The sequence below is a fragment of the Pocillopora verrucosa genome, chromosome 5, assembly GCF_036669915.1.
Source record: "Pocillopora verrucosa isolate sample1 chromosome 5, ASM3666991v2, whole genome shotgun sequence".
NCBI classification, from domain to species: domain Eukaryota; kingdom Metazoa; phylum Cnidaria; class Anthozoa; order Scleractinia; family Pocilloporidae; genus Pocillopora; species Pocillopora verrucosa.
The window spans coordinates 5869820-6146944 of NC_089316.1; the positions used below are offsets into that span (position 1 = coordinate 5869820).

Sequence of the window (277125 nt, forward strand, 5' to 3'; positions counted from 1 at the left end):
CTTACTAGCTCTACAAGGAAAACATTAAAACAGGGAGCATGTGAGGATTGAATTTAAGCTAAAACGGCCGCCATCACAGCATAGTTATCTAAATGTTAATTTGCTCGATCACAAACCCGTCACCAAAATGCATGCAACTTACATTGAAAATGACATTAACTTTTGAAATGGAAATTTCTATGAAAAACTACTCAAAAATAGCTTTATTCCAATAATTATTAAAAAAAAAAAAAGTGACAAATGTATTTAAAAAAAACCAACGGCAGCTGAGTTTTGGACATTCAAACTTGCCAGCAAGGTAGTACGAAGACAGTGAGAAAACAAAATGAGTTTCTCTCGTTGCCTCGTTTTTATATATATCTGTGTTTACGCTTTTGTTCACGCTCGCTATAAAAATGGAGATTTCATGTTGGGTGGACTCACTTCTAGCTCTGTTCGTCAGTTTCAAGACACCGAGGCCCAATGCGGCGGTAGTAATGAACAATTTGGTGTCGCACAAGCAATTATCTTCGCCGTCGAAAAGATAAATAATGATCCATACCTACTTTCAAATATCTCCCTTGGATATGACATCAGAAATTACGACGGAAATATTACTAAAGCAGGGAAGATAACTTACGAACTGTTTGAAGATACCCTCTGTGCTAGCTCAGCAGCCGGTAATAAGACCAAAAGGAAGCCTATTGTTGCCTTAATCGGTCCCTTCGACTCCCGCACAGCTTTGTATATTGGCGGAATTCTCCGTATGTTTAATGTCTCTGGAATAAGCGGAACAACAACCAGTGGGGAGCTGAGTTCCAACAGTTATGCTCATCTGTATCGTACTGTGCCCTCCGATACATTTCTTGCAAAAGCTATGGTCGACATCATTGAACACTTTAACTGGAGTTATGTGGCTGCCGTTGGACTTGATGACTCGTATGGCAGAGGCGGAGTATGGTCTTTAGTCAATGAAGCAACGGCTAGGAAGCATCCATTTTGCATCGCGATGACTGAGTTTATACGTCACGAGGCACAATTTCCTAGCATTAAGTATGTCGTTGAAGAATTGAAAAGCCGCGAAAATATCAAAGTAGTTATCTTATGGTTATATGGGGACTATTTGCAAAGGTTTATAGAAGAAGTCAGCAGACAAAACCTCACAGATCGCGTTTGGATTTTAAGTGAAATATACTCGATTTCGAAAGAAAACGACTTCATGGATTCAAGATTCTCTGTCTTGGAAGGATCTATAGGATTTCAACATCATGATTACAATGGGTACGAATTTAAAGAAAGCTTAAAAACCATTCTGACGAACGCAGTGACTGATAATATGACTTCAGAGTGGAGTGATGTTGAGGATAATCCATGGAACTGTCAAGGATTTCGACAAATCCGCGACAATTCCAAATCTGAGCAGCACCACAGCAATGTTGTTAATGAAATCTACAGCAGTTACGTTCCATACATCATCGACGCTGTGTACTCAGCAGCCCATGCTCTGGACATATTGACCACAGATTTGAACGGCATCGATGCCAGTGATCTGCAGCAGTTTGATGTGAATATTAAAAAAATGCAAAGGGTCCTTGGAAGAGTAAATTTTACAGGGTTAACAGGAAAAATTAAGTTTGACAAATTCGGTGATATAGACTCGGCGTCATATGACATTTTCAGTATCGAACGAGTATCATCCGAGACCAATGGTCTTAAAACCACCCTTGTAGGAAAATGGGAAAATCATGCAAAAAGTAAGGCTCAGTTACATTTTTATCGTGAAATTCTTTGGAGGACTGTGAATGGTGAAACACCAAAATCTGAATGCTCGGAACAATGCCAGCCAGGAACGAGAAAGTCGTCTACTTCACCTTGCTGTTGGCACTGCGTCCAGTGTCCTGGCGGCTCAGTCAACCCTTATCCTGGCTCTGCGAGTTGTGTTGAGTGTCCTAAGGGTAGAACAGCTAATCAGGCTAAGACAGAGTGTGTAGCTTTGCCCTCGGCAAACTTAAGCTACAACAGTGTTGGCGGAATGTTTATTCTTGGGTTTGCCACTTTTGGTGTAATTCTCTCATTTTTTTCTTTCGTAGTGATTGTTAAATTCTGGAACAGTCCTATCGTCAAGGCATCCAAAAGGGAGTTGAGCATTTCTCTCCTGTTATCTGTTCTTTTGTTGCTATCTCTGACATTCATAAATGTCTTGGAGCCCACAAATACAATTTGCAGAATTATTTATCCGGTTCGCTACTTGACATATAGTCTTTGTCTCTCTGTCTTGCTAACGAAATTCTTGCTTATCTCGAGCGCATTTCAGGTTCCAATAGTGATCAACTCTCTCTCGGACAGAGTTCAAGTTTGTATTTTAATAATGTTGCAAGTACTGCTGCTGATTTTTATTATACCGTGGCTTCAACTAGATCCACCGTTTAAAGTGCAACATATTTATTCCGAACTCTACACTTTTAGTAACTGCAAAGCATTCACTAGTTTTACTGGAAAAAGCCTATTTTCGGTAATATGTTTTTATGTTTTCGTCCAGTTGCTACTATCCGCAGTTTTTGCCTTTAATGTACGGAAAATTCCTGAACATTTTAGTGAGGCAAAGCGGACAGCTTTTTCCTTGTACATATTTCTGTTATCCTTGCTATGTTTTCACCCAGTGGAGTGGTCTATCGATGGATGGTATGTAACGGTTGTGGACTGTGTCACAACTCTGTTGAGTGCGTATGGTTTCCTTGGTTGCATATTTTTGCCCAAAATGTACATCCTACTATTCAGACCGGATCTAAACGCCTTGGCCAACATTAGACAAGAAGTCACTCAGTTCTCGTTTGGCTCGAACCGTGTTCGTGTCAGACCTGCTGTTGATATTTCCACCCAGGAACCCCAATGTTAGACAAAAGTGAGACAAAATCCTTAAAATATTAAGATAATAGAAACGAAAAAGTCTCAAAGTAACCATTGTATCCAATCTAAAGAATAAGTACCTTTTAAGTATGTTTTAAGCGATATTTGGTTGAAGTGAACATTCATTTCTTAAAGGAAAAACCTAATTCAAAGGACATTCAACTTCCATAAAATTTTATGTTTGTTTGTACAAGGTGATTAAAGTGAACGTTTCCTAATTGAGTACTGTCTATCTTTTCTATTCGAGATTGAGCAATTGCCTCTACTACACGTAAAAAAAGATTTAAAATAAATAGTCTTGTCTTTCGGTGTGGAATGATTACAAAATAACCAAAGTATAAGATCACGATGTACCAAGCTTTGGTGCATGCTTCTGAATCCTCTCGAATCCCTCCAATAATTTTAAGGCGATTAGAAACAAATGATTTGTTGATTGTCATCTAACACGACATTGAGTTGGCTTCTTGGATGAAAATCGCGCGTAATCCAAGCTAGAATGAGTATTCATTTTAAAATTTTGCCCTGTATGTAATAAACGAGTAATCGCAAGTGCCTTAGTGTAATTAAAGATTAATTGCACTTGTATTTCCAAAGTTCTACAAATTGCCCTCTTCTCTTAGTGATTCGGGAAATTTATCAGTTGGAGAACTTTAAACTTATGCGTGAAATTGACTCTTAATTGCCCTCGGGCCAATGCGATTACATATATAATTTGAGGTCGCTTTAATTAAAATGCAAGTGAATGTTGTATCTGAGAAAAATATCTGTTTTTCAGATACAGCGGTATTTAACGAACAGATATTTCAAGCTCCCTGGGCATGGATCGCCAAACCAAGAATTCAAGGCGCCAAGCAAACAGCTGTCTTTCGCTTGACACTTGTGGCGAACCACTGAGGAAGAATTGACGGCAATACAGTTTGTAGTATAGAAAACCCCAGGACAGGTACGACTGTTTTGCCGACCGAAGGTTGCCTCCAAGATGTCTAAGGTTGATCCGCTGCCACAACTTATGGACTGCGTGTTTCTCTCACATATGGTAACAGACAGCAGCTCTTAAAAATAAAAAAAAGGAGGGACATCAAAAAGGCAAGGACAATAAAAAGGAAAATAAAAGACTCGGCCAGTGAGAAACGGGATCGACACTTACTTGTTCCCATAACAACAAGCAAGTGTAAACTTTAGTAACGTCTAGATCTCCGTTATCAACACCAAGATCTTCTGTTTTTCTTACGCTAAAAGCAGATGTTCAAAATTAAACTGAAACTGTTACATAGGAGATAGATGGAGAATAATACATGGACGCGCGTAGATATGGAATTTGTCTTCGAGTTTTTCAGATACAGCAGTATTGTGAGCTATCGACTTGAACACGTGTGAGCGCAGAGAACGAGTGAGATGTCGATTTGAACACGAGGAGAGAAACTCCGTATCTACAAGCAACCATGTATTATTTTGTTTATCATATAAACACAGTAGCCCTTTAGTGAAAAGAAGTGCCTACTTCATTAATGAATGAAAATAATAGAATTGACAATCGTACAGTGCGTTTGCGCTAAGGTTCGAGATGGAAAAATGCGTTGAATCATGATTACAAAAACAACAATGGGCATAATTTTCAATTTACAAAATTCTCATTTAATGACCGACCTTACCGACCGAGGAAGTCTATTAAGTAAACGGCTAAAATCAGCATGTGGCAAATCTTCCAGTTGTCGATTTTCGGTCACAGCCGCGAGATATGCCATTACCAAAGCCACTGAATACGTAGCTTTCGGTTTTTAGGAAGGTAAGTTTTTTATTGGGCAGGGGAGGGGGGGGGGATGGGTTGGGGTATTTTAGACATTTTTTGCGAAAAACGCATGCATTACCCTTCACAAATACCTACACAAAAACATCTGACCCTCCCCTCCACCTCCTCCAAGACAAAAATAACCGGAAGTGAAAATAACTAACCGGAAGTGTTACTCACATAACCGCTTCTGCGCACAAAGCAGTTAATCGCGTGGCGTGTGATTGCACGGTGAAAACTTGAAATTGGGCAAGGATGTACGAGGAATAGGGAAGGTTCTTTTTTTTATTGGGGGGGGGGGGGTTTGTGGGTCGGGGTATTTTAGACATTTTTTGCGAAAAAGTCGTGGCCCTCCCACTTCCTAGAATGGATTAATACATGACCCTTCACAAATACCTACACAAAAACATCTGACCCAAGGAAAATTTTAGCGCAAACGCTACCACGATTAAGAACAACATTGACGACCTTTTGAAGCTGAAGGTCCAAATTGATGAGCTGAATGCGAAAGTAACTGAAGATGATAATGCGCTGTTCGATTCAAACGGACGGCATATTTCCGAAGTTCAAACTGACTCGCAAGGTGATGTAATAGATCGAGTTGTCGGTTCAACCCTTCGTAGCTTAAGTGACAAATCGACACCGAAGACTGATTTTATACCAGAACCCCGAGCAGAAACGTTACTGCCGTCAAAATATGGACGAAAGCGGGTACGGGTCGAGAGAGACGATTCGACACCTGTAAATAATTTAGATTAATCTTGACTGGTAGCTTTGCTTGTCTATACAAGTTTAAGGTTTCTATACACTTCGCGTGTTTGTTAACAAGTAAGAATCAACAAAGCGACATAGAGTAATTTTTTCCTTGCCAAAAAAACTGTTACCCTCTCTCGGTTGCGAATAAAACAGGTTTTACCCTCCCAATTTGCATTGTAAAAAATCAGTACTCATATCTCTCCCCTCCGAAGCCCCGGCCAACCCCACCCCCACAATAAAAAACGTACCTTCCTTTACATTGGTTTTCTCCCCCTTCTAGGAGAGTTTGAATGTCAATGTCTGTAAGAGATACGGATTTTTCAATATTTTAGCCGCCATAATCCGAGAAAGTTCTAAGAAACTACCCCGATTACATAAACAACGATGGGCATAATTTTCAATTTACAAAATTCTCATTTCATGACTTTGTTCTTACCGACAGAGGAAGTCTATTAGGTAAACGGCCAAAATCGGCCTTTGGAAAATCTTCCAGTTGTCGATTTTCGCTCTCAGCCGCGAGAAATGCCATTGTCAAAGCCACTAAATACGTAACTTTCGGCTTTTATCACCGTATATTGGTTTTTTCTCCTTCTGGGAAAGTTTAAAAGTCATTTTCTGAGAGCGATACAGATTTTTTAATGTTTTAGTCGTCGTAATCCGAAAGAGTTCCGACAAACTACCTTGTACTGAGGATCGTGAAGGTTTTGCCGTTCATTCATCAACCTGACCGAGTGGCGCGAAAGGCGAGTGGCGTGTCAGCAGCTGATTGGTGGTATCAAACACGTGTGAAAAAATATCGTATCGTTGTGTGCTTTTGCGGCTTTTCTCAGGGCTAGGAATCCATGTATAATACCTTAGTTTATATAAAAAATATTTTTCTTACATGATCCTGATGTTATTACTCCTAATTACGCACAATGCCAATCATGGAACCGCAGTTTCAAAGAAAAGTTTTTTTTAAGCCCGGTTTCATAGGTACATCAGGTGAATTTTTGGGTATTCCTGGTTTTAAAGACATCTTTCCCCCATTACATCCTACAAAGGGGTCCCCACCGATGAGGTTTTCATACCAAGAATTTCGCAGTGTTTCCCTGTGTATCCTCGTTTGCAAATGCAAATGTAGCTATCGTCTTTGTATTGTGCAGCGCATGTCCCATTGTTCTGACAAGGCCAACTGATGCAGGGAGACTAAAGGAAAAAAAGGAAAATGAGATTCGTCACGTACATACGCCATCGACCTTAGCCCCCTTTTCTGTAACGAATTGTGTTCTCATTCAGAATTTTCTTACCTAAAGAACTAAATGAGCTAAATATTTTCTGTATGGTTTATTAACAGAATTGAACGCCGGTTGTAATGTACTTCCTGTAAGCCAAAGGTTTCTAATTATTGATGCTGATAACACTGAATGCATGTGAAACAAACTTCATGAGCGTTAGACCTATACACATATTGACACCCCCACCCTGATACAAGGTGGAAGGTGCCCCCCATCCAATTTTCTACGTTTTCATATTTTGAAAATGTACATGGATGGCCTGTTTTGGTAATCTAAATTCGAGAGCGCTGTTAAAGCCCGTGAGTTGTCATTCAACCCTTAAATTGCGATTTTTGATAAAATTGTCAAGAGTGGTTTGCTCTTACCGAGATGCTATAGTGATGAAATTGCTCACTGATGGCAAACTTGTCCGAGTTGTTGTAAATGTCGGTTGGAAGTAATTGACATAGCAGTTTGCCATTCATGCCATGAAATACGGCCAGGTTAAAGGACAAACAGGATAGTGAGTTAACACAAGCTAAACCACATTCGCTTCCCGCTTTCACAACATTATTCGGTCCAATGGTGGTGACGTTCAGAAAGGCGAACCTGTGAGCTTTAAATTTGGCGTAAGCCATTCCCTTTTCTATACCTCGGTTGAGGAAGTTGCCGCCTACATGGATGTTTTCTAATGAACAAGTACATAAATGAACTAAATATATCTTGAACGCCATAAAACACCCCTTCTCACACGCCCACCCTCAAAGATGGGGCCCATTTAATTCCTAGACTTGAATACGAGGAGTTCTCGTGAATACCATATAGAGCACGTATTTCTTTGGATGCAGCCCGTACAATTTTCAAAACTGAAACAGAAGCTTCCAAACTTTGGTAATTTTTAAATGGAAGAAGAAATTTGTAGACTGTAGTACAGTTCAGCCATTTACATCCAATCCGTAAAAATTATAATTCTTATTTTTATTGGGTCTCCATTTTCGAATTTTTTGTCAAGGGGGAGTGGGAAATGGGACGATAGTTAAGAATTTGAATCTTTAGCCTATAAGAGAGTGGCAGCTATTGTTTAATTAGTTTAGGAAAAGTTTAAATTAATATCTTTACGTAAGCGAAACGGAAATAAGACAAAATTTTAAGAATAAATTAATTAATTACCTTGTGACACTTTTATCGAAAACGTCAATGTCATCAGTAAAACCAGGCGGCTTCTCATCTCCGGACATTTCATTATTTTCTTGCAGCTGTCAATTGAGTAAGGGTAAAGTGATCGTCAATTTACTTTTTCACATAACACTAAAGCTCGACACGAAGTAACGATCGGGTTTTTTTTCGGTAAAATCCTGCACGATTCTGGACTTTGGTAGACTTCAATATTGATAACAATGCTTCTCAATTTCGTCTAGGGAAATAAAGTTGAATAAATTATATTCAATTTCACGTCAGCTCAGCGATCTCTCCCGAAAACATGCTCAAGTCCTTGGTATCATGATGCCTCATTCTCTTTCCTCAAACATACCTTCGAAACATAACTTCGAACATTTAATAATTTCCTAGCGATTTCTACTTATCCCAAACGATGGGTGGAAACACTGACGACTGACATTGTTACAATTTCTGTTTTTTACAATTAACACAATTCATAAAGGTGTAACACTATCGATTGACACTTAAACCCATGATTGATATTCAGCGCTATCGATCTGCCTCAGAACACCAGCAATTTATAGTTAATGCAGTCTTACAACGGCGTTTGGCGCAAAAACACCGGCGATTGAAGTTCAGCACTAACGATGAACCATTTTAGAACGAAACGGAAATTGATGTACAATTACGATTTGTTGCTAACACTAACGATTGAGTTTTAGTTGTCACTAGCGATTGATATTTCAGCACAAACGATTGAGTTTTATCACAAGCGACTGATGTTTTAGCACTAACGATTGAGTTTTATCACTAGTGTTTGATATTTTAGCAATAAAATATAGTTTTAGCACTAACGATTGAGTTTTATCATCAATATTTGATATTGTAGCTTTAACGATTGAGTTTTCTCAACGATTGATATTTTAGTACTAACGATTGAGCTCTATCGCTAGCGATTGATATTTTTGGCACACATGACTCCCCATAAGAGTGAAAAGTTGAAAGGTGAGAGAAAAATACAAATAGCACTAAATTTCGTTTGTCCTCATTGTCTGTGATGCTTTTTTTTGGTAAATTATAAATAATTAAAAACACGATTTCTTGCACATCAAAGCGATCTTCGCATTAGCACTTGTAAATTTTCAAAGACTACAAATTGCACTCGCCCATTCGCCCTACGGGCTCGTGCAACTTTGTTACCTACACATATACAGTTACCTTTACTATCAGCCGTAGTTAATCGTGCAGTCCGCTCGTCCAAGTAAGAGTAGTCCTGAAACGAATGTCGGCAGTCTTTAGTATTTGACTTTTCCACAACCCTGCTCCAGCTGACGTTATCATCAGAGTCACGTGACGAGTGTGCTTGTCATTCGACTGACAAAGAACCCTTAAACTCACTCTGATGAAAACCTCCAATTAGATTTTCGCCAGAAGTTTTTTCCAGGGCTTCTCTCTTTTGGATGATCAGACTACAAGAGCCCTGGGTTTGTGTCATTCACTTAAAAACACGTCATAGAATGTGTTAGTTTATCATAATAACCGCTTCAATCAAAACATAAAAACGCCAAGAGTAAGGCAAATTGCAGAAGATAAATTGCATTCGGTAAAGCCTTGCCCTTTATATCGCATTATATATTACCAACAAAGCATGTGTGAAACAAAACGACTAAAGATGGAACACAAAATGCTAATTATTGTAAATAGGTTTGAATTGTTAGTACTACAACGATGTGACTTTTCCGGAGACGTTGTTTATACATACTCATCGGCTAATTCAACTCTTTGATAAAACATATCGACTCTTCCACCTGACTAATTTCAAACAGTTACTTTATATAGATGGATTTTATATGAAGTTGATTTATGGCCGAATGATTTCCGATTTCGTTGCTTCTTCGAAAATAAAGATCATTGAAATCGGTTTGACAGTCCACCGGCGAACGCTGAAAATAACCGGATACAATTTTCAAATTGATTCTCAACGTGTCGAGAGATTTCCTGAAAGGATTGAACTCCACTCCTGACACCATGGGAACAAGCAGAAGTAACAAGTAATACTTTCTCGTCGTCTCATTATGTTCCTAACTTACGCCTGGATCGGTTATTATTTATTTAGTATCACTACTGGAGACGTGAAGCTAACACAATATCAGGGCACTTCATGGCAAGAAAGGAAGCTTTAAAATTTTCGATCCTGACCTTAGAAATGACAGATAAGAACGTTTAAGTCGTTGTGATAGTTTAACATTAGTCCTATAAAAACTAAACTGAGCCAAACCACAAGGTTGCATAGTCATATGGATGGGCTGTTTATCACAATTTTGTGTCTCATCGTGATAGCCTACCGTCTTGAGCGTGCCACGTCCTGCTCTGACGGTAAGTTTCCTCGCTTATTTAACGATATCTTTCAAAGAAGAGCTTATCTTTTTAATACTTTCCAGGAATAGTAAGCAGTCAGGAAAGGGACACCAGGCAGAATTTCGAGTAGAAACTGTAATTATATTTTTCCTCAGATTATCGGAAATGGCTTGATTTTCCACTGGCTCTCACGACACCAGTTTTCACATTCAGACTAACATCTGTGCCCCTTTTTAAGCAACGAAAATTTTGCCTTCACAGTGAGGTTTGCAAAGGCTCCTTGATTGCGTTGCTCTAAAAGACTAATGAAAAATATTACAGTTAAGCTTATGCCGACATTTAAATAGAAGAAAATCTGAGTGATTTTTCCTAATTGAATCTTAACAAGTATCTTCAACGCAGGAACGGCTAACGAACAAGTAGTAAGATCTGTATCTTAAAATGAAAAAAAAAAAAAAAAAAAAAAATTAGCTCAGAAACAAGCGCATTTTTGTTAACTTTTCACAAGAATTGATTACCAGTTTGCAGGTGAATCTTATCATATTATATACTCGGTTCCAGATTTACATAATTTGCGTACGTTCAAATGGTATACAGCGGAACATTTGAGTAGTAAATTCAGCTTTAGCGCTAATAACAAACAGAAATGTTGTTTCCATTACCAAATATTGTCTCCCTAAAAAGGTTTCATATTTTTTTAATCATTTCGACCGTTCAAGTTAAGATTGGATCTTTGGCAATTTGATGTGTTTTTATGCACTCACCATTCATTAAAATCTATGTATGAAAATATGGATGAAACTCATCGACGAACATAAAAGAGACCTGGGGTGCGTTGTAAGACTAACAAGTTGATTTAAATGCATGTATTGCCCGTGGCATGAACAAGTCTGAGTTTTAGTTTTTATTACATCTTGCCAATTCCCCTCGATCTGCACATAAGGTTCCCACACAAAAAAAAATGAAAATGAAAATGAACAAACAAAAAAAACAAAATAAGAAGCAGGAATAATTTCATATACTTCGCATTTGGACTCACTTTTGTAAATAAAGTTAATGGTTAGCCGTTAAACAAAAACTGACAAAATTTTTAGTTTCCAGAATAAAATGTCGTTTCGAACAACCAAACCCCAAAATATCACCAATCTGAAGAAAGCTTCCTAAAAATCTTCATGCTAAGTAGTGCACTAAAAAAAATTATCACTTTCGTCCTCTTTTCACTTTTTTTTAGGTCAAGCTCGCGAATTGCGCTTTCTTTCTTCCTTATCGTTTGAAGGAAAATACCTCGCAAACCACGTTATAACAACGATCAACGTACTTGACAGAGACCTGTGTGAGTTAAGATGTTATGTTGAGAGCAACTGCGTCAGTATTAATTATGAAGTTCAGCCAAACGCATCACGAACACACAAATGTGATTTGAACAACTCAACTCATAAAGAACATGACCAGGATTTGGAAAGTGCACCAAGATATTCATACCATGGAACAAATGTAAGATTAATTTTGTAAAACTGTAGATATTTTTATTGAAAAAGGGTACGGCCTCAAAAGAAATAACTCTACGGGTGCACCATACGAGTCGGCTTAGAAAGGGAAAAACATTTTCTTAACACTGCACGCTTGAAAATCAAAACCATAGCAAAGTCATGAACGCATAGCGTAATTTTTGTTAAATAAAAATTAAAAAGGAAAAGAAAGGAAAATTGGTCCTTTTTGTGGCTCTGCAGCAAGAATAGGGAAAAAACTGAAAAACTTCACCTTCCTCGAGATATATCAGTAATTATTCATATTCTTTGTAAACAGAAACATCTCGTTTGCAGCCGTATTTACAACTTTTTTTTCCCGGTTGGATAGCATGACAAATAGTTCAATTTTGCTAATGATTTTTGTGATATGCTACAGAGAGAAGCACCTTGGGAATTTGAAAACTTAAGCGAGGAATCAGGAAAGGATACTGGAAGAAAACTAGTAAAATTGGTAATTTGTTGAAGCGTCGATGCATTTAGCACCTGTATGCTAATTAGACCGCTATGAAATCGAACGGAATAATTGAATGGTAAATTGCTATTACTGGTGCAGGTGCGAGAAAACTTGGAACTAATTTGGTTGCATGTGCAATGAACGCTAGGAGCTAGGCAAGATGGTGTCTATCAGCATGATGTATCTCTGGCTTACTAACTGAGCTCACTCGTTCATGATTTCATTGTCTTAGCACTTAAATAAAAAGAATCGTATATATGAATCATATATATCGTATATATATATATATACATATATATATATATATATATATATATATATATACATATATATATATATATATATATATATATATACGATAAACTGGCATAACATCAGGGTAGTAAAAAGTAGTAAAATTTCTCCTTGTCACTTCATGCTACAGAAAACGAAAAAAATAAACTGCACTATAGCGGCTGGCCTGGGCCATTTAGTTCGAATGCTGACCTAAATTTCACTATATTGCAATATGGAGTGTCCTGTATACTTCCGCAACAATATCAAACATTTTACTCCTTTTAAGAACCATTGCGGCCAGGCCCCTTGCAAGAACAAGGCAATCTGCCAGTCTGGTTTCACAAGCAAAGGATATCGCTGTTTATGTAAACCAGGATTTACTGGTCCTTTATGTGAGAACGGTGAGAAATGGATTTCAATTAATATTTCGACATAAATTTAAAATAGCCTAAAAGATAAAATGTTGATGTAATGTTCATACAATTGGTGTTAAATAGCAAAGCACCTGAGCCCAGTCTAGCTCTGGCATGCGCACTGGCTACTTTGCTCGCCTCCAGGGTTGACATTCCTATTTCAGTGGCTGCTCTTCTGTTACTGCCGCGGTTTTAATCTTCCCAGCACCCGTTTAACTTTGGTGCAAATAAAGAAACATCCTCGAGATCCATGACATGTAAATTGGATGAACTTTTTGCGAAATTAGTTCATGAAATATGGATATGAATACACTTTACTTAACTTTGCTGATCAGGAGAATTTATGACAGAAATTATTGCCAAATTCCGAGAGGAAAATGTAGCGCAAGCGAGGCTTCGTGGACACAATTAGCAATGACGTAATCATGCATAAGTGTTATTTTCCCCGAATCAAATTAAATTACTTTCATTTTTCCCCGACAACTTCCGAGCCGATGACAACCAAATCAATACATCCTTTAATAACTTCTAGATACCTAATTTAACGCTCCAAGAGGAGAGTTATTACTAATGTCCATATGGTCATAATAAAAGAAAACTGAGTTAATCTTCTATCTCCCTCTGAACCTCAAGTATCGAAACAAGAATTATGACGGTTTTAAGGGTTCATGTTAGGAAGGAACATCGGTTCAAATATGTGCAACCTTTTCCCCATTACTGAAAAAAACTATACTCTCTGAATGCAGAACCTCTACTTTCCATCACAATTTGTGAGGGAAACTCAGGAGCGATAACGTGTCAAAATGGACAGAGAATCCAGATCTTGGATGCTACATATGGCAGAAGGAACACACAAACATGTCCTCATCGTGCAGACTCGAACACGAACTGTCTTTCCCCAAATTCTCTCTCAGCCGTGTACAACTTGTGTAACAACTTAGTGTCATGTCACCTGGCGCCTAATAACGGTATGTTTGGGGGAGATCCATGTGGAGGAACCTACAAGTATCTTTTGGTCGAGTACCAGTGCGTGTAGAGGTCAAGGAGAAGTCAAAATAATGATAGCGATAAAGATAACAATAACAGTTATAGTGAAAAAATAAACAAAAAGGAAAAAGTAGAAAAGGTAACTGACCTATTTTAGCGTGGCAGAAGAAATCTTTCCTAACTACTGAATACCAAATAATCTTCATAAATCGTTGCCTTCATCAAGTCATTTCCATATCACAAGTAAAAAAAGGATCTTCAATTGAACCGCTGACTCTCGAAACCAACTTGTTCAGATATAGTAGAAAAAAGAGTATCTCTTTATTTTGTTTTTCAAACACGACTTGACTGAGCCATCTTTCCATAAGTATAGAGCTGCAATCACGAGGAATGGAGCTGTAAGCTGAGAAACTGTCTGCTTGATTTCAAAGGGTTATAAATAAACCCAAGTAGTCACAAAACGGCTCGTCTCATGGAACGTTTTGATCACACAGTCAAGGGTAAAAGAAAACAAAGAAGAAAAACGAAAGTATTAACGAGCAAGTTTAATCGCCATCATTTCGTAAACTAAAAGCTTTCTTTCAAAATAATAATAGCACTCAAGCAACAGGGTACTTCCTTTTTCGATTTGTTCTTAAACGATCACATCTCAGTAAATTCTGTATCCGATTTATTCGCTGACTAACATCCTCGTCAATGTTGTTGCATCTATTATCTCCACCCTCGTCATCTGAAAACATCATGTCAGGTTCCTTTTGGTTGTTCTCTTCCGAAACATTTGATGGTTGATCATTGGAAGGTTTGCTATCCTCAAGATTAAAACGGACTTTCTTGGCGGAAACGTTAGCTTTGTACGGAGTAATCGCTGCGTCTAACCGATCATCCTTCTCTTTGCATCTTTTGTCTTCGAGATCTGCAGATGTTTTCGACTCTTTGCAGATACCTATTTCATCTCCATCTTCAACTGCTTGTTCATTTTCAGTCTCTGATTCGTTTCCTCTACCTGCTTTCGCGGCTCGCAGAGCTAGAGAAGCTTCATTGTCCCTCAGGAAAGCTATGTCATCTTTGTCACCATCTCTGCTATTCTTAAGATTGCCCTCAGATTCTGCACTTGGTTCCAAAGTGGAAGTGGTACTGGAGTCAAGAGCCTTTGATATAAAGGCCTCATTCGCAACATCAATACTTGAAGCTGCAGCCTGTGATTTGTTTTCAGATATATTTCGTTGACTTTCAAGAGATTCTTGATATATCTTCACAGCTGCACAGCTCTTCGCACCCGCATTTGATAGATTAGCCTCATCACTTAATACGATGACGTCTCTGTTACATGCCCCATAGTTGATATGCCCTTCTGCACGGCTATTATCGATCAAAGATTTTCTGTCTGGAACTGTTTCTACCTGTCTCAGCGTTTCAGTAGGTTTCGAAGTCTCACTCGATGCACTACCATCAACGCTGCCTAAATCATCCAACTCTGTCTGAAACAATGATACGTATCAACATTTTCACGTTCTTGAATAACTATAGGTAAGTTACTAAGAGATTTTAGTAACGCTTTTAAGAAATAACTCCATTGATGTGAGGTTCAGTAAATTTATAATTGATGAGGATCAGGGTGAGATAACTGTTAGATGTAGGTTTGTTTCACTTCCCATCATTCCTCTCAAGTGAGTCCAACTGATAATGCTCTTAGTCTCAGCGCTTGATCTCAAAAAAAGAGTTACTGATCCAACCGCAATTTACAACTTACAATGCAGCGCAAATTGATGAGACAAATAGACTTAGAAATGCATTTCTTTACTTTCTTGGTCCATTGATTGCTTTCTTCATAAATCAAATGAAGGTTGTGAAATAACTTCACCCTTACTACTCTTGAAGGGTTATCGAGGCAATTCAAAACAAAACAAAGACGACGTACCTTAGACATGGTATCAGTCGGAAAGGTAATGGAAATTTCTTCCTTAGTTTTCACTTCTTTTCCATCTTTTTGAGCTGCTTTCTGAAACAGGTCAGCGAGCCTTTCTTTCAGCACAACGCACTGATTTTCCAAAAGTTCGGTCCTTCCCACCTGAGTTATGAAGCTCTGTTCAGCTTGCAGCAGCTTATGATGTAGCAATGAGAGTTGCTGAAATATGAATCACTCAGCCAATCAATCAACCAGTTGTCTAGATAACATTCATCCAGTAATAAATCAATTATTGCCTGAAATAATCCACGATCTGGCCTGCCTTATTTTGAGACGCTTCACTTCAATTCACTTCAAATTTAACTTCATCATGGTCATCGTAGAGCAATTTTTTAATGATTTTTTAAAGTAATTCAAAATCGGATTGGTTTTGTTCTACTTCGCTTCGTGATTTGTCAAGAAAACTAAAGCCAGTCTCTCAACAAGCCAGACTTAGGTTAAGATCAATCGCACCCAGAGGACTCACACTGTTCGGCGATACACGAGCCCTGCATGTATCTAATAGCGCCTTGAAATAATGGCAGCCTTTGAATGTGCTCGGCCAACAATTATCATTTAAGGAACGCTGATGATAAGTTGGCCGTTCCGTTGCCCAAGACTGAGTTTTTAAAAAAGAATTTCAGCAAAAATGAAACACGTAGTTGTGAAACTTTGGCTACGTTTGATGAGCTTATTTCAACCTATAGACCATATGCGAAATATCAATTTATCTTTTAAGGATTAACCAGCTTTTAAAGTGTTGATGATAGGCCAGCGTGTTTAAATAAAGTTGATCTTGATCTTAATTGTATCAGTGGTTTTGTTCAACATAATGTACTGACCTCATGAAAGTGGTCTTCGGTTTGACAAGTGGTGTCAGTGAACTCCCTTTTGCTGTCAACTTTTTCCTTTGTTTTGTTTATGATCTCGTTTTCCAATTCCCTAACTCTCTCTTGCATTGTACTACATCGACTTTGCAAAGAATTTGCTCGGTGTGTTTGACTTTCAAGGTCCTCCCTAACTTGTTTAAGCCTTGCTTTAAAAGATGAAATCTACAACAAGATCAATAGGAGACTTAAGCCGCAATGAGGGAGCCTTGAGGAGCTCAAGTAAATGATGGGTTTGTACAATAAAGTCGCTTACATTAATGAAGAAAAAAATTTAAAAAGAGAACAGGTATCTTCGTACAAATGCCGGCAGATCAGCTGTATAAAATCACAGTAGCGGCTATGTAGTCTATGAAGGCAGATACTATTTCCCTCTTTAGAAAAACAATAGCGAAATAAATAAGTTAATAAATAAATAAGCGTTTACCTTATGAGAGAATGTCGGGTGAAATGGGAAAAATTGGAGCAGGAAAGACTCCACTTTCCTCTCCCTCCATATTGTGCAGCGATATGGTAACAGAAAAAAATTCAATCTATTGTTCTGGATTATGTTAATGAAATAAAAGTGAGCTTCATTAATACCTCATCTGAATGAGTTTTCTTCAACTCTTCTTCGATTCCTTTCTGTGCTTGAAGGTTTTCTTCATCCTGGGCCAGACGTGTACCGAGTTCGTCGAGTTCTTTCTGCATTGACTCTATTTTGGTCTTCTGTTGCATATTATGTTCTGACCAGTTACTGTTCAGTTGTTCCAAAGAGTTATGAGCCTCTGACAAGGAATTGTGCTCTCGTTGCAAGTTTTCAAGACGACTTTCCAGAGCCTTTTTCTAACATGATATTGAAAATTTTTCAAAAAGAGGGTAAACTCGCTGATGAAACCTTGCATTGATTATAAGGGTGCCATAAATGGAAGTTAAACATTGTTTTATGGGGTTAAAATGACTCATGCCAAAAGCGCTTGAATTTCGTTTTAACCATGGAAGAGAGGCAGAGATGACAATAAAATGTCTGAAATGTGTCTTTGACAATCCTCCTCGTTTGTAGTATCTGACACAGATTAAGAAGCTTTCAAAAAAAAGGGATGACATGACATTTCATTACCCTGATGCCAAAAAAGGCGCATGACCTCATCCTGTGAGCTCTTAGAATTCGAAATGGCTAATTAACCTTAATGCACAATACCTGATCATTCCATTCTGTTTCTCTAGCTTGTAATGTCTCTTCTAAACTAAGCTTTTTATGCAGTTCGTTATCAAGACACTTCTTTAGTGTGCGACACTCTGTTTTAGTCTCGTCCAACTCCAAATGAGCAACTTCTTCAAGCTCACAATGCTTGTTTATAGATTGCACATGCCGGTCAAGGAGTGCATGCGCTTCCTCTAGTGACTGCATCAGTTTCTTAATAAAAACAAGAAACTGATATGAAATTATCATAAACGCTCACTGTTATTACGGTTGTGATTGGACAGCCTCGATCCATCGGCAAAGTTAGGTCAATCTGATTGCTGGCTTGTTTCAATTTGGTTTGTTTTATTTTTTCAATCCACTTGATCATTGGGACGAGGTCCATAAAAAAATCTTGTTTTGGTTACCTTATTTTCTTCCCTAGAGTCCTCCTGCTGGCTCTGCAATTTTCGGCAAGCTTCATGTTGCTGAAACCATAACGATATTTTTTTAATGCCTCGCTTTCACTATTCCTTCTTGAAAGAGGAATTTTGACCCGATGGATGGCGAATCAGCAAATCAGTTCAACCTCTATCTTCATCAAGTCGTTTAACAGACAAATCACTAAACAAGTTGTAAGAAAATTGCCGAATACTGGCCTACAAATAAACTAAATACCATGTGAAGTTCTCTTTCCAGAGCATCTAAACTGCTGCGTTCCTTGTCACTGTCACTCGATAAAGAATCTTTCTTTTGTGAGAGAACTGCTTTCAAAGCAACTAGTTCGAACTTTTTACATTCGAGTTCTTTCCTGCAGGATTGAAGGAGGCACTTTTGATGCTCGTTGGTATACATCAGTTTTCTGTGAAGCTGGGAGGCTGCAGTGACTGAAAAATAGGTAAGTGATGCCATTATAAATAACAAACCGAAGATCGATACTTTATTTTATTCATACGTATTCCGTGGCGTATCAAGTGCATTTGTCGCAAGGTTTTTTATCATAAGCTGTTGACAATACGTTACCCTTTGTTTCTGTCTTTTCCACTAGCTCTGCTAACTGAATACATCTATCCAGTGCCTTTTTACTACGTTTCTCAAGGGTAGATATCTGAGACTCGTGGCTGTCTCGTGCAGAATTTTGCAATTGAATTAGCCGATCCTGCGTAAAGAACAAAAAAAGGGGAAACACTAACGCTACTGCAAATGCTCCAACCAAAATTATTCCTTTGGATCATTTTTGTTATCATCGTCGTCACTGTAATCTTTGTCGTCTCCGTCAACTTTGTAACTATTGTCGGCATCCCAATCGCCGTCCTCGTCACAATCGTCGTTGTCCGACTATCTTCCGACTATCTTCCGACTATCTTCCGACTATCTTCGTCTTTACCGCCATGCACCATTATCATAGATTGTCATCGTCGAATTTCAGTATTAAATTTACAGAGGACGAATACCAGTATCACTGCTAATAAATTCTAAATTTACCTGCTCTTTGATCTTCTTTTCGAGCTTGTACTTCACCAACTGAATCAAACATTATCATCGAAGTTATCACCAGTTCAGAGGAGTTCAGTAATCACGGACAAGATAATACAAGTGCACTCTACGTAAATTCAAAAATGCTTGTGATATGATCAGATTATTTGGGAAGCTACTCCTATGGAAATCTCCTAAACAATATACGAAAATACCACACATCAGTTGATCAGCTAATCATCTTTCTGTGGCTACAAACTCCCGTAAAACGCACGTGATCAATTCAATACTGATTGGCAATAACTTATAATCAATGGAAACTTACATGAAGAGTTCGTACTTCATCCTTTAATACTTTTAGTTCCTTCTCCGCACACTCTACTGCCAGTGCATGTTTGGCCTGAAATGGTTGGATAATTGACAGAGTAATCCACTCCAATAGGAGGACAAGAAAAAGACAGGTGCACCTACGCTATGAAAGTCTTTACTAGAGCGTAAGGGCTCACACTTTTGAAATCTCTGTTCCAGCCTCCATGGCACAACGCGACAAGGGATTTGCTAATCCTCTTAGATCTGATGGGATACCAGTACAATGAAGGTTAACACCAAAAGTAAGTATCCCCTACATTCCACATTTATTTTCACAGGTCTCTTACAAATTTATTGATACCAATTATAACTCTTGAATGAAGTGATGCACTGTGAAAAAATAGTGTATTTCATAAAAATAAAAAACAGTGACCTCCGTCAGGCCTCGAGCCCAGATCTTGGATGGAGCCAAAAGCAAACGCCACAACTACCCTAAGGCCAGCACATGGTGTCTGGAAAGCGTAAGAGTCGACAAGTTCATGATAATTGGAGTCTTATTACCTTGTCTTCTTCATATTGTAGTAGGCGATCTTCTTGCTTAAAGAAAGAAGCCATTAGTACACAAGTTAACTCGGTTAGAGACCACAGTTCGTTAAATGGTTAACATCATCACGAAACTAGCAACAAATTACAAGTCCTCTGGACAATATTATATTTATGAAACCAAAAATGCTAAGAGAGACCATTGTCAAATTAGTTGATTCTAAATGCCCTTCCTGTTTCGTGCTCCTGGTTTTTCTATGACTGCAATATTCACTACACTGAAATTTACAGCACTGTTCTCAAATAAATGCTATTTAATCTTCCCTTATATGTGTTTATTTCTAAGTTAACCTTTTTAGGTATATATGTTTCTTCATTTCGTTTTGTTATTTGTCTGTAAGTGAGATTAGTTACAAACGGAGGAACTGAGTCACTCGCTCACCGCCGCCAACAAGGGGAGAGGTTTACCTAACTTGAAAATAATGAGGATGTTCGTCGTCTCGCTTGGTGCTGTAAATCAGGATTCTTGTGTCAACTAAGGTTTTCAAGATACAACTCCCGCACTTTTTCACTCTAAATGTTAACTTTGGTTCATATTTTCATCTGTTTCCACGCGCACTCAACTTTTGGTGGAAACCACAATATAATTATGAGCTTCCCTTTGATCGGAAAATAAATTGAGGTGTACTCAACACTTTTGATAATTCTTCGTCAGACTGATGTTTCCTTTTGTTAGGTTTAATTACACACGATTAGTTACCTGCTTTTTCGAGTCAATTTCCATCTGGGTTTGTTGTTCAATTAAAATGTTATTTTTGGCAATCAGTTCTTCCTAAAACGAACATAAAACGAATCGAGGGATTTAGTAAGAGTGCTAGAATAAAGTTAGGAACCGATGACGAAAATGTTAAAATCTTTGCTCAATATATCGTGCCCTGCTCTTCCGGTCAGTTGTGAGGAGTTTGAGTGGTTTATTTAAGTTGAAATTGTTATTTCTACAGTGTCATCTATTTACGCCGTTCATTTTAATAACATAAATTACTAATTAACTGATAAGACGAAATATACTCGCTTGTGAAATGTAAGGCGTAAGTGTCATCTATTTGCGCCGTTCATTTTAATAACGTAAATTAATAACTGATAAGACAAAATATACTCGCTTGTGAAATGTAAGGACTCCTTTCTATAATAAGAAAACAAAGCAATAACGCGAATGAAAAACTCCTATCCATGTTTTTATCTCGAAGGCTATGCAAATTAGTCCGTTGTGATCTATTTGATTGATTGTTTGTTTTTTCAGCTGAAATATGAAGTCGCCATTATTGTAACAAATGCTAAAAATTCATCCTAAGTGGACTTCAAATGTAAAAACAAAACATAAAACAAAAACAAAAAAAGCAGGTTTGGAGGTACCTTCATGCGCTCCTCTTCATGTTTTTCAGTCATCAGGGTCCTGATTTTTTCCTCGTTCTCCACGTCAAGGGTCTAATTTAACCCCCCCAAATCAAAATTGATGAGAACACACTTAAAATATGCGACCTATCTACCTATCTATTTCTCTATCTATTCATTCGCCTATTTTGCTTATATATAAATATATAAATTTTTTTTTTTAGTTTTTAAGTGCGCAAAATTAAATTATAGTTATGATGATAACAAAATGAAAACAAGTATGAATTTGAATTTAATAATATAAAGTAACCCGGTATTGCATTGGATTAGCCGAAGTTTTCTGGACCAAATACAAAGCGAAGACTTCGCTCTCTGATCAATTTAGAGAACTACCGTTAACCCTCTCAACCAAAAAGAGCCAAAATTTAAACCGATTATGATCACTTGTGTTTTCCGCCCTTCAGGCGATTTGCTTGCCTTTGCTGTTTACACTCTACAAAATGCTACGATCACCTCAACACGTGGACAACACGATTTTGTTTTTGTCCAATGCACCGTCAGTTTTCTCGTATTTAAGCATATTTTACTCCAATGAAAAAATGCGCAAGCGAACCTATCTTGGTGCTCCTAAATACTTCAGTTTTTGTTCCTGACGATTTCTTTTCATGTGTGAGCAAAAATCTCGAGAAAAAAACTCATAAGAAGCCTGCATAGCCGATGAAATAAGAGTTAAATTTTTTGCGAGAAGTATGAAGAGAGCTGGAGGCGACATGGCTGGGTGCACTCTCTTCGCCAGAGTTTTGAAACAGCTTGAGATCATACTCGTGGGAGTGTGAATTTCATGGCTTAAGTCATTTAAAATTTGTTTACGTACCCGCTGAATCCGCAGCTCTTCGATGGCCTACAAATAACCAGTAAGGAAATAAAGTTAAAATTGTGAAGGCGTGTCAGCAGTCTACGATTTTAATAGTTGGATTTTTTTTCTGTATACTTACCACAAAGAGGTTGTTTTTAAACCTTACAGTTCTCGACTCGTCAATACCGATGGTAGCTTCATCTGCACTGGGATAGCTGTTGGACACTTTGGTACCATCTCTACAATCCTGCCGAGTCCCTGTAGCACTCATGTTTTCATCCTGCTTGACAGGTTTCACAGCATCCTTCATATTTTCTTCCTTTGTAAGCCTTTTGTCATTAGCGCTGCTTGAATAAGCCCGCTGACCTATTGTTGTCAATAGTTCAGGTAGTTTGTATTTGTTCCTACTGATGGTTTCTCCATTCTTTTCCTGCCAGAAAATTTCCACAATTTAATTTTTTTGGCTAGAAGCTGTAAGTTAAAATGTTTAGTTGCTCTAACATTTTAAACTATTTTAGTCTTAATATCGTTGGAAATCTGTAAGCACTGGTTAACATACCCTGACTTAACTAAAAAAAAACATGTAATAAAAACAATGGTGCTCATGATCTCACAAAAATAAAAAGTAATCTGAGTCTTATTATAATGTGTCTTTGCTCCAATATACTCCTCTATAAAATCAAACTCGTAACCAACATAAGAGTTCTCCTACAAAATTTAGTACCCTATATTAACGTATCGAAGTAAACAGGTTTGTATTAGGGTGTGGGTTATAGTCAGAAGTAAATTTTTACCTTCCCGCTTGACACATCATCTCCACAAGTGTCACTTGATTCACAGAGCGAAATCAGCACCTCATCTTCAACCTCATCCTCCACTGAGAAAATAGAAGACAAGTGTTTGTTGTTATTTAGTTTTTCTCCATTTCAAAAATTAAAATTCAAACCTTTTTGATGATTGCAAAGAGAGAAAATGGAGAAGGGCAAAAAATAGTTTTAGCAATAAGAAACTCTTTGAGTTAAATTACACTTTTCAAAATACCAAAACCAAATGATACAAATTTAACAGAGGGAAGAGGAGTCACACCTTAAACAACAGATAAATATACAGTACAAGGTCGAAATAAAGTAACATATCAAAAGTGCTATTGTAAATAGTGTTCTAGTAGGCTTCTCTCGTATAGAAAGACTAGGGAAGGGACAATTTAGTGCGTTGAACTTATTTTAGCTGTTTTAGGCCAAAATATGAATATATGTACGACAAATTGGGAGTATAGAAACGAGAACATGGCTTTATGTGCGAACTATCAATGTTATTAATTAGGGAAATAGTCGAAAGTTTACCTCCATTTGAAGACGAGACGTTTTTCTCCACTTCTTCTTTGCAACTCATCGTGTTTTCTAACAGAAATAAACAACTTCAGATAAAAATTTCAATGTAGACAGAAAAAAGAAAAGGGTAAAAACCAGAGAAAAATATTGTCGAACATTTTGAAAACTATACATTCAAAATTATTGGCTGAAATTGCGATAAAACCCCTTGGTTTCCTTACCGTCCCTACATTCCCAATGTTCTCTTCATGTTTGCGTTATTTTGTGAGCTTCTTTGCACAAAACTTGAGAAAAAGGCTAACCTTTTTCGATAACAATGGTAAATTGTTGTGTTTTTTCTTCGGTTCGTTTTTTGTCTTAATATTTCATAGGAAAGACTGCGGCGCAACGTACGGTTTCCCGCGCTTTTCGTCATGCGGCGCGGTTACTCAGTAATAACGCAAGAACCTGGGAAGGAACATCATCGTAGTGGATAACAAAATGGCGGAAGTGAAAGTACAAAATCTTCTCCGTTTATACAAGCTTAGAGACAAGTTTGACGCTGTTATTCTAGCTGTTCATGCTTGCCTTGTAGAGCGAGAATTCCGCTGTATCAATTCAGGGGAGGAGGTGAGTTAACAGACAGGGGTAGTGTTTAAAAAATTGTCTCGAGGAAAAAAATACAAGCTGACTCAATGCAAACTGCAAACGAGTTGCCACATTTTTATTTGTTGATAATATTTTTATACTAGGTGTTAATGAAGTACTTTCCTTGCTCTCGACTAAAGAACATTTATTGCACCATTTTTCTGAAGTGATCTTCAATTCGGACTTTTGTTTCCCCTGCAGAGAAACACACAACAAGAATTTGATTTTGGAGAGACCCTTCCCCCCGACTGGAATTCACTTGATGATGTTTATGCTCTTCAATATCGCAGAGGAAACTTTAACTCTGTGTACATTTTAAAAGCCTTGAGGCTGGGTGATAAAGTGATGCTGTATCTCATGGTATGTATCCTCCACACAAGAGGTTGCAACTATTTGATTGAAAGATAAACAATTAGGTTACAAAATTTCGATGAATGGTTTTATTTTCTATTTCACATTCTATTGAGTCTTATTATATTGTTGGCAGCACCCTGGGGCAATATGAAGCAAATCCTGTGTTCTAAATGGCTACCTGATAATCTTGCCCACTCGCGATCTTGCAGGCATGTTGCCCATTTAGATCTAGCAAAAGAGAAACATTGCATAGAGCAGACTTAAAAAAGTTCATAATTTTTGGACAATGTCTGCAATAGAGTTGCAAAAAGTGGCAGAAGTAGTTAAGATAGAAATCATAAACAACTCTTGTGGGTGCATTGTGCTACAAACACAGTTGGCTTTCTTTCCTGGCTCTTCAAATAAATTAGTTACTCTTGATTTATAATAAAGCAAAATATTTTTGCTGTATGATAAATCCTTTATTGGCCAAGCTTGTTTGGCATTTTTATTGACCTTGACTTTGTCAGAGTCTGTAAAAGTGCAAAGAGAAGGACATGGCCAATATCCAGCCATCTTGACTTCATGCTTGGTCAAAAATGCACACATATTGTAGTGAACCCTATATTTCTCAAATGTATCTTGCTTTCACTCTAATTTTACCTTGCATAATTTGTCACACATCTCCCCACCCCTCCCTAGTAAAAGTATTTCCAATCAATTTTTTTATATATGGAACAAGACACCTCTGCAAGAGGCCCTTTCTAAAAAAACTGTAATTAAAAAAAAGCATTACAGTTATACCTTTTTCATTTTTGTTGTTGCAGGTGTCATTTGTTTGTTTTTTCCTTGAGGTTAATAAACTTTTTCTCATGATAAACAACACTAAGCAGTGAAGGTCACATCAAAAGTGCATTGAGTTAAGTTAGATAGGGAACTGACAACTAAGATGTTTAACATAATTTTTATTAATTTGAGTCGAAAGTGTGCAACAGTCGTAAATTCACCAAATTCTACTATGAGCACTAGGAGAACATGTTAATGAACAAAGGAGTAATAGCATAAGATTGCTTCAAGTAAACTAGTGAATTCTTTATCTAGGAAGAAGATGAGTCCAAAATGTTTGACGCAGAATTAGATGTGGATAGCTACACTTCCACATCAGCTGAATACAACTGTGCACAGGGAACCCAACAGATGGACAGGTTTGTCTAAGAAAAATTTCAGAAAAGACTTCCACTTAATAAATCATCACTTTGCAAGTTTTGCATCTTGTCTATCGGTCAGACTGCATCCATCACCATGTTTTGTACATTCATGACTTAATCATGTTTAAACTATTTCTTTACTTTAAATGATTTCAAAGATTTGGCACTTTGAAAATTTTAAATGCAAGTCACTGACTAGCATGGTAGCACTATTTCAGTTACCATTGACAGCACAAGCAAATTTATTTTTCAACAAAAGAGAAGCATTCGTGTTTACTTTCTGGTACTACCGGTAACAGATCAGTAATTTTTAACTATAATTATTTTTATCTTTTGTTATGTAGAATATTCAGACGTCTTGATCAGTTGAAGACAAAAATATTCAAAGAAGTTGTTGACAAATTTACTTCAAGCAGCAGAGCAGGTTCCAATGAGGAAAGAAGACAGAACAGAACAGATAATCAGAGGTACCTACTGATAAAGGGACCTCAATAATCATTTGTTCACAACTGCAATTATATTTTAACAAAGTATATATGAATGAGTTCATTAATACACCTGTTTCATAGGGAGCAACCAAGCAGATTGATTGATGATGACCCACTGAGAATACCTCCACGCAGACCACCAGACTTTCATGGGGAATGGTAACAATCATGCTTTTAAATACTTTTAAATTGTGTGATTTGAGTCATTTTGTTTGTTTATGGAAAATCTGCAAACTTGGTTGACTTGAATCCCTTAAACAAGATCCAATTTCCCTTAACCCATTTTTCAGTCATTTATTATCAGCTAACTCAAACCCCCATTAACTTGAACCTTTTTTTGTTTCCCTTGGGAGTTCAAATGAGCAGCGTTCTACTGTAGTTTCAAATGAATAAACAGTCAGTCCATCATTCTATTTAACAGCCACATCTCCACAATGGAAATGACTACCAAATTAAATGTGCACAACAAATTTCAGTTGTTTTTTTTCTTTGGGATGGGAGGTTGTTAGGTTGTTTTGACCTCTAATGATAAGCTGAAGGTTTCTTTCTTAATTATTTATCAACTACTTTGTTTATGTATCATTGGAATTTTGGGTTCATTTAAAGAATAGGCAATGATAATTTTTCTTTCTCCCCAAGGTAGGCATTATCCATTTAATTCAGTTGTACTATACAGAGTTTCTTAACTGTGCAAATGATTTTCTTAGGGCACCACCAGTTGGGCCTTTTGGATATGGTGATGGAGACAGGTTCCCTGGATACCCAGGGTGAGTTATTAGAATCTGAACTCTTCATGTATCATTTGAGCTGCACCGATTTTGCAGAAGTCATGGGTTCAAATCCCATGCAGGCCTGAATTTTTTTCAGGCCTTATTGTTGCTACTGCTTAAGTAGTGTTCACTACTGCAAAGATCGCTTCCATGTTCATTACTCTGGTTTACAAGGACTGTCATTTGCAAGTTATACTTAACAGTCTGTCAATCTCCTCTAAACCTTGTTGAGTCAGCAAGATGGTGACATATTCAGCCGACCGAAGGGTACCTTACTTTGTTGATTTCCAGTGCTTTGGAAAAACATTCATCAAATGGCATGTTGTAAAGTGGTGTTTTTTACAAACTGTTCAGCGATCATGTAAAAACATATTCAAATAATTACTCAACAGTGAACATATTATTATTATCATAATGATTATAATTAGTTTTATGCTCTAACCAGTGGTAGTGGTGGCATGTTGATGGACCCTTTTCGTGCAGGAGGTATGGGTGGGGTAGGACCTGGAAGGCTTGGACCACAACCCCTCCCAGGACAGTTGCCAAGGTTTGATTAACTACTGTAACAATTTACAATAGTCCGTATACTTCTTATTCAGTATGTTTTGTGTAATCAGTCAGGCTTTACTTTCAAAGGCAAGATCAATACCACAAGAGTCAGTAAATGAAAATGGCACAATAGTCAAACGATAAATAGTATATATTGTCTTGTCATTTTGTGTCAGTTTTTTTTCTTTTTTTTTTTTTTTTTTTTTGATTTTTAAGTAGGTTTTCTTACAGTTTTTAAAACTACACAGATTTTAATAAGTGGTTTACTTTCACACAGTATTGTATTGTTACAAAGGGGGCTTTCATTAGCATCCTCAGTTTTCTGTATTCCCAGACACATGCTGGAGGTACAATGCACTGCTGGAACAATTCAAAATATCCAGGATACTACCAACATTTACCTTTCTGCCTGTCGAATTCCTTTTTTTTTCTTCAAAATAATAAATTCAAGTAAAATTATGTTCTAGAACATGCTGTCTGTTCTTGTTTTAGAGGGGCTGTCCCTCCAGGTGCCAGGTTTGACCCATTTGGACCAGTACCTCGTGGAGGATCACGCACTGATCCTAGGTCAGGAAGATTTGCTGGGTGAGTTTCCATAAACACTAATATTTGTTGTGTAAGGACTGTGATTGTTGTTTACAAGGTTATTTCACTGACAGTTGTATAAAGAAATGATTAGTTCAGGTTGTTATCGTTCAAAAAGTTTTGGGGTGAATCACCCCTTATGAAGGCACCAGACAGGAGTGTCAAAATCTTGGGTCTATGAATTGTAACTTCTTTGGTTACATTCATTAAATCTGTAAACCAGAGTAGCATCAAACCATGTCTGATTGTCCACCTGGTTGCCATGTGAACTTTAATATATTGAAAAAGTTTGTCAGCATGTCTATTACTGGCTAGAAGGTCAACAAGTTTTTCACAAGCATCTTTGTGCAGTTTGTATCTGAGAGAAACGTGTGAAATGATGTTTTTCTTTCACTTTCATGACATTCCACAAGTTTTTTTTTAATTTTAAATCATACCTTTTTGCCTTTTGTTTAGACCTGACCCAGATCACTTGCCACCACCAGGATATGATGACATGTTCATGTGAAAATAATGTAAAAGATTTGGTTTTCCAAGCCTAGAATTATGAAGAATCAGCTTGTTATTTCTAAGTTAAACTTAGTTTTATGTGCCTGCTTTAGTTTTATCTGCCTTAATATTTTGCGCAGGTACTGGTACATATACAGCTCAAACATTTTATAAGCCAACATCATCAATGATAATGATTAGGTGGAGTGTAGGGAGTTACAACAAGAATTTCTTCAAGTAATGCAAGGTTGTTTTGTAGATTGGAGCTGGCAAAATTCTCTAGCTTCAACATCATTACAGTTGGTAGCCTCTTCAAGCTTTACACATAATTAAATTCACAGCTGCCCATGAGAGTGTGTTAATTATTTTATTTTCTAGCTTTGTAAAATGCATGAATTCCTCTCCTGGGGGTCAACCGTTGCCCAAACACCCAGACAAAAGGCTGTACATCAGCAGTTACTCACATAGCAACCGGTGTTTTGCAGTGCATAAACATGTTTTCAGTGAACAAATATTTTCCTCAACATGTAGACCTCCTTAAAGCTGATTTTACCCCTTCTCCAGCAGCAAAAATCAGACTATTAACTCTCAAAATATGAGAGCATATTTACTCAGCTAATTAAGGTTTCTTCTCTTGGGTTTTTTTTTTTTTTTGCTTAGGGTTTTTTTTTTGTGATGGCTTGCCATGAGAGTTTCTTGGTATATAAATTTCTTCAAAATTTTCATTACCTATCTGGGAGACACACACCGCTGTGAACACACACTGTAACACAAAATTGAAGCAGGTGTTTAAAAATCTTTATTCCTCCCAGTTGTTTGGTTTTAGTTACCATTTACACATATACCTTTACTTCATAGAAAAATACACACTACAGTAGCAATCAATAGTTTATAAGCAGATTCTCATGTACAGCAATAAGTGAACGTATATCGGTGAGGGAAAACAATTTTTCAACCATTTAGGAATATTTGTTACACTGCTCTCAACCATGTTGCAAAGTTTCAAAGAGGGAATATTTTAGAGGATTTAAAAGTTCATCGTATTTCCATTGTATTTACATTTTGACTATTTTGTTTACCCTGTAGATATTGCTTTGTGCAACAGTGACTGTTAGCAGTGTGAAACATAACAAGTTGCTCTACTCAACCTGATCAGATTTCATGCATTTATTACACCCCATATCTAAACTAATCTAACACTAATTTCTTCCAAAAAAAATCATAATTGCAAGCCTTGAGGGATTTTTGGAAGTACATGTATGATTGAGAACTCGCATACCAGAAAACATGGTACAGTTTAGGTGCTGTTATTTTCTCCAATTTTTTTGGCATAAGGTAACCAATTTCTCACAAGACCAAGTAAAACATGCCTAAGCATGTGCATCAAGGAGAAAAATTCAAAAGACTGGCGGCACTATAAAGGTATTGTTCAGTTGAAACATTGAAGCTGCTCAGAAATTACACTTGTTTCAGATGCACATGGTCATGCACGATTCTTACACTTACAACTGATTCTTTGCCAAGGTGACCTTATTTTTTAGATTACAATATCAAACAAAAAAATATTTCAAACTGCTCTTCTACATTAACCCAAAATAACTACACATTCATATTCATCTGCAATGAAAGGGATATATCTCATTTCTATGTAGTATCTGCACAATCAGAAATCCTTACATGAGCTACAGTTGTGCACCAGAGCACCTGAAGTTAGCCATTTTTTGTCTTTTCATTTGCACTTAGGTAACAAAAGCAAAATAAGCAATTTCTGTTATGTGTTCAAAAGCGAATTTAAATGAACAAGTAATTTTGTGTGTTTTGTTTACTACATTCAAATCATTCTTATCTTAGATTCCCTTCTCTTTGATTAATTAGATTAGAGATGGAGTTTTGGCCCAAAGTAAAATACAAGAATTGCAATGTAATGTCACTGATTAACAAAAACCAAAAGTAAATTTCTAAGCTTCTATGGAATCAAAATAAATAGCAATATTTAAACAATTTGTGAAAGTCATACTTTAAATATTTGAAATAATTCTGAAAATAACAATCTTCATTACATTGTGGAGGTAAAATATTCATGGAATGAATGATGTGTAAAAATTGTACATCCTACACTTAAAATTGTTTAAACTATATTAGTTATACCCAACCAATCCTCACATAACTCCATCAGAAATCGGTGTACAACATCCACAAAGTTTCACAGAATCCCCTACAAACAGAAGAGTTTATGACCAGATACAATAACACTAGGAAATGATCTACAGAAGGAGGAAAATACAACCTTGATAACTTCAAAAGCATGTGAAGGAAAATCAACACTGATTTGTGGTTGGGGATGCTGTCTCCATTTAATGAAATTCTCCAAACTACTTTACACAATATTATCAAAAGCATACTTCTGCGTAAATGTAAGAAAAGTTAACTATACATGTGATGAATACTAATTGCAAATTCTTGTTCCAAATAGATCTTGAGAATGGAATAAATGAATGGATTCATTAGAGGTCTAGAACACACAGCAGAAAAAAAAATTGATAGCAATTAAAAAGATGCATGAAAATATAATTACTATATCATTATAATTATTGCTTAACATTTACATATTTCTTAGAATTTTGTTTCCTTCCATCATATCGAAATGTGTCTACAGAAGCACATGAAATACATGTACATAGCTGCACTATAAAGAAACAAATTTTAGCATAACTGCTTTCGTGATTGAGCAATTCCATTCACCTGTCCACTTCTAGTGACTTTTATGAAAATCAATGCATTTTTAGTTGTTCAACTCTTCCAGAAACAGGATTTAATTCAGCTCACAACAATATTTATACTCTTAAAACTGAGCAGCCACTATGTATGATTACAGAAAATGACAAAAACTTTGAGAGCAAAAGGGTTTGCATTTCCCTGTTGCTAAAAACAAGACAGAGGGGGAAAAAGAAAAAAAAAGGGAGATTTTACATATTTCATAACCTTCATTGTCTTAGCTGCCATTAAAATTTTTGCCAGTCAGACTAAAATATCAAGAATTGTAATTTTTGAACCTAGCTACAGCTTCTTTGCAATTTTAAATTCAAGCACCTAAAATGAATTTTCCTGAAACCTGATCATTAACTCAATAAAATGTTCGATTCCATCACGAATGCTGTGCCTTTGCCTTACTGAATGCAACAATTAGCACTTCCTTTCTCTTTCAGTAGTTTGGAAGGCTTGTACTGTTCCAGATAGTTGAGCTGTTTTGCATTAATGGCCCCTCTTCTTCGTCTGAAAGAATTTGAGAGAAATTCACAAATTAATCAATTTCAGAAGGAAAATGCCCCCACAAAAACAGATTCACACAACATTGGATACATTCCAAACCCCAAAACATGAATCTTTCTCTGCAACAGTTTCAGTATGATGCTCTAATCTTCAGCATTGAATGCACATGCTAGTTTTCATTGTTGGTTAAAAGAAATGTGAATACTAGTAATTTCCATTGAATACTATTCACGTATCTAAAAAATTTCAGTTTCCATCAGCTGTAATCACAACATCTGTTTCAATGAGTGAACAATAAGGTCAAATGAGTAGGGAAAAAAGTTGTAATGTGGCCTTGATACCTCTGTTGCAATCACTGTCAAGGGAATATTGAATAATAAGTTGAAAGAAATATGAGCAGTTTCAATTCCATTCTAGCAAATAAAATATCCTACCTTGAAACTTAATACTGAATTCTTGAAAGACAAAACTGAAAATGAAAGCCTCAAAACTTGACTACTGATACTCAGAAGTTTTCAAAATCAGGGTACAAGTTTTGTGTTGAGACTGTCAGCTTCCATTTGAGCCATAGAGTAATTTAGTGTTACCATACCTCCTGATAAATTCCACAGCATCTTCATATTTCATTCCACTTTCAATAAGAGCTAAAGCTACAAGGACTGGTGCTCTGCAATTGAGAGAATGTTCAATGAGTTAGCTTATAGAATGCAACTACATGGAACCTACAAATCATTTCAAAAAATTCTGCAAAACATTTTATGTTACTGGTATTGAATCCTAAAGTTTAAACTCATCTGCTTGGCTATGCTCTCTGTGCTTGGTTAAGCCATTCTGTAAGAAGCCTAACAGTACATAATTACAAATCTACTTGTTCAAATCTTATTCATATTTGAAAAGGTAGATTTGTACAAGGACAATTACAATTCTTGCTTTAAATTGCTATGCCTGATAATTGCTGATTCAAGCTTGCTCATCATCAACCACTAGCTGACAGAATATGACTTTTCACCCTAATATCAGTATGCATATTCTCCATACTGTTCTCTATACATTTCCTAAGGTGCTGACAAGGAGAATTTGTTTAATTATAAAGAGCTTCTTTAGTTGATGATCATTCTCATTATTCTTGTAACCTTAATTTTAGACTGAGGGGTGATAATGTAAGGAGAATTTAGATGCTAGTCAATCTTAAGGGTCATAGGGTAAATAGCTGATAAATTATGTCTAAAGGGGTAAGTTTCAAAAGAAACTGTAGTACTGTGTTGGTGGGAGAGTACAACAGGGCGATTTAGTATTATCAACCAAGTTGATAACATAAATCGGCCACCATAAAGAGTTTCAAAGCTGATGTTTTCAACATTAGCCCTTCGTCAGAGCGATTGGAGGAATTGTGGGTTATGTGTGTGTTTATATGCAGAAAATGGAGCTACACTAAATTGTGTCTGTCCCAAATGTTCCAGGTAATAACTCAATTGCCAGGTTTGCAAAGAATCAGGGCGGGGTTGTTCAAAGCTGGGTTAAGATATCTAAAAAAGGCTTTTGAATAAAGGAATAAAGAAACTGGGATTAAACTTCAACCCTTGGTTAGTATTCATCTGCCCTCAAACAACTGGACCTAGAGGCAAATATGAGACACAGTTGACAAACCTGCCCAGTCCAGCAACACAATGCACTGCAATGCACGATCCTGGCTTTTCTTTAAACTTTTTCTTAAGCAACTGAAGCCACCCATCTACTACTTCTTTAGGTGGGGCTGCACCATCATCAAAAGCCCAGTCCTGAAAATTCACATTAAAATATTCTTATGATTTGACTTCTTCAATCAAGATTTAAAAATTATCTGCATTGTCTGTCAAGAATCTCTTGTGATTTTTAACCCTTTCCATCCTGACATCATCATGCACATTACTCAACCTATTCTATATGTTTCCTAAGGAGCTGACAAGGAGAATTTGTTTACAATTACAAGCTTCTTTAGATGCTGATCATTTCCTTTCTTCTCATGACCTTCATTTGAGATTCAGGGGTGACACTGAGGAGAATTTAGATGCTAATCAATCTTTGGGGTCAAAAGGTTCAATTGGCTAAAAAAAAGTTTGGTTTTACACAAAACAAAATCTTGTCATTTATATTTTTGGCTATACTCATTATCTGTCAGCTTAAAATTGTATATTTATTGTAAGGAGATATTCCTCTTTGATTATTCCAGAAAGTAAAGGAGTAACTTTGATCATTGAACATGCCCTCCATGTAGGTAGATTATTCTGTTTATGCATGGCAATTGTAAATAACACTTCTAAGTTGTGCAAAATGTCAACAACCTTCTCATGAAGAAATCAACAATTCAAACCGGTTCTAAGACATTAGCCGGTTGCCAAGTCCTGATTGTTAGGATGTACATAATCTTAAATGATCTTGGACTTTGGAAAGCAGTAACATGACTGTCACATGATGAAAATCTAGATTACTTCAAAGTACTTTATTGGCCCATCGGAGTTAGTTTCTAAGGATAAAAATTATACGTCCCTGATCCAAGGCTCAACTTGTCACAATGAGACTTAATTCCTCGTTACATTTAAAGAAAGATGTGTAATTTTCCCAATAACGGCCCAATTATTTTTCAAAAGTTTGTTAAATACTACTCGTCGATACCGGTATATTCGATTCTCTCTCATTGTTAAACAAATTCAGCATTTCTATCTGGTCTGACCGCCTTTTGACGATAGTTTACGAGTCTGTTGTTCGCAGCCGGTAAAGCCGGTTTTCATACTCGCTATTTGCTTTGTGAGCCAAATCATCGATCTGCGAAATGCATTCTTACTGACAAATACCCAACGAAAGAACTGAGAAAAGACAAGAAAAATCGCAACAATTGAAAAAAATGAAACGTCATATTCAATAAATAAGGTGCGTCAAGTCGAAACCAAGGAAAAATACGCGGGTAAAAATCTGCTGGTGACAACAGAGTTCATCCAAATTTGCCACAACACTACACTTTCGATTTCAACATCACCAGTTCATGTTAGTTTCATTGTTCATTTCAGGACGAAAGGTGCGATATTTAATAGATTATTAAAAGCGATGATCAAGTACAAGAAAAACCATAAAGATCAGAATTACTAAGTGGGTTTACTACATCAAACAGCCTCTAAAAAATTAGCATTGCACACAATGAGGACACAAAAATCAAAAACAAAATGGCCACGCCGTTTCATGAGGAAATCGATTACATTCGCATGTATTCCGCAACCTTCGGAAGTAAACACCAATATATCCTGGTTATTAAATTTCTCCTTAATATTGTATCATCGAGAGAAATAGTAATCAATCGGTTTTACCCACCAAAACATCGATTCCTTGCTTCTTCAACTGTTCGATGTTGTATCGGTTCGCACACCCGCACTACAACGTGGGCATCGTACCTCTTAAGATCCTAAAGAGAAGCAAGGAAGATTCTTTAAGATTCAGTCTAATTCACATATCCATCAACAACAACAAAAGGCATTTACCTCTATATACCCGAGGCATGGTCGCATCAGTGGGACGATCGGTGATCAAAAACTTCATGTGCTTATGCTCCACAACGACAGGGCCGGGTCCGTGTAAGGATCTCCCTTGGTTGTTAAGTACTCGGGTTCCAGAAGGCATTTTCATGTCTGTCATTTAATTCTGTTACTAACAAATTTTTCAATTCCGCCAAGTTTCAATAAAACTCGCCGTTTCCTTACTGTTATCGAAAGTGAATTGGGTCAACCCATTCACATTAAACTCGCCAATTCCTCACTCGTGTTGTGCCTGACACCAATCTCCACTGTCAATGATGAACTCCATAAAAGTGTGTGCACGACTGCCGTAGGCCTATGAATAAAAGAATTCATCAGCAAATCTAGACAAAGAACATTCAAACATGTAGACGTTCGAACGACGGCTTAATTCAAGGGAGTGTCGGAAAGCCTTAAAGCCTCGGCATAGGGAAATGTCGCGAGATGATGAATGAATTCGTTAGCGAAGAATGGGTTGCTATCGAAGCGAACGGCGAAACTCAACTGAACGCGCGAATCCCTCAATTTTGATACCATCAAACACATTCACAACGATCAAGACTTACTGGACTGAATCTCCACATTGAAATCTGGCTACTCTATTCAACTCTTCCCTTCCAAACGGAAGACTAATGGCTCTAAGGACTACACGCAGTGGCAAGGAAATATTTTAAGCAGTTGCACAATTTGAGTGACTCGTGACGTAATGCAAATTAGACGCATGCGTAAAATATCACGCGCAGGTCGCGCGGAGCCAAATTACCGCGCGCGAGATGATGAAAGGATGAATTTTTTGCCTTTTTTGGGAATTTTCATCCGCACATTTTTATGTTTACTAGAATAATTGGTTATACAGAAACAAAATATATTCCATTCGACCAAGAACTGGTTCATGCTTGTTCTTTCCTTGTTTTTGCTTACCAGTGTTTGTGTTTTAGCTTCCTTTTCCGTGTTAGCTTTGCAGAAGATAAGTTTCATCGGACAGCTGACACACAGCTGAAAACTGATCACAAGATTGTGCTGATAAAATACTAGTTGTTAGCCGTCAACCCGAACCGCGGCTGCTGGTCTAACTGAGATAAATACTTTCTTGTACTGGAGTATGTGAAGAAAGACGAAGTGTTTTAATTTCTGATTAAAGCCGTCTTCGCCTGATAAGAATTAAAACGCAGATAGCGATGCAAAATACATCTTATGCAGACTTTAAATTTCGTATGCATATCGCAATATATATTTTCAGAAATAGCCTTATAAATTTTAAGTTTTAATATAAAACCGCCTAACAAATACTTTTGATGGGGGCCTGGATGCGAGATAAAGAAAAACGCGCTGAGCGAAACCTGGAGCGAAACAAGCCTCAGAGGCCACGCGACCCAGGCCTCTCTCGTCTTTCCATTCCTCCACTACCATTTACTGATCGAGCTTTATTTTACTAACTAAAAGCCTAGAACACGCCACAAAAAATTTACAAAAAAATTTATGAGAAGCTGACACCAATTTTTATAAGGTGTCAGCTTCTCATCAAGGTCGGATATCCGGAAATCATGTGCTTGGACAGTTCAGATTTTTTCCGCATTCCGCAACTACAAAGCGGAGGTGGCATGAGCACTTAGTGGCCTTCGCTAAGATGACAACTTATCAGGAATTTCTGATCATGTTGCAACCACTGGGCATAGAAATAATTTATATTTTTTTTACGGGTAAGAGCGATGATCATTGCAAAAAAAAAAGTAAAAAGACATTGCATATCCTAGAATTAAAATAAACTTTAATTTCTGTGTCAACGAGCGAATTTGTAGAAGTTTTGAAAGGTTTGAAAGGCAGGAACCAATCACCTGATTACTTCCAGAGAGCTGAAGATAGAACATCGCGCGTCAAGAGTTTAATTTTCGACTATTTGCGGTATATCAACAGAAAGCAGGACTAAACCCATGAATAGGCCCATTGATGGGTAATGGGCTTCTGCAGAAAGAGATTTTTTTAATTTTTTTTTCAAGTTTCTATTTAATATACTGACTACAACTGTTATTTACCCTGGAGGGGCTCGGTAAATATCCACCACTATTTGCCTCCACTTGAGTGAATAATTGTTAATTATTATTCCCCTCATTCAAAACTTTTAAAATTAGTGAATGTATGTAGTTTTCATATATCGTCCTTTGACTCCGGAGCAAGAAAAAATCCCAAAAAAGTCTGCAACTGGCGGCTCAGTGAAGAATTCACTTCTACCATGGTAGACCTCACAAATGCCTACATTTTTGCCAAATCATTATGTGTTTCTCGAACAGAGTTTTGAGATTACTGACATAAGATTAGTCTGTGCATTTTCAACGACGAAAACAAAATTTTTATACTGTTGTTTACTCTTCAAAAAGACAGCTGTTGACTTTCATCTAAACCACCAGCTAGAATAATAATAGCTTTGTTAAGCATATTCGTCTTGATTCAATAACAGCTGTCGAACGATCGAAGAAACATTTTAAGGTTTTTGGATCTAAGTTGTTTCAGCTAGTGTGGAAGTTCCGACCAATAGCATAGCAAAAGCGAAAAGCGAAAAGCCTCAAGTGCATGATCATGAAACACTTGAAGGAAAGACTGATATGGCTACTTTAGAAAAAGTTTCAAATGGAAAAGATTGCGTGATTCAGTGATTGCAATTTTAGACTATTTGCTTTTAAAACGACTTTAAATGGTTTAATATTTAATTTAACATTCTAATTTAAAGTAAATATAGAATGTTAGCATATCATCTTAGTCTGCCTTCTTCCCGTACCACCAGAAAGAGAGACGCTTTAAAGATTCATCGATCTTAAACACAGAAACAGGCAGCGAGAAGAATCAAGATTGCTTACGAAGTAACAAACTTTCTTAATGCTTGAGAATATAGAGCAAATTTAACAATAACCAAAATATCTGTCTTCGCTTCAGTCAGTGATTAATGCTAATAACATTCAATGATAATACGCCTCCTGGATAAACAAAGTCTCTCTTTCTAAGGGTCCTCTAGGAGATTGCTCAAGAAAGTGCATGGTGTCTGATTTCACTGTTAATGCAGGTTCTCAATTGATACGAAACCTGCTTTTAAAACCGATTAGCCAATAGGAGTTTGAAGTGCCGTTTTATACCCACTAAGGGTGTTCTATATTTACTAAAAAGTGGAGAGGAAGTGATAGAGCACTAAAACGACCGGACAAGCCTATCACTCGTGCAACGGAAAATGAAGCTCAAACATCGAGAACTATTCAGCACTATTTTTCATATACTCGTGGCAATAGTCTCCTCAGGAGAGGCCTCGAACAGTATGTAAATTCATGCGTAAGAGTCCTTGATGAACACTGTGAACTTTTCTTTCAAATAGTTGAGTACAATTTTTACTTTTCCTTACTTTCTATTTCCACAAAAAGTCAACGATGAACGCATTAAACCTCTTAGCCGAGGCACAGGTGAAGGTTTTGCTTACGCCAACTTTAAGCCTCAAAAATTTTCCTACCTCAACGTCACCAGCATTGGGTCAGATTATGTTCTGGAAGACAGCGAATGTGGATTTGTTTGTGCCAACACACCGTCATGTTTCTCCTTCAACTTGGGCGTATTCTCCGCTTTCATGGGAAAAGTGTTGTGCGAACTGCTTCCATCAGACGTGTTTAACAACTCGGACAAGTTTGTGTACAGTCAGAGCCACCATCACTATAGTATCACGGTAAGGAAATTGCTTAAATGTTCTCTTTTAAACCACAAATTAAACAAAACTAAACCAAAAAAAACAAGAACAAAACTGGGTTTGCAATAAAAAATATTCTGTATTTCATTTCTCCAAGGCCTTCTATCTCAGGTGAAACATTATCCTGCACTGTTGCAATTATGCAAAATTTATAACTTGAAACTAAATACTGATTTCTGAAACAACAATGAAACTCTTGCGACCATACGCTTCAGTTACTTTGAAAATGACGAGCCCGATACGAAAGAGTAAATTAAAATAAGACGCTCTTGTTTTCCCTAGAGGTATATTCAATCAAAGAGTAATTATAATCCCTTTTAGAAGCTGAATAAAGTTCTCTGAAAAACTTCCTTGTGGTTGTTATAAGGTGTCATAAAAGTTTTAGCAAAGGTTTTGACGCTTTGAGCGAATTTCATATGAATAATATTTTCCATAATGCACTTTGACTACTAAATAAGTCGGAGGTACTAAAAAGTTGCAAGATAATTTTATTTTATCTACTGCAATTCATTACTTTTCAATTGAAAACTTTGGCCAAACCATAATCCTCCTGAAACACTTGCGATGGAGTGTCTGTTTGTGTCTTCTTGTTTTATCACAGTCTCCGTGTATCAGTTGGCCATGTCGGAACAATGGGACATGCGCGGCACAGTACGAAGACAACAGCTACGTCTGCATTTGCAAAAAAGGCTTCAAAGGAAAAGATTGCGAATTTGGTAAGACACTGTTGAGTTTATTAAACAAGAGCCCTTCACTAGCCTGCTTGGAATTAAAACTAACTCCCATCAGCGACCATGAGAGAATTTCTCCTTACAATGTGAACGCAATACCAAGCAGACAAGTGGTGAGAATATAGAAAAATAGCGATCAGAGAATTTTAGTTGATCCAACACCAAATTCTCCAAACTAATATCATAAGAATTGTGTGGCAGAGTGTAAGGAGTATTGCTGATGAGATCTTGGAATTGAAAGGGTTAAGATTGCACTACAAAGTTAAAAAAAAGTGGCCGTTTCATGATAAGTTTCCCAAAATATTTTTCAGAATGGACTTACTTTTTTTCATTTCTAGATATTGATGAATGCGCTGAGGGACTACACTCTTGTGACGTCCATGCTTATTGTAACAATACTGCTGGATCCTATACATGTACTTGTAAGCCAACATACCATGGTGACGGAGAAAATTGCATACTGCGTAAGTACCATTGACAAGCTTTGAAAATTAAAGGCATGTTGTCGCTTTGTCCGATAGTCTTCGTATTGACAGCTACCTGTTTAGAAACAAATTCACTACATTTTTAATTGTGAAAATTTTCTATAAGAGTCATAAATAAATAAGGGGATTGTTAGCTGATTCAATATCAAATTCTTGGAACTAACATAATAAGAAATATATGGCAGATAGTAAAGAGAATTACCAATGTGATCTTTGGAAAGAAATGGTTAGAAGAAAAACATCGCCAGCATTAGAGTCAAATATGGGCTAAATTGTCAATTATGTTACGAAATTTTATTCACTGAGACTTTGATGATGGATCATGGGGTTGTGTCTTCTATTTCCCCTCTCCCTTATCTGATGTCAGTAATTCTATAAAAAGTAACATGTGTACAAGCCACACTAGAAGCAAATGTTATCAGATTATGGTCCCTCAGTCATGGAATACTGTGATAGACAAACAAAGTAAATCAGTGAAGATAAAAGTTAAGCGATTGTCACACGATTCTTCTTGCAGGGGCTAAAAACTGCGCAGAGCTTTATAAAGATGGAAAGAGAAGCAATGGCGTTTATTTAATCGACCCTGATGGCTCAGGTGACTTTCATGTTTATTGTGACCAAACAACCTCTGGCGGGGGTTGGACTGTGTTCCAGAAGAGGTTGAACGGCTCTGTTGACTTCTATCGCACCTGGTTCAGTTACAAATATGGCTTTGGTAACACAACTAGCGAGTTTTGGCTCGGACTGGAATCAATACGCCGCCTGACTAACAGCGAGGGCTACAAGCTTCGTATTGATTTGGAGGATTTTTCTGGGAATACTGTTTATGCTGAGTACACTTGGTTTAAAGTTGAGAGCGAGGGATCTAATTACACTTTAAGAATCGGAAGCTACTCAGGTAAACTTGCTCCCGGGAACCGGGAGGATTTTGGTTGTGTCACGATGAACCCTCATTGAATTAATAAGCAGTCAGTCAGTTCCCCTCTTAATAAAACTCTGTTTTGGCGACGACTGGAAGCAATATGTTTCTTTCAATTATGCTCTACCCCCACCTGCTGTGATACATGATCATTGCTGCCTTAGTTCTCCTTGTCTCATTTCTAAAATCGTCACATCGAAATAGTTAAAGAATTGTATAAATGCAAACTCGTGTTCTCTCTTTTCCTTGAGGGGGGGGGAGAGGGAGGGAAAGAGGGCGAGAGAGAGAGAGAGAGAGAGAGAGAGAGAGAGAGAGAGAGAGAGATAATGATAATAAGATAAATAGATAAATATAGATAAAAGCAATAAGTAATACTTTTTGAAACCTGAATGATTCCCTTTAATAATTATAATGACAATAAACAGCTACAAATTGATAAACTTGTGGCCCTCTAAATTAGAACCTAAACATGATGAATGAAAAAAAAAAAAGTGTTTCAAACCCCAGTTGACAGGAAGGCAGACCAGAATTGAACTTGAGGCAATGAGAAGAAACCCAGTGAGTAGCAGAGTGACGAGTTTGACCCGGGAACATCAGATTACAAATCCAGTATCCTAACTATTCGGCCCCAATGCCTCCTCTTGACTTGCTATCGATTGAATGACTATTTCATAAACCCTTTAACAAGTGCTAACGGCGTAATCACGATCTTTCGATGATAATAATTTTGATTTGATCATACATTTCAGGAACTGCCGGAGACTCGTTTTCGTATCACAATGGTCGATCCTTTACAACAAGAGACCGAGACAATGACTTAAGGGGAGAACTGAACTGTGGTGAGCTTTGTAAAGGGGGCTGGTGGTACAACGAGTGTTGGCATAGCAATCTAAATGGTTATTATCACCGGGGAACCTACCAATTAGAAAACGGCTGGTACAATGGCGTTGGCTGGTATAAGTGGAAAGGACATAATTACTCACTTAAGAGAACTGAAATGAAAATACGGCCAGTAGGCTTTTAGTTGTCCGTTGTGGCCTCCAAGTTTTTCGAGCTATTTTTGTCGTGATTATGGTTTGGAGGAAATATTCGATAATACGCAGTGATTTTGGTTGTCGGGAACAATGAAATTTATCTGATTCTCCCCTTCCCCCCCCTCCCAAGGCTCTTTAGTATTTCTTATAATCCTCTTCATTGGAAGTCAATGTTCTGTAGTTCCCCCCCCCCTTATAATCTGTTAGCTAAGACTGACCCCTTCCCCCTTCCGTTCCTTGAAAACCATGTAATCCCCCCAAAGTTCATCCTTTTTAAGAAAATTGACTTAAGGCATCCTTACTGGTCAGTTAGACCAGAGAGGCCTGGTTACTTGTCACCAAAAAAACCCTTTGTTGTCCATAAGAATGTAAATGATATAGTAAGATTTGCTTAACATCGTAGAGTAATTTTTTGTTTTACTGCATTTGCTACAAGACAAGACACATACCAGGCAAAGATTTTAACCCTTCTAAACTGACACATTGTAGATAGGGAAATTTCTTACGGTTAACTTTTTCCTACGATCAACGATGAAAACTTGTTTATTTTTACCCCTAACAGCTGATTTGTTTTGCCGTTTTACAGCCAGTAACCCCATTATACTGATACCCTCATATTAGCATTGCTACTGCTTGGTATATAATAACAAGGGCGTAGCCAGGGGAGGTGCCCGTGACCCTCCCCTCCTTTGTGAGCCTTTTTTCTAAGCTAACAACCTTTACTATTCAAGTGGCGAAAAGCTAGCGAGAACCCTCTGTTGACACAGTGTGATTCCTCGCTATACCCCTGTATTATAGTAACTGCTAAATGCAAATCTGTAAAAGTCACCTTTATTGAAAACATGTACAGTTCAGATAAAGTATTACATTAACGTTAAGGATCATGAAATGGACTGATAGACATTTTCAGTTTCCTATCGCTTTTTGATGTAGTGTACCTATTTATCAAACTTTACTTGGCCCTGTCTGTGTTGATATAGGTACGTACATTGGTGTCAGTCTCATCATGTTTTGTGTAAAATTATGTTACGTATTAGCATTGTAGCTGTTTTGGTAAATTAAAATAGTAGCTGATACCGACATAAATTCTTGAAAGTTATATCTATCCAGCGAGATATCAATGAACTGTAAATAACAGGCTCTAAAGCGAATAAAGTTTGAGGGATGTTAATGAATGACCTTGTCGTTCTTTTTGGCGCTTGCTTATTAGAAGAATCTAATTGACAACCCTTCATATTGCATTTCCTCTCTTGCAAACCCGATTTTTTCCATACGGCACAACTAATTTATCTTCATCATCGCGATCAATTCTTTCAAGAATGACTTCGAAAGCATCTCGTTCTTGTGAAGCAGAACCTTCAGTGGTTAATTCCGGGTGTCCAGTCGCCTAGTGCCTAGTTTCCAAGTGTCCAGTCTTTGCTGGGGACAAGACATAGCAAGAGAGGTCAGACTAATTTTAATTTCGTCAGCTGATTCTGGCAATTCGGCAGACACTTTAAGCAAAGCCATTTAATTTGATTTTTACTCGCTTCTCGTTGCTTTGATAATTTGCGTCCTTCGTCAGAAGTTTTCATAGTAGTCTCACTTAGTTAAATATTGGGGGTGTAACAGGGGCGGGGCTGACACGAGCTCTCCCCAGGCTTCCGTCGGACTTCTAATAATCTTTCCAGTCTACCGCCAAAAGAACAACAAGATGGCGTCTGAAATGTTAGTACTTCAGAACTTTATCGGAGGAAAATTCGTACCTTGCACAAATCACATTGACAGCTACGACCCATCAACGGGAAGGGTGCACTGTAAGGTTCCAGACAGTACTGAAAAAGAAGTCGATTTAGCCGTTAAGGCAGCAAATGAAGCGTTTGAAAGGTAATGTGTGTTCTGTAACCATAATTGATCGCCCAGAGTTGGGGTTGAGTGAGGCATGCTAGTTGTACTCGTGGCTATCAAGATTCTCTATCTCCGTTGAGGGAACGCATTGTTTTCCTAGTTTAATCTTTGGAAAAAAACTGATCCTAAAATCACGAATTGACTGTATCATGATCAATGTTTAATGAAGTTGCGTAATCTTTATGTTGTACTTATGAGGTGCAATCATTGGGAAATAGTATGATAATGTAGTTCACTAACGGTGTGATTTCTTTCATTGTGTATAAAGTACATACAGAGTAGTCAGTGGCTCAAAATCTCACAGTTTATAGACTACGATAATCACATCACGCCGTTGTCTAAGTAACCATAACTATAAAGCACGTAGAGGGTTTTGGGATCGGAAAATGAATGATTCGTAGTAGTGCTCTAAAGGTAGTGCAGACCAACTATAGCCTTTCTGATGTTTTCCTTATTTCCTAAGGCCATCTTATCTCAGTGAATGCACAGCTGACTTTCAACGCGTTAGTTTAAATATTATAGAAAAAAGAAACTCTCCCTTCAACATGTACGCCTCATTGCCAACAAACGTGTCACTGTGCACTAAAGGAACAGAAGCATGCTCTTCAAATTGAATATGATAATAGAAATTTACTTGCCAGGTTTTATGTGTAGTTACACCTGGAAATTTCCCTTTCTCTCTGATTCGTTGTTTCTCTGTCTGCATGTTTGTCTGTCTGTCTGTCTGTGTCTTTCTGTCTCTCTGTCTGTATTTCTATCCATCTGTATGTCTGTCTTTATGTCTGTCTCCCTGTTTGTGCTTGCATATTGTTTTCCAGGTTTTGATTAAGAGATGCTGCTACAAAAGAATTGTTATTTAAAGTATCAAGGGAATCATTTCCAATTCTGAAAAAAAGATTCAGGCCATTGAGATTAAGCTAGAAATTTTTTTTTAGAATAGCTAAAGAAAGCTTTAATATCAGTTGCCCGGTGAACTCTTTGGTTTGTTTGACTTCAAGTAGGAATGCTGAGTATTTATTTTCTTTGTAGCTGGTCTGTAACCACACCAGAATATAGGGCAGGTATAATGAGAAAGATTGCTGATCTCATTGAGGCCCAATTGGATGAATTTGCTGAGGCAGAATCAAAAGACCAGGGGAAGCCAGTGTTGCTGGCTAAGACAATCGACATTCCACGTGCCTGCCATAACTTTAGATTCTTTGCCTCTACAATTATACGTACCTCAGTGGAAAACCAGTAAGTACTTGACTTACACATTTTCTTAACCCTTCAACTCCCAAAAGGGATTAACATGTAACTTCTCCCTATAATATCTATACAGGTAGATATTGTTATCTTGATCCAACACTAAATTCTTGTTACTAATTTGCTAGGAAATCTGTAGCAGCTAGAGGGGAGAATTAACATTCAGATCTTGGGAGTTAAAGGGTTAAATAAATTTGATCCCCACCTTAAGTACTATTAATAATACTACTACATAACATCAATAAACTGAGCGAATGAATCAATCTTTCCGTTACTTAGTTAGTTAGCAAGCATGAATTTTCAAATTGGTTACGTGTAGATGGCAAAATTCCCAGCTGTCAGCCAACCTTTGCTTTTTTGCCATTTATCCATTTTTTTTGTGTAGTTTTTGTCAGCTTCCTGCTGTATCCCATGATAAATGTCTAGTAGCTGCTGAAAGGGATTAATTTACCAGTCACTGAAACTGAGCAGTAGTACATAAGCAAGAAATCCTCACTTGAATGTTTCTAGTGGCACAACCAATATGACCATAACTTTTTTAATAAACAAGTTAAATTTATTTTCACTTTAATAGAACCAGTGTTCTAGAAAATGTTGGTGCACTGAATTACACCATCCGAAGTCCAATTGGTGTGGCTGGATTGATCTCCCCTTGGAATTTGCCTGTTTATCTTCTGACTTACAAGATTGCTCCTGCAATTGCTGCTGGAAATACTGTTGTTTGCAAACCAAGTGAAATGACATCTGTCACAGCATGGATGATGGCCAAGGTGCTTAATGAAGCAGGTAGAAAAAGTAATATTTCAGTTAATTCTTTCACTCCAAGGAGTGACCCAGACAAGATTTCTCCTTACAATATCAATATAGAATCAAGTAGACCAGTAATGAGAATAAATGAATATATCAACTAGAGGATTATTATTTTGATCCAAGACCAAACTCTCAGAACTAACTTTGTGGGAAATGTCTGGCAGACATAGGGAAAATACGCACTAAGATCATGGGTATCATAACAAGCTGGAGTAATGTTGTGCTTGTTATTTACACTGTTACTATAATAATCATACTCAAAAGATAATTACCCAAAATTTATAACTCAGCAGTTGTACAGTCATGTTTCTCATAAACATCACTTTTTAACTCGCTAAGTATACTTCATATCCTGAGCATTCGGCAATTTTCATTAAGGTATAAATGATAATCTAGGATTTCATTAATAATTTATTTAACCTTTGAAAAGGTAGATTTGTACAAGGACAATTACAATTCTTGCTATAAATTGCTATGCCTGATAATTGCTGATTCAAGCTTGCTCATCATCAACCACTAGCTGACAGAATATGACTTTTCACCCTAATATCAGTATGCATATTCTCCATACTGTTCTCTATACATTTCCTAAGGTGCTGACAAGGAGAATTTGTTTAACAATCAAGAGCTTCTTTAGTTGATGATCATTCTCATTATTCTTGTAACCTTAATTTTAGACTAAGGGGTGATAATGTAAGGAGAATTTAGATGCTAGTCAATCTTAAGGGTCATAGGGTAAATAGCTGATAAATTATGTCTAAAGGGGTAAGTTTCTAAAGAAACCGTGGTGCTGTGTTGGTGGGAGAGTACAACAGGGTGATTTAGTATTATCAACCAAGTTGATAACATAAATCAGCCACCATAAAGAGTTTCAAAGCTGATGTTTTCAATATTAGCCCTTCGTCAGAGCGATTGGAGGAATTGTGGGTTATGTGTGTGTTTATATGCAGAAAATGGAGCTACACTAAATTGTGTCTGTCCCAAATGTTCCAGGTAATAACTCAATTGCCAGGTTTGCAAAGAATCAGGGCGGGGTTGTTCAAAGCTGGGTTAAGATATCTAAAAAAGGCTTTTGAATAAAGGAATAAAGAAACTGGGATTAAACTTCAACCCTTGGTTAGTATTCATCTGCCCTCAAACAACTGGACCTAGAAGCAAATATGAGACACAGTTGACAAACCTGCCCAGTCCAGCAACACAATGCACTGCAATGCACGATCCTGGCTTTTCTTTAAACTTTTTCTTAAGCAACTGAAGCCACCCATCTACTACTTCTTTAGGTGGGGCTGCACCATCATCAAAAGCCCAGTCCTGAAAATTCACATTAAAATATTCTTATGATTTGACTTCTTCAATCAAGATTTAAAAATTATCTGCATTGTCTGTCAAGAATCTCTTGTGATTTTTAACCCTTTCTATCCTGACATCATCATGCACATTACTCAACCTATTCTATATGTGTCCTAAGAAGCTGACAAGGAGAATTTGTTTACAATTACAAGCTTCTTTAGATGGTGATCATTTCCTTTTTTCTCATGACCTTCATTTGAGATTCAGGGGTGACACTGAGGAGAAATTAGATGCTAATCAATCTTTGGGGTCAAAAGGTTCAATTGGCTAAAAAAAAAGTTTGGTTTTACACAAAACAAAAATCTTGTCATTTATATTTTTGGCTATACTCATTATCTGTCAGCTTAAAATTGTATATTTACTGTAAGGAGATATTCCTCTTTGATTATTCCAGAAAGTAAAGGAGTAACTTTGATCATTGAACATGCCCTCCATATAGGTAGATTTATTCTGTTTATGCATGGCAATTGTAAATAACACTTCTAAGTTGTGCAAAATGTCAACAACCTTCTCATGAAGAAATCAACAATTCAAACCGGTTCTAAGACATTAGCCGGTTGCCAAGTCCTGATTGTTAGGATGTACATAATCTTAAATGATCTTGGACTTTGGAAAGCAGTAACATGACTGTCACATGATGAAAAATCTAGATTACTTCAAAGTACTTTATTGGCCCATCGGAGTTAGTTTCTAAGGATAAAAATTATACGTCCCTGATCCAAAGGCTCAACTTGTCACAATGAGACTTAATTTCTCGTTACATTTAAAGAAAGATGTGTAATTTTCCCAATAACGGCCCAATTATTTTTCAAAAGTTTGTTAAATACTACTCGTCGATACCGGTATACTCGATTCTCTCTCATTGTTAAACAAATTCAGGTATTTCTATCTGGTCTGACCGCCTTTTGACGATAGTTTACGAGTCTGTTGTTCGCAGCCGGTAAAGCCGGTTTTCATACTCGCTAATTTGCTTTGTGAGCCAAATCATCGATCTGCGAAATGCATTCTTACTGACAAATACCCAACGAAAGAACTGAGAAAAGACAAGAAACATCGCGACAATTTGAAAAAAATGAAACGTCATATTCAATAAATAAAGTTGCGTCAAGTCGAAACCAAGGAAAAATACGCGGGTAAAAATCTGCTGGTGACAACAGAGTTCATCCAAATTTGCCACAACACTACACTTTCGATTTCAACATCACCAGTTCATGTTAGTTTCAATTGTTCATTTCAGGACGAAAGGTGCGATATTTAATAGATTTATTAAAAGCGATGATCAAGTACAAGAAAAACCATAAAAGATCAGAATTACTAAGTGGGTTTTACTACATCAAACAGCCTCTAAAAAATTAGCATTGCACACAAATGAGGACACAAAAATCAAAAACAAAATGGCCACGCCGTTTCATGAGGAAATCGATTACATTCGCATGTATTCCGCAACCTTCGGAAGTAAACACCAATATATCCTGGTTATTAAATTTCTCCTTAATATTGTATCATCGAGAGAAATAGTAATCAATCGATTTTACCCACCAGAACATCGATTCCTTGCTTCTTCAACTGTTCGATGTTGTATGTCGGTTCGCACACCCGCACTACAACGTGGGCATCGTACCTCTTAAGATCCTAAAGAGAAGCAAGGAAGATTCTTTAAGATTCAGTCTAATTCACATATCCATCAACAACAACAAAAGGCATTTACCTCTATATACCGAGGCAAGGTCGCATCAGTGGGACGATCGGTGATCAAAAACTTCATGTGCTTATGCTCCACAACGACAGGGCCGGGTCCGTGTAAGGATCTCCCTTGGTTGTTAAGTACTCGGGTTCCAGAAGGCATTTTCATGTCTGTCATTTAATTCTGTTACTAACAAATTTTTCAATTCCGCCAAGTTTCAATAAAACTCGCCGTTTCCTTACTGTTATCGAAAGTGAATTGGGTCAACCCATTCACATTAAACTCGCCAATTCCTCACTCGTGTTGTGCCTGACACCAATCTCCACTGTCAATGATGAACTCCATAAAAGTGTGTGCACGACTGCCGTAGGCCTATGAATAAAAGAATTCATCAGCAAATCTAGACAAAGAACATTCAAACATGTAGACGTTCGAACGACGGCTTAATTCAAGGGAGTGTCGGAAAGTCTTAAAGCCTCGGCATAGGGAAATGTCGCGAGATGATGAATGAATTCGTTAGCGAAGAATGGGTTGCTATCGAAGCGAACGGCGAAACTCAACTGAACGCGCGACTCCCTTAATTTTGATACCATCAAACACATTCACAACGATCAAGACTTACTGGACTGAATCTCCACATTGAAATCTGGCTACTCTATTCAACTCTTCCCTTCCAAACGGAAGACTAATGGCTCTAAGGACTACACGCAGTGGCAAGGAAATATTTTAAGCAGTTGCACAATTTGAGTGACTCGTGACGTAATGCAAATTAGACGCATGCGTAAAATATCACGCGCAGGTCGCGCGGAGCCAAATTACCGCGCGCGAGATGATGAAAGGATGAATTTTTTGCCTTTTTTGGGAATTTTCATCCGCACATTTTTATGTTTACTAGAATAATTGGTTATACAGAAACAAAATATATTCCATTCGATCATTATTAATGGCTATTTTGACTCAGTTAATTAATGTTACCAAAACAACGATAAAACTTCCGTTCCACCTGCTAATCTCTGGGAGGACTGTTATATTAATTAATTTCACTCACAATCATTTCAGTGCCTCTCAAGCTAACCACTGTATGAACAAAAATTCGGTCTTTCCTCGAATAGGGAATCTATATCTTTTTTTCAAAAGTGGAGAGGAAGTGATAGAGCACTAAAACGACCGGACAAGCCTATCACTCGTGCAACGGAAAATGAAGCTCAAACATCGAGAACTATTCAGCACTATTTTTCATATACTCGTGGCAATAGTCTCCTCAGGAGAGGCCTCGAACGGTAGGTAAATTCATGCGTAAGAGTCCTTGATGAACACTGTGAACTTTTCTTTCAAATAGTTGAGTACAATTTTTACTTTTCCTTACTTTCTATTTCCACAAAAAGTCAACGATGAACGCATTAAACCTCTTAGCCGAGGCACAGGTGAAGGTTTTGCTTACGCCAACTTTAAGCCTCAAAAATTTTCCTACCTCAACGTCACCAGTATTGGGTCAGATTATGTTCTGGAAGACAGCGAATGTGGATTTGTTTGTGCCAACACACCGTCATGTTTCTCCTTCAACTTGGGCGTATTCTCCGCTTTCATGGGAAAAGTGTTGTGCGAACTGCTTCCATCAGACGTGTTTAACAACTCGGACAAGTTTGTGTACAGTCAGAGCCACCATCACTATAGTATCACGGTAAGGAAATTGCTTAAATGTTCTCTTTTAAACCACAAATTAAACAAAACTAAACCAAAAAAAACAAGAACAAAACTGGGTTTGCAATAAAAAATATTCTGTATTTCATTTCTCCAAGGCCTTCTATCTCAGGTGAAACATTATCCTGCACTGTTGCAATTATGCAAAATTTATAACTTGAAACTAAATACTGATTTCTGAAACAACAATGAAACTCTTGCGACCATACGCTTCAGTTACTTTGAAAATGACGAGCCCGATACGAAAGAGTAAATTAAAATAAGACGCTCTTGTTTTCCCTAGAGGTATATTCAATCAAAGAGTAATTATAATCCCTTTTAGAAGCTGAATAAAGTTCTCTGAAAAACTTCCTTGTGGTTGTTATAAGGTGTCATAAAAGTTTTAGCAAAGGTTTTGACGCTTTGAGCGAATTTCATATGAATAATATTTTCCATAATGCACTTTGACTACTAAATAAGTCGGAGGTACTAAAAAGTTGCAAGATAATTTTATTTTATCTACTGCAATTCATTACTTTTCAATTGAAAACTTTGGCCAAACCATAATCCTCCTGAAACACTTGCGATGGAGTGTCTGTTTGTGTCTTCTTGTTTTATCACAGTCTCCGTGTATCAGTTGGCCATGTCGGAACAATGGGACATGCGCGGCACAGTACGAAGACAACAGCTACGTCTGCATTTGCAAAAAAGGCTTCAAAGGAAAAGATTGCGAATTTGGTAAGACACTGTTGAGTTTATTAAACAAGAGCCCTTCACTAGCCTGCTTGGAATTAAAACTAACTCCCATCAGCGACCATGAGAGAATTTCTCCTTACAATGTGAACGCAATACCAAGCAGACAAGTGGTGAGAATATAGAAAAATAGCGATCAGAGAATTTTAGTTGATCCAACACCAAATTCTCCAAACTAATATCATAAGAATTGTGTGGCAGAGTGTAAGGAGTATTGCTGATGAGATCTTGGAATTGAAAGGGTTAAGATTGCACTACAAAGTTAAAAAAAAGTGGCCGTTTCATGATAAGTTTCCCAAAATATTTTTCAGAATGGACTTACTTTTTTTCATTTCTAGATATTGATGAATGCGCTGAGGGACTACACTCTTGTGACGTCCATGCTTATTGTAACAATACTGCTGGATCCTATACATGTACTTGTAAGCCAACATACCATGGTGACGGAGAAAATTGCATACTGCGTAAGTACCATTGACAAGCTTTGAAAATTAAAGGCATGTTGTCGCTTTGTCCGATAGTCTTCGTATTGACAGCTACCTGTTTAGAAACAAATTCACTACATTTTTAATTGTGAAAATTTTCTATAAGAGTCATAAATAAATAAGGGGATTGTTAGCTGATTCAATATCAAATTCTTGGAACTAACATAATAAGAAATATATGGCAGATAGTAAAGAGAATTACCAATGTGATCTTTGGAAAGAAATGGTTAGAAGAAAAACATCGCCAGCATTAGAGTCAAATATGGGCTAAATTGTCAATTATGTTACGAAATTTTATTCACTGAGACTTTGATGATGGATCATGGGGTTGTGTCTTCTATTTCCCCTCTCCCTTATCTGATGTCAGTAATTCTATAAAAAGTAACATGTGTACAAGCCACACTAGAAGCAAATGTTATCAGATTATGGTCCCTCAGTCATGGAATACTGTGATAGACAAACAAAGTAAATCAGTGAAGATAAAAGTTAAGCGATTGTCACACGATTCTTCTTGCAGGGGCTAAAAACTGCGCAGAGCTTTATAAAGATGGAAAGAGAAGCAATGGCGTTTATTTAATCGACCCTGATGGCTCAGGTGACTTTCATGTTTATTGTGACCAAACAACCTCTGGCGGGGGTTGGACTGTGTTCCAGAAGAGGTTGAACGGCTCTGTTGACTTCTATCGCACCTGGTTCAGTTACAAATATGGCTTTGGTAACACAACTAGCGAGTTTTGGCTCGGACTGGAATCAATACGCCGCCTGACTAACAGCGAGGGATACAAGCTTCGTATTGATTTGGAGGCTTTTTCTGGGGATACTGTTTATGCTGAGTACACTTGGTTTAAAGTAGAGAGCGAGGGATCTAATTACACTTTAAGATTCGGAAGCTACTCAGGTAAACTTGCTCCCGGAAACCGGGAGGATTTTGGTTGTGTCACGATGAACCCTCATTGGCACTTAATAAGCAGTCAGCCAGTCCCCCTTTTAATAAAACTCTGTTTTGGCGACGACTGGAAGCCATATGTTTCTTTCAATTATACTCTAACCCCACTTGCTGTGATACATGATCATTGCTGCCTCAGTTCTCCTTGTCTCATTTCTAAAATCGTCACATCGAAATAGTTAAAGAATTGTATAAATGCAAACTCGTGTTCTCTCTTTTCCTTGAGGGGAGGGGGTGGGGAGGGAGGGAGAGAGAGAGATAATGATAATAAGATAAATAGATAAATATAGATAAAAGCAATAAGTGATACTTTTTGAAACCTGAAGGGTTCTCTTTAATTATTATAATGACAATAAACAGCTACAAATTGATAAACTTGTGGCCCTCTAAATTAGAAACTAAACATGATGAATAAAAAAAACAGTGTTTCAAACCCCAGTTGACAGGAAGACAGACCAGAATTGAACTTGAGGCAATGAGAAGAAACCCAGTGAGTAGCAGAGTGACGAGTTTGACCCGGGAACATCGGATTACAAATCCAGTATCCTAACTATTCGGCCCCAATGCCTCCTCTTGACTTGCTATCGATTGAATGACTATTTCATAAACCCCTTTAACAAGTACTAACAGCGTAATCACGATCTTTCGATGATAATAATTTTGATTTGATCATACATTTCAGGAACTGCAGGAGATTCGCTTTCTTATCACAATGGTCGATCATTTACAACAAGAGACCGAGACAATGACTTAAGAGGAGGAGGAGCCAACTGTGGTGAGCTTTGTAAAGGGGGCTGGTGGTACAACGACTGTTGGCATAGCAATCTAAATGGTTATTATCACCGGGGAACCTACCCAAGAGAAAACGGCTGGTACAATGGCGTTGGCTGGTATAAGTGGAAAGGACATAATTACTCACTTAAGAGAACTGAAATGAAGATGCGACCAGTAGGCTTTTAGTCGTTTGTTGTGGCCTCCAAGTTTTTCGAGCTATTTTTGTCGTGATTATGGTTTGGAAAAAATATTCGATAATACGCAGTGATTTTGGTTTTCGGGAACAATGAAATTTATCTGATTCTCCCCTTCCCCCCCTCCCAAGGCTCTTTAGTATTTCTTATAATCCCCTTCATTGGAAGTCAATGTTCTGTAGTTCCCCCCCCCCCCCCCTTTATAATCTGTCAGTTAAGATTGACCCCTTCCCCTTCCGTTCCTGGGAAAAACCTCCCCAAAGTTCATCCTTTTCAAGAAAATTGACTTATAATAGGGCCTCCTTATTGGTCAGTTAGACCAGAGAGGCCTGGTTACTTGTCACCAAAAAACCTTTTGCTGTCCATAAGAATGTAAATGATGTAGTAAGATCTGCCCAACATTGTAGAGTAATTTTCTGATTTACTGCATTTGCTCTAAGACAAGACACATACCAGGCAAAGATTTTAACCCTTCCAAACTGACACATTGTAGATAGGGAAATTTCTTACGGTTAACTTTCCCCTACGACCAACGATAAAAACTTGTCAATTTTTACCCTTAACAGCTGATTTGTTTTGCCGTTTTACAGCCAGTAACCCCATTATACTGATGCCCTCATATTAGCATTGCTACTGCTTGGTATATAATAACAAGGGCGTGGCCAGGGGAGGTGCCCGTGACCCTCCCCTCCTTTGTGAGCCTTTTTTCTAAGCTAACAACCATTACTATTCAGGTGGCGAAAAGGTAGCGAGAACCAGTGTGATTCTTGGCTATACCCCTGTATGATAGTAACTGCTAAACTGCAAATCTATAAAAGTCACCTTTATTGAAAACATATACAGTTCAGATTAAGTATTACATTAACGTCCAGGATCATGAAATGGACTGATAAACGTTTTCAGTTTCCTATCACTTTTTGACGCAGTGTGCCTATTTATCAAACTTTACTTGGCCCTGTCTGTGTTGATATAGGTACTTACATTGGTGTCAGTCTCATCATGTTTTGTGTAAAATTATGTTACGTATTAGCATTGTAGCTGTTTTGGTAAATTAAAATAGTAGCTGATACCGACATAAATTCTTGAAAGTTATATCTATCCAGCGAGATATCAATGAACTGTAAATAACAGGCTCTAAAGCGAATAAAGTTTGAGGGATGTTAATGAATGACCTTGTCGTTCTTTTTGGCGCTTGCTTATCAGAAGAATCTAATTGACAACCCTTTATATTGCATTTCCTCTCTTGCAAACCCGATTTTTTCCATACGGCACAACTAATTTATCTTCATCATCACGATCAATTCTTTCAAGAATGACTTCGAAAGCACCTCGTTCTTGTGAAGCAGAACCTTCAGTGGTTAATTCCGGGTGTCCAGTCGCCTAGTGCCTAGTTTCCAAGTGTCCAGTCTTTGCTGGGGACAAGACATAGCAAGAGAGGTCAGACTAATTTTAATTTCGTCAGCTGATTCTGGCAATTCGGCAGACACTTTAAGCAAAGCCATTTAATTTGATTTTTACTCGCTTCTCGTTGCTTTGATAATTTGCGTCCTTCGTCAGAAGTTTTCATAGTAGTCTCACTTAGTTAAATATTGGGGGTGTAACAGGGGCGGGGCTGACACGAGCTCTCCTCAGGCTTCCGTCGGACTTCTAATAATCTTTCCAGTCTACCGCCAAAAGAACAACAAGATGGCGTCTGAAATGTTAGTACTTCAGAACTTTATCGGAGGAAAATTCGTACCTTGCACAAATCACATTGACAGCTACGACCCATCAACGGGAAGGGTGCACTGTAAGGTTCCAGACAGTACTGAAAAAGAAGTCGATTTAGCCGTTAAGGCAGCAAATGAAGCGTTTGAAAGGTAATGTGTGTTCTGTAACCATAATTGATCGCCCAGAGTTGGGGTTGAGTGAGGCATGCTAGTTGTACTCGTGGCTATCAAGATTCTCTATCTCCGTTGAGGGAACGCATTGTTTTCCTAGTTTAATCTTTGGAAAAAAACTGATCCTAAAATCACGAATTGACTGTATCATGATCAATGTTTAATGAAGTTGCGTAATCTTTATGTTGTACTTATGAGGTGCAATCATTGGGAAATAGTATGATAATGTAGTTCACTAACGGTGTGATTTCTTTCATTGTGTATAAAGTACATACAGAGTAGTCAGTGGCTCAAAATCTCACAGTTTATAGACTACGATAATCACATTACGCCGTTGTCTAAGTAACCATAACTATAAAGCACGTAGAGGGTTTTGGGATCGGAAAATGAATGATTCGTAGTAGTGCTCTAAAGGTAGTGCAGACCAACTATAGCCTTTTTGATGTTTTCCTTATTTCCTAAGGCCATCTTATCTCAATGAATGCACAGCTGACTTTCAACGCGTTAGTTTAAATATTATAGAAAAAAGAAACTCTCCCTTCAACATGTACGCCTCATTGCCAACAAACATGTCACTGTGCACTAAAGGAACATGAAGCATGCTCTTCAAATTGAATATGATAATAGAAATTTACTTGCCAGGTTTTATGTGTAGTTACGCCTGGAAATTTCCCTTTCTCTCTGATTCGCTGTTTCTCTGTCTGCATGTTTGTCTGTCTGTCTGTCTGTCTGTCTGTGTCTTTCTGTCTCTCTGTCTGTATTTCTATCCGTCTGTATGTCTGTCTTTATGTCTGTCTCCCTGTTTGTGCTTGCATATTGTTTTCCAGGTTTTGATTAAGAGATGCTGCTACAAAAGAATTGTTCTTTAAAGTATCAAGGGAATCATTTCCAATTCTGAAAAAAAGATTCAGGCCATTGAGATTAAGCTAGAAATTTTTTTTTAGAATAGCTAAAGAAAGCTTTAATATCAGTTGCCCGGTGAACTCTTTGGTTTGTTTGACTTCAAGTAGGAATGCTGAGTATTTATTTTCTTTGTAGCTGGTCTGTAACCACACCAGAATATAGGGCAGGTATAATGAGAAAGATTGCTGATCTCATTGAGGCCCAATTGGATGAATTTGCTGAGGCAGAATCAAAAGACCAGGGGAAGCCAGTGTTGCTGGCTAAGACAATCGACATTCCACGTGCCTGCCATAACTTTAGATTCTTTGCCTCAACAATTATACGTACCTCAGTGGAAAACCAGTAAGTACTTGACTTACACATTTTCTTAACCCTTCAACTCCCAAAAGTGATTAACATGTAACTTCTCCCTATAATATCTATACATTATCCAGCAGGTAGATATTGTTATCTTGATCCAACACTAAATTCTTGTTACTAATTTACTAGGACATCTGTAGCAGCTAGAGGGGAGAATTAACATTCAGATCTTGGGAGTTAAAGGGTTAAATAAATTTGATACCCACCTTAAGTACTATTAATAGTACTACTACATAACATCAATAAACTGAGTGAATGAATCAATCTTTCCGTTAGTTAGTTAGTTAGTTAGCATGAATTTTCAAATTGGTTACGTGTAGATGGCAAAATTCCCAGCTGTCAGCCAACCTTTGCTTTTTTGCCATTTATCCAATTTTTTTGTGTAGTTTTTGTCAGCTTCCTGCTTTATCCCATGATAAATGTCTATTAGGGATTAATTTACCAGTCACTGAAACTGAGTAAAAGTGCACAAGCAAGAAATCCTCTCTTTAATGTTTTTAATAGCACAACCAATCTGACCATAATTTTTTAATAAACAAGTTAAATTTATTTTCACTTTAATAGTACCAGTGTTCTAGAAAATGTTGGTGCACTGAATTACACTATCCGAAGTCCAATTGGTGTGGCTGGATTGATCTCCCCTTGGAATTTGCCTGTTTATCTTCTGACTTACAAGATTGCTCCTGCAATTGCCGCTGGAAATACTGTTGTTTGCAAACCAAGTGAAATGACATCTGTCACAGCATGGATGATGGCCAAGGTGCTTAATGAAGCAGGTAGAAAAAGTAATATTTCAGTTAATTCTTTCACTCCAAGGAGTGACCCAAGCAAGATTTCTCCTTACAATATCAATATAGAATCAAGTAGACCAGTAATGAGAATAAATGAATATATCCACTAGAGGATTATTATTTTGATCCAAGACCAAACTCTCAGAACTAACTTTGTGAGAAATGTCTGGCAGACATAGGGAAAATACGCACTAAGATCATGGGTATCATAACAAGCTGAAGTAATGTTGTGCTTGTTATTTACACTGTTACTATAATAATCATGCTCAAAAGATAATTACCCAAAATTTATAACTCAGCAGTTGTACAGTCATGTTTCTCGTAAACACTACTAAGTAATTACTTCATATCCTGAGCATTCAGCAATTTTCATTAGAGTGTAAATGATAATCTAGGATTTCATTAATAATTTATTTAACCTTTACTTTGCCTTTTGATTGGTGTTGAAAACTTGTGCCATGACCTCTCAACCAATCAGTTGCAAGATGCTAGGCAATTGTAACATGGCTGGATGTGTTTCAGGTAGTTGCAGCTGTGGCTTGTTTGACTTCGAGCTGTTCCCAATATTAGAGCCCCTTTCATATTTTTCTTTGTCCTGATTTGCATCTCTTCAATATACAATCAAAATCCCCCCGTCTAATGTGTCATGTCTTGGTCAATGACTGTAGGTCTGCCTCCTGGTGTTGTTAACTTGGTGATGGGCACTGGACCCAAGGCAGGCGCTGCCATCGCTAGACACCCTGATGTTCCTGTGATTTCATTTACTGGTTCAACTGTCACAGGTCAAGTTATCACAGAAATGACAGCTCCTTTTTACAAGAAAACTTCATTAGAAGTGAGTGCTTTTTTTAAATACCCAATAAGCTTTCCGATTGTTGAGAGCATGTTTTGGGCAAGTTTAATCCTTTGTGCCCTAAGATCAGTATCCATATTCTTCATTTTTTATTTGTAATTTTTTTCTAGCTCGGAGGGAAGAATGCCGCAATAATTTTTGATGACGCAGACTTAGAGAAGTCCATAGCAACGACTGTCAGGTGTGTTTAGTAATTTATCTGTCCAGAGTAAGATCATAATTTAGATACACTTTATAAAATTATCTATTTGTAGCATATTTTTTGTGGTAATGTACATCAAAAACATTTTGCAGCTAGAAAAAATTAAGTGTTAAGGATTTCATTCAAAGTTTGTCGGCTATGGAATTATTGCAGCTTTCCAAAGTGTATGGGAAAAATGAGGCTCCACATTAACTTACACTTACCTTGCAAAACACTCTCATCACTAAGCAGTTTGTTTTTTTTTTTTGGGTGTGCCTTTATACACTCAATTGGTAGTTGTTAAGAGTTTGATTATGTTTTGGGCAAAGATATATGGATCCCTAAAAATTTCAAACTTACATGCATGTGTGTGACTTAAATCTTTTGAATCAAACTTAATTTTTTAGTCTGGTGTCTTAGAAATAGTGTTAAGTTTTGTATTCATGGCTTGTTTGCGGGAAAAGGTTTTTCCTTAAGGTAAAGAGCTATATGAATGCAAATATCTTATGGTGAAATATGAATACTTTTTTATTTTGTATTTCAGGTCCAGTTTTGCCAATCAAGGAGAGATCTGTCTGTGCACCAGTAGAGTTTATGTACAAAAAGGAATTTATGACCAGTTTTTGGAGGGTTTTGTGGAAAGAACCAGGTACAGCATTTTGCAATTTTAGATTATGAGAGAGAAATGAATATTTCTGACTGGTGTAAACTTTTGTCGCATTAAAGAGAAGGTCCACTGTATGAAATCAGATTAAGCTCAGGAGAGTTTGGAATTTGTTTAATTTACCAGTTGTGTGAAGAGAGAAGTAAACCTCACTGTCTTATGAGAAGGGAGTGGGGTGTGGATGGGTGACTGTTTTTTTTGGGGGGGGGAGGGGGGAGAGGGGAAGAAGGATTGGCCGTAAACAGGTGTAAGTGAGACCAAAGACCTTTAGACTTAGAGCCTTAAGCGGCTCGACAATAATTCTAGAGATTTAGTGATCTTTTTCCTTCTCTTGTCTCTTGTATTTATACCAGGCAACTCAAGGTTGGTTCTCCAAAAGATCCAACAACCAACGTCGGAGCTTTGGTAAGCAAGGAACACTTAGCCAAGGTACATTTTTGGAAATTTATCCATAAGATTCGATTCTACGGATGCCTACATTATCATAGGCAATTGTTATCATTATCATGCGGTGTTATCGATGTCGTTATATCGTAAGCGCTATCGTTTTTGGAATCACAACTGTTATCGTTAGTTTTATCGTTAACGGCATCTCGTTATCATTATTTAGAGGAACTACGCAATACAGGTTTTGATTTTTTAAGGAGCGTATCTCTTGGCTCGTCTGGCTCGTCTGGCTCGGCATAATCTATATGCACGTGAAGTGTCAGGGTTTTTTTTTTGTAGTATAGGGTAATTTAGTATTATCAACTGAGTTAATTACGTAAATTAGTCACCGTAAAGAGTTTCTAAGCTGACGTTTCGAGCGTTAGCCCTTCGTTATTCGCTTTGCTAAATTACCCTGTTAAACTCTCCCATCGACGCAGCACCACAGTTCTTTTAGAAATTTACCCCCTTTGTTTTTATGTAGCTGCTTGTTTAGCTCGGCAGTAGAGCAAACGAACCCCTGGAGCTGGTTAGTTAGGTTGGTGATGGCCTTGTATACTGTAGTTTAGCTCGTTATCGTTATATCGGTAGCATTAATGATATCGGTAACAATGTCGTAATCGGCAGCGTATCAGTAACATTAACTTTATCAATAGCTTTTCCGATAAGGTTCTCGCTCTCGTTATAGCAAAAAATGAAAAAGAGAAAAGAAGAATTCTGTGTATCAAGATTACATATTTATGACAAATTATTTATTTTAATCTTAATGTTCGTGGTAACTTGTACCGTGCCTTGTATCTTATCGATATCTGGTCTAAGGCGTTTTGTTTCTTCTCAAGGTCCTTGGATATGTGAAACTTGCCGTGAATGAAGGTGGAGAGATTGTTTGTGGCGAAGGAAAGGACTCTCCTTTGGAACTACCTAATCCTCACACAGAAGTAGGCACAGTTCTGTTTTGTTTGTTGATTTCAATGTGGAGATGGAAGGTTTGTTTCTAGTTTTCAACATTTGTTTCCTTGTTTGTTTGCGTTTTAGGGTTACTTTATGCGACCCACGGTGATTACCGGTTTGTCGGACAACACTCGCTGCATGCAGGAAGAGATATTTGGTGAGTTAGGACAAAGGAATTAACTGAAAATAAAATTACGGCAGTTCTTAGACCTCTTTTTTATACGACGGGCTTAATTGCTGTTATTTTATTCATACAAACTACCTTTTTTAACCCTTACAACATATTGAAAATAAAAGAATTCTCGCTCAAAAGTGACGCCAAGAAGGCAGTCTGTATGGGCATAGAGAGACTTAGGGTTGTATGCGCTATAGAGTGTGCACTGACTGGCTATTGCTCAGTCAATATGGTAAGGTCTATGTGTGAGATTCTCTTCTGTTTTACAGGTCCAGTAGTGGCAATTGTACCATTTGAAAACGAGGAAGAGGTATGAGTGACACGTGTCTTGCAGCTTCACGCGCGCCTGACGCACGTGCAATTCCCATGCATTAGAAGCGCAAATTTTAAATATTAGTTTGAGTAGTTTGTTTTGTGTTAGTTTTGTTTGTTTGCTGGTTTAATTTCTTCACCTTTTTTTTTCCGTGGGTTTTTCTTGTCAGGTTATCAAACGAGCTAATGGTGTCAAGTACGGACTAGCAGCAGTGATTTGGTCAGAGAATCTTTCACGCACTCACCGAGTATCAAAACGTTTACAGGTACAAGACACAAATTAGTAAAGGTTTGCTGAGCGGCACGTACTTTAACGTTCCAATCGGCTGACGGACCTATCAGTTCATGGCAAGGTCTTTTTGTTTAAGAAGTGTCCTGACCTTGTCTTTTCGACATCTCTATCGTATTTTAGTCACATTCAACTTCGATTTATGATACCAAATTTTTGGTTCAATGTTTGTATTGTGCGGTGCAAACATATTTTTTTATCGAGCGAGTGCTGTCCCACTGTTTTGACAAAACGAATGACATGTCTTTTAGGTCGCTAACATTGTGAGAATTGTGTTGTGATTTTTCTCTGTTACACTACGAGGCAGATTTGTGTCGCTTATTAGAAGGAGTTTCGTTGAACACATTCTGGTTTTGCTTTTACATTTTCAAGAATAAAATGTTGCCAGATATTTTAGTATAACAACGTTAAAAGACGGCTCTGCTTCTATTCCCCAGGCAGGGACAGTGTGGTGTAATTGCTGGCTTGTCCGTGATCTCAATATGCCTTTTGGAGGATTCAAAGCTTCAGGGGTTGGCCGAGAAGGAGCTAAAGAATCCTACGAGTTCTACACAGAAGTAAAAACAGTCTGCGTGAAGATGTAGTTTCCATCATAGCATTCCTTTCAGACCTGAGAGGTTAAACCATTATCATATTTAAAGGAATTTGCGTGTCTAGATTAGCAACAAATAAGTTAAGGGGTGAATTTCTAAAGAAACTGGGTGACTGCGTAGGTTAGAGGGATGGGGGGGGGGGGGTGGGGTTTATCACAAGGTAATTTAGTTCTACCAACTGAGCAAAAGTATATATTATAAAATAATTCAAATAGTACGCGCGCTCTGATTGGCCATAAAACCATTTTACATGAGCGTATGTAAACACGGTTTTCGTTCCTCTTTCTTTAGTTATTTTATAAAAGAAATGTAAAATGGTTTCCGTGTTTACATAGCCTGATGTAAACACTTGGGAGGTTGGGAGAACACTCGATAAGCTTGAAACCACTCCGCTTCGCATCGTCGTTTCCTACGCTTATCTCGTGTTCTCCCAACCTCCCGCGTGATTACATCAGGCTATGTAAACACGAAAACCATTTTACATTTCTTCAGTGTAAATTGGCGATCGTGTCAGGTGATTTGTTGAGACCAAGGCGCGCAATCATAAGAGGTAATGGTGTATTATGTCTATCAGTTAGTATGTACGCAATGATTTGTCAATTTAGCGGGCTGTAGTTCACTTTGTGGCCTTCTTAATTCAAAAGTTTGTTTGAATTGAAAAATCTTCCCCTTCTTTTTGAACCCGGAGATATAATAAGTATCTTACCAACCTCGTTTTCTCGGTCTGTACTGCAAGTTATGGAACCTTTATCCCCATTCGGGTTAATGGCCGGCGTTCTTCGCGCTTGGACCACAAGGAGATATTTTACGATCTTTAGCTGGTTCACACCAGGAAATATAAATGTTGAACAAAAGAAAGAAGTCTCTAGATCATATTTATGTAATCAGAGCTTGTGAATGTAGTTTAGTCTAGTTTTGCAATTATTGGACGTCCTCATAGATATTTAGGGATAAATAGAATTCCTCTGTTATTGTTTCCGCTGTTGTTTTATGGTCTGATTTTTTTTCCGATTAATGTTAATGGACGGTCCACTCCATTGGCTTTTGGTCAGAAGGCCCGTAATGGCAAGATAATTCACAAAACTTACACATTCAGCAAACTAAACTATCCGAGGAACTTCTGGTCTACAGTTCAATGAGGCCTCGAGCATCACAACAAAAACACAACGATGTTCGCATCGCTGTTTTACTATAGCAAGACTACAGTGATGCCAAAATGTAACTGATGATATGGATAAGTGCAGCAAAAGACATGTATTTCATGCAGTTTATTAAATGAAAACAAAGAAGCAGACTTAAGCATTCTTCAGTGCTGAATGTACATTTATCACTGAACAAGCTCGTGCCAGATTTTACCGTGTTACTGTAATGAAGGACCTCACCACCGCTTGACCGTGGAAGGTCTGGATACGAGACTAGGTCAGTCTTTGAGCTTTGTAGCCTTTCTCACAAGGATCCACCTTAAGCCCGACTTAAGTTTTCGCACCAATTTTCGTCTACTACAATGATCGTTTTTTGGCCCTAATTTTGTAAAGGGCTGGAAAATGGGTAAGACCAGTATGCCCCTCGAGGTCAGGAACAGTGCCGTCCTCAGATGGTAGAAATGTAAATTTGTGCAACATCCACGTCAAGAACAGAAACAGCTCCACCTACGAGAAGAGAAAGATTTCTGTTGACTTTCTGTCTGTAGCCTGTGCCAGGCCTTCTGTTGGTAAAACGAAGCGCGATACTGGAGGAGGAGTGAAAAACGAGGGAGACTTGGGTCGGGCCGCGTAATTACCCGACCCAAGCCTCGCTCGCTTTTTCACTCTTCCGCCATTGTTGCGGAATTTGATGTTTCGCCACTAGTTACTAACTGAACGCCTGGAACTTGCTAGTTTGTCCGGGTTTCCCCAAGTAACAGATCTAGAGGCTTAACCATGGCTGATTAACACTTCCTCTTGTCCAACATGTCGTCCAATATATATTATGGACTGTAACAAAACTCACTCTATAAATCCATAACTGGACAAAACAGTTTGTTAATTGTATCAAGAACTCGCATATGAGATTAAGTGAGATTTTGAAACACAAAAAAGAGGGAGCATATGGATATTTTGCATGAAAGAGATTGTAACTTTTGACAGATTTCAGAATCACGTAGAGAAATTAAATTTGGCATATTTCTCTCACCTTTGCCAGTGCTTCACCAGCACAAACCCGGCGACCAGCTGAGAAGGGTAGAAAGTTACCAGTGTTGGTAATAAGTTGGCCATCTGCGTCAATATGACGGTGAGGGTTAAAAGAGTGCGGATTCTCCCAGCAGCTTGGATCAAGATGAACTTGCGCTAAATTAGCAAATACGATAGTATCTTTGGGAACCCTGAAGCCAGCTAGTGTAGTGTCCTTCAGCGTGTAGTGAGGAAGAGTGTTTTCCGCAACATTACCAAGACGTTGCGTTTCCATGATCATGGCCTGGACAAGGGGAAGATTTGGTAGATCATCTAGGTTTGGCATCCGATCCTTTCCAACCACTTCATCCAGCTGGTTTTGTATTCCTTTTTGAATTTCAGGATGATGGACAAGGAATGCAATGGCCCAGCGCAGGGTAGAACTAGTGGTGTCATAACCAGCGACAAACATGTCTCTCATGTTACTCAGCATATATTCATCTGATAGGAAAGATGCTCTCTCTTCTGCACCAACCTCATTTTCAGCAGCAGCCTTTTCTTGGAGAAAACTGCCGGTGAGGCTGTCAACTTCTGCCGAGTTGGAAGACTCTTTCTCCTGAATCTTTAACTGGCGTCGTAGAATTTCGTAAACCTGATCAATCATCTCGTACATGAGTCGGTAAGCACGAAACGGAAAGAATTTCGCTATAGGAAAGAAATCTAAAAGAAATCTTTGTGTATTAATGTCATAATCAGAGAAGAAATCGTCGTTCAGTTTGAGAAGTTCCTTGAAATCAGAATGCGATGAGTCGAAGCGTTTTCCAAATAAGATACGGCAACTGACGTTGGCAATGCTCTCCATCAAGACGTTTGCAGGGTCAAAATCCTTTAAACTTTGGTCTTCAAAGTACTGCATTAGTTTCGTTGCCTGCTCAGCAATTGTTTTTTCCACCACCTGCTTATCAGATAGGTACCGTCTAATGGCTGCTATGAAGATCTTTCGATGAAACTTCCAGGCCGGACTGTAATCTCCTGCTGCGATGTCTTTCCCGTCTTGAAAGCAGAATTGAAGATAAATATGAAAAATTGGTCTTGATCACGAGGAAACCCGAGGGATTCTTAACATCTAAATCTTAATGGCGGGTTTGATTGTTTGTCGCAAGGTTAAACCAGTAATGTAGGGGTACTGATAGAATTTACCGTTAACCCTTTAACTCCCATGAGTGACCAAGAAGGAATTTCTCCTCACAATATCAATACAATATCAACCAGATGAGTGATGAGAATAAAGAAAAATGTCAATTTTGGGGTAAGTAGTTGATCGAATATTAAATTCTCTGAACTAACATTAGAAGAATTGTACGGTTGAAAGTAAGGGGAATTACAAATTTGATCTGGGAGTCAAAGGGTAAATAATGCTAGGAGGACTTTGTATCGCCCAATTCGGTCTGCAATCATATGAGTGATTAACAAAATCGGACGACCACGAAGCGGGAGTCCGATTTGTCAATCGCGAGTAAATATGATTACAGTCGGAATTTGACGACACGAAGTCCCGTTACCAATTAATCATAACCGTTACAATTTCTGAAAACAACAAATACATTTAGGACAAATGTCTTTGGTGGAGACAATATCTTAAGTGAAAAGTTCCTCAATTTGGGAAATTCCACAGTTTTATATAGGACAAGTGGTTGTTGCTGTGGTTATTGTGATTAATTCTGTGGTTGGTGGATTTGGCTGAAAGGACTAAGTATTATTGGCTGCATTAACTGTCTGATAACAGGTGTCCGATTGCAGCTGTACAGAATGATTAGTGAAAAATAAAGCTGTTAATGTACCAATCACATTTATTGTTGTAATGGTTATGATTAAAGTTTGAAATGGGTCAAAAAGGAACTGTTACGCCTTCAAAGAAGAACTAAATTAATCGATTATTCGAATTTTATGTATAAAGCTACTACTTGTTCATCCGTCGGTTGTCACTTTTCTTCCACGTCCATAAATACTGTTACATAGATAGCCATAATAGGCAACCCTCTCCCCAGATTTTCACCGAGAATAATTTTTTGCTTTACCCTTTCCAGTGTCTGATTCATAATCATTGATTTCTCTAATTGGTTCCAAATAACCCCAATTTCCAGAATTTCTTGCACCGCAACTCCAGAACTGTCTAATTTCAATGTTTAGTTTATACATAGTTTACAAATCACATATTGTAACTAAGAGCTCAACATACCGAAAGTAGAACGCATGAAGCTATGAAGAGGAGGTCTCCCGGCATAATCAGCAGACTTTCGTACAAGCAACTCTTTGACTGAAGCTGTATCCCCGGCAATTACAACTTTGAAGCTTCCAATTTTCACTGAGAACACTCTCCCGTACTTCTTCCTCAAGCTATGAGAAAACAGAACCAGAAACTGTGTCAAAGACACTTGCGCCGGTAGTCAGCACTTTGTCACGATACAGTCGACTTGGAGTCACTGCGCGGACGGACTAAACTGTACCAAGTCTACTGCGATGTTCTGCCACAAATGTGGGGAAGAATTTGTGAGCAATGAGCTATTCTGCCGTCGATGTGGAACTTAAAAGAGACCCGAACAAAAAAATGTGTTACACAGTGCGTCAGATGAGGCATCTGCCATTGAACATTACTTTGGAAGAGGATTTCGTTATGATACTATTGCTCAGTTTTCAGAAAAAGAAGTGATGAAGGGCCTTCGATCTCACGTTTAATTATCTCCCAAACTTCGTGCTCTGAATGGACTTCATTTCTCCTTCTCAACCCAAACTCACGCAACCTTCTCCTTGAAGTCCTCAAGTTCACAGAAATACCATGGTATTTTTTCTAAAAACTGAACAATGCATCGACGGCAGAATAGCTCATTTCTCACAAATTCTTTTCCACATTTGTGGCAGAACATCTCAATACCCTTGTTACAGTTTAGTACGTTCGCGTAGTGACTCCAAGTCGACCTAATGCGACACGATGTGCTGTATTGTGACAAAGTGCTTACCACTGGTGCAAGTATCACGTGACAAAATATTTTTCTTGATTTGCTGGGATTTTCTGGATTTTGGAAAGATTCTTGGATTGTAAACCATTTTCGATTTTCATGAAAGTTATTTGTGGATCTATGAATTAAACCAGGATTTGAAATTGATTTCTTGATTTGACAAACTTTTCAGAAGCGATTTGTCTAAAATATATCGATTCTAAATATTTTTTCGGATTTGCAAAATATTTTTGGATAGTCCCTTTTGCTTCCGTATTATAACATTAGCTCGCGCTTATAAGACGCCTGAACTGCAGGCTAGTATGATCAAAACCTTGTATTCTTATTCGAGCGAAGAAACGCTTGTGCCGAAGTACTGCCTAAAACTGATATTTGACCAATAATTTCATGCCCCACTGATGGTAAGAGGCCACAAGAATTCAAATTTTTGACATAGACAACACTAGTGACTGTAAATGTATGAAAATCACTGTGAAAAGCGGTTTAAGAAATGAATGTGAAGCGATCTTCGCAGTAATGAACACTACTTAAGCAGTAGTGAAAATACAGGCCTGTACGGGATTTGAACCCATGACCTCTGCGATAGCGGTGCATGCAGTGCTCTACCAACTGAACCAACCATTATGTTGGTTCGCAATAAACCTGTGAAGTGATGAATAAATGACTGTTAATAATTATATTAAAATCATATATGTGAACTACGATTTAAGAAATGAATATTTCGGGCCTTATTTTCAATACTGCTTTAGTAGAGTTATTACTGCGAAGATCGCTTCCAAATTTAAAGACGTCACAGTTTAAAACATAAAACGATTTTGCTGAGCGTGCGAAATCTTTTTCGCCTAAGTTGGACAGATAGATAACTTAGGTTTATAAACATGTCTAAAATATGACAGTAATTGTAATGTTATTGAAAATTTTGTATGGTCATGTTAAAAAACAAAACCCTTGAACAAAAGATCTGATTGACAATGAATTTTGCATAATTAGCTTTCAGCTATTATTTGTAAGATTTCAATCGCTGATAGATATTTATTTTTTTCTTATTTCCTTTGCTTTTTATTATTCGGTTTGTCCAAAGTGTGGCGGATATTAACTTATTTTTACATCAAACATCCTCTCGTGAATGTTTTTAAGTGCGGGCTTTACTTTAACAACCATTTCGTGACTCGTTCCTCATACACACAGATGCGGAATGTTTATAATTCCATGACCCCTTTACATACTTTTGGAACGGCTTTTTGACCTCATCTCGGAGCAACTGTAGAATACGAGGCCCTTAGCCCCTACTAGTAGGATTCTTTAGAAACGACGAGTCACAAATAAAAGAAGCAAACGAACTAGGTAAACGCAATGAGATAAATAAGATACGAAAACTGCCACGGTAAAGTGATGTTCACTTAGCAAACAGACCTTGCTGTAATCTTCATGAAACCATCTCCTGAATCAAAGCTCAGCAAATTGCCGATGAAAGGCAAGCTTGTCAAACGAGGTCCCGGCGGCATTTTCCTAAACTGATACAGCACAATCAGTTGATTTAAAATGAGCAAGAAAAAGATGACTAGGAAAATATTCCCGATCGTCAAGTATTCATCGAATGAAGCCATGTTGCAAAAGTGCTGAAAGGTGACGTAATCGTCGAAAAAGGACAAGGCCTGGAACTAGTAATACATCCCGCGTAATACAAATATGGCGCTAACTAAACTTCGCCTCGGCAATAAATTGCTTGAGATTTTAACGCTTTGTGAATCGTTTTAAACGAGCACCTAAAGTGCAAGTTAGCTTGGATTCAATTTTACGTTTGATACCGTCCTACCTGCTTGCAAAAATTGCGTGGATGCAAGGAAACTTTGGGATGACGGTGAATGACCAGTAGTCATTGAGGAACTACAAGCAGTACGTTCCAAGATGTCTTGGGATGAGTTTTCGGTAGGTGATTGAAGCGATGCTGTTCTTTGTTTCCTTGAGCAAATTTAAAGGCTGATTTTTCTATCATATGTTTGATTGTATAGTAGTTGGTCAGATTTTACAGATCGGGAGCTTCTGCTATACATGTACAAGTAAAGTTATGGATGTATCGCTAATATACTGCATGTAGTTACTCCGACACTCTTTCTTCGCTAGTAAGATGTGAATAATACGATAAAAATCTTGTCAAGAAACCCCTATGAAAGTGGATACGTACTCATGGAGATCATTTGATGAGTGTCAATAATGAGTGAGTTGTCAGGGGGTTGAGAGAAGTTTTTAAACACCACGTAAAAAGTTACATGGGATTTTAAAAAAATCTCTCCAATATAAAAGCTTAATTATTTTGTATTTGAATGGCTTCCATGACTATCTAGAATGTAAAGGGTTTAGCTAAACTGCACAATGGCCAAATTGAAATAGCTTTATTCATTTTGTTTGTTATTATTATTATTTTTTATTTATAGCATAATTCTTTTGTGATTTGCTGGCCTGGTTTTTGTTCTCCTAATAGTAATTGTTGTATAGGACATATACATGTAAATCTCTCTGCTATTACTAGCTGCTATTATATTCACATTATCAGCACCTGAACGAGGGAAGGTGAGCAAGTGATGAGGTATTGCTGCCTCCAGAAAGCCTATGAAAAAAAAAAAAAAAATAAATAAATAGTGTAACACTCTCCCTCCCAAGATCTCATTAGTAATTGTCCTTGCTGTTTGCCATACAATTTTTATGATGTTAATTTTGGAGAATTTGTATTAGTTCAACTAATAATTCCCTGATTAGTATTTTTCTTAATGTAGTCATTTGTCTGCTTGCTATTGTCTTGATATTGTAGCAGAAATGCCATTGTGATTACTCATAGGAATTAAAGTTTTTCTAAATTCATATAACAGTGTAGTTGTCCCCAACTTTGACAGATGTTCCGTTCTGTTCATATACTGTAGGTCCTTTACACTCATCAGAAGACCAAAAAAGCCAAGACTTGGCAGGTAAAAAATGTACAAACCATCATGCTGTTAAAAAAAAATATATAGATATCCAGAGCAGCTTCAGTTCAGATGGTTTTTATTTTTAAATAAAATGAGTTTTCCTTTTCCACTGACTTTTATAAGGCTCCATTTTTTTGTATTTTTATTTTTATTTTTTATTCTGACCTGTACTAGGATGGCTCTTTGAAGATTATAGGAACTAAGGTATGCTATAAACTTTTGGTCTTATTTTTGCTTTTTGCATGCTTTAAATTTGTCATTATTTATTGTCCATCATCCTTCAACTGTACATTTTTTGCTCAAAAATTGAAGAAATTTGATTGCTTACCTATTTTGATTGTGAAGTGGGACAGAAGTGCAGAAACCAGAGAGAAAAGGGCGTGAGTAAGGGGTGGGAATGGAAATGATTGTAGGCAAGAGAGAGAAACATTCATTTTTGCTTTTACAACATTAAAACCCATCCTATTATTAATTAATTGTTACTACTTTGTTGTTATCATTGTATTTCATTTTCTTTTATTATAAGTATTTATTTGTTAGATACACTTATCATTAACTTTAAGGGTTGTACATATCTAACAGCGTAGATACTCTCTGCTGTTTTGCTAAATATTGCGTCAAAGAGGACTGTCTAGTAAGTCTCACTTTGATCAATCACCATATGGTTTTTTTTTTCATTTTCTTTTAACTATTTATCATAGTGTCTTTTATTTGATATCCAGGCAATACTTTATGACGAGGAGTCCAAAACTCTGGATTCTCTTTTTGTACAAGTTGCACAGGTCAGTTTTGGTATCTTGATGAAGATTGTGTCTTGTATTTGCATTCCACTCAGTCTTTCAGAAGGCTGACCAAAGTGTGACACATTAGCAAACACTAACTGGTAATGACTGAATTGTTTTGAATGGTTAAGTTCTTGTTCCAAGGAAAAAAATACATACTGTACTCATGTTCACTAAAGCACAATCCTGTTAACCTTTAACCCCCAGAAGTGATTAACATGTAACTTCTCCCTATATTACAGGGCGTAAAATTGCGCCTAATACAGGCGCCAATGCGCCTAAATTTTTCACTTTGGCGACCAAATCCTGAAAGTTAGTCGCCAAATTGGCGACTAGAACGTTTCATCATAACCTTACCAAGAGATATAGTGAATTAAAAAGATTTGCAAAGATAAATCCGCGGCAAACTTCCTCGTTAAGTTTGTTTCCAAAACGCAGCACATGCATCTCGATCGATAACTAGACGCCATCTTGGATTTAGATGAGCCTGAAGGTTGTATATCATCCATCCTAGTGTCAACTTTGTAGCACGTTAAAGATCTTTTCCCTAACTTAATTTTGGAGGGTCTATCTAGAACGCTGACAGCGTAAAGAAAGATTTTGTTTGTCTTTGAAAATGGCGACCAACCTTTTTTGAATTGGCTACCACTTTGAAGAATTTAGGAGCCAAGTGGCTATCAGAAAAAAAAGTTAATTTCACGCCCTGTATTATCCATACATTATACAGTAAACAGGTAGTGAGAATACTCAAACTCATCAGGTGCAATTTATTACCTTGATTGAACACCTAATTCTCATAATCAATTTACAAGCGCACGTGTAGTAGCTAGAGAGGAGAATCGACAATCAGATCTTGGGAGTTAAAGGGTTTAGTCCAAGGCCATATTTTCTCACAGAAAGACTGAATAATGTTTACTTGAAATGAAAGTAGGGTATGGATATTGTAAATTTTTTGTGTCTGCCATTACTCAATGTAAAAACAGGTGAATCCTGGAGCAGAGTTGGAAAGTGACCGATACCTGATAACTGTAGAAGAAAAACTGCAGCATTCAGTTGACAGCAGCCAGGAAGCTGCTAAAAAATTTCAGGAAGAGAGACAAGAGTCGAACAGTGTTGTCCACCAACCAGGCAAGAGGAAAAGACAGGTATTGAATATGATCCATCTAAACAGTCTGCTTTTATTATCTTTATGCATGTGACCATGATAGGAAGAAAAGCATTACATTTTTTGTTTCACACAAGAGTAAGTTGCATTCCTAGAAGATATGGTAACCTGGTTCTGGTTGCTTGAAGGGCAAATTGTGTTATCCTCATGATAAATCTCTCTCTGGTGGATAGTGCTGCATGTATTGCTACACTTATCTGCTGGAAAACCATTTATCTGTTGGAAGGCGTTATCTGCCCCTTTGAACGACTGGGCACTGGTAGTAAGTACACGGCTCTTGGGACCAAGCATTGACTTGGCTTGAGTCCTGGCCAGTTCAATGTGTTGTGTTCTTGGGCAAGAGGCTAGACTCAGTTACCAGTAAAGTGTCAGGGAAACCTGGTAAAATGCTGAGGGTAAACCTGGATTGGACAGGCCTATCACCCAGTGGGCAGCAGCATTTAATACCACTAGTTGCATCCTAGTCCTTTAAGCTTTGGTCTAGGGAGAAGGTGTGGACGAATGGATACTTTTATTTTCGTGAACGTTCTCTACTCAGTGAATTGGCATTTGTCATCACATGTTTGACGTTTTTGTTCACTCCAGAGTTTCCAGCCACCATTTGGTAATCAAACGAATCACACTCGTCCCACTGAGCCAGACATGAAAAAGGTAAAGAAATACTATTGTACAGTAACTTATTTCCCTAACACACCAGAAAAACAGGTTTAGTTAATCCAGGTTTAAGTGAACGAAAATCAAAAACAGAGAACTGAATTTTCTATAACTTTTAAGTAGCCACTAACTTGTATATTCAATGCATTGAAAAAACAAGTTTTATATGGGCAGATGGTACATTGGAAGTCGACAAACATCGGTCTAGGCAGCTTCTATGAAAAAAACAAATTTAAACTGTGTTTAACGAAACAGCTTTGAAACATGTTTAAGCTTTGGTGTGAATGGGTATTAGCTATCTTCCTGCTAGAACTCATTTATTTAAGAGCCGTGCTTCAAGAGACAAGCTAAGCTGATAAGGGCGATCACACGTTTCGACCCGCTTTCTCCAACAAAAGATTTAAATAAATCAATCACTAATTAAAAAGGTACTAACCTAGTAGTAAAATACAACCGTGGGATCTGTATGTAATGGAAGGTAAAAGTAATGTCGCGATTTTATACAAAATTCGACATTTCTTTACAAGAGGGCTTTTATTAGTGAATACATGAATTATTTAATGTTAAATGTAGCTTTTTTTTCTAAACAGCAGCTAAAATTTGTTACATAACGGCCCACAATATGTGATAACGGTCAAAATTTTTTTGACCGCAGTTTTTTGTTTGCTCGTCTTTCACTTATCATCCATTTGAAATTTTCTTTGCTCATGAAGGCAATTTCTTGCTTATTCAGATACTGCATTTTAACTGTTTCTCTTAGAAATAACCATGCATATCTCTTTCAGCCAAGAGAGGAAAATCCAATCCCACGTCATAATAGGTTCGCCATGAACAGACCTCCAAGTAAAACGGAATTTTTCAACATATACAGTTCTAATTCAAACAAACGAGAACAACATCTACAAACCATCCAAAGAGAAGAACGTCAGCATGGGATGCGAGCAGTTCTTCAGGCGTCAAACAAAGAACAAAAATCTTTCTTAGGGATAGAAGAACAACACGATCAAAGAGTTCCTACCAATATGGCAGCTCGGAGACAACGGACTGGAAAAGAGAATTCACGCATCTTCAAAGGAACCACAAGTGGTAACCTTCACTTACAAACTCAAAATGAGCGCGTTCGGGACAGTAAACGAAATGCTACCCAGATTCTCGCCCTCTTTTCATGCTGTAAGGATATCCCTCCACCAAAAATGCCGTTCCGTAAAGTAAACGCACAGACGAATGATGTAAATATTATGAGGGGTATTACACTTAGCGAGCGGAATGATGGTAAAGGTGATGCGATACGTGATATGGAGGATTTAGAAAACTATTCCCAGGCAAAAAGAATTTCTACCTTTTCAGATGTGCCGCAGACAAAATTAGACAATGATTCTTCCGAAGGAGAATTGGGATGGAACCAAGATTTTAGTGACTCGTTTGATTTGTCGCCAGATTCTTTCGCGGCTTGTTCGGATGAGAGGAAAGCGGGAGCTGCTGTCAGTGATCTCTTTGATTTTAATGGAGGAGTTACAAGCTGCGAAACTGGCTCACAAGAGCCTGTGTCGAGCAAACAACATTGTGCTTCAGTAAGGAGAACTGAGTTTTGGTGTGAGAATGATTCTGAGTCCATCTCACCCGTTGTGAGACTCCTCAATGATGGAGAAAGAGATGTCATGGGAGATGAATACTGCACTGCCGTTGGTTTGAAAGGAAGAAGCGCTGAGTATTGTGACTTGTTAGGGGAGGAACATCAAGAAAGCTGTGAAAATTTACAGAGCCCTAATGAAGCTGCCATACACAATCCGTGTTCTGTATTACACTCGTCCCAATCTCCAAGTCTCTTTTCAACCTGTCCATCAGATCCTCACGAGTCTGGAGACGAGAAGATGGATACTTCAAATTGTGCTGAAGGAAGATTGAATTTTCTGAAGGGCATCCACCAAAGACACGGTCTTTTAGAAGAGAAGTCTTCTTTGGAAAAACGTTCGCGCAATTCAGGACTTGGTATGAACTCAAATCAATTTTCCAACCATCCTGGGTCTTTGTTTGCATATGCTGCTCTGCAAACTGATCAAGACGACAACCTCAGAATTCCATCCTTCTCAAACTTGCACAAAAGGGAGATATTACGGCCTGTAGAGCGATGCAACCAGATATTCGAACAAAACGCTATAGGTGATGGAGAGGAGAATTTCATGGAGCGCCTTGAGGCATCACCCGAATTCTACCCAGCAGAAATTATGAAAACGAATGACTGGAACCTTGCACCTGAAGCGCCAACTAAAATGATTCTTAACAATAGCCGAACGGTAAGTGCCTTTAACCCTTTAACCGCTAAGAGTGACTGGCATCTAATTTCTCCTCACAACATCACCCATGAATCACACATTAAGGTCATGAGAACAAAGGAATTGATCACCAACGAAAGAAGCTCTTTATAATTAAACAAATTCTTCTTGTTAGCGCCTTAGGAAATGTATAGAGAACAGTATGGAGCAACTGTCCACCTACCCCTCCCCTAACCCAACATTAACCCTAACTTGTAGTCAATTGACTGTTGTTGAGTTAGGGGAGGGGTAGGTGGGCAGTTGCCCAGATACTGATATTAGGGTGTAAAGGGTTAATGATAATAACATTCACTTCAGATACAATAATATTTTAAGTGGACGTGTCATTTCGATACTTGCTCTGCATATTTGGTGAGAAGAGCCACTCACCGAGAAATGCAAGTTCTTGGTCGCAGGACAAATTATAGGGGTAGGGGTGGGGGTGGAAGGGGAGGGACCTCATGGTACGTGAATTTCTTCGATCATCTTTAGCTTGCAGAAATTTTTATGGAAAAATATTTTTTACTAGTGTTTGCTCTCGTTAAGGAAAGTAAACAAGGTCAAGACAAGATAATTTTACTCTTGATTATCATTCTTTCTCCCCCCCCCCCCATATCCGTTTTTTTGTTTTCGAATTTCTGCTAGTATTTCAATTAAGTGTGGTAAAACCAAAAACAACCAATCAGAGAAAAGGAAAATATCCCATGGGGCCAATGAGAACTCAACGTAAAATCAAGAAAACCGCCTGAGGTGCGGGAAAACGCGGGCAACCGAGTCGCGACTAGTTTTGAATCTGATTGTTTGAGGGAGTCCTGCGAGGTTCTGGAACAATGACAGAGCGGAGTAAAGCAAAACCAAAGCAATACTGAATCACATTTGACATTCAATTGAAAGTTTTTTTGTGTAACATTATCGATACTGTGTTTGACTTTCGTTAGGTCACTGGAGGAGATGGTCATTCGTGGAAAGGTTCAGTGGTAAGCAACACTGCAAAGAGAGTGTCGGTGCAAAGACAAGATCTCTACAGTCAGCCAAGAAATGGTAAATCGAAGGTTAATTTTTTTTCACGGCACGCTCATTTGCCACGCGTTTACTTTGCCAACGATCTCAGAAGACCTTAAAACACTGGCCAGCGGTTTGTACCGTAGTTTTCAATCTCGATACAAGCTGGTGTCACTTATAGTCTTTTACACTGAAGGAACAGGAACAGGGTAGCACAGAGTTAAGTTTGCTAATTTTGATTGTTTTTCCTCCAGGGGAGAAAAGAGCTTCTACTTCAGATTTCAACTGGATTGACTCGATTCCGTCTGTTGACCCAGTGCCTCGACTGACTACTCAAGGATTTGACACAAGTGAAAGTATTGCATTGTCTTCCATGGAGGGATTTGTAGGGATCACTCCGAAACTACAAAAATTACCTGAATCTATTCAACGTGTTCCTCAACTGGTATGGATTATTTTACTTCAAGTTCGATTATTGAGCTTATTTGTTTACAAGATTGCAGTAGAAAAATTGAATACTCTCACACTCTTGAATCGGATCAATAGTTTTAAAAACAGTGTTCTCTTCTGGCAATAAAACGAATGCTAGATTTAAACTAATAATAACGGGAGAGATCAGTGCATAGATGACAGATGAAGCAAATCTTGCCGAAGGGTCGTGCAGGAAGTAGAGGGACTCTGAAACCCTACAATTGTCGCATGACTCTATCTTGCTCAATGATTGTCGATACATGCCATTGCGTTGCGCGTCTCATGAAATCCTAACAACTTCATGGTGTAACAATGCTTGGAAACCGATGTAACAAGACACGAGTTGCTGAGTGTCATTTTCTTTCGCCCATCGCCAATAGTGTGAAGCCCTAATGATTTCTTCTCGAAGAAAACGCTATGTGTGTATCGACGGTCAGTTATCAAGATCGAGCCATGCTACAACTTTACAAGAAAGTTACAATTAAAGAAGAATTTCCTGTTTCCTGACGGTGTTCGTTTTCACTTTACAGCCAAGACGAAAATGTCCATTTATTACCATGCCGCCTAGTGATCACAGTCCGCCGCGGACAGTTTTTCCAAGCACGAATGAATACCTTCATACAATGACTGAGCCAATTTTAACGGAACTTCCTGAAGTTTGTCGCCAAACAACTAAACCAGGTGGTACACGCGGACAAGCACCACACCAGGGGGGAAAAGGGCAACCGGACGATATGAACTTGGAAAACTTTCCCGAGAAAAGACGAGATACAACGCATTCTGTAAAACTTGGCTCTTGTCGACGTATAGGTTTAAGGAGGGTGGGGTTAGGATCTTCATGTGACACCTCAGGTGGTCAAGATTTGTTATCTCAGGCAAGAACACCACCAAGTCAGACTAAGGAGCGATTCAGACCTCCTACTACACCAGTTTTTATTGCTAAAAGTTCATCTGGAGACGTAAGTGGGGCCTAATGACATTGAAGAAATATTTAAAGGGACTCGCACTGTTGAGAAAAAGGGGAAAAATATTATAGTATACTGATCAGAGAGAGGGTTGGTTAAGGTATTTGTTACTGTTGTTGTTGTCGTTGTTGTGCCCTTAGGTAATTGTACATTATCATCTCTCGAAATAGCGCAACATGGCTGGGGAATTGTCTTTTCCATCATCCGAACATTGTAATGGTAGTGTCACGCCGACTCGACATGTGACTGTCCCTGTTACATTCGACAATGTCACGCAGTATAAGCAAGTCTTCAAAGCGGCTTTGAGAGGTAACAGGACACCTTTGTGATTTCACTTGTAATTATTCATGGTACAGAATGAATAACTTTAGAAAGAGAGAGACCATATATTTAGGATTTCGTATGATTCTTTGTTTTTCTCATAAAAATAGATAGATTCAATATAATCGAACCTCGTGCCGATCATGTATGTTTTATTTATGTACGTGACTTAAAGTCAGGGTGCATTCGAACTTCGTTTATCACCGCACTAGCAGAGACTCTTGCCTACTGCGTTTTGCACGTGAAAAAATAAACAAAGGAAAAAATTAACTGGAAAAAAGCTGCAACTGTAGAAAAAGCAACAAACAAGCAAACAAAAAAATATAGTTACAGGTACACATCTCATTCATATGAGGTTTGTTAATTAGTTTTGAATAACTAATAAAATTATTATTTTGATAAACAAATAGAGCACCTGAACATAGTTTTGTTTGAGCTGGCCCGAACTTACCACACCGCTCTTCAGAAGATTGATATATCAGGATATGACACCGCTCAGCAAGGTATGGTGTAGTGTATCATTTGCACAATCACTTAACTTGATGATTTTATCACAATGATAAAGCTAGAGGTAAATTGTTCTGTACACAATTCAGTCAGTGCGGCAATTTTCGTAGGGTTTGTAACAATAGGCACTGTTTGGCAGTAGCCTTGTTTCAGTGTCAACTTAGGGGAGGGGCATTTGCAGAACGAGGCAAGTTTTGATGTAACACCTGGTAACACATATCGAACAAGACTTGGCTTCTTGGGCCGTGTGATTTCTTCGTAGCTAAACAGGCATGTTCGAATCTCTTTTTGGTTGAAGGTGGCATAGGCAGGAAAGCTTGTTTTCGCTTTGACCTTGTTTATTTTCCCTTTCTATTTCCCTACCTTTCAAAGCTGAATCTGGAAGAAAGGCGAGATAGATAGATAGTTTATTACCAAATAAAATACATTGCAGCCATAGGCTGAATTGCGTTCTTTTCACAATCATTGATTATATAAGACTATATAAGACTACCTATTACAAAAATGCTAAGACCTAAATAAAATTACTAATATAACTAATATAGCTAATATACAGCAGTGGAATAGCTAAAAATCTAGGCAGGCTATGAATATTTAGCTACAATGTTTGACATTTTTAGACTAATATAACTAATATAGCTAATATACAGCAGTGGAATAGCTAAAAATCTAGGCAGGCTATGAATATTTAGCTACAATGTTTTACATTCATTGACACTAAATTTTTCTTTTTGTTTACTCTGTTCCGTACTTTACAGGAAGTCGAGAAAACTCAGATGGTCCCAGTTGTCATCATGGTAACATTCTTGCATACATTCCTTTAATTTGTAATTCAACTTCTACTCTTTTCATAAGTGAACTTTAAAATAACAAAGGCGTTTCTCGGAGTTGATGACCAAAAGATAAAAAATAAACTATCATTTAGATTAGCAGGTAATTTAGTGTTAACAACTGGGTTGAAAACGTAAATTAGCCACCGTAAAGGGTAAAAAAGCTGACGTTTCGAGCGTTAGCCCTTCGTCAGAGCTTCGTCAATCGCTCTGACGAAGGGCTAACGCTCGAAACGTCAGCTTTTTTACCCTTTACGGTGGCTAATTTACGTTTTCAACCCAGTTGTTAACACTAAATTACCTGCTATACTCTCCCACCGACGCAGCACCACAGTTTCTTTAGAAACTTACCCCTTTATTCATTTATCATTTAGATTAATACGATTGTTTTATACTGGATTCTCTGCAGTCTCGGAAAACCAAAATAAAAGTGATTAGAAGGGCTAATCAGGTGAACCTTGAACGGTTAATTAGAATCATAACAAATTGCCATAAATACCTGCATTATAATCAACGTCATGCATTAAAGGTGTGATGTTATAAGGTCGTCTAAGATTGGTACTCTTGAATACAGATCTACTGCACTTGTTTCTAGTTTAGGAGGATTGAATACCCAATGCAGTTTCTCCTTTGAAGAATTTTGCGACTAAAAATCGGAATGCGTTCCTTCATGTACACATAAATGCTCTAGAATTTGAAAACACCACTGATTTAACACTCACACAAGGTGAAAAATGGGGAACCGAAAAAACGAAAAACCGACCTAGCCAAAACGTCGCCTTCTTCCACTTTTTAACGAATCCAAGAGAGTCAGAGCCAAGGTGAACACTTTGGGTAAAAATTGAAGGCCGTTCAACTTAGCAAAAGTTTTAATCACTATCATTTGTTTTGGCACAATTAAGGCCAAGCACGTTTGAGAGCTGTAAAGAAAGACGGTCCAAATAAGGTCAGTAAACTTTCTGTGTACTATGACAAGTCGCTATGTTGTGAATATTGTTGCCCGGCTCACTTAATCGGAACTGACCAATCCGATCACAGAATACAATCTTTTAATTTCATCTAAATTCCTTAGCAATGAGTGGTACAGAGGTTCATAGGAATAGTTTCTCATGATATGATTGGTTAATTTTTTATAGGTGACCACTATTACAGACATTGTGCCAAAATTCCCGCCTGTTTCTTCCCAGCCTTCTTTTTTTTTTTTTCCATGCTTGAGTTCTATCTAGCTTTCACCCGCGGTTTTTTGAACCGTCGCTTTTCTTTAGTCCTTGGTCTAAATAATTTATTTGTTTGACCGATCCTGGATATAGACGTGGCATCATAGTCTACATCTGTCTTTCTTCCCAATTTTTTTCTCTTTAATCCTTGGTCGAGGGAATTTTGGATACTGTTACATACAGGTTGTCACTTCTATTGTTTTCATATACTTTTTACGCAGGGGCGTCTATTTTACACCTGCCCAGGAACAGGACAAGCACAGTGCAAGGTGAAAAAATAATCAATTTACCAAAGTTGTGTTGTTCTTCGTAGCCGAGATGTCACGTGACTAGCAATGTGTGAAAGGAGCGGGAGGAGCGGCTGTGACGGAGACTAGGAGAGTTGTCAGCTGAAAATTACTCCAATCAGAATATGCTTAGGCAGGACAGAATTTCTAAAATGGACTCTTTTTGATATAAGACAGAAGAAAATTAATTCTTCTTGCATTCCTGCAAGCTTTCAGAAATATCCTTAGACCAGATAATACCTCTTGGATAACTGTCGGTCTGATATTATTTATAGTGGATGATTAACAACGTTCAACAACGGGATATGAGTGTGAAGTGCCCAGAATTAGTGCGAGTTATGAGGCAAAACATAATTGATACCAGGTTTATTTTCAGGAAATGAAGGCTCATGTGCCTTTAAGTTTCACTTTTTTCCACCATTACATTCATCCGACGTTTCGTGCAAGTGAGGCAAATTGGGAAGCCGTTGCTTTACGTTTGCAAGGATCCCAATAATAACTAAACTCAGGGCAGGTAGTTTGGTGCACACTTTAACAAGGGGGCTGTAGGAGGACGAGGTGTGTTTGTGTTGGGGGAAATATTATGTGCGCTTATCATTTTAAAATTTTTCAGTTTTTTAAGTGGGCCGACGAATACCAATCCAGCAAGTCAGCATCAGAGGGAACGGATCGAAGGTCTTCAAATAAGATCATACTGTCATCTGCTGACAGCTTAATGTCTTTCTTCAGAAGTCATGTAAGTTAGCCAAATTCATCAACAAAGAGAAAAAGACCTATACTATCATTATCACTGGAATGAAGAAGACGAGGACACACACACACACAAAAAAATGAATAAATAAAAATAAAGAATCATAGAACTAATGACAAAAATTCACAAGTACAACACGATTGTAATTTTAAGTGAAACTATATGTATGTCACTGAATGATCTGTTTCTTCTTTAGAATGTTGCGTTTTATGGTGAGTGCCATCTATTAAGGAAACAATCAGACGCTGGGAAAGGAAGATTTGGCGCAGTAAAGGCTAAGGTAACGCCCTAACTTAACACACCCGTCAGCGTTATTGGCTTAGTGAAAATTAAGTAAGGAAAAATTGTATAGTGTGTCTACATTGTGTCCTTTTTGATATTTTCTAGAAATGGGGAAGGCTAAAATGCGATGAAGCTACTGCTGGGAAGAAAAAGCTTTATCTGGAACTCTCGCGAAAAGATCATTCTTCTACTTATTCAAAAGGTGAGCTTACTTACTAACAACCCTCACTTTGCATGTTTGGGCGCCAGCCGTTAGTTTCAAGGAAGCTGTTATTTAAGCTGCAACCACAAAAACGAAAAAAACAAACCCAACGTAACCTGCGTGAAGGGTTCATAGCCGCCTGTAACCACTTTGAGAGTAGTTTAGATTTTCCATCTGATTGTTTTATTACTTTGGACAATCGTATAGCTGGATGTTTTAAGGGCATACCGATGCGATTGCCTCTAGATTTAAAAAATGATTTCTTAATTTATACTTTTGTTGAAATAATATGGTCAATTTTCCTTGCAGATGACATCTGGATCATTTCAAAGACTTTGTCTTTTAATCCAGATTCGACATTTATAGCGAGCAGTGTTTATTATGGACCATCGTCCGGCGGAGAGCTAGAATTATCACCAATTAGGTCAGTGGCAATTAAACTGCTTGTCGTTCGCTCGCCTCCATTGTAGGAAGGCCTGTAACAGTTCATAACACTGCTTACATACAGTTTCACATTAAAAAAGTCACCACGTTTTGTTTTTGCACTTATAGATTGACTTATTGATTGTGTGTGGCAAACATTCGTATGTTCACTATACTAAATAGAAATTTATTTAGCTGTTTTATTTTTTTAAGCGTCTCTGTTGACTTGAATCTTGCTTTTCGGTGTTCCTAAAACGCGCATGCTGTAAGATAACTTTGTTCTTTTCGTTTCAGTGGATATTCTCCCTCAAACTGGCAAAGTGGAGGTTAGATAGCTCAGTTTTTTTGCGTTTTTGTTTGTTTGTATGTTTTGTGCAAAATATTTATAGTTAGCTGCAAACTAACAAAACAAAGTTCGTTCACAAGGGAATAAACGAAAGATATCGGAGTGTCGTTCAAAAGTGTCTTGACTGATATAGTCGTTTATGGTGGGTTGTGTTACAACAATAATAATAATAATAATAATTACTATTATTGTTATTATTAAAATAATAATCGTAATGATATTTATACGGGATAACCCCGTCAGTGCAATAAGTAGTGGTATCAAAGGAGGCCCTGTCATTATTACTTCAAATCACGTTATGTCAGAGGTTTCTAAAAGAGAAAAGCACCTCCCTGCTTGTGTCTTAAAAGCAGGGAGGCGATGTTCGACATGTTAAATATAAATGGATCTTTTCCCTGAACAGAGACCGTGCATGCCTTGATGGCCTGCAATGCTGGTACAGAACTGACTTGTATTAGTAACATTGACGAACATGTCAAGATGCAGAACATGCCAGTGTTACCGTACCTTCTGCAAAGGTGGGAACTCATTACTAGTGTCCGCTTTTTTCAATGAAAAGATCCTATTTGTTTGGAAATGTGATAATATATAGTCTCATGAACAAATAGATTCAATGTTACCCTGGTTCTATTGAGTAGTAGATTACAGATGACGTCAAAATGTGGTAAGAAGTGAAAAAGTGGCACTTGAGGCGAAGCCGAGAATGTTACGAGAATATTATTATATATTATTACTTAAGATACGTTAGGTCTGTCTAGGCTAGCTTATTCTTACTATAATTGTTAAAGAAGCTCCGTCACAGGTCATATAACTTAAAAGATTTACCCTAAACTTTTTAATGTGGTCGTCCGCAATCCCTGGTGATTGGCTTCATTCTTGTTCTTTACCCGAGTGTTCTACTCATTTCGGCGTTTTTCTATCGTACTAAACTAAGGGGGTTTTCCCCTTGAAAGGTTGAGGTGTTTCTTTTTTTTCTTGTTGTAGAAACTTCATCAGAGTACGCGACGTAGAATCTCTCCTTTGTGACGAGATATCCAAACTTCGGTCACGGTTTTGATTAATTGAATTCTTCTAACCAAGCGAAATTATTTTTATTCAAGAGGGTGAATCAAGGCACGAATTTGTTAACCGCGCGAATCACCTATGATGTAGACAAGTAAAGATCTCGCGATAAACACAAAACTTTACACGATGGAATTGGTTGGCAATTTTTTTTCCAAACCCTTGGTATTTATTTTTGTTTGAGCTGGCAATTTGGGTTCTTGCATTAAACGAAAATGACGACCCCTTCGTCCAGGTACTTTATTTCTGTCTTAGAAAGAAAAAGAGAGGGCTCACGTACATATTGACTTTATGCTTTTTTATCAGAGGACTGACGAGGCAACAAAGCATCACATGCGCCTCAAGAGCAGCTTCTTTTGTTCCGCCAATTCGTACAGGTTCCAGTGGTCCACTCAACCTTCCCCGTGAAGTAACGGTAGGCTAACGTTGTCTCCTTGTGACAGATTTATTTTGCCTCTAATCCTGATGCCTTGAGGACTCTGCGCTAGAAATGTAAAGCTCAACATTAATTTGGGTGTCTGGAGAGGCTGCGGGAACGCGACCGCCAACGGTTCAAGTAAAAAACTCCTCGGTCAGTTGTTCTCCCCCCTCCCCCTCTCCCTCCCCTTCCCCTGTCCCCTGTCCCCTCTCTTCTGCTTCTTTCAATTGGCCTCTCTCTCGTTATTTTCTCTTGAAGTCTTGGTTAGTTATGAAAACGACAATTTTATTAAACCCCACTGAAGTGAAGTAGGTGAATACGAAATGAAGATCTTTTTACGTTAACTGTAACTGTCTTGAACGACTGAGAGACTGCGAAAAATTTCTGAGGCTGCAAAGTTAATATTTCGAAAATTCTATCCATCACAATCAATTCTTCCACGCCCAAAGGCAGAAAATAGTTAAATAAAACACAAACCAACATACAAACTACATGTAGATAATACCAACACTTAGCACTTATGGATTTATGTGGACGTTGTAACAACAATTTTATTTTTGCTTCAGGAAAGCATTGCTGAAGAAATGATAGCTCGTTTTGGCTTGAACAAGGTTTGTTGTAAATATTAATATACAGTTGAGTTCCTTAGTATTTGTAGTAACTCTTGCGAGTAAGCTAACATTTGGGTAATTATCCTTCTGCAGGATCAAGCTGCCGCTCTGCTGTCCTGTGCACTTATGTTCTCATCGGAATCGGAAAGGTCTTCAGCACCAGTCTGTTTGATACATGGTAAGATTTTGTATTCAAAAACTAGAGAACGCTGCTTTAGCAAAAAGTAAAATCAATTTTTAATAACAAACAGAGCTTATGAGATCATCTATCGATTGGTATATTTCCGAGGTATTACGCATATGCTGACTATTTTTTGCAAATAGTTATTTTCAGGTCACGTGATGGTTTCTTAGCCAATGAAAATAAGCGAAAAAATCATCGAATGATGACCATATTTAAGTTTAGTTATTGATATCGATCATGTTTGTTTTACAGTATAATCATAGTACCGAAACAAGATATGGAAGATTTGAGTGTGCTATAACGGCGGTCTCTTCTTTCTCTTAGGTGTTTTTGGAGCGGGAAAAAGTTTTCTGCTTGCAGTCGTGGTTCTCTACCTGGTGGAATTGTTCAAAGCCAACGATTCTTTCAATCAACAAAGGTAACATCACCTTTGTGTCAGTTCAAACTTCTATATGCTTTAAATGTCAAACATACAAACAAACCTGACTTAAAGTAAGGCCAAGGGAAATCTCCGGGAGATTTCCTTGAAGTTTGCTGCTTATTCGTGTACCTTCCAATTTATAATCTCACCGACACTTTCGTATCTATACTTATGTTTTTCATTTTTGCTTCCCAGTGACAACGTGTCATCATGGAAGATTTTGGTATCCTCCACAACAAATGTAGCAGTGGATCGCATCTTGTTAGGGTAAAATCTGATGATTAAAAAATCGGATTAGTGTTAGTATCTGAGCAACTGCACGATCACCTCTCTCCTAACCTAACAACAGTCGACCGTTAAAAAATTAAGGTTAATTTTGGGTTAGGGGATGGGTAGGTGTGTAGATGCTCGCATACTGACATTGATCCAAAGAAAAAAGATTATAATCTAAAATAAGCTGATAGATAGATTTTCCTTATCGTCATTTTTTTGTTTGTTTTCACGCTGAGATTACCGGAATGGTGATGGCTTCAGAAATCTTTATTTATTCCCTTTTAGATTACTTGACCTTGGCTTTGAAGAGTTCGTTCGTGTGGGAAGCATTAGAAAGATCGCTAAGCCAGTGTTGCCGTACAGTGTGCATAGTACAGGAAGTGATAGCCAAGAGTTAAAAGAACTACAGTCACTTCTGAAGACTGAGCTTACCCCGTCGGAAAGAACGTAAGCACATGTTATTGCATAGAGAATGAAATCTAACCGAAACCTACGTTCACTTCTGTAGCGTGCTTTATTTGACTTTCTCTCGGTCATTGCTTTGAAGAGGAACAGGTTACTAAACCGCCTTCTTGTTTGACTTTGTTGTGACATTTTTCTCAATGTGTGTAAATTGTGGATGCTTTCTTATTTTAGCCACGTGAGGAAAGGTATTGAACAACACAAGCTGGGAGAAAATAAACGAGTGAGTAGAAAAGTAAACAGGCAAACGAACAAACGAACAAACGAACAAACGAACAAACGAACAAACGAACAAACGAACAAAAAAATTGTTTCTGTTTTTCTCTATCACGGGAAAGAAAAATGGTGTTTGCTGTTTGTCCGTATTTTGATATGTTTTTTGCTAAGGTTGGTTTGCAGCTTTTAAATCTCAGTAACAGTTTTCTACTCTCTCAATCAAGAAAACAGCAGTAGATGAATTTTACGGTAGGTAATGAGTTTAAGTGCAGTCCTTTCTTGGGTAATTCTCAATGTCCATAAATTTCTAATTTTTTTAATTGTAAAATGAATGGCATGACGTTTTTTATCTTCCAATTTTTGTTCAGAATTATGAAAGAAAACTTCGGCCGTCGCCTTTTCTTATTTGCTCAGTCTGTTGTTTTACCTGTAAAACGTCAACAAGATAATTTACCGCTCACTCATGCTCCACCTGCAATGTCAACGCACTTGTCTCGACGCTAAGTAGGTTAGGCAGTTAAGAAAATCTCCAACAGTTAACAATTTCTGCACATTTAAAACCGATAGTAATCATTACCAAATGGTAATTGATTTTTATGGGCTTATGGGTCGTTTTTCCTTTCTTTTTTCCGTCTGGTCGAAACAGCCTGTTAACCTTTATTTTCCCAGAAACCATTTGGATGGAAATTTTTAAATCAGTTGTATTTGTTTATTTTGACATGAAGTGCTAGAATACAGTTTCGAGTTAAAACAAACTTTTACATTATCAAATTGAAGATTTGTGGTACTTGGTTACCGACTTCTTGCACGAAATAAAGAGAAAATTTATTCTTACCCCGCACAGTTCATGACTCAGTACGAATAAATTCACTCAGTTTTCCTACCACAAACATACAGCAATGAGAAGGTGAAAAAACTATCTTTTCATTAAAGAGCGGAGATTATGCTTGAATATTTGCAAGGCCGACTTGCCGGCTGTTTTCCGCGCTAACTCTAACGCGGAGTCCAAACAAGCACGGGAGAGACATTTTAAAGCCGTTTCTGTAATTAGAACTTTGAAATGCGTACAACACAGGATTTAGGGAAGAGCTCAGGTACATTAGAAGCTTGACAACCTCGAAGCCGTTTGAAAGTGCGTTTTTTCCGTCATCACTGAGCTTATCCGCGTAATTCGACGCCAGAATCATCATGTACAAACCAAACGGGAGAAAACATGCATAAAACACAACTGTTACTATCATCAGAAGTTTCACGATCTTCCTCTTCGATTGGAGATCTCTGGGATCAAAGGTCCTTGCGCTGTTCGCATTGTTAAAATGAAGTGCGTTGATGACTAACGCGTAGCAAAAACTGATGATAATGATTGGGAAAAAAATGTTCACCGTGATAATAACGACCACGGCGTCTCGCATGGAACGGGCCGTGTCGTTGCTCGTCCACGGACTTTCACAACTGCATCTGACTTCATTAAACGTCGTTTCAATGAACGCTGGGATCTGTGCGACGCTCGCCGCTACCCATGTTGCTGCTAATGCGTAGACCACGTTATTTTCATTTATCCATGGCGGTTGAAACGGCTTGACGAGCGAATTATAGCGCTCGATTGCCAACAAACTCAACGTATACACGGATACCGCCAACGTAATAGCCGCCATGTTGCTAGCCGTCACAAACTTGCACAACCACTTCCCCATTTCTTCCGAAGGGTGTGCGTCCACGATATCGAAATAACGCTTTGGAAGAGACCAGATTAGCGAGAGAATATCAGACACTGCTATATTGACCAACATAATGTTCGTAGTGGTTCGCATGTGACGGTTCTGTCGGACGACATTGATCACCAAAGCATTCCCAGTGATTCCCAGTATTGCTATAACGCTATAGAAGACAGCCAAAGCTACCTCTACTTCTTTATCATTTCCGAGAAAACAGAAGCGAGGTTCTACGGTGGAGTTGGAGTTATCAGCCATGGGGTCAAACTTCACAACACACTTGAGGCTTCGTTGAATTTGAATAAAGCTGTGTAAGTAACGAAGATGACCTACATCATTTTCTGTTTACACTTCGAAGACGCATTTAACTTAAACTAAAGTTTGATTTGTTTGATTAAACAAAATTTTCCTGGCCATGTTTTGAACGTTTTAGCTTAGGTTAACTTGTCAATACTTTGAAGGGAAGCTAGTTAAAAACTGCTCTTTGCATTTTTTTTTATCTGAAGTGTGAAACAAATTAGCAAAAAAATCATACATTTTAGATTGAATTTTTTTGTTTAATCAAAACGTAATAATTGCCAAAAATATGATTTGTTGCTTCTGATTACTTTACCTATCACCGACGCTTAAACACACATTTGAATTATGGCTTCAAAGTCAAGAAGATTAGAAATACAATTGCATGATTTAACTCAAATAAATTTGGAAAGTTGATTTGCTTTTCGACTTTTGCTTTTCTTCATATTTTTTAGTTTATGAAGACTTTTACAATCTTTGTTGTGCAGTCCTTACCTATATTCCTCTAATATTCTATCTAAGAGGGTCTTAAAAGCTGATAGCTGTATGTTTTCCCCGTCCCTTTCGCGTCTGCTCTCTTTCCGCCTATTGTGCAATAAAATAAAAATTATCTGATTACGTCTGAGTACAATCGATTTACTTTCGCCTGAACTGCTTCCTGACTTCATTCATATTATTCTCATGAATTTGAATATAGATCTCACGATAACTGGGATTATTGCTCCCTTTGTTTATTCACCTTTGTGTTGAGAGTACTCTGTGAAACGGCGGAATATTTTTTTCCCTTAATTCAGCTGTAAGGCAACAGCAAACCGAGAAGCCAACTTACCTATCTCTTTCTTTCCTACATGAAGTGATCTGGTGTATTCCTTCTCAGCTTCATGTAGAGCTAATCCGTCCTACACCGTGAAGGGTAGCCAAGAGTGTGATTCTGATCCCGTTTCACGTACGAATTCTAGAACAATTCACGCGTCACGTATACTGAAAATAATTTTCCACGGGTCACGAATTCTAATGTAGACTTTCAAATCTTACCTTACCTCGCCTTTCTGTAAAATTCACGCGTCACGTGTTAATTTTTTTAGTTCCATCACGCGCCACGAATTTATTTTGTGTTTAATCACGCGTCACGCGCCTCTCTCACCGCAGGCAATTCACTTTCATCAGTGTCTCTCTGGTTCCCAAGAAATTTTTGATAATCAAACATAATTCTGGGTGAGAGGGAGAAATTTTAGACCACCCACTTACGTTAAATATAAGCTGCAATATTCGATCGGAAAGCAGAATAGAAAGCAAAAACTAAAACATTAGTCTTTGTTCTTCACAACTAGATTCGATCTGATGCGCAGCATAGTGGAAGGTTCAGTGTATCGTCATTATTCCTGGAATTGACTAAAAACGGGAAGCAACAAAAATAACAAAACTAAACTGATGTTATATGCTACACTTCATGTCATTTAACAATTATTCCTTGAGCACGCATTGGATATGAAATCATATGAAATCAGGCTTGTATCTAACAATTGCAAATGGAAAATATTTTGTATCAAATTTTACTGAGTACTGAACGTTTGGATATTTAAACCTTTTTTTCAACTTCGCAACACTGGGCGCAATGCATTTCTATATAAGGTGACTTAGTATATGAGCTGGTAACAGGAGTTGTGTGGACCATTGAGAACATCAGGAATGCAATATTCAGAGTTGAAAATTTAAGAAATTTACATTAGTACAATTTTCCTTTTTTTTTTTTTTTTTTTTTTTTTTTTTTCATAGAAATTATCTCAGGTGCCAGTGGTCGGAGTAACCTGCGCCGCCTGTGTGTTTCCTTGTTTAGACAAGTTAAAGTTTCCGGTAAAGTTAATAGTACATTGGTTTTAAACAGTGTTTTTGAGTGATAATTCACATCTGGCCATACTGACTTGCTATAATTGTCTCCGCGCGGTCCCTAAAAGAGTAGCTTTTGGTTCTTTTCAAGCTATCGGTGATTTGGAATTTTATTTCCTTTCATTTCAAACTCATTAAAAACCAATACCTTGCGATATCTTGAAGCAATCATATTACTATTTAGCTTGTTTCTTTTCCTTTGCTTTTTATTTGTATGAAGACATTTTTCACAGTCAGGCGTATCGAAGACCGTCCAATCATCTAAAATGTGCGTATTTTTCTGTCTAATTAGGTTTTGCTTCTAGACGAGTGCAGTCAGATGACAGAGCCGGCGTCTCTTCTCCCAATGGCTAGGTACGTGCCCCTTTGCTCGACTTTACACCCTGAAATACATCATTATTTTTCTCCATCCAAGACCTTACTTTGTATTTTAGGTCTGTCCATCTCTCTTTGGTGTTTTTCCACCTCAGAAAGGTTTAATTTGTAGTTTTAATTTAGTTTGTAACACTTCTCTTTGCATGAAACGTATTTCTGCTCGTTGACGATTAACATATGAACGTGCATAAGTGCTAAAGCGCAAAAGAATCATGATCGCCAAGAGCAAATTTGTAGTAACATCGGCGATCAACTGGTTGCATTTTCGGACTTGACTTAGCTCTAGTTCCTCAGGCTGGTAAACGGAATGCGTCAGCACGAATCCTACCACGTTGATGAAATTCATGGCATACAGAGATCAAAGAACAATTAACAAGACGCTAAACAACCTTTTAATGTACGAAATATACCTTCCAAAAACCAAGAACAACAACAACACACAAAGTAAACAGAAACACATTGCACAAACGTACGATTTATTGGTACCATTTTCTTACAGATTTGAATGCCAAAAGCTTGTCCTGGTCGGGGATCCAAAAGTAAGTGCTTTTTTAAGGGTTATCCTTCTGCCTGGCCATCCCTTTTTATTGAATTTCAGTTCTAAACACTTGAATTGCTTTCCTCTTTTTCGTCTTTGTTTCCCCTTCTTGTAGCAACTTAGTCCAACGATTCAGGGCTCCGAGCCTGACCATGAGGTTGGACTTGAACAAACTTTGTTTGATCGACTAATCAAGATGGTAAGTTCATTCTAAGTGTTTTATTAAGCCTAGGTGGATTTTCGACCCTTTTCAAGGGACTTACATCGATTAATTCCTAGGCTACATCGATTAATTCCTAGGTTACATCGATTAATTCCCAGGTTACATCGATTAATTCCTAGGTTACATCGATTGATCCAAGATACTATAGTGTCCGGAATCGGATGCCAAGGTTCAAAATCGGACACTAATCTCTCAAATCGGAAACTAATGTCCAAAATCAGAGGACAGTGGCGTCCAAAATCGGATGCGAGTGTCTGAACTTGGACACTAGTTTCTAAAATCGGACAATGGTGTCTAAATTCGACACTTTTGTCTAAAATCGGACATTAATGTTTGATGATTGTAAATGTGTGAAAAAAGCGTGAAGTTAAAGTAAAGTTTACCATTTTGACGCTGCAAACAAAGATAATTTTAAAGTAACTTTTGTGATTATCAATTTTTTCATTGGTCTTGTGTTTTTGTGCTTCTTTGTTGGACCCAAGTTTAGATTTCTTCACTGTGCACGTCTAGTATTTTCAATTGTTTTGTTGGTTTTTTTGTCTATTTATCTTTTAATTTATCTTTTAATTCGTCCATTGCCAGGGTTATGAGCCTACTCTGCTGAGAACACAGGTAAGATACCGCACCATTTCATCCTTTAACTCGCAGAAACGATTAACACGTAACTTCTCCCTATAATATCCATACATTATCTAGCAAACAGGTAATGAGAATACTTCAACTTATCAGGTAGAAGTTGTTATATTGATGTAGCACCAAATTCTCCCAACTAATCAACAAGGAAATGTGTAGCAGCTACAGAGGAGAATTGACATTCCAATCAAGGGAGGTAAAGGGTGAAATGAGCTGTAAAAGTCAATTCCCTTCGAAGGCGCTGATCCAACCATGTCGATTTGTAGATGTGTGAATTGCTTAGTCATCGAAAAATAACAAAGTAGTCAAATTGATGTGTCGAATGAAGGGAAAAAAAGCCTGATTTTTACTCTTCTGCTGTTCTTTTTAGTACCGTTGTCATCCAACGATCAGTGCGATATCCAACACGTGAGTACAAATTGATTTCATGTTTGCTTCTTTGTTTTCGTGTTTTTAAACTGTAAAAGTGATCTGAACTTTGAACTGCCGATTTGTTTACATTGCTCACATAACTTCCATGTGTTTTCTGCTGAACTTCGTTTGAAGAGCCTGTAAGTCGGAAAAAGCCTCGACTAGCTTGACAGATTCTTAGAATTTACGTGCACGTAATTGCACCAGTGGCACTTGCGTTAAAAACAGTTTTGATTGTGAAATGCAACGGTGAACAATACTTGCTTTTTCTTTTGCAGATTGTTTTATGGGAAGAAGCTTCTCGACGGGGTAACATCTGAAGATCGTTCCCCAATAGTGGTAAGTGTCCATAAGTTCTCTGCTACGTTAGGCCAAATGATCCACCCGGGTAAAAGCTGTACTGACTTTAATCCTTAAGTAGTTCAGCTTGAAAAAATGAATGGGTTTTTCCGATTTGTCGAAACTTAACAGGAACGACACTTTTCACAATTCTTGCGCAATGGCTGAAAACCAAATGGCAAAAAATGCCATTCTCTCTGCTCTCTCCGTTCAAATTCTAGCCTCTTGCTGAATGACGTTAATAAAGATACCTGTTTATGGTTGTTGTATGTGTTTCAAACAGGAAATTGTTCCAACCCTTTGCTTCTATAACGTGGCAAGAGGAAAAGAGAAATGTGGACGAGATGGAAGTTACTACAACGACGAAGAGGTACAAGAGTCTTGCTTTATCATTTTTCACTTTTCTGAGATTGTTATATGTGTTTCTCTTTTGAGCCCCTGTTCTTTGAATGTTGCTGATGGACTCCAAAGATCGTTCGTTGCTTTCTTGTATGTCCCCGCCTCTCGAACATACTTTCCTCTTTGCTATTTGAGTCTGCTTGTTCGTTTTTTAACTGTTTTTTTATAGCTAGCTTTTTTGGTTTTGTTTTTGTTTTTTTTGTTTTTTTCCATGAGTTTTTCATTCTTCATTTTATACATCATTTGATCTATGAATGTTTTTATTTCACTGAATTTTGTTCATTGGTTGTAGGCGAAATTTGTTGTCTTTCTTATTGAACGCCTCCTGGAGTCTGGTGTGGAACCGGCAAAAATTGGTATGTGATGAATATTTTTAAAACCATCTGTAATGCAGTGCTTCCACTAACCTGTTTGGCTTATAACTTAGTGAATGTTTGTGATCATTGATGATATCATACCAATGTATTTACAATACTTCTTGTGTCAGCAAAGTTCCTAACCCTTTTTAGAAATGCAGGTTACTACTCACATATTGCCAGAAGGTTAATCGCAGGTGCAGAGTGATATTAAACAGGTTCTTGTGACTTTTTAGATTTACTTTCATGACTATCGTACCTCTCTCTCTCTACCGATTCATGTACGAGTTATTTCCTTTTCCTGCATTGCCGCACCTTGGTAGTTGTTAGTTACGGATGGAATTTCTCTGTGCATCTTGAAACTCGTTATTCTTGCATTCCTTTATTTCAGGAGTAATTACGTTGTACAAGTCCCAACTGAACACAATATCAAACCATTTGACAGCTTCCAGGTTTGTTTGTTTTCTCGTAACAAGGAATCGGAATTCCTCAGTACTTTTAAAGTTGTTGGAAACTTTTCTATTACAGAGGTCTTGAAGACGCACTTTTGAACAGCCACGTAAGGCATAAACGCCGCTTTTAGACTCAATTACTCTTGATTTCAACGACGAAAACTCGACGTTTGGTACAGATTAACGTGTATTATTGAACTTGAACAGATGTTTCAAAGTTAATTGCTTGTTTCTTTATGAGTTGTTGTTTGTTTTATGTTTGTTTGTTTGTTTAGCGTTAATTGTAACCACTAGCTTGCTCTCATTTTGTCTTAAATTCAGGGCCACTTCCCACGCCGAACTCAAATCTATTCAGGTGAGGGAATTTCGTTTAGCGAAGTAGTGTGTCACTCTTACCTGTAGTTGGACTACACTTAGTTTGTTCTGGAAAACTGTTGTGGCTCCTTTGTTTGCTTGTGTTTTTGTTTCGTTTGCTTCTGTCCGTTTATCTTTTCTTTTATAATTTTTTCTACTTTGTTTCTAAGCAGATATCAACAGTCGACGCATTCCAGGGCGGTGAAAAGGACTTGATCATTTTGTCGTGCGTGCGCACGGATCACATTGGGTTCATTGATTGTGACAGGTGAGATTCTTCTTACTTTTTACCACCTCACATGCTCTCGGTTGTGTCTTTTAGCTCGGTCAATAATGCTGCGCTGCGCTATGTTTATTATACACACCAAGGTGTGAAGGAGCAAAATACACTTCAGTGACGATAGCAACATGGTACTGCAGAGCATTGCCTACGTATGTATAGGCCATTGTATATGTTTCATACATGTGAGGTGCCTCTCCTTCGCAATGCATTTTTGAGATTACGATCAGTCTGTTAACCTTTTAACCTCCTAGAGTGACTGGCATCTGATTTCTCCTTACAATATCACCCCTGAATCAAACATTTAGGTCAGGAGAATAAAGGAACTGATCACCTACGAAAATAGCTCTTGACTGTTAGACGAATTCTCCTAGACAGCACCTTAGGAAATGTATAAAGAAAAGTATGGAGAATATGCATACTGATGTTTGGGTGTAAAAGGTTAAAGAGTTTTCGTAAGTTACGCAAGGTTTTATACCAACACGAGCGTTTTTTCTCTAAGAGCGTGGGACGGAAAATGCATTTCGACAGCTTAGGCTGCCGCGAACTGCTCTCAACAACAGAAACAATAGGATGACCTCGGTGGTGTAATCACATCGTGAAATCATTTTGATAATTGCTTTCAGGAGGGCATTGTAACAGGAGCCTAAAAAGAGAGTGATGAGACAATTAATACTTGGAGGATTCATCTTCTAGCTTGTTTCCCTTTTGTAAATCATATTTAATTTTTGTTTCTATTTTCTAATGATTTTCTCTGTTTCCTTCTCAGACGTACCAATGTCGCGTTAACGAGAGCTAAGAGGTTAGTAATGATAATTTTGCTTTGAAATTCGGCATGTAGTCTTTGCAGTTCATCTTGAAGCCAAAGCGAGCGTATACTTACCGTTGAATGTCACATATCAATCTCAAATCCATCGTGTAAGGATTATATTCTCGGTTGATTGGAATAGAATCTCAATAACTGTAACCGATTTTTTCATTTTCCTTTTTTCAGGCATCTCCTTATTGTCGGTAATCTTAAGATGCTGTCTTGTAACAACGTTTGGGGGAAAGTTATAGAGCATTGTCGTGGTAAGAGTCGGTACAATCTTCTTTTTTCATTGTTCAACTAGATATTCTCTTCTTCAGTGGCCTTTAGTGTATTTTGAATTTGTTATTTTTCAACGTGGTTTTTTAATTTTTCTTATTCAGGATGTCCCGGCGGACTGTGTAACTCGCAAGATTTCGTTGAGAAATGGAGGAAAGAATATGCCAATGATGCCTGTCAAGGTAAGTTGTTACATATGGAATAGCGTTACACGCATTGGAAGATGACCCGCTCCCTCTCCCTCTTGTGGTCATGGTTACAGCGATTGTCATCATGCTTGTCATTATCAGTGTTAGCACCTACCCCTCCCCTAGCCCAACAACACTCGACCGTTAACAAGTTTAGGTTAACGTTGGGTTAGGGGAGGGGTAGGTGCGCAGTTGTTCTGATACTGACATTGATCTGCTTCTGACATTGTCATTGTCACTCTCATTTTCACTGTCGTTGACGCTGACATTGCCATCGTAATTGCTTTCGCCGTTGTCATAGCTTTTGTCTTTGCTATTTTCATTGTCACAGTCGGTGCCAACGTCGTCATTAGTAACATTTTCGATATTATAGTTATTGCTATTATTTTGTCAATAATTATTTGTGGTGTTGTTCTTGTTACTTTTATGTAAATTTAATCAGTACATGTAAAATTCAGCACTTTATAAGTATTAACTATTTTGTAATCTAACTATTGATATTTAAGATTCCAGCTCAGCAGAGGTAACAAAGAATTCTTTTCAAAGCACACAAGACAAAGAAACTACTCTTGAGGCGTTTCCGTCCAACTCTCAAAATCCTATCGAATTGAATGGAGAAGCAGATGAGGCAACGGCCCACACTCCTGGAGAAAACACCAATTCAGTCGATAAAATAACCCTTTCGCGAGCTCTGGTCCCCTGCACATCTGTCTTGGAGATATCCGATGTAGTGGACGATGATAACGATGAAGAACTTCCAACGTTTGACCTCTTCTCCTCTTTAGGAAATGAAACTGTATAGTGGACACTACTTGTGGCGACTCAAGAAAATACGGCGACTACATATCGAGGAAATGAAGTTATTCTCGGTCATTGGTGCAAGTTTTAACCCTTTAACTCCCGTGAGTGACCAAGACTGAATTTCTCCCTACTATATCTATAAAAGATCATGCAGACAAGTGATGAGAATAAAGAAAAATATCAATTATGAGATTACTGATTGATCCGATACCAAATTCTCCAAACTAAAATAATGAGAATCATTTGGCAGACAATAAGGAGAATTACTAATGAGATCTTAGGAGTTAAAGGGTTAAGGAAGCCCTAGAAAGGATCGCACGAATGCTGGACATTAAGAAATTAGGCTACGACACAGTTCAGTGTCACTTCTCTCGATGATTCTATGGATTTAACACGGCTTAGACCCTTGTCGTCTGCCTTTTTTTGTGAGAGTTATAACCCTTTGGTGCATAAATTGGTCAGTAATTTCTTTATTGATGTTTTACATCCAAAGTGACGTTGCGTTTTAATACATGACGTTTCTGAGTGTGAATAATTATTGTACAGATATTTATAAAATAAACATGTTCGCGAGTTGTTTTTTCCTTGGTTTTTAATGTTGTTATTTTCGAGGGTAGGGGCTAAAAGCGAAATTAAAGCTCAGGTTTTTGGATATCCTTCTCAAAGGAACGAAAAATACTACCCGCTAAAAATAAATGATTTTTTTTTTTTTCAGCTAAATACATGTGCTGCACAAGCTTCGTATTATCAAATGCAATCCATTTCCTCTCTGGAGTCATTCTGCTCTTTGACACTATTCGGGATGCTTAGCATCAATGTGGCAAATATCTGGTTGCCATTTCGAAAATATGTCCATGAAAATGCTCTCCAGTTAGTAATTTGCGCGCAAATCAATATAGACTCTTAATTACAGCGTTTCCTGTTTTGACTTTTCCTCGTTGCTGACGTCAGTTGAATGTGTTTCACCTCTGGGTTTATATTTACATAATCAAAGATAGAGTTGTCGGAGTGCTTCACCTTCGGAAATGTTCTCCTAACTCTAGTTTCCTTCCTGATTCTCAATCAACTGTTTGAGCTCTATCAGCTAAGGAACATGCCGCCGGGACCTCGTTTTACATCTCTGCCTTTTATCGGTAATATGTTAAGCTTTGATTCTGGAGAAAGCTTTGGTGAAATCACTGTGTGCTTTTACCAGTATCACTGCCGCCTATAAAAGCAAGCTTAAAACAGCAGAAATCGCCAGAAACTACAACGGACACACAGGATATGAGTAAATTTTATTGATTTTACCTGTAAAATATTCATATTTCGAAATATTTATCGTTGCAGACTGACCATATTTCGTTCCCCATGCTATTCCTTTAACGTGTTCAAATTTTCAACGGTTCCTCACGTAACTTAACACCGAGTCACACAACGCGTGACGCGTTCATGAATTGAACGTTGGCTTTTTCTCGAGACTAAAAGCTTGGGCCACCTGTGATAAAGTGTGTACTAACTAAGCGTTTCGAAACTAACAACAAAAAAGTACGAGCCCAGGACTTATTTCAAAGAGGAAGATCAGTGTTTTGTTTTCACTTGTCTCTTTTATCTTCCAATTAGAGGAAATGAATATTATGTTTTCAGATGCCTTTTGTCCTTGCTCATTCAGTGAAAGGAAATTTGCTTCTTGTTTCGCCCCATTTGTTTGCCTTCTGAGTTGAAAGCTTACGACCCCTCTCAAAACCCTACGAGACCCGTCTAAGAGACGTGACCGACTTAGAAAATTTCGATCTATAAACGCTAACGAGTGTAAGAGCCGTTCAGTGTCGAAGTGATTCACCTTGGTTAATATCTAATCTGGGGCCGTGTTATGAGACCACAACACAACTGAACCCGTGCGTGGGTGTGTTTGTCTGTGTTTCCGGTGTTACATCAATTAACTTTAAACCTCACAGGAGTTACGTAACCCAGAACTGTCAAGGAATCTACTAATATTCGTTTTCGTTCAAAACCGCGTGTTGTAATCTTCTTGTAAGTTACACTTTTGTCGTTGTGTATTAGAAGTCTTTTCTTAAAGTGGAATCGTTTCGTGTTTGAGGAACACAACATTTGGTACTTTGCCGTGTTCTTTGCTGGAGAGTTTCTAAGTGATCGATTTTTGCCGATTGGCGAATGTGCAACTGGCGATAGCGTTTTGTAATGACATTCTAAGTCGAAACTTTACACTGCTTAGCTCATATCGTTCAAGTAAATATTCAGTATAATACAGCTGTCCGGAATGAATGTCAATGCTTCTTGCATTCTTCCATTTCGCATCTAAAAACAATAAATAAGTTCATTTGTTTACACAATATCACTCTGATATAGACACAGTGCAGAACGGATATAAGACCTTAAGTATTATAAATTTCTCCACTAGAAAAAGTGCTTTGGCCTTCTGGACGGTTTTCATTCAAATACATTCTCGAAACATCTGCGCTCTAAATTCGCAAATACTAAATTAATTCAGAATTTAGTGATAAACAAACCTACAAAGCCTATTTGCCTCACAATTGACCGTCACGCTATCTTCTCATGGCTTGTACTATTATCTCGTGACTCCAGGTGACGTCATGTTAAATTTGTGTGAAATATTTGCTCTATCCGTGATGGAGCTCACAGTTTCGGAGTGCTTTACTTTCGGTAATATTTTCTTGGCTATCGTTTTCTTACTAATTTTAAATCAGCTGGTTGAACTATATCAGTTCAGGAACATGCCACCAGGACCTCGTCTGACATCTTTGCCGTTCGTGGGAAATCTGTTGAGCTTTGATGACGGAGATAGCCTTCGCGATGCTACCAGAAGGTTTGTTTGCACCTAAAACCACTCCATGTTTATATGTTCTATACCTGATAGTGATTTTGTTTTAACACAACAATTCACTGTATCGTATTTTTTGTCAAATCCTAGCTTTATGGGATGCAAAATACGGTGCTCCTATCGCTGCACATATAGCTCGCAGATGGGTGCTATACAAACAAAACAAATTTGCATGTTATGTGGCTTCGCTAAGGGCCTTGCTGCACGATCGAAAAAGGTTGTTTATTTAGACAAATTCTCTGTTATCACCAGCCCTTTTTTGCAAGAGCGGCTAGTTTGTCGCGACTTGATAAATTTTGGCCGAAGCGGAAAAATCTTCAAACGCACCGTCGACGAAATTTGTCCCGGGTAAAAACAGGACAAAAATCGACTAGATAAACAAACCCCTGATAACTTGTCGATCATATGTCGTAAAAGCTATCGCAATGGAACTGAAAGAGGTGGATTGCTTTGCCAAACTTTGCTGGCCGGTCTTTTGAACAGATCAGGCGCTGATGTAATTTTACGGCTTTGAAATTTTTATTGCAGCTGCCATAAAGGAAACAGAAAATTTGTTTTGATTGTTAGTATTGTGTGTTGCGTGACATAAACCATCAACCTTATGGAAATTAGATCAATTCAACCGTAGGTTGAAAGAAGCCGACTTGAATAAGCGAAAATAAAAACCATATTTCTATCGATTACGAAGTATTACTATGCAAACAAAACCTTTTGATTAAATCACCTTTTATACTGCACTATGTGATTTAGGAAATGGCATTTTAACTCTGCAAATGCAACAAAATTTTCCTGTAAACACTGTAAAACGGTTAAATGTGGCCACTGGTACAGCACAATTTTTATAGCATTGAAAAGAATCAGAGGTTATATAATGACGCTAGAAGGCAGCGTTGCAGAAGATTTGTATTCACATGTAAAACAGAAAACCTGCCGCATGGTAACATGCTTTCATTTCGAATGAAAAAAAAATTGCTGAACTTTCTACAATGTGAAGATCACACCTAATTAGCTATTTCGGCAAGGAAAAGTATCGTTTTCAATTTCGCGTCAGAGATGCTATTGTGAAATTTATCATCTTTTGTAGTGTCACGGCAAGAACTGAAAAAACAGAGCGTCTCGTACAATCTTCTGGGCATGTTTCGCTGATTTAAACGTGAAATGCTCTTTCTTCAAAGATAAAATTGTTCTCCAAGTTTTCATGATGTATTGATCACCCCGAGGAAAAGTCTAGTGTTCAACGATCTTGAGATGATTTTGAGATATTTAAGAATTAAATTTTGGTTTTATTCAGGCAGAAAATCATTTCTTCTTCCTTCAACTGCGCCCAATAATCTCTAATGAAAATGTCGAACTGCGAAGATACTCCGAAATAAACAGTAAGTGACATTGGGTCAAAATCGGGTAAAGTTCGGCATTCTATTGTTACCGTCACTCACTCACTCATTTCGGCAACAGTCTCCTGTAGTTGTGTACAGCAAATCTATTCAAAATCACGTTTACATCGAATTTAGGGTAGAAATACCTTTGAGCGTACACCCTAACGTTTTTCTTTTGTTTTCTTTATCGCCTAGCTTGAGAGAAAAGTATGGTAAATTGTATTCCATGAAGGTGGGGAGTTTTAAAACCGTCGTTGCCGAGGATGCTGCTTCAGTGAAAGAAGTGTTGGTGAAGAAATCGGCTGATTATGCTGGAAGACCTCCATTCCATAGCTTCGTGATGACCACTCTTGGTATGTAATGCAATGCCGAATGACATTTGTCATTTGTTGTCAACTCAGAGGGCAATATAGAAAATTATCTGCAAATTGACTGCCAATGTGGAGTGGGGGAGCGGGGTGGGTTGGATGAAGGGGTCATACGGTCATACAAACATTACAGAGTCCTATGGGGAGATGAGGTAAACTTTATTGTCACCTTCAACCCCTCCTACCCCTGCTTAAAAATAGCCATAAAAGTTATACATTTTCTTGTACTGCATTTTAGGCGGAAAGGATATCGCATTTGGAAATTACGGTCCTGCATGGAAGTTTCATCGCAAACTCTTTATGACGGCGGTGCGGAAGTATATCTCGGATCAAGAGCTGGTTGAAGAAAGAATCTCCGAGCAAGCAAAGAGGCTTCTGCAGTACTTTGAAGACCAGAAGGAAAAAGGCTTTGACCCATCACAGATTTTGATGGAAAGCGTTGCAAACGTCATCTGTCGAATCACGTTTGGAAAGCTCTTTGATTCATCACATCCAGATTTTAAGGAACTCTTGGAGATAAACAACAGAGCTTTTACGGACACTGAATTGAATAGTCAGGTATTAATGTTAGATAACTTCCCCATAGCCAAATACCTCCCATTCAAAGCCTACGAAACAGAGAAAAAAATGACTGATCGACTCTTTGAGATTCTGCGAAATCAGCTAAGGGTGCAGGAGAAAGCATTTGATCCCGAAGCGGAGATCGAGAGCCTCACTAGTAGCCTTTTGAAGGAAAAACTTGTCGCCGAAAATGAAGTTGGCACTGGGGAGAAAGCAGCCATCTTGTCCGACGACTACATAATCAACACCATGGAAGACATGTTCAGCGCTGGTTATGAGACCACCAGCACTACTCTTCGTTGGGCCATTGTTTACTTAGTTCACAATCCTGACTGTCAAACAGAGATTCAGAACCAGTTGGATGAGGAAGTAGGGAGGGATCGTATGCCAGGTCTGGATGATCGCCCAAACCTTCCACTGGTTCAGGCCACAATCATGGAAACACTTCGCCTCGGAAATGTCGCTGAAACAGCTCTTCCTCATTACACTCTGAGGGAAACCACACTTGCTGGTTACCGTGTTCCAAAAGATACTGTGGTTTTGCCCAATCTGATGGCCGTTCACATGGATCCAAGCTGCTGGGAAGATCCGACCAAATTCAACCCACACCGCCATATTGATGCTGATGGCCAAGTTATTACCAACTCTGGAAACTTTCTGCCCTTTTCTGCTGGACGCCGCGTTTGTGCTGGCGAGGCACTTGCAAAGGTACTGTTAACCGTTTTAGGACAAAGGAGCAATTATCTTTAGTAGACAAAGGTAAAAAAGACCTTCGACTGCGTCTATATATCTCTCATTCCTGTCGCTCATGTCCGTCAGCCTTTGGACAAGGTTTCCATCTCTTTTCAGCATTCCAAGAAGGGCACATGTTATTTGTTTCATTAAATTGTGATAGAGGAAAGTAATAAGGAGTGGTCCGTATTAAAAAACATCACTCCTCGTTGCGAGTGATATGGTGGATTCATCTTATATGTATCAAGCAGAATGCAAATAATCAGTGATTATGTTTACTTTTCTGTTCTTCTAGGTCGAGTTGTTCTTTTTCCTGTCCTGGATGTTGCACAAGTTTACCTTCTTGCCCCAAGAGAACGGTGTTCTTCCTGACCTTAAAGGAGTCGATGGTTTTACCCGTTTTCCGGCGCCTTACAATATAAGGGTAGAAAAACGTCAATAGAAGCCTATAATCTTAAGCGAACGGTGTTATAAGCAGAAGTTGACTTGAGAGCTTGTAACAAAATAGGTCCTGATTTGCACAAACCGTGCGTCGGAAACTGTTTGTACTAAGTTTTCCTAATGTGTATCATTATAGTAGTAGCAGAAGATTGAGAGCATCTTTATTTGGGTTTACAATAGTTTAAGGGAAAAGTATACTCAAGAAACCGTATAATTCTTATTTCTTTCGTGGAAAAGCATCCGTATGAAATTATGAAACTGCCCGCAATTTGAAATTTCAGAAAGTGTCATGGAACCTTCTAAAATTGTGTTCAGTTGCGCCAAAGCTGCCTGCATGGACGCCGCCATTTTGAATCTCGCTTAGCAGCCTGTCAGCTTAATTGTGACATGAATTAGTCTCATTCCTCTCTTTTTTAGCGGTCTGATTAGAACAATACAAAAAAGTATTCTTGACTCAAACAATAATCCTTTGTTATAAAAAGAGCAGAGCTGTTTGTTAACTGCGCCCTGTGGTTTAGTATGTGCGACACTTTAGTGTTTTGAGAATGGCAGCGTATAAAAAAAAACATTTTTAGTAACGAATTGATGTTACTTTTTTTAAATGGTTGCGTCTATCCTATTTCAAAAAGAAGCCACTGTAACAAATTCCTATTTATCAGTAGTGTGGATGCTTTTTCGATGTACCTATGTATTCTTACCATACGTTTTTAACTATACTCATTTATAGAAAATGTAGAATCGTAAGGATTAAACGTTTAAGGTATACTATCAGCATGATCTCACTTTAAAAAGAGGAATTGGTAAATAGTCGGGAAGGTAACTCAATCATAGATGAAGAGGTTTGTTGACAGCCAATTTACCCTAAACAGATCTGGGAGTTCGATTATGAAATCTAAAGGACTAAATCTGTATCTGGTTTAAACACAAAGACGGGGTTACCAGGATACCCACAGTCGAAACGTCCAAAGCACTATGAAACCCAGAGTTGTATTTTACATTTAAGAGTCATAACTTGCAACTCTCGCTACATCATACATCATTTAAGTTATTCTGGAGTGTTCTCCTTCCCCCCCCCCCCCCCCCCCCCCCCTCTCTCAAGTAACGCATTAGAACGTGTGTGCTGGGTGAGCTTTGCAAGCAAAGAACGTAACGCAATAAGACATTTGACAAAATTTAGTTGGCAAGTAGTTCAACCCCTTGAACCTTAGGAGTGCCTTGTATTCAATTTCTCCTTACAATATCAGCCCTGAATCACACATTATGAGGTCATAAGAAAAGAGAAATGGACCATCAACTAAAGAGTATATTGACTGTTGAACATATTCTCTTTGTCAGCACCTTCGGATTAAAATGTACAGAGACCAGCGTCGACAATATGTATACTGATAAAGGGTTATAACGTAATCTAAAATAACACGCTATTTAAAAGTTTACCGAAAGTTGTGTCGGAATCTTTTCAGGCAGATGATGTAGTTCAAAGACATGAAACTCACAAAACTTTTTGGGTGTCAATTGATAAGTGTTTGACGGCCTGTGTATGATGCGAAAAGAATTGATCTCCTTTGATAAAAAGGAGCTGGCCGGGTCAGTTTCCCCAGCTTGAAGTAGGGTGCAACTAGTATCTAAGAATGGAATCAAGTATCCACAAAAATCAGAAATAACACATGAGTTGTAAATGTCATGAACGTTCTGTATTTAAACATATCATTAAAGGCTATTTATATCTAAGATTTTCAAAGCATGCACAATATCAATTACCGCTTACAAGATAAATTACTTCTGGGATGAAATTACCGAGTTAAATAAAATAACTCTTATTTTTACGAAATTAAAGATGGAGATACCAAGATCGAGGAAAAAAATCATAGGTTCCAAAGTAATTGTTTATTTTCCATTAATTGTTTGTCTAGCCAAAGGTCATTTAAAAGCGTATGCGTGTTATACCAATAGCTCACCCTTGAAATCCTATTACTGGCGTTTAACTACCCTAATTTTGTAAGCAGCTGGAAAGCGAGTGAAACCACTTTCTCCTTTAAGATCCGGGAGATTGCCATCCTCTGATGGCAGAAATGTAAATCTATGCAGCATCCAGGACAAGAACAGGAACAGCTCCACCTGGCGTGAAACGAAAGAAAACAATATACAAAACTTTTGTATTTGTATTTGATAAAATAATGAAATGATGTTTATAATAAAGATAATAATAATATTAATAATAATAACAATAATAATAATAATAATAATAATAATAATAATAAAAACAATGTGTCCTGAGAAGCGGTCTTTACAAGATTCTATTAAGAAGCATTTCAACAAACATCGTTTTTGGACAAATTTTCTTTGTATAAATTCTTAGGGGGTAATTACAATTAAAAATAACATATCCAAATGATGCATATAGACATGGGAAGTAGGTCTCACCTTTGCCAAGGCCTCACCAGCACAAACCCGGCGTCCAGCTGAGAAGGGCAGAAAATTGCCAGAGTTGGTGATAAGTTGGCCATCAGAGTCAATATGGCGACGAGGGTCGAATGAGTTTGGGTTCTCCCAAAGGCTTGGATCAAGATGAACGGCCATTAGGTTGGTCATCACAACGGTATCCTTCGGAACGCGATAACCGGCCAGTGTAGTATCACTTAGAGTGTAATGTGGAATAGCTACCTCAGCAACATTTCCGAGGCGCAATGTTTCCATAATTGTGGCCAAAACTAGAGGAAGTTTTGGACGATCATCCAGGCCTGGCATGCGATCTCTTCCAATAACGTCGTCCAGCTGACTCTGTACATCCCTCTGGCATTCAGGATGGTGGACAAGATAGGCAATGGCCCAACGTAGGGTCGTACTAGTAGTCTCATAGCCAGCACTAAACATGTCTCCCATGCTATTGATCATGTAGTCGTCTGATAGGATGGATGCTCTCTCCTCCGCACCAACCTCATTCGCAGCAGCAATCCTCTCTTTCAGAAGACCTTCGACGAGACTTCCGATCTCCGCGTTTGGGTCGAACTCATTTTCCTGAATCTTTAACTGCTGGCGGAGAATTTCAAAGATTCGGTCCGTACTTTTCTGCACTAATTTGTAGGCACGAAATGGAAGGTACTTTGCAATCGGAAAGAAATCTAATACAAAAAGTTGATTGCTTGCTTCAATGTCGGTAAAAGCCTCGTTATTCAACTGCAAGAGTTCCTCAAAATCTGGATGAGACGAGTCGAAGTGCTTTCCGAATGTGATTCGACATATCACATTTGCAACGCTCTCCATGAAAATCTTTCCAGGGTCGAAGTCATTTCCATTTTGATCTTCAAAGTACTGCATAAGACTCATCGCCTGCTCGGAGATCCTATCTTCCACCAATTTTTGATCGGACAAGTACTGCCTGACAGCCGTCATAAAGAGCTTACGATGAAATCTCCAGGCTGGACCATAGTTTCCCAAAGCAATATCCTTTCCACCTGTAGAGAGTCATAAAGTCGTGAAGAGAAATTCTAAACAAAAGTATCTCTTAATTTTACAAGTTCTTGGTGAATTAGCATATGGCACTACTCTGTTTAATGCATTTAAACAGACTAGCACCATTACTCCAAGGATGAAATAGTTGCGTTTTTTCATTCGGATACGTACAACGAGGCGCTTTGTGCCGCGCCTAAAATTAAGCATCTTGTTTTACAAGTTTGTAAAATAACAACAGTTGACACAACTCTTATTAGCGTATTTAACCCTTTGACTCCCAAGGGTGACCGAGACAGAATTTCTCCCAACAATACCAAGCAGAAATGTAATGGGAATAAAGAAAGATAATATGCCAAATAGGAGATTATCATTGATCCGATACCAAATTATTCAGTTATAATACCCAAAGAACTGTATGGCAAACAACAATTAAGGAGAATAACTAATGAGATCTAGTATCGTTACTGCACGAAAAACTCATCCTGCTTGGACCATTTAAGCTCGTATGACGCGGTATCTGTCGTTTTTACTACTAATATGGCTCAGCGACAGCTATAAACAAACACGGCAAGGAAACAAATAAACATGGGTGATTGATCTTGTAATAAACATTTGTAATTAAGAAGAAAAAAATCTGTAAATTGAACAATTTACCAAGTGTTTCTATCATATAGCTGTGAAACGGAGGTCTTCCAGCATAATCAGCCGATTTTTTGACGAGTACTTCCTTCACAGATGCTGGATCTTCGGCAACTACGAGTTTGAAACTTCCAACCTTCATAGAATATACTGTGCCGTATTTTTCCCTCATGCTGCAAAGAAATGGAATATTTAAGGTTTAAGAAAGGCAAAAAAGGAGGTGGAAATCAAGAAACTACCTAGTGAAGCAATACAGTGTGTGAGCTGTGTGTTGTGTGACGACCGATTAACCATATCAACTTAACCAATATGCAAGAAAGGATAACAGATCATTTGTTCAGTGTATTACAATGACGTCACTCGCCTGCGAAGGACCCAGTTAAAACTAATCAAAATAAATTAATAAAAGACCAGAAAACGGCTCGATTTTTGCATTTTAAAGTAAACGACTATCAAGCAAGCAGATGTAGCTAGACAGTGGTTAGTTGGTAAAAAAATTTGAGAGGTAAATAAGGCAGTTACCTACTTTGAAGCGCTAAAGTGATTATTACAGCATAAACAAACCTTGCTGTTACTTCACTGAAACTTTCCCCTGAATCAAAGCTCATCAAATTTCCTACTAACGGCAAGCTTGTCAAACGAGGTCCCGGTGGCATGCTTCTAAACTGATAAAGCTCAATCAGTTGATTGAGAATCAGTAACAAAACGACAGCGAAAATAATATTCCCGAAGGTCAGACATTCCGACAGCAACAACTCCATGGCTTGGGATGAATGATGAAAGATAGCAAAACTCGTCTATCTTAAAAACGTTTGTTCTCTAAATCACGAGATTGTCAAACGACTCTCATGCCATTCTCCCAACCAATAGTGCTTGAGAAATAAAAACGACGTATTAAGTCATCACGGAGACAGCCCACGCATAATATGGTTGACTGAATTTTTCAATGCCGGAACTGAATAATAAACATACATTATTTTCTGTTTTACTTGGGACTGACGTCATCGTTTGATTAAGGCATGGAGCACCAGAACTGACTTCGTAATCGTTAACGAGTGTGCATAATCTCGAAAGGCGATTTCAAAAGAGCAGATTTAAATCAGGTTTTTGTAAGATGAAAATGAGGTGAGACTGAACTCGCGCTTAGTGATTATGATAGTCCGTTCATCACAACACACGTCCAGCAGCTGTTTTTTGAGTTACGATCAAAATTGCGAATGTTTGCGGAACTTCTGCTACGTGTAAGTTTTATTTTGGTTAAAAATCATAACTCGTTAAGGGAACTTCATAGAAATCATAGAATACCGTTTGGTTAACAGAACATTCTGAGGTATATAAAAAAATTAGCTTTACAAGACGTGAAATAAAGCGTTACTTGTGGTGCCCGACTTGTATACCAGATGTCTGATAAATTGGACACTTTTGAGGTCACCTTTGAGACTGTGACGTTGAAAAATTAAGAAGAAAATATGGATAAAATTGCTCACAAGAATGCAAACTTTTGTACACAGTGTAGAAGAGGAAACTTTCACCTTAAAAAAAATAATTACCAGTATCTGTGACGAGCCGAAATTTGCCTAATGCCTGCGTTAGTTGATTTCTTTGCGTAGCTTCATGACGAAGTCAAACAATTCAATAAGTACTTATATGCATGAAATGTTTAATCCTTTGTTCAGTGTTTTCTGATTCAGTCGACAAATTTTATTCAACTCTCTTGTAAAGGACCCGGCTGTCCTACTGTTTGCAAAAGAATCCGTAACAATTTCAAAGACCTAACAATACGGAGAGGAAAAGAAGTATCAAGAAAGTGAAACAAGCGAATATGTAGCTAAAAAAAGAATAAAGAAGACATAGAAATGGTTAAAATTTTAATTCAAAGAGCTGTTAGCGGACAGAACTGAAAATGATTGGAAAAATCAGCTGGAGTAGTTAACAATGATAAATGCTCCAGAGGGATTATAATCGTAAACAAACCTTGCTGTTATTTCACCGAAACTTTCTCCTTAATCAAAGCTCATAAAATTTCCGATCAACGGCAAACTTGACAAACGAGGTCCCGGTGGCATATTTCTGAACTGATAGAGTTCAATCAGTTGATTGAAAATCAACAAGAAAGCAACAACGACACAGATATTCTTGAACGTCAAAAATTCTAACAGGAAGAACTCCTGGCTGCGTTTTAATGATGTGAGACCACCTCGTTGATATTGAACACTTTTGCACTCTGAAAAACGAGAGCCTTAAGCGGCTAACACGACGTTTTTTACCAGTAATACTAATTTTGATACCTAGCATCAATTCTAATAAGAGTCGGCGACGCACAATATTCAGCTGCTCCTATAGCGGACCTGATGTATGTACATAATTCATTTAAAGCAACCTTTGTTGCTTTGTCTAGAAGTTTCTATAACCGGGATGCCAAGGGATTCTATTTGTTTGTTATTTTTTTTTTCTTATTTGAACAGACCTTTTCCTGTACGAGGTCCCAGGTATGATCAAAGCTCGGGAGCGGGAAAATAAAAGTTGTAGTAGACACGTTAACTGTCAGACGCAGGGATCTTGCAAGACCATCTGAGTGACAAATTTCGTGACAATTATAGGGGCAAATCAAATCAACGTCTGAAATATGACGTGTTGATCCTGTATTCGTAATTTACCGTGCTGATACCAGTAGGTATCGAAGGTGAGCCCAGGTCAGTTACCTTAGGTTAGGGCAATGTGCAAATATTTTGCGCGACCATCTTAAGCCCCTCTTAATGCCAAATGTCAAAGTATTGCAATAGTAATGTGTTTGTTACAATATTGTAAGGTGGTCAATTGATCGATTCACTGGGCCAAGCTGGAGTGAAAGAAACAGCAGGAGGAGAAGACGGAGAGTGTTTAGACCGTCCAAGAGGCTACTAGTCAAATACGAGCGCAAAACCCGGTGATGATGGAATCTTTTAAGCGTTAATGTTGCAATTCACTACCTGAAAAGGGATTATGGGTCAAGCGATCAAAACCTGTCCTAAGTAGTGTTGTTAATGTTTTCCCTTTCAGAAAGTACATGCCAGTCGTACAACAACGAAAAAATAAATAACGATATATCACTCGCAAAAAAAAAATAGACCTCTGCGTTATTTTAATTATAACTGTATCCTAAATTTACTACGTAAGGAAACAGGTTCTGTATTCAAACCTCATTTAAGGCTATTTTTATCTAAAATTTTCAAAGCATGCACTCTATCAATTACCGCTAACAAGATAAACCACTACTGGGATGAAATTACCTAGTTAAATGAAAATAATTCTTATTTTCACGAAAGATGGAGATACCAACATCGAGGAAAAAAATCATAGCTTCTAATGCCATTGTTTATTTTCTATTGATTGTATGTTTAGCCAAAGGCTATTTAAAAGCGTATATGTATCACACCAATAGTTTATCCTTAAAATCCTGTTACTGGCGTTTTACAACCCTAATTTTGTAAGCGGCTAGAAAGCGAGTCAGACCATATTTTCCTTTCAGATCCGGGAGATTGCCATCCTCCGATGGCAGAAATATGAATCTATGAAGCATCCTGGACAAAAACAAGAATAGCTCCACCTTGAAAGAAAGAAACAAAAATGCACAAACATTTTGTATATGTATTTGAAGAAATAATTCAATGATACTACTACTACTACTACTACTAATAATAAATGTGTCTCGTGAAGCGGTCTTTACAAGACTCTATTAATAAACACTTCAACAAACATCGTTTTTGGACAAATTTTCTTTGCGCAAATACTTTAAGGGAACTAAAATTAAGAACAACTTATTCTGGTAATTATAAAAGACAAGAGAAATAAGTCTCACCTTTGCCAAGGCCTCGCCAGCACAAACCCGGCGTCCAGCTGAGAAGGGCAGAAAATTACCAGAGTTGGTGATAAGTTGGCCATCAGAGTCAATATGGCGACGAGGGTCAAATGAGTTTGGGTTCTCCCAAAGGCTTGGATCAAGATGGACGGCCATTAGGTTGGTCATCACAACAGTATCCTTCGGAACGCGATAACCGGCCAATGTAGTATCGCTCAGAGTGTAATGTGGAAGAACTGTCTCAGCAACATTTCCGAGGCGCAATGTTTCCATAATTGTGGCCAAAACAAGAGGAAGATTTGGACGATCATCCAGGTCTGGCATGCGATATCTTCCGACCACGTCATCCAGCTGACTCTGCACATCCCTCTGGCATTCAGGATGGTGGACAAGGTAGGCAATGGCCCAACGTAAGGTCGTACTAGTAGTCTCATAACCAGCACTAAACATATCTCCCACGGTGTTTATTATGTAGTCGTCTGATAGGATGGATGCTCTCTCCTCCGCACCAACCTCATTCGCAGCAGCAATCCTCTCTTTCAGAAGATTTCCGATGAGACTTCCAATGTTTACTTTTGGATCGAACTCATTTTCTTGAATCTTTAACTGCTGGCGGAGAATTTCAAACATTCGGTCCGAAATTTTCTGCTCTGATTTGTAGGCGCGAAATGGAAGGTACTTGGTTATCGGAAAGAAATCTAACACAAAAAGCTGATTGCTTGTTTCAGTGTCAGCAAAATACTGGTTATTCAACTGAAAGAGTTCCTCAAAATCTGGATGAGACGAGTCGAAGTGCTTTCCGAATGTGATTCGACCTATCACATTTGCAACGCTCTCCATGAAAATCTTTCCAGGGTCGAAGTCATTTCCATTTTGATCTTCAAAGTACTGCATAAGCCTTATCACCTGCTCTGAGATCCTATCTTCCACCAATTTTTGATCGGACAAGTACTGCCTGATAGCCGTCATGAAGAGCTTACGATGAAATCTCCAGGCTGGACCATAGTTTCCCAAAGCAATATCCTTTCCACCTGAAGAGAGTCATAAAGCCGTGAAGAGAAATTTTAAACAAAGTATCTCTTTATTTTACAAGTTATTAGTGAATTCAGCATATGGCACTACTCTGTTTAATGCATTTAAATAGGGTGGCACCATTCCTCTAAAGATAAAATCATATGATTGTGTCTTGTCACTTGGACACGTACAACGCGGTGCTTTTTGCCGCGCTTAAAATTAAGCACCTTGTTTTATAAGTTTGTAAAGAAACAACAGATGACACAACTCTGTTTCGTACATTTAACCCTTTAACTCCCATGAATGACCAAAACAGAATATTTCCCAATAACATCAAGCAGACAAGTGTTGAGAGTGAGGAAAGATGCCAAATAGGAGATTATAATTGATCCAATATTAAATCATTCAAACTAACATCCAAATAACTATATGGCAAACAAAAATTAAGGAGAATTAACAATGAGATCTAGTACCGTTACTGAAAGAAAAATTCGTCGTGCTTAGGCCATTTAGGCTCGTAAGAGGCGGCATCTGTTGTTTTTAGTGCTATTATATCTCAGTGACAACAAACAAACAAACAAGGAAGCAAATGAACAGGGGTGATTTATCGCAAAGATTTCCATTAAGTAGAACAAATCTGTAAGTTAAACAATTTACCAAGTGAGTCAATCATATAGCTGTGAAACGGAGGTCTTCCAGCATAATCAGCCGATTTTTTGACGAGCACCTCCTTCACTGATGCTGGATCTTCGGCAACTACGAGTTTGTAACTTCCAACCTTCATAGAATATACTGTGCCGTATTTTCCCCTCATGCTACAAAGAAATGGAATATTTAAGGTTTAAGAAAGGCAAAAAAGAGATGGAACTCCAAGAAACTACCGTAACACAGTGTGTGAGTTATGTGTTGTGTGACGACCGATTAACCACACAAACTAAAGATATGCAAGAAAGGATAACAGATCCTTTCTTCGGTGTAATTGATTTCAAGTTTACAATAATGTCACTCGCTTGCAAAGGACCCAGTTTAAAAATAATAAAAGAATAATAAATAATAAAGAAAACGGCTCGATTTTTTAATTTAAAAGTAAACCACTATCAAGCAAACAGATGTAGCTAGACAGTGTTTAGTTGGTAGAAAAATACGCGAAGTAGATAAGGCAGTTATCTACTTTGAAACGCTAATTTTACAGCATTAACTGACAAACCTTGCTGTTACTTCACTGAAACTTTCCCCTGAATCAAAGCTCATCAAATTTCCTACTAACGGCAAGCTTGTCAAACGAGGTCCCGGTGGCATGCTTCTAAACTGATAAAGCTCAATCAGTTGATTAAGAATCAGCAACAAAACGACAGAGAAAATAATATTCCCGAAGGTCAGATATTCTGATAGCAACAACTCCATGGCTGGGGATTAATGATGAAAGATAGTAAAACTCGTCGATCTTAAAATCGTGTGTTTTCTAAATCACGAGATCGTCAAACCACTCTCATGCCATTCTCCCGACCAATAATGTTAAAGAATTAAGTCATGATGGTGACAGCCCACGCATAGTATGATCGATTCTACTCTTTCAATGCCGGAACTGAATAGTATATATACATTATTTACAATTTGACTTGGACTGATGTCATCGTTCGATTAAGGCATGGACGGCACCAAAACAGACCTCGTAATCGTGAACGAGTCTGCATAATCTCGAAAAGTGATTTCAAAAGAGCAAATTTAAATCGCGTTTTTGCAAGATGAAAATGAGGTGAGACTAAACTCTCGCCTAGTGACTATGATAGTCCGCTCATCACAACACACGTCCAGCAGCTGTTATCTTTAGTTACGATCAAAATTGCGAATTTTTGTGAAACGTTTGTTAGGTGTAAGTTTTATTTTAAAAAAAATCGTAACTCGTTAATGAAATTTCATTGTAATCATTGTTGTCAACAGGGTATTCTGAGATATTAAAAAAAATAATTAGCTTTAAAATTCGTGGAATAAGCGCTTTATTCAAGGTGCTCGATTTGTATACCAGATTTACAACAAATTGGACACTGTTGAGGTCACCTTTGAAACTGTCTCGTAAAAAACTAAAGAAAGAAAATATATGATAAATTATTTACAAGAATGCAAATTTTTGTACCTAGTGTAGAACAGGAGACTTTCACCTTAAAAAAAAAGAATTCCCAGAACTGTGACGAGCCGAAATTTACCTGATACATTCGTTAGTTGATTCCTTCGCTTACAAGTTGAGCAACACTGGCCGACGAAATCAGTGTCAAATAGCCAACTGCATTCATGTTCAAGGCGGATTTCGAAGCTGTAAACTTGGGTCAGGCGCTGAACAGACAGTAGCATTGAGCAATGGATATTAAGCATAGTTTTCTTACTCCTAGCTAAAGATCACATAGTTACTCTCGCGCTCCATGGTTAGAGTGGGTTCTAAATTCGGGAGTCAAGGCTTTAACCCTTTAACTCCCTGACCAAATTTTTAATTCTCCTTACTGTCAACCATACAATTCTTATGATGTTAGTTCTGGGAATTTAATATTGGATCAACTAATTATTCCCATATTGATATTTTTCTTTATTCTCATCACTTATCTGGTTGATATTGTATTGATGTTGTAAAGAGAAATTCTGTCTTGGTCACTCACGGGAGTTAAAGGGTTAGAGCGCAGTTACGAGTGATCGTTAAGTGGGAATGATTGTCTGTAGCTAAACAGAACGCAGGGATGTCGGAACAGCAACAAAGATGATTTATTCCTGATGAATGTAGTCTTCACAGGTGATAAAACTCTGAAACAACTCGTCACAGTAAACACTGATACACGGCCTCTGCCAAACTTCGAATAACCACTACCGCCGTTTAACTCAACCTCAGTCACACTTGAGTGAACTCAATCCGTCACACTACTTAGCTTGTCAAAAAAAACCAGTCATGCATCTAGTTACACAAATTAACTTGTATGCTTAACAGCACGAGATTCTCTAACTTTTCGGCTAACCTAATTATAGTAGCATTCCAACATGCAACTATTTACTGCATCTTACATGGACTTGAAAAGCTACCGATACAGAATGAAAAAGGCAAACAGGAGTAGAATGGGAAAAGCAAAGCAAAAGCCTGATTTAGGTTCATGTTTATCACAATACGCACAACACGCACCAGAAATAAAATCTGATCAACTATGTTTATTTTAACCTATTGATGTATTTCGGTACTGCGACCCAAAATTGTCACATTTTTCAGCACTTCCCGTTTCGGTTTCAACTTTCCGAAAATTTTTTGCCTGTTTAATTTTTGGTTTGGGCTGTTGTGCGACGTAGGCCATACTCACGAAACTTCAAGATTGTCACGCAATTCACGAAACAATTTCTTGTAACAAGCGCACACGTTAGTGTTTGCAACTTCTCACCCTCACAGAATGACACAGAATACACAGAAGAGGACAAGGTGCTGGTAAAGAATGAAAGGGAAGCGAAAAGGCGCAGAAACCATAGCCACATTTCGTTCCTAAATTTTACCATTGATTAAATAATTTTATTGTCTCTGACTCATAATACAGTAAGTTCAATACAAAAAAATTATTCAATACAAAACAACAATAACAAACAAGGTTTGACTCTGTAAAATCTCAAAAGGGTGATATTAGTATTTTGAGTAATTTCCAGATTATCTTGCAGTAATTCGCAATCGATAGGACTTAATCACACTCACTTTGTATTTCAGCACAAACTCACCTTTACCTTTTTTTTTCTTTAAAAATGAGAAGGGTGACATGTGCAAACCAAACATTTATAACATAATTCATTAGCTACAATGATTGGACATTAAAAAACAAACCTAGATCTTCGCTGATGTAAATTTAAATAAACTAGAACTAAATTATATAAAGACTAGTGATTTCTCTAAGTTGATGGTTCAGGTCTGTGATATAACAGCACATCTGTGAAAATGGACTCCAAAGAGATACAGATTCCCACGAAGTACAAGAACCACAATTTCTCTGCAGGAAGTTCCCCTGATCTTGTCCAGTGAACCTGTGATAACATGAATAATCATATATACTCATCGATATTCCACATATAGTTTTACATGCAATAATGCAAAACTCAGAGGACCATAGACTCAGAAATATTTCTGGAATGTTGGTTGTTGTGTTGAGTGGAACAAACAATCATTTGTGACAAAATTTGACAGTATGCAGTACTAGCTTTAAGTTTTTCTTTATATTTTTCTTTAACACAATTCTTTTTGGCAGTTAAGTCTCTTTACAGAGTTACACAGTAATGTAATCTTTTAATTTTTGAAAAGCATCATCAAATTATATCTATTACTTTGGGGCATACAATTACAAGTCTGTGATTTATTTCAAAGAGAATTAAAATAACTGCATGTGTTGGTAAACTACCAAGTATAAGCACAGTTCCCTAATGCACTTGTAAACTGATGTATAAATTGATTTAATGAACAATAAAACAACACATAACTGGACAAAACCATTATGAAACCAACATTAAACTTGGACCCAATGTCAGTAAAAAGACGCAAGATCAGTCTGAAAAAACTCATTTGACAACTAAAAATCTTAAGGTATCCTGTCAATCTAATTCCTAAAAAACAAATTACTAAGAAAACATCTGACAAAATCAGTCAATTTGGCTAACAGCTAGATTTAAATACTTTTACCATAAAAAACCCGCATATAAGCCACACCCCGAATTTAGCAGCTCAAATTTTGGAAAAGTTTTTCGAAAGAAATCAACACAGTTTCTCCATAGATTTTTGCATTACAACAAGAATGTAACCAGGCATTAGATCAGGTGTGAAAATGGAAATGTTCCCACAGATAAGCCACACCCTCAATTTCTAGTGACAATTTTTGGAAAAAAGGTGCAGCTTATTTGTGTGTTTTATGGTACATTAACTTTTTTGTAAGAAACAGAGAAAAAAACAATTATTTCAAATGTGAAAAACCACCTTACCAAAACTAACTCCACCATACCAATAGCTACAAAATAGAAGAACATTAAGAAATCAATAATGAATTAAGACTCCAATAATAGCATCAGAAAAAAAATTAATAATCAAAAAGACCCTGATGCTTAAAAATTGCTCCTGGAAAAATAAGAGCATTCATGATATCAAGAACTACAATTGTCCCTGCTCTGGAAACTCTTGTAAATTGAAATGTTCCTTGAGAGAAAAGCAATATACCATCATGTTCATGATAAAGCTTTTATTTGTAAAAAAAACAGCACAGTTGCTTAAGCCCAGCCCAAAGAAAAAAATTGGTGCCACACAAATCGCTGGTTCCTACACACAAAGGCCCTAATATCAATATGCTTATTCTCCATACTGTTCTCTATACATTTCCTAAGGTGCTGACAAGGAGAATTTCTGAAACAATCAAGAGCTACTTTAGTTAGTATGTGATCATTCCTTTCATTCTTGTGAGTCTTTAATGTGTGATTCAAGGTTGGAATTGTGAGGAGAAATTAAATGCTGGTAGCTCTTAAGGGCCAAACAGTTATTAGATACCTCAAAAATATTGTGTTTGCTCCAAGGCATGTACTTACAAATGATGCTGACTCCTAACAATATGTATGTAGAATCCACTGCTGCACCACGATACAAAGACAGTATAATGGTAATCTGTCAAACCAAATTAATGCATAAAAATCTATTAACCCTTAAACACCCAAGATCTGATTGTTAATTCTCCTTTCTAGCTCCTACACATTACCTGTAACCTAGTTATGAGAATTTAGTGTTTGATCAAGATAACAACTTCTACCTGATGAGTTAGAGTTTTCTCAATACCTGTTTGCAGGATAATGTACTACATGGGTACTATAGGGAGAAGTTAAATGTTGGTCACTTCTTGGAGAGAAAGAGTTAATTAATAATGATATGCAATGTAGAAGTAAAAATATCACATGTGTATTTCTAGTGACAGCACATATAGTGCACAAAGCTGTAGTTGTGAGTCTGAGGAAATTTTCTGGCGAAATGGTTTCATAATTTTCATTACTGGTAAGTCAAACACCAAATTACATGTAACTCTTTTTCTAGATTTAAGTCCAAGCATTTCTTTTAAACTTGACCCAATGGATAAAGGTAACACTTACACAAGGCCTAGCCTTTACAAATGGGGTGAAATTTTACACTTTTTTGGTGCTTTTTTTTCCATGCAAAATACCAATGCCAATATATTTTTATGGCATTAGTATTTTTTCCTTACTGTCTGCTATACAATTCTTGTGAGTTTTGCTTGGAGAATTTGTATAGCATCAACAACTATCCCCCAACTGATCTTTCTCTTTATTCTTGTCACTTGCCTGCTTGATATTGTTTTTATTTTGTATAGCAAAATTTTTTTTAGTCACCCATGGGAGTTAATGTAATGAGAAATTTCTAGCACCACGGACAGTCACAAAGACAACAACTGAGTCTGATTATTTGCTAGCAAATTTCTTTGTACATACCATGACCATAATGATCACAAACAGCATAAAGAAGTACATGATAAGTGTCTACAAAAAAGCAAATACACAAAAAGTCAGAACATGAACAGAGTAATTTACTCACAATGAGTTGTATGAACATATTAATTTAATCACAATGAGTTGAATGAATAATTATATATCCTTGAGAAATACTGTGAGGCCGGAAGTCTTGTTGCTGCCTGTAAAAGGCTTGTATCGGCCACTTTTTCATAAAAGCAACTGCTTAACTTAGTGAGTAGGCAATTTAGAAAATGAACACTGTTCTTTCTCTATCGTGTGAAAGTCGCTTGACACTTAAGCATGCAAAATGATGCATTTATGCAGTAAATATACAAGTCCCGGTAAAAGACGAGTTTATTCGTTTGAGGAAAATGAGTCGTCTTAATATGGATTCTGCAAGGCTACTTAAAACAAAACAAAATCTAGTTGCCACTGCATTTTATGGTGATACGTTCCGTTGTAAATCAGATGCAAGTTAAAATGTGTGAAGATGAGGGAATGCACATCGGACATTATTTCACAAAGGTAGAATCATCAAAACTTCATCAGGGACGATGTTTTAAGTAAAGTCCACTTTCTTTGCATTGCATCTGCACCAAGGTCGTACGTTAAGTGAAGCGATATGCTCACTGTTGTAGAACAACAAACAGTGAAATAATGTAATCAGTATTTTCATAACAGAAGGCCAAGAAACAGGAAACAAAACAGTTGACAATGATACAAGTAAGTACAGTACTTCATGATTCGTTCCGGTCAAGCTAGTCGACACAATTTGTAATCAGCCATCTCTCACACGGCAACGCACGAAGGCCTACCTCTCTCGGACTTTTTCCCTGTTCGTGATAAAGCGCATTGTCGTATTCGTTCGGAGGAGACTGGGGTAACGAAGAAGGAAAAGGCTGTCCTCCATCGAGAAGCCTCTGTCTACCGCCATCTTCTTCCATGTTTATTACGAAATTTTAACGAACTTTCCCGAGAAGTTCCGAACATCTCCGGACAATTCTCGCCTCCAGATGACAGATCAAACACGCAGATATTACTCAAGATGGATCCCGACAAACCAGCGCCTTTGTACTACGAGGTTTCTCCTTTAACGGTACGAATGCTGAAATTAATTGGTCTACTATATTGTATTATAAGATTATGTTTGGATTTTGAACTTATACCAGTGTGGGATCTTTCAGTTTAAAAGCTTCTAGTGCATCGTGCAAGACGTTTCCTGCAATGAGAGAAGATGCTGGGCAAAGCAGTCCCTCTGAGATTTTTTTTTCTCCACGCTCGTTTTGTGTTTTAGTCTTGCTCTTACTCATTTTTTGCTTTGACTTCCCAACGGATGCACTTTACTCAAATCTATGAAATTTTGATTTTAGTTGTATTAACACGAAGAAACATGTATGTCCAGCTGGCTCGTAATTTACTTCCTGTATGCAAGAATTTTCGATTTTCGGTCACATTTCCCACCCCCTACCCCCTTCCCTCTCTCTCCTCCACTCTCCCTTTGCTGTACACTGTAAGGAGTGTCCAGGCTCTGTCTCATAGTGGCATTCTTTTCAGTGGAGTGTACAAAACTAGACTTCATGCTCAGAAAAATAATGAAAATCAAATATATGAATGCATGATAATTAAGTTGGATGTGTCTATTCTTATCAGCCCCCTAGAGACCAGCCATGGATCTGGCAGTAGGGGTTATATCCAGTTAACTCCTTTTTTGAGGGTGACATGTAAGCAGAGTTGCTTATTCAGTTCTTGTAAGATCTTGTCTTAAATACAAGCTCTGCAGAGGGGATATTACGCATGATTGTGACTCGCTATGCATGATATCATAGTCGTAAGCAAAAAATACAAATTTTCATCTGTCATCTTTTTACTCTTGACGTGGCAAAGCAAATAAATGTTTAATTTCTCTCTACTTGCAGAAGTTAATGTTAAGGGCTCTTGCTATGTCCACAGGAATAATTGTTGTGGTATGTATGCTATGATTTTGATTGCACCATAGTGGTTTAAGTTTCTGAAATTCTTTTAAAATGTTCACTGAGCCTTAAGAAGACAAGTGGAACATTTTGTTGTGTTCTTGGGCAATGAAGTTAACCCTTTAACCCTTAAGAGTGACCAACATCTAATTTCTCCTCAGAAGAACACTCCTAAATCAAACATCAAGGTCCTGAGAATAAAGGAGATGATCACCAACTAAAGAATCTCTTGATTGTTGAACAAATTCTCCTCATCAGAACCCTAGGAAATGTCTATGGAGTAGTATGGAGAATATGCATACTGATCTTAGGGAGTAAAGGATTAACCTACACAATGCCTCTCTCCACGTAGGAGTATTAATGGTAATCAGTGACATGTCAAGGAATTGTGACAAGATTCTTAGGGGGGGTTGGAACCTTGTGATAGACTGGCATCCTGTTCAGGGTGGAGCATGATACTCCTACACACTCCATGAGTTGCATCGTAACTTTTGCTCTACATTAGAGATACAATTGGTTTTAAACCTCGTTACTTGTGAACTGATGAGAGAAATGTCTTTGTTTAAACAGATTACATTGATCATTAGCTTTGTGAAGGCCTCTGAGGACGCCATGAATTACCTTATAGTTGTTAATATGCTAAGTGAGTATAATTTAACATTAACATGGTTAGTTGCACATGTGTCTTATCCCTTAAATTCCCAAGATCTGATTGTTAATTCTCCCCTCTAGCTGCTACACATTTCCCTGTAAATTAGTTCTGAGAATTAAGTGTTAGATCAAGATAACAACTTCTACCTAATAGGTTTGATTGCATGTTATTTGTATGTTTTTTCAAACACATTTGTAAAATTCAATCAGAACATCAGCGACACACTTGGTTGCTGACTATGAATGACTTTATTCTTACCACATTTTGATATCATCTGCAATCTATTACTGAACAGAAAAATGACAACATGGAATTTATTTGTTACTTTAATGGTAAATACACATGATTATACATTTGTAATTATTTTGCAGTATATTATTATGCATGTGTTGCCTGATGGCCTCTTCAGTTTAGGGAAAAAATAACTTATCAGCTACTCCTGATGATACTGTAAAGCTGTATATCTTTTATACTTAAGTTTTACCAGTAATTACAGTGTCATTTGCTAAAAATTACTAGAAGACTCTTTTTTAAATCCTAACCTCATTTGTCAAATGGCGAGATTTACATCAGAGTCAGATATAGGGTTCTATACTTTTATGAGGCTACTGTAAATGTAGGTACAAGTGACTGATACAACTGATGTATGTCTCATCATAGTTTCAAGCCAGAAAACTGTTAAAAATTCAAATAAAATATGCAAATGAGCAAACAACATCATTAACAAAACTCTACTGAAGGATTTTCTCTGGCATCTCCTCATTGCGGTGAAATATAGGGAAGGGGGGGTATGAACCACAGGATATGAATGTATTTTGCGATTTACTGTATTACCTGAGATTCTCTTTGCTTATAAACACATAAATCATTGTTTTTCAGTAAGCAGAATAAGTAGTTACAGTCCCTGAATCATAAACATATTACTGTGAGTGTTTTTGATGACATCTACAATTACAATTCCTATGTATTTTATCATATCCTAACCATCATGCGGCAAATAAAATTTGAGCTATGAACACACAAAACTAGAAGTTTTTATCAGCTTATTAAAATAATAACACATATTTCCTTTTCTTGTTTTACAGTTAGTAGTGTGATTGGAGGCATTATTGTAAGTACTTCACCTCAGTCTTGATCTGATGATTTAACCTTGTCACTAATTTTAATTATAAAATTATTTTTAACTATATGCAAGAATTTATATCTTATTTGGGTGTGGAGAACTGCAAGAAACTAAATGTTCAAATTATCTTTGTAGTGAAATTAAGCAGTGTTTTTTTTGTTCACATTAATTAATAGATGTAAATATATTTTTTTTTCTCTAGACTTGGTGGTATCACAAAGGAATTATTGTGAGTAAACAATTATTTTGTTTATTTGGATTTGATTGGTTTTGAGTTGACATTTAACACTACAAAATTAATATACGCATTAACCCTTTAACCCTTTTAGTCCCAAGATCTGATCCATAATTCTCCCCTCTAGCTTCTACACATTTCCTTGTAATTTAGTTAAGAGAATTTGGTGTTTGATCAAGATAACAACTTATACCTGATAAGTTTCAGTGATTCTCATGGACCATTTGCTCAAATACTTATGGATATCATAAGGATAAGTTACATGTTAGCCACTTCTGGGGGTTAACTCTTTATCTTAATGTTACACCAAATTCTGGCAACTAATTTACAGGGAATTGTGTAGCGGCAAAGGCCAGAATTGGATGGTTTTAGGAGTTTTCTGACACAACTTCTTGAAGGATGTGCAGCAACCTCTTAAAGCATTCCCTGTAGTAGAGCATCTGACTGAGAAATCAGAACTGACTGAAGTTCGAATCTTCAGAATGTTGAATCAAAGTTTTCTTTGTTCCCTTCTGAAGACCAAGAATTCTGACATCTATCTTATTTTTTCCATTTTGCAGGAAGCCAAGAAGATAACTTTTATGGCATTTGTAGGCATTTGTATCATTTTCCAGGCTATTATCTCGGATATATATGTCTTCAACAAGAGGGCCAAAATCCCGGGAACGACAGTGCCTCCACTGACACCTACCACTTTACATGCCAGCAGTATTATTCCGCCAACAACCTCATGAATGCAGAGTAGTGAAAAAGGATATTTCAAGATCAAATGCCGTTAATGTTTATCTATTTATTGGCTCATGAGAGGCAAACTACAGAGGAACCCTGTAAACTTAGACTCAATTAACTCAAACCCCTTTATTTTCCTTGCCTGAATCTCCAACCATTTGAGTGACAGGTTATGACATTTCAGGCGCCTGTGTTTTTTTTCCAATGATACTATTATATTCGCTGCTTTCTTTGAGAGAGTCGATCTGACGAAATAAATGATCATGTTCCACCTGTGTTACCTGTTTGATAGGCTTTTTCTCACTCTTGAAAGCTAAGCTCAATCAAGTTTTTTTCGCACTACATTATCCCAGAATTGTTAATCGTCAAACAGTAATGGATGTACACGTAGATGAAATAAAAGTGAGACATGCTAAGAAATGCAATCTGCAAGCTTCACAAGGCTTCCTTGATGTTGTTGCAATTCTAACAATTCTAACAATCGCGCTGTTCCTGAAAATGAAGATAAAAATAGGTTGATTAGCCAAATTATTTTTAGAACACTAAGTCCAACCCTGTACAGAGGTTAACTTGACAATCAAGACAAGTTCTAAGAAAGATTATGAGGGAAGGTGACGTTCCTATCAGGTCTGGAAGTCTCCGTAAACCAATGAACGCTCGCGTACTCTGCTGAGACAAAGAACAGGTGACAGATAAGGTCGCTTCAACCTTGTAAGGTTTCGTTCTTTGATGAACAGAAACACGAAAACTGAAAGGTATATGGACACTTCAGTTTTAGACGGTAACTGTCGAGAAAATTGTAAAAAACCGAAACTGACGTTAGAACTACCGATATATATATATAATGGAAATTGATGAAAATTTTGCTGAAACTGTAATAGATCCCATGATAAGGTAGGTCCAGTCTGAGATCAAAACGCATATAAATGTCACCTCCGTTAAAAATATCTCCAGTTTAGAACATCCCGTTTGGTTGAATCCCGACATAAAACAAATTTTGCCTGAGACGCTAAATGCAAGTTGATCAGTAGCTAGCTTTAAAATTAGGACGACTTCTGAAAAAGATCACAAACAATGCATTTAATACTTCCAGCTGTGATAACTTCCGTACACATGAACCCTCACGTACTACGCTGTGACAAAGAACTGATGACAGACGGCATCACGTTAAAAGGTCGCGTCTAACTACTAAGGTTTCCTTATTAGAAGGAAGGAAGCGCAAAAACCGAGTGGAAAATCTTCCCTTGTTAGATGGTTAATATATTTGAGAAATGATAAAAACCGCACGCCAACGATAGAACTAATTACCGATGTCTTTATCATTGACACTGAATGATGCACGAAGCCGGATTATAGTAAACTTGTCAAGAATTTGGACTTCCTTTAACTTTGGATGCGATTAACCGTAGTGGTTCTTTATTTCGCAGTTCCTTGAGGGCTGAAACGGGAAACGAAACCCTGAGCAGTAATTTAATGATCATTAGTACCGTGAGTTTGACGAGTTTGTTTTGTGCCTTTTCTTCTTACAGCAAGGCGCGCAAGGAAAACATCATGGATGTCAATGCACAGAAAACGAAAATTCCATCAAGAGAAAAACTTGGTGACCGTCTTCAAAAGGTTTCATCGCTGTTGTCTGTTGCAGCCATTCTGATGACGGTTTCTCTCTTTGTAAGAACGGAGACAAACACAAAAATGCTGGATTCAAAATTTATGCTGAAAATTCAAGAAATGGGGAATGCTCTGGAATCTGTGAGGGCTGCTTGCCAAGTTCTTCGTAAAGACTCAGACCTTTTCAAGAGTAGGTCATTTAGTAGAAAATTTTCTTAACAACTGCGCTTCGCTTGAACTCGACGAATAAGCGTTTGGTTGGCGGGGTTGTACTGGATCCATACGAAAGTAAGCCGAGCGCAGTCGATTGCGACCATTTTTAGTCAAAGCAAACAGTAGATAACCAACCCCATGCATTTGATGGACTTAAGAAAATCGATCCAATGAAGTGCTTGTGTGTATCATATTTTTTAATGTAAATCAGCCTATAAACAACTGAAATGTATTCGGGCATTTCTCTTGATTGCGATATGTTGAGTGAAGTTTTGACAACACACTGAGATTTGACCTTAATCAGAAACTTGACCCGTTTATTGAAATAAGTCACGACTACATATTGTATACTTATCTTTCAATGGATTTTTTTAAACGAATCAGTGGCTTCTCTTCGACTCGTCCTCTGCTGAAAAGGATTTAAACAAAAGATTTCCGAACAAAATACGTGACAAAAAACGTGTTTTCCATGTTTCGGTCATGGAATAAAAAGCACTTTGTGAAGCTTAAATCTGATATAATCAATGTTTAAAAAAAAAACAAAACAAAAACGGTTAACCCTTTCCGTTTTCTTTAGGTAGGAAACAGGACGTCAAAATTGTTCGCCGCAGCTTAACGACTAATCGGAGCGACTCATTTAATCAAGCAGAAGCCGACACTGGTTTCAGGAAGTACTTGACCTCTCTTGTAACTGAGTCCATAGGGACTTACTGCCTCTCCCCTGGTAAAGTCTGTGTGGCAGGGCCTCGGGGACCAAGGGGAATTCCGGGAAATCGCGGTAAACGAGGTCCAAGGGGATCTAAAGGAAAAACGGGAGGGAAAGGCATCATGGGATCACCTGGCAAATCTGGAGAACCAGGAATGAAAGGAGATGTTGGAAATCCTGGAATGAAGGGAGAAAAGGGTATGAACCAACAGCTATTGACACTTAATTTCTGCCTTTCCTTATTCATAATGGTCTTTGTCATTAGGAACAAAATGAGTGGAAATTTTGCTGGAATCTAAAACGACAATTGCAAGATTGAAACCAGGAGATCATAAGCGTCTCTTGATTAGGACAAATTGTTATTATATATCGTAATCCATAAGTCTAACATAGTTAACAAATTCAACTTTGAACTATGTTTCTGATAAAATGTCAAGGCTAGCAAAATCTTAAAAAAAAAAAATTTGGAGATTCATTGTCGAGCACGAATCTATCATTAAGTGTAAAATGGATGCGATCTGCGCCCAAAGGTGTGCAGGCTTCCTCCATGTCTCCTGAGCCAATCTTTACTATGCCAAATAATTTCGCTTCGACAGTTGTAAGACATTCCCCCTAAATTTTAGTTAACTCGTTTGTTACATGCCTGTATATATTCTCTTAAGGCGACAAAGGAGTTCCTGGTCATCCGGGACCTAAAGGTGAACCTGGCCAGTCCATATCTGCTCCAAACGTTGATGTTTCCCCTGCCTCACATACAATCACTGAGAACCAGACCGCCACGTTTAGCTGTTCAGCTGATGGCAATCCAAAACCCAGAGTAACTTGGAGTAAAATGAGTGGTGCAGGACAAGTCAATATGAACGGTCACGATAATACATTGCAGATCAAAAATGCTACTTATAACGACTCAGGAAGCTATGTTTGTATGGCCACAAGTATCATGGGAAAAGCTCAGAAGACGGTGAAACTTACCGTTGAAGGTGATGCTGACAATGGAAATACTTGATGTCGCGCTTCATTCATAGGGAAGCAGTCATATACTCTGTTGGTGACAACCGATTACCCCTCCTTTCTTCCTGGAAACCGTCAGCCTCCCCCCTCCCCCCTCAAAATCCTTTAACCTTCCCCTCCTTCCTCCCGGGGGATAAAAAAATATCAGTAATTGGTTCGTTAAAGTCAGTTTATATTATCAATTTATAATGTTGGTTTCCTTTTAAATTTAGCTCCTCCACGTTTCATCCATACTCCGGAGAGGCTTACTAAAGTCCCTGCGAACTCAGTCGCCTCTGTTCGTTGCCGAGCTTTTGGTTTTCCGCCACCAACTGTAGTTTGGTCGAGAGAATTTGTCTTATTACCGCAAGGCCGGACCACGATTGCTAAGAATGGCACCCTTATTATAGCCAACTTTGGTCCTTTAGATAGTGGTACATATCAGTGCAAAGCCAGCAACAAGCTTGGATCCGTTAGTGTGCTAACAACCTTACATTATTATGAACAAGGTCAGGAAACTTACGTTTTTAATTTTAATTAAAATTTTTCATTATTTAAATCCTTTGCCAACAGTCGACTGCAGTAAATAAAGTTATTCAAATTCTATTTGTTCCAAGAGCCTACTACATGACTTACAGTATATAGATGAGTGCTACGAAAACCTAGAGAAAGGTGAAGGTCCGGATCCACAAGATCTCACACTCACTTAGGTTTTTATACTCTCTCAGTGACGTAAGGAACATTTCAAACTTGCTACCCATACAGTAAACTTTAACACCCCTGTTTAAATTGAAAAGATTCATGTTGAACACGCCTCTGTTTACACTTGTGTTATCGCCTCTGTTTTTGTTTACATACAGGTAACTATGGGTAGCATCCCCCTTTAAGTTTTGCTGATAACATTTCATGGTATATTTGACCGCTTATGACTGACTAAGATAAAAAATTGACGCCGAAATGCGTTCTTCACTCATATGCTCCAAAATTGTACAACTAAAAATTAATTATACTAAAGAAAAATCACGAGAAATTTTTTTCTTAATTTTCAGTATAATTTCTATGCAATAGTGGTTGACTACTTCGTAGGGAAAATTTTCGCTCCTATAAAATTCTTTATATATGCAAAGTGTACAGACTTTCTCTGAATGATGAAGATGAGAATGAAAAAAATGCTTACTAGAGAAACAAACTTGTAAGGAATTAGCTGGTGCTGATGCCAAAGATATTTAAGTTTTTGAGTAATTGCATCGCTTGTTATTTCTAATTATAGTTAGACGTTGATTTATCGTTTTCCCCTGCGACAATATTCATAATGGTCAAAGTTACTAAGAAGATCCGTTAACCGTTAGCCATAAAATGGCAAAAATTTCTAGCTGTTTGGCGTAAAAAAACGTTAATCGTAAAAAGGTTTTATTTAATCACAAAGGAAGGAAGTCAATCGTTAACGGTGAAATGGCCAAAATGTTAACTGTTAGCCGTAAAAGCCATCACCCCACTGAAAACAACTGCTAACAGGTTGATCAAAAAAAAACTTTGAAGCTTTCTTCAAGAAAAGTTGTATCCTATTTCCTTTTTTCAGCACTTCAAATAGCCTCGACTATATTAGCAGGCAATTTGGATTATAAAAGCAAACTCCATCAGTTTTTGAAACCTGCTGTTGGAAGTCATCCTCGATGGGTGCTGTGCTACCGCGCCTCCTCTCACGGCTGGGCGGCCGATATTTTCCACAGAAGGTGTGATGGGAAACGGAACACAGTCTCCATCATAAAAGTTGGACAATACGTGTTTGGAGGATACACGGACATTTCATGGGGTAAAAGAATATCTTTTCCTTATTCTCTGATTTGATTGTAACTCAGTGACATAAAGGTGTATGTAAAGTAACAATCTAACCTAAGCTTTTACATCCTGACCCCAAAAAATGATCGAACAAGTTATAAATTCATGAAAGGAAAAATAATTGAGTAGTCAAAACGTATGAACATTTTTCTCTCGGTTTTCTTTAATGTAACTGTCAAGTTCTCGTTTTAAAAAAAACGTTTAGTTAAACTTAAGGGAAGAAAACTTATTCTTCTTCAATCTTTAAAGGCCAGTTAGCTTTCGATCAGGTCCTCACTTCGTATTTCCCAAAGGATTAAACGACTAGAAAAGTTGTCGGAGATTTTTTTTCCCCACGGTCTAAGGAACTTAAAATTCAATGTATAATAAGTTTATTTCACATCTTATTCTTCAGAGTCCAGTGGTGACTACACAAGTACTTCCAAGGCGTTCATATTTTCTCTCCGAAATAAAGAAGGATTGGCACCATTCAAGAGCCTGGTTAGTTTGCCTGGTTATGCTATTCTCAGGAGTTCAAGCTATGGGCCCACATTTGGTGGAGGATTCGACATTGTTATTAGTGCTAATGCAAACAGTAACACAAACTCCTACACAAACTTTGGCTCTTATTATTCACTCCCAAGTGGTATAAAGGACCGAAAAACAATCCTGGCTGGGACTTATAAGTTCACACCTGATGAGGTGGAGGTTTTCTATCTTGGTTGAGTCAACACTGCTATATCATAATTCCACCACAAATCCCGGTAAAATAGTGTCATACCTCGATTCAATTTACCTTTTGGCTTTGTCAGCTGAAAAGCAGACCTTTTAAAACTAGTCTCAAACACTGATGTTTTATTGTTTCGCAAAAGAACAATTTTGTTTGCTTTTCTTCCATATATTGCATGGTAAAAAAATTTAAGGGGCTTCACCCGACGGTAGTTTGTAAATCTTGACGTTTGCATGATGGGTAAAATTCGTGAGGTTTGTCAGTGTTACAATATTTTTGGCCTAATTTAGATATAAGAAACGAAAATATTCCCAGAACTTCCAAAGAATTTATTCTTGAGTGATTCAGATAGTTCCAACAATTTTCCTAGATGGAGGAGATTTTATTCCATAAAACCGATATAAAGATAATATGCGAAGAACGAGATTCTAATCTCAGAGGTCACTTGATTCGATTACGTAATGCGAAGGAGGAAAAGTACAACGGTCGCGTGCAAACTCCTATTTTTAACTCTAGATAAGTATAACTAAGTTATTTTCAGTCATTCCTAAGGACAATATTGAAGTTTGAGATAAGTTCCTTAAAATAGTCATGAATGATAATAAACCGAGTTTTTATGAATACGGCTAAGGTTGAGATGTTATCAATGAAAGTCGAAGACGGGCTGGAGAGAATAAATAATCGTGCCTCGTGTTAAACAACTAATTCTTTCGATGCTGCAGTCAAAAGTTAGCTTTAGGTTTGCTTAGTGAATTTCTCTACAGCAGAGAGCACTGACCAATGGGAACCTTCGCCATACTTAGTGCAAAGGATAGTATGTTATGACAACAGAAACAAACATAACCCAAAGCAACTGCTCACGCGACCTTAAAGAATGGTCCTCTTGAGGAGGCTCCATAGGGTTTTTGCGCAATGTTGGCGCGCGCGCCAGCGTATTGTTTTTCTGGAAAATTTTTATGTTTTCGTTCTTCTAGGTCACTAAAAGCCATCAGATCTGATTGTCGACTTCGACTTTCTTGTAGACTTTTTTTCCATAGTCCTCTTCTCGCAAAAGTAAACTATTTTCTTGTACATCCCCATATTACATGATAAAACACGTGTATTACGCTAGAAGGATTCAAAGGTCCAATTCAAATGTCCCACCCCACCCAGGCAAAGTACACATCCCCAAACCCCTCGGGAACAGACGATGGTCGAATACCCGTTGAGGAGGAGGGGAGAGGTGTCGAACTTTCGAATTGATTGGCGCATAATGCTCATTTCTTAAATTCTTAGATCCTGAATGTAAGTATATTGAGTCTGGATAAAACTGGACAACGAAAGAAACTGACATGATGTATGTGATCTGTATTTTGAGATAGATTATTAGTCTACTGGAATGAGTAGCAGCGCCTATAGACGAGACTTGAGAGATGACGCATGTCATGGTTCAATTAAGTAATATAATTGCAAGCCAAGGTACATTCAAATTAAGAACGCTTTAAGTTCACCTGTCGGACTATACGATCTTTACTGAAATGAAATAATTAAAGTTTGAGTTTTACCGAAAACATGAAGGGAATGAAGTTATCAAAGACCGGAGGAGCTTTGCACGGGCTGCTCACGGTTGGACGGACTAGAATGACCAGAAGCTTCACTAACTGTCAGGTCTGCCCTACAAGACACATCGTATTTTCTCGAATAAGCGCCCTCCACCGAATACCCTCCCACCCTCAAGACCATAATGTCAGCAAGCACTCCTTTCGAATAAGCACTCTCCCTTCTCTTCCTTAATGGTATATACAGGGAAAACCTCTTTCCATTGCCACTTAACTTCCAACTTTTTACGATTCAACTACAGCAGAATCAGTACGGGAGGATGGTTTCTTCTTCGTTTCAGTTATTTCTATCTCTGTAGTTTCTTTTGAGTATGTTATCAGTTCTTTAAATTTGTGTCTTACTGCTGCGCTAACTTAGTAAGCACCTCCCCCCCTCCCCCCCCTCCCCCCCCAGAAAACTCGCAAATGAAAGATCCGATCATAAAAAAGAGTTGAAAAGATTCCCTCGCTACAGGTTGTGACATTTCAGGCGCCTGTTTTTTTCTAATGGTAATATTATATTCGCTCTTTTCTTTGCAAGAGGCGATCTGATGAAATCGAAGATCATATTCCACTTTGTTCTCGGTTTGGTAGGTTTCTTTCATTTGAAAGCAAGCTCAATCAAGTTCTCGCGCACGACATTTCCTAGAACAGATAGTCGTCGAACAGAAACACATACAAATGTCACACTTTTGTTAAAATATTTTCAGTTTAGAACATCCTGTTTGGTTGAATCCTGACATAAAACAAATTTTGCTTGGGACGCAAAGTGCAAGTTGATCAAAAGCTAGCTTGAAAATCAAGGGTACTTCTGAATAAGATCACAAACAATGCATTCAATACTTTCAGCTGTGGTAATTGTGTGGTCCGTACACATAAACCCTCAAGTACTCCGCTGTGACAAAAAACTGATGACAGACAGCATCACGTGAAAAGGTCGCCTCTAACTACTAAGGTTTCCTTATAAGACGGACGGAAGCACGAAATCCGGGAGGAAAATCTATCCTTGTTAGACGGTAAGTATATTGGAGAAATGCTAAAAACCACTCGCCGGCGATAGAACTAATTACCGATGTCTTTATTATTGACACTGAGTGATGCACGAAGCCGGATTATAGTAAACTCGTAAAGAATTTGGACTTCCTCCAACTTTGGATACAATTAACCGTAGCGCTCCTTTATTCCGCAGTTTCTTGAGGGCTGAAACGGTAAACAAAACCTTGTGCAGTAATTGTATGATCATCAGTACCGCTGAGTTTGACGAGTTTGTTTTGCGCCTTTTCTTCTTACAGCATAGCACGTAGGGAAAACACCATGGATATCAACGCACAGAAAACGAAAATTCCATCAAAAGAAACACTTGGTGACTGTCTTCAAAAGGCTTCATCGCTGTTGTCTGTTGCGGCCATTCTGATGACGGTGTCTCTCTTTGTTAGATCGGAGACAAACACAAAAATGCTAGATTCAAAATTTACTCTGGAAATTCAAGAAATGGGGGATGCTCTCGAATCCATGAGGGCTGCTTGCCAAGTTCTTCGTGAAGACCGAGACATTTCAAACGGTAGGTAATTTAGTATAAATTTTCTTAGCAACTGCGCGTCGCTTGAACTTGAACTGTCCTGGATCCATACGAAAGTAAGCCGGGCGCACTCAGTTGCCACCGCTTTTACTCAAAGCAAACAGTAGATAACCAAGTCCATACGTTTAATGGACTTAAGAAAATCCACCTAATGAGATGTTTGTGTGGATTACATTTTAATGTAAATCAGGCCATGAACAACTGAAATGTATTCGGGCATTTCTATTGATTGCGATATGATGAGAGAAGTTTTGACAACACAGATTTGACCTTAATCAGAAACTTGACCCGTTTATTGAAACAAGTCACGACTGCATATTGTATACTTATCTTTCAATAGATCCTTTCAAACGAATCAGTGGCTTCTCTTCGACTTGTCCTCTGTCGAAAAGGATTTAAACAAAAGAATTCCGAACAAAATACGTAGCAGAAAACGAGTTTTCCTTGTTTCGGTCATGGAACAAAAAGCACTTTGTGAAGCGTAAATCTGATATAATCAATGTTAAAACAAAACAAAACAAAAACGGTCAACCCTTGCCGTTTTCTTTAGGTAGGAAACAAGACGTCATAATTGTTCGCCGCAGCTTAAGGACCAACCGGAGCGACTCAGTTAATCAAGCAGAAGCCGACACTGGTTTCAGGAAGTACGTGACCTCTATTGTAACTGAGTCCATAGGGACTTACTGCCTCTCCCCTGGTAAATTCTGTGTGGCAGGACCTCGGGGACCAAGAGGAATTCCGGGAAATCGCGGTAAACGAGGTCCAAGGGGATCTAAAGGTAAAACGGGAGAGAAAGGCAAACCAGGAATGAAAGGAGATGTTGGAAATCCTGGAATGAAGGGAGAAGAGGGTATGAATTAAGAGCTATTGACACTTTACTTCTGTCTTTCCTTATTCATAATAGTCATTGTCATTAGGAACAAAATGAGTGGAAATTTTGCCGGAATCTAAAACCAGAATTGAAAGATTGAAACAAAAAGATCATAAGCGTCTTTTGGTTGAGACATAATGTTATCTATTACAAGAAATGTATCTTTAACTTGTGAAAAAATACTTCACCAGGTTTTATGTGGCCGTTAATTTTTTTTCTTGGGATGGAATTTGGTCGTCATCTATAAGTCTAGTTAACAAATTTAGCTTTGAATAATAAGTTTCTGATACGATGCCAAGGCTAGCAAAATCTCCAATCAAGAAAAATCTAGAGGTTCATTGTCGAGTACAAATCTATCATAGGGTGTAAAATGGATGCAATCTGCGCCCAAGGGTGAGCAGGCTTCCTCCATGTCTCTAGAGCCAATCTTTACCACGCCAAATAATTTTGCTCCGACAGTTGTAAGACATTCCCCTAAATTTCAGTTAAGGCGTTTGTCACATGCCTGTGTATATTCTTTAAGGCGACAGAGGAGTTCCTGGTCATCCAGGACCTAAAGGGGAACCTGGCCAGTCCATATCTGCTCCAAACGTTTATGTTTCTCCTGCCTCACATACAATCACTGAGAATCAGACCGCCACGTTTAGCTGCTCAGCTGATGGCAATCCAAAACCCAGAGTAACTTGGAGTAAAATGAGTGGTGCAGGTCAAGTCAATATCAACAGTCACGATAATACATTGCAGATCATAAATGTTGCTTATAACGACTCAGGAAGCTATGTTTGCGTGGCCACAAGCATCTTAGGAAAAGCTCAGAAGACGGTGAAACTTACCGTTGAAGGTGATGCTGATAATGAAAATACTTGATTTCGTGCGTCTTTCGTAGGGAAGCAGTCATATGCTCTGTTGGTGACAACCGATTCCCCCTCCTTTCTCCCTGAAAACCGTGCCCCCCCCCCCCCCCCCCCACCCCCATCTTCCCCTCCTCCCTTCCGGGCGATAAACAAATACCAGTGATTAGTTCGTTACGGTTAGTTTACATTATCAATTCATAATGTTGGTGTCCTTTTTAAATCTAGCTCCTCCACGATTCATCCATACTCCCCAGAGGTTAACTAAGGTCCCTGCAAACTCAGTCGCCTCTATTCGTTGTCGAGCTTTTGGTTTTCCACCACCAACTATAGTTTGGTCGAGAGGATTTGTCCCGTTACCGCAAGGCCGGACCACGATTGCTAAGAATGGCACCCTTATTATCGCCAACTTTGGTCCTTTAGACAGTGGTACATATCAGTGTAAAGCCAGCAACAAACTTGGATCTGTTAGTGTCCTAACAACATTAAATTATGATGAGCAAGGTCAGGAAATATAAGGTTTAATTTTTTGGTTAAAAATTTTTCATTATTTCAAGGAAGGTTTATATCACTGAACAGGAAGGGAACGCCATCCTTTGCAAACAGTCGACTTCAGTAAATGAAGTTGTTTAAATTCTATTTGTTCCAAGTGCCACCCACACTCACCTACAGTATGTAGGTGAGTGTTACGAAACCAAGAGAAAGGTGAAGGTCCGGATCCACAAGGTCTCACACTCGCTTTGGTTTTTATACCCTTTCAGCGACTTAAGGAACATTTCAAACTTGTTTTCCTTGAATTAAACCTTAATACCTCTGTTCAGATTCAAAAGATTCTTGTCTTGTTGAACACGCCACTGTTTACAATTGCGTTATCGCCTCTTTTTTCGTTTAAATACTGGCAGCTATGGATAGCATAATATATCACGGCATATTTCGCCCCTCGCGGCTGACTAAGATAAAAATTGACAATGAAATGCGTTCTTCACTAAAATGCTTCAAAATTGTGCAGCTAAAAATTAATTAAACTAAAGAAAAATTGTTTTTTCTTAATTTTCAATATTATTTCTATGCAATAGTCGGTGACAGCTTTGCAGGGGAAAAACTTCGTTCCTATAAAGATTCTTTATATCTGCAAAATGTACAAAGTCTCTCTTGATAGTAAAGATGAGGATGAAAAAAATGCTTACTAGAGGAACAAGCTTATCAGGGATCAGCTGGTGCTAATGCCAAAGATATTTAAATTTTGGAATAATTGCATCGCTTGTTATTTCTGAGTATAATTAGACGTTGATTAAATGTTTTCCATTGCGATAGAATTCATAATGTTCGAAGTTACTGAGAGGATCACAAAGGGGTTAACCTTTAGCCGTAAAATGACGAAAATATTTAGCTGTTAGGCGTAAAAAATGACCAATTTAATTGTGTCGCAAAAAGTTAACCGTTAAGAGGTTTTAATTAATCACAAAGAAAGGAAGTCAATCGTTAGCCGTAAAATGGCCGAAATGTTAATTGTTAGCCGTAAAAGCCATCACCCCACTTAGACCAACTACTATCAGGTTGATGAAAACAAAAACATCAAAGCTTTTTTCAAGAAAAGTTGTATCCTATTTCCTTTTTTTCAGCACCTCAAATAGCCTCGACTATATTAGCAGGCAATTTGGTTTATGAAAGCATACTCCGACAGTTTTTAAAACCTGCTGTTGGAAGTCATCCTCGATGGCTGCTGTGCTACCGCGCCTCCTCTCACGGCTGGGCGGCCAGTATCTTCCACAGAAGGTGTGATGGGAAACAGAACACAGTCTCCATCATAAGAGTTGGACAGTACGTGTTTGGAGGATACACGGACGTTCCATGGGGTAAAAGAATATATTTTCCTTATTCTCTGCTTTGATTGTAATCCAGTGAAATAAAGTTGTATTTAAAGTAACAATCTAACATAAGCTTTTACATCTTGACCCAAAAAAATTATCGAACAAGTTATAAATTCATGAAAGGAAAAAGAATTGAGTAGTCAAAACCTATGGAAATGTTTCTCTCGGTTTTAGTTAATGTAACTGTCAAGTTCTCGTCTAAAAAAACGTTTAGTTAAACTTAAGGGAAGAAAACTTATTCTTCTTCAATCTTTAAAGGCCAGTTAGCTTTCGATCAGGTCCTCACTATAAGAGTTGCGGCATACCGAAACACATCGTGTTTCCCAAAGAATTAAACGACTAGAAAAGTTGTCGGATTTTTTTTTCCATGGTCTAAGGAACTGAAATTCAATGTATAATATGTTTATTTCACATCTTATTCTTCAGAGTCCAGTGGTGGCAGGGCAAGTACTTCCAAGGCGTTCATATTTTCTCTCCGAAATAAAGAAGGATTGGCACCATTCAAGAGTCTGGTTACTACGCCTAAATATGCTATTTACAGGTTTCCAAGCGAGGGGCCCACATTTGGTGGAGGATACGACATTATTATTAGAGATAATGCAAACAGTAACACAAACTCCTACACATTCTTTGGCCGTTCTTATTCACTCCCAAGTGGTATAAAGGACCGAAAAACAATCCTGGCTGGGACTTTTAAGTTCACACCTGATGAGGTGGAGGTTTTCTATCTTGGTTGAGTCAACACTGCTATATCATAATTCCACCACAAATCCCGGTAAAATAGTGTCATACTTCGATTCAATTTACCTTTTGGCTTTATCAGCTAAAAAGCAGACCTTTTTAAACTAGTCTCAAACACCGATGATTTATTGTATAGCAAAATAACAATTTTGTTTGCTTTTCTTCCATATATTACATGGTAAAAAAATTTAAGGGGCTTCACCCGACGGTAGTTTGTAAATCTTGACGTTTGCATGATGGGTAAAATTCGTGAGGTTTGGCCTAATTTAGAGACAAGAAACGAAAATGTTCCTACAACTTCCAAAGAATTTATTCTTGAATAATTCAGATAGTTCCAACAATTTTCCTAGATGGAGGAGATTTTATTCCATAAAACCGATATAAAGATAATATGCGAAGAACGAGATTCTAATCTCAGAAGTGACTTGATTCGATTACGTAATGCGAAGGAGGAAAAGTACAACGGTCGCGAGCAAACTCCTATTACTCTAGATAAGTATAACTAAGTTATTTCCAGTCCTGAGGACCATATTGAAATTTGAGATAATTTCCTTAAAATAGTCGTGAACGATAATAAACCGAGTTTTTATGAATACGGCTAAGGTTGAGATGTAATCAATGAAAGTCGAAGACGGGCTGGAGAGAATAAATAATCGTGCCTCGTGTTAAACAGCTAATTCTTTCGATGCTGCTGTCAAAAGTTAGCTTTTGGTTTGCTTAGTGAATTTCTCTACAGCAACGAAACTCTAGAGCACTGACCAATGGGGACCTTCGCCATACTTAGTGCAAAGGATAGTATGTTATGACCACAGAAGCAAACATAACAACCCAAAGCAACTGATCACGCGACCTTAAAGAATGGTCCTCTTGACGAGGCTCCATAGGGTTTTTGCGCAATGTTGGCGCGCGCGCCAGCGTATTGTTTTTCTGGAAAATTTTTATTTTTTCGTTCTTCTAGGTCACTAAAAGCCATCAGATATGATTGTCGACTTCGACTTTCTTGTAGACCTTGTCTCCACAGTCCTCTTCTCGCTAAAGTAAACTATTTTCTTGTACATCCCCATATTACATGATAAAACACGTGTATTACGCTGGAAGGATTCAAAGGTCCAATTCAAATGTCCCACCCCACCCAGGCAAAGTACACATCCCCAAACCCCTCGGAAACAGACGATAGTCAAATACCCGTTGAGGAGGAGAGGAGAGGTGTCGAACTTTCGAATTGATTGGCGCATAATGCTCATGTCTTAAATTCTTAGATCCTGAATGTAGGTATATTGAGTCTGGATAAAACTGGACAACGAAAGAAACCGACATGATGTATGTTGATCTGTATTTTGAGATAGATTATTAGTCTATTGGAATGAGTAGCAGCGCGCCTGTAGACGAGATTTGAGGGATGACGCATGTCATGGTTCAACTAAGTAATATAATTGCAAGCCAAGGTACATTCAAATTAAGAAAGCTTTAAGTTCACCTGTCGGACTACACGATCTTTACTGAAATGAAATAATTAAAGCTTGAGTTTTACCGAAAACATGAAGGGAATGAAGTTATCAAAGACCGGAGGAGCTTTTCACGGGCTGCTCACGGTTGGACGGACTAGAATGACCAGAAGCTTCACTAACTGTCAGGTCTGCCCTACAAGACACATCGTATTTTCTCGAATAAGCGCCCTCCACCGAATACCCTCCCACCCTCGAGACCATAATGTCGGCAAGCACTCCTTTCGAATAAGCACTCTCCCTTCTCTTCCTAAATGGTATATACAGGGAAAACATTCCATTGCCACTTAACTTCCAACTTTTTACGATTCAACTACAGCAGAATCAGTACGGGAGGATGGTTTCTTCTTCGTTTCAGTTATTTCTATCTCTATAGTTTCTTTTTATTACGTTATCAGTTCTTTAAATTTTTGTCTTACTGCTGCGCTAACTTAGTAAGCACCTTCCCCCCCTCCCCCCCTTCCCCCCCCAGAAAACTCGCAAATGAAAGATCCGATCATAAAAAAACGAGTTGAAAAGATTCCCTCGCTACAGGTTGTGACATTTCAGGCGCCTGTTTTTTTCTAATGGTAATATTATATTCGCTCTTTTCTTTGTAAGAGGCGATCTGATGAAATCGAAGATCATATTCCACTTTGTTCTCGGTTTGGTAGGTTTCTTTCATTTGAAAGCAAGCTCAATCAAGTTCTCGCGCACGACATTTCCTAGAACTGATAGTCGTCGAACAGAAACACATACAAATGTCACACTTTTGTTAAAATATTTTCAGTTAAGAACATCCTGTTTGGTTGAATCCCAACATAAAACAAATTTTGCTTGGGACGCAAAGTGCAAGTTGATCAAAAGCTAGCTTGAAAATCAAGGGTACTTCTGAATAAGATCACAAACAATGCATTTAATACTTTCAGCAGTGGTAACTGTGTGGTCCGTACACATAAACCCTCAAGTACTCCGCTGTGACAAAAAACTGATGACAGACAGCATCACGTGAAAAGGTCGCCTCTAACTACTAAGGTTTCTTTATTAGAAGGACGGAAGCACGAAAACCGAGAGGAAAATCTACCCTTGTTAGATGGTAAGTATATTGGAGGAATGCTAAAAACCACACGCCGACGATAGAACTAATTACCGACGTCTTTATTATTGACACTGAATGATGCACGAAGCCGGATTATAGTAAACTCGTAAAGAATTTGGACTGCCTCCAACTTTGGATACAACTAACTGTAGCGCTCCTTCATTCCGCAGTTTCTTGAGGGCTGAAACGGTAAACAAAACCTTGTGCAGTAATTGTATGATCATCAGTACTGCTGAGTTTGACGAGTTTGTTTTGTGCCTTTTTTTACTTACAGCAAGAAACGCAGGGAAAACACCATGGATATCAACGCACAGAAAACGAAAATTCCATCAAAAGAAAATCTTGGTGACTGTCTTCAAAAGGCTTCATCGCTGTTGTCTGTTGCGGCCATTCTGATGACGGTGTCTCTCTTTGTTAGATCGGAGACAAACACAAAAATGCTGGATTCAAAATTTACTCTGAAAATTCAAGGAATGGGGGATGCTCTCGAATCTATGAGGGCTGCTTGCCAAGTTCTTCGTGAAGACCGAGACATTTCGAACGGTTGGTAATTTAGTATAAAATTTTCTTAACAACTGCGCGTCGCTTGAACTTGAACTGTCCTGGATCCATACGAAAGTAAGCCGGGCGCACTCAGTTGCCACCGCTTTTACTCAAAGCAAACAGTGGATAACCAAGCCCATACGTTTGATGGACTTCAGAAAATCCACCTAATGAGATGTTTGTGTGGATTACATTTTAATGTAAATCAGGCCATGAACAACTGAAATGTATTCGGGCATTTCTATTGATTGCGATATGATGAGAGAAGTTTTGACAACACAGATTTGACCTTAATCAGAAACTTGACCCGTCTATTGAAACAAGTCACGACTGCATATTGTATACTTATCTTTCAATAGATTTTTTCAAACGAATCAGTGGCTTCTCTTTGACTCGTCCTCTGCTGAAAGGGATTTAAACAAAAGATTTCCGAACAAAATACGTAGTAAAAAACGTGCTTTCCTTGTTTCGGTCATGGAATAAAAAGCACTTTGTGAAGCTTAAATCTGATCTAATCAATGTCAAAAAAAAAAAAACAAAAGCAAAAACAAAACAAAAAGATTAACCCTTGCCGTTTTCTTCAGGTAGGAAACAAGACGTCAAAATTGTACGCCGCAGCTTAACGACCAACCGGAGCGACTCAGTTAATCAAGCAGAGGCCGACACTGGTTTCAGGAAGTACATGACCTCTCTTGTAACTGAGTCCATAGGGACTTACTGCCTCTCCCCTGGTAAAGTCTGCGTGGCAGGGCCTCGGGGACCAAGGGGAATTCCGGGAAATCGCGGTAAACGAGGTCCAAGGGGATCTAAAGGAAAAACGGGAGGGAAAGGCATTATGGGATCACCTGGCAAATCTGGAAAATCGGGAATGAAAGGAGATGTTGGAAATCCTGGAATGAAGGGAGAAAAGGGTATGAATCAAGAGCTATTGGCACTTTATTTCTGTCTTTCCTTATTCATAATAGTCATTGTCATTAGGAACAAAATGAGTGGAAATTTTGCTGGAATCTTAAACCACAATTGCAAGATTGAAACCAGGAGATCATAAGCGTCTCTTGATTGCGGCAAATTGTTATCTGTTACAATAAATGTATCTTCAACTTTTCTTTTTTTTTTTCCTTGGGATGGAATTTTTTCGTAATCCATAAGTCTAATATAGTTAACAAATTCAACTTTGAACCATGTTTCTGATACGATGTCAAGGCAAGCAAAACCTTAAAAAATTAAAAAAATCTGGAGGCTCATTGTCGAGCACAAATCTATCATAAAGTGTAAAATAAATGCAATCTGCGCCCGAGGGTGTGCAGGCTTCCTCCATGTCTCCAGAGCCAATCTTTATTATGCCATATAATTTCGCTTCGACAGTTGTAAGACATTCCCCTAAATTTCAGTTAAGGCGTTTGTTACATGCCTGTATATATTCTTTTAAGGTGACAAAGGAGTTCCTGGTCATCCGGGACCTAAAGGTGAACCTGGCCAGTCCATATCTGCTCCAAATGTTGATGTTTTTCCTGCCTCACATACAATCACTGAGAACCAGACCGCCACGTTTAGCTGCTCAGCTGATGGCAATCCAAAACCCAGAGTAACTTGGAGTAAAATGAGTGGTGCAGGACAAGTCAATATGAACGGTCACGATAATAAGTTGCAGATCAAAAATGCTACTTATAACGACTCAGGAAGCTATGTTTGTATGGCCACAAGTATCTTGGGAAAAGCTCAGAAGACGGTGAAACTTACAGTTGAAGGTGATGCTGACAATGGAAATACTTGATGTCGCGCGTCATTCATAGGGAAGTAGTCATACATTCTGTTGGTGACAACCGATTACCCCTCCTTTCTTCCTGGAAACCGTGAGCCTCCCCCCTCCCCCCTCAAAATCCTTTAACCTTCCCCTCCTCCCTCTCGGGCGATAAACAAAATATCAGTAATTGGTTCGTTAAAGTCAGTTTATAGTATCAATTTATAATGTTGGTTTCCTTTTAAATTTAGCGCCTCCACGTTTCATCCATACTCCGGAGAGGCTTACTAAAGTCCCTGCGAACTCAGTCGCCTCTGTTCGTTGCCGAGCTTTTGGTTTTCCGCCACCAACTGTAGTTTGGTCGAGAGAATTTGTCTCATTACCGCAAGGCCGGACCACGATTGCTAAGAATGGCACCCTTATTATAGCCAACTTTGGTCCTTTAGATAGTGGTACATATCGGTGCAAAGCCAGCAACAAGCTTGGATCCGTTAGTGTGCTAACAACCTTACATTATGATGAACAAGGTCAGGAAACTTACGTTTTTAATTTTAATTAAAATTTTTCATTATTTCAATCCTTTGCCAACAGTCGACTGCAGTAAATAAAGTTATTCAAATTCTATTTGTTCCAAGAGCCTACTACATGACTTACAGTATATAGATGAGTGCTACGAAAACCTAGAGAAAGGTGAAGGTCCGGATCCACAAGATCTCACACTCAGTTAGGTTTTTATGCTCTCTCAGTGACGTAAGGAACATTTCAAACTTGTTACCCATACAGTAAACTTTAACACCCCTGTTTAAATTCAAAAGATTCATGTTGAACACGCCTCTGTTTACACTTGTGTTATCGCCTCTGTTTTTGTTTACATACAGGCAACTATGGGTGGCATCCCCCTTTAAGTTTTGCTGATAACATTTCATGGTATATTTGACCGCTTATGACTGACTAAGATAAAAAATTGACACCGAAATGTGTTCTTCACTCATATGCTTCAAAATTGTACAACTAAAAATTAATTAAACTGAAGAAAAATCACGAGAAATTTTTTTCTTAATTTTCAGTATAATTTCTATGCAATAGTGGTTGACTACTTCGTAGGGAAAATTTTCGCTCCTATAAAATTCTTTATATCTGCAAAGTGTACAGATAGATAGATAGTGTACAGATAGTTTCACCATGTTAACTACTTCGACCAATTAGCTGGTGCTGATGCCAAAGATATTTAAATTTTTGAGTAATTGCATCACTTGTTATTTCTAATTATAGTTAGACGTTGATTTATCGTTTTCCCCTGTGACAATATTCATAATGGTCAAAGTTACTAAGAAGATCCGTTAACCGTTAGCCATAAAATGGCAAAAATTTCTAGCTGTTTGGCGTAAAAAAACGTTAATCGTAAAAAGGTTTTATTTAATCACAAAGGAAGTCAATCGTTAACCGTGAAATGGCCAAAATGTTAACTGTTAGCCGTAAAAGCCATCACCCCACTGAAAACAACTGCTAACAGGTTGATCAAAACAAAAACTTTGAAGCTTTCTTCAAGAAAAGTTGTATCCTATTTCCTTTTTTTCAGCACTTCAAATAGCCTCGACTATATTAGCAGGTAATTTGGATTATAAAAGCAAACTCCATCAGTTTTTGAAACCTGCTGTTGGAAGTCATCCTCGATGGGTGCTGTGCTACCGCGCCTCCTCTCACGGCTGGGCGGCCGGTATTTTCCACAGAAGGTGTGATGGGAAACTGAACACAGTTTCCATCATAAAAGTTGGACAGTACGTGTTTGGAGGATACACGGACATTTCATGGGGTAAAAGAATATCTTTTCCTTATTCTCTGATTTGATTGTAACTCAGTGACATAAAGGTGTATGTAAAGTAACAATCTAACCTAAGCTTTTACATCTTGACCCCAAAAAATGATCGAACAAGTTATAAATTCATGAAAGGAAAAAGAATTGAGTAGTCAAAACGTATGAAAATTTTTTTCTCGGTTTTCTTTAATGTAACTGTCAAGTTCTGGTTTAAAAAAACGTCTAGTTAAAACCTAAGGGAAGAAAACTTATTCTTCGCCAATCTTTAAAGGCCAGTTAGCTTTCGATCAGGTCCTCACTATTAGAGTTGCGGCATAACGAAACACATCGTGTTTCCCAAAGAATTAAACAACTAGAAAAATTGTCGGAGATTTTTTTTCCTCACGGTCTAAGGAACTTAAAATTCAATGTATAATATGTTTATTTCACATCTTATTCTTCAGAGTCCAGTGGTGGCTACACAAGTACTTCCAAGGCGTTCATATTTTCTCTCCGAAATAAAGAAGGATTGGCACCATTCAAGAGCCTGGTTAGTTTGCCTGGTTATGCTATTTACAGGAGTTCAAGCTATGGGCCCACATTTGGTGGAGGATTCGACATTGCTATTAGTGATAATGCAAACAGTAACACAAACTCCTACACACACTTTGGCTCTTATTATTCACTCCCAAGTGGTATAAAGGACCGAAAAACAATCCTGGCTGGGACTTATAAGTTCACACCTGATGAGGTGGAGGTTTTCTATCTTGGTTGAGTCAACACTGCTATATCATAATTCCACCACAAATCCCGGTAAAATAGTGTCATACCTCGATTCAATTTACCTTTTGGCTTTGTCAGCTGAAAAGCAGACCTTTTAAAACTAGTCTCAAACACTGATGTTTTATTGTTTCGCAAAAGAACAATTTTGTTTGCTTTTCTTCCATATATTGCATGGTAAAAAAATTTAAGGGGCTTCACCCGACGGTAGTTTGTAAATCTTGACGTTTGCATGATGGGTAAAATTCGTGAGGTTTGTCAGTGTTACAATATTTTTGGCCTAATTTAGATATAAGAAACGAAAATATTCCCAGAACTTCCAAAGAATTTATTCTTGAGTGATTCAGATAGTTCCAACAATTTTCCTAGATGGAGGAGATTTTATTCCATAAAACCGATATAAAGATAATATGCGAAGAACGAGATTCTAATCTCAGAGGTCACTTGATTCGATTACGTAATGCGAAGGAGGAAAAGTACAACGGTCGCGAGCAAACTCCTATTTTTAACTCTAGATAAGTATAACTAAGTTATTTTCAGTCATTCCTAAGGACAATATTGAAGTTTGAGATAAGTTCCTTAAAATAGTCGTGAATGATAATAAACCAAGTTTTTATGAATACGGCTAAGGTTGAGATGTTATCAATGAAAGTCGAAGACGGGCTGGAGAGAATAAATAATCGTGCCTCGTGTTAAACAACTAATTCTTTCGATGCTGCAGTCAAAAGTTAGCTTTAGGTTTGCTTAGTGAATTTCTCTACAGCAGAGAGCACTGACCAATGGGAACCTTCGCCATACTTAGTGCAAAGGATAGTATGTTATGACAACAGAAACAAACATAACCCAAAGCAACTGCTCACGCGACCTTAAAGAATGGTCCTCTTGAGGAGGCTCCATAGGGTTTTTGCGCAATGTTGGCGCGCGCGCCAGCGTATTGTTTTTCTGGAAAATTTTTATGTTTTCGTTCTTCTAGGTCACTAAAAGCCATCAGATCTGATTGTCGACTTCGACTTTCTTGTAGACTTTTTTTCCATAGTCCTCTTCTCGCAAAAGTAAACTATTTTCTTGTACATCCCCATATTACATGATAAAACACGTGTATTACGCTAGAAGGATTCAAAGGTCCAATTCAAATGTCCCACCCCACCCAGGCAAAGTACACATCCCCAAACCCCTCGGGAACAGACGATGGTCGAATACCCGTTGAGGAGGAGGGGAGAGGTGTCGAACTTTCGAATTGATTGGCGCATAATGCTCATTTCTTAAATTCTTAGATCCTGAATGTAAGTATATTGAGTCTGGATAAAACTGGACAACGAAAGAAACTGACATGATGTATGTTGATCTGTATTTTGAGATAGATTATTAGTCTACTGGAATGAGTAGCAGCGCCTATAGACGAGACTTGAGAGATGACGCATGTCATGGTTCAATTAAGTAATATAATTGCAAGCCAAGGTACATTCAAATTAAGAACGCTTTAAGTTCACCTGTCGGACTATACGATCTTTACTGAAATGAAATAATTAAAGTTTGAGTTTTACCGAAAACATGAAGGGAATGAAGTTATCAAAGACCGGAGGAGCTTTGTACGGGCTGCTCATGGTTGGACGGACTAGAATGACCAGAAGCTTCACTAACTGTCAGGTCTGCCCTACAAGACACATCGTATTTTCTCGAATAAGCGCCCTCCACCGAATACCCTCCCACCCTCAAGACCATAATGTCAGCAAGCACTCCTTTCGAATAACCTCTCTCCCTTCTCTTCCTTAATGGTATATACAGGGAAAACCTCTTTCCATTGTCACTTAACTTCCAACTTTTTACGATTCAACTACAGCAGAATCAGTACGGGAGGATGGTTTCTTCTTCGTTTCAGTTATTTCTTTCTCTATGGTTTCTTTTGAGTACGTTATCAGTTCTTTAAATTTGTGTCTTACTGCTGCGCTAACTTAATAAGCACCTCCCCCCCTCCCCCCCAGAAAACTCGCAAATGAAAGATCCGATCATAAAAAAAGAGTTGAAAAGATTCCCTCGCTACAGGTTGTGACATTTCAGGCGTCTGTTTTTTTCTAATGGTAATATTATATTCGCTCTTTTCTTTGCAAGAGGCGATCTGATGAAATCGAAGATCCTATTCCACTTTGTTCTCGGTTTGGTAGGTTTCTTTCATTTGAAAGCAAGCTCAATCAAGTTCTCGCGCACGACATTTCCTAGAACTGATAGTCGTCGAACAGAAACACATACAAATGTCACACTTTTGTTAAAATATTTTCAGTTTAGAACATCCTGTTTGGTTGAATCCTGACATAAAACAAATTTTGCTTGGGACGCAGAGTGCAAGTTGATCAAAAGCTAGCTTGAAAATCAAGGGTACTTCTGAATAAGATCACAAACAATGCATTCAATACTTTCAGCTGTGGTAACTGTGTGGTCCGTACACATAAACCTTCAAGTATTCCGCTGTGACAAAAAACTGATGACAGACAGCATCACGTGAAAAGATCGCCTCTAACTACTAAGGTTTCTTTTTTAGAAGGACAGAAGCACGAAAACCGAGAGGAAAATCTACCCTTGTTAGATGGTAAGTATATTAGAGAAATGCTAAAAACTACACGCCGACGGTAGAACTAATTACCGATGTCTTTATTATTGACACTGAATGATGCACGAAGCCGGATTATAGTAAACTCGTAAAGAATTTGAACTGCCTCCAACTTTGGATACAACTAACCGTAGCGCTCCTTCATTCCGCAGTTTTTTGAGGGCTGAAACGGTAAACAGCAAGGCACGCAGGGAAAACACCATGGATATCAACGCACAGAAAACGAAAATTTCATCAAGTCAAAAACTTGGTGACTGTCTTCAAAAGGCTTCATCGTTGTTGTCTGTTGCGGCCATTCTGATGACGGTGTCTCTCTTTGTTAGATCGGAGACAAACACAAAAATGCTGGATTCAAAATTTACTCTGAAAATTCAAGAAATGGGGGATGCTCTCGAATCTGTGAGGGCTGCTTGCCAAGTTCTTCGTGAAGACCAAGACATTTCAAACGGTAGGTAATTTAGTATAAAATTTTCTTAACAACTGCGCGTCGCTTGAACTCGAACTGTCCTGGATCCATACGAAAGTAAGCCGGGCGCACTCAGTTGCCACCGCTTTTACTCAAAGCAAACAGTGGATAACCAAGCCCATACGTTTGATGGACTTCAGAAAATCCACCTAATGAGATGTTTGTGGATTACATTTTAATGTAAATCAGGCCATGAACAGCTGAAATGTATTCGGGCATTTCTATTGATTGCGATATGTTGAGAGAAGTTTTGACAACACAGATTTGACCTTAATCAGAAACTTGACCCGTTTCTTGAAACAAGTCACGACTGCATATTGTATACTTATCTTTCAATAGATTTTTTCAAACGAATCAGTGGCTTCTCTTTGACTCGTCCTCTGCTGAAAAGGATTTAAACAAAAGATTTCCGAACAAAATACGTAGCAAAAAAGGTGTTTTCCTTGTTTCGGTCATGGAATAAAAAGCACTTTGTGAAGCTTAAATCTGATATAATCAATGTTAAAAAAAAAAAACAAAAACAAAAACAAAACAAAAAGATTAACCCTTGCCGTTTTCTCTAGGTAGGAAACAAGACGTCAAAATTGTACGCCGCAGCTTAACGACCAACCGGAGCGACTCAGTTAATCAAGCAGAGGCCGACACTGGTTTCAGGAAGTACATGACCTCTCTTGTAACTGAGTCCATAGGGACTTACTGCCTCTCCCCTGGTAAAGTCTGCGTGGCAGGGCCTCGGGGACCAAGGGGAATTCCGGGAAATCGCGGTAAACGAGGTCCAAGGGGATCTAAAGGAAAAACGGGAGGGAAAGGCATTATGGGATCACCCGGCAAATCTGGAAAACCGGGAATGAAAGGAGATGTTGGAAATCCTGGAATGAAGGGAGAAAAGGGTATGAATCAAGAGCTATTGACACTTTATTTCTGTCTTTCCTTATTTATAATAGTCATTGTCATTAGGAACAAAATAAGTGGAAATTTTGTTGGAATCTAAAACCACAATTGCAAGATTGAAACAAAATGATGATTAGCGTCTCTTGATTGAGACGTAATGTTATCTATTACAAGAAATGTATCTTTAACTTGTGGAAAAATATTTCACCAAGTTCTATATGCCGGTTAATTTTTTATTCTTGGGAAGGAATTTGGTCGTAATCTATAAGTCTAATATAGTTAACAAATTTAGCTTTGAATAACAAGTTTCTGATACGATGCCAAGGCTAGCAAAATCTCAAAAAAACAAGAAAAATCTAGAGGTTCATTGTCGAGTACAAATCTATCATAGTGTAAAATTGATGCAATCTGCGCCTCCTCGCACGGCTGGGCGGCCAGTATCTTCCACAGAAGGTGTGATGGGAAACGGAATACAGTTTCCATCATAAAAGTTGGACAGTACGTGTTTGGAGGATACACGGACGTTCCATGGGGTAAAAGAATATCTTTTCCTTATTCTCTGCTTTGATTGTAATCTAGTGACATAAAGGTTTATCTAAAGTAACAATCTAACCTAAGCTTTTACATCCTTACCCCAAAAAATGATCGAACAAGTTATAAATTCATGAAAGGAAAAAGAATTAAGTAGTCAAAACGTATGAAAATGTTTCTCTCGGTTTTCTTTAATGTGACTATCAAGTTTTTGTTTAAAAAAAAATTTAGAACCTAAGGGAAGAAAACTTATTCTTCGCCAATCTTTAAAGGCCAGTTAGCTTTCTATCAGGTCCTCACTATTAGAGTTGCGGCATACCGAAACACGTCGTATTTCCCAAAGAATTAAACGACTGGAAAAGTTGTCGGAGTTTTTCTTTTCCCATGTTCTAAGGAACTTAAAATTCAATGTATAATATGTTTATTCCACATCTTATTCTTCAGAGTCTAGTGGTCGCTGGACAGGTACTTCCAAGGCGTTCATATTTTCTCTCCGAAATAAAGAAGGATTGGCACCATTCAAGAGCCTGGTTACTACGCCTAAATATGCTATTCACAGGAGTTCAAGCAATGGGCTCACATTCGGTAGAGGACACGACATTGTTATTAGAGATAATGCAAACAGTAACACAAACTCCTACACATTCTTTGGCGATTCTTATTCAATCCCAAGTGGTATAAAGGACCAAAAAACAATCCTGGCTGGGACTTATAGCTTCACACCTGATGAGGTGGAGGTTTTCTATCTTGGTTGAATCAACACTGCTATATCATAATTCCACCACAAATCCCGGTAAAATAGTGTCATACTTCGATTTAATTTACCTATTGGCTTTATCAGCTGAAAAGCAGACCTTTTAAAACTAATCTCAAACACTGATGTTTTATTATTTAGCAGAAGGGCGATTTTGTTTGCTTTTCCTCCAAATATTGCAAGGTAAAAAAATTTAAGGAGCTTCACCCGACGGTAGTTTATAAATCTTGACTTTTGCATGATGAGTAAAATTCGTGAGGTTTGTCAGTGATACAAATTTTTTTGCCTTATTTAGATATAAGAAACGAAAATATTCCCATAACTTCCAAAGAATTTATTCTTGAATGAGACAGATAGTTCAACAATTTTCCAAGATGTAGGAGATTTTATTCCACAAAACCGAGATAATATGCAAAGAACGAGATTCCAATCTCAGAAGTCACTTGATTCGATTACGTAATGCAAAGGAGGAAAGGTACAACTCGCGACCAAACTCCTATTTTTAACTTTAGATAAGTATAACTAAGTTGTCTTCAGTCATTCCTAAGGACGATATCGAAGTTTGAGATAAGTTCCTTAAAATAGTCGTGAACGATAATAAACCGAGTTTTTATGAATACCGCTAAGGTTGAGATGCAATCAAAGTCGAAGACGGGCTGAAGAGAATAAGGGATAACACTCTTTTGCCGCATTCAGTTTCATAAATACCATTTCCTTAATATCTTACTCAAGAGGTCAAATTTCAGCAACCGATGTTGCTACGGCCTGTATGAGCAAACTTGAAAATGCAATGCCACTTTATTTACAACCTTTTACGATTCAACTACAGCAGAATCAGTACAGGAGAATGGTTTCTTCTTCGTTCCAGTTACTTCTATCTCTATAGTTTCCTTTTAGTAAGTCATATGTTCTTAAATTTCTGTCCTACCACTGCGCTAACTAAATAAGCCCCCCCCCCCACCTCCTCGATTAAGCGCCCTGAAATTTGAAATGAGCGCCTGAGCGCTAATTCGATGATCCGTTATGCGTAGCTTTGAATACATTTGGTGTAAAATGAATAGAAAAATCGCAAATGAGAGATACAATCATAAAAAAGAGTTGAATAGGCTCCCTCGCTATAGGTTGTAACATTTCAGGCGCCTGTTTTTTTTAATGGTAATATAATATTCGCTGTTTTCTTTGCAAGAAGCAATCTTGTGAAATCAAGGATCATATTCCACTTTGTTCTCGGTTTGGTAGGTTGTTCTCATTTGAAAGCAAGCTTAATCAAGTTCTCGCGCACGACATTTCTTAGAATTGATAATCGTTGAACAGAAATGGACGTACACGTAGATGAAACAAAAGTGAGTCATTCAAAGAAATGCAATAATCTTCACAAGGCTTCCTTGGTGTTGTCAGTTCTTGCAATTCTCCTAACAATTGCGCTGTTCCTAAGAATGGAGATCAGCACGCAAATGTTGGAAGTTAAGGTCACCCTTGAAATCCAAGAGATCAAGGAAACTCTGAAATCGGTAAAAGATGCTCGCTTCCCCAACCGTGTAAACGACCATCTTGATGCTTCAAGTGGTAGGTGGTATAACTTTTATATATTTTCTCTTACTGCTGTAAGATTCCTGTACGTCATTATCGAGGCAGTTTGTATCATCAGCCATAATATTGGTAATAATCTCAGAAATGATACACAGGCTGTGCATCTTTGCTGTCAGTGTTGATTTAGCAATAACGTATCACCTTATGCATATGGATATAATGATTCAAAATCCACTCTCACTCAATTCCAGAGATCGTTCTGGGCTTAAAGCCAGATATTTGCATTGGAGGAAATTCTTTTCCTTTTTTTTTTACTTTTGGTAGAATCTTACGTAATCTTGACTCTTCATGGTGCACAATTTGAGGGAATTTGTCAATAGATATTCAAGTTATAATTGTGACCTGAAAGTCATAGAATTATCTGCGATGCAAACGTGCGATTCCTTCTAAATCTATGAGATAACAAACAGCAAAATAGCGCTGGAGGGATTAGGAGATAAGGCAGTGCGGGAGCGGATCTAGAACAGTCATCACTCATGCTACTTTCCGACTTACAGACAGACCTTTGGTGACCTTGATCAAAGTTTGGTCCAGTTTATATTACAACCAGTCTCCTTTGCATGCAGCTAGATTCGACTTTAGTTCCACTTCAGAAGGAAGATTTCTGGCAAGGATATTTTCATCATTAAGCTTACTTGGACCATGTGAATACCTCTGATGTCTCTTATCCTCCTCTTTTTTTTTCTCTCTTTAGTCAGCACAAATACTTATCTAGGTCAACTTATTCAAATATCCTGCATGGCTCAGTAACCACATTAGTGGCATGTTTTGGTGCGTTTTTCACACGTAGAACGGGATAAAAATTAAAAGGTCGGTAGCAGGCCTTTCTTATACCTAATGAATCACTACCACAGAAGTTATACCGAATTTTTCGCTTTTACTTTTAAAGGCTCATCTTTAAAGATGGCCTCGGGTCACGCGATAGGACATAATTGGAGCTAATCCGCGTCACTAAAGGCCACAGCCAGAGCAACCTCTATAAAAACACTTATACCTAAAAATACTTATCTGTCGTGATGAAGAACTGCAAGTCTTTGTTTCTTTTCCCAAAATAGTTATTTGATCTCTTCTTGGTCAGCCCTACTCAACCAGTCGTTCGGCTTAACCAGAACTTTATTTAAGATTTAGATGTGCCCAAACACAAAAGCATTCATATTGCAATAATTCTAATGAATTCGTCATAGATTGTGGCGTAGCCACGTACGGAAGTTAACAAGAAATCCCTTTTTTTTTTTCAAGTCATCAAGTACAACAGTAAAATTGTCCGCCGAAGTTTAAGTGCCCAGCGCAACGTTTCTGGCGATTCAGAAGAAGCTGATACTGCAATAAAAAAGTACATGGCATCTCTTATCACTGAATCTATCGAGTCTTATTGTCAACCCACGAAGAAATTGTGTATGGCAGGTCCCCCTGGACCAGAGGGAATTCCAGGAAAGGACGGTATAGAAGGTCCAGAGGGCCGCCCTGGAAAACCTGGATTGCGAGGAGACCCTGGGGTAGATGGAATAAAGGGAGATGCAGGAAACCCAGGAATCAAAGGCCAAAAAGGTGCCCTAAATATCAGATCGAGTTCTTTTTTTAACAAGATAAGAATAATGTATTTGACGTATTTTTGCTTGTTGCTATAAAAAAAGGTTTGCAGGTTATTCGGTCACATTTATTACCATTTTATAGTGAAGTGCAAAAATTTATCAAACTTTTCCGATTTCACTCCACAATCCTCATCCACACCCGTAAACCTGTGGCTGACCATTTATTAGCATTTAAGGAGAATATATTTGAAACAGTTGTCTTTTTTTATTACAAAGCTGCTCAGAGAGTCGCGCAGTGTAAGAATTTGCCAATTTTTTTTATCAGAATTGGATGATCAACTCCTTGAATCTCGCGAGATCTTATATTGGAAATACTGAATTCACCGATCCCTTATCAGAATCATATCGCTGATGTCGAAGCTTAAATAGAATCAAACTCACGACCTAAATTTTTTACTTCCTTTTTTTTATAAGGAGACACAGGCTTTCCTGGAAATCCAGGACCTAAAGGTGAACCAGGGGAGTCTATTTTTGCTCCAGATATAAATGTATCTCCTGCGTCGCTCACAGTCACAGAGAAACAGACCGCCACGTTTAACTGCTCAGCTGATGGTAATCCAAAACCCAGAGTAACTTGGAGTAAAGTTAATAAAACGGGAATGGAGAATTTGGACAGCCACGGCAATGAACTTCAGATCAGGAATGTTGAGTATAATGACTCGGGGAGTTACGTTTGCATGGCTGAAAATGTATTAGGAAAAGTGCAGAAAGAAGTAACGCTTTTTGTGGAAGGTGAGATACAACCTTTGACACGCCAAATACATTTTAAAAGCCTCAGATGTAAAGTAACAGACTTTAGGAGACTTCCAGTTTACACAGCTTTGAATCGAGCATTTCCAATTTTTCAACCCTTCGGGAAGTTATTTGAAACAGTTATCACTGATTTCTTTTTTGGTCATTCAAATTTACTTCTTTGTTAGTTTCGCCTTCAATTTAGTAAAGAATGATATTCGTTCAGGTTCCCTATAATCTGAAATCTTCCTTTCAGTCTTCCTTTGGCACAAATGTCAAATGTTTTAAAGTTTTACGACTTGTCTACGACGATATGAACTTAAGTTTATATACTTTCTTTTTCATTAATCTAGTGCCTCCGGAGTTCACAAAGAGACCAGATCGGTTTCTAAGAGTAATGGGAAAGTCGGACGCCTCAATCCCTTGCCGAGCATTTGGCTTTCCTCCACCGACGATTGTCTGGTCAAGAGGCCTATTATCCTTACCAAAAGGCCGAACTTCTGTTACAAATCACAACTTGACCATCTCCAACTTCAGTCCTGAAGATGCCGGTGTTTATCAGTGCAAAGCGGGCAACAAACTTGGCATTATTAGTGCGTTGACAACCTTGAATTACGTCCCACCAGGTCAGGAGCAAATAGTTAATTTCAGCCATCCATTAATTAATCCATCTTTTCGTTCATACAGACAAACACAACGTCCAAAATTTTCTTTTTCTTTTTATTCAAACGAAGCGAAGAGTTCACCTGCAAATCACATATTCATCGCTGTCAATCATCTTCCTCTGAATAAATCATTTCTTCGTGTGTCCAAACTGTGATTTCATTAACGCGGTCAGAGTCGTGAGGTTTTTAGTTGGCAAAGTCACAGTGATTAAAATGCGTTCTTTCCTTGCTTGATGAATGTGGGAATCGCTCGCCTCTATATGGGACAAACCTGGTGTGTTCCCTCATACTACTCATGGATGACATGTTTGCTGTGACGGTGATCATCAGTTTTTATGATATTGTGCAACAAAATGAAAGAAAAACAAAAAGGAATTGTCGTTAACTGTGTGCAAAATGGTTTCTTTCCTTCCTTCTCTCCCTCTCTTTCTTAACTTTCCACCTCGTTGCTCATTGCACTTTTGCAAATTTTAAATATAAAAGCCGAAACATAAAAGCCGGTTGTGTTTGTGTTAAATTATAGAGTCCTGGATGAATTCAGCAATAATAGGGGGAAACGCCCTCTATCAGACTCAACTTCACGAGTTCTTGACGCCCGCAGTCGGAAGTCATCCTCAGTGGCTGCTGTGTTTCCGCGCTTGTACTCACGGCTGGGCGGCCAGTACCTTCCACAGCAGATGTGATGGGAAGCGGAACACGGTCACTATCATAAAAGTAGGACAGTACGTGTTTGGAGGATATACGGACATTCACTGGGGTAAATGAAATATTTTTACTAATTGGCATCTTTGCTATGCCAATCTCTTATTCTTTACAAAAAATAGCCATGCTTGGCTAAATAGCACTCAAATGCATATTATTATTATTATGTATTTCGAAAAAGTTTTCGCGTTTTTTTTTTTCGGTTTTTGTGTGCGATTGATGACCATTTCTGATGACGAATATGAGCTCTAGTTACAGAGCCTGGTTGGAGCAGATAGATTGAGACCCAATGCGAACTTGACTGAGTGAGTCCCTCAAATAAGAAAGGATATTGAAAGGATATGACTCATGCAAAAATATTTATTTTATTTGCTAGAATCTAGTGGTGGATATGGTTACACTTCCAAAGCTTTCATATTTTCTCTCCGTAATACAAGAGGACTGAAACCATTTAAAAGCATGGTGAAACAGCCACAATATGCCATTTACAAGCAGTCCGCCTATGGCCCAACATTTGGCTCCAGCCACAACATCCACATTGCTAGCAACGCCAACATCGGTTTAGAATCATACACCAAATTTAATGGATACAGCTCTGGATCCTACTCGTCCATTCCGGGTAGTAGCTGGAGCCGATCTACTATCTTAACTGGAAGTCAGAACTTCCAAATTGCTGACTGGGAGGTCTTTTATGTGGATTGACTCTTCCAATGGATGATTGATTATCCCACTTTGGATCTAATTTTAAATCTCTTTTAATTTACGCTGAGTAGGCGCTCAAGTTATTCTTATCTTCATCTTGATACACGGGGGAGAGGAGTAGAGGCCCCCACCCATAATTCTGTGAGGATGCCTCTCTCCTGTTCCCGCATGATTTTGAGTTTAAGCCATATAATAATTAAATGCAGAAGGTGCAAAATGTGACTTTTAGAGACTTAATCAGTTGGAGACGACAATTAAAGAAGGCAAAGAGTATCTATATTGTGCACCTAAAGGAAAAGGTACAAGATATAGGGGGCATGTAGACAAGGGAAATCAAATTTAGGCTAAAAGGGTAATATCTGTGTCAGCACAATCTGTTTTAAATGTATTAAACCTTGTTTTAAGCCACGTTTTACATTATTTCCCTCGGTCAGAAAAGCCATACACATGATCAATTCTTGCAAAGCAGAAGAAATAACATTTCCTTTGACTAAACCAAGCAGGTTTGCACCTGCTGCTCGATTAATCTTTGAGACATTTTCCTAACAAGAGGCCAATTCAAAAGTGTAAAACTCCTCAAGAATACCTTCTTAGCCTGAATATCTCGCCTTTTTCCCATACCGTGCCCTCATAGAGGACGATCCATGCACTGAGGTTTGTATTAGATATCAATTGCTCACCAAGAACGAACATTTATCGTTCATGATTTCCAATTTTTCCCTATTCCCCCAAGCGATATTATTTCCTGTAGATTTTGTACATCTAGGTTTGTGTACATTCAAATAAACAACCTAAATTTCCTATGCTTACCATTGTCAATACATGTTCCGTTTTAGTTTAGGTAACTCCTTCGGAAATTATCTTCCCACGCGATCCGTTATTTGAGAATTTCTTTCAATCAACAACAATATCTTTGGTTTAAATCGTGCCACCACACTCGAAATATTGCGTGACACAGCACCTAAAACATCCCTTAATGCTTTTTAGTGTTCTCCGGTGTTGAAGTGATTCGTTGTGGACTCGTAAACTGAATATGTGACACAAAGGACCCTTTTTACAGTTTTTCTATTTTATCAAATATTCACTTAAATGTTGCGAGAGTTATTCAAATGTGCGTCATGATCCTAAAATTTCGCTTGTTTACCTGTAAAATGAAAATTGATAATTTTGCTGAAATTGTAATAGGTACGATTATAAAGAAGGTCGTCTTAGACAGAAACACGTATCAATGTCAGGCCTCTGTTTGAAATATGTCCAGTTTAGAACATCCTGTTTATCTGAAACCCCACATAAAACCCCTCGGTTATGTTTCAAGCCATTGTTCGCCAGCCCTAAATCCTTACATCTGTTTCAAAAGAGATGGTCTCAAAGATGGAGTCCAAAGCGAATAATAATTCGCATGTTTTCCTGTTTGGCTTCTCATTCAACTTAATTATCACGCTGGGCTCACTTGGTTTCACTTGTTATTCTCTGCAACGATTAGATTCGCGTTTGATGGCAGTTGAACAAAATTTACGGATGCCAAATCCTTCGTCTGAGCTTGGAAATGGCGTAAATCCTCTGCCTACAATTACTCATCCTCGTCCAAGCGGAGCGCAAATGGAGGAAATTGTTCGCGTGAGAAGAGCTTCAGATAGATCATCCTTGTGCCGCAAGTGTAGCAACGTCTGTGCCAAGTCGAATGGAAATCGAAGCGTAAGTGCTATCTCTCAGTTTTATACAACTGTATAAACCAATCTTGCCGAAGAACCGCTTATAACTGGAGCAAAATCTCATATTTATGTTTCCTGACCTTGGGAGTTCTTTAAAATGCATGGAAATAGCTTACTCTATCTATGCTAGATGCGACAAAGCGAATGACGCGGGGCTAACGCTCGAAAAATCAGCTTTAGAAACTCTTTACGGAGGCGGCCAATTTGAATTATCGAAGCAATTGGTTAAACCAAATTACGATGAGATATTTGCACACTAAAAGTAACCCATTCCTATTGAAGAGTTTCAGAATATCATACAAATAAACAAATACAATACAAATCCAAATAATGATTAGTGTGACAGTCACAATAATCATTATTATTTGGATTTGTCTTTAGATAAATTGGAGATATTTTTAACGAAGCCCTGACATTTATGTGTGATTTTATCTAAGACTGGCCTTCTTTATCATCGTATCCATTACAGTTTCAGCAAAACCATCAATTATTTGGATTTAGCGTTACCGGGTAACGCTAAACTGAATAGTATGTATTACAAAACAATAGCTGAAAGAACCTTCTTTGGTAAATAACATCGCTGCGCGTACGTCATCTCATCTCAGTGGTGATTAATCAATAACCAGAAATGAGGAACTCAGTCTGCTTTAGCTACAACGGAACAAGTACTTTGTCGCCTCCAATCAAATCGACACACTTACACAGATTTTTTTTTCTTTTAGATCCCTTTGGCTAGGGTTTTAAGTACTGAATTAATAACTTCATTTCTCTTGTAATTTTTCTCCTCCTGTTAGCACACGGCTCGGACATCTAGAAATAAATTATTTAAAGACTTTTTCCTTGAGTTTGTTGGCTTTACGATTGCCGAATAGCTAGAACTCTCAACTCTTACATATGTACTGAACTCAAAGTGAAGTGCAGATTTAAAGCGAAACGCACCGTAAATTCTTACATCAACCCTGTTTTTGATTGCCTTAATTTCGTGATGGGAAATACTATAAAACTTTAACCTTTCAAGACTTTCGACACTTCCCGTAAAATAATTATTTTCTTTTTTGGTTAAATCCTCAGAACTCGACAGAGGGAAACATCATTTGCGTTAAAGGTAAGATCTAAGTGCGTATATCATCCTTATGAGCTGAACTCGATAGCAGCAAAAATCGGGAACTTAATTAGCAGTCCACACCAAGAAGAATAACGCAGTATTGAATTGAGAAAGATTATGTCTTTTCTCAGTACGGAATTTTTATCAGTTAAAGTTTTCTTTCTTTTTTTTTTCACCAGTTAAAAGTTTAAAACCAGTGTTTGCTTTGCCTTCTTTTTTGGTTGTTTTCCTACACTCAATTTATTTAGAGATATTCTCTGAAATGTTAAGGGTCGCATTGGTTTTTAACTCAATGCAAGGCACCTATAGTCAATAACAACGAATATTCTGCTCAATCTCAATCAAAATTATGCACAAAGATGCACTAGTTATTATTTTTTTATAGCAATATCAGTCTCACAAATCATGAGTTATCAGTTCCTTCTCGCTTTTTTATCTCTTTTTGCCGTACAAAAATAATACATACTTCAAGTAATTTTTTTTTATGAGAACCTAGTTTGCTGACGTTTGAACCAAAAGATAGTTATCGAGATTTGTTACTTTATTACGTAAGAAAAAAAACTGAAAAGTGATTTTTCTGATGTTTTATTGGGCTCATCCCACTAATCTCGAGTTCTTATTTCATAATCAGGTCGTGTTGGACCAAAAGGCCCACCAGGTCCTCCGGGTTTACCAGGATCGGCTGGGCCCCAGGGTCCTCCCGGCCCGGCTGGAAAAAGAGGAAAAAAGGGAGCAAAGGGGCGACCAGGATCTCCAGGAAAAAGAGGCAACAGGGGATTACCAGGCCCCCCTGGGATATCAGCCCAAACGAAGACAGATAGTCGTGGAGGAAGCCAGTTAAGTAAGATTTCAAGCCTCTTTCTTTGGACTACAATTACTCTGTAGTGCGCCGTTAGGAAAACAAAACCTACCACGTAGGAAAACAAAATCAAAATTTGTATATTGTAGTTTTCCTGTATTTGTAGATTGTTCTTGATCCACAACGATAAGTCTGGACTCATTTATTTTCTTCAGTTCATTAATAATGATATTGTTTCCCTCTAAGAACTGCCACTCTTCATTGAAAAGCCTCCGTCTTCCCTGATAGTTCGAGAAAAACAAAGCGTCACAATTCCTTGTGAAGCCACTGGCTTCCCACAACCTGTGGTCACATGGTCTAAAAATGGGCGCCTGATAGAGGACAAAACAAAGCAGTTTAAGAAAAGGAATTTGGAAATAAGCGAAATGAAGTTTGAGGACCGTGGCATGTACACCTGCACAGCAGAGAATCTGTTGGGAAGAGTCGAGTTATCAGTGAACATTACAGTAAGAGGTATGTACATGACTTTGTATTAAGAAGAGAAAAATTAGCACCGTGGTCACCTGGATAGACGAAGGATAAAGAAATGAAGAGAAAATAAGTCATAAGTACCCCTTTGAAATGAATGACCAAAATTGTTAAATGCATGAAGTCCCAAACGTCTCGTATATTGATGCCAGTCTTAGCTTTAGCCCTCATAGTCTGAAAAGCAGGCGTAATTTTGGCCGGCGAGTTCCCAGTATTATCTTGGGGAAATTGTAACTATCATTCTTGACTTTTACAGCAGCGGAACTCTAGGGAGAGAATGTTATTTGTACCTAGAGGGTGAGCCATGGTCAAAAAGAAGTAGAGGGGAGGGGGTGAGGCAGTGAATATTACGCCTTTTCCCGACCCAATCCCCCCACCGTCAAATCTTAACTCCAAATCAAACATGACCGGTTGAATGAACAATCGCGAGCTTCTTAACGTTAACTCGCCCTAATAAAAAGCCTGCACTGCAGGCTGTAGCCCTCAGCGACATTTAATGCTGAGAAGTAAACATTAATGTGTAAATATGAAAGGGCATGCATTTGATGACTGAAATGCTAGCATAAGTATATTAGCTTACAATTCCGCCCAATCCTAAAAGATTCAAATTTCAAGGCTATGGAGACTTTGGATTTAAATGTTCATTGTCTGAAGAAACATTTGGATATGAAGATATGCAAAGACAATTAATCTCAATTTTACCAATTTTCTGTTGTTGTTGTTGTTGTTGTTGTTTTTTTTCTATTGATGGATGTTTTGATTTCTTTTGTTCTTCATTTTGCCGTTTTTGTTTTGTTCTATCTTGTTCTGACCTTTTTGTTGTCGCAGTACCAGCAAAATTTATCTCCGAGCCTAAGCGTTCTGTGACAGCCTACAAGACATGGGACATGACTCTGAAATGCGACTACATTTGAATACATTTGGTGTAAAAACCAAAATTGTAAGAAGTCGAATACAAAAAATGAATAGAAAAATCGCAAATGAAAGATCCAATCATAAAAAGAGTTTGAAAAGGTTTCCTCGCTACAAGTTGTGGCATTTCAGGCGCCTGTTTTTTTTAATGGTAATATAATATTCGCTGTTTTCTTTGCAAGAAGCGATCTTGTGAAATCAAGGATCATATTCCACTTTGTTCTCGGTTTGGTAGGTTGTTTTCATTTGAAAGCAAGCTTAATCAAGTTCCCGCGCACGACATTTCCTAGAATTGATAATCGTTGAACCGAAATGGACGTACACGTAGAGGAAACAAAAGCGAGTCATTCAAAGAAATGCAATAATCTTCACAAGGCTTCCTTGGTGTTGTCAGTTCTTGCAATTCTCCTAACAATTGCGCTGTTCCTAAGAATGGAGATCAGCACGCAAATGTTGGAAGTTAAGGTCACCCTTGAAATCCAAGAGATCAAGGAAACTCTGAAATCGGTAAAAGATGCTCGCTTCCCCAACCGTGTAAACGACCATCTTGATGCTTCAAGTGGTAGGTGGTATAACTTTTATATATTTTCTCTTACTTCTGTAAGATTCCTGTACGCCATTATCAAGGCAGTTTGTATCATCAGTCATAATATTGGTAATAATCTCAGAAATGATACACAGGCTGGGCTTCTTTGCTGTTGGTGTTGATTTAGCAATAACGTATCACCTTATGCATATGGATATAATGATTCAAAATCCACTCTCACTTAATTCCAGAGATCGTTCTGGGCTTAAAGCTAGATATTTGCATTGGAGGACATTCTTTTCCTTTTTTTTTACTTTTGGTAGAATCTTATGTAATCTTGACTCTTCATGGTGCACAATTTGAGGGAATTTGTTAATAGAGATTCAAGTTGTAATTGTGACCTGAAAGTCATAGAATTATCTGCGATGCGAACGCGCGATTCCTTCTAAATCTATGAGATAACAAACAGCAAAATAGCGCTGGAGGGATTAGGAGATAAGGCAGTGCGGGAGCGGATCTAGAACAGTCATCACTCATGCTACTTTCCGACTTACAGACAGACCTTTGGTGACCTTGATCAAAGTTTGGTCCGGTTTATGTTACAACCAGTCCCCTCTGCATGCAGCTAGATTCGACTTTAGTTCCATTTCAGAAGGAAGATTTCTGGCAAGGATATTTTCATCATTAAGCTTACTTGGACCATATGAATACCTCTGATGTCTCTTATCCTCCTCTTTTTTTTTCTCTTTAATCATCACAATACTCATCTATGTCAACTTATTCAAATATCCTGCACGGCTCAGTAACCACATTAGTGGCATGTTTTGGTGCGTTTTGCACACGTAGAACGGGATAATAAATTAAAAGGTCGGTAGCAGGCCTTTCTTATACCTAATGAATCACTACCACAGAAGTTATCCCGAATTTGTCGCTTTTACTTTTACAGGTTCATCTTTAAAGATGGCCCCGAGTCACGCGATAGAACATAATTGAAGCTAATCCGCGTCACTAAAGGCCACAGCCAGAGCAACCTCTATAAAAACACTTATACCTAAAAATATTTATCTGTCGTGATGAAGAACTGCAAGTCTTTGTTTCTTTTCCCAAAATAGTTATTTGATCTCTTCTTGGTCAGCCCTACTCAACCAGTCGTTCGGCTTAACCAGAACTTTATTTAAGATTTAGATGTGCCCAAACACAAAAGCATTCATATTGCAATAATTCTCATGAATTCGTCATAGATTGTGGCGTAGCCACGTACGGAAGTTAACAAGAAATTCCTTCTTTTTTTCAAGTCATCAAGTACAGCAGTAAAATTGTCCGCCGAAGTTTAAGTGCCCAGCGCAACGTTTCTGGCGATTCAGAAGAAGCTGATACTGCAATAAAAAAGTACATGGCCTCTCTTATCACTGAATCTATCGAGTCTTATTGCCAACCCACGAAGAAATTGTGTATGGCAGGTCCCCCTGGACCAGAGGGAATTCCAGGAAAGGACGGTATAGAAGGTCCAGAGGGCCGCCCTGGAAAACCTGGATTGCGAGGAGACCCTGGGGTAGATGGAATAAAGGGAGATGCAGGAAACCCAGGAATTAAAGGCCAAAAAGGTGCCCTAAATATCAGATCGAGTTCTTTTTTTAACAAGATAGAAATAATGTATTTGACGTATTTTTGCTTGTTGCTATAAAAAAGGTTTGCAGGTTATTCGGTCACATTTATTATCATTTTATAGTGAAGTGTAAAAATTTATCAAACTTTTCCGATTTCACTCCACAATCCTCATCCACACCCGTAAACCTGTGGCTGACCATTTATTAGCATTTAAGGAGAATATATTTGAAACAGTTGTCTTTTTTTATTACAAAGCTGCTCAGAGAGTCGCGCAGTGTAAGAATTTGCCAATTTTTTTTTATCAGAATTGGATGATCAACTCTTTGAATCTCGCGAGATCTCATATTGGAAATACTGAATTCACCGATCCCTTATGAATCATATCGCTGATGTCGAAGCTTAAATAGAATCAAACTCACGACCTAAATTTTTTTACTTCCTTGTTTTATAAGGAGACACAGGCTATCCTGGAAATCCAGGACCTAAAGGTGAACCAGGAGAGTCTATTTTTGCTCCAGATATAAACGTATCTCCTGCGTCACTCACAGTCACAGAGAAACAGACCGCCACGTTTAACTGCTCAGCTGATGGTAATCCAAAACCCAGAGTAACTTGGAGTAAAGTTAATAAAACGGGAATGGAGAATTTGGACAGCCACGGCAATGAACTTCAGATCAGGAATGTTGAGTATAATGACTCGGGGAGTTACGTTTGCATGGCTGAAAATGTATTAGGAAAAGTGCAGAAAGAAGTAACGCTTTTTGTGGAAGGTGAGATACAACCTTTGACACGCCAAATACATTTTAAAAGCCTCAGATGTAAAGTAACAGACTTAAGGGGACTTCCAGTTTTGCACAGCTTTGAATCGAGCATTTCCAATTTTTCAACCCTTCGGGAAGTTATTTGAAACAGTTATCACTGATTTCTTTTTTGGTCATTCAAATTTACTTCTTTGCTAGTTTCGCCTTCAATTTAGTAAAGAATGATATTCGTTCAGGTTCCCTATAACCTGAAATCTTCCTTTCAGTCTTCCTTTGGCACAAATGTCAAATGTTTTAAAGTTTTACGAAATGTCTACGACGATGTGAACTTAAGTTTATATACTTTCTTTTTCATCAATCTAGTGCCTCCGGAGTTCACAAAGAGACCAGATCGGTTTCTAAGAGTAATGGGAAAGTCGGACGCCTCCATCCCTTGCCGAGCATTTGGCTTTCCTCCACCGACGATTGTCTGGTCAAGAGGCCTATTATCCTTACCAAAAGGCCGAAATTCTGTTACAAAACACAACTTGACCATCTCCAACTTCAGTCCTGAAGATGCAGGTGTTTATCAGTGCAAAGCCGGCAACAAACTTGGCACTATTAGTGCGTTGACAACCTTGAATTACGTCTCACCAGGTCAGGAGCAAATAATTAATTTCAGCCATCCATTAATCCATCTATTCATTCATACAGACAAACGCAACGTCCAAGAATTATTTTCTTTTTATTCAACAAAGCGAAGATTTAACCTAGATTGACTTATTTATCGCTATCAGTCATCTTTCTCTGAATAAACGATTTCTTCATATGTGGGTTAATTGTGATTTCATTAACGCGTGCAGAGTCGTGAGATTTAAGTTTGCAAAGTCACAGTGATAAATTAATTTCCTTCCTTGCGTGATGAATGTGGGAATCATTCGCCTCTATGTGGGAGAAACCTGGTGTTCTCCCTCACACTACTCATGGATGGCTTGTTGCTGTGACGGTGATCATCAGTTATTATGCTACAGTGAAACAAAATGAAAGAATAACAACTTACAGGGAATTGTTGATAAATGTGAGAAAAATTGTTTTCACTCCTTCCTTCTCTGTCTCTGTCTCTCTCTCTCTCTCGACTTTCCACTTCGTGACTCATTGCACTTTGGTAAAATTTAAATATAACAGCTTGCTGTATTTTTGTTAAATTATAGAGTCCTGGATGAATTCAGCAATAATAGGGGGGAACGCCCTTTATCAGACTCAACTTCACGAGTTCCTGACGCCCGCAGTCGGAAATCATCCGCAGTGGCTGCTGTGTTTCCGCGCTTGTACTCACGGCTGGGCGGCCAGTACCTTCCACAGCAGATGTGATGGGAAGCGGAACACGGTCACTATCATAAAAGTGGAACAGTACGTGTTTGGAGGATACACGGACATTCCCTGGGGTAAATGAAATAATTCCAATTAATTGGTATCTTTTGCTATGCCAATTTTATCTCTTATTCTTTACAAAAAAAGTAATCATGGCCAGCTAAATAGCACGTAAATGCCTAGATGTATTTCGAGAACGTTTTCGTTTTCTTTTTGCTTTTTGTTTGTGATTGATGAGCATTAATATTTCTGATGACGAGTATGAGCTATAGTTACAGAGCATGATTGGAGCAGATAGATTGAAAACCAATGCGAAAGTGACCGAGTGAGTCCTTCAAAGAAAAAGAGAAGTATTCATGGATAAATTGACTGATGGAAAAAAATACTTATTTTATTCGCCAGATTCTAGGAGTGGATATGGTTATACTTCCAAAGCTTTCATATTCTCTCTTCGCAATTCAAGAGGACTGAAACCATTCAAAAGCATGGTGAAACAGCCACAATATGCCATTTACAAGAAGTCCAGCTATGGTCCAACATTTGGCTTCGACCATGAGCTCTACATTGCTGACAATGCCAACGTCGGTACATCATCACACACAAAATCTCATCGATACAGCTCCTACTCATCCTTTCCGGGTAGTAGTTGGAGGCGATCTAATATCTTAGCTGGGAGTCAGAGCTTCCAAATTGCTGACTGGGAGGTCTTTTATGTGGATTAACTCTGTTCGACTCAAACAACTTATTCCACCTTAGATATAATTTTTAAATCTCTTTTAATTTACCCTGAGTAGGAGCCCAGGTTATTCTCATCTTCATTTTGATACAAGGAGGAGAGGAGTAGAGGCCCCCTTCCATATTTCTAAGGTGATGCCTCTCTCCTGCTCCTCTATGATTTTGCGTTTGAGCTATATAGTTGCCATATGCAGTAGGTACAAAACGTGACTTTTAGAGACTTAATTAGTTGGAGACGACAGTTAAAAAAGGCGAAGAGTATCTACATTGTGCACTTAAAGGAAAAGGGACAGAAATAGTGGGCATGTAAACAATGGAAATCCAAATTAGGCTAAAGGGTAATATTTGTATCAGGACAATCTATTTTAAATGTATTAAACCTTGTTTTAAGTCAAGTTTTAAATGCTTTCCCTCAGTCAGAAAAGCGATACTCAATTCTTGCGAAGCAGAAGAAATCACGTTTCCTTTAACTAAACTAAACGATTAACCTTTGAGACATTTTCCTAACAAGAGTCCAATTCAAAAGTGCAAAATTCCTTAAGAATACCTTCTTGGCCTGAATATCTCGCGATATTATTTCCTGTAGATTTACATCTGAGCTTGTGTACGTTGAAATATTTAACCTAAATTTTCTATGCTTACATTTTAGTTTAGGTAGCTCCTTCGGAAATTATCTTCCCACGCGATCCGTTATTTGAGGATTTCTTTCAATCCACAACAATATTTTTGGTTTAAATCGTGCCACCACACTCGAAATATTGCGTGACACAGCACCTAAAACATCCCTTAATGCTTTTTAGTGTTCTCCGGTGTTGAAGTGATTCGCTGTGAACTCGTAAAATATGTGACACTAAGGACCCTTTTTACAGTTTTTCTATTTTATCAAACATTCACTTAAATGTTGCGAGAGTTATTCAAATGTGCGTCAGGATCCTAAAATTTCGCTTGTTTACCTGTAAAATGAAAATTGATAATTTTGCTGAAATTGTAATAGGTACGATTATAAAGAAGGTCGTCTTAGATAGAAACACGTATCAATGTCAGGCCTCTGTTTGAAATATGTCCAGTTTAGAACATCCTGTTTATCTGAAACCCCACATAAAATCCCTCGGTTATGTTTCAAGCCATTGTTCGCCAGCCCTAAATCCTTACATCTGTTTCAAAAGAGATGGTCTCAAAGATGGAGTCCAAAGCGAATAATAATTCGCATGTTTTCCTGTTTTGCTTCTCATTCAACTTAAATATCACGCTGGGCTCACTTGGTTTCACTTGTTATTCTCTGCAACGATTAGATTCGCGTTTGATGGCAGTTGAACAAAATTTACGGATGCCAAATCCTTCGTCTGAGCTTGGAAATCGCGTAAATTCTCTGCCTACAATTACTCATCCTCGTCCAAGCGGAGCACAAATGGAGGAAATTGTTCGCGTGAGAAGAGCTTCAGATAGATCATCCTTGTGCTGCAAATGTATTAACGCCTGTGCCAAGTCGAATGGAAATCGAAGCGTAAGTGCTATTTCTCAGTTTTATACAACTGTATAAACCAATCTTGCCGAAGAACCGCTTATAACTGGAGCAAAATCTCATATTTATGTTTCCTGACCTTGGGAGTTCTTTAAAATGCATGGAAATAGCTTACTCTATCTATGCTAGATGCGACAAAGCGAATGACGCGGGGCTAACGCTCGAAAAATCAGCTTTAGAAACTCTTTACGGAGGCGGCCAATTTGAATTATCGAAGCAATTGGTTAAACCAAATTACGATGAGATATTTGCACACTAAAAGTAACCCATTCCTATTGAAGAGTTTCAGAATATCATACAAATAAAAAAATACAATACAAATCCAAATAATGATTAGTGTGACAGTCACAATAATCATTATTATTTGGATTTGTCTTTAGATAAATTGGAGATATTTTTAACGAAGCCCTGACATTTATGTGTGATTTTATCTAAGACTGGCCTTCTTTATCATCGTATCCATTACAGTTTCAGCAAAACCATCAATTATTTGGATTTAGCGTTACCGGGTAACGCTAAACTGAATAGTATGTATTACAAAACAATAGCTGAAAGAACCTTCTTTGGTAAATAACATCGCTGCGCGTACGTCATCTCATCTCAGTGGTGATTAATCAATAACCAGAAATGAGGAACTCAGTCTGCTTTAGCTACAACGGATCAAGTACTTTGTCGCCTCCAATAAAATCGACACACTTACGCAGATTTTTCTTTTCTTTTAGTTCCCTTTGGCTAGGGTTTTAAGTACTGAATTAATAACTTCATTTCTCTAGTAATTTTTCTCCTCCTGTTGGCACACGGCTCGGACATCTAGAAATAAATTATTTAAAGACTTTTTCCTTGAGTTTGTTGGCTTTACGATTTCCGAATAGCTAGAACTCTCAACTCTTACATATGTACTGAACTCAAAGTGAAGTGCAGATTTAAAGCGAAACGCACCGTAAATTCTTACATCAACCCTGTTTTTGATTGCCTTAATTTCGTGATGGGAAATATTATAAAACTTTAACCTTTCAAGACTTTCGACACTTCCCGTAAAATAATTATTTTCTTTTTTTGGTTTATTCCTCAGAACTCGACAGAGGGAAACATCATTTGCGTTAAGGGTAAGATTTTAGTGTGTATATCATCCTTATGAGCTGAATTCGATAACAGCAAAAATCGGGAACTTAATTAGCAGTCCACACCACGAAGAATAACGCAGTATTGAATTGAGAAAGATTATGTATTTTCTCAGTACAAAATTTTTATCAGTTAAAGTTTTCTTTCTTTTTTTTTCACCAGTTAAAAGTTTAAAACCAGTGTTTGGTTTGCCTTCTTTTTTGGTTGTTTTCTTACACTCAATTTATTTAGAGATATTCTCTGAAATGTTAAGGGTCGCATTGGTTTTTAACTTAATGCAAGGCACCTATAGTCAATAACAACGAATATTCTGCTCAACCTCAATCAAAATTAAGCACAAAGATGCACTAGTTAATTTTTTTTATAGCAATATCAGAGTCTCACAAATCATGAGTTATCAGTTCCTTCTCGCTTTTTTATCTCTTTTTGCCGTACAAAAATAATACATACTTCAAGTAATTTTTTTTTATGAGAACCTAGTTTGCTGACGTTTGAACCAAAAGATAGTTATCGAGACTTGTTACTTTATTACGTGAGAAAAAATAACTGAAAAGTGATTTTTCTGATGTTTTATTGCGCTCATCACACTAATCTAGAGTTTTTATTTCATAATCAGGTCGTGTTGGACCAAAAGGCCCACCAGGTCCCCCGGGTTTACCAGGATCGGCTGGGCCCCAGGGTCCTCCCGGCCTAGCTGGAAAAAGAGGAAAAAAGGGAGCAAAGGGAGCAAAGGGGCGACCAGGATCTCCAGGAAAAAAAGGCAGCAGGGGATTACCAGGCCCCCCTGGGATATCAGCCCAAACGAAGACAGATAGTCGTGGAGGAAGCCAGTTAAGTAAGATTTCAAGCCTCTTTCTTTGGACAACAATTACTCTGTAGTGCGCCGTTAGGAAAACAAAACCTACCACCTAGGAAAACAAAATCAAAATTTGCATATTGTAGTTTTCCTGTATTTGTAGATTGTTCTTGATCCACAACGATAAGTCTGGACTCATTTATTTTCTTCAGTTCATTAATAATGATATTGTTTCCCTCTAAGAACTGCCACTCTTCATTGAAAAGCCTCCGTCTTCTCTGATAGTTCGAGAAAAACAAAGCGTCACAATTCCTTGTGAAGCCACTGGCTTCCCACAACCTGTGGTCACATGGTCTAAAAATGGGCGCCTGATAGAGGACAAAACAAAGCAGTTTAAGAAAAGGAATTTGGAAATAAGCGAAATGAAGTTTGAGGACCGTGGCATGTACACCTGCACAGCAGAGAATCTGTTGGGAAGAGTCGAGTTATCAGTGAACATTACAATAAGAGGTATGTACATGACTTTGTATTAAGAAGAGAAAAATTAGCACCGTGGCCACCTGGATTGACGAAGGATAAAGAAATGAAGAGAAAAATAAGTCATAAGAAATGAAATGAAATGACCAAAATTGTTAAAATGCATGAAGTCCCAAACGTTTCGTATATTGATGCCAGTCTTAGCTTTAGCCCTCATAGTTTGCAAAGCAGGCGTAATTTTGGCCGGCGAGTTCCCAGTATTATCTTGGGGAAATTGTAACTATCATTCTTGACTTTTACAGCAGCGGAACTCTAGGGAGAGAATGTTATTTGTACCTAGAGGGTGAGCCATGGTCAAAACGAAGTAGAGGGGAGGGGGTGGGGCAGTGAATATTACGCCTTTTCCCTACCCAATCCCCCCACCGTTAAATCTTAACTCCAAATCAAACATGACCGGTTGAATAAACAATCGCGAGCTTCTTAACGTTAACTTGCCCTAATAAAAAGCCTGCACTGCAGGCTATAGCCCTCAGCGACATTTAATACTGAGAAGTAAACATTAATGTGTAAATATGAAAGGGCATGCATTTGATGACTGAAATGCTAGCATAAGTATATTAGCTTACAATTCCGCCCAATCCTAAAAGATTCAAATTTCAAGGCTATGGAGACTTTGGATTTAAATGTTCATTGTCTGAAGAAACATTTGGATATGGAGATATGCAAAGACAATTAATCTCAATTTTGCTGTTTTTCTGTTGTTGTTGTTGTTTTTTTCTATTGATGGACGTTTTGATTTCTTTTTTTCTTCGTTTTGCCGTTTTTGTTTTGTTCTATCTTGTTCTGACCTTTTTGTTGTCGCAGTACCAGCAAAATTTATCTCTGAGCCTAAGCGTTCTGTGACAGCCTACAAGACATGGGACATGACTCTGAAATGCGACATCTTTGGTTTTCCCTCCCCTGTAATCACGTGGACGAGATCAAGGGATCAACTGCCTATCAACAGAAACGTCATTGATGGTAATCAACTTACGATTAAGAACACAAAGAAGGGAGATGGTGGAGCATATGTCTGCCAGGGGGCTAATCCGCTGAGAAATGTGATGGCTGTGTTATGGATCGTGGTCAAAGATGTCGGTAAGATTAGCCTAAAATATTCTTTAGTTGGACAGTCAAAGTTTGGTTGCATTTTTTGGCAGTAAATCTCTCCGTTTATAAATTATAATTTCTTTTTAATTTAGTCAAAATTTGATTGTGATTTTTTACCCTTCTCTCGATAGTAAATCCGTATATCGTCTCCAGTCCTCCTAGTGAAATTCAGGTACAGAATGTTGGTGATAAGGTGAGGTTAAACTGCTCTGCTGGTGGGTCGCCATTACCCAGAGTCACGTGGTTCAAGGATGGGCGGAAAGTTGATTCTACAGCAGAGCGGGACGGCAACAATCTGATTAAAACCGAATTTGTTATTGATCGCTTCCAACCTGGTGACGCTGGTTTATATAAATGCTCTTTTTATAATGAAAAGAATGCGACAACAGAAGCCACTGTAAAGCTTAGTAAGTTTTAGCTTCTTTACTTTGTACCGCGCCTGATTATCACTTTCTACTCTTTTTAAGTCAATCAAGATTAGGATTCTTGTTTTTCATTCTTTCCTTCTAAGCCCAATTGATTTCACTTTGATAAAGATACTAAATCCAACATATCGGCATTCCTAACAATGAAGTTTCTTTTTTTCACCCTTTTTAGTTTTAGTTAATTGCGGTGATCCCGGTTCTGTATCTAACGGACACAAACGTGGCTCCCGATACTGGACTGGGGAATCTGTGTCGTTTACTTGTGATCCACAATATCACCTAGTTGGTCCAAATAAGAGGACCTGTTTACCGTCCGGTAATTGGAGTGAAATACAACCTGAATGTAAGTGATGACGGTTGCTTTTTTTTCTAATATTAATTAGAAGTTTTCCTTTGCTAATTTTGGCCTCATGGCATTACAGTTTAATTGATAAGTTATAAAAAGAGAAATTTTAAGCATTTAAAATGAATAGATAAATGCATAAATAAATAAATAAATAAATAAATAAATAAAATAGATAAGTACGTAAATAAACAAGTAAATAAATCGATAGTGAACCACCAAAACGCTTTAGAGACTGAATGAAAATTTTACGCTGACTGACCTCTTTGGCCTTTTAATTTGAAATGTTGGATACAGTTCATAGGTTTTTTTTCCGCAATCTTAAGGTGGCTGGATAGAGTTTTCCTTTAATTCAACGGTGTGATAACCTAATTAGGATCAGCTACAAAGCCCGAGATTGACAAAATTTGTACAACGAAAAGGAAAAGGAGCTGTAATCCATAGATTCCCGGTTCTGCACATCAGGACAACGAGAAACGTATATTTGAAGTGTTTCCATCACCACTCATTTTTTTTAAGGCCCCACCCACAGAGGGTTTTTTTTACCCGTAAGACAGCTTCCAGTTCCTCTATGGTTAACCCCTTCGTGCGTGTGTAACTAAGCTTTGAAATGCTAAAAATTCTTAGTTTTTGTTTTCCACTTGCTGCTTTCAAGGTCGGAGAATTTGTCCACCACTGAAAAACCCAAAGTATGGTCTCATTTACGGCGGTGAATTTTGGGAAGGAAAGCAAGTTTCATTTACTTGTAGGTCTGGTTTTGGACTGATAGGACCACTACAACGTCGCTGCTTGATGAACGGTTCATGGACTGGAAGTCAGCCTGAATGTAATGCCGTGTCGGGTAACAAAACTATTGTTTTTTTTTCCCAGAACAATTTTGGGTGGTATCTCGTAAATTTTTCAAAGTAGACTTAACCGTTACATAACTGCATGAAAAAATTCCTTAAAATCACAAGTGAATAACAAGGACTCCTTGCTATGATGCAATAAGGGTGGCTAGATGAGCCCAGAGTCCCTTGCATGCAATGTTTTCATAATTTTGCAATATTTGGTAATCAGTGGATGATCTCTTACGTAATATATTAGATAAGATAAGAATATAGGTTATTAATTTTATTATGAACAAGTTCTGGCCCTTAAGAATGGTTCCTGTTTAGTTTTATTGCTACAGCCCTGTTTCGTATCGCCAAAGAGTGATCGACCATACCAAGATAGTATGATGCTATACTAATCATAAAACCTAAACAAGTAAACAAAAAAAACGACAAATGTAAATTATAGACTTTATAAAAACAGACCTTTTTAAAAAGTTTTATCAAACAAGAAATATTTTTTTACCTTTTGTCAGCGCTTTGGAAGGCCTCAACTATAATAGCAGGCAATCTGTATTACTACAGCAACCTACATCAGTTTCTGAAACCTGCGGCTGGAAGTCATCCTCAGTGGCTGCTGTGTTACCGTGCCTCTACTCACGGTTGGTCGGTCAGTACTTTCCACAAAAGGTGTGATGGGAGACCTCACACAGTCACTATCGTAAAAGCAGGGAAGTACGTGTTTGGAGGATACACTGACATTCCATGGGGTAAAAATTTATTATATGTCAACTTCATGTCTTTGTTGGTGTTTGCTTTCTTTTATGTTTTTGTATTTTGCATTTTGCGTTGTTCCGGTTAATGTAAAAGATAAAAATAAAAAAATGATCGAAATAGGAAAACTTCATAAACAGTATGAATGGCCCAGTGGCTTGATGGTTAGTGCGCTGGTCTGCGGGTCAAGAAGTCTGGGCTCGAGACCTTGCCGGGTCATTGAGTTGTGTTTTGGGTAAATCAATTTACTCTCGCTTTGTCTCTCTCCTCTCAGGAGTATAAATAGGTACCGACGAACTATCGGGGAAATCTTAAGAAATACCAGGGGGTAACCTTTCGATAGGTATTCCATCCAGGGGGGAGTAGTAAAGCTTCCAGTTGCTTCATGCTGAGAATACCAGGATAAGCTCCGGGATGGATGAGCTGCTTGGCTCGAATACAAACTATACATGCCTACCCTACACTAGGCTTGAAGCAAAAGGCATGAGAAATAATGTTCGCATGATATATTTTGATTAAAAAAACCAAAAACAAACAAACAAACAAAAGCAAAAAAACAAAATCAGCACATATCTTAACACTAGTGAGAAAAATAACAATACCTGATGTGGAAGCTTAATGGTTAATTGAAACGGAAAAAAGCTTGATGATATGCTCTTTAACGTAATGGTGTATCATTTTCTTTTCCCAGAGTCAAGTGGTGGGTACACCAGCACTCCAAATGCTTTCCTATTTTCTCTTCGCAATGAAGAAGGACTAGCGCCATTTAAAAGCGTGGTAAAAAGGCCATCGTACGCAATACACAGGCATTCCAGCATCGGTCCGTTGTTTGGTACTGGTCATGACATCTACATCGCGGACAATGCCAATAGTAATCGTAATTCCGAAGCCAATTTTGGTCATGGCAATGTTTATTCTGTTCCAAGTGGTGTGCAAAACAAACAAACCTTACTGGCAGGTAGTAACCCCTTCACACCCGATGAATGGGAAGTGTTTTACCTAGGATAAAAAGTCTTAAGAAACAGAAGAAAACAAAAAAAGAACCATTTACTAGTTCAGAGGTCTCTTTTTGTATTTTAACAAGAAAATTGTAAACAGCGTATGATTGTTGTCTTGTGTAATTATACTCTACTTTCATCTTTGATATAAATGTCAGTTATTTATTAAAATACCAATTAAGAAAACTTAATAAACATGACTTATGTTTAAGGCTGTGCCTTCATTACGCTAAATTAGTGGGTCTTGCTGTTAACCCTCTAACCTCCAGAAGTGATTTACATGTAATTTCTCCTTAAAGTATCCATAAATTATCCAGCAAACAGGTAGTGAGATTACTCAAACTTATCAGGTTAAAGATTTTACCGTACCTCGACTTCTTTCCTTTTTTCCGGTAGCTTTCTCTTTTTTGCACTTTTTTTTCGCTGTCTTGCTCTAGTTTTAAAATTGCCGTTCTCAAAACTTAATCTTCTGCCCCCATACGAATACTTTTAGATACACTCCATTTGATCGTCCCACAACAGTTGCACTTTGGTTTATAATTCGATTCTTGGTGTTATATTTTTTTCCTTTTTTTATTCTCTAAAGTCCTTTATTTAATCCCCGTGTTAATTTTTCCATCCTCTACCCAGAGTTCCTTGTTTCTTTATGGTTATTCTTAACTCCTTCTTGCTTCTACACCCCGTTTCTCTTATTTTATCCAATTTGACAATAATTCTCAGCCAAAAAAAACACATTACAGCATCATGATGTGAATAGGTTCCTTTGCATCCTTTAATACTGCAGTGTTCTGTAATGTAAACATATTCCCCACAGACGATGTGTGACTCAAACAAGCTTTTGTAAATTTCGTTTGAACCTAGTTAGTAGTATCAAGAGATTATCTCCTCCTGGCCATACCGTCTAATTTTCAAAAAGCGTGCATACGTTCCTGCAATTTCGCTCTGTTCGCTGGTAGAACGTAAGACTGGCAAATCTGCAGAAAATTTAAGGGATAGCATTTCAAAAGAGGCCTGATATTATAATTAGCACTTCAAATGGAAGTGTAGTTCATTGTTGTAGAGTAGTCCTAGGTCAAGTGATCACTTTCATTCCTTTAATTCAACTGTTTTTGATTAAATGATCAAGATAATATATTTAGCGTACAACACTCGTAATCAGCTATTTTACTTTCACTTAGGAGAGTATATTTACAGCACGACTGGAAGTTCCTTTCAGTAGTGACGCTATGTGACCTTATGTGACGCAATACACTACAATTGTCATCATCTCCCGGTAGGCTTCAGTATCTCCAAATCGTAACTTCTTGACTAAAATTTTTAAATACCACCGAAATTGCTGACCTCAGCGCGCACCATATTTGTTTAAAATTACTCGATCATCAACTATCATGAACCGTTTAAACGCAAATATGATTGATGGTCAATGATATTGAATGAAGGTTGAAACTATCTCCTATTATCATCAACAATCACGTTTGTTTGAACTGGAGCTCTAGTCCTTTGAATGAAAGTACTCGCTGAGGCATTAGTTAGTTATCCTTGTTCTCTTTTTATCCAGTAAGAAATAGTTTAGATGTATATTTGTACTTATTGGAATAACAAAATGGAAAAGTCAAAAACAACAAAAAAAGTTGTTAGACCAACAGTTTCTCGCCACTCTACTCCAATCACTGATCACAAATTCGAGTTCTTCAGTGATCGTGCTACCTGAAGAATCGTCCTCTTAGACCTGAGCTGTTCAATCAAACGTATCCGTGCGTATTTAATCCGAAATATTTCGCTCCTGAGTTCTTCTATTTGACCTCTCAGAGATTTACAGGAAGCAAGGTGACAAAGATTAGACTAAAGATTTGACGTAAAATGGCACCATTATCTTGCAGAATGTCTCAACCTAATTTCTTACTATCGGAAAAAACTTTCCAGACGTAATTTCTGTACCTTTTATCCACCTCTTTCGTTTAGAAAATACACGAAACTCTTTCCTTGAAGTTCCAGATCCCAAAAAGTCACCTAACGATTTCAAAAGACTTGAGGACGTAAAAGTAATAAATCAAAACACGAATTTATTTTCACCACATTTTATTGTTTTTTGTTTTTCTTTTTTGTGCTGCCTGTTTAATTAAACTGTGGAACTTTTTCGTTCCGTAAGCACAATATTCAAAGCTACAAAAAAGCACAATAACAATGAAGGAACCATAATATGGTGGATCCTAAAAAAAGCATTAAAACATTCGTAGCTGTAAACTACAGGTTTAGTTAATGGGGATTTATGTGACGGGAATATCTTCATCCATAAACTTGAGATGAATAACCCGTTTTTAAAAAGACATTACATGTATTTCTCTTCTTACATCCCACTCTCTGAGTCTTTTTTTGTTTTGTTTTTTTGAATTTTTTTGGAACCTTTATGGAATTTTTTTAGAACTTTTTTGAACTTTTATACATTTTTTTTTTGGTTTGAATTTTCCATTTTTTTTTATTCTACAGCTTTTGTTCTGTATTGATCTTGGCAGTTTCTTTAACTGTTGCTTTCTTTGGGTAAGTAATGTAAAGCAAGTTTGCTGGAAGTAGAAGCAAACCAGTCGTCCTAACCTAAAAAAACGAACTCAACAAAAATAAATATACCCTTAAGTACGTTCGGGTACCTGAGTAAGCAAACGTATTGATTAATTCTTAATCAACACACAAACGTAAAAGACATCTACGCTTTGTAGCAAAACAACGAAGTACAACTCTCTAAGACCGCACTACATGAGTAAATTTTGAAAAATCGTAACATGCTATCAATACTACTTCAAACGAAGTAGTATTGATAGCTCTAAAATCTCTTGTAACTGCTGTTCTGAAATGATCCCCTTTAAATGAACTTGCCCGTCTAAGCTTCAATAAAGACATATTCGATCGTAAGTCTCATGATTTACACTAGTACTCGGTTAAGGTAAATTTTCTCGAATGACGCTACCCCCCCTTCTCCCAATCCGATTCGTTAACTTATTCCTCCTTCTAAAAGAATTTTTAACTTTTTCACGAAAACGGTGTAATTTTTTTTCTTTTTTGTCCCGCAGGAGCTTGTTTTAAGATTTTTTTGGCGCGTTTTTTCAAGTTTTCGTTATGATTTTTCAGCTATCCACAAAAAATATCTCTACAATTATAAATTTGATAACACTGCTATGTCTTACTCTTCTACAACTAATCTTCACACAACACATCCTACAAATCATGCACGATCAACGGATAACAACAAACGGTGAAAGTAAACAGGAACTGAACAGGAACGGGAACAACAAGGACAACAAAAACCACAAAGACAATAATAATAGGAAGAAGGGTGTAAATTTCGAAAACACCGCAACTACGAAAAATAGAACTGTTAAAACATGGAAACGATTAGCTATTTCATTGTAATGCTATTTTTTCGTTGTAAATCATTGCTGTTACTTTCAATAACCTCATTTTAGAATCTTTCAGGGATCTCTTGAGAATTTACACATGGAGAAGTACTTGTAAAAGTTGTAAACCTGGCAAGTTCAATTATTAAAAAAAATTTAAGTCAAAAAAATCGATCGGTGTCAAAACAGCGACAAGAAACAAACCAAAACTTCCTCAAACAAAACAAACACAAAATAAACAAACAATCGACTGGGAACATTTCATGACTCAAGATAAAAATTAAGAGATGGCGCGAGATACCTGGCAACCATTTAAGTCCAAGTTTTCAACGATTAAAAATACGACAAATTAAGCGGAAATAAAATATTTCTGCGGCATGAGAACAACACGCCCTGGGCCTCAGCCCTTGAATGGAGTAGAATTTTAGTTTAAGGCTTTCGATTATCTAAGCTTGGGATTGCATTGTGCAATAATTTTTAAGGTCGACATTGAGCCATTGTATAGACTGTAAGGTCTCGGATCTGGCTCCGAATCAGCCCTTTGGTCATTTTCCCCGAGAACTTTTTAGGCACATTTTCCTTTAACCAAAGCTCTGAGTACATAATTTTTTGAAAATAAATGACCACCAGTTGTTTCGCTGCGATTTCCTGTGATGGTGGAAACCAAATCAAATTTCAAGTTGCAAAGGTGATATTATCGATTTCAAATGACTGTATGCTATAAAATATCTTCACACGTTGCACGGATTCTGCTAAACGGCCTAAAAATGCAGAATAAACCTAGTCACTATATGTTGTGAAGTGAAACTGAAAAAGGATGCTTTCAATTGCCGAGTAAAGCAAAAGCACGCTGGTCGAGAATCCAGTTCCTCTTCCTCTCACATGGCAAACCTTTCTAACAATTGTACCAAAAAAAAAAATTAACCTCCCTAAAATTAACTGAAAGGGATTACATGAAGACATGGAATTAAGACAACGATTGCGGAAGTAACACAATCTCCCTTCTGTGCATTCGCACACTTCATGAGTTGTCACGCGCATTAAAAAACTGTATCTAACTTCTCTGATTAACATGGTTATGTAGTCTTAATAAGTATAGCTAGTGTCAAAAATATCACTCAAAACACACCACCAAATGTTATAATCTCCCAACAAAACCTCAAAAAACCTGAACTTCGTATGAAATATAAAATCGTGCATGTTCTATCAAGCAACTCAAATATGAATAGTGACAAAAGAAATTGAAATAACAGATATTCAACGTCAAGTTTAAACAAAGACAATATGTGTAACTGTGTAAACTATGATCACAAAAATTATTGAATGTGGGGCAATATGCCCTACTTTCCATTGAGTTGGTGAATAAATTCAAAATTAACTCCACCCCCTCAAAAACATCGAGGCCACATCGTTTCCATGTGGTGGCCCAAAGCAGTTCGCAGTACTTATGATTCGATGTGCTATTACTTCCACTCTGAATTGGCCGATGATAAAACAAGAGCATCAAACGAATGTCCAATCATTGGTTAATAAATGTCTCTTTCTCCGCGTATCATTATACCAATCACAAAGCCACCATTAGCTTCGACACTTTCTCGTTAAAAAAAGTAAGATTAAACTTAAACCTCTACTTTTCAATACCTAAACAAGTTGAGTTTTTAAATAACCACGTCATTTTTGTAATCAAAGACTCGTACTCCCGAGCTTACTTGATAACATTTAATAATCACTGAGGGAAAGAACTAAATACTTCATTTTTGTAATCAAAGACTCGTACTCCCGAGCTTACTTGATAACATTTCATAATCACTGAGGGAAAGAAATACTTCATTTTTGTAATCAAAGACTTGTACTCCCCAGCTTACTTGATAACATTTTATAATCACTGAGGGAAAGAACTAACGACTTCATTTTTGTAATCAAAGACTTGTACCCCGAGCTTACTAAATACAATTTTACAATCACTGAGGGCAAGAACTAACGCCGTTTTCATTGTGTAATATACAATTAAACATCGCTTAAACACGCGGGACGATGAGGACATACAACCCAATGATCAGACATCTGCTCGTTACCAATGTTTTACCACAGACCGATACAGGGTGAAAGTGCTGATACATCGAAACAATCTGAAAAAGTACCGCAAACTGTTGAGCCACCTTAGGAGATGCACCTCTCGATGTGTTTGAGAATTGCGTCGCTATCCTCTCCATTAAACTTCCTCAAGCAGCGAGGGCATTCTTCCAGTCCAACCACCTCCTCCTTACTGCTAACACCTGAATCTGATTCGACATCGTTTCCATCCAAAGGGGAATCTATAACGTCTCGCACTGTGTCTGGGTAAACTTCTCCTCCATGGTAAATGGAAGTTCTGGTTGCCTGCTGACTTGTAGGATGTGTGATTAATCCATGAGAAGGATGCATTGTACCCTACACGATGCGGAAGAGAAATGTCACTATGAGTAACTAAAAGGATTTAGAGTAGCACTTCAAATGTCAGGGAATACTTAGAGACAGTTTGCTGTTATAGCTCTGCGCAACAAACTATACCGGGTGAATACAGGCTCTAGCAACACTGCTTAGACTCATCTTCTCATGGCGACCATAAGGAGCCGCCGGTTGGGTATGCCTTCTGAAAGTGAGAGTGTGAAAAGACTGCGACTCCAAAAGCATCCTTAACACTTTCTGGTACCAACGGGAACAGTGCAGTTCATCTACCTACATACACCATTATATCATGGACGAGAAACGACGGGAAGCGAGACCTATAACACCTTATTAGCTTTGTTGTCTTTGAGCGTTTTTCGACTCAGTGACGTAAGACCAAAACAAACGTAATCACCATAGCCAATCAAAGAAAAGGAAACTATTAATGAAATTCAAAGTTAAAACAATTCACAGTGCTTATAGCGCGGGAAAGCGCGACTGACCAAATCGCGATTCATTTAGTTTTGAATATGATCGGCTAAGGAAATGGCACAAGTTTTCTAAACCAATCTCATAGTGTAACCCAAGAAATTCCGGATTACCTTCGAGTTTAAATTGCTATAACTACAGTTATATACAATGCGATAACATGGATAACGCGCATACTAAACCACTGTGGAAACTGAATTAAAAAACCTTACCCTTGGGACCAAAAGAGGCCGCTTCGATTCATGGTTTGTGTAATCCTGGCCATATCTTCCATAAGGATTGTACTGGGATCGAGCACGACTGTATGGCTGGTGAGGAAAACAAAGGATGCAGCTTTCAAATAAATGAAAAAGAAAAACCTTTGGAGAATTCTGGTAATGATAAAACTGTTACTACATGTTACTTCAGCGCATTAAACTGTGACCACAAGTTGTACCTTTCTGACAACTTATTTTTATGGTCTCAAGTCAACTCAGTGATGATGACATAAACACTTTCACCAAATACTTCACTACTTTTGTTGTTCTCTTCGATAAAACTTTGCCTCTTTTTCCTGACTTTCAAAAGTATAGAGATTTGTTTTTGGAGATGCCTTATGAATATTTGAAAACGAATGCCAGCCGTACTGTTTACTCTAACTATAAGTGGTACAGTAAGCGGTTTAGTACATAATATAGAACACATCTTTTCTGAAAAAAAGATTTAACTCAGGCGACCATTTTATGATTGATTCAGGTCGACAAATGGCGACTTAAACAAACTTGAGCTTGGACCTAGTACCTGATCATAAACCTGTTGCTGTAACTCAGTTTGTCCTCTCAACAGCCTGTCCCTTTCTCGGTCGTGTACCTCTTTGATGGCCTGGACCCTGGCCTGCTGTTCAGCTACAGCCCTGGCCTTCTGGGCCAACGGATCATTGTATGAGTAACCACCCTATGAAGAACAGCAAAGCGTACATTTTGTATATGTATAAGCTCCTCTGAAACCTTGTGACATTATTCCCACCTTCATATATGTGTCCCCGCACATCCCAAAAACGCAAGTACACGTATAACTGCTGAGACATAGTCATTCGGGTTTCATACGTCAGAAGAAGAAAAAGAAAAACTTACTGCAGTTTGTTTGGCTCTTAATTGTTGCTGTAGGCTTTCTTTCTCCCTCTTCTCTCTTTTGAAGTCTTCTTCGTATATTTGGAGCTACGAAAAAACAAAACAAGATGCGTTTTTAACTGGTAAGACTACATAATTTGCTTCCTTGGTTTCCATGAACATCAAGCAGATACTGAAGAGTTAGAGAGGATTAAGCATTAAAGAAAAACATTATTATAATTCCTCGTTAAGCAATATTGCTAAAATGTCCAAAGAAATCTAATAAAGAGGATGAAGAAGCTTCTATTGTTCTAAAATAAGGTTGTTTTATAAACAACAAAATAATTAGCTACTTAGTTGTTGCCCCCACATGAATTGTTTCGAAATGAAAGATTAGTGATTAGTATGTTATGGGAATATGAATAATAAGCTATGGTCACTACACAATAAACCCTGTCCCAAGCACATACCCCAAGCAATTACTTTTTAAAGGGAAACCAAGGTGAATATTATCTTTATGATCAATCACACTTAAAAACTCTGCAACTTGATAAAACACATATTGCTTGTACAGAATTGTGCATGTACATTTGTCTGTCTCCAAGACAACAAATAACATTTTCCAATCACTATTGAAAAGTACTTGCATCAAATTTTTTTAAGAGCACCAAGGAAAAACAATGTTTATATACTTAACTTGAATATTCAATACCAGTTCTGAGCTTTATAACATGTTGTTCTCGAAAATTTTGACCAATTGTGACATTTCCATGTACATGCAAAAACGTACATCAATATAATAAATACAGTACTATCAGTTATTACACTGTTAAAAATAAGTCTCTTAGTTCTTCCATTAGTAATAATGAGATTATGGAGAACTTGACATGTGACATTCACCACCATGAAACATGCTGGCCACCTGTGCTTCTGAAATTGCATTGTACACTATAAACTCTATCCACTGTTCCACTTCCAGAACCTACCCTACGGCTGAGTGAGTGTTCAGCAGTGTGAGAGGGCTAGTCCCAGAGGACAAGCTGAGTTACTGACAGTTGTGGATCAGGTGGCGCTGACTGAGGAAACAAGTCAACATGATTGTGATGTCAACCGTGTTTTGAATCCTATTAATTAGGACCTTAAGCAGTCATGACAAAGACTGCACCACCCATAAGATCGAAACAAAGCAATAATTTTGCATGTTAGTTTTCAAAAGGCTTTAGTTTCCTTGACATCACTGACAAAATGTAAAATTTTCAGTTTCGAGAAAGGAAATATTGAAAGCCAACTTTCCACATGATATCTGTTCAGAACTCAACTCTGCCGTGACATGTCATGCTGAAGATGAGGTCTCACTCCTTAATAATTTAAACTCGTGTACATTGCACACAATGTTAATTCATTCAACAGCATCCCTGGTATCGTCAATTCTGACTGCTTAAGGTCCCTAAGTTCACATGTGTGAGATCTACAGATGACATTATGTGACTAGCTGTGCTTTTGGTGCAACCTCAATACTGATAAAAAAAAAAAATAAAAAAAAAACATTCACATGTGTCATACACGAGGACCTACTTTGCCAATTAGAAAAAAAATCCCTTAAACAGCTTGTGTTCATGACAGAATTAAGAGAAGGCAGTTACCAAAACAAAGGATACACACAAACAATGATTATTGATGTTATTACAAACACATTAGCAAGACAAAATGTAGCAACAAAGAATCTCACAAACACATTCTGGTAAAGGATTTTTTTTTCCATGTAGACAGTCACCTGATGGGAAGACATATCCAAGGTAGATACTTGTACTAGGATTGCACCAACATTTGTTGCAAAAGCAACTTTATTCCATTTTTTTTTAAACTGTACCTGCTGCTCAAGTGCTTGTAATTGCTCCTTCACAGCATCCAATTCCTCTTTGAGCTTCTCTTTTTCTGTCTGATTCCTCTCACGGTCTTCTCTTTCAGTGGCAAAATCGTCAGCATAGACTCTGAGCTGTTGTTTCAAAACTTCTATTTGATCAATAACCTCTGCAGGGATTTGCTGTCCAAGAACAGTTGTACCAGGCCAGGATGGTGAACCTTCGGAAGGTGGACCTGGGCGTGGTGCAGCTGCACCCAGCAGGGATAGATGGGAAGGCAGTTGTTCCATTGATGAGTGCTGGGGTGCTAGATTCTGCGGACATGCAAATGCATAGACACAAAATTTAATACCGTAAGTTCAAGTCTTTTGGCCTCATAGTTGGCAATATGTTTTGAGGGATATACTGTATTCCCCTCATCCACTTCAGTTGCACATGTTACCGAACAGCTTAAGTATTAAAGTATAGTTTGACAACAATACAATGCATAATATCTTTCTGTACAGTATCTTAAAGCAACAGTTAGACAACTTGCTGTGGAAATTTATGAATTTCTCTCACTTGATCTAAAGTAGAGGCTTTTGAGCAGCAAAGATAGCAATAAAGAAACAAGCTTTTATTAGCTGGAAATCTTCATGTACTGTAGGTTCAAACACAAAGGGTTTTCAAAGGGGGGTTACACTGTGTCAAACAGAGGGTACTTGCCAACTGTCATATTGACCTCTATGCCCTGTTTAACTTAATGTAACAAAAAGGCCTTACAATAGGGGGAGGGGGGCCCCCTTGATGTTATAGTGGGATGTGTAGATCACAAAAAATTATGTGTTGATTGATTATATTGCACCCTGAGGTTTGTGTGTAGACACATAAAAGCATACCAAATGTGTAGGCTTGTTCCTCATCATAAGCTGTAGGCTGTTTATTTCAAGCTGTTTCTCTTGCAACTCACTTTCCAGTTGCTTGCAGCGATCTTCTAATTCCTGGAATGTTCATTGCATGCACACTGTCACTATTGGTACCAACATGTGTAACAAGTTTTTAAGAAGAACCACATACTGTAAAATGTCTTGTGCAAGGAACAAATTCCCTAACCTTAGTCAGAACTCAATGCGGATTCCAGCATACATCTGTACACCTTTAGAAGACCTCATTTGTGTGAAATTCTAGCCATAACAGATCGCATAAATTTTCTAAAAGTTTCAATGGCTTTCTATGTTCTATATTCTATTGAATACTAAGTCTCAAAATAAAAATAGTCAAAACAATAGTTATTTTCCCCAGTCAAATGTTTGGCAGTAAACATATTATGGCAGCACATGCATGTATGCACTAGAGCCCACTATCAATATCAGTACAATTTGTTTTGCAACCGCCTTTCAGAAATGAAACTTCAAGTAATTACTGAGCAATCAATTACTGCAAACCTTTTTTTCTGTTAGCAATGCTCCTGTGAAATATCCATTGTTGCCAGACCTCAAAATTTCAATTTGCTGTTTTAATTCATTTATGTCTTTCTTTGAGGCTGCAACCAGAAGTTTGTATTGTTCATCCCACTTGTAATTCACATCAAGAACCTACCAGAAGAAAGACAGATTCCACCACTGACAAACAAACACACAAAAAAACAAAACAAAGCAACTGAGTAACAAAAAAAATTTAAAAAAAAAACAATAAATTACAAGTCTTTTCAGGATCTGGAATTACTTTTTGTGCATAGATTAGTCATAACAGAGGTTTTCAAAACATTCTTGTACAGTATACATGTGTTAAAAAATAATAAAATATCACACAGTTACCTCTTCTTTAAGTTTTAGTGCTTCATCTTTTTCAGTTTTGGCCAATAGAAGCTGCCTTTGTAGTTCATCATTTTGCCTCTTCAACTGGCAACAGGTCTCACAAGATTCTGGTCCAGACTGGGAGAGTGGTGTCTTTACAATTATCAAACCCTAGTTATATAAGCAGAGAGTCAACCCAAGCTTTGAAATGTTACCTCTTTTTGCAGACAGCATAAATAATATATTGAACAGGGAGTGAAAAAATACAAGGCTGACTCTGGATCTAAGAAAACCACTGTCTTGCTAAATGCACATGTATAATTAAAAAGTTAAAACTGGTACAAAAAATATTAATTCAAGGATTCAAGCCACACCTGCACTTACATATACAATAACCACCTCCTGTACGCACTTAAATGAAACATAGCTGATAATTCAGCTGAAAAACTTTTAATTACGTGTTTAAGGTGTAAGCTGGAAATGATGAAATTACTTTGAAATGAAAACTTTTATTGCATGTAAAAAGGAAGTGAACCACTAACTTTACATAAAAAAAAAAGAAAAAAAAAAAAAAAGAAAAAAAGGACTGAAAACTCTCAAACAGACAGTACCTCATCAGATAGTAATTTGGATGCACTTTTTCTTGAACTGAATGACAAAGGATCATTTCTGTTTCCCAGTGGTGATACTTGCTCTCTTTCCACAAACACCGCATCTTTAAAGAGTTTCACTTCATCTTGCAGTTGTTCCATTTCTTCACGGCTCTCATCCAGTTTATTCTTCAACTGAAGCACCACATTTTCATGGGAGGCCTACAAGGAGAAGCACACCTTTTTTCTATTCTTTTATTCACAAATTTTGCTCATCATAAAACTTTGCAAATATATATATATATTTTTAAAGAATACTATCCATTTCTTCTGAAAATTCAGTAGCAATCAGCTTTGTCACCTAATTTGGATCAAGCAACGTTCTCTTTTTCAGGTGGTATTTGGTAAAATTTATTGTTTGTAGCATCTCTTACTGCTGCCTAAAATTGCTCTCATGTCTTGCAAATTCAACATGTGAAAGGATTGCTCTACTGGTTTGTAAGTTTCTGTCATACTTTAAAGAGGGTAGGAAACACAACCACACACACCCAAAAACATTTGTAAAACAAAATTGATGACCTCTGCAGCAGTGATATTCAGATGATCAAAATTACCATAAAAGGAATCTGAAACCATGAGATATTTCAGGGTGCATTAAAACATAATTCCCCAAAAAACATACAGCAGACACAATATTAACAAACCTGTTCTGCCTCTATTTCGGCAAGCTTTGCTTTCAACTTTTCCTCTTCAGTAATTAATGCACTTGATAGGGTCTCCCTTGTGCGAGCCTCCTTAATATACTCATGAAGCTTTGAATTGAATTGGACAATTTTCCCCAGCAACTCTGCTTCTCTGCCATCATCAGGTAGCTGTTTTACATTCTCATGAAGCTTGTGTGTCCCTCTTTGTATTTGATCTAGCTCAGATCCAATGTGTTCAAACTCATCACGTAACTCCTTTTGAAACACAAGAATTTCATAAACTTTAAAGTCGAGGAATCTCTGTAGAGAAACCTCAGTTGAACCCTGATCATAATTTGTATGTACAAAGAAATGAACCCTTTAACTCCCATGATCTGATGGTTAATTCTCCCCTCTAGATGCTAAACATTTCCTTGTAACTTAGTTATAAGAACTTGGTGCTAGATCAAGATGGCAGCTTCTACCTGATAAGTTTGAATATTCTTATAACCTGTTTGCAGAATAATGAATGGAGATTGTAGGGAGAAGTTTCATGTTGATCACTTGTGGGAGTTGAATCTGCTTATGCATAGGACTAGTCTGATTTGCAAACAAGAAAAATCTTCAAGTTTGCTCCTCTGTCCTCTCTCAAGGAACTTGTTGGATTAGTTTCACACAAAATTACATGAAAGTATCTGTCTCAATTGTTTACTGCATCTTGCCGAAAGAGAACCAAGCTCGTTTAATAGGTACATTAGCCCTTTAACTCCCAAGATCTGATTGTTAATTCTCCCCTCTAGCTACAAATTTCCTTGTAAATTTAGTTGTGTGAATTTTGTATTGGATCAAGTTGCCAACTTCTACCTGATAAATTTGAATATTCTCATTACTTGTTTGCTGGATAATGTAAAGATATTACAGGGAGAAGTTTTATGTTGATCACTTCTAGGAGTTAAAGGGTTAAGTAAAGTGTACTGCACAATCATGTAACTGAGCAAAAGTAGAAACTTATACAGAGTAGATTTTAAGACAGGCAAGCTATGTTCAGTAAACATCTATGACCCAGCATTAAGCCTTCATTTTCTTCTTTTTTCAACTTTTTTTTTGTTTATTCACTCCTTTCATTATTTTTTCTGTGTTCATATTTTTTTCTTCTTTTCTTTTTTTGTTCAATTGTTGATGTCTACACTTTTTTTTTACAAATTTTCTTTCAGTCTCTTAATTCTTTTGTTTTCCACATTTCAGATATGCTGATATATTATATCTTTTTCATTTTTTTTCATTTTTTCAGGGAAGGCTGTTTTTTTTCTTTTCTTATTTCAATTTGTTTTAAACTTGTTATCTTTTATTTTGTTTTTATGGTTTTCCTTTTAAGTTACTGGGTCCTTTGATGTCTAATTAAATTTAAACTAAATACTTAAGAATACTGCTAACAACAAACACTTATAGTAATTACAGTGTGTACATGACCATAGAGAGCAGGCATAAGTTTTGCATGGCATGGTTCAACATGGTTTGGTTTCATTAGTACAATTACATAAAAATTGCCCTCTTTAATTAAAGCTTTATATTGAATTGAGTGCTTATTATCATAAACTGAAGTAAATTTTTAATAAGGAAAAAAAACATTTAAAACGAAATTGGTTTGCAAAATGTTGAGCCAAGAATAGTTTGAACCACACCATGCAGTGTTCACACCACAAACAAATACACACCCTAAGTATTGAATGAGAAAAGTAATTCTGAATAAAGTGGTTTGTCTACTTTTTTCCGAGTATCTTTTATCCTCTAAAATAAGAAATTTGTTCCTCGTGACTCACAACCCAACTCACAACCCCCCTCCCTCTAATTGGAGTTTTAGAGCAGGTTTCCTAATTGTACTATGCTCTGCCTTATACTAACATTACATTTGCCAAACAAAAGATGTCAAGAAGGAAAAGTATAATAAACTAGGCAAATTTTTAAGAAATATATGGCAGATTGTACCTTGAATTGATATTTAGATCATGGGTACGAAAGTGAAAAAGTTTAGACATAGATTCTTACAGTATCTTTTCTCAACAATCAGAGACACACTATATATGTTAGTACTGCAATGTGGTCAAGAAAAGTCAACACAACATAATTGTTGAATGACGTTCATTCATTTTGCAAGTACAGGTTTCTTTAGGAGCAGCCATCCAGTCTCCATTCTCCAAAGTCTGAAATAAATGAGTCGAAGAGAAACTAAAAACCAACTGTTAGTTCTGCATCATAGCATTATTTAATACCTTGATGTGAAAATCTCCACATAAGATGGAGGAAAATTCTGCAGGCAGTGACTGGGGTCCTGAAACTGTTGTAACGTTAACATAGTCATGGCTTTGTGTACTTCTCCCAAGCATAGATGAGTAATATCTTTCTCCGTGATCTTTTATTGTGTCCTGGCTGTCATCATTTACTGAAGTGCTGACTGAGATATCAGCTAAAGCTGCATCAATGCCTCTTTGGTCCAGATGGGTTTTCAACTCTTTAACTTCTTCTTTTAGTTTAGCATTGCTTTCTTGGGAATCTTGAAGGACTTTACCTGATAAATATGCAAGTATGAAATGGACAAAAGTGATAATTAAAAAACATGTACAGAAAGTTACTTTTCAAAGTGTGTTGTCTGTAATTGTATTGTTGGAGATGTGCTTGCCTAGTGGTTAGAAAGCACATGTTTGGTCTTAGCTGATAAATGTGAGCTGTTCATAAAATTAAATTGAACTTGTCCTAATATAGCACTGATCTTTTGAACACTTCATATTCATAAATTTAATTTATAACAACCATAATTACAAGGGCATTTTTTAAGAGGTAAACTTACCTTTCGCTCAAGCTTAGAGGTAAATGCAATATATTCAGGTATAACTTGAGTTGCATCAATCAAAATACCAGTCAGAATGATTGTACATGCCACTACCAAACATAATCATTATAACCCTGGTTTAGATGTAAGTCAAACACTCTAAATGCACCAAGAATTGAACTGCGCCTAAATATTCCCCATATATTAAATCTTATCACAAAGCAACTGGTGTATCTAGATTCAAATTAATCCTACAAAATTCCTGTTCATGTTCTGGTACAATTACCTAACACTTCCACTCCTTGAGCCCGAATGTGTAGAACTTTATTCTCTTGCTTTAATTTTGCAATCTCTTTCTGTAAACTAGCAAACTTTTCCAATGTATTTAATGTTTCTGATTCATCTTTCATGTCTGTCATGGCAGTTCAAATATTTGTTTTTGGTCTGTGAATTAATCCAGACTTGCTCCTGCTTGTTTCAAGTCTGAAAGAATAAAAAAAATTAAAACTACTAACATAATATAATTAGTGCTAGTTATAATCACAACAATACGCATGCAATGCAGGTGCACAATTTTTTTCCTGAAAGCAACTGAATAGAATTTTGAGTCCTGTCACCCAGCACTCATCTTTATCAAATTTCTCTTCTTCATTAAAAGTTCTTCTCTCTTTACCAGCTCTAGCTTCTATTGATACCTAGAGTTAAGTTTAACCATTTAAAAAGTCCTCTTTACCTGTATTCCTATTTTCAAGTAAACTGAGTCCAGTAACAAGAAAAATGTTTAACAAAAATGAGACTTCAGTGGTTGAATCAAAGAATCAAAGATAGAGTGTAAAATTAAAGCTATAATACGAAATTTGTAACCCAAATCTTACAAACAAATTTTGTCTCCTATAGTATTGAGAATGTACAGTGCTTCGTGAAGGATTGTTCTTTAAGAAATGAGAAATGATGGTCTTACTTGTTTAGAACACAAATTGAGGGGTATAAACCACAGAAAACTAGAATGATGCCATGCACTACCGTTTAAATTTACCGTTTATTTTTGTCGAATGAGGCATAGCTTGTAAAACTTCCCAACTGTGTATAATCTTCAAATATACTCCAAATTGAAACTTCGAATTGTTACGTGCAACTAAAATTCTAAAAGGAAGTAGAGGCCTTCTTGTAAACGCAGGAAGATTAATGACCTCATGGCATTGTGGAACAGGAAACTACAGGAAATCGGCCTACGTAACGCCACCATGAAATGCGCGCTTGAAGCAAACATCTTAACTCGGTTCTATCACCAAAAGCATTAAGCTCACATAGATTAACGGCAAATTCTTCTTAAATTTATGATTGATTCTACAAAGCAAAGCTGTATCCATGCTTTCGAAGTTAAACCCGAAACTGAAGGAACACGTTTAAAAAGTGCTTCAATTGCACATTTTTCGTGAACAATACGTTGATAGTGTTTGACGATGAAAGTGTAATTTTTCCACAAGATAAGGTATCAACAGAGCCGAAATGTAAAAAATAAACATTGGAAAACTGTTCTTGAATGTAATTAGGAAAGGTACATGGTTAAACAGTAAGGCAGACAGAGGAAAAGGTCTGCCTCTTGGGAGGGAAAGTACCCGAGTTAATTGAGTGCCTCCTACATCTTCCGCAGTATTATAGTACAAAGGAAGGCGTACCGCACGATTATGAAATTTCTAAATATATCGTAGCATTCCTTCGCGTACCAACTTGCAGTATTAAACTGATCACAAAAACTGGACGATACCTTTACTGGAGGCTCGCTCGCTATCCATGCCAAAATCCACGATCCGCCATCTTGTATCTATCTCTGTCGCAGCCCGTTCGTATCGAGTGAAAGATTGGTATTTTTAGCTGAAATACTCCGTAACCTCGGTAAGGAATATTTCCGATTGCATACATTGAAAAAATGATAAAAAATACCGATAAAAATACCCAATCGACGCTCTTATACGTCGGGGTTTTCGAAGAGTAGTGCAAAAGCTTGGCGAGAAGCAACAATATGGCGTCTCCCTCGATGTTGGAAAGTGAATTTTTAAGTAGGGGATTCCCCAAACGATTTCAACTGGTCAAATGATCGTCACGTGATGCTCTTTCCAGCCCTCCCGACAGGGGCGTATATTGTTCGAACATAGTCCTTACATTGGCTTGAGGTCTGCTATTATCAGAATTATTTCTCGATCATGTATGGAATTTTCCTTCGACTAACAATGAGAGCTTTTCAATATCGACGAGCGTTACCTGGAAAGTTATTTTTCTAAGCTAACTGAATCTGCATAACTGATACACTGCAGTAAGTGTTGACTTAGCAAGACCGTGTGATGTTTGTCCATATATCAACTTGTCGTCTTCTTTTTCTCAGGATGCTATTTAGGTTATCAGAGGACGGTGCTGTTCTAGAGAACATCATGATTTATGCTGAAGAAATGTAGAATGGTTTCCGTGTTTACATAGCCTGATGTAAACACGCGGGAGGTTGGGAGAACATGAGATAAGCGTAGGAAACCACCACGCGAAGCGGAGTGGTTTCCAGCTTATCGAGTATTCTCCCAACCTCCAAGGTGTTTACATCAGGCTATGTAAACACGGAAACCATTTTACATTTCTTTTATAAAATAACTAATGAAAGAGGAACGAAAACCGTGTTTACATACGCTCATGTAAAATAGTTTTATGGCCAATCAGAGCGCGTGTACTATTTGCATTATTTTATAATTCGAGATATTTAATAGTAGGTTATTATTCACTTCTCTTTTCAAAACAATCTATTCTAGTTCAATTAATTAACAGTTATTCACCGAAGTAGAGGCGAATAGTGGTGGATGTTTACCGAGCCGCGAAGCGACGATGTAAATATCCACCACCTCCACTAACACTGAGGTGATTAATTGTTTTAAGTGTATACCACACAGATACCAAAAAATTAGTTCATTTCATTCGATATACCGAAGAATGCTCGGAAATTAAACTCTTGACGCGCGACTTTGTCTCATCGGCCGCTCGAAGGTGAATAGTATCTGCTTCCGAACTAGCCAATCATCGAAGTAAACAATAGAAGTGTGGATAATTTGAGATAGGACCATAATTAAGACCAAGTTTACGCGCTTCGAACAGAGAGTAGCATGAACATAAATACTGCCATACACAATGTTGTGCCCTTTTAGTGAGGCTTACTTTTGTCTGGATACTATGTGTTGACATACATGTATCCACCAGCTATAAATAGCTGTTTCTCTTCGAACGTAGACTAGACTCAAGTAGGTAACGAAATGCAAATCCATTCTTTTGTCAGAAATGTAATGTTCTTAAATCGTTTCCGTGATTCTTGATTGTATATTTTCACGAAGAACACTAAAACATGTACAATAGTTGCCTTCGCAGATGAGTTAATTGTTGTTATAACTTGCTGCGTCTTATCTCTTTCCAGAGGAAACCTTGCGTGACGAAACGAAGCATCGAAGATAACTAATGTGAAAAAGCACGCCATAATCTTGACTGGACCGAGTTTACTGAGCAGAATTAAAAACCTTTCCAGTAGCCTCTAGGTCACGCTGTCAATAAGAAGTATGTTGGGGTTATTCTCTTTGCAAAAGCTACCTGCGTAACTACTGTGACGATTCGTAGTTACAGTTAAAGATAATCTATAATTCCAACTAGACTCGGGATAGTACGAGATTTTTCTGAGGTAATAACCAGGTAACTTTGGTTTCTAAACTCGAATATAACTTATCATACTGACTATTAGACGGAAGCAAGTAATTAGCTTGCATTTTAAACCCGGAAGCAAATCAAATCTACAAACGAACCTCCTCTGCTTGGCTCCTAGCGGACTGGAGTGATTCATAAGTTCCTCTAGCTCAAGTTCACACGGTCCAATTTTAGTGAAAATCGGCCACAGCGAAAGCAAGTAAAGCATGAGGTCGATTTAATTTTTCTCAGAAATTAAAAGCTCATAAAACAACAGCCAATAGAAACTCGGCATCTGGCATATTTCCATTGCCCTAATATGGCAAGCACTAGTGGCCTGTGAATATTTGACCTCCGTCAGCTTCGCTATCTCAAGGTAACTTTCTTTACTGCAAGCTGCTGTGTGCAAAATTTTGTAACTCAGTCATACAGAAGCAAGTAAAAGAAAACCTGCTTATTAACTTCGTCTAGCGAACGTCTGGGAACTGTGAAGCGATGACGTTTTTGAACTATTTTCGCAGAAAAGAATTTGATCAAGCATACTTTTCTTAGAAAAGATGAATTTTTCATTACGTCGTTGTTTTTTTTTTCCCGTGTGACCAGCGTATGCTTCGCGAAGCGAAAATGTATTTCCGTTTCGTGTAATAGTTTTAAAATACTTTGATTTGATTACACGAGTAAAAAAATGTATGCAGATCTATTAATGTAATAGATTGCGTATGCCAGGCGAAACTAATGTATATGTGTATACGATGGACTCTTCAACCTCAAGCAAGTCAATCATCCAAATTTAGGTTTCAGAGAAAGCAGAAGCAGTAATACTGTCGAGTATAAGGTACAGTACCAGCGAAGCGTTGAATTACTTCCGCAATGATTAGTATCCATAAATAACAGACTAATTTTGCTTTTTAAGTAACTTTCTAACTGCGTATGTTTGGATTGCTATTATTACATAACACTTGAAAGTAGTTACAGTATTACTCAAAAAAACGACTTACAGAAAGCAGTTACAGAGCAGGACTATCGATCATATATTGTAACTAAAATGATTTTGAATGAGTATATATCAGTTTACCTATTCGAGCAAATTAAAATTGCTTTTATCAACTGAATTGATAACGTAACTAGCATAATGTAAATTGGCCACCGAATAGAATTTCTGAAGTTGACATTACAAGCGACAGCCCTTCGTATGAGCGAATAAATGAAGGCTCGAAACGTCAGCCGCAGAAACTCTTTACGGTGGCTAGTGTTTTCTCAGTCGAATTTTCAAATAAACCGCACCACAGTTTCTTTAAAAACTTACCCATTTTATCTTTTCATGATTGACCTATCTATGAGAACGAAAACTCGAAGGAAGAGACTAATTTTCTTTTGCCTTGGGTTATCGACGATTTCAGGATTCAGAGGAAGTTACTTTTGGTTGTTTCAATCATTAGTTCGTGCTAATTTCACAATCAAACGTTTAGAGAGGTGTTCTCGATGGATCATCTCAGATATAAGAAAATCCCACAGGAAATGTTCGTAATACTACAGCAGTTTCACTTATTTGTATTTGTTGCGCATGCATATAATGATGAGTGCCTATGCAGCAGCTCTTGCACACACTGCAAATCGAGCATTCCTTATCTAATTAAAAAACAGCTGCCTAGTTACTTGTGGGAAAATGTTTTCTATCTTTTGTCTTCCAAATTTCCAAACATGTTTAGGAAACCATTGATTAGATCATCAACATACTGTACCATTGCACAAGTAAATTTGTTTCCAAGTAGCCTGTTTGGGTCTCATATGGCTGGTGCTTTGGGTTACTGCTCTATCTGGTGCTCCGCTCAGTAGCAGAATTTTAATTCCTGGAAATTCACCGCGCTTGTTTGCATTTGTTATTTCGCGAAACTAAAGAAGCTACATGTACGTAGAAATATTCCAGAAACGTTTTGTAAAAACAAACAAAATTGCCTCGACTGAACTTCACCAAAAATTCTTCTTCGGAAGCAAGAATGAGTCTGAAAGTGGACAATTGAACCAGAAAGCAGCGAGAACGGTTAACAATGAAGGAGTTTGACGAGTGTTCATTTACAAATGTGTGTCCATACACGATAATTGGAGAAGCTCCTCGCAAACCATTTCATATACTAAGGCAAATGGTACTAAACAGTTTTAACCGTATTCGTTGAAGAAAACGCTGATCCAAAATTTTACATGCGGAAATTTCAAAGCTGCTTACATAGCATCATTTTGTATTATGAAGTGTTGGAATATATATGTGCATTCCATACGTCATCACAAATTACTCTGAGTTTACCAAATTAGTCCTAAGTATCTGGAACATGACAAGAACGATCGGAACACGGGGAAGGGAAATGCTTCAGGCGTTCCAAAAAGTTGATATTATGTGAACAAGTCAATACTTCAAATATATAGAAGTACAAGTAATAAACACAGGAATAAATGCTTACAATAGCTTACGTTGCTAGCGGCCCGCGGTTTTGGGGGTGGAGAGGAAAATGAAAGACCTTTCATTTTTCTCCCCGATACCCTAAACCGCAGACCGCCAGCAACGCAGGCTATGCTTACAGCATCAGTTAGCATAAATAGAATTTTACTTCACTTACGTTTAGTGCTAACGTAGGCAATTAGGATAGCACCGATAGAAATAACGATCCTGGAAAAATAAAAATGAAAAAAAGAAGAAAAAAAATTGAGCAGTGACAATATTCAAACTATTTCACCATGTGTAGAGACTTCTCCGCCAGGTTGTCCGCAGAGATGAGACAATGTTGGCAACGATGAATGTTTTTAAGGACGGTAATCATAACCCTTGGAAAATTCCCTCTCAGCATATTTGGAGCATTATAGCTAGGTGCTCAATTCAGATAAGAGGGTGCCAGAAGTCTGCGAATTAGTGAGATTGGTTTTTATTCAATACAGATAAAAACGCTATATTATAAACACTTTCTTTCGAAACTGAAGCCAAAGTGTTGATCGCCAAAAGTGCGTGCGTGTGTATATATGTTCGATCGACTTGCTTAAACATTCTCAGTCTAATAGAGCCTTTTCTTCATAAACCATTTCACAAGCAATAATGATCCACAAAGTTTAAAAACAACAGAACAAAAATTAAAGTGTGGTTAGATATGCCACTTAGATGGTCGCAGCAAAATTGAAAGTATTCATGCAGATGTGCTTTTAATATTCTTCCCTGGATTCTGTAACTGCACTTAATATCGCTAATGGCTTGTTTATCATTACTGGGAAGCCAGTTTGGTAAATCTTACCAGTCTCATGGGTTTTAAGCCATTAAGCATTTACCACATAAGTGAATAGTACTTTTCCGCACGTTAACTGGCTAGCTGAGAGGCATATGGTTAGCAGAGTGTCACTCATCTCGGAGAAATCAAAGAGGAAAATATTGGCCACAGTAGTTAATTTTGTTGCAGCACTGTATCATGACAATTGTTTATGAAAGTATTGTAAAAGAAGTTTCCTTTTTTTTCCAATAGGTTACTAGTTTGTGGGGTTTATACGCTGATGTATCTGAAGCAAATTAGATCAGCCGATTGGTTATTCGAGGTATGGTCCCTTCCGAACGAAAACTGACTGACGCAACGTACGACAAAATGTGCACTTTCTTAATAAAACCCTTTTCATCAAGGTTAGAGTCGAAAAGCGTGCACGCACACAGTCAGTAGGATGCTCGAAGTTCAAGCAGACAGCGAGCTAAACTTCTGATCATTCTTAGTTAAAATGAAAGTAACGTCGCTAAGCCAGATTATACACCCACCCAACTGGCGACAAATTCATTACCGTATAAGACTCGACGGGAAATTATTTGGCGATTAAAATTCCACAATAAATATCCTTAGAAAAATCATTAAAAACTGAAGAATATGTACACTGTTCTCTGAATCTGAAAGCTCAGAAATGAAAACGTTGGTAATGATTTCAAAAAATGAATGGAGGGTTTGCTCTCAGTTTTCTCAATTATGTTTAATGTGGAAAAAGTCTTAATTAGAGGTAAGTTAATTTGCCAACTTTTCATTTTGTTGGGGCGAACATAGATCATTCCAGACGAGTTATATTTGGAAAAGGCGTGCCCGAAAGAATTAAATTCTTCAAAGAGAAATTAAAAGATGTAACCTTCCTCCACAGCGACCATCGATGCTTTCTTATTCGAGAAGTGTTTCGATACAAAACGTTTGCCAAAGTTAGTATTTTCTTACAGTGGCAGCAGGAGTCAATATCAATTTCAACTCTATCCGGATTTTAACAAATTGCCATAAATGTTTGACACACTCTGTCGATAAAAAAGGTATTTCTATGCATACCATTGTTGCTTACAGCTGTAAATGTACCGAATGAGTTGCTCTGGTCCGGTCCTCTTGAAAATTAGAAAATTTGGCGGGCGATTTTGTGGATTTTTCAAGGTCAAGGTCCTTCAAGTATAACGGATAGTTTTGTGATTAAAAATTTGTTCGAATAGATATTCTGGGATATTCTGGGAGGTGAAAATTTCTAACTCCTGCTTTTAAGCTCTAAGTCGATGGAAATTAACAGTAAAAAATCGATTTTGCTGAACATTTGTCGTGATCGAACAGGGCTAAACTACAAAGTTAAAAACCGACCGTTAAATTTGCGCGCCAAAACAAGAACTTCAACGGCAGGGCTTCAGAGCTTTGCAAGTCAATATTTGCCGAATAGATGCGTTGAATGTGAGATCCAACTTTAAGTCTTACCTTTTTCATGGAAAGATATACGAAAAAGGAGCCTTCATTTACGAATAATGCTTCCAAATACACATAACCGTTTCTCTGTCTGGTGCGTTTGTAACTGAGTTGCTGTCAGACTACCTAACGAACTCTCAACTGTTGTTGATATAGCTGTATGACAATTGTGGGGATTCCCCGATTTAGATGTAAACGATGAACCGAGACGTCTAGTCTATCTCGCACGTTTACGATCATGGTCAAACTAAGTCTTGCAAAACCTAAATATTTTTTGCTCTTCTTTACAAATTGAATGACTTATCAACGAGCTCAAAGTACACAGCGTTCATCGCTGCACTGATCCCCGCGATCAGTGCCTTCCATGGTCAATTTGTTACGGTAAGTATTTTGAAGCTGTTCGAGGCCTCGTATCTAATGTACTGATTTCATATGGGAAATTTTGGGCTGAGCTCTTTTTCGGTTTCAAGTCAGATATCTGGGACTTAAATGGATGAAGTAATCACGCAAATTAAGTAAGTGAACGAACCTGCGGGTAAACACCTTTTGTGCAAATTAATGAGTGTCCTTTGTGTAAGAGTGCTTTCAATCACGAAATCAATTTATCAATTTCTGTAGACTGCAAATTGATTCTTTTCAGCGGCATCGAGATTCGGCCTTGCTGCAACCAACTTCGCTGATGAATCTTCTGCATCAAACGCTCTTATGATAATAGCACGTCGCTAGCTAGTCATGGCCCCAACTGACACATTCAATTTCAAGACCAACTCAACATCGTGCACGATTTACCCCTTGTAGGCTTAACAAAAAATATAGCTGTTGTGAAATGATGGAAATATTGGATTGCTACTATTTTAAGGCCAACTTGACTGCGGTTTGCAGAGCATTGTTGATTTTAAAATCAAACAAATAGATTTGACGGTCTACGTTTGAAGTGGACGACGTTAATAAAGCGTTGCATCGCTTACGAAACAAATTGACAAACAACTGAAGCCAAAATTAACCTTTTGCATGCATGCCTGAGGTCATGCATAGAAAATAAACGAAGAGAGTTGATTTTTATAACTTTTTGCTTTTCTTGCTATGCTTTTCAAGGCTCTTGCACAGTCCATTTAGCTTTTCGTTGGTTTTTGGAACATCAAATATTGTTTGATATGACAAGCCTCCAGGGTCGTCATCAACATGAGTTAAGGTGACGCTAAAATCGTCCTCTAATTAAACAATTTATATTTGTAAACAATATTTTGAGCCCAAAACTGTTCTTATCACTACAATAGAGAGTGGTAACTGTTAACGGAAATCTATGTGAGTAATATTTGAATGATAGCCAATCAAACCGACATCGTTTGTTGGACTTGAGAAATTTCCTTCAAAGTTTTCTTGTTCAATTTACTTGATAGTTACATTGCGCTCTGCTTTAATGTGACAAGGAGTATAGAAGTACGAAACAAAAAAATCAGTGTCGAAAGAAATCGAGACACAAAGAAAGAAGAAGAGCCACCTAAAAGTTTGAAAGTGGTCGCTGAGACAATGGCAGGATTTGTCTACAGAGACGCCAAAGTCGCACTATTCGACCGGGAGTGCATCAAAACCTGGGTCTTCCCTAGGAAGACTTCAATAGACTTCCTACCACTTCCTTCAATTGTGATCCACTTTAACCGTTCACATGTCGTGAGCCGAGCCTGTTAGAACTAAACTACAAGGAAATTAAAAAATTTCACGATTCTTTGTTGTCTCACCATAATAATTTTCACTATATTTGAGGAAGGAAACCACTGGCCGCAAGCCACGATTGCGGGACAGTTTGGTGACATTTTGGTCAAGCGGCGGTTAAATGTAAACCCCCCTCCTTGATGACTGTGTGTACCGGTCCGCCCTCTAAATATGAATAACGATAAAGAACGATGGAATTATTCTAAAGGTATGTTATTTTGAGGCGAGGCAAAAGTAGATTCGACCGCAGGCAAACATTGGCCAATAGCCTTATCTAGGCCACCGTCTAGATGTATCAGAAGAGCTGCCTGCGTTGATTGATTACTAAAAGAGGAAAGGACGCATGTGAATTTTAGATTTAAAGTATTTTTCCCGGAGAAAGCTATTTTTCGTATGGGTAACTTATCGTAACTTCGTAATTTTGACGGTATCAATCAATATCAATTATTTCATCAATGTATTCAGAGGCATCTTCAATCAGTTTCTAGTTGGCTTAAAAATTAAACCACAGCAATCTGTGGCGTCCTCATCACTCCAGCTATTCGCCATGGCCGAGCTTCATGTTTTAGAAATTTCTGTTATGCGTCCGCTACTTCTGTAAGTTTGCTTTCTGAGTTTTGTAGATTAAAATTATTTCTTTGGGACATACAGCTAGAGATCGAATGCTTTTGATTGCCTATTATAGGTGCAAAAAAGATGTATGGCTGATGAAAAGCAGACGTAATGAGAGACTCGATAGATGCCTTCACCGAGCATTTACAAAGAGACATTTATCGATTAATAACAATAGAATAACCAGGAGGATAATAAAAACCGTCAAAGTCTAACCTTGTAGGATTTGGCACACTCAGAAAAAAAAAAAAGCTTCGTCATTTAGAAAACAAAAACTAAAACGAAAAATGAGAAATAAACAAGGGAATAACCATGGTTTAAATGCATGAAGCCCCCCTTAGAAATCATAAAACAGTGAATTATTTGCAATTTCACGACCTTTTTTTTTAAGTAGGCCTATTGCCCAATTTATTTTTTTTCCACTCTTTGACAATAAGCCGCATCACAATGATATTCCTTTATTTTTTTGGACGCGTTTTTCCTTTTTATTTTTTTAATTACCAAAAAGTTCTTAGATTTTTATCACATCATCACAGTATATGGAATAACCGGTTTGAAATTAGTCTATTGAAAGCTATAGGAAATGACTCCACATGCGTAAGCATATGACTTAAAAACCGACCATGACATTAATATTAGAATAAAATGTTTTGTTTTAAAGTTCAATCGTCTGATATTTGCATCAAATACTGATACATCGATATTGTAACATTTTGGATACATCGTTACCACGAAACATTCCGCTTTTGACTTAAGAGATAATCAGAGCTGTTGAAAAACAACTAATCACAGCAGAGCATCATTCTTTATAAGATCACGCATGACCAGTCGACCTCATCGCCTGAAGAAGACTAGCAGTATGCAGTCGAAACGTCGCGATCTACATCACAAGTGACCACATCGTGAGACAAACGAAAAACTTAGCTTTTATTGTTATTCACCACGATGAGTAACCACAACCTTTTCTAAGATATTGTTCTTCGACAAGTAACGATTTCACATATAATCATTACATTTCAGGCCATTTGACAGTTCACGGTTGAATACTCGAGCTGGCCGTGGTAAGGAGAGAATCCATCGACACGTCAATGTGACTATTCCACTGCTGTGAAAGTGTCACTGAAGTGAATCATAAAGTAACCGATTTCAGTATTTATGGACATTTGATGTGAAATATTACACATTTTGTTACATCTCACGCTTAATGGTCAACACTTAAAGTAACCGCTAAAAACAATATCACAATATATTTTTGTAGCTATGGTTACCACTGACATTACAATCAAGCTTTCCTGACCGAGCAGTAAAATATCGTTGTTCAACGCGCACTATTAACTGCTTCATCAAGTTGACATCGGATGAAGTTCTACAAAGTTTTTATTTGGGGGAGTGGAAAAGCAGGGGAGTGAAATAGTGTCAGCTGAACAACCTAAGATATTGTCAGTCTCATGGAAAACCCCCTCCCCGAAGTTAGTTCCGGTTAAACTCTATTGATTTCATCCCCCGCAGACAGGACCTTAAACACACGCACAAATATGAACCTTCGGCATGCCCAAAAATGGGGCATTTTGAGTCATCAAGCCTTTACTCTAGAAACCACCTATTTCCGTATTTCGTGACCAGAACGGGAAATACGACTGTGTCCTTTTGTATTCTCCTAGACAAAAGAATTAATTTTCTACAGCCTTCGGCCCTATTATTTGTCGATAGATACGTTTAGATGAAAATTCGATATTTGTGGAAAACCTAGACTGCATCTCGGGCTTGCGTAACTTTCTCGGATTCTCCCCCCCCCCCCCCCCCCTCCTTCTTTATGTGAACAGACTTGTTACTTGTTTATGCGAACTATAATTTGAGATGTAGACACTAGTTAAAAATAGAAAAAATTATCATAGTTTTGATAAGTAAAAAAACGAACTAGACATTATAATATTTATAGAAACTCTTTAACCCAAACAGAAGAAAAACACAAATTTAACTTCATTGCTTGTAACCTTCCTTTTTGATGACGCAGCTCTTTGAAACTGCTTACTTAGCAACTTACGTGGATTAGTTTAAGTGTCGACTAAGTGCTTTCGATTTCGAAACGCCTGACTCAGATCACGTTCTATTATATCTTGCCTTCAAATTTAAATACTTTTACATTTTAGAAAGTTGAAATAGCTTTCTTCACGAGAGAGATAATTTTTTATTGACAGCTTTGAAAATTGCGTGGAGGCACAAAATTTATCATGCCCACCTGGTTCCACAGATATTCAACTTTAATAACGATAATGATGAAACCTTGTGATGCTCGCAAATGGATCGAAAGAATTAGCCAGTCAGAAAGCTGCAGTTGTTACTACTATAGTCTACGCGATTCCTTTAGGCATATAAGAACATGTCCGCACTAGCGAAAAAGTTGTTTATTAAGACAAATTTTATGTCATCACCAACACGTTGCAAGAGCGGATGGTATGTCGCGACTTGACAAATTTTGGCCGAAGGCAATAAATCTTCAAACGCACCGCGGACAAAATTTGTTTGTTTGTAGATCTGTCCAGTTTTCATCCGGCGGATTTTAGGACGACTTAGGATAAATCCTGGAAATTGGAGGTAGAATCCTGTGAGAAACTATACTGGCTGGTCCTATGAACTGATGACATAGATCAGGCGCTGACAGAATTCGACGGCTTTAATTTTTTAATGCGGATGCAACAGACGAAATAAAAATTTGTCCTTTAATTTTGTCGGGACGATTCTAGTTTTGTTTGCTAGAGCGAAAAGGCTCTTTTTAGGAACATTTATGTTAGAGAAGCAAAGTAACACAGCCACCGTATAGGAACTAATCACTATTTACGCGTTACTTTCATTATAATTAGATACTAGCTTACCCGAATGATATTTGTCTGGTCATAAACCAAAAGACAAAACTGGGTGTCTTCTGGATCAGGTCTAAAATGAAGTATAAGCATCCATAACTGGAAACTCGATTAAAAGTCTCTCCTGCAACGGTTGCGTTTTTCATCTAGGTACTAAATCTGGGGCGATTGACATTTAAGAAAAAAAGCGCTGGAGAACTGGGACTAGTCTGGGTCACGGTACCTTGAACGAATTCGAACTTATGACAAGAAATACTTCTCCTGGTAAATTAACGGAACATTATAGTGTCAGGATAAAAGTGCCTTTTCGCTTCAGGTTGGTTTCTTTGTTTATTCGTTTGTTTTGCTTGTTTTGTTTGGATCTTTTTTTTTATTTTGGGGGGGGGGGAGGGGTAACGCAGATCTCAGTAAACGCCATCGCATTTTCTGTGAAATCGACGTCCAGTAATGATTTTGATCATTGTTAAAATTGAGCCTCATTCCCATGGCCTCTCCAGGGTCCTGGGAACGTAGTCGATTATCTCAAGCTGTAGAAACAGCGCTGAATACATGTGACCGCCCACGATGACGATGATGATATATATCTGTTATTTTTTTCTTTCTACATTGGGTTTTAAGAATGCTCGAGTTTTTCGTTGACAAAATTGGGACAGTTTCAGCAATTCACCTGAAACTCTTAACTCAGCGGAGCAGTTCTGCTTGTGAATATAGAATTACTCGCCTTTCGCTTGCTTTCGAATTATGAAAAAACACTAAAAACACCCACGCAAACTGATGGCTGAGCGTTTTGCATTTGGGAGACAGTGAACGTTGTGAATTCTGTGTGTTCTGTCTACATCTTCCTCAACATTTACCATGGTATCGTCAGTATTGGTGACTTAAGCTATCTGACCATTTTGGAATAGAATCAACCTCCTCTATGTCGAACCAAAACAAGGCAGAGTATTCGATTGTCGAAGAAGAAAAGTTTCTCTTTCCTAAGAAAAAGAAATGTATCAGGAGAAAATGCGGAGGCGAAAAATACATCCGCCGCTCCGGCCGTTTCACTTCGATAGTTCTACCAGCAGTAAAAATATAGTTCTTCAACCATTTGATTTCACTGGTAGTTGTAATTATTGTGTGTAACCTACAGAACTTGTTTGAAATAAGATAAGACAAAAACATTTTTATCAAGTTATTCGAGTTTGAAAAAGCTGATGTACTTACGCTTGCCGAAGCGATTCCTGTCGTTGTGAAGATGTTGTTTATTCCTTCGATAGTCGCCTCTGCAGCTCACAAAAATTTGCCGTCTTGTTTGAAGGGAAGTGTCTACTGAGAATACATATGACGGTTAATGACTAATGTTCAACCATAACATCAATTTGCGTGAAATATTCTTTGAAAATATATTCCTCTTCTGTCGATGGAAGTGAAATGGATAATGTATGTTTTCGAAAATGCTTATTTCTTATTAAACGGGAAATCCCCTTCGTCACCTGTATCAGAATAACAATTTCATTTTAGTTTTAAAGACCTCAGAGAATTGTTGGTCAAAAGTGTGTTCACTTTCTCAGAATGTAATATGACTAAAGAATTGAGGTTGAGTCGAGTCACACTTTAATCGTGTAAAATTTAACTTCGTGCTGACTGGTAGCCGTAATCTTCCGTTTTCATATCTACACGGTTAAAAAACGTGCATTTGGTAGCCAAGCAAATAGGAATAGAAGAGCTTCCAGTTATGACCAGCTGGGGTACGTAGGAATATTTATATTACTGAGGGAATAAGCATGGGTCAGTCATTATTTATCACCTGGACGTGGGAAAGGAGGGAGGAAGAGTGTGGAGGATTTTGGGGAATCACATGGTTTTCGGGGAGGAAGGGATCAGTCGTCGCTAGCAGAGTGTAAAAATGGGACAATAAATAATTGATTTCCAATAAAGTGGGTGGGAGGAGGGGATGGGGGTGGGTGGTGGGTGGTGGGTGATAGAATAATATAATAGCACAGAACCTAAGGAGGGATTAGGTAAACTTCATTGTGACAAAACCAAAGTCCTCTGACAGTCCTGACAGTCCTTGCCAAACTAGTTCCGTTGTTTTTCAAATGTTCTTCCCCTTTTTTTTTTTTCTTACGCACTCTCTAATCGACAGGTGTCAGATTGTATCAGATACTTGTAAAAACAATGTTTCAAATTTTTTTTGGAAGCCTTTTAAATCACCTTTATCGTTACGGAAATGAAAATGTTTCGCTGAGGCATCTCTCTTTAATTTGCATCACCTCTATTTTAACTACCATTTACTCGCTCAAAAATTGTTCAGTTTATGGAAGATCTTTACGTATTTACTGCCCTAAATCATTTGGGTTCTTTCGGAAAGAATTTCGTGAAGTTTAAAAAAAAAAAATATGTTATTTACCGGCTAAGGGTCGGTCCGTATGGTGAAAAACTTTGACCTCGATCTTGAAAATGCTGCCCTCGGCCTCGGGCAGTATTTTCAAGACCTCGGTCACAGTTTTTCACCATTCGGACCTCCCAGCCGGTAAATAACAAAAATATATATATATATATATATATATATATATATATATTTATGGGCCATTTTTTGTTGCCATATAACGAAGATCTCGTAGCTAATCTAGTGAAAAGATGACCTATGCAGAGTCGATTTAGAACCAAATTCGGTGACCAAAGAGCGAAAGAATATGTTTCTTTTCCTCCATCCTCCAATAAATAATTGATTTTCCTCGCTCTTTCAAGAATAGCGCCTTGAAAAAAATATTCGACTTCCAGCTGGATGTCATAAATTATACACTTTATGAGGTTCAGAACTAATTTTTAATTGTTTGTTAGATTCCGGTCTGATTTTTGCTTCGGCGCATGTTCACCTTTAGGACAGACCTAATTGGCTCCGGCATGGTCGTTAGAATAAACCTATTGCAATTATCTTTGAAATGATGAGCCCCAGTCTCCCTTATCCCAAGAAGTGCTTGCGGCCGTCTACTCACCTGAAATGACGCTATCAAAGATTAACTGCTCTTGCGCTTTTCTTTTAGGATTGGCTGAGATTCCGGTTACAGACAGAATAGAGATAGATAGAATCAGGTCCACATCCAGAGAACAAATGAATGTGGCTGATCATTTCAAACTGATAAAGCGTGACTGATTTAATTTATGCAGAACTTTTTTACCAAATTTGGATGTCAAAAAAGGCAAACATGTCAGTACTCGATTTCCGTACTTTCCTTATGCGGTTATTCTTAACTCTAATAATAATGAGAGCAAATTATCCGTCCAAAACATGAATACCTTTTGGGAATCATCGTATGTTGGGATGTAGCTGCAGAGTGATTCCGCTGTGCAAACGTGATTTTGTTACTCAGAATACAGATCATGGTGCCAACGAACGAGTTATATCTGCTTACGAGATACTTTGGAGCTGGTTATAACGAGCTGAACGTCAGTTGTAACGCGGAAATACATTTCAAGGGAAAACATGATACTTTTTACTGCACACTCGAGCTTAGCGCCAACATCTTATCGGCAGTTTTGCTGTACAGAATGCAATTTAAGTCGCATATTATAACGAGATTCACTTAGTTTCGAAGAGTCATCGATATCTGTCACGAAACCTTCTCGTTTACCTCGGCACTCACGTTATTCTTCTTGAAAGCCGCGCGAACTTTCGTTCTGGATAATTGTTAATAGATTAACAAGAATTTTTGGCCAATACAGCTCTTGAAACCCAAACATTAAATTATTGAATTGCTATCATAACTCTGTTCGAGTATTTAATGATTATTAACTTGCACAAGGCATGGTTCATGGTTTGAATAATTTTTGGGAAACTCCAGTGACACCATTCGCCACTTAAATCTTTGACTAAGGTAACTTTTTTCGTAGTTCAACTGTACAGTGTAAAACCAAGAAAGTCATAGCTTGTTGAGTGTGCAGAAAATTTTCGTAACTTCCAGTGTTACGTTTCGAAATACGGTTCCCGGAAATTACAGCTTATTAGCTACGCACTCGCTCATGAATATTGTTTCCATGCCTTTTACCTATATACCTTTCCGCCGTTCATGTTTAAGTTCGCCAAATCATTAACAAATTATCAGACATGCCTAATCATTTTTGAATCACGGTTGATTATTATCCGAGAACGATTCTCTGCAACAGTTTCACGCTTTACAGAGTAAAAGGCTTTAACTGTAGTTTCCGGGGATCATTGCACAACCAGTCTCCGAGAAAACTTTAAGGTCGCTAATTAAATGACGGAACTTTTCTTTGTTAAATAATTATAATACTCCTCCCTGTGATTCAAAACGAAAGCAAAAATAAATGACATGCAATTTTTCGCCTCACCCGTCTGTCAGATGAAAAGCTGTGGTCATTCTAACGCTGTTTGTGGGAATAGTTTCCTTAGGTAACATTTGCACCAGAGCGTCACAGCAATTCGGGGATTCCCCATACGAAAGCAGTGTAGTATGTAGGACTAAATCAGAAGGCCTAATTTTGCGAATAAATGTATCCGCCTGTATTAAGGAACTCAGTGCATTTGGATATGTCAGTGCAAGGAATGCACATTGTTATTTATTGGTTTTGATTCATCATTGTCTATAAAACATTCTTGATGAATCTTTATTATGGTTTTTTTAATGAGCCTATTCAAATGTTGAAAGATAAATGACTGGATTAAATCAATTAGACAGAATCTTCGTATAACAGCCATATCTCTGTAATGTTATCGAAACGATTTCATATCGATTGCGCTAAGTTCAAACCTGAACATTTACACGTCTGAATTCTATTCATAAACATTTGTTATTGGACTCGAAATTGAATTATATACGTTATGTAAATGCTAACCTGAACAGAAGAAACCATTCGATTATAAACAATTGTTATTCATGTCGCCTGTGAGATAGCCACACATGCTGACGCCATGATCTAACAGGTATGCAAGCAGCAACATTTCCACGATGGTAAACAACTTGAAAAGAGATGACATAGTATCGACTACATTAAAATTGATTTTGGGGTATTTCCCTCTTGAAAAGCTTTTGAAATCAACTCAAGCTGTTTAGATAAAGGGCTATTGTCATTAATTAACATTACGTATTTACTACAACCGCAATTTAGATTTCGAGGAAAAGAGGATAAACAAAGAGATAAAATTAAAAGCAATAACGTGAAGTTTAGGCTTTATTTCGAAACGTTCGATCGTAATTTGCCTTCGACTCTTGGTTGGGATTCTCGAATGCATCAGTCGTTTCGGACACTCAGAGGGGTGAGGAAAATCGTATTCATGAGTGTTATGTTGATACGAAAGTGATCCATGATTACGAGGGAAATGTCCCAATCTTCAGTTTCATGTAATAAATATCTTCAACAATCAGAATATATCGGTAACTGCAATTCCATTTTACCAGCGTAGACAGTTTCGACCTAAAGTGTTTGGAAAGCGAAACCACGATTTTGATGACCAGTGCTGTAAAGGTTTTAGGGAAAAGGACCGCTGTTTCAACTCCACTGATTTTGCATCAGAAAACCTTAAGCTTGTATTTGAGTTAACCTGATACGTTTTTAAAATAAGGCCACGTCAGCGTGAGACAGTATTCAGCGCTTAAGATGCGATTTAAACAATTGTATCAGGCCGCTACAATATTAGTTTTTGTGTTGGGAATTTTTTTTTGCAGTCTTTTGCAATTTCAAGTTAAAAAAATATTTTAGATGGCGACTACCGCTTTACAATTTGTTCCTCTTAAAAAAAAGTCTCTATCTGCTTTGTGGTCAAGATTAAGTAATATTGTTCACTTAAGAACAGTCAGAAGCCAAATGCACCGAGTCTCCCGCTGTGACTCTTTTGACAGTAAAAATAAGGGGCCGTTGTGGCCTTCACGTGAGCTTCCTTCCATGATTTGAGGTGCTATGAAACAGAGTAACGCAGTAACAAGTATGCTTACTTGACTTTTTGGAAGCTTTTGGAGCAATCTCACAAAATGTGCCCAAGAACATCTTGGGATTTACTCTAGGTCTTTCAATCGCTCCTCACCTTTAACACGCGAATTTTCATGATAAAACTAATCTTTAGAGTTAAGTCCAAGTATCATTGACCTGAGCTTGAAAAATTCGAATTTAGGCGCAACCCAAAGTGAATCGTCACGATTACTTACGATCTGACGTGAAAAACGAGTAGCTAAAGGTCATTGGCTAATTGATTTAGTCAAATTACCAGTGCCTGTGCAGAAACGCCGGAAGTGTCTTTTTTTAGGAGAGACGGTGACCATGACATAATTCAAAACTTGGGCTTTTCCTCAAGAAGTCGAGGAAAATTGCCTATTGCCTAAAGTGCTCCTTCTAGGCTCCTATCCTTGTGGCAACATCACGATCGTTTCCGTACACGCTGAATTTTATGTATCAGAGCTGAGTCCGAGATTTTACGATTGGATCAATTTTACATTGGGGATTTTCCCTTGCGTGCTTGTCATGCACGTCATGTGCTTGTATTATTTGAAGTGTTTGTATGGAAGATTGGATTTCGTTTTGAGCGAGGTTTTATTACTTATCTGTTTTCATTCGATTTACCAAGTTTGTCTCAGAATTATCTCGTGACTCTATAGGATCTAAGCTCAGGAAGATTCCTGAGCGCAGAAAGATTTACAATTTAGTTGTTTTGCAGAGTAGCGTTCTGGCAGCAAAGGGTAATCCATGCAAGATTATCGGTCAGGGTAGGAAGACGAGTTTGATCTCCAGTAACGCCAGCTTTACGTGTAGCATCGAAAGATAAATATAACGAATGGCTTAAGATTTCTCAACAATGAATTCGAATTCAATACCCCGAGTGTTACGACTTCCATTCCAAACAACTTACCTAGATAACCACCCACTCAATATTGCTTGAATAAGTCCGTATTTGGTAAAATGTTTAAGGCAGGAACGTCTAAACTTAACTGTGTCGTTCGGGACAACACACGTAATGTGAATCAATTTTGTGATTCTTGTGAGACGCACGCGTTCAAATCTATAAATAGCTTATTTTTGCCAGTATTTTTTCTCTTTGCATGTATTTTACTTTAGGGCGATTGTAAAAAAAAGCTAATTAATTAAAATTAATTTTCTTAATATGATAATATATATGTATATATATATATATGTATATATATATATATATATGTATATATATATATATATATGTATATATATATATGTATATATATATATGTATATGTATGTATATATATATATATATGTATATTTTGATTATGACTCTTGTTTATTTGTTTAGGGGTAGCTAGGTTACTATTAATACACATTTGTGGTTAAATCGACTCATTCTGGAAGATACTAGTTATCGGAACCTAATGCTAAAATGGTGAAAACTACTTTTTTTGAGTAGTAAACATAACATAGAGGCTTAAGTGAAAACAACCAGAATTAGAGGTTAAATTAACTCTCTAGTAATTATCTTGACTTTTAAATTACTCATTTTTAACTAGGACATTTAGATTGTACTAACTCAGTTTTATTTAGTCAAAATGACTAAAGAGGATGAAATTTCTCAAATACAGTGTCGAATATGGTCGTTTCAACCATTCTTTTTCTACAGTGTAGCTATAGCAATGCCGGATTTGGTAAGTTTTCGCTCTTGTTTTCTGTTCTCTTTTTGTTTTGGAAATTTTCTGTCTGCGTACAGGTGTTACAAGCAGTGGGCCGGGGCAGTGAAGTGATTTCAAATAGAATAACAATTGCTCTCGAAGCTTCATTAGGGCAAATTTTTGATTCACTACAAGATTGAAACAAAAACATCACGAGACCAGTTTGGAATTTTATTCACCGCTAGGATTCTATATAACAATTAAGGTTAATGACATTTTTCAAAGGAGGAAAGAAAAAAAGAAAAATTGTTTTGTTCTCTTCGTGTTCCGCTTGTTCTGGGAAGAAAGTGAAATTGTACGAGCAGGCATACTTACAAATGGAAATATAGATGCGATAACAGCCAAAGGGTTTATAGGAAGAGTATATTTTTATGTTTTGAAAGATGTGGACCTTTTATCCGGCGAGTGAATGGAATATACATCAAAAAGTGCTCTTGATTTAATTCAACGCCTCCAGAACAATCAAGTATGCAACGTCATCAGTTGCTTGCCTGGGCAAGCCCAAGCCTTTTGCTCTTAATTGATTGATTCCTTCGCATAGGTTACAGTAGTATTGCAGTTTTCGGAAAAGTTTTGAAGTGGATCAGTTATATGAAGATTCAGTCTGCCCGGCGCAGGAAGCTTCTGGTAGAATTTATAACTTCGGCTTAGTAAAGTTAGTTGTTGTGACTGCCAGAGGCTTTCAGACATAACGATCATTATTGATTTCTGAATATTTGGTGAGACCGCACGTAGGAAGGAAAAAAATGATGGCGTAAAATCCTTGAAAAGATGATAGAAAATAAAAAGATTTGTGTGTAGATTTAGGCGCTCGTAACAAGTGAGAAATGTTCATGGCTTTGTTTACATCACCGCGTCTTCTTCTACTACTATGATAATCACGCAATCGCCTGTTTTATGGTAAGACCATTTGCATTTTTGTTTATTTATTTCGTACCCGAACGACAATACCGGTGACTTCATTAGAAAGTAATGATGTAATTTGGCCCCTAGATGTTATTTTTAGTTTCCGTTTAATTAACGCATTGATTGTTTCAGCATCGTTTAAGACTTTTAATTAAGACCTTGGTTACCTACGTGACCGGAAAAAAGGATTCAACTTCTTACAGCTCGTTTGAGGTGACGATTCAGTAGTTTTCCATTGCAAAGAAACTAAAACAGCGCTTGCTTGGCGATGAAAATAACCTCGGAAAATTTTAATTAAAGGGGAGGAATGCGAAGTTTCAGATTGCATAGTAATCACCTGCTGAGTCAGCTACAAGCGACTCTGCTTTTGCAACTGAGAGCTGTGGGCTTATTCTCAAAGACAGAAATAGTTTTTGCAGTCTCATGTCATTAAAAAGCAATTCCCTCTATGTGCACTACAGTCAGGATGCACAGCATTTAAGCAGTGGCGGGTATCTTCGTTTGATTCAGATAGCAGATCTTTCTTGCTAACAGCATTGGAAGCATACACACGCAAGTACGTTCGAGTTGCACACATTTTGCAATTCGTTGTCTGCACTGAACGAAAAGCAAAAGACGATGAATAGAGTACAATTAAGAATAAATTCACTTACCCACAGTATGCACCAGCTCGAGACCAGCTGGACGCTTTTCTGGTGAGTTGAGTTTAGTCTGGTCCACACACTGAACACTGTAAATTGCAAGTGAGAGAAAAAAATGTGTTAAGCTCTTAACAACGATAAAATGTGTACAGGTATTTTCCCCTCTTTGACTTTGGGATAAAGGGGATTTTATTGTGTACATAAATCTGTTCACAACTAATTTGGAAGCCTAGTTTGTCCAAGTTTGACACTCTTGCACAAAGTCAGACTTATCTTGCACAGGAAAATCCACACATTTTAAACAAAAAATATCAAACTCTTTGTATGCTGAAATTGGCTTATTTTACTGTAGTCATCTCTCCGCTGATCCAAAGTTGTAGATGACGATAAAACCTAATTTTCATTTGTAGAATATTGTTTATCTACAGTCATCGATAATTTGGTATGGGAAATTTACTGAATTTCGTGGGTTACATATTTGGTCGATGAGAGAGTAAAATTTGCGTGGGTGTGCCGGCACCCCAGTTATTCTAGAATAAGAATTTAACCACCTTTCCGCTCAACCAGTTCTAGTTCAGGTATAATTTTTTACATGATGTCTGTGCTGTTAAAGAAACGGTTTGGTAAAAAACGATGTAACTGTGAGTTACCAGCAGAGGTTTCGATTTTGTCCCAAGTTTCAGAAATCGCGAGTTATATCCAAAGATAACATAAAGAAAAAAACATCGATGTTGGTTTCCTTTCGTCAAATATCAAATCTATGCGTAACTGTCCTTTATTATTGGTAAAAATATTCAAATATGAGTCATAATATTTAGTTATTGCACAAGAAGTTCGAAATCATATCTTTGAAACCCACAGCTTTTCTTTTTCACTGGATGGGTTGTGCAAGCTAAGAATATAAAACTGAAAACACATTTTGTGGGAAATACCATCTCAGTATCACGACATTCGTTAATATATGATTCATAACATTTTGTCATTTTTAATCAAAAATATAAATGACAAAAAGATATTAACAGAATAGAAAACAGAAAGGATAAAAAAATGATAATGATAATAATAATAATAATAATAATAATGATAATGATAACAAGTAATAATAATAGAATAAATTGACCAAAACGCTGCAAATTGTTTTCATTATTTTTCATGAATCAGAGAGGTTATTTGTTTCATTTTTAGGCAAGTTTCTTTTGGACGGTTATACAATTCATCGCTGAACATAAGGGATATTAGCTCTATCCATTCAGGTGTGTTAATTTCTTTTTCCTTAAACTGAAACGTTTACCTGTATTAAGACGATTATTTTGAGGGTAACTATCGAAATTTTACTTTATCGGAGAAAATTTTCATAATTAGCCAGAGACTATAGAGGAAAAACCAAAACAAAACTGACAAAGAGATAAACTTGAGAGTGACCTTCCAACCCTTCAAAAAAACACACCTTCGAATTGTGTTCTTAATTTAAAAATATTAGGAAAAGTCTTTTTAGCCTCGTGGCAAATTGTGAACTCGTGAATTGCTTTAAGCAAAGATAAAGTGAAATAATGGGAAGTTATAAAAAATTTCCAGACAACTGAGGTGATATCTATGCTGAAAGAACATAATTTACTTAGCCTTTCTGACATCCAGACGTTATTGACGTTTAACAATTTAACGACGAAATTTTCCAATGTTTATTCTTGGAGGACTGATTCAAAATCACTTTGAACGTGTCTCGTTTCACAGTTGTAACACGAGAGACGCGAGAATGGTACCTGAATGTTTTTTGAGCTTCCCAAGCAGAAACACAAAACAGAACAAAAAAATGCATATTTTTAAATTTTTTTTTGTGTGTGAATCCATTGACATGTATCGGTATTAATGCATGTCAAATAATAATGATTAAAAAAGTGCCCCTCACATACGTCTCCAAATGCAGTTACTTCCTATTAGTTATAACATCATCATAGGTTGACACGTTCATGTTAACGTTTTGGTAATTTTTAATAATTTTTTTGCCTGGTATATCCCTCTGAAACGCTGAAGGGAAAGTATACACCCTGCTTGTTTCGATGCTCTTAATAATGTACAGCATTCTGGATTTTGCCTTGTAGCGACGAAATTTCGAGAATTTCGTCAAATAAATTGAAGGTGAGGTAAATGCAGGCGAAATTCTTTGAAATAAAACCTAGTTGACGCTATAGAACTAGCCACGTAAGAGTTCAATAAACACTGGGTGAGAATTTGTAATGCTTGAAGGAGTTTACTGATCGTAAGAATGGCATGATATATACCGTCTAGAAATTATTAGGCGTCATGGGTTAAAGGAGAGTTAACTTCAGACAAATCTGTAGCGTTTTTGAGCAACACTGGCCAACCAACGGTAAATAAAACTGCTTTTGGTGTGTTTCGACGTCACAAAACACTCCACTAGAGAGAAGTTGTGTTTCTACTCGGAGGTACTGGTCGAACGGGAGGCCGGATCGAGGGTCTCAGCCCGGGTTCTTATATTCCCTATTTCAGTTGGCCGAGCCATTCTAACTAAATTAAATACATCAGTAACAACTATTTTTCAAATTAGCGCTTTTTCTAGGCTCACCTTTGAGTGTAAAGGACTTCTAAGAGAACTTTGCGTGAGATCATGGAACGGCTGAATTCGAACAACTGAATTGTTTGGGTCGTTTGTTATTAAAAATATAATAATGTCTGTCTGTTGACGTCCATGAGAGAATTTGGGGATTCCCCGGTATGATTATTATCTTCCTAGGCAACTGCATGTATTCGTCTCATGATCGAACTAGCTATTTTCAAAAGACGGAAAATAGAATTGCAGTGGTTCCAATGTTCGCACTCTATAGAAAAATATTACCAAACGATGAGACAATTCGCGATCTTTTCAAATCTAAAATTATTCTCATCATTGCGATCATTTTTAATTTACACTTTGGCTTGACGAACTTCCGCCGATATATTTTTAAAGGCAAACTTAAGTTTCCCAGGTTAAAAATTACAAAAAAACGAGTCGTCGACCTGACAACCACTTACGATATTTCTGGCCCTTCTCCGGTGACGTTGATGATGATTCTTTTTTTGGCTTCAGCTAATGTCCTCGATAAACATTGTGTACATTTTTATACCGAATTCATTTTCTCCGAGGCTTGGGGGAATAAAACGAAAGAAACTAATTTTTCATCCCTAAACCTCGATGTGATTTAATTTCTTTATTTCCCCAAGCCTCAGAGCCAACTTAGAATTTTGTGTTTTAATTTTAGTGGTCCAGTTGAAAAATATCCCATGTTATTGTATCGACGTAGACAAAATGTCAACAACGCCATCGGGAGATTCTGCTCTGTTGTTATCAACAGGGCATAGAGATTTAAGAGAATTATCCCTTCATGTGTGATGGGTGGAACGGTTGGCTTTCAAGTCCGTTTTAAGGTCACAATTTGTTGAATTACTTCTTTTTATTTTTTTTTCCCTATTTAGTATAAATCAATAAGGAAAAACTGTACCGTCTCCAGAACGACAAGCTTATGTGTGCGTAAGATACCTCTCAGCGACTTTCCGTAACCACTTGATCGTTAACAAGTGATGACGTCATTACTAACACTCATGCTGCCTCAGTCAGTGATCCGAACAGTATGCCGCCAAAATGACGTCAAAATGGGGTAAGAACGGAAATGTGGCACTCGAGGCGCAGCCAGTGTTAATAATATTCTGACCACATTTGGACGTCATCTATGAACTATTATTGAACAGATAGACGACAATGTTACGAACAGTCACGGGTATTTCAATCGATTTCGTTTGTAACTTTTAGTCCCGTGTTTACGGGTTTGTTTGTACAGGACATACCTTGATTTTGACTTGATTTTAATTTACCGGTTTTGCATCAAATTACTTGTAAACAGGTTATGACGTTTTGAGACCAGCAGATAGGAAAGAGGGTTCAATCGACGATACGAGTGTGGTTCTTTTACGACTTTAAGACATATAACATGGAATCTAATTGTTAATTAACACTAGGAAATCTTTTGTTTGCTATCTTAAGACCAGTAGTAAGTACAGAGGCTTAGGAATAGAAATCGCTTAAATGTGGAAGACGAAGACAGCAACAATCTCAATAGTTGTGGGTACTCTTGGAGTAAATATTAGGAAAGGCACCGAGAAACAGTTCGGTGTCATTAATCAAATTGCAGGACGTTTAGGGAACAACTCGCACGGTAACAGCACACATTCTCAGAATGTCAATTTCCATAAAGTAATCAGTGGAAGAGCACTCTTCTACTCGTGGCCTTGGAACTATGGTCTGGTTCCGTCTTAGATGATGTACGGAGACAAATTTAGCACTAGTGATGGTGGTGTATATAAATAATGACGAAGACAGTAACCATAATCATAATAATAATGATGATAATGATAATATTAATAACACATATCAAACTCATGGGGTACAAATAGTCTTAACATGAATGTAGTGACCACGCCCACTTCAACACCCCACTCAAATCGAGTGTAATTTTCGAATATTTTACCACCGTGCGGATTCTCTACGGAAAAAGCACTCAATGTACCTCTGAAATATTAAACTATAATATTGTGGCTTTCTATTTCGCTAATTTTCTAACTTGAAGGTAAAGTTTTTCCCTCGTCATTTTTACCTTTTCTCCGAGCGGTTGCCTGAAATTAACAAGGCGTTTTTGATCACAACACGACCGAGCGAAAGGTCTCGGGCGATATCTCTTTTACGCAGGCGCAAATTAAAAATGTACCGCCAAAATCAGAAAGAGGAACAAATTTCCTTTGTTTTGATATGTAAAGTGTCGAACAAAAAGCAGATTTACCATCGTCAAATGGCGTTTCAAAACAGCTGTAACTTCCTCCTTTTGGTTTTTCCTGTTTTGTAAGCGTGAAAGCAGTAGGAGAGGGATCGGGAAACTCAGAAAGCGCTTCGGGAATTAATCTGCCATCGTTTACTTACAAGATAAACAAGTAAAATTTGTGAAGTTCGTTGAAGTATGAAGTCTAAATAAATGCCTTTTTAAAGCTTGTTTGCTGGATTTTTCGTAAACTTCCCAGATTAATTTTTCGTTTCAGCTTACTAGTCTATACTATTTCAAAGCAATGTCAAGACGAAGACGGAGAACCATGAGTCGGTCTTTTCAATAATCGTAAACAAAGTGTTTGAGCAATCAGGTATACGAGGTGTAATAATCAGTAGCCGCATACCAGAAGTCTTCAGAAAGAAAGTATTCTGTCTTCAGAAAGCTGTCAAGAAAGCTAATAATCGTGGCGGAAGGCAATTAAACGGGCCCTCGGTATCGATTTAATATCATATCGATCTCAATATCATATAGTTTTGTATCTTTCTTCCGTAGATTCGCCTTTCTAACGAGGGTGTATGTTAAGAATTCATTGCAAAATCGCTTTGTTTTTTTAATTTCCCGCTTTGACCTGTCCGCCATTTTAAAAATTCGTAACGGAGAGCATGCGCATTACGTGGGGTTAGTGGTTGCGTACACCTGGAACCGAGAAAAACAAATGTTCGTCGCACTGGGGAAAGAGTTTGATATGATTATGATAATGATAGATCGATCAATTTCTTTCTATGTTAAAAATATTCATAAATAAAAATGTCTTCAATCTGATTGGCTGAGAGAAATGTAGTTTTTAGGTAACATAATGCAAAAGAGTAAATTCTGCTCAAAAAGTATAACGACAAACTTTCTAACAAGGCTTTGAACTTATTGGAGGCTTAGGATTAAAAAAATTAACGGGACACAAAATTTCAAAAGCGTTGTTTTCATGGAGCGCGGTGGTTTGGACATACGTACAATGAGCAATTATTGCATTAGGTTGAAAATGATATCATGATTTATCAATGCCGAGGTCTGAATCATCAGAGATAACACAGACACGAAGTCTGATAATTCAAGATATCATGCGATAATCGAGGGGGTTGAAAACTAGGCAGACTTTGAACTCGAAATGCTAATCCAAATATTGGGGTATTATCAGGAGCCCATGGGCTCCTGGTTATCATGTCAACCTCAGATAGTACTTTACATTGACTATATGCTCTTGACTAATCAGAGTTTTCATAATAAGTCTAATGTTAAATGATGACATTCGAAGGCGGTTCGAAATAATTATTTTTGCGCGCGATTCGCGCTCTTTCCTTCCGCATAATTATGACATTCGAAAAGCTATCTCAATTTTTTTCGTTATTTATATGTTTTAAAAGTAATCACATGTTTCACATGCAATTTGGAACAAATAAGCACTCATTGACGTTTTTGCAGAGACTACAAATTGCCGTTCGCCCTTCGGGCTCTGCAATTTTGTCGGCCTTTGAAAATGGTTACTCTTGCTTATGTCAGGTAATTGGTCCAAATGGCGCTGGAAATCACGCGATTACCTGCTCTAATCGATTAACTGTCAGCAAAGGAGGACCAAAGAATCTTGATCGCGATCAAAGTACCTACGTAGAAGCAAAGTACAAGGTACGAAGGCTTCCGGAAGTGCAAAGATCAAAAAGAGGTTTTTCAAGGTCACCGCGTCATTGTCTGTATATATGAACCGGTGTCCAACGATACGCTTCCATGGGGAAATACCTTAAGGATTGAAATAATAACAGACCAAGAAACAAACCTCTTCAAAAATCGACAGACTCCAAAAACAAAATTGAATAACATTGGATTCTCTTTAATTTAACAGTTCTTGACTTGTCACGCAACGCGCAAGTATTTTTACCTCTATATTCCATTTTTAACTCCCGAAATCTCAACTGTCATTTCGGGAGCGAAGAATTAGTGTAGAGAAGCAATATGCAATAGTTTAAAAACGTTTTCCTATTATTTCTTCCCTCAGAAATCGAAAAAGGTCAATAGCATTTTTCCGCCTGACCGGAAATTTACATTTGTGACGGATGGAAAAAATTAAGAGTATGATCAATTCTTTCACTTCTTTTGCTTTAAAAGTGTCTTTGCATATGCCAAAAATCCATCACAGGCAGAAATGCTAGGCAAATATGCTGAGAAAATTTGCACACCCGGCTATTTTGCGCTTCATTTAACCACATTTACTGCAAACATCAAATACCGCATCGACTCCCGCGCAGTAAAATGTTGGATTATGAAATTGCTTACCTTTCAAACCGGTTTGCCGATGTGGAAAACTAGACGCATGTGGCACTTTGTGCAATTCAAAGTGGATCGACTGAGAGCGTACCATACAACCTATATTTTTAACATAGAGAACGATCGAATGATCTTTTGATGTTCACGTGATGGTTAGAATAACTATAATTAGATCGACTAGTAAAAAAGGTAAACCCCCTATAATTTTGCGTGGGTTGTTTATAGCATGAGATTTGAAAACTAAAATTCAAATCGAACTACGAATGGCACAGTATTAGCGAATTAACTAGTTTTTCCGCGAATGAGTTGAATCAAAGACAGCTACTGAAAATTTTAACCATAATCTTCGTTCCTCGCTAAGTACTAGTCTTGCTGATCATAATCAAGCCGAGGTAAGGTCGGCTCGTAATGATTAACAGTCATATCAGCTCTCATATCCATCTGCAAAGCTGTTCAAACGATATAAGTTCTCCCCTCTCCACCTTGAAGTTTGTTTACAAATATCCTTCCTAACAACAATCATCAACTGTGCACAAACAACATCAGCTAAGCTGCTGAGCAGTTTCCCTTATTTCAAAGTTTAAAATTATTATATTTTTATCTTCTGAATCGTAACAAACGAATAGTAGTTTCGCTCAGTAGAATAGGTGTTACGTGGATTATGAACTGAATAACTAAATTTTGGCCTGATAAATCTAAATATTTCAATTATGAATAAGATTTACAATTTTGGTACGTCGACTCAGATCAATTTACCAGATTCTTCGCATCTTTTAACTATATATTTGTTAACTATCAATTATACCTCATTCTTGCCACTTAAAGTCACCTAACAACACTGTTGATTCATGCATATGGTGTTGTGATTTGCAAGTTCAAGGCTATAAGAAAATTCTCGAACGTAGATGGTTATCACCAGCCCGATTTGAGCACGAATTGGACTCTTATCACAACTGTTACTATTAGTTATTGGTAGCTGGATCCGCACGGCAAGATTATGAGTTTGGTTTAAAGTCTGCCACCTTGTCGCGCTTATGGTTCATAGTTTACCAATTTTACTTCACGCTCGATTAACAGCCGCTTTTTCGGGAAAGGAGCCCTTTTCGGGTGGATCGAAGACAATTCAGTATCGAAGAAAACGGCAGAAATCGAACCTATGAAGACGCCAGTGACGGTGTCTAGACAAACAGCTTAGCAGTACTTTGTCTTTGCGAAGGAACTACGTGTGCCCGAGGGAGCACTGTTCCCTAGCAACCACAGAGCGTCATAACGGTAACCAAATTTGAAAATTACACAAAGCTTACTACTATTTTCTTTCTCGCAGTTTGGGCAAACTTACAAAATTTCGTAAACTAAATGGAATCTTCAAAAATAGTGACTCATTTTCGTTGCCGTTTTAAAATCACATTTTCAAGTTCGAATCAACAATTTTCTTAAGTTCTAACTGTTCTTCACAGATCGATCCGTGCCCTGAGTGGATTTAAAAATAATTGATCCAAGCGACCTCTTTACATGAAAAACGTACAACGTAGAACAAACATAAAAACTCGATTAATTTTAGTTTACCTTTTTAACCTGACAAACAGAATTTCTTCGTCGCAATTTGGTACCCTTGACGCGGAGTCAGTAGCTTGCGATAGTTTGATGAATATGTTTGAAGGTAATCACCTTAACAACGCTTATCGCTTTGTAATTAAAATTATAATAAGGGGATTCCCCTTTCTGCATTGTTTTAAAATACTACTGGGCAAGACTGAGCCTGTAATACTGAGGGTACTTTTGTTGTTTATTACGTCGTACGTTACACGATACGGATACACCATACGGATCTCCCAGCCGGCAAATAACACATATTTATGGGTAAACAGAAAACTGAACGAATTCTCAATCTATTCCATAACTCTTCCCTGTTCCGCTTTCAGGGTTGAACATTTCCTTAGTTTGCGAAAACTGACTAAGTGTCGTTAAAACTGGGTTAAACCGGACTTCACTTTTTTCTACAGCACTATAATCTTATTAAGCGCTAGATCTAGAATAATTTTAATGACCAATCCTCTTACCTCGGCATGGTAACACTGATAGTGAGCAGGATATGTAAGTGACGTTTCGTTTCGATTTATGGATTTGTATGCATGATGCAATTACATGAGCGTTATGTTAAATATCTTTAAAATTTAAATCGCAAATTTGTGATGCATAATTTACACATAACAAATGTTTAATTTGCAAAAAGCGATATATGAATCACATATATAACTTCCAAATCCCAAATTCTCGATGTATGAATCGTGTAACGTACGACGTAATGAACAACTAAAGTACCCTCAGTATTGCAGACTTAGTCTTGCCCAGTAGTATTTTAAAACAAATCAAAGTTTAGGCGCGAAGGAGAAAAATTATCTGACACGGTTTCTTTGCCAAAAAATTATCCTGGTTCATTAACGGCGTCCATAGTAATTTCTGAGGCCCTAACGATTTCAAACCTTAACTCAGAACGTCACGTGCGATCTATAAAACGCAAAGCTTGTCTGCTCGCAATTTTTGACATTTATGAGATGCAAGATGTGCTGAATCAACATAAGTTTAAAGTTGCTTCAACCAAAAACTCTAACTGTATAATTTACTCACAAGTCTAGAAATGTCACTACTTTATGGGGAACAAACAAGTCCGTAAACAAACACGCTGAGTAACAGTCCAATGATTTTAAAATTACTGTTAAAGATTTTTTGAAAATACTTGAAATAGTTGAAGAATGTCTCCCGACAACATATCTGTTTAATGACTTATTGAGTGTTAAAAATTTTTTAGCCAGACACAAAAAATGTAAATTATGAAGATTCAATTCGAAAATGTAGATGAATTCATGTCTGTAATCGAAATTCCAAAGTTTTTTATTGCTTTTTTTGGCAATTTTTAAAAATAATTTCTGCGTCGAACTAGTGACCAAGAGAACCTGGGAATGAGACCTAAAGGTAAGTTGAGTCAGCAGAAAAAAAATTTTTAGACAAATCCACGCTGTTTTCTATCGAAAATGATCCAATAAGCATAAGTGGAACTCCCTTGATTTCGAATTGAAGAAAAAACTGATTTCTGACTGAACCAATAGGTGTGGATTTTTCCAACAACTACCTGACTTACCTTCAAAAACAGTGCAGCAAAATCCAAGAGTTTGTTGTGATAAAGCAAAAATTAGAGTGAGTATCAATTGTTAAAGGCATGCAAAGTGAAAACTTACCCTTACTTGATGCGCTCGAGTGACAATGAGTCAGATTTAGAGGGATACATTTCCAAAATCTTCCTCGACGGCTTGAAGAGTTGGTAAGTGACCTGCAGCGTTGCAAGGGCGAAATAGAAGGAAATCAATTCTGCAGAAGTTTAAATTTCGTCGTGCGCACGTCAAAATTTACAGTCACGTGATTTCAAGTCGTTTAAAATTGAAGAGTATTTCCCCCGAGCTGAGATAAGCACGCTCCAACAAGAGGCGAAAAATAAGACAGTAAAAGTGGGAATAAATATGTTCTATATGATGAGCCGTTTTCCAAATGCAAAGCTTTTACTTATCTTCAACGTTATTATTATTTTTAAATGAAATTGGACGGTCAATCTTCTTCTGTGTTATATGCAAAACGAAAATATATTTCTGCTGACATTTGCTAAAGGCCATATCAAAATTTTGATACGCAAGTGAAATCATGGCAATAAATAGTTTAAGCGTCAGTTCACCTGTGTTATAAATAATTTTTCTTGTTTCTGCCTATTTTGCTGACGCTTATAAAAAGCTTTAGTTATTTTTAGAAATAAATGACGCAACCTCGAGCCCAGGGTCATTTTGGCTCTTTGTCAGCGGTGGTTGACAAATAATGACAGATAAGTGTTAACAACTGGGTTGAAAACGTAGACACGAGAGAATTTCAAGAACAGGTACGAATGAGGGCTTTGTTAAAAGGACTGAGATCACATGAGAGATCATTAATCTGCGCTCGATCGTGTTGTTTTGCTCGAAGTCATATCCTAAGAATATCAGTTTGCAATGAAAATAAATCATCACTCCGAACAAATGTAGGAGAGTTGGGAGTTTTTTTCCTACTTGACCGGCGAGCGTAGAGTCCCTCGTGCGTTCAGAATGACACATGGAAAAGAAAGGACTCAAATAAAAGCAGGTACCATAGTGAACCTTACCAGGTATCAAATGGATTTCGTTATGTAGTCTTTAAGACACCATCTCTTGAATTACTTATTTACTTCCCTATTTATGAATCTTTTTTGGCATTATGTTATTTATTTATCCTCTCCCTTAAATTCAAATGATTATCTGCATTATATTTCCTTTAATTTTGTTTTGTTTATTTGTTATTTCATTTTTAATTTTTTTAAAGCAAAATTGTCTTTGGATAAGGCGATTTTACATCCTACTTATGAATGTGCAATATGTGGGCAGAAAATAAATTGTATGAAGTAGTGTTGTGTGTTGAGATGTTCCAGTGGCTCAGTTGATTCTGTTGGTACGTGTTGATTTCAGGCTAACTGAGATGTGGGACTATCCGAAGTATGGCTGTCCATTCAAAAAAGGATCAAAGTACTTTTACTTGCATAACTCTGGTCTGCAAAATCAAAGGTGCAGTATCTAAGGGGCAGAGGTCTTTGTTTGTTGCTCATAAAATGCTTGAAACCTCTTCAAAAAAAAAAAAAGAAAAAGAAAAAAAAAAAGATGAAAACAGGTAATTTTTCCATGCATTGTGCATTTCGCCAATGGAAGGACAATATCCCTATAGACCTACCAAGTACATTTTTCAGTTAAAAGTACATTTGCTTGAAGTTAAATTCTCATAATCCAACATTTAAGAGTTTTTCTTTGGGCAAGATTTACATCGATTGCTTGTGACTGATTTATTGATATTGATCAGGTTAAATAAGTGAGAGGTAGAAGTGAATTTAGATCAATTATGCAAAATGTCTCAGGAGCATAAAATGTGAGGCCTTACTTCAGTAAAAATATCCCTGTCTCTCCTTAACCCTTCAACTTCCAAGATCTCATTAGTAATTCTCCCTACTGTCTGCCATACAAATCTTATGATGTTAGTTCGGAGCATTTGGTATAGGATCAAGTAATAATCCCCAAATTGATATTTTTCTTTGTTCTCATCACCTGTCTGCTTGATATTGTATAAATACTGTGAGGAGAAATTCTGTCTTGGTCACTCATGGGAGTTGAAGGGTTAATAACTGGAATATTGACTAAGTTTGTCATGTATATGTACACTCAGTGAAAAGTTTGAACCAAAGAAAAACAGTTGACTGTGTGGTCTGATTGTTCAGGTTACAGTAATTCCTTATAACAACTGTTGTCTGTGCTAGTGAAAAGCAGAACATGAGGCATTTTCAGAGTCAAGAGTAACAAAGTTATAGATCTCTTCCAGCACTCTAGAAAATATGTATAAGATACATGTCTTTTTATCCTTTGCTAGATACTTGATTAACCATATCAATGTGTGATTTATATATCAGTACATTATAGTGTTCTGTATGTCCAAGACTCTTTGGAAAGTGAAGCACAAGTATTTCTGGACCCCAATAAACTGTCTGAAGATGGTACTATGGCATTGGCTAAAAGATGTTTCTCTGATGATGGAGAGTTCTTTGCTTATTCTTTGTCAAATAAGGGATCGGATTGGGTCACCATAAAGGTACTGACAGCATGCTTGCACGCAGAGTTTACAAATCAACACCCTGAACTGGGTCTGTTTTGGTTGTAAATTTTGGTGACCAAAAGTTGTCAACTTAGTGATCTGTCACTTACTTGTAGTTAGGTGTATGATTCTCATTGGTTTGTGTTTTACTTGTCTCAAGTCATAATGAGATAGTCATTTGCATAATATCAATGCTTTACAGTTTTCTTTATGAAAAAAAAGTTTACTAAAATAAACTCTTTGGTGACCATGTCATGATGTGAGGTTCCCACATGGCAATTTTGAAAAAAGTTGTGGTTGGAGCACATTTAGTGCTTTCATAAGGACAAGTAATGATAATTATGTAGAAATTGGTGAAGGTCTGATTTCCTTCTGAAACTTTAATCTTCCTAGGTCTAAAAGTTACTCTGGATGAAATTATTACAGACTAACATAATAACCAGCTCCCAGTTGGTTTGTTAGCTTGGTTGATAGAGCTCTGCATTAGAATTGCAGAGGTCATGGATTCAAATCCCGTACAGGCCTAAATATTTTTCAGGCATTGTTTTCACTACAGCTGTAGTAGTGTTCATTACTGCGAAGATTGCCTTCATATTCATTTCTTAAACTGTGTTTCACATAAATGATTTTTATTTCACAATCATATAAGAAATTTTGCTGTCCCCAGTGCAAGGCAGTCGTAACTAAAGATTAAAGTGTAATTATGTATACATTTTTATTTTTTATTCTAAGCAAAAATTTGTGGATTCAATTTTGCTCTTGCTTTTACTCTCCCAGTTTATGAAGGTAGATGGTCAAGAACAGTTGCCAGACACTTTAGAGAATGCAAAGTTTACAAGCATGGCTTGGACAAATGATAACAAGTGATTATTTTACAATGTGAGAACTACCAGTAATTTCTTCATAATTGAATGGCTTTAAGGATGTCCAAAAATGTTTTTCCACAAGCTTTTGGGGGTCATTTTTTTTCTTATAAAAGAAAATTCTACCAAGAGAACTAAACTTTTGCTGGTTAACATGTTCTTTGAATTTGTTAAAAACACTACCTTGTGAAATGGGAGGACTCCTATTGATGACCAGAGAGCAGAAAAAGAACAATATGAGATGAAAAACTCACACCTACATGTAAGCCCCTATTTTTAAGGGTTCATAAGGTTTAATTTAGAATTCTCCCTCTCTTACCTCCATTCTTTTGTCTTCCCCTCCCTAAGAAGAGTGAAGAAACAAGGACTCACCTGAAGGACACCAGCTGATCATTGGGCCAAAATATGTTCCTCTTGCTTTTCCCCATCCCTCTCCCCCCCCCCCCTCCCCTCACCCCCATCACCCACTCAAACTCAAACTCAAAAAAATTAAAGGCCAGTCAGATGAATGATCATAGGCTTATACTAACTCTCCCTGGTAAGATGTCTGCAGTGCAGGCTAGTAGCTTGCATACATGTACAGTATATGAAGATTTCCAGCTAATAAAAGCTTGTTTGTTTATTGCTATCTTTGCTGCTCAAAAGCCTCTATGTTAGATCAAGTGAGAGAAATTCACAAATTTCCACGACAAGTTGTCTAAATTTTGCTTTAAGGTACTGTACAGACAGATATTATTACATTGTATTGTTGTCAAACTATAGTTTAATACTTTAGCTGTACGGTAACATGTGCAACTGAAGTGGATGAGGGGAATACAGTATATCCCTCCAAACATATTGCCAACTGTAATGCCAAAAGACTTGAACTTACAGTTACTGTATTAAATTTTGTGTCTACACATTTGCATGTCCACAAACGCTAGCACCCCAGTATTCATTGATGGAGCAACTGTCTTCCCATCTATCCCTGCTGGGTGCAGCTGCACCACGCCCAGGCCCCCTCTCCAAAGGTTCACCATCCTGGCCTGGTACAATTGTTTTTGATAATACATGCTGAAGTGACATGAAAACTTATTGTCATGTTTATTTATTTTATCAATACTTAAGTTAGGAAGTTTAGTTAAGTTGGTTCTAATACAAATTATTTTCAAATTTGAAGCGTTATCCGATTGGTGAAAAAGCAGATGGAACGGAAACTGATCTAAACCTCAACCAAAAGGTTACTGGTAATGTACTTAGAATAATAACTTTAAACCTCTTTTTATAAGTAGTTAGGAAAGTAATGGTTAGGGTGCAGCATGCTGGCAACCACTGACTTATAGATGCATGAAGGAGGTTGATAAGCAGGAAAGAAGGGTAAGAGTCCTACAGGACGTTAGCCGTGTGCGACTCTAGCTTTTTGAGTGCTTAGCAAACCTTCCAATTGCATCCATAACTCAATGGTTCTATTTCTTTTATAACATTGAGACTTTTAAACATCTTTTGTTTCGTGTAGAAACAACGAGCAAACAAACTTATGTCACTATGCAACCAACACAATTATGTTATGAAGTGTCAGAAATTTTGGTTGATTTGAAAAAAACAAAACAAAAACAAACAAACAAACAAAAAACATTCAAAAGAGAAACCCAAATCTAAGAAGGTGCTCGTTCATGTGATAAGGGAATTTACGTGAGATGGCGTGTGTATTTGATTTCCATGATCACAGCATCATCAATAGTTATTGTGCTAGCATTGCGAAACTACTGCATGGTGTAAAACTACTATTCCGGAGTATAGGTAAAATTGTACGAAATAAAAAAAAAGTGATTGTGCAGAATAAAGAGGGATTACATATGTGAAATAAATGAGAGTACTTCTCTGTGTCTGAGTCTTAAATGACAACTCTACAGCGTGTGAAGAGAGGTGATGATTTGATATAATTTTCGGGGTCTCATGAAGAAATGAAGATGCTGTGCGCGGCATGACCTTGCTATCCGCGAAAAATTTTCCCGTTAAACACGGCTGTACCGCAGTGCGGAAAGAGGAAACGCTTGTTATCGTAATCATGTGTGCAGCGACTTACTTTATATTTTCTATGCGATGAACACACCAGTTTGGAGTGATTTGCTTCTAGGCTGGAGCTTTTTTAGATCAGAATTGCGATAGATACTGTTGTGCACCCCCTTAATTTTTAGTTGTTAGCTGGCTGTCCATTTGCTGAGTTTTATCGGTAGTGGAATAGTGACGAGGTAAAGCGAGGAAATTTCACAATTAAGAGCAAACTGTTACCAAGTTTTTTTGATTCAAAATATCACAACTGACAAATCCTTATGATAAGGCCTTAGTAACATTACCATATGCAATTACCAAAAATTGGACCCCTCTTTACCTCTCCAAATACATCAAAGGCAGGAAACGGCTTCAGCCACTACAGTGTATATAAAATATGATTCAGTGACTGTCAGCTGCCTTTTAAAGCAACTACCTGACCTTTCTTTAAATCTACGCCTACGAGAATCTCATGATGTCTCTACTGACGAAGCTCTCTGCAACCGCCAATGTGAGGATGAAAGAAAATTTTGGAGATAGGTTAGTGATACTAATGAGAAGGGTATACTGAAGCAGAGAACTATAAGAAAAAATAATTTAATTATACTATTTTCGTGATAGGCACTAATCACTTTTTCAAGGTCGAATTCTTTAAAAAGGATCTATTTTAAGATAGTCGGTACTTCAAACTTTCCACATCACCAACAAGAATCAGACAATAAATTTGCTTGGCTTACCTCTTAACCACAAGAACCTCCCGAATGCGTTGGAGGGGGTCAGTATTTCGCATTTCAGGAAATAGTGGTCAATTTTTGGAAGCCACCTTGCTCATGTTTTATCTTTTCGCATTACGTCCGATGAACAGTGAATATTGCTTTGTCAAACACAATTTACCTGCTGTGTGTTTGATCCTACTCAAGACATTTTAGCCTCTTGGGCAGTGATTCTCTCTAGCCCGAAAATCGTCAATATAATATTTCAAACGTACCACCATCTATGTATAACCTATGTATAGCTTGGACATACAATGTTCCAAGGCATCTGAATAATTTAAAATAATTTAATGATTAATTAATTAATTCAAAGATAATAATGTTTTTGGGTTCAACCTAGAGCTGACAAGGCAATAAAGACGTTTCTAGTTGACCAGTAAGGAACAAGATTTTAGCCAATTAATCGAGGTAAATGGTTTACTGGTGAATGTTTAAAATTGAACGTCCACATGCATGTCTATAGTTCTCACTCGAACAAAATATCAGACGGCTGTGAATATGCATGAGACGAGCTCCTAGTTACTGCGATATCAAGTTTTTTTTTTCTCTCTTATTTTCTATGGCTACCATACCTTCCTAAAAAAATACAGAACAGGAAAATGAAAAATGATTAATGTGTGTTTTGTAGCTTGCTGTGCAGAGAAACTGCTAGATAAAACCTGATTTACGTCAATTTATAACAATGTGGTGATTTGATTTCCTTAGCAATGGGCTACGTTCTAAGAAATGTTTGTCTTAGCCTTATTTTAAATATTTCTTAGTTTGCTGGGTCATTGAATTACATCAAACTAAACCCAGAACTCTCTGGCGTCGATCATTATTATATTTAGAGTTTTCTTGCATGTTCAGCCATTGACACGCCAGCCTACTAGCATTCATTAAACAACTATGCGATCAGGAATGAAATTGTGATCATAGAGCATCGATCCAGGGAATCTTTAGTCGATCCTCGGCGAAACATTGAGATCATAAGAGGTTTCATAAACCTAGGCACATACAGCCGCAAGAATAAGCCACTTAACTCAGCGGAATCCTCGTGCAAATAGCAAACTGCATGTAAACAAATTCCCCCCAGTTAGAGGTGAACAGCAAGCTTTATCGCTAAGAGAGCAGAAATATTGTAACTTAGCGCAATAATTAAAAAAAAAATCGCATTTGTCGATCAGCGCGTAGCTTTCTTTTGCCTGGCCGCGTGTTGGAGTTCGGAACTAGACAGAAAGAACAAATTTGGCTTACCTCAGTGTTCCATGGGAAACCATTACACTTTGTGTGCTGCAGAGTGTTTGTGTGCATGTAGACTTTAACATATGATGATTTTAAATGATCTTTATTGAAAAGGGGCTTCCCCTCCACATTAGATCATGCATGATATATAGATAAGATGAACAAGATACAGTCATTCAACTTTGTTTGACGAGATTTGACCAATAGTATCTCACATAGTAATTCTATAATTTAGGTTGACAGACTGTTTTTCGTTTGTGTAATATAATTTTGTTGAGATGGAAACGAATCGAAGAAAATACTAGTACGTGCGACAAAATTTACTCGAAGGAGGAGGAGGAAGAAGTGTGGGTAGATCGATGTTCATCATGAGCTTGAGGGGATCGAAACCTTTGAGTCTTACAATGTGGGAGTTGCTTGAATTACTTGCGGTGAGGGGTGACCATATCAGTGAAGAACGTTCTGGTTAAACATTATAAGTGTTCATTAAAACATGACTAGAGAAAAAACTTATCGTCAAAATTGAGGGTGCAGTTATTTGGTTTGATTCATTTATCAGTGCCATCGAAGCGTGAGTTCTAAATTATTAGCATTTCGCCCGGCGAAAGGCAAGGAGACTCAAGTGGAAATAGGAGGTGCTCTACGTGACTTTTATTTTAAGTTATGCGCTGACCTTTTATCCTGGAATCCATACAGAATTCAGGCGTGATGTCAGCCCCATAATTTGGCCAGACAACGGAGGAAAAATTTCTAGATTGCCACTTCTAATTGACACCAACGTCCCTGAACATTCTAAATGACCTTCCACAATAACCTTGGATGTTCATTTATCAATCCATTTCATGTAAACGCCAAAAGAAGTTGAAGTAATTTTACAACGACTATTTTGGTACATGACTGATGGAATATATGAAATAAGGCTAAACCAACTGTAATTCAACTCCTTGTTATCCGTTTATTGCCAGAAATTGCTTTATTTGCAAGTAAGGGTCGCATCATCAGTTTGTCGTTGAATATGATAATGTCCTATTAATTGCTAATCTTTCAGTCCTTGTATAGTCGTTCTAAACTGAGAAAAAATCTTGAATTAATTAGAGCCAAGGCATTATTCGTACTTACAAAAGAATCAACACCTAAGATGACCATTCTAGGTAGCAAGAATCATCAATTATTTACTTTCAGACCCTTTCAGACTAGTTTAAGCTATCGAAACAGCTTAGTACGCTTTTTGTTGGAGTGTGACCGGAAGTAATAAAGTAAGTATTTCGGTTGATTAGGTTCACTCAATTAACTTGACTTTCGCACTGAAGCTTAAACCCGGCTGAAGCACTCCTCACACGACGGTTTGAATCTGAGATATTACCAAGAGAAACCTAAAAGCTACATATAACAGCAGTAAACATCTATCTTTTTACTCTTAATTTTGGATATTCAGGATCGCTCGACCGTGGAGATAGAAGACGTGAACGAACAAATCATGCATTACAACTCCATAGCGGATTAAATGTGAACCTCAAAAATTGAGGTTGTTAAGTATTCATATATTCAGGCTATTGTTCTTTCTCATTACTTATTCATTCCGATGAGTTTGCCGACATGCCGGCATGCTTCCGAAGATCGTGAAGAGCGCAACTTCTCTGATGTAGGTGAGATATTTTTCTTTTGTTGACAGATGAAATAAACTCTCCCGGGAATCTGCTTGATTGATGTCTAATAATTGCTACGCATTCCGGTGTGTTGGGCAACATGTCAAGACATCAACCTCGGATCAAACCCAAGCACTTATCAGCTTACATGTCTTTTCAAGCCAACACTTAACTCCATCGCGACAATAAACAACACGGTCAGATCACAACAAGTTCATTCGAACAAGACGAAAGTTGTGAAAGAATGAACCGCCAGCGCGCGAACACGAGCACTATTTATGACACGCAATATTTACATATTAAAGAAGTAGTTTAATTCAAGTGCACTCATTCGGATCAAAACAAAACGATCGGCGCTCGAAATGATAAACTATTTTCGCTTTTGCTCTTCGAAGTGATTACAACAACTCGTCCAAGATCCATTTTTAAATCTTTTGCGACGCTCTTTAATCCTAAAAACATATTAAGGCATATTATAAAAATACACCGTGAATAGAAAATAAATCATTCAAATGATTGCAGTTTATCGATCTCGAGTTCATTCATCTCAAGACAATGTAAACAAAAGGATACAAGATCACAAGTCTGTTCGCGCAAGGTAGCTTAATTACACTATTGTCCAAGTCTTTTGAAGTACCTTCCGCTGTTCCTTTGGTCTTCTTCCAAAATATCTCACCTTTTTCGAAACGAATAAAACCGAAATCATTCGACACGTTTTCGGCAGCCACCGAAAGCAATGCCCAAAGGAATAAACCGAGCCTTCGAGGTAAAAAATCCAGCGGTGTCACCCATTTCAGTAAATCACAAATAATCCGGGCTGGAGTTGTAATGTGCGAGTACAAAATTTATGGCCTTCATAGAAGAGTAGCGAACACCGGTTATCAAGACATTTAAATCTATCTGTCTTAAAGAAACTACGGAATATACATATAAGATCAGTTTCGTTGGTCTTCGTTAGGACGAGATAAGGGCTGGCGTGACATAGACTGAGAGTCACAAATACAGCAGGACTCAAGTTTAAATCTTTTTTTTTTAAATCGCCCTTCAGTGACCAAAAATCATTAAAAAATATATAAATTATAAGAAATTTACAAGGAGAGTTGTGTTGCGAGAGAATTGATATAACGTCCACAACGTATGTAAATGATTGTGCTGAATCAGCGAAAAAATTGTAATGTTCGTTTTTTTTCATCACATTTTACAATTATCTACTCTAAATGGATATCTTCGTGTGATGTTTGCAAGCCTTAGATTGGTTTTTGCAATAGAACTGGTTAGCACTCGTATTTTTTCCTCAGTAAAAGCATTTTTCTCACACAAATGTTAGGACATATCTTTCTTGCAACGCGAGCTAAATTCAAATTTTGTCAAGATATTGCAAAAATTAGAAAATAATCGAGTTGTATCGGTATAATGATAATAAATGGTTAAAAGTTGCACTTACTTGCCACACCTGTGTTAGACTGTACCTTGGTAAGGCTCTATTCGCAAGTTTTATCTTCGGCTTCCAGAGCTTAACATCTAGCTGAAGTGTTGATTGCAAAGGCATCTGTCACTGCGCAACAAGATTTTAACCCTGTGACTTGATCACGTGCTTAAACTTAGGGTATTTCCCGCTTATGATACAAACTGACATAAAGGCAAAAAGAAAGAAAAGAAAAGTGGGAATTAAAGATACAGGCAGTTATGCACGCTGAGAATTTTCCTCGTGCAACAATTTTTTTTCCGTTTAGCCTGTATTAATTGTCTCTAAAGAAGTTCTATCGCACGTTGTGGGCAAAAAAAAAATTGTATTTCGCTGACATTTGCTGACCGTGGTATTTCGATTTATTTTAGCAAGTTAGATCACAACTACAAAGTCATTACAATGAAAGATGGATGTTTTCATTGTTAAGTCACCATTAAATAAAGTAGACGTGTAGAATAATTTTTTGTGTGCATTTTGCTGACTTAAGGGTTTTGTCGGTGGACATGTTGTAAAATACGATGATCTCATATCAACGTCTACGTGCAGCCGTACCCTTACCCCTCAAGGGAAAACGGAATTTCACTTTGCGGGGGAGGGTACGGTTATACAGTTAGGTCATCTCAGTCGGCCCAATCCTCGGCTCGGCGAGTTCTAAGATGGCGTCCGTTATACATTATCCTAAATCTCGGAGAGATGAAAATGCGGTAAATGATTATCATGGCTCGAAGATTCACGATCCTTACGTTTGGTTGGAAGACCCAGACTCGGAGGAAACGAAAAGATTTATAGAACAGCAAAACGCTATTACGATGCCCTATTTATCATCTTGCGAGACGAGAGAAAATTTCAAGAACAGGTATAAATGCGGGCTTTGTTTTAGGACCAAGGTCACACAAGAAATCACTAGCCCACGTTTCCATTTGGTAGACTCAATCTCTTAAGAACATTAGCTCAAAAAGAGTTATCACCCCGGGAAAATTCAGCGGAGTTTTCGTGATTTTTCAGGTCCCGCATTTTTGCGTTCAGAATGACATGTGAAAACTATACGTATAGGAAATCGTATGAACGCGAGTGCGTTTCGTGATTTATGGGCACGAGTGATGTTTTGAAAGTTCTCAAAATTGCACTCGCCTACGGTTCGTGCAATTCGAGAACTTTCAAAACATCACGAGTGACCATAAATCACGAAATGCACGAGCAGGTTCATACGATTTTTTATTTATTAAATTCTCGACAAAATTACTCCAACATTTTATCGAGTTGTTCGTGCTCGTATTCTTCCATTTTTCGGTTTACTTTTCGTTGAGTCGCCCATGTTTGCCAGACATTTAACCAGGTCTGTGAAGCTTTCAACGTGTTTTTGTTTTTCGCATTTTCTTTAAGTTGCTCAACGATGTTTTGGTTTGACAAAGCAAACCGGCTGTCAGCCATTTTTTTATAATTTGGTGTTCAAATTTGGCGCTTCCCCGGTGTTTCCATGGAAACTTCTCCGTATTGCACTCTATAACCTCTATTGCACTCTATAACCTATTTATGCATTCATCATTGACCAATCAGAAACGCAATATTTTGTTGAGTATATAATAAGGGGATATATTGAATTGTTATAGTGTACCTTAATGGGTGTCAAATGATTTCCTTACGAAGTCTCTACTTATGTTTCTTTATTTATTTACTTTTATATATTTTTTGGCATGATTTTATTGATTTGACATGACATTGATTTGACATGACTTCCCCCAGCTCAGACGTTAAACGTTTGTGAAGGACTTAAAAAGGTTGTAAACAAGTCACCATTTCCACTGACAAATGTGATTAAAAAAAGATTTAAATTAAAAAAAAAACTGAAAAATAGATAAGGATGGCATAAAAAAAAAAAAAAGCGAATAAGAAACTGATAATAAAAATGCATATTTTGAGTGAACAAAACAAAATGTATGAAGTAATGTTATGTCAATAGGTTCCAGTAGTTCAGTTAATTTTAATGGTACTTCTTTATTTCAGGCTAACTGAGATGTGGGACTATCCAAAGTATGGTTGTCCAATTAAAAAAGGAGCAAAGTACTTTTACTTACATAACTCTGGTCTGCAAAATCAAAGGTGCAATATCTTAGAGGCAATGACCTTTGTTGCGTACGAAAATGCATAAAAAAAACACAAAAACCAGGCACTTTTCCTAGGAATTTATGCATTTCATGTTTGAATTGCTTGTTCAAGCACTGTTCAGAATGAAGAGAAAGGACAAGATCCCCATGAACTTTTCAAGTACATTTTACAGTTGAAAAATAAATTTTCTTGAAGCTTTCTTCTGACTCACAATTCAACATTCAAAGTCTGTTCTTTTTTCTTATAAGGGACAAAATTTACATGGATTGTGTATTGTGACTGATATATTGATATTTATCAGGCTAAATCAGTAACAGGGAGATGTGGTTTTAGATCAATTATATGCACATTAATATAGAATTTAAAGCTTTACTAGAGCAATATCCCTGTATCTCTTTATTAACTAAAAAACTAACTGCATCTTTCATGTAGATTCAGTGAGCGGTTCGACCCAAGGAAAGCAGTTGACTGTGTTGTATAATTGTTCAGGTTACATTAATCCCTTAATTAGGAACTGTTGTCTGTGCTAGCAACAAGTAGAACATGGGGTATTTTCAGAGTCAAGAGTAATAGAATTATAGATCTCTTCAAGCACTCCAGGACATTTGTATAAGGTGCATAACTGTTTCTCTTTCTTTCTTGATACTTGATTAATGATGATGTGTGATTTATATACATTGTAGTGTTTTGTATGTCCAAGACTCTTTGGAAAGTGAAGCACAAGTATTTCTTGACCCCAATAAACTGTCTGAAGATGGTACTGTGGCATTGGCTAAAAGATCTTTCTCTGATGACGGAGAGTTATTTGCTTATTCGTTGTCACATAAGGGATCAGATTGGGTCACCATAAAGGTACTCATCTGATAGTATGCTTGCACAAAGAGTTTATTTACCCTTTCACTCCCACAAGTGACCAGGACAGAATTTCTCCTTACAATATGAATACAATATCAAGCAGGCAAGTGATGAGAATAGAGAAGAATATCAATCCTGGGATTATTAGTTGATCCAATACCAAATTCTTTGAACTAACATCATAAGAATTGTATGGCAGATAGTAAGGAGAATTACTAATCAGATCTTGGGAGTGAAAGGGTTAACCAGCACTCTTGAGCTTGGTCTGTTTTGGTTGGCATAGCCAGTATAAATAAATTTTGGTGACCAAAAGTTGCCAATTTAATGATATGTCATTTACTTGTAATAAGGTGTATAATTCTCATTACTTTGTGTTTAACTAGTCTCAAGTCATAATAAGATAGTCATTTACATACTATCAATGCTTTACTGTTTTCGTTAAACTTCTTGGTGACTATGTCATGATGTGTGGTTCCCTCTGGGCAATTTCGGAAAAAAGTTGTTGTTGGAGCACATTTGATTTCCTCATAAGGAAAAGTAATGATAGCTGTGTAGAAATTGGAAACTCAAGCAAGGTCATTCATGAAGGTCTGATTTCCTTATGGAACTTTAGTCTTTCTAGCTCTAAAAGTTACTCCAGATGAATTTATTACAGACTAACATAATTAAACCAGCTCCCATTTGGTTTGTTAGCTCAGTTGATAGAGCACTGCACCAGTATCGCAGAGGTCATTGGTTCAAATCCTGCCCCTACAGGCCTCAATATTTTTAAAGTCTTGTGTTCACTGTCCTTCGTTAGTAGTGTTCATTACTACAAAGATTGCTGTCATATTCATTTCTTGAACCACTGTTCACATAATTATATGATTTTTATACATTTGCAATCATAGATGAAATTATGTTGATTAAAATTTAAATCTTGCTTGCTTTTCCTCTCCTAGTTTATGAAGGTAGATGGTCAAGAACAGTTGCCAGACACTTTAGAGAATGCAAAGTTTACAAGCATGGCTTGGACACATGATAACAAGGGATTATTTTACAATGTGAGAACTACATATAATTTCTTCATAATCAAATGGTTTTAAGGATGTTCAATAAGGTTTTTCCACAAGCTTTTGTGGGATCTTTTTTTTTTCCCTTATAACAGAAAATTCTGCCAAGGGTACTAAACTTTTGCTGGCTAACATGTTCTTTAAATTTGTTAAACACACTCTCTTGTGAAATGGGAAGACTCTTATCTATATGGCCAGAGTGCTGAACAAGACGAGAGCAATATGAGAAGACAAACTCATACCTAAGCCCATATTTTTGGGGTCAGGTAAATAAGTTCATGAGATTTTACATAGAATTTTGTTTCTGTTACCTTCCTCTCTCAATGAAGAGGGGATGGGGACACAAGGCTTCATCTCATGGACAACCACTGATCAGTGGGCTGATTAATGTACTAGTGGTTCAGAGAGATGAATTTCCTATTGTTGATGGTGATGATAGATGCTGATGGGACATGAAAATTTATTGTCATGTTTATTTATTTTATTGATACTTAAGTTTAGAAGGTTAGTTTAATTGGTTCTAATATATATGTATATAATTTTTAAATTTTAAGCGTTACCCAACTGGTGACAAAGCAGATGGAACAGAAACTGATCTAAACCTCAACCAAAAGGTTAGTGGTTATGTACTTAGAATACTGTGAAATTTTAAACCTCTTCCTATTTGAAGTTAAGAAAATAATGGTTAGGGTGCAGAATGCTTGCAACCATTGAGTTATTGATGCATGAGGGAGATTTATAGGCATGAAAGAAGGGTATGAGTCCTACAGGGTGTTGGCTAAGTGCGACTCTAGCTTTTTGAGTGCATCCATGACTCAATGGTTCCATTTCTTTTATAACATTGGGACTTTCAAACATCTTTTGTTTAACGTAGAAACAATGAGCAAACAAACTGATGTCATTATGCAACCCACAGGCAAATGGATCGAACGTATTAGCCAATCAAAGCATGTGCTTTTGTAAAGCCAATTGTTTTAAAACAGTGTAATCAGCTGTCACTCACCACATACAAGTTGAAAAACAATGACAAGCTGTAGGGGCTTTAATAAGAACTACAGCTACACTGTAAGAGGTCTATTCAGATGTTCAATTGTGAGTCTAATGCTTTCATGGAACATTAAGCAGGAAATATCAAGCAGTTGTACATCATTGTTCCCTTAAATTTTCGTAACATTGTTAAGTATAGTTTTATCTTTGTTTTACCAACAGCTCTATTACCATGTTCTTGGAACCAGCCAATCTGACGATGTTCTCTGTGCTGAATTTCCTGAGCATCCAAAGTGGTCTACGTAAGTTACTATGTTTACATAACAATAAATTCAGTAGATTTTGGAATTAGGAAAACTAAGCAACACAGAACAAAACAAACTAACGAAAAAAAAAAGGGTACAACTACAGCAAGAGAAACAAACTACCTTTGAGCTTACTTGGAGATCTTTTTGTCACAAAAAAATATCAGTTGTGTACCCTGTGCAAAGAACTGACTTTGCATATTTTGTTGTGAAGTGTGATGTATGACGGGCCATTGATACTGTGTTGCCAGAATCAAGAGCTAAGAGAATAAATCTCGCCACATTGAGCGTTTTTTTGAGCGACTATAAGTACGCGAACTGATCAAACTTCACATTTTTTGGGAAGGAGGAGCTGGGGGTGTGTTGTGTGCGGTAAGGGGGATGGGGGTTGGGGATTGTAAAATGTCACGTGTTTAGAGCCATAATTGTGCTGGATTTTTTCGAAATTTTAGGCTTAAACGGTGTAAATTTTAGCTCTTAAAAATAAACAATTCGCATGAGTAACGCGGAATTCTAAGATAATTAAAATTGAGGCGACTTGAATTTCACGAGGTTCTATAGCTAGGACACAAGAACACAGAGGAGCTATATAATTTCATAGCATCGTGCTTTGAATCTCAAGTTACGAAGCATGCCATTTCAACAAACAGGCTTATATGGACATTTAACGACATAATTATTATTCTATGATTGTCTTACAGAGGTGCAGGAGTTAGCGACTGTGGAAGATATTTGATTTTAACCCCTCATGAAGGCTCTGCCCCATTCAATAGACTCTTTTACTGCGATCTCAAATATCAAGAGGGTATTACAGGTGAAAATTTTATCATCTCTTTTTTGAAACATGTATATTTGACATTTTTGTCTGTAAAACAGGGCGGCTTTGCGTAAGGTTCCGGGAGAGTGATTTTTTTGAACCATAAAGTGTTATTACTCACATTTTCCTAAAGATGTACAATACTCGTCCATCTTTGGTAAACGCACAGCTTTCTTTTGATCCTCCGTCACTCAAACCGAGGGCCAGCGGTTTTGGTCCTAGAACGGAGCATCTCATAGGTCGTGTGACACGTTGCTGCTCGACCTATGACATATTTGACTGGTCACGCTTTTCACACGGACCTCGCTTACGTCACCCATCTGTCACTACGCACGAAATGCGTAATGGCAGATGGGTTCTTGACTTTTTGTCTGTAGTTATTATAACGTTCTTTAGCTTTTACCAGAAGAAACCATTCTAATAATTTATCCCTCTAACTCCTAGGATGCAACTGTCGATTCTCCCCCTCGAGAATTAGGCGTTAGATCAACCTTTTTCCTGATAAGTTTGGGCATTCTCGTTATCTGTTTGCCTGATAATGTTTGGATATTACAGAGAGAAGTTACATGTTAATCGGTAGTGGGAATTAAAGGATTGAGACGAATTCTACACCTTACATGGTATTTCTTTTTTTTTTATTTTTTTGTGTGTGGCAGGTTTGCTTCCTTTTGTGAAGGTTGTGGACAATTTTGATGCACAATATGAGGTGATTAGAAAGATAATTATTGACTGATAACGGTGAACGAGTTTTGAAATCCAGTTTGGAGCGACTTCTCTACGCAGAGGGAAGTTGCAGAGATCTCCATGTAGAGGCACTGGGGAATTTGACCTACGTGTGATCAAATCCTTCTTTCGCTTCGATCCTACATTTGTGTCTACAATCCGCAAGCCTTGTGCTATTTACCTCTTTAAATATTAATGTAGTTATCTGAAATTTGATAAAGGAAGATTTTTTCCTCATTATTTTTAACAATTATTTTTACTCTTTAGTACATTACCAACGAAGGAACACTGTTCACCTTCAAAACGAATTTCAAATCTCCTAGATACAAGTTGATTAACATAGACTTTTCAAAACCAGAAATGGTGAGTGTTATTCTTGTACATGTAATCGCATTTAAAACAAATCATAGGAAGGGTGTCTAATGGTTTTACAGTTTGCAAGGAAAGGAAACACATGATCATTGCCGTATCCTGAGAAAGGAGAATGTGGTAAACAGTATCGACACGAGAGTTGAAAATATCATCATGTGAAGGATTTTTTTTATGCTCTGATCTGGCTAAAAATTCTCATTACTTTTAGAGAAAGATGCGACTATTTAGCAGGCATTTCGGGCTCCAGAGGCAGAATAGCTTTTACTCTGTGCTGGTCGCCCAGTTGTGGTCCAAGTTGCTTTCAAGGCCTGTGTTTGGAAGGCTGTAAAATTTCTGTGAATTTGCATTAATCAAGGGAAAACAGGATAGTAAATTATGATTTTGAACGAAATTCCTACTTTCATACACCAATGATCGTTATCATTGTCATTGTTGGTATGAATATTATTATTACTATTATTATTTTGACGATCGTCATCATTATTTGCATATTTTGTTAAGGAAAACTGGACCACTTTGGTTGAAGAAGACGAGAACGACGTCTTAAAATGGGCTACCTGTGTCAAACAGAACTTTCTGGTACTCTGCTATCTTCATGACGTCAAGGTGGGCTATCTGTGTTTTGAACACTGCACGCGTTCTTGAAGCTTTTTAAGAGAGATATGCGGGCCTATCCTTTCTAAAAGAAAACTCGAAAAAAAAAAAAGAAACCAGCCTGAAACTTCATCTCCGCTGATTTGGTCTAGAAACTTAGGCTAGCACTTCAAAGTAAATATACAGTATGTTAGATAAAGATGTTAGTGTTAATTCTGTGGTGAATCTTGCCTACAGAGCATTCTTCGTCTTCACAAAATCACTGGAGAAAGACTCATGACCTTCCCACTCGATATCGGCAGCATTGTAGAGCACTTTGGAAAGCGGAAGGATTCAGAGGTAAGCAGTTCCAACACTGCAATAGTCACTTACTAATATGTATCATACATATTAGAATGATTAAAATAATTTCACGGATGAATGTTCCATCGATTTTAATAATTATTCATCGATTTCTATATTTTGTACTCAGTTGCATATTCTTACTTTAAGGCAGGTATAGATATACAGGATAAAAAAATTACCTGCAAGGGGACACTGTAACCTGCACGAAAACCTTTTACCCATTCACGGCGAAAAAAAAAGAAAAAAAAAAAGAAAAAAAGCTGATCATTTGTAAGTCTAAAGCTTAGGTGTTTATGTATTTAGTGCAAGCCAATACCTACATAATGCTTTCCTTGCGTTAATATTTGCTTACTTTTTCTTTCTTTCAGATTTTCTACAAGTTTACTTCGTTTCTGACTCCTGAGGTCATCTATCGTTGCGATTTGACGCAGGAAGATCCCCAACCCAAGGTTTGCATTTGAAAGTCAGCTCAATTCAGTCACGGTCCTCTGAAATGTTCTCGACCTCATGTCAGACCAGTAAAAGGTCTTAGGGTGTTTTGAAACACTGTATTTTCTTGGCAGGTTTTTCGTGAAACAAACGTGAAAGGGTTTGACTCAAGTCAGTACCAGACTGTCCAAGTGTTTTATCCAAGCAAAGATGGAACTAAGATCCCAATGTTCATTGTTCATAAGAAGGTGAGTGCTAGAACCAAACCCAACAGCCTCCTCACAGGTCAACCCTTTTACGTCCAATATCTCATTAGTAATTCTCCTTACTGTCTGCGATACAATTCTTATGATGTTGGTTCTGAGAATTTGATATTGAATCAACTAATAATCCCCTAACTGTAATTTTTATTTATTCTCGTTACTTGTTTGTTTACTATTGTATTAATTTGGTAAGGAGAAGGTCTGTCTTGGTCACTCATGAGAGTTAAAGGGTTAAACAGACGGCAGTGAGAGGTCTTGTAGGTGGTGGTTGACCATCCCTAACTAGCATTCTTTGAGACCCCTGTTATTGTAACTCAACTCCGCTGCCATAAGGATCGTGTGTTCAACCAGACCAGCGGATAAGTCAGGATGCAGTTGTCTTGTTCAACAAACGATCCTGATGGTTTTTGTTCTCATTATTGGCTTTCTCTCGCTAATCCCAAGTATATAGTCTGTCGTTGCTTTGTTCTTTTTCTTATTCTTTTTATATTCATGTAGTATGAATAACCATTAATTATCTTATTTCTTTTGTATTTTTATTATTTGACTTTTCAGGGTATCGAGTTAGATGGAAGCCATCCGCTGTACTTATTTGGTTATGGAGGGTTTAACATATCAGTCACGCCGTCCTTCAATGTGTCAAGGATCGTGTTTATGAGACATCTCGGAGGCATCATCGCCATACCAAACCTGAGAGGTGGAGGGTAAGTCATATAAACATTACCACACCCAACCTGAGGGGTGGAGGGTGAGTTATATGCTCATTGCCACGCCCAATCTGAAGGCTGGAGGATAAGTTACATGTACATTACCACGCCCAACCTAAGAGTTGGACGTCAAGTCACATGTACATTGCCCTATCTAAGGTGAGGGGTGGGGTAACATATGTTTGTTGTTATACCAAACTTGAGGGGATGAATGTAAATCACATACAATGCCATACTCATCCTCACAGATGGAGGGTGAGTCATGTACCTTGCCATGCGTAGGATAAACGCGGGGGGGGGGGGGGTGTGAAAGTTAGAGGTACACTGCTTCATCCAACCTCAGGGGTGAAGGTTGACTTAACACTACATTAATTACATTTTCCTGAAGTTAAGGTTATAATTGATTTTTTTTTCTTGGCAGTGAATATGGTGAAACTTGGCACCAAGCGGGCTGCTTTGGCAACAAACAGAATGTATTTGACGACTTTCAATACGCCGCCATTTACCTCACCCAACAGAAATACACATCGCCAGAAAAGTATGTTTATTGCTCTGCGCATTTACAAAAAACAAACGACGTGAACACTTTAAAACTTATAAAAGCTAAGTTTTTCGTTTGTCTCACGATGTAGTCACGTGTAATGTAGATCGAGACGTTTCGACTGCATACTGCTAGTCTTCTTCAGGCGATGAGGTCGACTGGTTATGTGTGATCTTATAAAGCATGATGCTCTGCTGTGATTAGTAAATGTAAATGGGTTTTTGTTGAGTGCGTGGTCGAAATTCCCAGAACAAAATTGAGTTTTGCTTTTGTTGTTTGTTATGTTTTGTTTGTTTGTCTGTTGTTGTTGTTGTCTTTTTTAATCAAGAAATTTTTTTTCGGAATTCTTTTCATATATTTATTCATTTCCTTATTCGCTTTTTCATTTGTTTATATTTCTAAAGAATAACCATCATTGGTGGATCCAATGGCGGCTTGTTGGTGGGCGCGTGCATAAATCAGAGACCAGAGTTGTTTGGTTGCGCTGTTTCACACGTTCCGTAAGTTATGAGTTATATGTAATACGTAAGTTATGAGTCATAATTTAAGCATGAACTAATTGAAATCCTTTCATCACTTGTCTCAGAGTTATGGACATGCTGAAGTTTCATAAATTTACCATCGGCCATGCATGGTAAGTGGTAATATGCTTTAATCACTTACATTGTTGCGTTTTTGTGGTTTTCTTGTGAGCATCTTTTTGTAGGATTTATGTTCTTAATCTGATCAGGTTCTAAACGCAGCTCTTAAAAGATTTCTTAAAGAAAAGTTTGTTTTGTTACCTTTTTATTGTTGATGTTGTTGTTGCTTTTTATTTTTCGTAAAGGACAACAGACTTTGGTTCACCCGATAAGGAGGAGGATTTCAAATGGCTTATCAAGTGGGTTGTTAATAATACTGTATTTCTTTGCCAGTGGAGGAGATACTCTAAAATTGTTCTTGGTGGTATTCAAGCTCTTTTTGTATAGAAATCAATAGTTACAGCTGGCCAACAATCTTCCCCCTCCCTACCTTCCGTAAAAAAATACTTAAACAACAACCTGATTGTCAATCCAAAAGAGAGTGCGTGACGCAGTCATGCGCAGTATGGTTATACGGTATGATCGTTTGTGACTCATAGAAAATGCTATAGTTGGTTACAGCAACTGATGTTTCGACGAACAAGTTCTGATTGGTTGATTTTTGCTGCATAACTGGCTATACTTCGCCTCCAAATCCTTTATTGCTGTTTGCGATGTGTCTAGTACCAAACCGTATTACAGTTTAATCGAAAAATTGAAAGAACCTTCTCGTTTTTCTTTAAGACATACCATTTTTTAGAAAGTTTAAATCTGGCTCAAAATGTCGCAAACCGAAGTAAATGTTTCTCGGTGTCTTATGTTACAAGTTAGTTGATTATTTTGGCCGGCCAGCTTCATTGCTGGAAAAAAATGAAGCAAAAGATCTGATCTGGTTCGCGACTGACGCCTTGACGTAGTGGAAATTACAGCATTAGGGAGTCTCAAGGACAATCTAATCCAAGGAAACAACGACGAGTGTCGTGAATTTAATTTCCATTTTTTATGCGTTGTGATATTTTTAGCGCTTTGTTAAATCCGTTAGTGACCACGCATGTTCGACCAGTATGGCTAAGTACTGGTCTCGTTCATTTTCGCGTTTTTGTGGACCTCGACATAGCCCTGATCCAATTTCCACGCTTGATCAATGATGAAGTGGTATGGTTTTATCTCAGATATTCTCCTCTTCATAACATCAAGATTCCCGAAAGTGGTGCCCAGTACCCTGCACTTCTACTGCTAACTGCTGACCATGATGATCGTGTAGTCCCCTTACATTCTCTAAAGTACATCGCCCAATTGCAACATTGTGTTGGTAGTTACGAGAAGCAGGTAATATTCATCATCAGAAAATGTCACCTCAGAAACGCAAATGACAAATGTTTTCAGAGCATTACAGTGTAAATAAACCGAATGACCGTACAATACTTGTAACAAAAAGACAAAAAAATATCGTTTTCTTGCAGACAAATCCTTTGCTGATCAGAATTGATACAAAAGCTGGTCATGGGTTTGGGAAACCCACAGCCAAGATTGTAAGTTGGCACATTCATCTCTGTTACTTTCGTAATTATCGCGTACTCAGTAGGTGGACTGACAAATGAATTAGTTAAAACCCGTACTCATTTAGATTTCTGTGGCGGGAACAGTGAGCACAGATGCGTAAGTTGAGAGGAAATGGATTAATCGCGTCAAAGAGGGTTATGAACACTTCAAAGCGGGGAAACTGCAGTGCATACTTTTCTTATGTAGGATTCTGTGAATTTCAAGTTCATTGTTTCGTCACTTAGCCCACTGTCCCGTTATATTTACCCTTGGCCTTTGACAAAAATGCAGAGGTAATAATTTTACCTTAAAACCTTTCTGCACCAACAATGGTAAGGTATCGGAAGGTTAGCGTAACCTGGCTTCGCTTCCGTACATGCGCACAGAGCAGGACCTTTTCAGGCCACAAAACGACTTCGATTCCTTTTTTGAGTGAGGCAGAATCCCTTTTTGTTATTGGTCATCTTTACAGGACATTAGGTGCCAGTCTTCCTTCACCTAACTAATGCATTTTTATTTTTCTTTCAGATTGAAGAATGTTCCGATGTATATGGTTTCATTTCACGAAATGTTAACCTAAAATGGCAAGACTGATATGTACAAGAAAACTGCAGAGCATTATGAAAACATGCTTAAATGAAGCAGTTGTATTCTTAGCTTGCAATAAATACCCTTTAAATGTTGCTGTCTTTTTTCGACCGGTGGAATCTGTACAAAAAAAAAAAAAAAACTCCCTGGTGCCTCAGGCCACCTCCTCTTTCTAGTTTGACTCTGTCAATCCCTTAATGATTTCATTTGGTTTCCTGGGCAAAAGAATTTTCTTACTATCGCCATGGTAATGGACCGAGTGGAGTTCGATTCGGTCAATAACCATACTTGGGGATGAACAAAATCGGACGACCACGAAGCTTTTCCCAAAGCACTTATGAAGTGATTGGAAACAATTTCCCGCTTGGTGTCCCGCGCACCATTGTCCTAGTTGTGTATATCTTGTATGTTGTATTCAGTTATGCGCTAGTTGTACATCCAGTTCTCCAATCCCTGGATAGTTCTAAACTGAAGGATGCAGTTTCCAAGTTTTATCCCTTCTTTTATCTGGATTGCGATGACAAGATTTTTAGCAGCGTTTCTCGCACTTCTGGTAGCAGTGTTAATTCCTCACTTCAAGCTTCTTACTGCGTTCGTGGGTGGTCTTGTTTTGTCCTTTCTCGAGTACAGGGGACCTTGTCTATTACATCTAAAACGAAAATGGCCAAGGTCATCGTTTCTTTAAATAGCTTTGGATGGAATGTTTGTGTTCTTAGGATTACTGGCCACCTTACTGTGGCGCCCTTTTCTCTGATGGAGCGTTGATAACTGAGATAAGACAATACACTGTTGAGGTGTAGCATGTATACAAGCCTAGTCTTAATTGTTTGCCACCTCTTCGAGGAAAATGGGGAATTTAGGAGAGGAAACAACTAATTCCTTTGACTAGTAAGGCAAATAACCTCTCGCTAATCCAGAACTTTGTCTGAGTCAAACGTGCAATAACGTGAAAAAATATATTTTCGTGATTCGTTAGACAACCACTTAGGAAGAGACACTTAAGCGTACGTCCTAACGTAATAAAATGCAGCGATAAAAGCTTCTGATCATGCATGATATCATTTACGATATTAACAATACAAGCAGATCGAAATCTGAAACTGGTGTATTCTCTACATAATTTTTACGAAAGAAATTTTACGTACTTATTCAAGTTTCGACTCGATTTCTTCCTTTTTCCAAGAGTCTACTCTTTAATATTGTTTTGAGAGAAATTCTGTAACCATGTGCACTAAACTACATAGCTGAGTCGTGAACCGCAAACTTTTATTTATGCGCTATTAGCCGTCGGTAATGCGTTCTGTTTAATTCAGATATTGTTCATGCACAAATGTGTGCTCGAGTTAAAAATTTTAATTTTTAAAAGACAGAAATCCGTTGATAGTAGAAGTAAAATTCACACATTCAGGCAAACCCCGTGCAACCGCCTGATACGAAAACCTAGTGGGATGAATGGGCGTGTAATTTCCGACCAAATCCAGGAGCACCAACCTCTGGGGGCTGGAGATAACTTTGCATTCAACTTGTGCTCGAAATATACAGGCATAAGTTAAGTTACGAACTTTCTTAAAGAATGTCTGAACACCTTTTAAGAGCCGAAATCACCTTTTCCAAAATAAAAATTTTAAAGTTAGAGCGCAGAGATGAATAAATTACAACTATCGAACCTCCTGAGCCCAAAAAGGGCCTGTTTACATGGATGCGAGGGACGCCAGATAGGTGGGGTAATCCGCCTAGCTGTGGTCGAAAATAGCCCGCGTTTACGCACAATTTTACAACCCGGGATGCCGAGGTGAATTTTCTCAAGGTTGTTATCGCAATTGTAATAGAGGACTTTAGGACGTCACTACGGCGAAATGTAGTAAAACGTCGGCGGAAAAACGTAATTTAAGAATAGGCGGGCTACCTCACCTAACTGGTGTCCGAGCCACCCCTATGTAAACAGGCCCGTAATCAGCGCCATACCGGCGCAAACGTTTGGCAAACAGGAGACAGTTGCTGCTTGTCTGTCTTTACCGCACGCATGATTTTGAGATAACGACATCGTAATATGTTTTCTTTAATCGGAGTTACGGACGACTGAACAGATTGCTTAAAGCAATACAACATTTTTTATGCATTGTCGTGAAGAATATTTGTTGCTGGTGGTTTAGGTCTTATAGGTTCTTCCTTACACATGGCGTGTTTCGTTATATATACGTTGATATGAAACCTTTGGCAAAATTTGCAATTTTTTTTCAGCTTGTTTTGGTTTCTAGGTTCATATATGGGCGACAAGGGTCAACGATTTTTGTTCAATAGTTTAATGATGAAGAACCCCCAACTGCGTGTTGATTTAGTTTAAGAACGATAGTGCAAACTGCATAATTTTTAGATCCCCGCTATAAATTAATGATTTATTCGACCCGAAATAAATCATAACCAAGCGAGAAACAGCGCAGCACCTGACACTCGATGATTTAACAAATCGATATTCGTTTAGCGTGGACTGTACTTTTATCGACAACGATATTCGTCATCACAGTAGTCGAAATGTTGTGGACCCGCGAGGCGCAGCCCTGTGAATCCACAACAAAAACTAATTTGATTCATTACTTTTTGGATCGATCATAAATTGAAGAAGAATCTCCGCCATTTTGAAATTTGCTTAATTCACTTTACTCATTCGATTAATTGAGGAAATTGTTGATGGTCTCCCTCCCATGTGCCGACGCGCACAGACAGTTAACCTAATTCTTAGATCTCTTGAAAAACTCCACAGTACAGCTTGATGAATCTTGAAGAGCTGAGGTCAATTCCGAAAAAAAGGGGCCCATAGATTCAATTTTTGATTCGTAAGCACATAGATCTACAAGAATCTATTACTAATAGGCGTTGTTTCCCACGCTTTTGTGAGCAGGACATAGAAAGAGTACTTGTCGCGAGCAGTTTGGCTGTTTATAGTTGCTGTCTCCACTTGATATTGAATTCCAGTTGCAGAGAGTATGAGGAGTCCCTTTGGTGAGGAGAGGTACTGAATATTTCAGTCTTTTCGATGGCAAGTTTTCCCTCTGGTTTTCACTCTCATTTGCCAATGAAATTATTAAAAAACAATTTCTACCTGGGTACCCCTATGGCGATGAGTTATCAGTGATGTGTATACTTTAAACAGTTTTCGGCAGACTGAAAATTAGAACATTTAAAAACGTTTTCGTAAGCATTTTATTATACTTGTTTGAGTTTGAGCTCTGTGATATCAGTTCTTTTCGTCACGTGAAGTCTCTTTAATCTTTTTTACTTCTAACATTAAACTAAGATAATGATGTTGAATCAGGTGCGAATATTAGGGCTAATGTGGATGGGGGGGAGGGGAGGGAGAGGGTACATTTTTTTTAATCTGTGAAAGATTTTAAGGTCTCGCTAATCTGCTGCCTTATTAAAGAAATTCGTCTAATCTTTCCTTTTTTTCTAGTAACTCCAGGCTAAGCTTTTGAAGTTTCGATTCGTAACTTTTAACCTTTCTATGGAGTACCGGAGGAAGATTGTATATTGTATTCGATATGAATAAGATTATAGATCGAAGTTTTCTTTCATGCAAGTTTTTACTGTTATTCCCTCCCTTGTATACAATATCAAATTCTTAGCTTGGGTCACTATATTTAGCTCCTGGTACACAGCATTGCTTACAGGAGAAATCCACTCGCTTATTACTGCTAACCGAACATTTGAAATTATGCCATCGTGAATATTGACAACGCTATCACAAAATGATTGACAATTATACATACAATCATTTTTATCATTATTTGTTATTATTATTGTTATTATTATTATAATTATTATTATTACTTTTAGTAGTAGTAATGGTAGTTATAGTAGTAGTAGTAGTAGTATTGTTATCAGTACATATAGTATTACTATCGTGATAATTACTATTGTTATTGGAAATATTTTCATTGTCATTCCTATTTATATTATCAAATTTCTAAGGTATATTTTAATCAATCCCTTCGCATGTTGGATTTCATCTACAAGGAGTACCTTAAGCTTTTCAGTGCAGTTAAATGGAAGCCATCAACGTAGATGATCTAGGATAGTAAATATGTACTGCTGAAACTACCAGATATCTGAAACTATCTAGTGAATCACAGGCCAAGTAAAGAGTTTTTAATGGCAAGGTTGTTGATGAACAGGTATTTTAACCAAGATAAAACACCTCCCAGTCATCAGGTGAGAAGTGTTGTGTACCAGACAAGATTGTGGTTGGCGTATTTGCTCCTTTTGGTGTCTCGTAGTGGCTAAGATAGGTGTATGAATATTTGTTGATGTTAGAATTATCCGAAATGTAAATGTCCCAGCCATTTCCAAATGTTGGACCATACCCCTGATCCCTGTAAATTGCATAATGTGACTTTAAAACCATGCTCTTAAATGGATGCAGTTCCTCTTTGTTCCGTAGAGAAAATATGAACGCATTGGGAGTGTTGCCATAAGAACCAGAAGAATCTAAAGAACAAAACGTAGGTAAAATTTAAACTAGTGCCCTGTTTGGGTAACGAAGTGTTTAAAGGGCCGCTGACTAGAACTCCGCACAGTAGAAATATCAGAGACTGGTTTACGTGCATAGTTTGGCCTTTCAAGGCATAATGAATTCGAAGTTAAATGAAAATTTACTTACCCCATGCAATATCAGTGTATCCTCCAAACACGTACTGGCCATTTTTGATGATGGTCACAGTATGATTTTTATTGTCGCACCTTTCGTGAAAGGTTTTTACAGCCCAGCCGTGCGCGGAGGCGCGGTGGCACAGCAACCACTGAGAACTATTTCCTACAGCAGGCGACAAAAAATGTGACAGGTTGCCGAGAAAGTTTATGTTGCCCGCCAATATTGTAGAGTTGATTGACATGTCTAGGAAAAAATAACATGGTCCATAAAACTTGATTCAACCGCGTTCCTCTTACCTGAACTTCAATCCGCGAGGCAGAAAAAAATAAAAACCAAAAAGAAAAAACAAACAAACAAAACGTATATGATACTTACTACAGGAAGCTTCGCTCTTAGATTACGCCTTGTTTGTTGGTCATTTTGCGAAAGAATTTCAAGAGACGCATATAATAACCACAATCATAATCATGATATTAATTAAAAAATAAAGAAGCCTTGACTGTGCTCTGTTCTGTTTTAAAGCTGTTGAGAAGCGGTTAGCGCCCAAAAGAAGTAAAGGGGGAAACACGAGACGTAGTACAAATTGGCATATGGCGTGACAGCTTTAGCTCAGCCCCGTGTTTTGTACTCTGATAGCACACGCTCTTTTAACCAATGGCAGAAAGACTGCGTATATCCGAACTTTATTTTAATAGTAATTTAACAGTGGACATTCCATATGCACACATACATGCGCTCTTGTTTGTAACTCATTCAACAACAACAGTGGAAATTAACTAAGACTCGTTATGCCTCAGCATTATTGTTGGTCCGTTCCATATAGATTCTACGTTTCTGCACAACATGACCGCCGATTATTTCCATAAAGGCCCTTAATAGACAAAAAGTATTTTGAACAAACCTGATTCACATCGCTTTCCAGAAAATCCCTGTAGACATCGGCACTCGAAGCTAATGACTCCATCGATGCAAGTTCCACCGTTAAGACATGAGTCTTTCTCGCAGTGCTTGATTACTTTAAAAGAAATCAATCAAAATCAAATTAAAAAATAGAAAATAAAAAAAAAAAAGGAAAAAAATTATATAATACGCATAAAGGTTGTTTAGACATTGGGAACGTTTCAAGTGAAACTATGGATTGTGGGGTGATTTTAAGATTATTCCTTTATTCTTGTCCATTTAAATCCTAAACATCCAATAGACAACCAAGAAGTTGTCATGTAACATTATCGTCAACACTTCCTGTGCAATTGCAACCCAAGGATCTAGATTTCATCCAAGGAATTGGCATTTCTGGCCTCGTATAATTTCATGATAATTTCCAACGTATTCGCGCTGCTTTTGGCTGAAATTTTGTACCAAAAGCATCGGTCTTGCGTTAAAGTTATGATGCAGTGCTGATGTAATTATTAATAAATGGCAGGAAATTTTTAATCTAGAACATTTAAACACCTCACCTGTTTCGCAGTCTTTCCCCTCAAATCCAATTTTGCAAACGCACACATAGCTGTTTTTCTCGTACTGCGGTATGCAAGTGCCATAGTTTTGACAGGGTCCTCTGCTGCAAGGTGTCTAAAATGAAATTAGTAGTAAAACAATGAGTCAACCGACAACTCTTGAACTTTGCCTCAGAAACGAGAGAGAACCTGCTCAGTAAACTAATTACTTGTATATGTTTTCAGACTCGATATGTATACAGGGCTAGTATTTATCAAGCCTATGCCCATCTTAGGTCTTTGGCGGGGAAACTACGGTACACCTGTTTATGCCAGTGCAACCCAGGCACAAACTAGTGTCATACAGAAATCAAGCAGTATCTGTGTGAGGCAAATTTTCCCAAGGAAAGATGACAATCACACCAAAAGAGAGATTTCGCTCCTCTTTAAAGTTTTGGAGGAGCCGAGTCACCTTCCAGCTGGATATCTCAGTGATCTTCCTTCTTCTTAGTTGAGTAACTCCCCCCTTTCTTTTTATAAAAACAACAAAATGATGATCATTTTAATAACACGAGAATTTTAAAATAGAGACAAGTAGCCATAGAATTAATGATGCTATTAATGTCAAACAATAAAGTTTTCTTTGTCAAAAAATTAAAAGAACGAAAGAAAGATCATATGTTCAAATATGTATAAAAATAATATATAGATTTAGCCAAGCCTAAAAGCGGAGCTCGCCATTTTTTTTCCCCGTAATTTCCCCACAATTTTTTCAGTGTTAAACATCAGATCACTCACCTGAATACTGTAATGATGAAATTTCTGGCTGATGATGACTTCGTCCGAGTTGTTGTACTTATCCGATGGCAGCAACTCACATACGCGCGTTCCTGTTTTGGAGGCACTTGCCTCTAAGTTGTATGAAAAACACATGGGTTCCTTAAGGCAGGCAAACGCACACTCGCCGTCGTTTTTAACCTCAGCTGAATTGATCTTGCTGATGTTTAAATAGGAAAACGTTTCTTCCACCATATTCATCAGCCACATTTTGTCTGAGGATTCTTGATGGAGACCTTTGTTTGAAAAGGTCCAAACTTTTTTATAACCTATCACAACGAAAATGATTTGTGATTTACATAGCTCTGCTGAACGCTATTATCTCTCCAAATTACGCAAAATATGAAAGAAAACATAAAATATGGACAGTAGATTCAAATACCTTGCGAGGTATGAAGACAACGAATAAAGCAGATCAGTAAAGGCAGGCAATATCGGAGTCTAAGGCGAACCCGCTCCATAACTTGAATTGTTAAAACACCTAATTGTTATGACAGTGGTAGCCAGGTATCTCCCAATGGGTTATGGTGCCTTGTGAGGAGGTTTTAAAGAGGATTATTTCAACCAGAAGTTTATGCCATTGGACCATAGCATATAATAATCTTTGCGTAATTTGTAAACTGATAATGTTCAGAGGAAGTCCTTGAAGCACCTGTCTCCGTGAGACCAAAGAGTCGATATCATGATTATTGCACAACTATTTAACAAAACCACCTGCACCAGCAAAAAAAAATTCCTTGACACTTCTTTTTATTAAGAGCTGGCTAAACTTAAAATTAGCCTCATAAAGAATTTGTTTTCCTTTGAATGTTTTACAAACGTGGTCTTAGCATCTTTTATCATTGGAAAAAGCTTTCTTTCTTTTTCGAATTTCACGGCCGTGAAAAGGGCGGAAGGTGATTGATGTTTTGAAACATCAAAACATGCAGCGTAAAGCTCAGCTGGAGCCAACGGTATTTTTCGTTTCACACTGAGTCGTTTTTTCATGTGGACAACAAAACAAAGTGTCGTTTACGATCAGAGCCAAAGACCTCGCTCAATCAACAGGATTGTTTCAACTGAAGGTTTATGCCATTGGACCAGACCATGATTTAATAATCATAGCGTAATTTGTAAACTGATGTTGTTAAAAGGAAGTCGTTGAGGCACCTGTCTCCGTGAGACCAAAGATTCGATAACATGATTATTGCACAACGATTTAACAAAACCCACTGCAACTGCAAAACAATCCCTCGACACTTTTCAATTAGGAGAATGACTTAATTGTTAAACGGGTCGAAGTAAAGCTTTTAAAATTATGAGATGTGCAACTCTAAACAAGAGCTGAAGTAGATGTTACATTCGTGCAACAATTATGTCACCGTCTGAATAATTTTTAACCGAAGCAAGCAAATTTGAATATCTTGGATATGGTAATGTTTCGCCCGTTTGCTTCAAAATTACTTGGCTACGTAGAACTCAATTGTATGACTTAAATTTAGCCTCGTAAAAATTTTTGCCCCGATTGGTTATATTCCGTGTTCTATACTAATATAATTTGTTTGCGCGGTATTCCATTTGCCTGCAACCTTGATTTCAATGTTCCTGCCGTGATGTTACAGTCTCTACCCAGATATCAATTATCACCGTAATGTTACATATTCTACCATTATTATCACTTCACCACTGCTAATTATCACTTCACTGTTTCAATTCAGTACTGGATATCCAATCTTTTTTTTTGGATTAACATAAATTTACTAACTGTTTATCAATTGAAAGACAGAGGTTCACACAATTTGAATTTTCTACCTCAATCTCGTGCTATGGGATTTTCTTTTCGTTTATTTTGGGTTATGTTTTGTTTTGGTTAGCGTTAATTTTGTCAAATTTCGAGAGGGTGAACATAAACTTCCGTTTTACTAATTTCACAGTCGTGCAAAGGGCGGAAGACGATCGATGTTGTGAAATATCTAAACACAGCATAAGTTATTCAAAGCAGCCAACGGATGTTTTCCTTTCACAGTGGGTCGATCGTTTTTTCATGTGGACAACAAAGCCCAACTGTCGCTCACGATCAGAACCAAAGTCCTCGCTCAGATAACACTAGCTTTAGTTTGCTCATAATTTTTTACTCTCTTTCCCCTTCTTTGTAAATAAGTGCAAACAAACAAGAAAATTTGGGGTGGTTTCATTGACGCCTAAAAGACAATTCGTCGAGAGCGAAAGATAATTTCAGAAGATGCATGCATGTAAGAGGAATTCGCTTCTAAATATTTTCGTTCCCGCAATGAAGTGTTACGCGGCATTTACAATACACATTTCATGACAAATGGCGAGGGATTTTAATTATTGGCTATGGGAACTTGTCACCATGCACGCTTTAAAAAAATGATAAATAATTTTGGTCTCTATCTTAAAAACGTTTTCAAAGAAAGGCTTTTGTCGCTTTCTCGTTGTAAAGATAACGAAAGAGGATTGGAGTCACAGAAGAAATTATAATATGATGGAAGTAAATTGAAATCAAGGTAGAAAATGAAACACATTACGAGGGTAAATTTATGAGAAAATTAAGAATGACATTTGACCACATGCAATGTTTTCAAATGAGTAATTAAGTTTATTCATCCCAGGTTTAAGTTCTGTATTCAGCTTCTTGTCGTCAAGCAGCGCTATTGTCTTTCAATTACGGTGATGCTTTTTATTATCAAGAGCATTTTACAGAGACTAGAGAAAGCAAGAGGAAATGGAGTCTCCTATTCAGGAAGGGGATTATGGAGCTAGAGTTTAAAAGCATTTTGCAAACCTCTTTGTTAATAATAATAATAATAATAATAATAATAATAATGATAATAATTATATGGAAATTTAGCAGTAGAAATTCCACGAGGTGGCTCTTCTTTCCACTGTTTCCATTAGAATTTAGAATATTTGTTCTTGTGGAGGGACGAAAACCGGAGGCCGGAGAAAAACCCTCGCAGCAACGACAAGAACCAACATCAACCCAACCTACACATCAAATATAACTTTACCATTATTTGTTTTAGTCACAGCATGAAACTCATGATTTATTGAAAAACGCAACTCATTTCTTGCTCAACCCATCCGGCCCCACACACTTTCGCTTTATGATGGTTTTCAATGGGATTACGAGTCAGTGAAACGCCCCAGGGTGATATCACAATAGTCATTATTTATTTTCTTCTGTGGCTCACTTCAGTTTAGGAAATTTAATCAAACTGACCTTCTGTTTTGCTGGTAGAAAACAACAGTTCAGCAATCAGCTCTAGGCATGCCATCCTTTAAACGCTTTTGTTTGCTCATGTCTTCTTGTGAATAGGCCCCCAATGAGGAAATAAATCAACGTTATTGAATAATTGGAAGTGTAGCTTCACAACAATCCTACATAAGAGACTCCTGCTCCATGCATAAGCCGATTCCAAACTTTTGGCAACTTTTACATTTAACAAGAAATTGGAATAGAAGTAACACGTGTCCTCAAAATAGGTGTAATACATTCCCTGTAAATTTTGGTCAAATTATTCTCAGATATTATTTTGATAAGCATTCAATAAAAACAGGACAAGTCAAAGAGGGCGCCAAGAGAAGGGATATGAAATTTATTTTACACACTTTACAGAATTCTACACGAAAGAACTATCACTTTTTACAGTTGACAGAAGTAACTTATTAAAGCAAGTACAATACAAGCTGAAAGAATAACATTTCTCGTGAAGATTACTCTTTTATTATGCAAAGCCTTACATAATCAGGCCTTCTAAATATGCCACATATGAAAAGTTTTCAATATGAAGAATTAAATACCGTCAGAGGAGTTTTCAGTTGCCCTACCTATAGTTCTATTTATCTTTAGTCGATCGAGCCGTCGACTGCGAGATATGACGCACTCACACGCACTTATTTCTACTTATCACACACGAGAATGCAGTTTGCGTGAGGTTCATTCCATTGAACATTCGGATCAATATCAGTATCTGGGTAACTGTCCACCTACCCCTCCCCTAACCCAACATTAACCCCACCTTGTTATCAATTGACTATTGTTGAGTTAGGGGAGGGGTAGTTGAGCAGTTGCCCAGATACTGATATTAATCCGAACATTCTGAGCTAAGAATAAAGAAATGGGGAAAGAAGAGAGAAAATACAGCTCTGATTCAAATTAATAAACGTAAACCGTTTTATCAAGTTTTTTTGTTTTGTTTTCAGGAATGAGTTAGGGCCTTGGAATTTTAACCAGCAATAGTTAAAAGTCTAAGATAGCCGTTTAAGACAGCCAGCAATAAGTGAGGATTTTATATCCACAAATGTCATCAAGGTCACTGCACAAAAAGAACTCTGGAAAACTTCAGTCCTTGAAATGTTTTGAACTCAAATTTGCTGTTGCTGACAGCCAAATAGAACGGGGAAATACGATATTATGTAAGATGGAACGGCCCTCCCCAACTGGAATAATGCATTTCTATAAAATGCCTATGAACACTTTATCTCCCCCATCCGTTATAAGAGACTCCACTCCATTTGTAAGCCGATCTCCATGACAGGACGGAAAATGTGTGCACTGTAAGTACCTCCCGTTGTCCCATACAAAGCCTTAGAAAACTTTTCTAACGGTTTGTATGGGACAACGGGAGGTACTTACAGTGCACGCATTTTCCGTCCTGTCATGCATTCCCTATGACCTTTTCCGCTGACGATAACGGGAATTTATGTGACAAACAGCTCGAGGCCTCAAAGGAGCTGTGACACTTTCTCTAAAATTATCCGTCAAATTTGAATAAATGAATCACAAATAAGTCCAACCTCTTTCAGAAGGGCATTTATTGAGAACAACTCTAGGATCTCTGGCGACAGAGAAAGTCAAAGACACCGCAAAGTTACGATAGATGCACTTAATTACACGAGCATCAAAATTACATCGTCTTTCATCATATACTGATTGGATTAGCTGCTAATTGAAGGAACTAAAATAAATATAATACCTGCTGAGAGAATAGCGTTTCTCATAAATTTTACTGGTATAATTCTGCAAAGTGTTGATCAGGCCTCCTTAGTATTCTAAATGAAAAATCTTAAAAAGAGATGAACTGTTCAAAAGTTGTTTCATTCTTGACGTGTTTGTGTCTTCTGTCAAATTGTTATCGCAGTTTCGGCCGTGACCAAATCGCTGTGTCAATCGGGGTCATTCAGAATCTTGTACTGATTTCATTTTGAGACAGCTGAAAATAAAAATGTACTTGAGTATTCAAGCATGTGGCTTTATCAATGGCGAAATGTTTTGATATTTCATGAAAGATGGTGGAAGTTTGGACAGTGGCACCTGAAATATTTTTTTGGTGGGGCGGGGGAATTTGAAAAAAGATGAGTTCTTAATGTTTCCATCAGATTCAGAGTCGCTCAAAACCTTGTACTGAAGTGATTCTGAGATACTTGAGCATTAAAGGTCCTTCGAAACATTTATGCACCCGATGATATAAGGACGGTAAAGTTTTAAACAACTCGCCTCGTAAACAGCACTGGGGAACAATTGTGCCAGAGGACAACACCAATAAAGAAAACAATATATATGTGAGTGCACTGGTCATTCCATTACTGCATCAACTTATCAAATAAGTTCATCAGGAAGTGCACAAAATATGCCCCGTTAATAGACGATATTGCACTGTAGAACAAAACAAAAAGCAACACTGTGGTCGCACTGAACGATTTAAACTTTGATTTTTCTTTTTTGCGTTTGTCAGGCTTGACTTTTAAAGAAACGCACTTTCAAGCGAGACAGATGTTTTATTGGTCACATAGAACACTTAAATTGTTTCGTCCGTGTTGTTTTCGTCTATCGCATACTCCTAATGCAATCGATACGATGCACAGGTAAGGCCGTAGGATGTATTTCGCAAACTCCAATCAAAATATTAAAGGTGAAATAAAAGTGGGGTAATAAATCCCTCATTCGATGGTTTAACACACAATACGAGAGGAAATTTTGCTCATTGCTCGTATTTGATTGTGTTTTGTTCTGTTGTAAAGCAGTTGAGAAGCGGTTAGAGCTCCAAAGAAGTGTAGGGGGAAACACGAGACGTAGTACAAATTGGCAGATGGCGTGACAGCTTTAGCTCAGCCTCGTGTTTTGTACTCTGACAGCACACGCTCTTTCAACCAATGACAGCGCGCGTTATATCCGAACTTTATTTTGATAATAATTTAAGGTTGTCACGTAACATTAGCGTCAACACTTCCCGTGCAATTTGATCCCGAAGGTCTAGATTTTATTCAAGGAATTGGCATTTTTGGCCTCCCCTATTTTCATGATAGTTTCCGACGTTTTCGCACTGCTTTTCGGGTGAAACTTTCTGCCTAAAGCATCGGTCTTGCGTTAAAGTAATATAATGGAGCGCGGATGGAATTGTTAATACATGGTGGAGAAGTTTTGATCTAGCACATTTAAATACTTGACCTTTTTCGCAATGTTTTCCCTCAAATCCAATTTTGCAAACGCATACATAAGTGTTTTTCTCGTACCGCGGTACGCAAGTGCCATAGTTTTGACAGGGTCCTCTGCTGCAAGGTGTCTAAAATGAAATTAGTAGTAAAACAATGAGTCAACAACTCATGAACTTTGCTCAGAAATAATAGAAAACCTGCTCAGTAAACTATTAAGTTGTATATGTCCCGTATTTTGTCGATGATGCGTGCTTGTAAACCGAGCTTTCATTGCAAACTCGCCGGGCTTTTCAGAACCGGTATTTATACAAGGCTAGTATTTAATCAAACTCATGTTCATCTCAGGTCTTTGACGGGGAAACTACGATATAACTGTTTATGCCAGTGCAACCCAGGCACAAATTAGTGTAATACAGAAATCAAGCGGTAACTATCTGAGGATGGGAATCACACACAAAAAGAGATTTTGCTCCTCTCTAAAGTTTTGAAGGAGCTGAGTCACCCTCCAGCTGGATATCTTAGTAGTCTATCTTCTTGTCAGTTAAGTAAGTTCCCCTTCCTTTGTTTATAGAAAAAAATGATTCGCTTCCCTTCCCTATCGAATGTAAATACTTCTTAATCATAAAAAAAGGTCGAGGAAGGATTATTCTTGAAAAAGGTTCATTTAAAACAGAATAATGGTCATTTTAATAACGCGAGAATTTTAAAATAGAGACAAATGGCCATAGAATTATTGATACCCATTAAGGCCATACAATAAAGTTTTCTCTTTGCCAAAAAATTAAAAGAAAGAAAGAAAGATCATATATTCAAGTCTACTTAGAAATATAATTCCAATTCCTTTGCCATAATATTGATTTGATTTTGTCCAGCTGCGCCAAAGTGTCTGCACGTTTCTAAAGAACAATAATCTCATGTCAGCTATTACCCATGGAGCTACTTAGCTGAAAACTAAAACAATGAATCTTTTTCTCTATTTTTAATATTCTCTCTGCGCGAAATGTCTTTTATACATATGTTTTCTGGGAGGATTAATTTATGTGCAAGTTTTGCGCTCCGTGAATTTGTGCAGTCAAATAAAATTCCATGAACATGACTTTGATTGACTGAACACGCAAAGGACGCGACTGTAGAGGCTCTGAAGCAAAGGCGAGAGGGAATTCCGCTTCGGAAACTCAAACCACCGCGAGGGAAATGTAAAAGTTATCTGTTCATGGGTCAGTTGCGCGTCCATGGAGATATGAAGCACTTGAGAGGTTTGGAGAGCACCCAAGAAGCTAGAAATGCTTCAAGGGACATAAGTTTCAATTTATTCGTACAGGATTGATGCGAGCCCCTCAGCGTGTGTTTTGAAATTCTAATTGATAACCATCTGTCTGAATAAACTTTACCCCAGGGGCATTTCTCCCAGAGCATGTAGAATTTTTTTTAATGTTAAACATCAGATCACTCACCTGAATACTGTAATGATGAAACTTCTGGCTGATGATGACTTCGTCCGAGTTGTTGTACTTATCTGATGGCAGCAACTCACATACGCGTGTTCCTGTTTTGGAGGCACTTGCCTCTAAGTTGTATGAAAAACACATGGGTTCCTTTAGGCAGGCAAACGCACACTCGCCGTTGTTTTGAACCTCAGCTGAATTGATCTTGCTGATGTTTAAATAGGAAAACGTTTCTTCCACCATATTCATCATCCACATTTCGTCTGAGGACTCTTGATAGAGACCTTTGTTTGAAAAGGTCCAAACTTTTTTATAACCTATCACAACGAAAATGATTTTGTCATTTGCATAGCTCTGCTGATCGCTATTACATCCCCAAATTAAGCAAAATATGGAACAAAACATAAAATGTAGAAAGTAGTTTGCAGTACCTTGCGAAGTATGAAGGCAACGTAAAAAGCAGACCAGTAGAGGCAGGCAATATCGGAGTTTAATGCGAACGCGCTCCATATCTTGAATTGTCAGAAAACTTGATATGACAGTGGTAACCAGGTGCCTCTTTATGAGTTGTGATGCCTTGTGAGGCGGTTTTAAAAAGGATTATTTCAACCAGAAGTTTATGTCATTGGACCACAGCATATAATAATCTTTGCGTAATTTGTAAACTGATAATGTTCAGAGGAAGTCCTTGAAGCACCTGTCTCCGTGAGACTAAAGAGTCGATATCATGACTATTGCTCAACGATTTAACAAAACCACCTGCACTAGCAAAAACGATCCCTCGACACTTTTTTAATAAGAGAGTGGCTTAATTGCTATACGGGTCTAAATAGCATTTAAAAGTACGGGGGAAGCAACTCTTAACAAGAGGTGAAGTAGATGTTACATTCGGGCAACACCTATGCCACATCTGGCTGAATAATTCTAAACCGAAGCAAGCGAATTTGAATATCATAGAGACGGTAATGTTTGGCTCGCCGTTGCTTCAAAATTACATGGCTACGTAGAACTCAATTGTACTGACAGCCATAAATATACTAACTGTTTATCAATTGAAAGACAGAAGTGTCACACAATTTGAACTTTCTACCTCAATTTCGTTTCATGAAAGTTTCATAAAGGATTATCTTTTCTTTTCGTTTGTTTTGGCTTTTGTTTTGTTTGGTTGTATTTTGTTTTAGGTTTCGTTAATTTTATCAAATTTCGAAAGGGTGAATAAGAACTTCCTTTTTATGCATTTCACAGTCGTGCAAAAGGCGGAAGGCAATCGATGTTGTGAAATATCTAGACACAGCGCAAGTTATCAAAGCTATTAGACCCAACAAGTGTTTTCCTTTCACAGTGGGTCGATCGTTTTTTCATGTGGATAACAAAGCCCAACTGACGCTGACGATCAGAGCCAAAGTCCTCGCTCAGATAACACTAGGTTTTGGTTTGCTCATAATTTTTTATTCTCTCTCCCCTTCTATGTAAATAAGTGCAAACAAACAAGAAGTTTTGGGGCGTTTTCGTTGACACCTGAAAGACAATTCGTCGAGAACGAAAGATAATTTCAGAAGATGCATGCATGTAAGAGTAGTTCTCTACTAATGTTTTCGTTCCCGCAATGAAGTGTTACGCCGCATTTGCAATACACATTCATGAATTATGGCGAGGGATTTTAATTATTAACCATAGGAACTTGTCACCACGCTTTAAAAAGATAAATAATTTAGGTCTTTATCTTATAGAGTTTTTTAAGGAAAGGCGTAGATCACTTTCTCGTTTAAAGATAACGGAAGTTGATTGGAGTCTCAATAGAAATTGTAATATTATGAAGAGATAAATTGAAATCAACGCATAAAACAAAACATGCAGTTCACGGTGGTAAATTGATGTTTAGGCCGATAACACAGGATATATATTACTGACAAATACGTCAGTCGAGACAATAAAATTCTTAACAAGGGTAAACATATTTCGTCAACTAATAATTCTGAAACAGATATAACCACGCTTCTCTGGTGTATCAAGGGGAAGTCTGTTGTTCCGGCTGAACTTTTACGTATAAAGCGCTTCAAGATAGTAATTTGTCACAAGTATTACAAAAAATCTGCGTTAAAAGTCGTGACAAATCGGAAAATCGGGTTTATGGCCATAAATCCAAGCGATCAAAACGAGGTTCAGAAACTTGAAGGGAAGATTTGAATTCAAATAAATTTAACTTTTGAATTTAGCCGCTTGTAGAGCGAATTAAGGCCCACTAAATTGACCAATTTTAGCACACGTACCAAGTGAAAGATGTCATAAGAAGTCATTCCATATTTACAAGCAACCATGTATTATTGTTTGTTATGCAGACCTTAGAGACCTTAAAGGCGAGACGCGTCAGGAAGTGATTGGCGATATTAAACACACATGGGAAATTATTGTAATTTTATACGCATGTAATTCTGGTATTTCTCAGGGCCGAAAATCAACAGTTTACATAATGGTAATAACTATTATTTTGTATATATCGAAAATAAAAACAGCGAGTACAGCATTTCTGGTCTATGATGACTTAATAGAACGACTTAGATATGATGAAAAAAATTATGGTTACGTAATTATGTCTCTATCGTAACCGATGATAGCCTCGGGTAGTTAAAACAGTCCTATGATAGGTTTCCACGCGCTATTCAACATGCTATGTTGCACATTGGAGACGTTTGCAATTCACAATGATTAATTTTCAATCTCTTAAAAATGTTGCATTACATGGTTAGTTTTTTTATCACTCTAGATTAACAGCAACGGTATCAAATTACCCCAATCTTAAGGGCCCGGCTGCTACGGGTTGTAAAAGGAGATAAATATTATATCATATTCTATTAGTTTCAGAGACGTGTTGGAAGTGCATTTTTTGATCGAAGCAAATTTTCGGGTTTTGTCCCAGTGATTTGATACGAGAGGTATCATACCCCAGAAAGCTCCAGCTGTTTTGGATTCGTGGATGATGATTAACCGAACTATCTGTGAGAACGTTTAACGAAACTGAGATGGTATCTCTTTGAGCAGACACCGGGCTGACGAAGGTCTAGCGCTCGAAACGTCAGCTTTTAAACTCTTTACGGTGGCCAATTTACGTTTCCAACTCTGTTGATAATACTAAATTACCCTGTTACTACATTACCAGAGCCACGTCGATGAGAAATATGAACATTCTACGGGTCTTGCCACATCGTGGAAAATAAATAAAATCACTGCATCGCTGAAAGAAAAGCTTACGAGATAACGACATCGTAATATTTTTCCCCTTACCGGAGTTACGCACGACTGAACATTTTTTTCTGCATTGTAAGTAAAGCAGATTTGCTGCTGGCAGTTTAGGTCTTATAGTTTCTTCCTTGCACATGCCATGGTTCATTATAAATACGTTGATTTGAAATCGTTGGGAAAATTTGCAAGTTTTTTTTCAGCTTGTTGTGGTTTCCAGCTACAAGGGTCAACGATTTTTTTTCAAGATTTTACTAATCAAGAGAGATAATCCAAACCGCAGGATTTTCGATCACCACTATAAGTTAATGACACAATTAATTCAATTCAATTGACCAAAACAAATCATAAAAACGAGCAACAGCGCAGCACCGCGAATCCCAAAGTTTTCCATCTATTTAATATGTTTTCAAATGGTTTATTGACGCTCGATGATTTAACAAATCGACTTTCGTTTAGCGTGGACTGTACTTTTATTGACAACGATATTCGTCATCACAGTGGTCAAAGTGTTGTGGACTCGCGAGGTGCAGCCCTGTGAATCTACAACAAAAAACTGATTCGATTCATTACTTTTTGAATCGATCATAAATTGAAGAAGAACCTCAACCACTTTGAATTTTCTTAATTCATTTTACCCATTCGTTTCAATCGAGGAAATTGTTGATGGTATCCCGCCCATCTGCCGACGTGCCTTCGGGGGAAAACCGGTTTGTCTGATAATTTTAAGAGACAGTTAACCTAATGAAAAACTCCAAGGCACAGCTTGATGAATCTTGAAGAGCTGAGGTCAATTTCGAAGAAAGAGGGGGCCTATAAAAGTTTTGATTCGTGAGCACATAGATCTAAAAGAGTCCAGGCGTTGTTTCCCAAGTTTTTGTAAGCAGGCTATGACACAGAAAGAGTCCTTGTCGCGACCAGTTTGGCTGATTATATTTACCGTCTCCACTTGATATTGAGTTTCATTTGCATAGAGTATGAGGAGTCCCTTTTGGGTGAGGAGAGGAACTGAATATTTCAGTCCTTTCATTGGCAGGTTTTCCCTCTGGTTTCTCTCTCATTCGCAAAACGCCAAGAAATTATTGGAAACAATTTCTTACGCGATGAGTTATCAGTGATGCGTATACTTTAAACATTGTTTTCGGCAGACTGAAAATTAGAACATTTGAGAACGTTTTCGTTAGCATTTTGTTTTTGTTTGAGTTTGAGCTCTATGATATCAGCTCTTTTCGTTACATGAAGCCCCTTTATTCTTTTTACTTCTAACATTAAACTACGACAATGATGTTGAATCAGGTGCGAATATTTAGGGCTAAAGTGGTTTCAACTCGAAGAGGGTACATTTTTTTAATCAGTGATGGATTTTAAGCTCTCGCTTATCTGCTGCCTTTCTAAAGAAATCATTCTAATCTTCCCCTGTTTTTAATAACTCTAGCTTTCAAAGTTTCGATTTGTAACATATCCGACCCGACCCTTTTAAGCTTTCTAAGGAGTACCGGAGGAAGATTGTACATTGTATTCGATATGAATAAGATTGAAGATCGAAATTTTGTTACATGCAAATTTTCTATTGTTATTCCATCCTTTGTACACAATATCAAATTCTTGGCTCCGAGACAAATAACATAATTTCTAGTGTTCTAATTGGGTCATCATATTTAGCTCCAGGTACACAGCATTGTTTACAGGAGAAGTCCACTTGCCTATTACCGCTAACTGAAAATTTGAAATTATGCCATCTTGAATATCGACAACGCTATCACAACATGATTAACAATTATATTTACAATCATTTTTATCATAATTCCTTTCACTATTATTGCTATTATTGTTAATTATTATAATTATTATTATTATCACTGTTAGTAGTAGTTGTAGTAGTATTGTTATCAGTACAAGTAGTATTACTATCATCATAATTGCTATTGTTATTGTAAATATTATCTTTTTTATTATCATTATCATTACCTTAAATTATTAAGGTATATTTTAATCTATCCCTTCGCTTGCTGAATTTCATCTACAAGGAGTATCCTAAGCTTTTCAGTGCAGTTAAATGGAAGTCATCTACGTAGATGATCTAGGATAGTAAATAAGTAGTGCTGAAACTAGCAGATATCTGAAACTATCTCGTGAATCACACGCCCAGTAAAGAGTTGTTAATGGCAAGGTAGTTGATGAACAGGTATTTTAACCAAGATAAAACACCTCCCAGTCATCAGGTGAGAAGTGTTGTGTACCAGCCAAGATTGTGGTTGGCTCATTTGCTCCTTTTGGCGTCTCGAAGTCGCTAGGCACGGTGAATGAATTATTGTTGCTGTTAGCATTATCCGCAATGTAAATGTCCCTGCCAGATCCAAATGTTGGACCATGCGTCGAATCCTTGTAAATTGCATTTTTTCCCGTTTTGACCATGCTCTTGAATGGATGCAGTTCTTTATTCCGTAGAGAAAATATGAACGCACGAGGAGTGTTGCCATAGGAACGAGAAGAATCTAAAGAACAAAAGGGTAGATACAATTTAAACTACTACCTTGTCTGTGTAAGGAAGTGGTTAAAGGGCCGTTGACTAGAACTCCGTACAGTGGAAATATCAGAGACTGATTTACATGCATAGTTTGGCCTTTAAAGGAATAATGAGCTCAAAGTTCAATGAAAGTCTATTTACCCCAAGGAATATCAGTGTATCCTCCAAACACGTACTGGCCATTTTTGATGATGGTCACAGTGTTTGGTCTATGGTCGCAATTGATGTGGAAGGTGCTTACAGCCCAGCCGTGCTTGGAGGCGCGGTGGCACAGCAACCACTGTGAACTATTTCCTACAGCAGGCGACAAAAAATGTGACAGGTTGCCGAGAAAGTTTGTGTTGCCCACCAATATTGTAGAATTGATTAACATACCTAAGAAAAAATAACATAGTCCATCAAACTTGATTCAAACGCATTGCCTGTCACATGAACTTCAATCCACGAGGCAAAAACAAAAAAACAAAAAAAAAAACGCGTACGGTATTTACCTCAGGAAGCTTCGCTCTTAGGTTACACCTTGCGCCTTGTTTGTTGGTCATTTTGCGATAGGATTTCAAAATAATCATACTCATAATCGTAATATTAATTAACAAGGAATGATGCCTTGACTGTGCCCTGTTCTGTTGTAAAGCAGTTGAGAAGCGGTTAGAGCCCAAAAGAAGTGTAGGGGATTGGCAGATGGCGTGACAGCTTTAGCTCAGCCCATGTTTTGTACCCTGATAGCACACGCTCTTTCAACCAATGGCAGCGCACGTTATATCCGAACTTTATTTTAATAGTAATTTAACAGTGGACATTCCATATGCACACATACATGCCCTCTTGTTTGTAACTCATTCAACAACAACAGTGGAAATTATCTAAGACTCGTTATGCCTTAGCATTACTGTTGGTCCGTTCCATATAGATTCTAGGTTTCCGCACAACATGACCACCGATTATTTCCATAAAGGCTCTTAATAGGCAACAAGTATTTTGAACAAACCTGGTTCACATCGCTTTCCAGAAAACCCCTGTAGACATCGACACTCGAAGCTAACGACTCCATCGATGCAAGTTCCACCGTTAAGACATGAGTCTTTCTCGCAGTGCTTGTTAACTTTAAAAGAAATCAATTAAAATCAAATTAAAAAATAGCAAAAAAAAAGAAAAAAATATACATGATACGCATAAAAGTTATTGAGACATTGGGAACGTTTTAAGTGAAACTATGGATTGTGGGGTGATTTTAAGATTATTCCTTTTCTTCATGTCCATTTAAAGCCTAAACATCCAACAGACCACCAAGAAGTTGTCATGTAACATTAGCGTCAACACTTCCTCTGCAATTGGAACCCAACGTATTCGCACTGCTTCTGGCTGAAATTTTGTACCCAAAGTATCGGTCTTGCGTTAAAGTTATGATGCAGCGCTGGTGTAATTATTAATAAATGGCAGGAAATTTTTAATCTAGCACATTTAAACACCTCACCTGTTTCGCAGTCTTTCCCCTCAAATCCAATTTTGCAAACGCACACATAGCTGTTTTTCTCGTACTGCGGTATGCAAGTGCCATAGTTTTGACAGGGTCCTCTGCTGCAAGGTGTCTAAAATGAAATTAGTAGTAAAACAATGAGTCAACCGACAACTCTTGAACTTTGCCTCAGAAACGAGAGAGAACCTGCTCAGTAAACTAATTACTTGTATATGTTTTCAGACCCGATATGTATACAGGGCTAGTATTTATCAAGCCTATGCCCATCTTAGGTCTTTGGCGGGGAAACGACGATACACCTGTTTATGCCAGTGAAACCCAGGAACAAACTAGTGTTATACAGAAATCAAGCAGTATCTATGTGAGGCAAATTTTCCCAAGGAAAGATGACAATCACACCAAAAGAGAGATTTTGCTCCTTGTTAAAGTTTTGGAGGAGCCGAGTCACCTTCCAGCTGGATATCTCAGTGATCTTCCTTCTTCTTAGTTGAGTAACTCCCCCCCCCTTTCTTGTTTATAAAAACAACAGAATGATGATCATTTTAATAACACGAGAATTTTAAAATAGAGACAAGTAGCCATAGAATTAATGATACCATTAATGTCAAACAATAAAGTTTTCTTCGTCAAAAAATTAAATGAACGAAAGAAAGATCATATGTTCAAATCTATATATAACTCACATTTTTTTTCCCCGCACGTCTCAAGGGCAAAACGCCTTGCCCCAGCCAGGACTAGAACCCGGGTCGTCCGACTCGGAGCCCAGTGCACTGACCACTGGACTACTAGTCAAAGCCGTGGCGTTGATGGGCCCGCGGCACATTTAACCAAGCATGTTAAACGTAGCACCTTGTGCGGTCGTACGGTCGTACGGTCGTACAACAAAATTTTTTCTGCTTGATGGATGACTGCTATTTTGTATAATTATAGGGCTATGCTCTGCGAGCTCCGCTATAATTCGAGTTCATTTACCATTAAGTGGATTTCACTTTGCTCGGCTGCGTCAAAGTGTCTGTTTGTTGCTTAAGAACAATAATTTTCTGGAAACTATTACCCATGGGGTTACTTCGCTGAGAACTAAAAAAATGAAATGTTTTTCTGTTTAGCATTCTCTCTGCGCCAACTGTTTTCTATACATATGTTTTTCTGGGAGGTTTTCTTTTGTTGCAATTCTTATGTTCCGTGAATTTGCAGAATCAACTAAAATTCCATGGCATGACTCATATTCACTGAACCCGCGCAGGAAGCGGCTGTAGAGGCTCTGAAACGAAGCCTATGAGGAATTCCGCTTTGAAACTCTCAAACCACCGCGAGCAAAATGTAAAAATTTTCTGTTCATGTTTCAGTTGCGCGCCCATGGAGATATGAAGCACTTGAGAGGTTTGTAGGAGACTCCAAGGGACTTATCTAAGCTTCAATTTATTCCTACAGGACTGATGCAAACCCCTTAGCGTGTGTTTTGAAATTCTAACTGATAATCATCTGTCTAATTAAATTTTACCCCTGGGGCATTTCTCCCAGAGCTTGTACAATGTTTTCAGTGTTAAACATCAGATCACTCACCTGAATGCTGTAATGATGAAACTTCTGGCTGATGATGACTTCATCGGAGTTGTTGTACTTATCCGATGGCAGCATCTCACATACGCGTGTTCCTGTTTTGGAGGCACTTGCCTCTAAGTTGTATGAAAAACACATAGGTTCGTTTAGGCAGGCAAACGCACACTCGCCGTCGTTTTGAACCTCAGCTGAATTGATCTTGCTGATGTTTAAATAGGAAAACGTTTCTTCCACCATATTCATCAGCCACATTTCGTCTGAGGACTCTCGATGGAGACCTTTGTTTGAAAAGGTCCGAACTTTTTTATAACCTATCACAACGAAAATGATTTTGTCATTTGCATAGCTCTGCTGATCGCTATTACCTCTCCAAATTAAGCAAAATATGAAGCAAAACATAAAATGTAGAGAGTAGTTTGCAGTACCTTGCGAGGTGTGAAGACAACGAAAAAAGCAGACCAGTAAAGGCAGGCAATATCGGAGTCTAAGACCAACACGCTCCATATCTTCAACTGATAGAACACTTGATATGACAGCGGTAACCAGGTGCCTCCCTATAAGTTATAATGCCTTGTGGGGCGGTTTTAAAGAGGATTGCTTCAACCAGAAGCTTATGCCATTGGATCAGACCATGATATAATAACCTGCATTGTGTAATTTGTAAACTGATGATGTTCAAAGGAAGTCCTTGGAGCACCTGTCTCCGTGAGACCAAAGAGTCGATATCATAATTATTGCAGAAGGATATAACAAAACCACCTGCACCTGCAAAAACAATCCTTTGACATTTTTGTTATTAAGAGAATGGCTTAACTGCTAAACGGGTCGAAGTAGCATGTAAGGCCTTTGAAAGTACGGGGTATGCAACTCTTAACAAGAGGTAAAGTAGATGTTACATTCGGGCAACACCTATTCCACCATCTGGATAATTCTAAACCGAAGCAAGTGAATTTGAATATTATAGAGACGGTAATGTTTGACTGGCCGTTTGCTTCAAAATTACACGGCTACGTAGAACTCAGTTGTACTGACAGCCATAAATTTACTGACTGTTCATCAATTGAAAGACAAAGGTGTCACACAATTTGAATTTTCTACCTCAATCTCGTTTTAAGAAAATTTCATAAGGGATTTTCTATTCTTTTCATTTATTTTGGGTTTTGTTTTGTTTGGTTATGTTTTATTCTGGTTTGCGTTAATTTTGTCAAATTTCGAAAGGGTAAATATAAACTTCTTTTTTATGCATTTCACAGTCGTACAATAGGTGGAAGGTGATCGATGTTGTGAAATATCTAAACACAGCGAAAGTTATTCAAATCTATTGGAGCCAACGGCTGTTTCCTTTCACAGTGGGTCGATCGTTTTTACATGTGGACAACAAAGCCCAACTGTTGCTCACGATCAGAGCCAAAGTCCTCGCTCAGTTAACAATAGCTTTTGGCTTGCTCACAATTTTTTACTTTCTTTCCCCTTGTATGTAAATAAGTGCAAACAAACAAAAAGTTTTGGGGCGGTTTCATGGACACCTTAAAGACAATTCGTCGAGAACGAAAGGCAATTACATAAGATACATGCATGTAAGAGAAGTTCTCTACTAAATCTTTTCTTTCCCAAAATAAAGTGTTACGCCGCATTTTAAATACTCAATTCATGATAAATTATTTATTGACAATGGGAACTTGTTACCACGCTTTAAAAAGAGATAAATAATTTTGGTCTTTATTCTATAAAGTTCTTTAAGGAAAGGGTTTTATAGCTTTTTATCACTTTCTCTATGTAAAGATACCGGAAGTTGATCGGAGTCACAGTAGAAGTTGTAATATTATGGAGGTAAATTGAAAGCCACGTAGAAAATGAAACATGCACTTCACGGTGGTAAATTGATGTTTAGGCCGATAACACAGGATATATATTATTGTCAAATACATCAATCGAGACAATTACTGTCAAATACCTCAGTCGAGACAGAAAAATTCTTAGCGAGGGGATATAGGCATATTTCGTCAACTAATAATTCTGAAACGGACGGCTCGCTTCATATAAACACAATACCAATTCGAAAATTGTAGTTGATCGTCTGGAGATATAACCATGCTTCTCTGGCGTATCAAGGGGAAGTCTATTGTTCCGGCTGAACTTTTACGTCTGAAGCGCTTCAAGATAGAAATTTGTCTCAAGTATGACCGAAAATCAGCGTAAAAATTCGTGACAAATCGGAAAATCGGTTATAAGGCCGTAATCCAAGCTATAAAAACGAGGTTCAGAAACTGAAAGTACGCGCCGAATAAGAGGAGGAATATTTGAATTCAAACAAATTTAACTTTTAAATTCAGCCGGTTGTAGAGTGAATTGCGGTCCACTCAATTGACCAATTATCGCGCTCGTACTAACTGAAAGATGTATTAAGTCATTCCATATCAACAAGCAGCCATGTATTATTTGTTTGTTATACAAACCTTAGAGGCCTCAGCTGACAAGAAAAGTCGACTTTATTAAGGAATGAGCTTGACATAAAGGCGTGAAAGGCGAGACACGCGTCAGGAGCTGATTGGCGATATTAAACACACACGGGAAATTATCGCATTTTATACGCATGCAGTCCCGGCATCTCTCAGGGCTGGAAATCAGCAGTTTTGTAACCAAATTGAAAAAAGCGAGCACAGCATTTCTGGTCTACCATGACTTTAATATATAACGACTTAGATATAATGAACAAATTATGGTTACGTAATCATGACTCTCTTGAAACCAAAGATAACCTCGGGTAGTTAAAACAAGCCTTTCTCTGTCTTTTACGATCATTTTAGTATTATTTTTATTATTATCATTGTTATAATTATTATCATCAAAAGTAGTAGTGGTATGATTGTTATTAGTACAAGTAGTATTACTATCATTATAGTTGCTATTGTTATTGCAATTGCTATCATTATCATTACTATTAATATCATCATATTTTCAAAGTATAGTTTAATCTATCACTCCGCTTGTTGGATTTCATTTACAAGGAGTACCTTAAGCTTTTCGGTGCAGTTAAATGGAAGCCATCGTACATGATCTAGGATAGTAAATAATTAGTGCTGTCAGAAAACTATTAGATAATTTGTCTAGTTTTAATGAATGTACCCCTATAGGTTTTAAGAGTATTTGTAGGGTGATTTATGGCCAATTGAATCACATGCCAAGTGAAGAGTTTTTGATGGCAGGGTTATTGATGAGCAGGTATTTTACTCAAGGTAAAACACCTCCCAGTCATCAGGTGAGAAGTTTCGTGTACCAGCCAAGATTGTGGTTGGGTCTTGCGATGCTTCTGGTAGCTTGTAGCTGGAAGGATTGTTGTATGAATTCTCGTTGTCGTTAGCATTATCCGCAATGTAAATGTCCCAGCCACCTCCAAATGTTGGACCATACTCCTTATACTTGTAAATTGCAAGTTGTGGCGTTATGACCATGCTCTTAAATGGATGCAGTTCTTCTTTGTTCCGTAGAGAAAATATGAACGCATTGGAAGTGTAGCCATAATTATAAGAAGAATCTAAAGAACAAAAACGTAGGTAAAATTTAAACTCGTGCCCTGTTTGGTTTAAAGGGCCGCTAGTGGAAATATCAGATACTGATATACGTGCATAGTTTGGCCTTTCAAGGCACAATAAATTCGAAGTTAAATGAAAGTCTATTTACCCCATGCTATATCAGTGTATCCTCCAAACACGTACTGTCCTTTTTTGATGATGGTCACAGTATGATATTTATTGTCGCACCTTTCGTGAAAGGTTTTTACAGCCCAGTCGTGCGTGGAGGCGCGGTGGCACAGCAACCTCTGAGAACTATTTCCTACAGCAGGCGACAAAAAATGTGACAGGTTGCCGAGAAAGTTTATGTTGCCCGCCAATATTGTAGAGTTGATTGACATGCCTAGGAAAAAATAACATGGTCCATAAAACTTGATTCAACCGCGTTCCTCTTACCTGAACTTCAATCCGCGAGGCAGAGAAAAAATAAAAACCAAAAAGAAAAAACAAACAAACAAAATGTATTTGATACTTACTACAGGAAGCTTCGCTCTTAGATTGCGCCTTGTTTGTTGGTCATTTTGCGAGAGAATTTCAAGAGACGCATATAATAACCATAATCATAATCATGATATTAATTAAAAAATAAAGAAGCCTTGACTGTGCTCTGTTCTGTTTTAAAGCTGTTGAGAAGCGGTTAGCGCCCAAAAGAAGTATAGAGGGGAAACACTAGACGTAGTACAAATTGGTAGATGGCGTGACAGCTTTAACTCAGCCCCGTGTTTTGTACTCTGATAGCACACGCTCTTTCAACCAAGGGCAGCGCACGTTATATCCGAGCTTTATTTTAATAGTAATTTAACAGTGGACATTCCATATGCACACATACATGCGCTCTTGTTTGTAACTCATTCAACAACAACAGTGGAAATTATCTAAGACTCGTTATGCCTTAGCATTATTGTTGCTCCGTTCCATATAGATTCTAGGTTTCTGCACAACATGACCGCCGATTATTTCCATAAAGGCCCTTAATAGAGAAAAAGTATTTTTAACAAACCTGATTCACATCGCTTTCCAGAAAACCCCTGTAGACATCGACACTCGAAGCTAATGACTCCATCGATGCAAGTTCCACCGTTAAGACATGAGTCTTTCTCGCAGTGCTTGATTACTTTAAAAGAAATCAATCAAAATCAAATTAAAAAATAGAAAAAAAAAAAAAGGAAAAAAAATATATAATACGCATAAAGGTTGTTTAGACATTGGGAACGTTTCAAGTGAAACTATGGATTGTGGGGTGATTTTAAGATTATTCCTTTTCTTCATGTCCATTTAAATCCTAAACATCCAATAGACCTCCAAGAAGTTGTCATGTAACATTAGCGTCAACACTTCCTGTGCAATTGCAACCCAAAGATCTAGATTTCATCCAAGGAATTGGCATTTCTTGCCTCGAAATTTTTAATCTAGCACATTTAAACACCTCACCTGTTTCGCAGTCTTTCCCCTCAAATCCAATTTTGCAAACGCACACATAGCTGTTTTTCTCGTATTGCGGTATGCAAGTGCCATAGTTTTGACAGGATCCTCTGCTGCAAGGTGTCTAAAATGAAATTAGTAGTAAAACAATGAGTCAACCGACAACTCTTGAACTTTGCCTCAGAAACGAGAGAGAACCTGCTCAGTAAACTAATTAGTTGTATATGTTTTCAGACCCAATATGTATACAGGGCTAGTATTTATCAAGCCTATGCCCATCTTAGGTCTTTGGCGGGGAAACGACGATACACCTGTTTATGCCAGTGCAGCCCAGGCACAAACTAGTGTCATACAGAAATCAAGCAGTATCTGTGTGAGGCAAATTTTCCCAAGGAAAGATGACAATCACACCAAAAGAGAGATTTCGCTCCTCTTTAAAGTTTTGGAGGAGCCGAGTCACCTTCCAGCTGGATATCTCAGTAGTCTTGCTCCTTCTTAGTTGAGTAACTCCCCCCCCTTTCTTGTTTATAAAAACAACAGAATGATGATCATTTTAATAACACGAGAATTTTAAAATAGAGACAAGTAGCCATAGAATTAATGATGCTATTAACGTCAAACAATAAAGTTTTCTTTGTCAAAAAATTAAAAGAACGAAAGAAAGATCATATGTTCAAATCTATATATAAGGAGCTGAGTCACCCTCCAGCTGGATATCTCAGTAGTCTATCTTCTTCTCAGTTAAGTAAGTTCCCCTTCCTTTGTTTATAGAAAAAAATGATTTGCTTCCCTTCCCTAGCGAATGTAAATACTTCTTAATCATAAAAAAAGATCGAGGAAGGATTATTCTTGAAAACGGTTCATTTAAAACAGAATAATGGTCATTTTAATAACGCGGGAATTTTAAAATAGAGACAAATGGCCATAGAATTATTGATACCCATTAAGGCCATACAATAAAGTTTTCTATTTGCCAAAATATTAAAAGAAAGAAAGAAAGATCATATATTCAAGTCTACTTAAAAATATAATTCCAATTCCTTTGCCATAATATTAATTTGATTTTGTCCAGCTGCGCCAAAGTGTCTGCACGTTTCTAAAGAACAATAATCTCATGTCAGCTATTACCCATGGAGCTACTTAGCTGAAAACTAAAACAATGAATCTTTTTCTCTATTTTTAATATTCTCTCTGCGCGAAATGTCTTTTATACATATGTTTTCTGGGAGGTTTTCTTTATGTGCAAGTTTTGCGCTCCGTGAATTTGTGCAGTCAAATAAAATTCCATGAACATGACTTTTATTGACTGAACACGCAAAGGACGCGACTGTAGAGGCTCTGAAGCAAAGGCGAGAGGGAATTCCGCTTCGGAAACTCAAACCACCCCGAGGGAAATGTAAAAGTTATCTGTTCATGGGTCAGTTGCGCGTCCATGGAGATATAAAGCACTTGAGAGGTTTGGAGAGCACCCAAGAAGCTAGAAATGCTTCAGGGACATAAGTTTCAATTTATTCGTACAGGATTGATGCGAGCCCCTCAGCGTGTGTTTTGAAATTCTAATTGATAACCATCTGTCTGAATAAACTTTACCCCAGGGGCATTTCTCCCAGAGCATGTAGAATTTTTTTTAATGTGAAACATCAGATCACTCACCTGAATACTGTAATGATGAAACTTCTGGCTGATGATGACTTCGTCCGAGTTGTTGTACTTATCCGATGGCAGCAGCTCACATACGCGTGTTCCTGTTTTGGAGGCACTTGCCTCTAAGTTGTATGAAAAACACATGGGTTCGTTTAGGCAGGCAAACGCACACTCGCCGTTGTTTTGAACCTCAGCCGAATTGATCTTGCTGATGTTTAAATAGGAAAACGTTTCTTCCACCATATTCATCAGCCACATTTCGTCATAGGACTCTTGATAGAGACCTTTGTTTGAAAAAGTCCAAACTTTTTTATAACCTATCACAACGAAAATGATTTTGTCATTTGCATAGCTCTGCTGATCGTTATAACCTCTCCAAATTAAGCAAAATGTGAAACAAAACATAAAATGTAGAAAGTAGTTTACAGTACCTTGCGAGGTATGAAGACAACGAAAAAAGCAGACCAGTAAAGGCAGGCAATATCGGAGTTTAATGCGAACGCGCTCCATTATCAATTGTCAGAAAACTTGATATGACAGTGATAACCAGGTGCCTCTCTATGAGTTATGATACCTTGTGAGGCGGTTTTAAAGAGGATTGTTTCAACCAAAAGCTTATGCCATAGGACCACACCACGATATAATAACCTGCATTGTGTAAACGATGATGTTCAAAGTAAGTCCTTGGAGCACCTGTCTCCGTGACACCAATGAGTCGATATCGTGACTATTGCTCAACGATTTAACAAACCACCTGCACTAGCAAAAACGATCCCTCGACACTTTTTTAATGAGAGAGTGGCTTAATTGCTAAACGGGTCTAAATAGCATTTAAAAGTACGGGGTATGCAACTCTTAACAAGAGGTGAAGTAAATGT

At 37.7% G+C, this 277125-nt stretch overlaps 32 protein-coding genes across 47 annotated transcripts; 17 read left to right on the forward strand and 15 right to left on the reverse strand.

The window, feature by feature from the left end:
- Window positions 1-325: 325 nt before the first annotated feature.
- LOC131779390 (extracellular calcium-sensing receptor-like) lies at window positions 326-2882 on the forward strand. The gene has a single exon (XM_059095937.2). The coding sequence runs from the start codon at window positions 326-328 to the stop codon at window positions 2873-2875; it is 2550 nt and encodes an 849-aa protein (XP_058951920.2). The 3' UTR covers window positions 2876-2882.
- A 253-nt stretch (window positions 2883-3135) lies between these two features.
- LOC131779391 (uncharacterized) lies at window positions 3136-9134 on the reverse strand. Its single transcript, XM_059095938.2, has 5 exons — window positions 9064-9134; window positions 7858-7943; window positions 7074-7375; window positions 6502-6619; window positions 3136-3938 (listed from the first exon to the last, which is right to left on the reverse strand). Exons 2-5 carry the CDS (start codon window positions 7928-7930, stop codon window positions 3658-3660), a joined length of 774 nt encoding a protein of 257 aa, XP_058951921.2. The 5' UTR covers window positions 7931-7943; window positions 9064-9134; the 3' UTR covers window positions 3136-3657.
- Window positions 9135-9993: 859 nt separating this feature from the next.
- LOC131779392 (uncharacterized) lies at window positions 9994-14323 on the forward strand. Its single transcript, XM_059095939.2, has 4 exons — window positions 9994-10221; window positions 11435-11697; window positions 12749-12863; window positions 13622-14323. Exons 1-4 carry the CDS (start codon window positions 10143-10145, stop codon window positions 13909-13911), a joined length of 747 nt encoding a protein of 248 aa, XP_058951922.2. The 5' UTR covers window positions 9994-10142; the 3' UTR covers window positions 13912-14323.
- A 103-nt stretch (window positions 14324-14426) lies between these two features.
- Window positions 14427-18727, reverse strand: LOC136276840 (uncharacterized). Its single transcript, XM_066166695.1, has 7 exons — window positions 18535-18727; window positions 18285-18344; window positions 17875-18090; window positions 17277-17519; window positions 16650-16859; window positions 15781-15987; window positions 14427-15340 (listed from the first exon to the last, which is right to left on the reverse strand). The coding sequence occupies exons 1-7, from the start codon at window positions 18709-18711 to the stop codon at window positions 14462-14464; spliced, it is 1992 nt and encodes a 663-aa protein (XP_066022792.1). The 5' UTR covers window positions 18712-18727; the 3' UTR covers window positions 14427-14461.
- Window positions 18728-18826: 99 nt separating this feature from the next.
- LOC131779393 (myosin-8-like) lies at window positions 18827-24117 on the reverse strand. The gene is made up of 11 exons (XM_066166303.1): window positions 23985-24117; window positions 23776-23832; window positions 23227-23309; window positions 22572-22862; window positions 22451-22477; window positions 21598-21669; window positions 20945-21016; window positions 20203-20238; window positions 19658-19732; window positions 19342-19380; window positions 18827-19015 (listed from the first exon to the last, which is right to left on the reverse strand). The coding sequence occupies exons 2-11, from the start codon at window positions 23822-23824 to the stop codon at window positions 18827-18829; spliced, it is 933 nt and encodes a 310-aa protein (XP_066022400.1). The 5' UTR covers window positions 23825-23832; window positions 23985-24117.
- Window positions 24118-24237: 120 nt separating this feature from the next.
- On the forward strand, window positions 24238-29163 carry LOC131779400 (proteasome inhibitor PI31 subunit-like). Of its 2 annotated transcripts, XM_059095944.2 has the most exons (9): window positions 24238-24372; window positions 24592-24750; window positions 25825-25928; window positions 26276-26398; window positions 26501-26578; window positions 27127-27186; window positions 27635-27736; window positions 28231-28323; window positions 28780-29163. In XM_059095944.2, the coding sequence occupies exons 1-9, from the start codon at window positions 24244-24246 to the stop codon at window positions 28829-28831; spliced, it is 900 nt and encodes a 299-aa protein (XP_058951927.2). In that variant the 5' UTR covers window positions 24238-24243; the 3' UTR covers window positions 28832-29163. The 2 variants fall into 2 exon arrangements, with proteins under 2 accessions (XP_058951927.2, XP_058951928.2); XM_059095945.2 differs by lacking the exon at window positions 27635-27736.
- A 425-nt stretch (window positions 29164-29588) lies between these two features.
- On the reverse strand, window positions 29589-36319 carry LOC131779401 (protein tyrosine phosphatase type IVA 3). Its single transcript, XM_066166707.1, is given in 7 exon segments — window positions 29589-32085; window positions 32675-32749; window positions 33730-33860; window positions 35425-35467; window positions 35469-35515; window positions 35602-35940; window positions 36191-36319. Coding segments are annotated over 6 exon segments (546 nt in total). The 5' UTR covers window positions 35746-35940; window positions 36191-36319; the 3' UTR covers window positions 29589-31979.
- Window positions 36320-38796: 2477 nt separating this feature from the next.
- LOC131779394 (microfibril-associated glycoprotein 4-like) lies at window positions 38797-43529 on the forward strand. 2 transcript variants are annotated; one of them, XM_066166704.1, is made up of 6 exons: window positions 38797-38923; window positions 39029-39324; window positions 39947-40061; window positions 40415-40540; window positions 41079-41459; window positions 42230-43529. In XM_066166704.1, exons 1-6 carry the CDS (start codon window positions 38842-38844, stop codon window positions 42502-42504), a joined length of 1275 nt encoding a protein of 424 aa, XP_066022801.1. In that variant the 5' UTR covers window positions 38797-38841; the 3' UTR covers window positions 42505-43529. The 2 variants fall into 2 exon arrangements, with proteins under 2 accessions (XP_066022801.1, XP_066022802.1); XM_066166705.1 differs by having other exon boundaries at window positions 38819-38939.
- Window positions 43530-46180: 2651 nt separating this feature from the next.
- Window positions 46181-50240, reverse strand: LOC136280903 (protein tyrosine phosphatase type IVA 3-like). The gene is made up of 5 exons (XM_066166706.1): window positions 50113-50240; window positions 49515-49862; window positions 49346-49438; window positions 47637-47767; window positions 46181-46419 (listed from the first exon to the last, which is right to left on the reverse strand). The coding sequence occupies exons 2-5, from the start codon at window positions 49665-49667 to the stop codon at window positions 46326-46328; spliced, it is 471 nt and encodes a 156-aa protein (XP_066022803.1). The 5' UTR covers window positions 49668-49862; window positions 50113-50240; the 3' UTR covers window positions 46181-46325.
- Window positions 50241-50542: 302 nt separating this feature from the next.
- Window positions 50543-55472, forward strand: LOC136276811 (microfibril-associated glycoprotein 4-like). Its single transcript, XM_066166703.1, has 6 exons — window positions 50543-50770; window positions 50876-51171; window positions 51794-51908; window positions 52262-52387; window positions 52926-53306; window positions 54037-55472. The coding sequence occupies exons 1-6, from the start codon at window positions 50689-50691 to the stop codon at window positions 54312-54314; spliced, it is 1278 nt and encodes a 425-aa protein (XP_066022800.1). The 5' UTR covers window positions 50543-50688; the 3' UTR covers window positions 54315-55472.
- Window positions 55473-55996: 524 nt separating this feature from the next.
- LOC131779402 (2-aminomuconic semialdehyde dehydrogenase) lies at window positions 55997-62826 on the forward strand. 2 transcript variants are annotated; one of them, XM_059095947.2, is made up of 12 exons: window positions 55997-56181; window positions 57241-57447; window positions 58030-58241; window positions 58925-59091; window positions 59220-59290; window positions 59835-59939; window positions 60308-60383; window positions 61220-61318; window positions 61416-61488; window positions 61776-61816; window positions 61989-62084; window positions 62545-62826. In XM_059095947.2, the coding sequence occupies exons 1-12, from the start codon at window positions 56009-56011 to the stop codon at window positions 62689-62691; spliced, it is 1467 nt and encodes a 488-aa protein (XP_058951930.1). In that variant the 5' UTR covers window positions 55997-56008; the 3' UTR covers window positions 62692-62826. The 2 variants fall into 2 exon arrangements, with proteins under 2 accessions (XP_058951930.1, XP_066022799.1); XM_066166702.1 differs by having other exon boundaries at window positions 60308-60359.
- A 792-nt stretch (window positions 62827-63618) lies between these two features.
- On the reverse strand, window positions 63619-69480 carry LOC131779397 (steroid 17-alpha-hydroxylase/17,20 lyase). Its single transcript, XM_059095941.2, has 4 exons — window positions 69281-69480; window positions 67090-67247; window positions 64873-65903; window positions 63619-64349 (listed from the first exon to the last, which is right to left on the reverse strand). The coding sequence occupies exons 1-4, from the start codon at window positions 69472-69474 to the stop codon at window positions 64200-64202; spliced, it is 1533 nt and encodes a 510-aa protein (XP_058951924.1). The 5' UTR covers window positions 69475-69480; the 3' UTR covers window positions 63619-64199.
- Window positions 69481-69556: 76 nt separating this feature from the next.
- Window positions 69557-97873, forward strand: LOC131779395 (5'-3' DNA helicase ZGRF1). 2 transcript variants are annotated; one of them, XM_066166692.1, is made up of 44 exons: window positions 69557-69796; window positions 70786-70830; window positions 71005-71034; window positions 71553-71612; window positions 72596-72757; window positions 73363-73428; window positions 74217-75725; window positions 76682-76784; window positions 77000-77190; window positions 77747-78175; window positions 78352-78490; window positions 78913-79005; window positions 79768-79806; window positions 80742-80785; window positions 81278-81325; window positions 81957-82079; window positions 82291-82374; window positions 82482-82578; window positions 82888-83002; window positions 83296-83327; window positions 83751-83865; window positions 84716-84824; window positions 85394-85438; window positions 85532-85616; window positions 85947-86040; window positions 86239-86310; window positions 86602-86763; window positions 86953-87001; window positions 90780-90857; window positions 91183-91244; window positions 91765-91804; window positions 91919-92002; window positions 92609-92638; window positions 93030-93067; window positions 93349-93409; window positions 93693-93779; window positions 94101-94164; window positions 94556-94616; window positions 94938-94971; window positions 95141-95238; window positions 96020-96052; window positions 96245-96321; window positions 96442-96519; window positions 97032-97873. In XM_066166692.1, the coding sequence occupies exons 1-44, from the start codon at window positions 69776-69778 to the stop codon at window positions 97325-97327; spliced, it is 5382 nt and encodes a 1793-aa protein (XP_066022789.1). In that variant the 5' UTR covers window positions 69557-69775; the 3' UTR covers window positions 97328-97873. The 2 variants fall into 2 exon arrangements, with proteins under 2 accessions (XP_066022789.1, XP_066022790.1); XM_066166693.1 differs by having other exon boundaries at window positions 95144-95238.
- On the reverse strand, window positions 87637-88964 carry LOC136281068 (allatostatin-A receptor-like). Its single transcript, XM_066167281.1, has one exon. It carries the CDS (start codon window positions 88962-88964, stop codon window positions 87936-87938), a length of 1029 nt encoding a protein of 342 aa, XP_066023378.1. The 3' UTR covers window positions 87637-87935.
- A 2052-nt stretch (window positions 97874-99925) lies between the features above and the next one.
- LOC131779398 (steroid 17-alpha-hydroxylase/17,20 lyase) lies at window positions 99926-104451 on the forward strand. The gene is made up of 4 exons (XM_059095942.2): window positions 99926-100153; window positions 101740-101897; window positions 102151-103181; window positions 103501-104451. Exons 1-4 carry the CDS (start codon window positions 99957-99959, stop codon window positions 103645-103647), a joined length of 1533 nt encoding a protein of 510 aa, XP_058951925.2. The 5' UTR covers window positions 99926-99956; the 3' UTR covers window positions 103648-104451.
- A 413-nt stretch (window positions 104452-104864) lies between these two features.
- LOC131779399 (steroid 17-alpha-hydroxylase/17,20 lyase) lies at window positions 104865-108673 on the reverse strand. Its single transcript, XM_066166701.1, has 4 exons — window positions 108300-108673; window positions 107751-107908; window positions 106068-107098; window positions 104865-105761 (listed from the first exon to the last, which is right to left on the reverse strand). The coding sequence occupies exons 1-4, from the start codon at window positions 108494-108496 to the stop codon at window positions 105615-105617; spliced, it is 1533 nt and encodes a 510-aa protein (XP_066022798.1). The 5' UTR covers window positions 108497-108673; the 3' UTR covers window positions 104865-105614.
- Window positions 108674-110839: 2166 nt separating this feature from the next.
- LOC131797135 (steroid 17-alpha-hydroxylase/17,20 lyase) lies at window positions 110840-114014 on the reverse strand. The gene is made up of 4 exons (XM_059114762.2): window positions 113795-114014; window positions 113245-113402; window positions 111574-112604; window positions 110840-111321 (listed from the first exon to the last, which is right to left on the reverse strand). The coding sequence occupies exons 1-4, from the start codon at window positions 113989-113991 to the stop codon at window positions 111175-111177; spliced, it is 1533 nt and encodes a 510-aa protein (XP_058970745.2). The 5' UTR covers window positions 113992-114014; the 3' UTR covers window positions 110840-111174.
- Window positions 114015-115252: 1238 nt separating this feature from the next.
- On the reverse strand, window positions 115253-120061 carry LOC131797133 (uncharacterized). The gene is made up of 5 exons (XM_059114759.2): window positions 119907-120061; window positions 119071-119118; window positions 118162-118237; window positions 117568-117593; window positions 115253-116622 (listed from the first exon to the last, which is right to left on the reverse strand). Exons 1-5 carry the CDS (start codon window positions 120033-120035, stop codon window positions 116491-116493), a joined length of 411 nt encoding a protein of 136 aa, XP_058970742.2. The 5' UTR covers window positions 120036-120061; the 3' UTR covers window positions 115253-116490.
- LOC131797134 (uncharacterized) lies at window positions 120058-124075 on the forward strand. The gene is made up of 6 exons (XM_059114760.2): window positions 120058-120187; window positions 121008-121055; window positions 121632-121704; window positions 122799-122824; window positions 123039-123065; window positions 123632-124075. The coding sequence occupies exons 1-6, from the start codon at window positions 120137-120139 to the stop codon at window positions 123803-123805; spliced, it is 399 nt and encodes a 132-aa protein (XP_058970743.1). The 5' UTR covers window positions 120058-120136; the 3' UTR covers window positions 123806-124075.
- Window positions 124076-124988: 913 nt separating this feature from the next.
- On the forward strand, window positions 124989-132433 carry LOC131797125 (uncharacterized). 2 transcript variants are annotated; one of them, XM_066166697.1, is made up of 7 exons: window positions 124989-125598; window positions 126199-126525; window positions 126990-127307; window positions 127551-127826; window positions 128897-129130; window positions 129551-129636; window positions 132292-132433. In XM_066166697.1, the coding sequence occupies exons 1-7, from the start codon at window positions 125274-125276 to the stop codon at window positions 132298-132300; spliced, it is 1575 nt and encodes a 524-aa protein (XP_066022794.1). In that variant the 5' UTR covers window positions 124989-125273; the 3' UTR covers window positions 132301-132433. The 2 variants fall into 2 exon arrangements, with proteins under 2 accessions (XP_066022794.1, XP_066022793.1); XM_066166696.1 differs by lacking the exon at window positions 132292-132433 and having other exon boundaries at window positions 129551-131215.
- A 63-nt stretch (window positions 132434-132496) lies between these two features.
- LOC136280902 (uncharacterized) lies at window positions 132497-138889 on the forward strand. Its single transcript, XM_066166700.1, has 7 exons — window positions 132497-132650; window positions 132735-133003; window positions 133572-133871; window positions 134416-134733; window positions 134972-135247; window positions 136366-136599; window positions 137041-138889. The coding sequence occupies exons 2-7, from the start codon at window positions 132757-132759 to the stop codon at window positions 137349-137351; spliced, it is 1686 nt and encodes a 561-aa protein (XP_066022797.1). The 5' UTR covers window positions 132497-132650; window positions 132735-132756; the 3' UTR covers window positions 137352-138889.
- A 932-nt stretch (window positions 138890-139821) lies between these two features.
- On the forward strand, window positions 139822-146347 carry LOC131797121 (uncharacterized). 2 transcript variants are annotated; one of them, XM_066166699.1, is made up of 7 exons: window positions 139822-139935; window positions 140213-140481; window positions 141066-141392; window positions 141912-142229; window positions 142474-142749; window positions 143802-144035; window positions 144482-146347. In XM_066166699.1, the coding sequence occupies exons 2-7, from the start codon at window positions 140235-140237 to the stop codon at window positions 144790-144792; spliced, it is 1713 nt and encodes a 570-aa protein (XP_066022796.1). In that variant the 5' UTR covers window positions 139822-139935; window positions 140213-140234; the 3' UTR covers window positions 144793-146347. The 2 variants fall into 2 exon arrangements, with proteins under 2 accessions (XP_066022796.1, XP_066022795.1); XM_066166698.1 differs by lacking the exon at window positions 139822-139935 and adding an exon at window positions 139957-140127.
- Window positions 146348-147326: 979 nt separating this feature from the next.
- On the forward strand, window positions 147327-150661 carry LOC136280666 (uncharacterized). Its single transcript, XM_066166304.1, has 5 exons — window positions 147327-147381; window positions 147555-147850; window positions 148432-148847; window positions 149151-149292; window positions 149735-150661. Exons 2-5 carry the CDS (start codon window positions 147604-147606, stop codon window positions 150043-150045), a joined length of 1116 nt encoding a protein of 371 aa, XP_066022401.1. The 5' UTR covers window positions 147327-147381; window positions 147555-147603; the 3' UTR covers window positions 150046-150661.
- A 608-nt stretch (window positions 150662-151269) lies between these two features.
- LOC131797124 (hemicentin-1) lies at window positions 151270-166458 on the forward strand. The gene is made up of 17 exons (XM_066166305.1): window positions 151270-151610; window positions 152874-153182; window positions 153641-153958; window positions 154312-154584; window positions 155147-155380; window positions 155702-156025; window positions 157370-157722; window positions 158811-158844; window positions 159476-159685; window positions 159890-160156; window positions 161000-161071; window positions 161397-161645; window positions 162905-163213; window positions 163670-163987; window positions 164342-164614; window positions 165169-165402; window positions 165731-166458. Exons 1-17 carry the CDS (start codon window positions 151361-151363, stop codon window positions 166048-166050), a joined length of 4347 nt encoding a protein of 1448 aa, XP_066022402.1. The 5' UTR covers window positions 151270-151360; the 3' UTR covers window positions 166051-166458.
- A 785-nt stretch (window positions 166459-167243) lies between these two features.
- On the forward strand, window positions 167244-174568 carry LOC136280901 (myosin light chain kinase, smooth muscle-like). The gene is made up of 10 exons (XM_066166694.1): window positions 167244-167567; window positions 168658-168691; window positions 169324-169542; window positions 169747-170013; window positions 170845-171117; window positions 171261-171536; window positions 171727-171897; window positions 172553-172738; window positions 173246-173479; window positions 174175-174568. Exons 1-10 carry the CDS (start codon window positions 167244-167246, stop codon window positions 174489-174491), a joined length of 2301 nt encoding a protein of 766 aa, XP_066022791.1. The 3' UTR covers window positions 174492-174568.
- A 1975-nt stretch (window positions 174569-176543) lies between these two features.
- Window positions 176544-212471, reverse strand: LOC131797127 (TNFAIP3-interacting protein 1-like). Of its 5 annotated transcripts, XM_059114752.2 has the most exons (15): window positions 212414-212471; window positions 204433-204537; window positions 195932-195981; window positions 189898-190094; window positions 189055-189350; window positions 186806-187060; window positions 186123-186323; window positions 185533-185682; window positions 185161-185310; window positions 184615-184716; window positions 183745-184050; window positions 181899-181982; window positions 181567-181719; window positions 180999-181094; window positions 176544-180300 (listed from the first exon to the last, which is right to left on the reverse strand). In XM_059114752.2, exons 4-15 carry the CDS (start codon window positions 190028-190030, stop codon window positions 180031-180033), a joined length of 2196 nt encoding a protein of 731 aa, XP_058970735.2. In that variant the 5' UTR covers window positions 190031-190094; window positions 195932-195981; window positions 204433-204537; window positions 212414-212471; the 3' UTR covers window positions 176544-180030. The 5 variants fall into 5 exon arrangements, with proteins under 5 accessions (XP_058970735.2, XP_066023812.1, XP_058970736.2 ...); XM_066167715.1 differs by lacking the exon at window positions 195932-195981 and having other exon boundaries at window positions 212414-212468; XM_059114753.2 differs by lacking the exons at window positions 195932-195981; window positions 204433-204537; window positions 212414-212471 and adding an exon at window positions 193439-193591.
- A 10982-nt stretch (window positions 212472-223453) lies between these two features.
- On the forward strand, window positions 223454-228015 carry LOC131797128 (prolyl endopeptidase). 4 transcript variants are annotated; one of them, XR_010717569.1, is made up of 5 exons: window positions 223454-223686; window positions 224046-224141; window positions 225032-225210; window positions 225991-226790; window positions 227236-228015. XR_010717569.1 is itself a non-coding variant. In XM_066167387.1 (4 exons), the coding sequence occupies exons 2-4, from the start codon at window positions 224075-224077 to the stop codon at window positions 226078-226080; spliced, it is 336 nt and encodes a 111-aa protein (XP_066023484.1). In that variant the 5' UTR covers window positions 223454-223708; window positions 224046-224074; the 3' UTR covers window positions 226081-228015. The 4 variants fall into 4 exon arrangements, 3 of the variants coding, with proteins under 3 accessions (XP_066023484.1, XP_066023483.1, XP_058970738.2); XM_066167387.1 differs by having other exon boundaries at window positions 223454-223708; window positions 225991-228015; XM_066167386.1 differs by having other exon boundaries at window positions 225991-228015.
- Window positions 228016-233872: 5857 nt separating this feature from the next.
- LOC131797122 (prolyl endopeptidase-like) lies at window positions 233873-246090 on the forward strand. The gene is made up of 21 exons (XM_066167515.1): window positions 233873-234074; window positions 235223-235318; window positions 236008-236176; window positions 237121-237222; window positions 237786-237845; window positions 238441-238520; window positions 239225-239337; window positions 239997-240046; window positions 240331-240426; window positions 240937-241041; window positions 241267-241368; window positions 241743-241823; window positions 241938-242051; window positions 242622-242770; window positions 243195-243311; window positions 243719-243814; window positions 243901-243948; window positions 244141-244194; window positions 245047-245203; window positions 245338-245406; window positions 245945-246090. Exons 1-21 carry the CDS (start codon window positions 233875-233877, stop codon window positions 246008-246010), a joined length of 2124 nt encoding a protein of 707 aa, XP_066023612.1. The 5' UTR covers window positions 233873-233874; the 3' UTR covers window positions 246011-246090.
- Window positions 246091-249405: 3315 nt separating this feature from the next.
- LOC131797132 (uncharacterized) lies at window positions 249406-253422 on the reverse strand. The gene is made up of 6 exons (XM_059114758.2): window positions 253308-253422; window positions 252887-253194; window positions 252110-252224; window positions 251554-251667; window positions 250662-250895; window positions 249406-250489 (listed from the first exon to the last, which is right to left on the reverse strand). Exons 1-6 carry the CDS (start codon window positions 253384-253386, stop codon window positions 250182-250184), a joined length of 1158 nt encoding a protein of 385 aa, XP_058970741.1. The 5' UTR covers window positions 253387-253422; the 3' UTR covers window positions 249406-250181.
- Window positions 253423-257728: 4306 nt separating this feature from the next.
- LOC131793941 (delta-like protein 4) lies at window positions 257729-261475 on the reverse strand. 3 transcript variants are annotated; one of them, XM_059111438.2, is made up of 4 exons: window positions 261240-261473; window positions 260818-261125; window positions 259442-259491; window positions 257729-258141 (listed from the first exon to the last, which is right to left on the reverse strand). In XM_059111438.2, the coding sequence occupies exons 1-4, from the start codon at window positions 261316-261318 to the stop codon at window positions 258105-258107; spliced, it is 474 nt and encodes a 157-aa protein (XP_058967421.2). In that variant the 5' UTR covers window positions 261319-261473; the 3' UTR covers window positions 257729-258104. The 3 variants fall into 3 exon arrangements, with proteins under 3 accessions (XP_058967421.2, XP_058967420.2, XP_066023931.1); XM_059111437.2 differs by having other exon boundaries at window positions 259377-259491; window positions 261240-261462; XM_066167834.1 differs by lacking the exon at window positions 259442-259491 and having other exon boundaries at window positions 261240-261475.
- Window positions 261476-266087: 4612 nt separating this feature from the next.
- Window positions 266088-270583, reverse strand: LOC131777858 (uncharacterized). The gene is made up of 6 exons (XM_066167461.1): window positions 270035-270583; window positions 269613-269920; window positions 268047-268161; window positions 267561-267674; window positions 266714-266947; window positions 266088-266540 (listed from the first exon to the last, which is right to left on the reverse strand). The coding sequence occupies exons 1-6, from the start codon at window positions 270111-270113 to the stop codon at window positions 266236-266238; spliced, it is 1155 nt and encodes a 384-aa protein (XP_066023558.1). The 5' UTR covers window positions 270114-270583; the 3' UTR covers window positions 266088-266235.
- A 1868-nt stretch (window positions 270584-272451) lies between these two features.
- Window positions 272452-276905, reverse strand: LOC136281198 (uncharacterized). Its single transcript, XM_066167460.1, has 6 exons — window positions 276679-276905; window positions 276257-276564; window positions 274613-274727; window positions 274182-274295; window positions 273291-273524; window positions 272452-273144 (listed from the first exon to the last, which is right to left on the reverse strand). The coding sequence occupies exons 1-6, from the start codon at window positions 276755-276757 to the stop codon at window positions 272837-272839; spliced, it is 1158 nt and encodes a 385-aa protein (XP_066023557.1). The 5' UTR covers window positions 276758-276905; the 3' UTR covers window positions 272452-272836.
- Between the last annotated feature and the right edge of the window lie 220 nt (window positions 276906-277125).

What these genes read in the sequence shown, in the direction of transcription:
- LOC131797134 (XM_059114760.2), top strand. Translation starts at nt 120,137, where the DNA reads ATGGATCCCGACAAACCAGCGCCTTTGTACTACGAGGTTTCTCCTTTA. An exon ending in ACGAGGTTTCTCCTTTAACG is followed by an intron (nt 120,188 to 121,007) that starts GTACGAATGCTG and finishes CTCTACTTGCAG; the next exon opens with AAGTTAATGTTAAGGGCTCT. An exon ending in GGTATCACAAAGGAATTATT is followed by an intron (nt 123,066 to 123,631) that starts GTGAGTAAACAA and finishes TCCATTTTGCAG; the next exon opens with GAAGCCAAGAAGATAACTTT.
- LOC131779402 (XM_059095947.2), top strand. Translation starts at nt 56,009, where the DNA reads ATGGCGTCTGAAATGTTAGTACTTCAGAACTTTATCGGAGGAAAATTC. An exon ending in TACCTAATCCTCACACAGAA is followed by an intron (nt 61,319 to 61,415) that starts GTAGGCACAGTT and finishes TTTGCGTTTTAG; the next exon opens with GGTTACTTTATGCGACCCAC. An exon ending in GAGTATCAAAACGTTTACAG is followed by an intron (nt 62,085 to 62,544) that starts GTACAAGACACA and finishes TCTATTCCCCAG; the next exon opens with GCAGGGACAGTGTGGTGTAA.
- LOC131797127 (XM_059114752.2), bottom strand. Translation starts at nt 190,030, where the DNA reads ATGACAGACATGAAAGATGAATCAGAAACATTAAATACATTGGAAAAG. An exon ending in CCAAATTACTATCTGATGAG is followed by an intron (nt 185,683 to 186,122) that starts GTACTGTCTGTT and finishes TTATATAACTAG; the next exon opens with GGTTTGATAATTGTAAAGAC. An exon ending in AGCAACAGGTTTATGATCAG is followed by an intron (nt 181,095 to 181,566) that starts GTACTAGGTCCA and finishes TTTCCTCACCAG; the next exon opens with CCATACAGTCGTGCTCGATC.
- LOC136281068 (XM_066167281.1), bottom strand. Translation starts at nt 88,964, where the DNA reads ATGGCTGATAACTCCAACTCCACCGTAGAACCTCGCTTCTGTTTTCTC.
- LOC131797135 (XM_059114762.2), bottom strand. Translation starts at nt 113,991, where the DNA reads ATGGAGTTGTTGCTATCAGAATATCTGACCTTCGGGAATATTATTTTC. An exon ending in TTCAGTGAAGTAACAGCAAG is followed by an intron (nt 113,403 to 113,794) that starts GTTTGTCAGTTA and finishes ATTTCTTTGTAG; the next exon opens with CATGAGGGGAAAATACGGCA. An exon ending in CTATATGATTGACTCACTTG is followed by an intron (nt 112,605 to 113,244) that starts GTAAATTGTTTA and finishes GACTCTCTTCAG; the next exon opens with GTGGAAAGGATATTGCTTTG.
- LOC131797128 (XM_066167387.1), top strand. Translation starts at nt 224,075, where the DNA reads ATGGCTGTCCATTCAAAAAAGGATCAAAGTACTTTTACTTGCATAACT. An exon ending in TCTGGTCTGCAAAATCAAAG is followed by an intron (nt 224,142 to 225,031) that starts GTGCAGTATCTA and finishes TTTATATATCAG; the next exon opens with TACATTATAGTGTTCTGTAT. An exon ending in CGGATTGGGTCACCATAAAG is followed by an intron (nt 225,211 to 225,990) that starts GTACTGACAGCA and finishes TTACTCTCCCAG; the next exon opens with TTTATGAAGGTAGATGGTCA.
- LOC131777858 (XM_066167461.1), bottom strand. Translation starts at nt 270,113, where the DNA reads ATGGAGCGTGTTGGTCTTAGACTCCGATATTGCCTGCCTTTACTGGTC. An exon ending in TTGTCTTCACACCTCGCAAG is followed by an intron (nt 269,921 to 270,034) that starts GTACTGCAAACT and finishes TCGTTGTGATAG; the next exon opens with GTTATAAAAAAGTTCGGACC. An exon ending in TGGAAAGCGATGTGAACCAG is followed by an intron (nt 266,948 to 267,560) that starts GTTTGTTCAAAA and finishes ATTTTTTCTTAG; the next exon opens with GTATGTTAATCAATTCTACA.
- LOC136281198 (XM_066167460.1), bottom strand. Translation starts at nt 276,757, where the DNA reads ATGGAGCGCGTTCGCATTAAACTCCGATATTGCCTGCCTTTACTGGTC. An exon ending in TTGTCTTCATACCTCGCAAG is followed by an intron (nt 276,565 to 276,678) that starts GTACTGTAAACT and finishes TCGTTGTGATAG; the next exon opens with GTTATAAAAAAGTTTGGACT. An exon ending in ATACACTGATATAGCATGGG is followed by an intron (nt 273,145 to 273,290) that starts GTAAATAGACTT and finishes TTTGTTCTTTAG; the next exon opens with ATTCTTCTTATAATTATGGC.
- LOC131793941 (XM_059111437.2), bottom strand. Translation starts at nt 261,318, where the DNA reads ATGGAGCGCGTTCGCATTAAACTCCGATATTGCCTGCCTCTACTGGTC. An exon ending in TTGCCTTCATACTTCGCAAG is followed by an intron (nt 261,126 to 261,239) that starts GTACTGCAAACT and finishes TCGTTGTGATAG; the next exon opens with GTTATAAAAAAGTTTGGACC. An exon ending in TTCATCATTACAGTATTCAG is followed by an intron (nt 259,492 to 260,817) that starts GTGAGTGATCTG and finishes ATTTCATTTTAG; the next exon opens with ACACCTTGCAGCAGAGGACC.
- LOC131779398 (XM_059095942.2), top strand. Translation starts at nt 99,957, where the DNA reads ATGGAGCTCACAGTTTCGGAGTGCTTTACTTTCGGTAATATTTTCTTG. An exon ending in CTTCGTGATGACCACTCTTG is followed by an intron (nt 101,898 to 102,150) that starts GTATGTAATGCA and finishes ACTGCATTTTAG; the next exon opens with GCGGAAAGGATATCGCATTT. An exon ending in CTGGCGAGGCACTTGCAAAG is followed by an intron (nt 103,182 to 103,500) that starts GTACTGTTAACC and finishes CTGTTCTTCTAG; the next exon opens with GTCGAGTTGTTCTTTTTCCT.
- LOC131797124 (XM_066166305.1), top strand. Translation starts at nt 151,361, where the DNA reads ATGGACGTACACGTAGATGAAACAAAAGTGAGTCATTCAAAGAAATGC. An exon ending in AGTCGAATGGAAATCGAAGC is followed by an intron (nt 157,723 to 158,810) that starts GTAAGTGCTATC and finishes TTAAATCCTCAG; the next exon opens with AACTCGACAGAGGGAAACAT. An exon ending in TCGTGGAGGAAGCCAGTTAA is followed by an intron (nt 159,686 to 159,889) that starts GTAAGATTTCAA and finishes TTTCCCTCTAAG; the next exon opens with AACTGCCACTCTTCATTGAA.
- LOC131779397 (XM_059095941.2), bottom strand. Translation starts at nt 69,474, where the DNA reads ATGGCTTCATTCGATGAATACTTGACGATCGGGAATATTTTCCTAGTC. An exon ending in TTCATGAAGATTACAGCAAG is followed by an intron (nt 67,248 to 69,280) that starts GTCTGTTTGCTA and finishes GTTTTCTCATAG; the next exon opens with CTTGAGGAAGAAGTACGGGA. An exon ending in CTTCATGCGTTCTACTTTCG is followed by an intron (nt 65,904 to 67,089) that starts GTATGTTGAGCT and finishes TCTGCTTTCAAG; the next exon opens with ACGGGAAAGACATCGCAGCA.
- LOC131779400 (XM_059095944.2), top strand. Translation starts at nt 24,244, where the DNA reads ATGGCGGAAGTGAAAGTACAAAATCTTCTCCGTTTATACAAGCTTAGA. An exon ending in GTATCAATTCAGGGGAGGAG is followed by an intron (nt 24,373 to 24,591) that starts GTGAGTTAACAG and finishes TTTCCCCTGCAG; the next exon opens with AGAAACACACAACAAGAATT. An exon ending in CTCCCAGGACAGTTGCCAAG is followed by an intron (nt 27,737 to 28,230) that starts GTTTGATTAACT and finishes TTCTTGTTTTAG; the next exon opens with AGGGGCTGTCCCTCCAGGTG.
- LOC136280902 (XM_066166700.1), top strand. Translation starts at nt 132,757, where the DNA reads ATGGATATCAACGCACAGAAAACGAAAATTCCATCAAAAGAAACACTT. An exon ending in AGACCGAGACATTTCAAACG is followed by an intron (nt 133,004 to 133,571) that starts GTAGGTAATTTA and finishes CGTTTTCTTTAG; the next exon opens with GTAGGAAACAAGACGTCATA. An exon ending in GGTGAAACTTACCGTTGAAG is followed by an intron (nt 134,734 to 134,971) that starts GTGATGCTGATA and finishes TTTTAAATCTAG; the next exon opens with CTCCTCCACGATTCATCCAT.
- LOC131797133 (XM_059114759.2), bottom strand. Translation starts at nt 120,035, where the DNA reads ATGGAAGAAGATGGCGGTAGACAGAGGCTTCTCGATGGAGGACAGCCT. An exon ending in GTTAGGAGTCAGCATCATTT is followed by an intron (nt 117,594 to 118,161) that starts GTAAGTACATGC and finishes TCTATTTTGTAG; the next exon opens with CTATTGGTATGGTGGAGTTA. An exon ending in GTATGGTGGAGTTAGTTTTG is followed by an intron (nt 116,623 to 117,567) that starts GTAAGGTGGTTT and finishes ATGTTATCACAG; the next exon opens with GTTCACTGGACAAGATCAGG.
- LOC131779390 (XM_059095937.2), top strand. Translation starts at nt 326, where the DNA reads ATGAGTTTCTCTCGTTGCCTCGTTTTTATATATATCTGTGTTTACGCT.
- LOC136276840 (XM_066166695.1), bottom strand. Translation starts at nt 18,711, where the DNA reads ATGTATACCAACGAGCATCAAAAGTGCCTCCTTCAATCCTGCAGGAAA. An exon ending in TGGAAAGAGAACTTCACATG is followed by an intron (nt 18,345 to 18,534) that starts GTATTTAGTTTA and finishes TTATGGTTTCAG; the next exon opens with CAACATGAAGCTTGCCGAAA. An exon ending in AAACAGAATGGAATGATCAG is followed by an intron (nt 17,520 to 17,874) that starts GTATTGTGCATT and finishes ATATCATGTTAG; the next exon opens with AAAAAGGCTCTGGAAAGTCG.
- LOC131779395 (XM_066166692.1), top strand. Translation starts at nt 69,776, where the DNA reads ATGTCTTGGGATGAGTTTTCG. An exon ending in TTCTTAACAATAGCCGAACG is followed by an intron (nt 75,726 to 76,681) that starts GTAAGTGCCTTT and finishes GACTTTCGTTAG; the next exon opens with GTCACTGGAGGAGATGGTCA. An exon ending in CTAGAATTATCACCAATTAG is followed by an intron (nt 83,003 to 83,295) that starts GTCAGTGGCAAT and finishes TTTTCGTTTCAG; the next exon opens with TGGATATTCTCCCTCAAACT.
- LOC131797121 (XM_066166699.1), top strand. Translation starts at nt 140,235, where the DNA reads ATGGATATCAACGCACAGAAAACGAAAATTCCATCAAAAGAAAATCTT. An exon ending in AGACCGAGACATTTCGAACG is followed by an intron (nt 140,482 to 141,065) that starts GTTGGTAATTTA and finishes CGTTTTCTTCAG; the next exon opens with GTAGGAAACAAGACGTCAAA. An exon ending in TGGAATGAAGGGAGAAAAGG is followed by an intron (nt 141,393 to 141,911) that starts GTATGAATCAAG and finishes TATTCTTTTAAG; the next exon opens with GTGACAAAGGAGTTCCTGGT.
- LOC131797132 (XM_059114758.2), bottom strand. Translation starts at nt 253,386, where the DNA reads ATGGAGCGGGTTCGCCTTAGACTCCGATATTGCCTGCCTTTACTGATC. An exon ending in GGGGAAAGACTGCGAAACAG is followed by an intron (nt 251,668 to 252,109) that starts GTGAGGTGTTTA and finishes TTTCTTTTAAAG; the next exon opens with TAATCAAGCACTGCGAGAAA. An exon ending in ATACACTGATATTGCATGGG is followed by an intron (nt 250,490 to 250,661) that starts GTAAGTAAATTT and finishes TTTGTTCTTTAG; the next exon opens with ATTCTTCTGGTTCTTATGGC.
- LOC131779393 (XM_066166303.1), bottom strand. Translation starts at nt 23,824, where the DNA reads ATGAGTTGCAAAGAAGAAGTGGAGAAAAACGTCTCGTCTTCAAATGGA. An exon ending in AAGAGCTGCGGATTCAGCGG is followed by an intron (nt 21,670 to 22,450) that starts GTACGTAAACAA and finishes GGGTTAAATTAG; the next exon opens with ACCCTTGACGTGGAGAACGA. An exon ending in TACAATATGAAGAAGACAAG is followed by an intron (nt 19,733 to 20,202) that starts GTAATAAGACTC and finishes CAACCATTTCAG; the next exon opens with GCCAAACATGCACTGGCAGT.
- LOC131797125 (XM_066166696.1), top strand. Translation starts at nt 125,274, where the DNA reads ATGATCATTAGTACCGTGAGTTTGACGAGTTTGTTTTGTGCCTTTTCT. An exon ending in TGGAATGAAGGGAGAAAAGG is followed by an intron (nt 126,526 to 126,989) that starts GTATGAACCAAC and finishes TATTCTCTTAAG; the next exon opens with GCGACAAAGGAGTTCCTGGT. An exon ending in ATACACGGACATTTCATGGG is followed by an intron (nt 129,131 to 129,550) that starts GTAAAAGAATAT and finishes CTTATTCTTCAG; the next exon opens with AGTCCAGTGGTGACTACACA.
- LOC131779391 (XM_059095938.2), bottom strand. Translation starts at nt 7,930, where the DNA reads ATGAAATGTCCGGAGATGAGAAGCCGCCTGGTTTTACTGATGACATTG. An exon ending in TTCATCACTATAGCATCTCG is followed by an intron (nt 6,620 to 7,073) that starts GTAAGAGCAAAC and finishes TTTTTCCTTTAG; the next exon opens with TCTCCCTGCATCAGTTGGCC. An exon ending in GAAACACTGCGAAATTCTTG is followed by an intron (nt 3,939 to 6,501) that starts GTATGAAAACCT and finishes TTTATTTTTAAG; the next exon opens with AGCTGCTGTCTGTTACCATA.
- LOC131779392 (XM_059095939.2), top strand. Translation starts at nt 10,143, where the DNA reads ATGGATGGGCTGTTTATCACAATTTTGTGTCTCATCGTGATAGCCTAC. An exon ending in TGCCACGTCCTGCTCTGACG is followed by an intron (nt 10,222 to 11,434) that starts GTAAGTTTCCTC and finishes ACTTTTTTTTAG; the next exon opens with GTCAAGCTCGCGAATTGCGC. An exon ending in ATTCATACCATGGAACAAAT is followed by an intron (nt 11,698 to 12,748) that starts GTAAGATTAATT and finishes ACTCCTTTTAAG; the next exon opens with AACCATTGCGGCCAGGCCCC.
- LOC131797122 (XM_066167515.1), top strand. Translation starts at nt 233,875, where the DNA reads ATGGCGTCCGTTATACATTATCCTAAATCTCGGAGAGATGAAAATGCG. An exon ending in AGGAAGATCCCCAACCCAAG is followed by an intron (nt 241,824 to 241,937) that starts GTTTGCATTTGA and finishes TTTTCTTGGCAG; the next exon opens with GTTTTTCGTGAAACAAACGT. An exon ending in TGCGCTGTTTCACACGTTCC is followed by an intron (nt 243,815 to 243,900) that starts GTAAGTTATGAG and finishes CACTTGTCTCAG; the next exon opens with AGTTATGGACATGCTGAAGT.
- LOC136280666 (XM_066166304.1), top strand. Translation starts at nt 147,604, where the DNA reads ATGGATATCAACGCACAGAAAACGAAAATTTCATCAAGTCAAAAACTT. An exon ending in AGACCAAGACATTTCAAACG is followed by an intron (nt 147,851 to 148,431) that starts GTAGGTAATTTA and finishes CGTTTTCTCTAG; the next exon opens with GTAGGAAACAAGACGTCAAA. An exon ending in ACAAAATAAGTGGAAATTTT is followed by an intron (nt 148,848 to 149,150) that starts GTTGGAATCTAA and finishes AATCTATCATAG; the next exon opens with TGTAAAATTGATGCAATCTG.
- LOC136276811 (XM_066166703.1), top strand. Translation starts at nt 50,689, where the DNA reads ATGAAGCTCAAACATCGAGAACTATTCAGCACTATTTTTCATATACTC. An exon ending in CGGAGAAAATTGCATACTGC is followed by an intron (nt 52,388 to 52,925) that starts GTAAGTACCATT and finishes TTCTTCTTGCAG; the next exon opens with GGGCTAAAAACTGCGCAGAG. An exon ending in AAGATTCGGAAGCTACTCAG is followed by an intron (nt 53,307 to 54,036) that starts GTAAACTTGCTC and finishes CATACATTTCAG; the next exon opens with GAACTGCAGGAGATTCGCTT.
- LOC136280903 (XM_066166706.1), bottom strand. Translation starts at nt 49,667, where the DNA reads ATGACAGACATGAAAATGCCTTCTGGAACCCGAGTACTTAACAACCAA. An exon ending in AGCAAGGAATCGATGTTCTG is followed by an intron (nt 47,768 to 49,345) that starts GTGGGTAAAATC and finishes GTGAATTTTCAG; the next exon opens with GACTGGGCTTTTGATGATGG. An exon ending in TGTGTTGCTGGACTGGGCAG is followed by an intron (nt 46,420 to 47,636) that starts GTTTGTCAACTG and finishes TGCTTCATTAAG; the next exon opens with CACCTTGGCCATCATCCATG.
- LOC131779399 (XM_066166701.1), bottom strand. Translation starts at nt 108,496, where the DNA reads ATGGAGTTGTTGCTGTCGGAATGTCTGACCTTCGGGAATATTATTTTC. An exon ending in TTCAGTGAAGTAACAGCAAG is followed by an intron (nt 107,909 to 108,299) that starts GTTTGTTTATGC and finishes ATTTCTTTGCAG; the next exon opens with CATGAGGGAAAAATACGGCA. An exon ending in CTATATGATAGAAACACTTG is followed by an intron (nt 107,099 to 107,750) that starts GTAAATTGTTCA and finishes GACTCTCTACAG; the next exon opens with GTGGAAAGGATATTGCTTTG.
- LOC136280901 (XM_066166694.1), top strand. Translation starts at nt 167,244, where the DNA reads ATGGAGTCCAAAGCGAATAATAATTCGCATGTTTTCCTGTTTTGCTTC. An exon ending in TCGTGGAGGAAGCCAGTTAA is followed by an intron (nt 169,543 to 169,746) that starts GTAAGATTTCAA and finishes TTTCCCTCTAAG; the next exon opens with AACTGCCACTCTTCATTGAA. An exon ending in TGAATGTAATGCCGTGTCGG is followed by an intron (nt 172,739 to 173,245) that starts GTAACAAAACTA and finishes ACCTTTTGTCAG; the next exon opens with CGCTTTGGAAGGCCTCAACT.
- LOC131779394 (XM_066166704.1), top strand. Translation starts at nt 38,842, where the DNA reads ATGAAGCTCAAACATCGAGAACTATTCAGCACTATTTTTCATATACTC. An exon ending in CTCAGGAGAGGCCTCGAACA is followed by an intron (nt 38,924 to 39,028) that starts GTATGTAAATTC and finishes TTCCACAAAAAG; the next exon opens with TCAACGATGAACGCATTAAA. An exon ending in ACCATCACTATAGTATCACG is followed by an intron (nt 39,325 to 39,946) that starts GTAAGGAAATTG and finishes GTTTTATCACAG; the next exon opens with TCTCCGTGTATCAGTTGGCC.